The following is a 288,358-nucleotide window of genomic DNA, read 5'->3' on the forward strand; positions in this document are numbered from 1 at the left end:
CCCGGGAGGTCAACCGCCGGTACGTAAAAACGACATTTTAGTAAAAAGTGTTTACAGGTCAAAATACTACAGGAATAATGCCAAATTTTAAACCAACAGATGGAGCGACTTCAAATATCAGCTTAAACAAAAACTGGCTGATAGGGCTAGGCATGCAGGGGTGACAGGTGGGGGTCCCACCTGTGTCACTTGAGCTCACAGATTTGGAGGAGCTGGCACAGGGGTGTGTGCAGGATGAGGAGGTGTTTGGCGTGTCGAACATGGATACCGACATGTCAGACTTTGCGGCTCCTCATGTTGCCCCAGGTAAATGTTGTAAGGTTACCAACTCAGAAATGTGTTTTTGACAATATCTAGATTATAATTTTACTCTTTTCTCTTTTTTCTCACAGAGACACAGGCGGATGAGTCTGCTCCAGAGGTGAGCTTTGGCCGCAGAATTTCTTCTGGCTCTGCAGGGGAGGAAGCAGTAGATCTGGCTGGGGACCCTGTGGCAGACAGTCCAGGGCATTCCCCCTCGCAGGCAGTGGCCCTCCTCACTGATCTCAATGGTAAAACGGATCAGCAGACCGGGATTCTGCTGAGGATGGACGCCAATCTGCTACGGGTGGCGGACGCCCTGGAGCAAAGTGCTGCGGCCAACGTGACCATTGCTAAGGCCCTTGCGGAAAATACTGGGGCCAACGTGCGAATAGCAAATGCCCTGGAGCAGCTCGTTCGCCAGCACATGTTGGAGCCGGCCTACCTTCCTGCCGGAACATCAGGACCCTCCACCTCTGGCACAACAGCAGCCATACCTCCAAATGTGCCTAGCCCTATGCCTAGTCCTGAGGCCACAACATCTGCCTCTGGCCAGGCCAGCCGAAGGACTTCCCGGACCCGTTCAGGCTCCCTCCAACCCCCGGCCAAACGGCCTAAAAGGTGATGACAGCACTGGCTAATTTCCCCACAATCCATTTCTGTGTTTGCCCCATATTCCTGCATGGCAAAAACCTCCCTCTCCTTTCTTGTGAATTGTTTTTATTTGTTTTAATTCTGTTCAAGTGCCACTTATTTTGTGGGTGTGTGTGCAAAATGATTTGTAGATTTTGGCCCTCATTCAGAGCCGTACGCTCTGAGCAGAGCGCACGCTCTGAATGAGGGCCGGCCTCCATAATTATGGAGCGTCCTCCTGGACGCTCGTATAGCTGTGGGTCACCACCCACAGCCTATACGAGCGTGCAGTTTGATGGCCGCGATGGTCGTGACCATCGCGACCATCGCCACTGCGAGCCGGAGCCTGCGGTTGAGGTTTTCAACCGCAAGGCCCGGAGTGATTTTGGCTCTATCAGAGCCAAAATCACTCCCACTGACATCACTAGTGATGTCAGTGGGCCGGCTTCTGACGGTAGGCGTTCCCTTGGGAACGCCCCTGTCAGGGAGGCACGCCCCCGGCATGCCCACCAAAGGGGGCGTGCTGTCAATCAACATCGACAGCATGCCCCCTTTGATCAGACACAACGAGCGAAGGAAAGTCCTTCGCTCGTCGCGTCTGGCGCATGCGCACAACAGAGCTCCCTCCGTCGTGCGCATGCTCAGTGCAGACCATCGACCCACTCGCGAGTGGGTCTGAATCAGGCCCTTTGTCCCATGAAAAAAAATATGTTTACTTTAAAAAAAACTTGACACAAAAATAAACAAAAAATTATTACACTTTGGAAACAAAATTGCAAAAATCTATTGCTGATTTATTCACAAATTGGTTAAAAGGTAATCCCTCTAACAAACTTACAAACATAAAACATTACAAACAGTTCATATTTTGCCTAAAAAATGAGGGTTAAAATCAATTTATTAGTTTTAATTAACAATTATCCAAAAAAAAAGGACGATTGGTTTCTTGGTCCAAAACAAAAAAAAAAACCATGCGTACAATATTGTTTGTCTACAAAATAAACACTTACAAATATGTAAAAAGCACTCAAAAAACCCAAACATTTGTTAACTAATTGATTGTATGCCCCAGAAATTAGCAGCTGAGTAGTTCACCTGTGTTCGGTTTTTAACTACTAAAAAAGGTTTATTTGCGAAACACCTTAGAAGCTGTTTAGCAATTAAAAGTTAATTGTTTTTGTTGCCCCACTTGATTAATCGCAACACCATCGATGAGTCCGGGGAAGTACGAGGAGACCATCGTCATTACGGTAGACTATACCAGACCCAAAGCTGAGCGAGCAGTCTTAATGGAAATTGGATCACACAGTGACGTGTACAAAATAGCGTCCACATTGGACGTTCGCACAAGATAATACACGTACGCCCAAAAAACGCCTTGCCACGCCTGCGTTTTCTCATCTCCACCCCCATTACCACCCATAAACGGAACATTTTGTCAATCAAATGACATAGGTCACTTCCTGTTCGCTGTGTATTCGAGCGATCGAGAAATGACCGCAATGATCCGGCCGCACATGCGCAATGAGATCCGGACGCATGCGTGGTTTAAAACAATCAAATGCATACGAGCGAACGGCTGATAGCGTCCGGCTCTGAATGAGGTCCAGTGTACGCAGATCAGACGATTGTTGCATACTGCGCTTGCACCACACTGCGTGTGCAGCGATCGCAGTGCAATTACAGACGTACTGTGGAATCTATCACAGACTGAGTGACAGTCCGTGAGCGTTTCGGGGTGGTGACGGGAGTGGTTGCAGAAACGCAGTGTGCCTGTGCGTTTGAACACTGTTGCATAGGCATGCATAAATTTGCCACTGCAATTGCCTAAACAGCCTGAGTACTCACTGCGGGCGACAATACTTGCAAATTCTGAGACAGGTTGGAGCTGCTGTAATTGTGCATGAGGGACCGATGCTCGCTGATGTTACCGATGTATATGCAGGACTGTGAGGTATTACAGATGTTAGAAGGCAGTAGTGGGCGTCTCTATGCTGGCTGAGCGGTGACAGACATTAGCATATTTTTGCAGATTCATTGTGTGCAATTACGCAGCTGCGATCAAACTTGCAATCCATGCTGAATCAGGCCCACTATCTTCTGTGATATATCTGGGGTAATTAGCTCGGTAGAGGGGTGTCAGTGGTTCAGTGTTAGGTGCTTGAATGAGGGTTCACAAACAGCTTTCCAGGTTTAAATCAGGCTTGCCTACCCTCCCGTCCAGCCCCCCCCTTGCCTACCCTCCCGTCCAGCCCCCTCCCATCACCGCAGTGACTCGATTCGCCATTGTGAATTTCGGCATTGTGAAGAGGGGTCACGCCCCCGGCCTTGCCCCCAATACATCAAGCCTCCTGTGCATTACTTATCTGAGCTGCATTGTCTAACGCAGCATTGGATAATCTGGGTAACATCCGCCAGCTAAGGTGACCCATGGTGTTGTCTTCCTTTGTCAGTGTCGATGTTTTGCTGTTGTTTGGGAGGCGGGCAGGCACCCGTGCATGCAGGAGGAAGTGTGCACCTTCAGTTCCATCCTCCTTTATTTCAAACATACACTTCCCAGTAATTTCAAACCAGGACTTGAACAAAGGACTTCACACAATGCAGTCAGACACCTTACACATAGAGTCCTGTATAGGAAGCTTGGTAATTCTAATAAATGGGCAATATCTCATCAAGGCATCTATAGTAATGTTAGCTTCAAGCCTGTAGTTACTATCACTACACTAGGGATTCTTGTCTGAAACTACTGTGATTTGACACTGCTTGACTGAATGAGTGGAGTCTAATGAGCCCCCCTCCGGTATTCACCAACAACTGCCGCATGGTGGGATAGACTTTGCGGTAGAGAGCTCGCCGGTCGCAGCCCGCACAGGATGAGATTAGTTACGAATGTAAGAACACTTGTAAATTGAGACAGTAATTGAAGGTAACAGATAGTGAAACTGATGGCGGTGAGGCATGATGCTGACTGTACCAAAGCACAGAATCATTGCAGTCCACAGTGTACAGAGGTACTAGCACAGTTGATAGAAGGTTCACTCATATAGGAGAGACACTGGTGAGCAATATAAAGAGGCATTGCACATGAGATCCTGCAGGACTGCAGGAGCAGTGTATAAAGACTATGCACAGGTGATGCTGCAGGACTGCAGGAGCAGTGTATAGAGACTATGCACAGGTGATGCTGCAGGACTGCAGGAGCAGTGTATAGAGACTATGCACAGGTGATGCTGCAGGACTGCAGGAGCAGTGTATAGAGACTATGCACAGGTGATGCTGCAGGACTGCTGGAGCAGTGTATAGAGACTATGCACAGGTGATGCTGCAAGACTGCAGGAGCAGTGTATAGAGACTATGCACAGGTGATGCTGCAGGACTGCTTGACCATTGCAGAGAGACTATGCTCAGGTGATGCTGCAGGACTGCAGGAGCAGTGTATAGAGACTATGAACAGGTGATGCTGCAGGACTGCAGGAGCAGTGTAGAGACTATGCACAGGTGATGCTGCAGGACTGCAGGAGCAGTGTATAGAGACTATGAACAGGTGATGCTGCAGGACTGCAGGAGCAGTGTATAGAGACTATGAACAGGTGATGCTGCAGGACTGCTGGAGCAGTGTATAGAGATTAAGCACAGGTGATGCTCCAGGACCATTGTAGAAAGACTATGCACATGTGATGCTGCAGTGAAGGTACTGGGAAATCCAACAAGAAGATTCCAAGAGGAGACACTGAAAATATCCAGGAGTTGTAGATCCACTTGTGATACCCTGCAGTTACGAGGGATCACTTAACCTTTGTCCCAATGCACCTGTCGCAATTGAGGGAGCCATGGCTGTCTGAAACTGTGCACCCCAGGATGTTCTGGGGCAGTGCAGAGAGAGTAGCACATATGCAGTGTACATTAAGACAGGAGAATGACCACAAAAGGTAGTGAGGGGGAATGAGTTATGGAATTCTGAACCATTAGCAGGTTACATGACTTTGACGTTTCTGGAACCAGCAACATGTGGCAGTTACGTTGGTTAGATGGTGACATAGAGATAAGCTTACAGAAAAGCCAGAGAGTCAAGCTGTTGTTAAGAGAGTCTGGGACTTGTAATGACACAGGGTCTGATTCACTACAGATCGCAATATAGCGTACGCAGTTTTACTACGAATTTATTCTAATCCATAGCGATTGCAATGCAGGCGCGGCACTACATAAGGACGTCCACTTCACCTACACATATGATCCGTAATGTTTAGCAAGATTGCGAAAACATTGGTACAATCGAGTACCATCAAAGCCTCACGCACAGTTAAGGCAGATCAGACCTTACTCAGGAATTGCTTCAGCGTACGCTAGAAGACTTCAGGCTGCGTATAATATAGCAGTGGCTAATTTATGCATGCCCCTGCAATGTGGCACGCTTGCGTTCGGCTGACCCCCCCCAGTCACCACCCACAAATGGAACTTCCTGTCAATCACTGCATACGCAGAACGCAACAATCAGCCGATTGCGTGCATATAAGCAACTGCGTTCCTTGCTGAATCAGGCCCACAATCAGTTGCAGTGTGTCAGTGTATGCTGTACCGGAATACATACGGGATGCCGGCGGTCAGAATCCTGACGCCGGCATACCGACAGGGTTAGAATACCAACACTTATCAGTAGTTATTCTAACCCTCCCTTCCCTGATGCCTGTACCTGACCCTCCTCCCTACTGTATAAACCTAACCTTCCCTCCCCGCACCCTAAACCTAACACTCCCCCCTTAGTGCCTAACCCTAGCCCTCTTCTTAGTGCCTAACCCTAACCTTCCCACTAACCCCAGTACTTACCTTCTGGATTCCAGCGGTCGGGATGCCAGCGCCCATATCATTGTGAGATTGTATTTATTAGTGATCAGCCAGTAAACCATATTTGTGGTAGTTAGTAAGGTTATATTTAGTGTAAATGAATGTAATATTGTGCTATTGAATCCAGTTTTGCTGGTTTAGATAGATTGTCCAGGAAAAAATTACTAATATACCGCATAATGTTGTGTGTGCTTAGTATTGCATTGTAGATCTCAGGTACTGCTTCTTTATAACTGTATTATAGTTTGAAACCCAATAAACCATTTTCAGTACCCCTTTAAGTAAAGTGACCAATTCTAATGTTTCTTGTCTAGGGTCATTACTAATAGAGTAAAGATATTTGCCAACATTTTTTCTCTCATCTCTTGTCTGCGTTTGCTTGGGGAATCCTTGCCTCTCTGCCAGGGCATGCTGTGAGACTAGAGTTGGCACTGAAGGAAGAGGTGAGAAGATGTCTTCACTACAGAGGTAATTCCCCATAATCTATTCCCTCATCTGGCCGACCACAGCAGAGTTCCCGGCAGCAGAAGCCCGACAGCGTTGGAAATCCCGATCGTCGCTAAGGTAAGTAAATAGTAACCTAACCCCCTAACCCTCCTTAGGGGTGCCTAACCCTAACCTCCCCCCCAAGTGCCTAACCCTAATCCCCCCTCTAAGTGCCTAACCCTAACCCCCCGGGGGGGTGCCTAACCCTAAGTCCCCCCCGGGGGTGCCTAACCCTCCCTTCCCCTAGCCTAACCCTCCCGGGGGGGTGCCTGACCCAAAGTCACCTCCGGGTGCCCTAAATCTAACCCTCTCCCCCCTGTGGCTGTCCGCTCGCGGCGCACGGCATCCCTTCGATCAGGATGCCGGGCGCCGGTCTCCCGGCGTCGGGGAAATGTCAGGCGTTTACATCTAGACGCCCGGCATTTCACCATCGCCGGGATATGACAGTCGGGAAGCCGGCTGCCAATATTAAGGCAGCCGCCTTCCCGATTTTATACCTCACACGCTGCTGACCACTGAGAGTTAAAAGTCCAGGCAAAGACGCAGTGTCCAGGAGCTGTTTAAATAGTATGTTTTTAGTGCTTTGCCTGGATTGGTTAGCACTGCTCAGCTGCCTACAGGTCCACAGATGGAACTGGTTTGCTGTGAAGAGAAAGAGCCAGTGCATCATTGCCAAGATGGTGGCAACAATGCACTGGCACCGCCACATCGGACACTGAAGCAGTCACTTCTGACTGATGCCAATGGGAAGGAGACGCAGATTGGCAAACACTGCTGTGGAAGGAGGAGGGACCGGTGTATGGGACCCAGTATGCAGGAGCTGGCAATTTGTGCCAGTTACCATATAATTTATATCTGCTGTGATGATGCAAATCAAGTACATTCCTTCCAACATTATTACATTTTATATCGGTCACTTCTCTAGTTCTAGCCGATCATAATCTCTTAGGATCCGGTCAGAATGTCGACATTTAGAAGATCGACAGTCAGAATGTTATCATGTTCTGAATGCCAATAGTCTGAATGTCGACATGGGCTTCAAGACGACAACCAATATTTGGACATTCAAAAATGTTGACATGGTTAAAATGTCAACACATTCTTAACCACTTGCCTGGCACAGGCGTAACAATTACGCCCACACCAGGCTTACCTTTAACTGACACGGTCATCATGGTGAGACCAGTCAAAAACTCCCACTAGGCGGCTACGGGAAGGTAATCTTCCAACAGCCGCCTATGTCAGATGGACCTGCTGTTCCCTCTACACACTTGACTCCCCCTGCTTTGTGTCCCGATCACTACTGGCCACAGTGATCAGGACCTGGCGGTACCCCCCTCCCAGCACGGCTGCAAGGGCAGCCGTGACCTCCATAGAAGCAGTAGCCACGGCTCCTGTAGCCGCGGCTGCTGCTGTGTATACTTGGCGACGCCCCCACCTTCCTCTCCCGGCTACCGCCCGGGGATGAGCCAGTCCCTCCTTCCGGACATGACCAGCAAGCTCCGCCTCCAATGTTCTGTCCGATCACTGCTGGCCACATTGATCGGGCAGTAGTGTATGCATATATTTTATATATACACCACATACACAGATTAATATATATATATATATAATTATATATATATATATATATATATGTATGAATATTTGTGTGTGTATGATATATATATATATACTGTGTGTGTATATATATATATATATATATATATATATAAAATCACTGCCGGACCCCCCCACCCGCAGGCGAAACCCCTTTCCGGCTTGCACAACAGACCACCAGGTAGCAAAAGCCAACGTTTCAATGCTGGCGCATTTTCACCAGGGCAAAGCAGAAAACATGCTCTACTCACCATGTATGGGTGCTCCCTTTCACCAATGTAGCCTCAGCAAAAGGAGCCAAGTGGATTTTTTCATTAGATGCTCTAAGTCCAAGAGGACTAAATGAAACCATGGGGCTACATTGTTTCATTTGATGTCTCTTTGTATATACTGTACTGTGTGTCATTTTACTTGTACTTTCCATTTGATCAAACTGACTACCTGTTCGCAAGCAGAACTTTTGCTGCATTAGCTGTATAGCATGTAGATATTTGGCAGTGGATTTTTAGGATGCAGCACATTAGTGATGTTTTAAGGACATCAGGTATATGCAATATTTGTGTTTTTTTGTTTGTTTGCAGTTATGTTTATCTTACCATTATGGTAAATTGTCATGTGTTAATGCCACTATTAGCGTCTAATTAGCTGGGCTGCATTGGTATGTGGAGCTTGGCTACTTGCTTTGATTAACTATTTGCTTAACAGCTGTGCTACATTGATAGTGTCCAGAGTATTGCTGCTTTACTGCAGTCTATCTAGCTTCTTATTAACCATGGATTATTACAATTTCATGTGCAGGCAGATTTTGCCTATACTTTGTTATTATATGCCTCATTACTTTTAATGTATTTTTTGTACTTTAACATTATGTTGGTGAAGGAACCACTGGGTGTGACATCATCAACCTGCATCCCATGGCTGGGAGATGTGCCTGACATGAGGCTACATTGGTGAAGGGGAGCTTCTATATATGGTGAATAGAGCATGTTTTCTGTATTGCCCTGATGAAAATGCGCCAGCGTTGAAATGTTGGCTTTTGCTACTTAGTGGTCTGTTGTGTCTTTTAAATCCCTGAGTGCCGCCGATTGTATGACTCTGTGTAGAAGATAGTGGTTACCATCATCTTCATGACAGAGGGCAACGGGGTCAGATCTCCGCAGTAGGCAGTGAGTGCCAGAAAAGCCATAATTGTACACACACACACACACACACATATATATATATATATATATATACACACACACACATACGTGTCCCCACTTTTTTTTTTAACTAGAAAGTAATTTTTTTCAAAAATGTCCCAAAAATGGTCATTTTTTTAATTAGCGCATTATGTTATTATTCGCTATTTAAAGTTTTTACATTTTTTGTTTAAAAATTATATTGAATCAGGTTTAAATAGCTCTTATTTACAAAAATTACTAATAAAACCCCCCCATCAATTTTGGGGACATTTTTTGAAGAAAAAAAAATTGTCAGTTAAGTGGTTAATGTAAATATTTAAAATGTCGACTTCAGAATGTCGTCGTGCAGTTTTTTTGCTTATTGTTAGGTTTGGGATAAAATAAGAAAACTACGCCATGTTAAATGTCAACATTATGAACATGTCAACATTTTAACTATGGCAACATTTTGGAATGTCAACATATTGGTCGTCGACCTAAAGTCCATGTCGACATTCAGAACCTGTCAATATTCTGAATGTCGACTTTTCATACCACACCCAACCTCTCTCAACCATAAATGGATGCACAACCCAGAGACATCTTCATCAGTTGAGTGCGGCACATGATCACAGTGGACATACCTCCCAACTTCCCATGTCCTATCAAATTGAAACTATCCTGCCAAAATTGGGATGGATGGGAGGTATGCAAAGTAGGTACTTACAGTAATATCACGGTCTATTGAGGGGGATGATGGTTGGGGATGTGCTAGCACTTTCATAAGAGCTGGCACAATCCAACATGACCATCTGCATAGCCAACGGGATCTCATTCAGAGTTGGACATAAACGCTTTGTGGCTTTTTTTTTTTACCACGCATATGCGTCTTTCCGCAATGCAAGCTTTTTTTTTTCCAGGAAAGTTGGATTAGTGATGTGACACCCTGTAACAAGAGGGAGTGTAGCCGTGGCCAAATTACAATGAGGGCATGTTGACATAAATTGCATCTATTTGCAGAGCCCTGACTTGCAAGTACTCAAAACTGGTGCCAGAGGCAAACTGATGATGGGAGCTGCAGGCAGCATCTGATTGGGCAACTGCGTCAGTTCAGAAAAATTTGAGAGTCCAGTGGTCTCGCAAGAGACTCAGCCGATCTGTTTTCTAATTACCTCACTAGGAGGACAATGAATGAGTCACTGTCACTCAAAGGCCCGGGCCATGGGAGCTGGGAGGAGCAACGCGCTGCAGCAGCTCCCCTGGATTCCTCAGTCTCTCACTTCAAGGAACTGCCGCGCATGCGCAGCAATTCCGATCTCAGACCAAAAAGCTTTCTATCTCGCAAAAAATATATTTATATATTTGGTGCGGTCACAGCGATGATCAGCCCGGCAGAAGGGGTTTCTGGGTACTACGTGCGCGTATGCTGTGTACTATGTGGCTACAATAAAATGTCTCTTGCTGGGAACAGAAACAGTTTTGTCTCTAGTGAGAAGTCGCCAGTATCACAATATTTCCTATTGGTTTTGTAAGTAGGCGTCGGTCGATGGGTGAGGAGGGATGATCTTGAGACTTCAGTTGACTTGACAAGCTGACAGTATGGTGTGAGTGGAAGGTGAGTCCGGATGGGAGAGGCTGCGCCGGTGCTGCTGACAGTCTCGGGCATAGCTCAAGACACACATCGCGGCGTATCCGCTCTGAGCTGTAACGTGTAATGCATGCCAAATGCAATACAGTGATCATACCTATCTATTAAGCTGTGCTTAGTGTAGGTTCACAGTATGATTGAAACTTAAGTAAAATATATATTTTAATACAATATTTTATTAGCATGACTCAAAAACCTAAGTTAAAGCAGGACAATGGTGGTATTTCTATTATTGTTTGACTTATTGTGGCTCAGTTAAGTACAGTATATTACAATGTGGAGAAGATATATCCTTCACTTTGGCTGCTAGCTAAAACCTTAACATAACCAGGGCAATTTGGTATTTCCTAGTTTACAGAACAGCCAGGACGGAAGGGATCATTTTACTCTGTCAGGAGGTTACCCTTTATATACATAGATCAGTCTAGCCGTCATTCCTCTCTATTCCCTCCTTTTAGAATTGGTACACTTAATTCTAGATTTAACCCTGCGTCGGGCGCAGCTGGCCTGACAGGCGCCACAAAGCTGTTCTCTCTCACCTCCCCGCCGCAAGGGGGTGCAGGGGCCTGCCCTTTCTACCTCTAGGTGCTGTTTGAAACCCCCCTATATCAGTTTTCCCGCTGCCTGCGCGGAGTGCAGTAGTGACCTTCCTGGCCTCTCAGGCTCATTGCGCCCAAACTCGTCCGACTTTTGAAGGTACGTATTTCTTTTTATTTTCTCACCCAATTTTGTGTGTTTTGCTCATTTTCTGAATGAAAATTACAAAGGTGGGTATTTTGCGGAAATATGTAGGTTTGTCCAGGGTGGTCTCTTAGGCACACTGCGCCTCCTAAAAGTTTGTATTTTTTGTTTTACTAGCTTTAAGGTTAATAAATGTGGTTTTGTGAATCAGATCTCCATATATTCTCTCTTTGTACATCCTAATGAAGGTCACTGATTACTTTGAGCATTAGAATTGAATTCATTAGGTGGTAATGACTATTTATAACAGGCGCCTCTCTGCGCCTGAACCTGGGAGTCCCAGAGGTGCACCTGACACAGAGTTAAAGGTGTTTACTACTTTTGGACAACCCTTGCTCTTTAGGTCCGTACCCCAAATTTGGAAATGTAAGAGGGGGCAGACGGTCACTCCCTGGCCATTACCTGAAGTTTAGGATTTGGGCAACACAATATTACACCTTGGCACAAAAGTGCAGATAAAAAGTAGTGTCCAATAGCATTCAGCTAAATATCATGTTTTTATAAAGTAGCAAACCTTTTTGTTTTAGGTTTCCCTTTACAGAAACTTTTGTTGTATTACCAAGTATTCTAGCTAGGGAAGCCAATCCCGCCTCATTTTTTTTCAATCCTGGGATTGAATTGATGTTACTTTATTCCTATGGTGTGGGGCCAGGGGCCGGCAGACATTCCTCTGTTTAATGTATATGTATAGAGAATGCTAAAAATGTTTGTCAGTTTGTAATGGCCTAATATGTATTAAAAAAAAACAAAACAAACTGCAAATACCATTCGAGCACAATATGTGTGTTATATTGTTGTAGTCATAGAATAAATGTTTAGAATCCTTTTGCGGGTGTTCTTTGGCGTGCTGCTGGTGTGCAGTACTGCCGGAATAATCTCTCCCTGTTTTACCCTACTTTGATGTTTTCAGCGTGCTTCCTTTTTCATCGGCCAGTGTTCATAGGATAAATCATTGTCAGCTGCTTCGGGACCGTATCTTCTTCTCTGAGGCTGTACCTCCTGTAGCCAGATCGGAGAAACACTCTGTCTGCGAGAATCGCTGCACCGGACGTTTCTGTACCAGTGATTGCTGGGAAGGTCCGGTGTTTAGCTCATATCTTCCAACGCGCTTCAACAAATGCTGTCTTAGCTGCACAGCGGCCTTCCAAGGCTCTGCACATGTGCACTGTAATCCTGGAAATCCCGGGATTGGGGGCACCTTTCCCGGGAGTCAAATCCCAGTGTTTTTGGGCCAAAATCCCGGGATCTCGCCAATACTGATAACCAGATTGCCCTCCCTAATTCTAGCTGATGGATTCTAATGGATATGAGGTTTAGAAGTGCTATATGTTGAGCCTAGACTAGCAACTTTCCAGCTGAAGAAAAAAAGACCCTAATGTTGCAGAAATGCCACATTGTATTATCCACTCCTTCATTTTATGTAAACATGCAAGTCCATAAGGCATTTATTTGTAATCATTAATTTTTTTTCACCTTAAGAGGATTTCTATACATATTACAGTAATGTTCACTACTGAGTGTTTTCATTTTGTAAAGCAAACGAAACTTTATTAGAAATGTTCACTTTAATTGTACAAAAGCACTTGTTCTAGACCAGTGTTGGCTAACCTTGACACTCCAGCTGTTGTGGAACTATATATCCCAGCATGCCCTGCCACAGTTTTAGCATGCCCTAATAGCAAAACTGTAGCAGTGCATGCTGGGTTATGTAGTTCCATAACAGCTGGAGTGTCAAGGTTAGCCAACACTGTTCTAGACTCTTCCACTTTTCAGCCAAAAATTCTCCAGTCTTACTGGCATGTCGAGTCCAGAGCTTGGTAGCTGGGATCTACTGTCCCTGACCCTCTTCCAACATGTCCGTGTTTTCATAAATTATTCTAACGCTATTTACGGCCTTAACTCGTATGATAATATCAATCTGTCACATGCCCTGTCCATTGGAATATAAACCCAAAGATAAATTAGTGGTGCCAGCTGTACATTTACCACGTCAAAGCATATAGTGTATTATTCTGTAAACTACGTTTTATTATAATTATTTCTGGTAAATCTACTTTTTAAATGATCTCCATATTTTACAGTGTGCCCTGTAGTCACAGCTGGGTTAAGGCCCCTTAGGGCCACAGACAAGAGACAGGTTTCAACACAACACCCCTCTTCCTACGCATTGAAGAATACGTAACGAAGGGTTGGAAATCCCCTGAGACAGGTTTTTAAGCCTTCAGTTATTTAGCAAAAGGCAGTCAAGTTAGAGTGACATTTTTATTATCTTTTATTTATATGGCGCCACACTGATTCCGCTGCGCCTCACAAAGTACATAAACAAATGAGCAAACAAGAAAACAGTGACTTGCAGTACTAAACAATGCAGGACAAGGACATAGTTAATAAACATTGCTGCAATAGTGATCATAACACTCGAAAAAGCAGCAGGGCGTCAGCAGGGGATGTAGTTAGCTGTCGGTCTCAATACGACATTCTAATCTTGACAAGGGATTTAAGATAGGGGTTGAAACACCGCCGTACTGAACGAGGTAAGTCCAGGCGTCCTTAGCGATAGCCATGGGGGAAGGGGGGGGGGGGGGGGTGGTGAGGGTTATCTTTAGGAAGCATAGCAGGGTTAGGTTCTGAGGGGGGAGGTTAGGGTTAGGCACCCCCCGGGTGGGTTAGGTATAGGTTGCGGTAAGGGGGGGGGTTAGGCACCCCTAGGAGGGAGGTCAGGGTTAGACACCCCCCTGGGAGGGTTAGGTTCAGGGTGCGGTAAGGGGGGGAGGGCGGGGGGTTTTAGGGTTAGGCATCCCTGGGGGGGAGGTTAGGGTTAGACACCCCCTGGGACGGTTAGGTTTAGGGTGCGGTAAGGGGGGGTTAGGGTTTGGCACTGGGGGGGTTAGAGTTAGGCACCACTAAGGGAGGGTTAGGGGGGGGAGAGGGGTAGGGATAGAGTATTTACCTGCCCTGTTGTGATCTTTTTCCTTTTGGCTCGCCGGCGTCGGGATATGAACTGGCGGCTATTCAGCCGCCGGGACTTCATATCCGTTCCCGTCAGCAGCCGAGTGTTAGGAGGTTTTGTGGGGAGTTTTGGAGTAAACAATTGTATGAGTAAGGGAATGAAAAGCACATGGGGGAGAGCTTACATTCTACATAGAGCAGAAATTCCCTGCTCACAGTCTGTCAGTCAGATGTCGTCATTCTCAAAGAGCACTGCCCCAAATATTCTCCATTCTAAAGCTGAAATCATACCAGAAGAGGCTTTAGGCTTACTTGTACTGTTTATGCTGGCTAGTATTATTGGCCCCCCAGAAACCTTAGTATGCAGCAATATAATAGTCCTCTGCATTTGTAATCCGATTGAATTAGCAGAGAAATAGTCAGAAAACATTATGAAGGTGCTTACTTTTCAAGACCTCACACATTTTCCTTATTATTTGCTACAAGGTATCTTGGAGGATGGTGGGATATGACCCCGGCTCAGAGGGGTGCCGGCTCTCTGTCACTGAAGTAGCTACTGCTGGGTCTCTTTCTGGACTGGTCACAAGAGCCTTTATTAGCCCTTTGGATGTCATTAAAATTCGATTCCAGGTAGGGAACATTTTTTATTTTACACGTTTCTAATATAACGTATCTTATTATCTTGTATATCTTCTTTGTGGTTTAGGTTATCTTAATGACACTGAACATGGTTTTACGCTGCATGTTTTTTCATCTAAAGAAGTTGCATGCAAAACCATGCAGTGTAAAGCCAAGTTCAGTGGACGCAAAAGTAGCTGTATGTCTTCTCAATGGAGTTTCTCATCCCAGTTATATGTGTTGCGCCATCCAGACTTGATTGACCCCCTCTGTATGTGTCTCTTACCCTCCTCTATTTCTTCACCTAGCTGCAGATCGAGGGTCTGACTGGACATGGTGTTCAGGGGAAGTATAGAGGTATCCTGCAGGCAGCAAGACTGATCCTGGAAGAGGAACGGTTGCATGGATTCTGGAAGGGACACATTCCAGCTCAGCTTCTATCGGTTTCCTTTGGGGCTGTACAGGTCAGAGCTATAGGAATTTGTTGACTCTCATGCATGGTATTGGGAAATGTTGTGAGATGCATCTAAAGCGCCTGCCTTTCATCTTGCAGTTTGTGAGCTTTGAGACATTGACTGAAGTTTTTTACACTTCCACCACTCTTGACACTCGTACCCCTGCAGTGCACTTTTTGTGTGGAGGTCTGGCTGCCTGTTCAGCGACACTGACCGTGCAGCCTCTGGATACACTAAGGACACGTTTTGCCGCACAGGGAGAGCCTAAGGTATGAGTATGAATATTTGTATGACTCTTCATATTTCTTTTTTTTTTTTTTTTAGCAATGAATCATTGATTGCATTTTACATGTGAGGGAAACTCATATCATCACTTTGAATCCCAGTAAAATCTGTGCTCTACAGGACAGTTCATAGAGGATGCTGCAGTGCTTCTAATCACTACTGTGCTCCTGTGTATAGTGTATTTTTATTACAGGCATTGTTGAAGAAAAATTAAATATACAATTAGGACATCATTGTTGCTCCATTCATTAGGAGCACATAACTATAGTTTTGTTTCACATTATGGACCTCATTCAGAGTCGGTCGTTGCGGCCGCACGGTCGTAAGGGAAAAGGGTCCAGATATGCAAATGATGCACTCGCAAGTTGCGTCCTTAAGATCGGATCGTTAGCTGGCCGACCATGGGGAGGATGTGGCCGTAAGACAAAAAATACGCCCCCTTCTCGTACGCATCTCCGGCCATATAAGGATTAATCGAGACCATCGGTACTGGTCGTAGAGCTTAAGGTTGACCATACCCTCTCTTAAGCACTACGATCAGGTCCGTGTACAAACCACCTATGTCACATGTGCCATGATACTACTTTGTTAATTATGCACTCCCATAAAACGCCGTTCGCATAATTAGACATGCCTGCGTTCGGATCTCCACTCCCCCGTTTTCAAGCACCTTCCCCTGTTACCACCCACAAACGCCTCATTCTGTCACTCAAACTACCGACCTGGCTGTGTTCAAGGAGAGAGAAATTTCTGATCGTAGCAGCTAGTTTGCGCACGCGCATTGCGAACTTTACGCATGCGCAGTTTAGCGAACATCGGTGGCGTACGACCGTGCGGCCGCAACGACCGACTCTGAATGAGGTCCTATGTTCTTATGTTATATCCTTTTATTCTGAGTTGATGCAAAATGTTTTTTCCTGTTTGATCCAAAGTTAAAGCAATGAAAAAAAATTACAATGGGGGCATTCTAGGTGGAATGTGACCCCATTCTTCTTTATTCTTCTCTCTCACATGATAAAATGTTTTGCCAATCATTTTTGTTGTATCTGTTGATCTATGGGTATATGCAACACTTTTATAGATCCCATAGGAGCAAATTCAATTGTTTTTAGGCACCCGATCTCTCGTCTAAAGTGACCAGGAGCTATTCAATTGTTTATGCTAATGGGCACGAGTGCAGTGGGCCCTCAGTATTTCTGCTCGCACCCTTCTGAGGTGGAGAGCAGAGATACACAAAAAGTCTAGCGTTTGGACAACATGCCCATTACTTTGCATTGGTTTAGCCACTTTACCCATCTAAACCCAGTGTATATGGGGCGCAACATCTGCGATAAGTAATGGGCGCCCGCAGCACTTGCACCAGCACTTGCAACAATTGAATATCGTCCGACGGGCACCCATTACTTATGGGTGCGAGAAAACGAGTAACTTCCCCCCCAAAGAGTCTTAAAATCTCAAGCGATGACACATATTCTTAGGATTTTATCATTTATTTTTATTTCTGTATAAAATGTACCGCCATACTATTTGTGTAATATATTTTTCTAATTAGCAAAACAAATAGTTTCATAAAAAGATTTGCCAACATTTATGTTCTACTTTAACCTATCACTGTATAGAAAATGCAAAAATCAAATTGGGATTCCCATCAAATTGACCTAATAATTAAGACTAAATTACTTAATTAGCTGGCCAATACTAATAATGACAAAATTGTGACAGTGACGTATTTGTTGGCTCTAAAAAGTGAAACATGTACACTACTGTAAGTGTAAAGGTAACAAAAAATAATGTATTAATTCATACATGAAGGCACTTCTGAAAAGTTTTTCATGATATTTTTAACACTGGGTATCGCTGTGCTATTTCCATATATGCATTTTTCTTTTTTACGTTCTCTCTCAAAGAATTGGCATTACCAATAGAAGTAATAAATGCAAACATGCAAATAAACAAGGTTACTTTTGTTTCATAGAAAAAGAGCAGACCAAATTTCTTAGAAATAACTAAATGTTATTTGGGAGAATGCCGCCTCCAGTTCGACTTGTGTAAAAATAAGAGAGAACATTTATAAATGATTGTATAGATCAGTGTTGGCTAACCTTGACACTCCAGCTGTTGTGGAACTACATAACCCAGCATGCACTGCTACAGTTTTGCTATTAGGGCATGCTAAAACTGTGGCAGGGCATGCTGGGATATATAGTTCCACAACAGCCGGAGTGTCAAGGTTAGCCAACACTGGTATAGATAGTACTATGTGCTTTCCCGTCTCAGTAAAATGTTCCCAGATACATGAAATAGATGTTGGAGAGGCTGCGCCTCTGAAGGCACCTTCCTCCACATTTGGTGGTCATGTCGGAAAATCTTAAATCTTTGGCAGGTCGTCACTGGTCTTATCCAGGGCTGGATTAAGGCCCACATGGGCCTGGAGTTGAAAACGTTCAAGGGCCTATACTGAGAAGGGGAAGAGCTGTGATCGGTGCTGTGTAGGTGTGGACAAAGTCACTTTGATGTGTACACTCCCTACACTACGAGACACAATATCTCCCTAACTACATAGAAATATTACATCATTTTTTTTTAGGGGGAAAACTAGAAAAACTATTTATGGCCAGTTAGAGAGCTGGTAATCATGCTGTCATCTTGATGGGCCTAATTTTATGTGGAGGCCTGGAGCTGTAGCTCCATCTGCCCCATTGTTAATCTGGCCCTGGTCTTATCTTCCACAATCTCCAATTCCCCATCCCATGTGAACCTAAGCTTTTTCTTCTCCCTCTGGGTCTCCCAACGGCAACCAGGCGTCAAAAAAATGAATCAGTCACATTGCCTCTGCTACCTCTTGCCAGATTACCGCTGACACGGAGCAAATTGCTTCCCCTTCTCTACACTCCATCTTATCCTGTATTTTGTATATATACCATATGGCATACACGACCAGTATCATTAATAATACCTCCAAATCATTTGATAACGTTTGGGACCATTGTTTCGCCTCACAACGCCCCACTTGTCACTATGTGATATTCTATATTTTGATAGGCATTGACTGATCATTGCCTACCTTTTATAATCTCTTCCCGGGAGAAGCCCGGGTAAGAGAAGCAGCAGGGGGCCGGGCCTAACTATTTGCGTCATTAAGCCCCGCCCCCTCGTGGCAAAACTGTCGCGATTGGGTAAAATGTACATAGGGGCGGGGCCAAATGCTGTGATTCATGCAGAATCACATCTTAAGCCCCGCCCCCTTCACGGAGACCCGCGATCGCAGCGGGTATTCTCCTCATTCTGCCCACTTCACTAGGAAGTGGGCAGAATGCAGGAGAAATGCCTACCCTTCCGGGGGTGCGGGGAGTTACCCGAAAAATCGGGAGCCTCCCGCGAAAACCGGGAGGGTAGGCATGTATGCATTGACTTCTGTTTTTGATGCTCATTAGTGTCTGTCTGTATATCATTGCCTCTATTTGTTGTGACCTTCTCTATAACAACAATACAACAACATCAATACACATTTATTGTCATCAACAAAACAAAACAGTGTTGGATTGTCAACGAAATGTCACTTACAAAAACTTTGTTTACCAAAAAAACAAAACTAAATGATATTTTTCAATACTGTTTATCTTGGAATACCCAACACAACACAGGATTGCATATAGATTCAGAAATCACCGAATGTATAATCAGAGAGAGACATGACTTCAAAGGTTTTTAACATAAATGTAATAACCTATATCAAAGTGAGTAAAAAAAATGACATTTGATGATGCGCTGTGGAGTTAAAACATGATTTTTTTTCATGAAAACCTTAAAGAGCTCAACATAAAGGGGAGACAAAGATAAAAGTCCACTTAGCAAAGAGTTAAGAAGATATCGAGAAGGAAAGGTAAAAATTCCACAAATTAAATGTATTAAAATTAAGATAGGCATTAGGGCCTTCTGAATTAGGTATATAATACAAAGTATTTTTATGATCAGTAGCAGCCCCCTGCAATTTGCTGTAAAGGCGTACAAGTTACCCAGCACACATCTCATAGTACACTCTAATCTCATGTCTATAAAACCTAAGGGGTAAATTTACTAAGATAGGAGCTCTATTTTAGAAGTGATGTTGCCCATAGCAACCAATCAGATTCTACTTCTCATTTATCTAGCACCTTCTAGAAGATAATACCTGGAATCTGGTTGCTATGGGCAACATCACTTCTTAAATAGAACTCCCATCTTAGTAAATGTACCCCTGAGAGTGAAGCTTTGTAATTTTATTTTTAACGTAAGGAATGCAAGTAATGTAATTATCAGTTTCGGCAAGACATTGTGCTTGTATAGATCCTTTATACGTGGGGACAGCTAAGGATCTTTCTGCCGGTTACACTACTAGTATGTGAGACAAATCCAACCATATATTCCTTTTCCAGGTGTATAAGACCCTGCACCATGCCATCATCACAATGTACAGAACAGAAGGATTCTTCACATTCTACCGAGGCCTCTGCCCCACTCTACTTGCGGTATTCCCTTATGCCGGTCTTCAGTTCTCCTCCTACAACTTGTTAAAGAGAATATGGGATTGGTTATCATCACCCGGTCAGGACAAAGGAGGTGCCTAAAACTTGAACTAACTTTTGTAAAATGTTGTTTGGTTTTTGTTCCCTAAAGCTAGTGACTGGTTACAGCGGTCATACCGACTTGTATTTGTTTAGACTTGGTAGATTGTGAGACATGAGACCTGGTCTCTGATACCTTTTGGCTGCCAGTTTATTAGGTGGCAGGAGAGCCACAAAGGCATACGGTCAGCTGAGGTGTAAAGAAAGTGAGAATAAATTCTTTTTGAAGGAGATAAATACAGAGGCAAACACCTCCAGTTCTGCCAAAGTTTGGCAAGTATTATTATTATTTTTTTAAGTCTTTATTTTTGGTAGCAGATTACAACACTACAGGAAATAACAACTAGAGACAGAATAGTTAAACAAAATGATACAATACAGCAGAACAAAATGACAGGACATGAGCAAGTGCACAAACACCAAACAAATTGTAAATTCAATGCAGGACTGCAAGAAATGTATGGTAAGATCAGGGAAAAGGAAGGAAGGACGGACGGACTCCATGGAAGCTACAAACTTTGTTAATAACTAGGAAGTTGTTTTGTTTGATGGGCTTACTGTGTTCAGCACGGCGATGCCACTTCTAGTAGCCGCAAGCCATGGCGGTGTGGGGTGGCTATCTGGGGCCGCTAGTTGCACGCTCAGTGCAAATGCGGTATGTAAATGAGGCATGATGGCTCTAGCTGCTCTGTGCATGCTCATGAACGCAACACAGATCAGGCGTATTCAAAATGGCGCTCCATACCGGGAATGGAGCTGTGGTTGCCCTGTGACCTCCCGGTTTACTGCCCATAGGAAGAAGCTACAATGGACCCTAAGCCTTCTCCCCAACAGCCAGCCAGTGCCTTTGCAAGGTAAGTCCTTACTAGGGGCGCTGCGTTTTATACTAAATAACTAGGGGGCTTATTCAGCAGATGAGAATTCGCACGCTCCAGTCCCAGATGTGCATAGTGCGTCGGACTGCACGTGCGCGAACTAGTGAGCGGGTAAGGGCACGCAGGTTACACGCAGTGTGTACGCTGACCCTTCCGATACTGATTGACAGGAAGTGCCGTTTGTGGGTGTGATGGGGAGTGGTCGGGCGAACGCAGGCGTGCCTGTGCGTTGGGACACTGTTATAGGGGCGTGCATAATTAAGGCAGTGCAGCATCATACGCAGCCAGACGACTCATTAGACGCAGGAAGTGGCGAAAATCCTGCACGAGATCAGGTCAACCTCTATTGTGCGTATGGATCCGATGTTCCCACTGTCTTGCAGACTACTCAGGCTTTGAGTAAAAGGAAGTGGGGGGCATTGTGTAGTTCTGGGCGTCTGCATCTTATGCTGCGGTTGCCGTGCTTATGCATTGATTAGCATATATTCGTAGCGGCCAGATGCGTGTACACACTTGCATTCCTTGCTGAATTAGGCCCTAGGTTACTTAGTATAGTCAATTATAGATGTTTTTTTTCTTTCTGTTAAAATGTGTTGCATCTAAAGTTTCTGTGAAGAAAAAGCTCTGTAAAATTAAGTGTTGTTCTGGACAGAAGACTAGCCTCCGAAGAATTTATAATCAAGTTCTTTCAAGCAATAAAGATAAACCGTCCACATGAGACTTGAACCTGATATTAAATGGTTAGATAGAAGTGGTGTGAGCTGCATGCCTTATGGACCAGAGAACCTTTCCCTAATATTTTTTTCAAACAAGGTAGTGTAGAACCAACCTGGCCTTTGTACCTAAGATGGTATCATCTTTCCACTTGAATCAAGAAATCACATTACCATAGGTTTTTCCTCAACTTAAGATCGAGAGGGAAGAAAAGCTACATACACTGGACCTTGTAAGAGCCATCTCAATTTATCTGTTAAGCCAAGCATATTTGGAAGGCAATACCTCCTTATCCTTCTTGCAGGAGTAAGAGAGGGTCTGGTACTAACTAAATAGACAATCTATAGGTGGATCATTCTCTTGTTCTATAATAACTTAGTGGGCTCAAAAGGCTGAGGCATCAGTGAAGGATCTCCACAGAGCAGCGGCATGGTCATCTCTTCACAATTTTACAAATGCTTCCTCAAAGTAATCCATTGCAGCATATAGAATATAAAAATATATATATTCTCTCTGTCTCTCCCTCTCTCTATCTCCTCTCTCTCTTTTTAGAAGGGATCATGTACCACCATTCCTGCTTGTTCAGTGTGTTCCCCATATTACTCTCCCAAGCCAGTTAAAAAGATTCTGCATAGACTTGATGTTCTGCATGGCTCCTGATGATAACCGTATAGTATAGGAAAGAAATGGCACTCTGTCGTACGGGAGTATAAGTGCACAGTTTCTTAATGGGTGTGAGAGCCCTTAGGACAGATGATTTTATTTGTGATTGAATAATTCCTTTTATCCAGATATAGTAAAAATAAAAGATTAGGGGAAGAGAAAATCACAAAATTATTTTGTGGCAAATTTCCCCATTACATGATATTTGTGTCTCTTTTATGTAAGTCAGCTTGTATTGTAATTTCAGTGGTCTACTAAAGAGGGTGGGACTGGAGGTTGCAGAGTGTCTATAAATTATTTAATGAAAGCAAGCCTACTGTTTGACTCTTTGGTAAATCACTGGTAGCAGAAAGCATATATCATTTATATATACTATGGGCCCCATTCAGAGATATACGCAAACCTGATGGTTTCTGTACATCTCCTATGGTGGGGTGCCTGCACATACACAATTTCACCAATATTTGTGCACTCTTTTTCTCTCCCCTTTTTACATTTTTTTTTTTCCTTTACAAGATAACATCAAGAACTTTGTCTGTGGCAGTGGGGCTGGAGTGATCAGTAAAACTATCACCTATCCGCTGGACCTTTTCAAGAAAAGACTTCAAGTTGGGGGCTTTGAGCAGGCAAGAGCTGCCTTTGGACAGGTAACTCATGTTCTTAGGCTATGGATGTTACCATTACACATGTCCATAGCAACAAATGTTGATGCTTACATACGAAGAAAACGGACAACTGGCCTATGCAGACTGACCATTTTTTGTTCCATTCCAGCCATAATGAGCCTGGTCATGATTTAAGATTCTCCAATACAGTTGGCAGTGATAGTGGGACCTCAGTAATGACTGCTAACAAAACAGTAGCTTGCACTCTGCAGCATAGCAAATACAATGTGAAATTCATAAATGGGATGGAACTGGGTAGCGTGCTGAGAGGGACAGCTAGATAAGTAAAGGATATGGAAGATTTTGCTTATGAGCAAAGGCTATATAGAATGTAGGTGACTACTGATGACTAACAATACAATAACAATATAGTATGTTAATCCAGATTGCCAGTATAGGGCAATGCAATTAGGTAGCGTTTCCTTCCTGGGAGTGCTTAAATCAGAGGCTTGGTCTGGAGGCTGGAGGTGTGCTAATCCTAGAAGGGTGGTTGTCCAGAAATACCACGGTAGGGCATGGTGTTGGTGACGATGCTGTCGGTGCGTCACTGGCCAGGCCTCTCTCCTGCTCAAGCCCGCCCTACTGTCCATCTTCTTTTAAGTATTCCATCCACGGGTGGCTTAACTCTGATACTGTTATCAATAGAAAGAGTTCAGGTTTGCACACTGTGTTTGCTGGGCAGCTGTATTCTGCACATTGTGTGTAGCCATTAGACACAAGTGTGGTGAGGCTGACAGAGCGTTTATGTGAGTACATTGTAAATTGAAAGCTTGGTAATGGGATGAAAGAGTAATAATTGATACTACTAATTAAGGGAGGTTTCAGCTATGTGAAAAGGGCATGAGGGGGATATATAAAGCTCTGAGACATATACAGGAGCATGGTGGGTCTCTGATGCATGTAAAGGGGCATGATGGGGCTCCAAGCTGGCATATAAGAGTATGATGGGGCTCTGAGGCATATAAAGAGGCTCAGAGCCCCATCATGCCCCTGTATATGCCTCAGAGCAGGGGCTGGCTGGCACCTTTTAGCCTAGGGGGCAAATGCATGCAGGCGGCCCTGGCAGAGGAGTAGCGTGTAGCCAGGGTGCCCGAAGAATATGCGTGCTATGGCGCCCCTCCCCCCCCCCCTCAAGTGTTCCGTGGAGGAGGTGGGTCCATATGGGATTAATGTAAGGTAAAAATAAAGATTAGGGCAGCCCCCTGTCGTAGTGCCCATATGCAGAGCCCCCGTGTGCCACAGGAGAGAACACCCTTATGCAGGCCTCCACTAGTGCCCTCAGTAGTGATCCCCCCCTATGCAGTGCCCCTTGTACCCTAGTAGTAAGCCCCTTATATAGTGCCACCAGTAGTGGTCCCCGCTGTGCAGTGCCCCTTGTGCCCCCAGTAGTAAGCCCCTTATATAGTGCCCCTAATAGTGGTACCCCCTATGCAGTGCCCCTTATATAGTGCCCCCAGTAACAGTCCACCCCCCATGCAGTGCCCCCAATAGTGGTAACCCTTATGCAATGCCCCTTAAATAGTGGCCCCAGTATTGCCCTTTACATAGAGCCCCTAGCAGTGGTCCCCCTATGTAGTGCCCCTAGTAGTAGTCCCCTCCCCCCTATGCAGTGCCCCTAGTAGTAGTCCCCTCCCTTTGTAGTGCCCCTAGTAGTAGTCCCCTCCCTTTGTAGTGCCCCCAGTAGTAGTAGCCCCCCTTTGTAGTGCCCCCAGTAGTAGTAGCCCCCCTTTGTAGTGCCCCCAGTAGTAGTCGTGCCCCCAGTAGTAGTCCCCCCCCCTTGTAGCGCCCCCAGTAGTAGTCCCCCCCCCTTTGTAGTGCCCCCATTAGTAGTAATCCCCCCCTTTGTAGTGCCCCCATTAGTAGTAGTCGCCCCCCTGTAGTGCCTCCAGTAGTAGTAGTCGCCCCCCTTGTAGTGTCCCCAGTAGTAGTAGTCCCCCCCCCCCTTGTAGTGTCTCCAGTAGTAGTAGTCCCCCACCCCCCTTGTAGTGCCCCCAGTAGTAGTATTAGTAGTCCCCCTATAGTGCCCCCAGTAGTAGTCCCCAGTAGCAGTAGTGCCCTCCCACTTGTAGTACCCCCAGTAGTAGTCCCCCCCCCTTGTAGTACCCCCAGTAGTTGTAGTCCCTCACCCCCCTTGTAGTGCCCCCAGTAGTAGTAGTCCCCCCCCCCAGTAGACACATGTAATATATATATATAAAAAAAAAAAAACACTTACCTGAATCCCCGCTCCCGCCGCCGCCATCTGCTCCTCCGTCTGTCCTCCCGGGCCGGGCCGCTCTGCATTGTGGGAGAGACGTCATATGATGTCATTACGCCTCTCCCATTACCCACTGCAGGAGCCGGAAGATGGAGCGGCTCCTGCAGTGGGCGCAGCAGCAGCTAATGAGAGTCTGACAGACTCTCATTGGCTGCTGCTTACAACAAACACACAGCTGCCTGAGCCGGCGGCTGTGTGTTTGTCAGTGTAGCGCTGACCGAACTCCGTCCGGTCAGTGCTACACACTCGGTGCAGTCTGTGTCACAGTGACACAGACTGCACCGGCCCGCATGACGCTGCGGCCCGGGGGGCACATGGCACCCTGCCCCCCGGCCCAGCCCACCACTGCCTCAGAGCCCCATCATACCCTTGTATATGCCTTAAATTAATATTCGGAGGCATGATGAGGTTATAAGGCATATACAGGGGCATGATGGGGCTTTAAGGCATATGATCGGTCTCTGGGCTGGCGATTAAGAGCATGATGGGGCGCTGGGCTGGCATATAAGGGCATGATGGGGCTCTAGGTTGGTATATAAAGTCCTGAGGGGGCTCTGAGTTATATAAAGGGGCATGTGGAAGGGTTTGATGACATATAAAGGCATGTGAGGGCCTGAAATATGAGAAATAAAATGGTTATAACTCGCATGTCGTTTTGTAACCTAAGCAACTATGTAAATATATAACTGGTCTTTTTAACCCCTCTATATAAAGCAGATCATACCAGCAACTAATGCAGCTACATTTTAAATCCAAAGTAACTGACAACTTGAGTACTAGTATTAACTAATATGACCAAACCTGCAACATATCTCAATTTATCGCACAATTGTGTGTTGAAGCCATCCAGTCTGTTTAAATCTGACATCTCTTACAACAGGTCAGGACATACCACGGGCTCGTGGATTGTGCAAGCCGCATACAGAGAGAAGAAGGGTTTCGTGGGTTTTTTAAAGGACTTTCTCCAAGCCTGCTCAAAGCTGCTATTTCAACTGGACTCACCTTTTTCTTTTATGAGATGTTCTGCAATATGCTGTGGAACTTGAAAAAAGCCAAGAAAACTGAATAGGAAACTGAAGAAAGAAGACTTGAAGGACAATAACAGTATCCAGGACAGATGTTAATAAGTGGCTGTAAAACAAACACACAACAGCCTTATCTCTGAATAAGAGGTGTCTACTTTTATTACTACTACACGGCCTATATTTTCTATACCTCATCATGCATTGCACAGGTTCAAGGGGAGACAAGTTAGACATTTTTCAGAAAATTAGGTCATAATAAAATATAGAATTGTATTTTTATACATGTATAACCACAGTAATTGTAAATCCCAGCAGATCGGTGCGACAGATGCCTTTTTTTTGTTACATTTTGGGTTTTAATTGTACTCTGCTACAGATAGGTGTGACATTAACCTGCCACTATCTGGTTTCGTATTTTGGGACATACTATGTTTTTTTTTTTTTTTAATTAAATGTAAACCATATGCTATATTGCTAAAAACAAATACTGTATTCATATGTAACCATTGGTGCCCAACTCAAAATATGTAATATTCGCTTTTTATATGTAAACTTCTGATGACATTACTGCAGCAATTAGGATTGAATATAAAAAGGCCAGCACCTGCTGTTTTAAGGACTCATGCACCAGACTACAATTTATCTCTTACTCATTTTCTGCCTTAAATCATCTTGTACATTGGATTCTGCAGTTTTTCTCCTCACCCACCCAGCAGACAACCGGTTTCTTTATATGTTATCTAATGGAAAACCGTGCATACTAGCGTGTCCATGTACAGTGCAATTTACCAGACTATTACTAACCAAGCACAATCAGCTTATGTGCATGAGCTTTAAAATGGCTTTACAATGTAACTGCATAATTAACAAAGTACTTTTAGTCAGATTTGTAACACCCTCCTCAAATCGCTTACCCTGTGCTTGGTTCTGAGAGTACAGGGAAAAAAAGGTCCAAGCATCACTCCAAACAATACTTCTAAAGTATCTAGCAAAAAAATGTGCAGCCAGTCTAGAGAGCACACATTCCAGACAGGAGAAAAGACTGCAACAGTTGATATGCTTGTACCTTTTTATGGCTGTTCATCCAAATGCAGAAGCAACTGGTTGTCTTTTTTTTGTATACTTATTTTTTAAAATAACTACAGGTGCGTCATTCAACAGTCATGGCGCAGTAAATGAAAACGTGGCTTCTGCATTTGGGTGAATAAAATCTGATTGTTCAGGTGGTGCTGTCTTTAGCTGCTTATAATTCGTTCTGAATACAGCTGCTGGAGTTTGCTGGCTTCCACTTGCCCTTAAGAATTACTGTCAAGTAACTTCAAGGATTACAGCTAATGATTTCCTTGCATATGACATTAATTTATGAGGAGCAGATACTCTAGCTAACAAGAAAACAATCTGGTTTGGCTGTAATGTTAGACCTCTGCAACATTACAAATCTTGGTTTTCTGTTATATAATATTTTTTAAAAATAATACTATAAAAATACTTCCTTTGAGGCTACGTGCAACCAGTCATAAAAGGTCAAATAACATAGTTACCATTAAACACAGCCTTGTGTCATAAAATGTATATTGGTATATTTAGTACTGTATGTGCCAATATTTGCTTAAGTTACTTTTTTTTAAAAAGTGGCTTGGGTTCGTAGATAGTTTATTTATCTTGTGGCTGTGACAATTTTTATTTATTTTCAATAAACATCTGAATTTTTACCCAATGGAAGTGGCCTCTTTTTAACAAACTAATAGTTTTGTTCTTTTCTCTTTAGACGTCTTACACTAGCGTGTAATCGCTTTTTGCTTTTGGTAATGCCCTGATCACCACATTTGCATGGACCTTATGGATTTGATGCTTTGAGCAAGAGTCAATGGAAGTGTTTAGGTGCCTGCTCAATACATCAAAACCATATGAGAAGGGGATGCAGTCATAAGGTCAACAATCATAATGTCGACACCACAATTTTGACAGTTCTGGTGTCAACATTTGTTGAAATGTCGACCGGCAACATGTCGGCATCCTCAGAATGTCCTCATTTGAAATGTTGAGATGTGAAATCCTGACATGCTCAGAATTAGGCTGCGGAGGGGGTGTTAGGGTTAGGCACCTCAGGCTGGGGAAGCAGACATAGGGTCAGAGAAACGTGTTGATAGGTATTTCATATTGGAACATCCCACTCATTCATTTCTTCATTTTTATATTTTTATTTTATTATTGTCTTATTGGATTTCTAACTTTTTTGTATTTTTTTGCAATTTTTTTAAATTTTTAATTCTTGCTTCAAAAATAGTATTGTATGATTTTTTTGGGTCTGGTGTAATTACACACCTCTCTTAAACCTTTTTTTAATTTCATATTAATTGAAAAATAAAGTCCACTGTCTTATAAAGAAACAAGTCCATATCCAAAATTATTTTTGGACCAATTTAAATGACATCTTAATACACCGACGGACATCGGGATGATAAAATGAATGCCCAAGGATTATAAGATATCCAATTCAAGGTGCGTATACTATACAACGTGTATGATCTTGGATTGGGTTAATTGATCTGTACCATGGAGGTTTGTCGTATTTATTTCCCCATTTACAATACAAGACCTGTGGGAGGAAGTAATGACCTTATAAAGATCAGCGTTGCATTCTGCAACCAATGTAGGACAACGGTGAAAATTGAGTCCAACGCCTATAACTTACTCCTGAATGGTGAGTGCACATCTATTTCTTACAAATAATAAGATATTTTTATGGTTTTACACTATGTTGTTTCTTTGTTTCACATATTTTTGAGAAAAAAACACCAGAAAGAAAGGACTTTTATTAGATCAAAGAAAGTGTCGGTACCACCTATTCTCTTTGAGGGGCACTGTTGAAAGCTCCTGCTGTTCCTGGTTGCAATTCTGGGTCTATTATTAGACCTCACAGGGAACGTAGCGCCAGTCGCTCACAATTGTATCCTAATAAAGATGGGTGACAACCGTAGTTCCAGATCACAGTCTGGATGTTATGCAGGGGGAAAATAAATTACCTCTTAACATGTTTCTGTGTATTCATGACACTAACTGTCGTATAACTTAAAAAAACTATTGCCAAAACAGGAAAAGTGTAGCGTCTAGCATATAGCACAGTGTTAAACATTACTTTGTATGGAAATGGAACACAATGAGACAATGCAGGGCTGGAGATACACCAGTGTGCTGAATGTATCTTGCATGTGTTTGTACTGCGTATGCTCCAGAGCCGAATGTATAGAAGTATGGATGATGCGGAGTTGTACACATTTCAGTAGCTTCTCCACTTAAGACTGAAGGGACGTGACTGGGCTGTAATCTGGCACTCTCATGTTCAGAGGCTGGGTAGAATGGTAAATACGCCTGTTTTCATATATATTATCTTTTATACCAAGGACAGGACTGGTGCAGTGGCGTCCCTCCCCACGGTGACACCCGGTGCGGGGAGGGATGTCATGCGCATGGCGAAAAGGGGCGTGGACTTGCGGCCCGAACCCCAGCCCGTGGTTGTTATCACTGGGGCGGTGCCGGAGGTGCGGAGCGCCGGCTCCCCCACTGTGACAGGAGTCAAGTGCTGTACTTAATGCTACAGTGCAGATCTGCATACAGCCAAATATACGCATTTAGTTCTGTGCACACGATACAAGAGTAATATGACTGACTCTGCATCAGCCTGAATGTTTTACAAGAAGACCCAGTCATCACTGCCTGCCATGAACAGTGGGATTTCTTGTACAAGAATTCATGCATGTGTCCTCTAGGCCAGTGGTTCCCAAACTGTGCGCCTTGGCACCCTGGGGTGCCTCAGTTTGGTGGTCCAGCACCAAATCAACTTATTTATGATCAATGTAATGTAAATAAGTGGACAAACAAAAGCACAAACCTGTCCCCCACCACATAACTGAGCCTAAGGATGACAGGTAGCACATTTGACTTCACTTTACTTACTACATTATTTTCTAATAAACTTTTGGCCTAGGGGTGCTGTGAAAAGAATGCTGATAGTCTAGGGCAGTGGTTCTCAAACTCTGTATACAGGACCCCTCACAGGTCACCCAGCAGGTGCACATGTGTAGTCATTACTCACTGCCAGATTTTAAAAGATCCACAGGTGGAGCTAATTACTTTTGCTTGTAATTCTGTGAGGAGACCTGGAAAACGTGCACTGTTTGGGGTCCTGAGGACCGAGTTTGAGAACCTGTGTTCTAGGGCACAGGTTCTCAAACTCGATCCTCAGGACCCCAAACAGTGCATGTTTTCCATGTCTCCACACTGAATCAAGTGAAATAAGTAGCTCCACCTGTGGACCTTTTAAACTGTGTCATTGAGCAATGATTACACCTGTGCACCTACTGGGTGACCTGCAAAACGTGAACTGTGTGAGGACCTGAGCAGGGCCGGCCCTAGCCCAAATTTTTTGGTAAGCGAATATATATTTCTTGGCGCCCCCAGGCATATTGTTGCGCGCGCCTGAAAAGGGGCCATAGTCTCATGGAAAAAGCCATACCCATGAGCCACACCCCATTTTTGGCACACTGGATGATTGCCCGGTACTCCGGGAGCTGCTGAGAATTCCCCCAGCCCCTCTCTAGTGAATAGATGCAGCGCGCATGCGCATGGCAATTATTCACCGCTTGCTCAATGCAGCTTACCCGCCTTTTGTTTTGCTTTATGGAGGTTAGCTATGGCTACTATGTAGGTGTATAGAAGTCACCCATTATCACACACACGTCAGACGTTGTCTTACATACCCACAGCAGTCATTCATTGACACACACCAGTCTCTCTCGCGCTCTCAGTGTCCCATTGTCTGGGACACAAGGTAGTTTATTATGAGTATCTGGGTAATATAATGGAGCAGAGCAGGCTTAGGTGTCAGTCTAATATAAAAAGAACCAGAGACAATAAGTTAGTGAACTTTAACCATTGGTGTCTGATCCCAATATCAGAATACTTGTTAAGGGCTCGAATACCCAGATTATATTAAAAAGTCGCAAAAGGAAAAAAGGGGAGATTCTGCACAGAGCTAAGGAATAGTCAATATAATTTTAAACCAACCATCTCACAATCACGGATTAATATCCGTATTTAATATGTGTTGGTGGTGCACCCAAAGCCCAATATATACATACAAGGAATATGGAAAGAAAAGTAGGGCTATGGTCTGGGGCACTCTTCAATATATAACTGATTTAATTAAAACATAACTTTTAATAATGTCAATAAAATATATATGGTACCATAAAGTTAAATTAAGATTAGTTGGTGTATGTCCATCATATAAGTCACAAATGTCAAATACAGTGACTTCTAAAGGCGAATTATTAGTATATGCACAGTTCCATACTGGATATATTTAGATTAGTAATACAATTAACTAGGTTATAAATATTGTCTGACCAAGTGCAAAAAGCAATCCCAATTCTATGTTTTTTTACAGCACCTGGTCTTCCCTGGAAGTCACCTTCCAAGTACTGATCAGGCCAATTACAATTTAGCTTCCAAGATCAGACGAGATTGGACAATCAAGTAATGTATAGCTGTAGATATTTATGGGAAAAATTACACACTTCTAGGTCAGAGCAATATATATATGTAGGACTAGTTATATTAATAGTCCATTTGTTGGAAAATAATCATATTCAAAAAAAGAATGCACAAGCAGACTTTATTTGCATCTTATATCTGCATAATATATCACATAGTGTTAGTATATGCTAATACAGCCTATTAGTTCCATACATACATAAGGAGCCACATAACAAGGCACTTTAAATAATGGATTGACTTCAAAGATTTGTATTAAAATTTCATAGGCTACGAGCACAACCGTATGTTTAAATTAAATAATTCAAAACTAGACAATATTAATTATTATTTCCAGGTGACACCACATAGCATATGTATTAGACAAGATACATTTCAAAAGCTAGATGTGTACAGCAGGTCTCTGTGGATGTATGTCAGCATACTCATGTAAAGAATACGGTGAGCAAAACAGCGCTATTGTGTCACACATAAACCGATGCAGTAAACTTAAGTTTATATCAAAGAGACCCTGCTGTGTAGTGGTGCACATACAATACCGCTCCTGCTTTCAAAGTCCAGAGAGAATCCAACCCTTGTGCTGGCTGGATGTCTGTGCAAAAATAAGTATGGGAGGACGCGCGTTTCGGCCGGCTGGGGGCTTGTTCACCTCATCCATATAAACTTTGATATTATTTCATTTAAACATAGAAGTGTGTAATTTTTCCCATAAATATCTACAGCCATACATTACTTGATTGTCCAATCTCGTCTGATCTTGGAAGCTAAATTGTAATTGGCCTGATCAGTACTTGGAAGGTGACTTCCAGGGAAGACCAGGTGCTGTAGAAAAACATAGAATTGGGATTGCTTTTTGCACTTGGTCAGACAATATTTATAACCTAGTTAATTGTATTACTAATCTAAATATATCCAGTATGGGACTGTGCATATACTAATAATTCGCCTTCAGAAGTCACTGTATTTGACATTTGTGACTTATATGGTGGACATACACCATCTAATCTTAATTTAACTTTATGGTACCATATATTTTATTGGCATTATTAAAAGTTATGTTTTAATTAAATCAGTTATATATTGTAGAGTGCCCCAGACCATAGCCCTACTTTTCTCTCCATATTCCTTGTATATATTAAAAAGCCGTAAGAAGACCTCAGGTAGTGTCCCTGAAAAATTCTTCACCCCTCCAGTCCTGCCACCTGCAGTGTCTCAGTAATTGTTTAATGTGTATGACACAGGAAACTGAGGCAGAGCCTGTCTCATACAGATCAGAAAGAAAAAAAAACGGAGTGTGTCCCCCTGATTTATGTTTTGTGTAATAATACTATATGAAGATAATTTGACGCTGGGGCACAACCTTTACCTGCCTCCTGGTGCCTGAAGAGGGCTAGCTGCACCCTTAACCCTGAGGCTACTTCTGCGGCCCACAGTTCCATAATTCCACCATCGTGGGGGGCGGGGGGCTTGGGGGGCAGAACAACATGACGGGGGGGCACCATGACAGGTGGGAAAGTGGGTGTGGCCTCACAGCAAGGGGCTTGACCTATAATGGAATGCCGTATCCACAAGACCACACCCTTATTGGAGAGGCAGTGACTGACGCCTGGGAAGGGGGAAGGCAGTGGCTGACACCACAGGAAGGCAGTGGGTGACGTAGAAGATGACTGTGATAGGCAGTGAAGGACAGGGAGAGGGTGACGGGACAGATTGTGGGGAGATGGAGAGGCAGTGGATGACATGACAGGGTGATGGATAGAGGCAGTGGGTGACATGAAAGGGTGATGGGGAGAGGCAGTGGGTGACAGGAAAGAGTGATGGGGAAGAGGCAGTGAAGGTCAGGGAGGGGGTGATAGGGGAGAGATTGTGGGAGATGGAGAGGCAGTGAGTTAAAGGAAAGGGTGACTGGGAGAGGCAGTGGGTGACAGCGAGAAGGTGGCGGACAGGGAGGAGATGACGGGGAGAGGCAGTGGCGCCAGGGAGAGGTTGACAGGCAGTGGGTAAGAAGGAGATGCAGTGGATGATGCCATGTAGAGGGTGAAAGGTAGTGGGTGACAGGGAGAAGCAGTGGGTGCATGGGAAGGGGGCAGTGAATGGTGGCGGGAGGGGGGAATACTAGGCTGGAAAAGAGGGTTCACTGGGATGAATGGGGGGGGATCACTGACTGGACTGGCTGAGTGGGGTTCTTGTTCAGGGGCAGTGGGCTGGTTGGGGGGGAAGGGGGAGACACACTGGGCTTGCAGGGTGGGAGACACTAGGATGGGGGTCAGTGAGATGGTGGGGGACACTGTTGGACACTGGGCAGGATATGAAGGGGGCAGTGAGAAAGGGGTGGAAGGGACACTGGGCTGAATGAGGAAGGATCACTAACTGGACTGGCTGGGGGGGTTCTAGGTAGGAGGGACAGTAATGGTGGGGTACACTGGGCTAGACAATGCCCCTGAGACATAGGGAGCAGTCAGGGGTGTCAGGGACATAGGGAGCAATCAGTGGCATGGGGAGCAGTCAGAGGCCAGCAGGTGACAAGTCTGGGGTGCAGCATATTGCAGGGCAAGCAGAGACAGTGAGTCACTGACCTGAATGAGCAGCACTGAGTCAGCAACACCACCAATTCCGCGCTCACCGGCCTCCTGTGTCCCATGCTGCGGCACCTTCAACTTCCTTTCTCCGAGGAATGCACTGCACAGCACGGAACCCCGATGATGCTGGAATTGGATGAGCTCTTGTAGAGGTGCACGCTGGTCTATGGGGAGTGGCCAGTCATCCGAAAGAGCACATGTAAGCTGGGCTGGGGCCAGCCCGGCAATGTTTCCTGGAGCTGGCTCATTAGGCTGGGGAAATAATACTATAAACTCTGCAGTCAGCAGCCCAAGCAAATAGGACAGGGCGGGGGAGATTCCCAGAAAAGGAGCATTACCTCTCCTCGGCGGATCCCCTCCTCATTGTGCCTGGCTTAATTAAAGTGCCCACCCAGCTGCACCGCTCCCCCTCCGACGGCGCCTATCTTATTGTCACTGGCGGGCGGCGGCCTGGACGGGAGCCTGCAGCAAGAATATGCCCATGGGACGCCAGCGCCGATCCATCTCAAACGCGGGCTGCAGCTCCCACTTGTCCAGCCCTGCCTGCGACATCATGACATCACGTCGCTCCTTACAAGGGGGCACCCATTACATGCAAGTGCGATGCAGCTGTGTCAAAGTGACAGTCTGCCCGCCCGCTACCTTGTGTTAGTTAAATAATAAATTACCATGGTCGCAGCCAAGGCGCCCTCCACTATCTGGCGCCCTACTCAGCTGCGTACCATGCGTAATTATAGAACCGGCCCTGGTCCTGAGGACCGAGTTTGAGAACCACTGCTCTAGGGCGCTGTGATTCAAAAAAGTTTGGGAACCACTGCTCTAGGCAACATGCATGATGAATGCCAGGAATAGGGGAGGCTTTCAGAGCCTTGATCTTTCTGCCTGGTTCAAAAACAATTTGAGACCCTTGTTTGAAAGGGCAAATCCACCTGTTTTAAACAATGGTGCCACTCATTAATATTTGCCTGCTGGTTGTTTGTGATCATCAAGAAACATTATGGTGCCACCCCTGCTATCTACTTTAAAGTGTTATTGTTATCTCAAATTTCAGAAACATACCCGTAGATTTACCCTAGTATATGGAGTCCATAGCGAAATTAGTTGTAAAATTATATAGAAGTCAGACATTTTTAGGAACATAATCAGATTCCTCCACTAGATGTCACTATGTCTCCTTGTTACTACAGGTGTCGCTTGCTTACAGGACCCCCCGATAGGTGTCGCTACATTTGAAAACCGGTTCGGCCTGTTCCACGTCCAGCCGCGGCCTAGCCTGGGATAATATCACTATAAACGAGACGGCCTGCACCGTAAGCAATATGATGCACGATTAGGAGGTGAGAAAAAGCGGTTGAAAGCCGGTGTTACAACGGAAATGAGTGTATTTGAATATTTATTCTGTGTATATCACATACGATATTGTCGTGATGTGTCACTACTGGCGTAATATTCTCTATATTGCCAGCCCTGTATGAGTTCCCTGACCAACCATAACGTACTGCAAACGGCTCTATATATAGCATTTCTTATGGAAGTAGAGCTGGCTGTGCCTTTGTATTGCTTAGTACTGGTTCTGATCGCCGCCCCCTCCTGGTTGGATTATAATATAAACCTCTGTCGCCTAGACCAGTGACTGACTGACTGGTGTGTGCATGTATGAATGTAAGTATATGTGTGTGTGTGTATATGTATATATATATACACACACACACAAATATCCCTCTCTCTCGCCACGGCTTTTTCTCAAGCCAACTTCCGTTGCTCTTCATCTGCGACTGTGTATTGAAAACTCCTGTGCGGTGAAAGTCGCAGCCCAGCATCTCTAGTGCACGTTGACTGGTGTTTACGTTGCGTCTACGATGCACAATTTAAAGAAAAAGAGTGTACGCTACACCTCTCGGACTGGTTCTGTTGCACCGGGCAGCTTGTGCCGTATGGCATATAGATATCGGTACCATGAAGTAGCAATTGACCTTGCTATGTAAGGGAAAATATTCCCCACAGCGTTATATAACCATAAGAAGCATTCACTAGAACACAGCGATGTTTGTCAAGAACATACTATATGACTGTATTACCTTGACCCTCTGCACAATAGTCCTTTGACTGTGTTTTTTTTTTTTTGCAATAAAATGTGCATTGCTAGGTGTCATTCGCAATTTATGTACTGCAACCCATGATTTCCTGCTCTGTGGTTGACCTGTCTGACCAATTTTAAAAAACTTTGGGGCAGATTTACTAAAGTGAGAGTTTTTAGAAGTGGAGATGTTGCCCATAGCAACCAATCAGATCATACTTAACATTTAACTAGCACCTTCTAGAAGACAATAGCTAGAATCTGATTAGTTGCTATGGGCAACATCTTCACTTCTAAAAACTCTCACTTTAGTAAATTTACCCCTTTGTGTTTGTGCCACAGGATAACATTTGCAGTTGGTTGATCTGCAGTTTCTCACCTGGGGCCAAATGTAATACGGTGAGAGTTTAGCAGTAAACTCTCACATTGGTTGTGTTTTATCAGTAAAATAGGAAAACATCTGGATGAGCGTTTTAAATCGTGAGAGTTGTTTGAGTCTAAAAACATGTGAGCTTGCATGTTCCCGTAATCTATTACATTGTCCAAGTTTAAAAAGTGTCAGAGTTTACTGCTGAACTCTCACCCTATTACATTTAGCCCCGATGTGCTAGGCAATTGGTGATGATGCACAATTATCTATGACATGGAGCATGCGCTGCTGATTTTCCCGTAGCGTTCTACACTGAAGTGCCAAAAGTCATGAGATGGTAACGTATAGGATCCTCTCTAGCCTGGCGAAGTGCAGCAACTCGACCGTGGCATCGATTCCACTAGTGGACTGAAGACCTCTGAAGAGATGATGACCCATGCTGTCAGAATACTTTTACACAGCTTCCTGATATTTGCAGGTGCAGGATCTTGGTTGCGAATGGACCTCTCCACCGCATCCCTTAAATGCTCGTTTGGGTTCAAGTCGGGTGAAAGTGGTGGCCACACCATTCGTTTTAACTCTCCAGAATGCTCCTAGAACCAATTCTGGACAACTTGGGACTGATGACAGAGGGCCTGATTCAGAGCCGGACGCTATTTGCGGACGGTCGTTCAGGAAAAGGGGGTGGCTATTCAAATGAACCGTTCGCTCTTTGCGGTCTGTTGACGCCTCCATGTCTGAACGAGCGAACAAAACTTGTGGTCGTTTTTTGGATAACTACGCCCCCTGGCCGCTCGCATGCTACGTCATGTCCGCTATTTATTAGATTAATCGAGTACATCGAACTGCTCGCTATTCTTGTTTTTCCTACCACAATCTTGCGAGCAGTTCTGACTATAAAATAACCCAGTGACGTGGGCAATGACGCTGCTGTATTAATTATGCACACCCATAAAACGCCCGTTTTGACCTTTAAGCACGCCTGCGTTCTGATCTCCACTCCCCGTTTTCAAGCACCTTCCCCTGTTACCACCCACATACGCCTCGTCCTGTCACTCAAAATAGCAGGCATTCGCTATTTAGCGAACAACGATTTTCGGCCGCACTGACTGGTTCGCGCATGCGTATTAAAATCCGTACGTATGCGCAGTTGGGCAAACATCGCTCGGAATGAACGAGCGGCCGCTTACGAGCGGCTCTGAATCAGGCCCAGAGTGCAGTATCCTGCTGGAATATTCCATTGTTGTGAGTGTACATGAAGTCAATGAATGGCTGCAAATAGTCATCAAGCAATGCAACATAGCGGTTACCAGTCAATGACTTGTTCAGGCTGACCAGCGGACCTAACCCATGCCACGTGAATGCACCCCACACAATTATAGAACCGCCAGCAGCCTGTACGTTGCCTTGTTGAAAACCAGGGTCCATGGCTTCAAGGGGTTTGCGTCACACCCGAACCCTTCCATCAACCCAAAACAACTAGAACTGTAACTCATTGGACCACACCACATGCTGCCATTCCTCCGGAGTTCAATTAATGACGTCACAAGCCCAGGTGAGGTACTGTGTCCGGTGTCGTAATATTAACAGGAGCTTCTGCTCCCATATCCCATGGAAGCTAAATAACGCTGCACTGACCTGCTGGATATACATCTGGTACCCACTCCATTGAACGTGGATGTGATTTGAGCCAGTGTCGCTTTTCTGTTACCACGGACAATTGTGGCCAGACGCAGCTAGTCACAATCTTTAAGCACCCGTGGTCGGCCATTGCACTGTCCACAGTGGGTAGTAATGCCTTCCATGAGATATTCCTGGTACACGAGTGACACCGTAGATTGAAGAATGTTTGAATGTCTGTAAAACTTTGGAAATGGAATGTCCCATTCATCGGGCACCCACTATCATGCCCCGTTTGAACACCGATAATTCATGTTGCCTTGCCATGAGCAGCCTAACCGGTGTTCACACTGACTCACGAGATGCCTGAATACAACTGAAGCAGGTATGGACATTACTAAGACGTTACAGTATGGTGACGCCACCTACCATTACCTTTACATACTGCTATCCCATGACTTTTGGCACTTCAGTGTATAATCACATCACCTTAGACAGTGCTACTTGTGATACAACTGAGCTCTTGTAAAACTGGGCCCAACTTCAAAGCCATGTGGTCTCCTCTTGTAGCCATGGTAGCTAGAATTAAAAACAACTAGGACAACCCCCCTTTTTATATATGAATGAGACAATGCTGCGATGTTGGTTTCTTTAAGAACATAAGCCTTGCCTGTGTTTAAGATATTGCTTTTACTATGCTTAGGGGTCAGTTCCATTAGAAGCGAGAGGTGTGAGTTGTCGTTATAACGGCACGGAAATGCAGCCAATGGCTCCAAATCTTGCCCGCCACGTGGCACAACCTCACCCTGGGCTCGTGGATGTTTGTACTTAGCCCTGTGGGGCTGCAAACAAAAATCTGCGAGTCTAGAGGTACTGTAAGTGTTGCTTTGAATTGATCCCTATGTGTGTGTCTCCTTTATTCAGATGTTTCCATTTGTATGTATTTGTCCATAACCTTTACATGTGTACACCCTTTTAATTTCTTTTGTTTGTTTTGTGTATCCTCAGGATTTTTTTATTTTTAATTACGATAGTCTTTGTTTTGAACTATGGAAGAGTACAAAATCCAGGCATTCGATGCTGAAACTCAGAATCTACTCAAGACCGCTCTGAAAGGTTGTGACTGTTTTTTGTTTCAATGATCGAATTACCTTTTGCTCCCACTTCCAATGTCCTCACCAATAGCAGTAATGTACCTGTGTTCTCTAGTAATGGAGATCTATTCATTCTTAGAGCCAGCCAGTGTGGATCTAGAAAAAGTGGCCAATGTGATCGTAGAGCAGTCATTGAGAGATGCCACATTTAGCAAAGAGGCTGGGAAAATGTGTTACACTATCATTCAGGTGAGAAGACTTGCTATCTTCTGGCAAAGTATTTCAAAACTCAAAATTTCCTTATACACAAAGTATTTCATATTGGGCAGTTTGGCTGTTTTCAGTCCGATTGCACAGAGAATTCTATATTTTGATCCCAAAACAATTATTGATTAGCTGCAGAGATATATAGTTTGCAGATAAGTGTAATTGTTAGGTGTGTGCTGTCATTGGTGGAGCACGTGGATTGAGTCCAATGTGATGCTGACAAGTATGTGGCCAAAATGAACACATGCCTAGTTTGAAGTGCCAGCTGGGTTTTTCTTTGTGTGAGCAGCTTTCATCAGATAGCATTGTAGCTGTATCACAGTGTCAGCAGTAATAAATGATTATATGATAACTCTTAATTGTCCATTGTGTGGAAAGCCTATTTCGTTTCTGCTCACTCACGCTATTGTTTTGTCACCTTTGCCCTCCAGGCAGAAAGCAAACAAACCGGTCGGAGTGTCTTCCGCAGCGGCCTCTTGAACAGACTGCAGAGCGAATATCGTAACCGGGAGGAGATGAGAGCCCGCTCTGTGCAGCAGTGGGTGTGCTATGTCAGCTTCATCTGCAATGTCTTTGACTACCTAAGAGTAAGTATGGTGGTTGCGAAAAGTATTCTTCCCTGTGGCATGTTTTTTTTATTTACCTCATGGAATCCGAATTAATGTATTGAGGAACTTATACCATTAATCACCTCAAAATACTGTAATTTAAAATAACAAAGTATGTATGTATGTATGAGGTCAATTAATTAATTGGAGCTCATCTGTAATGGATTAAAGTGTTTCAATTGATTTCAAATACATCTATCTGTAATAAACCCCATGGTTGGTTAGTGAATTTCCATACAAAAGGTTCATTATAAAAAAAACATTCATTGCAGATCTGGAACTTTTTGATTGGGGGTATGATATATTTTATTTTGTCGACATTAATAATGTCGAAATGTACAGAATGTCAACATTTAAAATGTCAACACTTTGAATACCGACAGTAGTATTTCCCATTCACGTTTCGTCTGAGCTTAACCCGAATTGCTGCCTAACCCTGCAATTGTGTATTGACATTCTGAATGTTGACAAAGTGACTACATTCCATTGATGGGTTATAGGCATCAATCAAGAGAAGGATGTAAGAAACTTTTAAAGACTTAACACTTGAAAGTACAGGAATAAGTAAGTACATGGGAGACCCACATATCAAGTGGACAAAGAGCTTTATGATCTGATTAGACTGAAGGTGCATACACACACAACGATTTTTTGAACGATTATCGTTAACGATATCGTTCAATTATTGAAAAAATCGTTCACTTTCTGAGTTAAAACGATTATCGTTCATGCGCGTTCACATTTGCAGTTCAGTCAGACTGACCAACTCAACGATTTTCAGTAAGGGAATATGCAAAAATCGTTTGTAGTTCAAAAAAATCGTTCATTACATTTAGTAAATGAACGATTTTAGTAAACAATTTTCGTTCATTTTTCCCTTGAAAAAATTTCCGAAAATTGTTTACTAAAATCGGTCATTTACTAAATCGTTGTGTGTGTGTGTGTGTATGCAGCTTAAGGGATACATTTACTAAAGTGAAAGTTTTTAGAAGAGATGTTGCCCATAGCAACCAATCAGATTCTAGCTATTATCTTCTAGAAGGTGCTAGTTAAATGTTAAGTAGAATCTGGTTGCTATGGACAACATCTCTTCTAAAAACTCTCACTTTAGTATGTTTACCCCCAATAGTTAATGGTTTGTCCCCAAAGTTTCCTGCTATCTGTGGCACAAGCCTGACATTGCACCTCATCCCAATAGCAGTTTCAGTACCATGAAGCATGGTGATCTCTCATAGCTATTGTGGGGATGATTCAGAGGTTGATGCATTTGCAGCCACTACTACGTCTTTATGCTAATGCTGTGGCCGATGGGCGTTCTAATGAGGCACCCACTCGCTGCGACGATGTCTGTACAAAGACGTGCTATGGCAGGCACAGAATGGCAGAGTGACCATGACTGCCAGTGTCTATGCAACTGCGTCTTTAGATAAAGTCATTGACAAGCACGCAACTGTTAGACACCCTCCCATTGAAATTGCATGGATCTCCATGCAATTTCGATCTGCGCCTCTAATCAGGACGCATGTGCAGAGGTAAAACACTGGGCGCTTGTGCCTGATGCTTTACCTGCGTCCATCTTTGAATCACCCCCTCTGTGTATTGTGCCCTGTGGAGTAATGCATTTTCTATACTGACTGCTTTATATTGTTCTATTCTTTACTTCTAACTTTAGTGAGTAGTTTGTCTGTTTCCCTTCAGGTCAATAATATGCCAATGTTGGCCTTGGTTAATCCTGTGTATGACTGCCTCTTCCAGCTGGCACAGCCTGAGAGTCTGCAGAGAGAAGAGGAGGTACTATGTACTGCATTGTCACTATTCTTTTTAGTGTATTAGACATAGGGCCATATTCAATTTGAAGCGAAAACTCGTTATCGGCGATAATTTATCGCCGATGACGTCATTTTCGCCTGTTTGCATTATCCCCGTATTCAATTTCAAAGACTTTTCGCCGGTGTCCAAAGTCTTTGTTAAAAACGCAGATAACTTTTCATCATGTTTTTTACATGGCGAAAAAAAGTGCAGAATTGGGGTTTAGGGGTGCAGGCTTTAAAAAAAATAGCCTGCACCCCTGGGAATGTCCCCTAAAATTAATGTGTGCCAAAAAACAATCGGGACACCCTAAAAAATTTACTTGAATTTTGGGGTTAAAAAAATATGGGGGACAAAATCCTAAAGTAGCGAAATAGATTCCAGAGGGGTTCCCAAGTAGCGGCAGGTGCATGTTTGAAGAATTTTTAAAAATCATTGATGGGACTTAAAATATGCTTACACCCATTTTCATGTACTCCAAATTTGATGGGCATAGTTATTTTTCCCCCCAAAATAAGCAGAGTGCTATTCTTCACCCCTTCTAGAATGCTGCATTTATGCACCTGCTGCGGCTATTTAAAAACACTGACTCCCTTCAGCATGCAAAAAGAGGGGCACCCATGGTGATCCACCATGTCTGGACATCATTAGGGGGTGCCAGGAACATTTCCCTGATTTTTTTCTATACTTACCTTTGTACCGGGTCCTGATTCCGCAACTTCTGGAATTGAATACGGGGATAAGCGGGCACGCGCCCGATACTTTATCCCCTGCCAAACCTCCGATGTGGAGTGAAAAGTCCGGCATGCGAAAAGTCCAGACTTTTCGCTTCAAATTGAATACCCCCCTAACTCTCTTCCACTTATCAATGTGTTGTGCATCCATGTTTCCTTTTAGTCTGGCAACGTACTGACACTGGGCTCAGACTTTTCCATATTATAAGTCATTCACCAACATTGCATTTAGCTGCAAATTTTACAAAAACATGGTAACCAAATGGAAAACTGCTGTTTTCCATTTTCCAAAAGATGGCCGCTGAGAGCAATATTCTCATTGGTTGCACCATAAAGGGAGCATCAGTAACTGACCCATGTGAGCGGTTTTCCTTTGGCCTGTAACACTCCCCTATTATGCATATATGTTACATTTATAGCCACGTACACACCAGACCTGCCCCTGTGATGACTGAACTGTGGTTGTAACTCTTCTGGGCTTTGTATTCATTCGTGCATGGAATAAATGTCCCCTCTAAATTCAATATTATTATAGCTAAACTTTAATTCTCATTAATAATGTTCAGTACAAAGGTTTGAAACATATTCTCTGTGTTCTTGAATGTCAGATATGGATTATGTTCTATTGAAAACTACCTATTTTGGGCCCTGTATACAAAACATGGGTTTATGTACCATGTCTGTGTATGTGATGTCTGATGGGGTTACTACAACCACCATCCTCCTGGCACTAAATGCAGCTATATTTTAGCACTAATGCTGCCGCCTTGTCTTGTATGCATTTGACTAATGATATAGAAAAAAATTGAGTTCAGTTTAGATTTTGTAAAACCACTTTTAGCTTCTTCAAATGTTAATTTTAGTTTAGATAAACTCTGTAAGCATATTTTTTTTTTTGTCATATTTGCTTTCTGTTTTTCCAAAACCTCTCCTATGGATCTTGTTGTATGCTACTGACTGTTCTTACAGTACTACAGCTAAAGGGACCCATACATATTTACTGATTGCTGCAACTCCCCAATGCCTGGGCATCGGGGAAATCCTACATGTTAGATTTTCCTGATTTGCCGATCACGACCAAAAAATTATCGAGATCAGCAGGTCGGGATCTTTAACAGAATTTCCCTCGATTTGCCGATCATTGATGTCTGCGGACCATCGCATCAGCGTTTTAGGATCGCGGAATTGTGGCTCTGATGTACTATTTCAAGCGGGGTTCTGATGTCTCTTTGAGGATGACATATCCATAACTTAAACCCAAAAATAAAACAGTTGACCAAACCATTGGGGTACTTTTCTAATTACTCTGCAAGTACTGTATATGGTCTTAATAGTTTTGTAAAAGCTCATACCGTATGCTGAGAACAGTTTTGACTGTTTACAGTGAATGTTATACTATATATTTAACACTTTAACCCTATATCTATCTGCAGGTGGATTGTCTGGTTCTGCAGTTACACCGTGTTGGGGAGCAGCTGGAGAAGATGAACACCCAGAGAATGGATGACCTTTTCTCACTTCTAAGAGATAGCTTCTTACTGCAAGGAGGACTGGGATCGCTGGCTCAGCTCCTACTGCTCGAGATGATTGAGTATCGGGCAGCAGGCTGGAAAATGACGGATGCTGCACACAAGTATTACTACAGTGAGGTGTCAGAGTGACACCAGCTTTTATTATCTTTTACTATGAGGAAATTAACTTTATCTATGCCAGAGGAGTCGGGTTCACATTGCAATAATTCCATATGTATATATATATATATATAATGCTAAAAATAATGCCAATCTCTGGATATGAGCAATGTATTTTACTGTAAGCAAAAGCTGGATTTTATTTAAACTGCAATTGCTCCTCAGCCATTACGTAAGTAACAAAATAAATGGAGACAGAAGAGCAGTAACGCAGCCCCCAACAATGAAATAAACAGATTTTCTATATAGAGACTTATTTAAAATATGATATATGGCTTGATTTGTTAGATAGAAGACAGCGTAAATCAATGACAATTCTGTGTTCTGGAACGTCCTTCTAGGTATTCCAGCAATATGCAGACTAACTACTTGATGGAAGGAGATTTGAGAACTTCACAAGTCTTGCAACACAATTGCACAGATAGATCTACACCACATGTACCAGCCACACTCCTCAGTAACCCTGACCTACCAGGACAAGCAATTATTACCTAGCCCTAAGGGTGTTTATTTTCCCCTTTGTGATGACGTTCTAGGTTTCATTTTTGTTGATGTGGGAAAAATAGATTTAAGGATTTTTTTTTTTAAATAATGTCAGAGTGTGTGTGGTGGAAATGGCTTAGGAATCTGTATTATTTTAAGTAGCCCTCTAATGGAGTTAGACAATTCTAATCCGAGTGTGTTACAAAGCACACTTTGCCATGCAGACAGTTTTGTACACTACTCTTTTCATAATGTGTTTTGTGGACATTGTAAACTTTTTTGCATAACATTTTGTAGTTTCAACTGTACAAACAAGTGGATGATTTTATGAATTTTAATACAGTTTTTAATGTAGTTTGTGCCTTCCTTTTCTTTAAGTAGGATGTTAGAACTTGTGCAATTGGTTGGGTGTATTTTTAAAATGTTGTGGCTCGTTGTTAGCTAAACTACAAGGGTGAAAAGTATGTGGACCCACCTAGTTAGTGTTTGGCTATTTCAGCAACACCTAGGGGTTTATTTATGGAGTGTTGGGTTATAAAACCAGACACTTCTATTTGTGTTTATGACCGATATTTACTAGCAAGAGACGGCTAGTAAAAGCACTGCCCTTTTATATATTGGACATAAACACAAACAGCAGCGCCGTATTTTAGAAACTCACACTTCATAAATAAACCCTCAGTTGTTAACGGGTGCCTAAATGCAAGTACCTAGTCACCCATTAGCATGGGTCATACCAAAGAGCTCTGTGATTTTCACTGTTATAGGATGCTTCCTTTCCACCAAGTATGTCTTTAAAAATGTCTGCCCTGCTAGAGTACATTATAACTGCTGTTATTGTGAAGTGGAAACATCCAGGAGCGAGAACAGCTCAGCCGTGAAGCCACAAACTCAGAGAAAAGGATTGGTGATTGCTGTAGCTCAGGGATGGGGAACCTCAGGCCCGGAGGCTGTATAAGACCCCCGGAATAATTTGGTCTGGCCCTCTGAGCTTTTTTTCTGCTAGCCTCATCTGGGTAGCAGGGGGCCTAGAATGGCACCCTGCAGCCAGAATCTATGCAGCAGTGCCACCTGGAGTGTCCTTAGGATGCTTCAGATGGTCACACCGCTGCTCTTACAGCTCCCTGGAGCATCCGCAGGATGCTCCGGGCATTGCTGTAATCACCGGCGATCGTGCCCTCGCCCCCGCGTGACATCACACGAAGGGGGCGTGGTTTGCACCGGGCCCGCAAATAATGTTATATATATCAAAATGGCCCTTGGCAGACAAAAGGTTCCCCAGCCCTGCTGTAGCTCATTGCAATTCTGTCCTCTGCTGCAGCACTCACTGTCAACCCCCTCTTCCCCGCAGCCTAACCCTATGTCCCCCCGGGAGCCCTAATACCTAGGTCGGTATTTAGACCGTCAGCTTGCTGACTACATCCCCTCCAGAAGCAATGTAAGCATAGTTCAGCGGGAACTTCATGTATTAAGATTCCTTGGCCGGGCAGCCACACAAAAGACTCCGTTCACCACATGCAATGCCAAACATCAACTGGAGTGGTGTAAAGCACTCTGCCAATGTCCTGGTGCATGTGTTTCATGGTTTGGCCTGGGCCCATTAGTTCCAGTGAAGGGGAATATAGTGTTCACTCTAGCTCCGGCGGCAGGCAGGGTGCCGGAGCTAGAGAGGGCAACTTTGTGCGTGGGCGAAAAGGGCCGTGGCCATAAAAGGGGGCGTGTCTATAAGACGCGTCCCCTTTTTCATCATACTTGGGGGCATGCCCGGCACTTACGGACATGCCGGGCAGCCCCCAAGCGCTGCAGACAGGGAGAACAGAGGCCGGGCGCATGCGCCCGGCGTCTATTCTCCGGCGGTGACCGGGTCACCGCACATTTCTCCACCCGCGGGACACTGTGTCCTGCGGGTGAAGACTGCACCCGCAGCCTGTGAGGGCAGGGTGCTTTTTGCCCTCCTTCTGGAGGGCAGGGTGCCACACCCTGCTAAAACAGCCTAGCGGGAACGCTAGAATATTTATGCCACAGCATACAGGATTGTGGGCTTACAACTTTGTGAAAATAGTTTGGGGAAGGCCCTTTCCTGTTTCAGCACAGGGTTCCTGTGCACAAAGCAAGGTCCTGCTTTCAACCACATAGAGCACCTTTGTCATGAATTGGAGCACCAACTGCATGCCTGTTCTTATTGCCCAACATCATTGTTTTAGAATGATATGTTCAGTAAGCACATATGGGTATGATGTTCAGTTGGCCATATAGTGCATATTTAAAGGATGCATACAAGAAGGAAAATACTAGAATTACAATATAATATTTATTCGAGAACAGGAGAAAGTGTCACTTACAAGGTAAAATAAGAGTATTTCCTCTCTGTGAATGGTATGCCTGATATCCAGTGACTGGCATTAGATGTAGATGGTTTGTTCTAGCTGTAATGCCACCCTATTGTTTCTACTGATGAAGTACATGACTGCATAACCTATTTAAATAAGCATTGTGGGATTACAGGAAGAATGCATGATTTTCATCTGTTACAGTCTAAGGATAACTACTGTTGCTTCTAATTTGCATGCAGCAGCTACTGTACATATAGTTTACCTTGTAAGTGATACTGCTGTTCTTGACCAAGTACTACATTTTAATTCTTATGGCAACTTCATTTAGTACTGGAATGTGGTTAAGAATGTAATGCTGGGTACACACTGAATACATTGGCCGATCAATTGATCGGTCAATGTATCTGCTGCCCGTCGGCCATTGTGTACCCGCGCTAGGTCGGTGAATGGCGCCGTTCACCAACATATCACATTGACTGTGCTGCACAGCCCATGGACAGATATATCTGCAGACATATCTGTACCATCGGCAAGTGTGCACGGATGGTCTGCACACAGCGGCAGCCGCGAGGAGGGGGCGGGACACGGCTGCCGAGTGCACAAGTAGATGATGGCCGTTCAGTGTGTAAGAACGACCCATCATCTGCAGCTGTGTACCCACCTTAAGATAATGGGTATTCCCTTGAAAGTATACCTAGGAGGAGACATTTCCAAACATTCATGTTTCACTGACAGATTCTGCATCAATAAGTTAAAAGAACTGTAACCAGCACAAAATATAGGACAAAGATGGGTCTGAAAATGAAAGCGATTACGGTATTTCCAATGTTGGGTGTCGTTGCAGGGCAACATAATGACCGAAGTAGTGGTAAAAGTGATAGCAGCATGCAATATACTGAAAATTAATGCTAAATACCAGGGGCTATAAGGCCTCAGTTGTAGAATATAGGAAGCTGAGCAGCCGATGGCTGTAGATACACTTCAAGTAAAGAGGCAAACTAATGATGAAAATGCTCTGTTTGTACATTTGTCCTATTTTAAAATGTCATAACAATGTGTCAGTTTGAAGTTTATATATTTTATACACAGACAACATACTAGAAAAGTGTTTACAACAGTTTGATGCTGGACAGAAGATTAGTAAATTGTATATACAGGTATCTATCTAGTGGCGAGTCAGATATTAGCAGTCACTATGAGAGGAGCTGACTGTTACATCCATCACACAGCTACCACCAGCGGAAGTGAGCAAAGGCTCGATTTGATTCTGCCATTTTATGTAGATCATGCTTCTTTTTAATAATATTTCCCTCTCCATAAAAAGATTCCAACAGAAGAGCTGCAAGCTTCTCATACATATAGGTCCGGCGGTCTTTGTTTTCTCGGCTCTCTGTGAGTAACCACTTCATGGCCATAAACTGACGTTTCTTCTCCGTAAGTGGTGTAGGCACCTGCACCAGAAACAAGCGGTTTATTTATTTTACCAAGTAAAAGACAAGTGATGAGGCCCAAGATGCAGTTACTCCAGTAAATACCTGATAGGACTTCCCTCCTCTAGAGATAGTGGTGAGACCAATGATAGGTTTGCAATTATTCACAGCTTGATGAAAGATGGTGTAAGGGTTGCACTCAATATTGTCTCTTTCCCCTGGGCTGGACATGTAATATTTCTGCAACTGCGTTCTCTTTATTTTTTCTAAAGTCTGAAAGAGGAAGAATGTGTAAACTTTCTGATAAAGAACAGGCACATTATTGAGAAAACTGGCCTTATTGTTGCCAAGGAGATGTAATGCAACAGAGATGGACAAGGTTTGTGGCAGACAGAACACACAGCAAAACATTTATGAAAATTAGACAGAAAAGATATGCCACAGCTTTCAGCTAACATTTCTTATTAAATGAATGCAATTGTGTGGTTGCCATTGGTTACAGCACCTTATTATACAAACAGACCAGTTTTCAGTTCACACATAAAGGTCTATCCCTTTAAAACTTACGTAACAAGAATTTGTAACCTTATCCATTGCTGCTGAATGTTTAGACACCTAAGGGCTCATATAGAGTTGGATGCATGTCCAACCCAGCAGCCCAAATTGTACTTTTCTTTACTGTGCATGCCCAGCAAGATTGAGTATGTCTCAAGCTAGGTACACACTGACAGATTCAATAGATCGGCCAATGTATCTGCTGCCCGTTGGGCAGTGTGTAAATGCGATATGTCGGCATTCACCAACATATCGCATTGGCTGTGCTGCATAGCCGATGTACAGATATGTCTGCAGACATATCTGTCCATCGGCAGGTGTGTACAGGCGGTCTGCAGACCGCCCCTTACACACACAGTGGCAGCCGCGAAGATGGGGGCAAGACACGCCCCTGCCTGCCGGGACACGCCGGCAGACACAGATGATGGTTGTTCAGTGTGTACGAACAACCATCATCTGCAGATATATCTGTATAATGTGTACCCAGCTACAGTCTGTATGCATATTGAGAAGTATCTCCCCATTGAAGCGCTCTATGCTTACAGAGGGTTCAGTACAATAGACTATAGCTAAAAAAAAATATTGGACATTTTGTACATAGTTAAAGTCTCAATTTGTATACAGAGTGAGATGCATCTCCCCATTGCAGCTCTCGGGTTACAGAGGTCGGAAATGGGTCTGAAGGGGGGTGGCTGACGTAGACTAAGTATGCAGGGAGGGTGTGTTAATGCTACTAACATCCTATATACAGCCGTGGCCAAAAGTTTTGAGAATGACACAAGTATTGGTTTTTACAAAGTTTGCTGCTTCAGTGTTTTTAGACATTTTTGTCAGATGTTACTATGGTATACTGAAGTAAAATTACAAGCATTTCATAGGTGTCAGGCTTTTATTGACAATTACATTAAGTTTATGCAAAGAGTCAATATTTGCAGTGTTGACTCTTCTTTTCAAGACCTCTGCAATTCTCCCTGGCATGCTGTCAATCAACTTCTGGGCCACATACTGACTGATGGCTGCCCATTCTTGCCTAATCAATGGTGGAGTTTGTCAGAATTTGTGGGTTTTTGTTTGTCCACTCGTCTTTTAAAAAGTGACCACAAGTTCTGAATGGGATTAAGGTCTGGGGAGTTTCCTGGCCCAGGACCCAAAATTTAGATGTTTAGTTCCCCGAGCCACTTAGTTATCACTTTTGCCTTATGGCAAAGTGCTCCATCATGCTGGAAAAAGCATTGTTCATCACCAAACTGTTCTTGGATGGTTGGAAGTTGCTCTTGGAGGATGTTTTAGTACCATTCTTTATTTATGGCTGTGTTCTTAGGTAAAATTGTGCGTAAACCCACTTCCTTGGCTGAGAAGCAACCTCACACATGAATGGTCTCAGGATGCTTTACTGTCGGCATGACACAGGACTGATGGTAGCGCTCATCTTTCCTTCTCCAGACAAACATTTTTTCAGATGCCCCAAACAATCTGAAAGGGGATTCATCAGAGAAAATAATGTTACTCCAATTACTTAGCAGTCCAATCCCTGTACCTTTTGCAGAATATCAGTCTGTCCCTGATGTGTTTCCTGGAGAGAAGTGGCTTCTTTGCTGCCTTTCTTGACACCAGGCCATCCTCCAAAAGCAAAGTAAAAGAAGACTTCTTCTCCCCCAAGTCTACTTTTACTTGGGGGAGAAGAAAAAAAAACAAAAACACACCTCACCTGTCCAGGCTGCTACCTATGCATAGGAACCATATATTACTACACTCTCCATACTGGCTGCTGCACAGACTTCTTGAGGTGACAGCACAGCACACTGACAGGGCGGCCTCACACACAGAAATCACTAACAAACTCTGTAGACGTCGGACAAAGACTTCAGCATGCCAGAGAAGCGGAGAAGGATAGCGCTGCCTGAAGATGCGTAATTATTGTTCAAATTAAGTTAATCAGAAACTTTCAAAAGCTTAGTCTTTAAGTGGGGGGTGGGGTGCCACGGGTCCCGAAGAAAGTCCCAACAATTATTCCTTAAAATAAGTATTTAAGGAAATATTAGACTTGCACTGGAGGCGCTCAAAATAAAAAATAAAAACTCTTGCACCTAATGAAAAACCCAGCAGATGAAAGATTTTTGGTAACTTGCACCTAATTGATTATGCCCCATGGTTTCCAAAATAACAAACCCATAACTATGCAGATTTCCTAATGGAATGCAGCTGTAAATAAGTAACAAGGAGTGCATCACTTGTATTTATTTAGTGGATTTTTCACACAGTCTTAGACCATGGGTATTCCTCACTAATATACTGAAGTGATAGGCTGATAGCGTAACAAAAGCTATTGTGCAAAATATGAAAGATGCATTTACGTAATATTGATAGCTAAACGCAAGATAACTGGCTCTATAAAGGCACATTATGGACATAATTTCGGTCTTTGTTTTGTGTGTAAATTGCATTTAACTCCACATGAGCCCCCTAGTGCGTTATAATAAATACAGTATATAGTGCAGTTAAAAAGCTATAAATATGTTATATAGCTGGCACATGTTGAATAGTTACACACCACTTCAGTAGCAAAGATAAGTAAATGTCCTGAAATTAATGTAATCTTCTATAACAGTGGTTCCCAAACTTTTTTTTGAATCAGCATTGTTTTCATGGCACCCTTAAGCCAAAAGTTTGTCACTGAGAAATTCAGAAATTTTTTTTGTAAAGTGAAGTAAACTCTGCCTACCTGTCATCCTTAGGCTCAGTTATGTGGTGGTGGACAGGTTTGAGCACATATTTACATTACAATAATGTAAAGAATTTGATTTGGTGCTGGTCCATCAACCTGAGGCACCCCAAGGCGCAGTTTAGGAACCACTGTTCTATAATGTAATTAATAATACATTTATATATGAATAAATTGTTAAGCCAGGAGTCAACAAATTTTTGTAAAATCTAGGAGCCAGTTGCAAAGTTTAGGTACCAAACCACCGTGCCTTAACAAAATAATAGGATTTTTGGTTAACTTACCATTTAATCTTTTTTTCTTAAGCAGGCTGGGGAACACTGGACCATGGGATTGTAGGTTGGGACTGGAGCTGGCACCTAAATCAAACTGTAGCTTTAAAACCTAAGTCCCCCCCCCCCCCCCCCCCCCCTGAAATCCCACAATTCCAGTACTTCTGTAAAAGAGTCCGGAGAGGAGTAGCAGGAATCCTGTGAAACTGTTAGAGCAACCAAACAAATCAGTAGGGAGAAGACCAGTCAAGACCCAAACACCTCGCACGACTGATCGTGAGGGGGAACTCGCAGTGTTCCCCAGCCTGCTTAAGAGAAAAGGATTCAATGGTAAGTTGACCAAAAATCCTATTTTCTCTTGCAGCAAGGCTGGGGAACACTGGACCATGGTACATTCAAAAGTCGCCCCCAGGGGAGGGAACACTCAGGCTGCCTGACCGGAGAACTGTACGCCCATAGTGGGTGCCGCCGGAGGCAAAAAACCTGAAAACGTAAAAATGAGCAAACGTGCGGACTGGGGACCAGATAGCTGCACGACAGACCTGTGCTGCTGAAGTCCAGCATTGCGCGGCACATACTATCGCAACCGCAAAAGCGCAGACGCCTGGTCTGGTGGCGGTCACCCCACACCAGAATAGGCTTGCGTAATGACCGAGCGTATCCAACGTGCAAGGATCTACTGAGTAGCCGGCCAACTATGTTCCCACACGTCATAAAGAACCCACAGAGAACAGTGCGGTGTACCAAAGATGACGTGTCCAAGGAAAACTGCAGAGCTCAGCCCAAATAGCAGAGCCAGATCATCCCAGTCCCAGGAAGTCCCTGAAGGAGGAAGAACCGGAAGGCCAATATCCTGTGCAAGTGCAAGGCCGAAGAAAGTGTCGGCTGGAACATAAAACCTGTACGGGGCAACCATACAATTGTCATGGAAGATAAAGAAAAGGCAGCTTGCCAATCCCTAACACAGAACTATGCCGAAGGAAGGCAATAGCCCTAAAGAAGAATAGCTTCCAAGCAACAATGGAGCCTGGGTGAGAGCTAATAAGACTAGATTAAGATCCCACAGCTCCACCTGCGGATGAAACGGTGGCTAAATACACAGCACACCTTGTAAAAACGGTTTGGCCACTCTGAAGTAGAGCCAAACACTGCTGGAAAGAAAAAGAAAGGGTCAAAGCCTGTATCGTCAAACAACAAAGTCGTCAACTCCAAACCCTCCAGAAGGAAGGCCAAGAAATGTGAGAGGCGAAAACACGTTAACTGTTACATCACCAGAGGTAGAGTTTCCAAGCCTGGAGGAAAGCGCAAGATGGAAATGGAGTCCGGGCTCGCAGCCTAATACTGACCACTCTCAGAAGGCCAGTCGCGAGAACCAACCAAGGAAGTGCCCTTGTAGAAACGGGTTAGTAGCAGCAGGTCTGGACGAAGACCTACCAACCTTGGGAAGACGTCCACGCACCATGACTAGAGTAGCCAGCATGGAGCCACTAGGATTACCCTCACTCGGGAGGCAATGCTCCTGGAGACCTGAGGGAACAATGTGGACGGCGGAAACAGTTGCTCTGGATGAAAAATTTGACGGAACAGCCAAGGCAGCCACTGGCGAAAGCCAGCACATAACTGGATCACAGATCAAAACTGTGGAGCCTCGCACATGTGCTGAGAGGCCAAGAGATCCCCTCTCTGAAGGCCTCACACATGAACGGTAGGAAGACCACTGGAGGGAGAGCCCACTGCCCTGGGAAAAATGTGGTTCTGCTAAGGAAGACCACTGTCCTATTCCCCCTTACGGTATGACTACTGCTTAGAGAAAGGGAATGAAGGTTTCCACACCGGAAAGACTGCGGCATAGGCGCTGCGTTCTTGTGCCTGCCGGAAAACTTGTACGGTGACCCAAGGCCCCGAAGCTGAAAGGCAATTTCATGGCACCTCAGCCCAGGAGACTTGCAGCCATGGTCACAATGAGACAATCTTGAAGGACCAAGGATTGGACCTGGAGGAGGAGAACGTAAAACCCTCCACCAATGGAGATTGACAAGTGCTGTCGGAACATAACGGGAGACCGAGACGAGTAGGATGATTAGCAACCATTCAAGTTTGGAGAATTAACCCCTGGGTGAGTAGAACCAGGTCCACTGAATGGCCCCGAAGTGGAGACCATCATTCCCATTAACCAAAGTTACCACAAGGTCGACGGACGAGGCACCGACCGAACCGTTGACCAAGGTTGTTGAGTCTATTCACTGTACGCCGTTAGAACTGCTGGAGAGAGGTGTTGGAGACCACCCCCAGAACTGAAAGTATAGACAAGCAAGGGAGGCCTTGCAAAAGTCTGGATACAGCACTGATCCGAAAGTACTTCAAACAAGCGACCTAGGAAAGTCCGTAACTGTTAAGCTGAGCATCCGTCACAAACAATACCTCTGAAGAGGGCCGAATTGTGATAACGTCTGTCTGCAATACGCACAGCATCACCAACCATACTGTGTTGCAAAGACACAGAGTAGGGGTGCCACTGAACGGTAGGGCCCGGAATAGACAAACAGTTGATTGCCCATGAGGAAGAAGGACGACCCGCCCAAAGCGGAACCTGAAGATACCAGACAGCTAGAGAGGATTTGTTGGCCTCCGTGTTGTGGTGTCTCGATCGGAGAGAGTTCATGCGAACTGAACCATCCACCCCCTGGTGCTCAAGACACGAAGAGACAAGATCGTCCGAAATGAAACGGTCAGCATTCAAATGAGGAAGGAGATAGAACCCCAGTTTGCAGTCCTGCGGCGGAACTGGAGCAAAAACCTGCCAGCTGAGAGGAGTGGACTGATAACATGGCCCAATGTCACCGCATTTGCTGCTTCCTGGGGAAAGCGATATTAAAAACCCAAACACCACTGAGGCGGTGGACCTCCAAGGTCCAACATGGAACCATAGCGAATGATGCAAAGTACCCTGCTGTCTGAAGACTGTACTCAACGGTCACTGAACCAAAGCAACTGCCCTACCACATGCACGTGAACTGGGTAGAGAAAGAAACATTCTGTTAAGCCTTAGGCATCGCTGGAGCCATGTCCCCAGAATAGTGAATGGGACTAGAAAACCTGCCCAGGAAATCGAACCCCTGCCAAGGAAGAATCTGCTTGTGTCGGCATGACCTTTGTCGAAGCTGGATTATTGGCTGAGACAAGATCAGTTTAAAAATTGAATCGCAGCGACGCCATCTTGCGACTGGCCGCAAGACGCCATCTTGGAAATGAGATCGCAAGACGCCATTTTGCAAATGGCCGCCCAAGCGCCATTTTAGATAAATTCACATTTAAGTACATATGACGATATTACTATTAGCACCATGCGATTGCATCTTTCACCATTCCTCATATACACATTAATACACACAATTGCGCTGTTAACTAGTCGCATATTAGCGAATGCATAAGATCCTATATGAAAACGCTGTTTATTAGCTAAATGCGCACGCATCTGTCCCAAGTTAACTAGCGTCCTTATATCAAACCCGCATACTCACACATTACATATCCACATACAAGGTTCCATAAGCTTTAAAGTACAAGATTTAAGTTTGTTCATTTAGTATAAATCCTGTGAAATAAAGATTATTTGGTAACTAAGGTTTTATACATAAGTAAGCAGTGTTTGGTTTTGTACTGATGCGTACTCTTTCCACAGTATTCCGGTATCATCGGTGTGGAGATCGCATCATGCATTCTCAACTTATGGACCACAGAGACTTCAAGCAACAAAATGTATATTATATGAACAACTGTTAGGATGTTGCATGAGGTGGGAAACCAGAGACCCCCAGTTGTTGAGGCTGGGTTGGGTCTATTTGAATCAGCCTGTTAAACACTCTGTAACAGACGCATCCCCCTTGGGAACCAATGGCATCAGCAATAAACTTCTCTATTGTGTTGTCTATTCCTGGGGGGTATAAATATGTGTGCTCCAACACTGGGTCTTAGTCTTCGTGCTGAATGCTGATTGACGAGGGGTTTCTTGCTGATATCTAACATCTGGTCCGGAAGCGCTGCATATGTATACTGTACCAAGCCTTGAGGAAGATCAGAGTACTGATCGAAACGCGTTGGCGGTATTGGTGTTGAACAGCTATCCTGACCAGACCAGAGGACGACGGTGCCATTTCCATCGAAGATTTGGGTGCATTACTGCGGGCAGTGAGATCACTCTTATACGCACAAAAAACCACTGTATTCTGGTAGGAAGCCATCTTCACCTTTTGTGGATATTTCAGCTGTGAAGCATTGTTGTATTTTTAAAGTTATTTGGAACTCCTTCATTTGGATATATCCAATTAAAACACTTATTTTTTTGGAAATTTTGTCTCTGGTTTTTAAATGTGCTTTTTTTTCCATTTTAATATGGACATATGGAGAGCATATACCTGAATGGACTATATATGTATTAATTTGGGGTAGATCATATACACCCCTATATGTGAATTATTGTGTACTCAAGTGAATTCTTATACGTCTGCACTAGATTGTTTTCTATGTTTTATGTTCCCACATATTCATCAACATTGGAACATACATCCCACACCTATCATATAAAGTGTCCATTATAAAAAGGATTTGAGGTCCCAAGATCAGGACTTCATATTGAAGATAAGTAAATTCTATATCTTGTGTGAGCGCAGAGTGGTATTCTCCGGATTTTTGCTTGTGTTAATGTAATTTTGGTGAGGATAACACCAAGGAGATTTACCCTTTAGCAGCCTTTGTAGCGCAATTGTTGGCAGATATCACCTTCTACGTTTCTTGCTGATGCCTAACATCTGGTCCGGAAACGCTGCGTATGTATACTGTACTTGGGTCTGTATAATTCCTTTGCGCCGAATTGTGTCTGGATCAATAGCGTGTAACTGACTGTACTTTTACTTGAATAATACTTTGTGCTTTGGAACCACAGATTCTATGTCTGAAGTCTTTATTTACTGTATGACTGCGTACGCAAATTAGCATCATCCTTAGAAGGTATAGGCAGGATATTAGAAGGTATAGGCAGGAGTGTATAGAGGTTCTAATTCAGTATCGTTAGTTGGGGGCTCGTAGTGAAGTCACTTACCTACTCACACGGTACATACGGTTATCGATATCTCAGCAAAGGTTGGAGTGGCCACATGCAGGGTTTACCTGCAACCACTTTGTGCTGAAAGATCGCTATCTGTTTCCGTGTGAGCCAAGGAAGCTGACTAGAATCCAGGGACAAGAGAGGAAAAAGTTTGTTTTCCTTTGTTGATAGAACCTAACGTTTAAAGGGGTGCCGCAGTATTGAGTACGCAGCTGAGTCGCAGTTTTGTGCACAGTAAAGACACACTTTTGCGTACGCAGCTAAAAAGTTGTCATACGGTTGTGTGGTAGTCGCATTATTGTGTATGCGACTGGTCGCACAATAGCGTATACGTACTTCCGGTTGTGCTGCCACGTGTTTAAAATAAAGCCGTTGAGGTTTACATTTTTTAATTGTTATCAATATCTGGGTTAACGTGTATTTTTCTGTGCAGGAAAAAAGTATGTAACAGTGAGTATTTGTTGGACAAGGTTAAGGGGATCTTATGATCCTTAAAGGCTAGGTGCAAGGGTTAGTCTAGCCGCTCGGTAAGCAGCTTACCGTTCTATACACAGTAGCAGGTGTACATGTTGTCTTTGTTGTAGAGAGGTGCGTGGAAGTAGCCTACTTAAACTTCCATAGGTGTGGAAGTTGCCTTACTAAATCTTATCTGGGTGTGGAAGTTGCCTTTTTCAAATCTTATCCAGGTGTGTGGGCGCTGCCGTTTAAATCATCTACAGGTAAGTGAAAGTATCTTGATGGTCTTTCACCAGTTTAAATCTTTATTGAAAAGCGTAGGATTTGTCTCAGAATGGGAGCCGCGCAAACAGTAGAGATGTTAGACAATGATGTGCTGCTAATGGAAGCGCCAATTGGATCGGCCCGTCGTATTATGCATACTAAGTACGGTACTTATGCGATAAGGTATTGTGATGTATGGTTTCAAATGACGATGAAGAGTGTTAGACAGTTTCCCAGAATTGGTAGTTTTGATAAAAATGTCCGGGTTCACATCAGTCTGATGCGCTCCCGAGAGAAAAAGGTCAAATATTATGAATGTTTAAAGTTGTGGCAGCATGAAGGGGATGCGTGGCTTAAAAATGCGCAAGCGACGCAAACTAGCGTTGTGAGCACATTGCCAGAGAATACATCCGCGACGCTAAATTGCAATGCGGGCGGGACGCAAAATGGCGCGCACGTACAGCAAGGTAGCGTTGTGGAGAGTATTGCCAGCAGTTCACGCTCACCTCCTCCACCTTATGTGGATGGAGGTGCAAGTACAGTTACCAAAAATACCCATAAAAATGTAACAAGCAACTTGTACCCGCTTTAAAGCAACCATAAAGAAAATGTTTATGATGTGGATGATGAGCCTATTGTAATGTCTGCTATTTCCCATGCTGTGCAAATGATAGATGCTGCATCACCACAATCACGAGTGGTGCCACCATCTCCATCGGTAACAGCAAGGGAAGTGCTAACACCCTCTGCACCCGTAGAGGAAGTTGTTAATACCATACGTAGCAGCAACAGATTAAACCCCCAGCCTGGTAACAAGGTCAAAAAGGTAGCAGCGCTACCGGTCTGCATCCCATTTGGACGATAACTGTTCCAAATGGAAATGCAGATGCGAACGGTGTAGTGCCCACGAGGGAAGTAGTAAGGCATTGTCCCTGGACAAGAGCAGAATGATTCCCCCGATCCCAAAAAGGAACTAGCCAAATGTCAAAGATTTTTGAGAAATTTGGGTAGTTCACTTGAGCCAACTAATAAAGATTGGCGTGTGGTGTTAAGGGCCTGTCTACCACGCAATACCGACATGACAAAATTTATCACGGATTGTGTATTGGATGGTGACGTTCCCTTAACAGACCAAGTAAACCAAGGTAATATTTCCCGCATCATAACTCAATTGGGTATATATTTTCCAGTAGTAGTTAACTGGAACAAAATTTTCACCATTAAGCAAAAGGAGAGAGAATCTGCAGAAGATTATTGTGACCGGGCTCTGCAGGCTATCACCCAGTACACTGGGTTAGAAGATATGAAAATTAGCACTTACCACAGGGGAATGATAGTCACGGTACTCATGGACGGTCTGAAAGACGACTTAAAAACTCGGGTTCAGACCTCACAACCTGGCTGGAGGGGAGTCACAATAGATACACTCATAGAATCTGCCATAGAACACGATAAAAATATCATAAGGAAGAGAGAGACCCAGAGCGAAAAACTAATGGCTGTCAGTATCCAAGCTCTGGAAGGAATGACAATAACATCACAGCCAACCGACACACCTGCACCCACACACACCCCTGAACAGTTACACGTCCTCACCAATCCCACACCACAGCAAACACATCCTTACCCCACATATCATACACAGCCACAGGTCTCATGCTACCCACAAACTTCATACCTCCCACCATACCTTTATCCTTCATATCCTTACCCATACCCACCATCTTTTCCTCTTACTCAACTCCCACAACAATCCTTTCATCCACCTCGTTCAAAAATATGTTTTAACTGTCACCAAGTGTCACTGAGTTTCCCATGGGTTCATAGGCAACCCCAGTATCTTCTCTCAGGCCTTATATGACTGTTTACAATCTTTTCAACCTGCCAATGGATCTGTTCTAATGTAAAATGTGGACGATTTATTGTTGTATTTAGGTCATGTTTAAATGATATTAAACTGTTGTGCTTTATCTCTCACTCACAGGACACAAGGTTGCTAAGGATAAACGACAGCCATGCCAGGCTAAGGTCGAATACTCGGAATACTATCCAACCCAGTGGCCCAGGCATTATTTAGAGCAGTAGCTATTAATAACAAGATTTAAGTGCAGGAACCTGTATGCAGATACTATGGACCTCATTCAGAGTCGGTCGAAGCAGCCGCACGGTCGTAGGCCACCGATGTTCGCTATACTGCGCATGCGTAAAGTTCGTAATGTGCGTGCGCAAACTAGCCGCTACGATCAGAAATTTCTCTCTCCTTGAACACAGCCAGGTCGGTAGTTTGAGTGACAGATTGAGGCGTTTGTGGGTGGTAACAGGGGAAGGTGCTTGAAAACGGGGGAGTGGAGATCCGAACGCAGGCGTGCCTAATTATGCGGACGGCGTTTTGTGGGAGTGCATATGGTTTATGGGAGTGCATAATTAACAAAATAGCGTCATGGCACATGTGACATGGGAGGTTTTTACACTGACATGATCGTAGAGCTTAAGAGAGGGTATGGTCAACCTTAAGCTCTATGACCAGTTTCGATGGTTGCCGATGGTCTCGATTAATCCTTATATGCCCGGAGATGACGTGCAATGCGTACGAGAAGGGGGCGTATTTTTTTGACTTCCGACCGCTTCCTCCCCTTGGTCGGCCAGCTACGATACGAACTTAGGGACGCAACTTGCGAGGGAATCATTTGCATATACGGCCCCTTTTCCCGTACGACCGAGTGGCCGCTTCAACCGACTCTGAATGAGGTCCTATATCCCTAGAATTATTTAAAAATGATAGGGGGACTTATTTTACAGGTGACTTTTCCAAGAACATGTGTAAGGTGATGGGTAATAACACTAAGATTATCCCAGATGGTCTTTTCCTTTATTTGCCCCCCCCCCCTTTGAGATACTGTTCAAACAGGCAGCCTCATGTATAAAAATATGATAATGAGGTTACTGTACAGGGTCTCACGAAGATGAGAATAACAGAAATTTAAAGTGTTATTAACTAACATGTCTAATGCAAACTGTCATGATGTCAAACCTGGAGAATTTGTTATGATCCAAATTTTTTTAGCTCAGGTTGTTTGACTGATCAGTGGAAAGGTCCGTATCGGACGATACCACATCCTCAAAGGGTGGCCGGGGAAGATACGTGGGTCCATTCCACTCACTATAGGGAGGTTAACCAACTGGTGGAGATACAAGGCGGAGACGAGGCCGATAACGTGGACCTATCGATTGCGAGCTTGTGCCGGAAGGATTAAAAAGGTGACGGTGAGATACTTGAGCTAAAGAAATGTGTAGATCAGTGCTTCCAGCAATGGAGTGGTCTGCTGTGGTCATCCTAGTTCTTTCTTCCAAAGTTTCTGTCGTGATGATCTGTCTGGGGATACCCAGTTTCTGTGATGGGGGACCGATAAAGGAAATGTGAGCTGATGGCAGTGCTGATGGAGTGGAGTCAGGAGGAGGAGTGCTATACCAAATCAGGGGAGTGTCTAACCAATCTTAGTATTGTAATTATGTTATTTGGGAAGAATACTTCCAGAAGTTATGACCCTCACACATGTTGAAATGCTTGGTATACATAAAAACACACCGTCACCATATCTTCACACACAATATGAACACAGAGGCAAACAAAATATGATACCTGGTGACGTGCATAAAGCCACTCAGTTAATTAGTGAGACAACTGGCTTTCAAGTTTTAGTCGCACTGGATCCCACCAGGATTGCCCGGGGTACATTAAATTTTAGATATATTCAGGAACTTGCTAAATTGATAGATAATATCACCGAGATGTACGATGACACATTCAGGTATACAGGGAAAGAATTGCAAGCGTACAAGAAAGAACTGGTGCAACACAGGCTAGTGTTAAATTATTTAACTGCTGTTACTGGAGGGTATTGCATAACGTTAGCCACTCAATTTGGAGTAAAATGTTGCACCTATGTCACCAATGATACCAGCGACCCCAAGGAGATGATAGACCGGAAGATGGATGAAATTCTGCAGCTAAAATGGGAGTTTCGTAAGAACCATAATGCTTCAGTGGCTGAAGTAGGGGAGAAGATAGAAGGATGGGTTTCATGGCTGAACCCAGTGAAATGGTTCTCAGGTCTAGGGGAATGGGTCCAGGAAGTGATCGCCAGCATAGGCAAATTCTTGATCCTTATACTAATTGTCATCATAATAATTGGCATATGCGTCCGGTGTGTTCCTATTGTGTTGAAGTGTGGAAAATGTAAAAATAGAGTAAAATGCAAGAACGAAACTATGATGGTGGTCAGTAATGACAATATGAATACTGAGGTAAATATAGAACTGCATTACAACCCTGAACTAGGAAATACCATCATTTAATGTATTATATTTAGACGTGCATAGAATGTATTATTGAAATTTTATTTTTAAAACACCTCAGATAATGTAAAGTCTCAATTCCCCTTCAAGACTGCCTTTATAAGACTGGTGCATACCCACACCTTTCACATGATCTTCCAAGATCCGCGGTGTGCGTATAATAGTAGTTTTATGTCCCCACCCAGAGACACATTAGTGATGGATTAAGAACCACCTTGTGCCATCCCATAATAACACTAAATAGTATATAAATGTAAGCCTAAATTATATTTTAAAATCAGATTGTGATAGCATGTTGTTCGCTAACAAAGGGTGGACTGTCGAAGCTGGATTATTGGCTGAGAAAAGATAAGTTTAAAAATTGAATCACAGCAACGCCATCTTGCGACTGGCCGCAAGACGCCATCTTGGAAATGAGATCACAAGACGCCGTTTTGCGAATGGCCGCCCAAGCGCCATTTTAGATAAATTCACATTTAAGTACATATGGCGATATTACTATCAGCACCATGCGATTGCATCTTTCACCATTCCTCATATACACACAATTGCGTTGTTAACTAGTCGCATATTAGCGAATGCATAAGATCCTATATGAAAACGCTGTTTATTAGCTAAATGCGCACGCATCTGTCCCAAGTTAACTAGCGTCCTTATATCAAATCCCGCATACTCACACATTACATATCCACATACAAGGTTCCAAAAGCTTTAAAGTACAAGATTTAAGTTTGTTCATTTAGTATACATGCTGTGAAATAAAGATTATTTGGCAACTAAGGTTTTATACATAAGTAAGCCGTGTTTGGTTTTGTACTGATGTGTACTCTTTCCACAGTATTCTGGTATCATCGGCGTGGAGATAGCATCATGCATTCTCAACTTATGGACCACAGAGACTTCAAGCAACAAAATGTATATTATATGATCAACTGTTAGATGTTGCATGAGGCGGGAAACCAGAGACCCCCAGTTGTTGGAGGCTGGGTTGGGTCTATTTGAATCAGCCTGTTAAACGCTCTAACAGATGCATCCCCCTTGTGAACCAATGGCATCAGCAACAAACTTCTCTATTGTGTTGTCTATTCCTGGGGGTATAAATATGTGTGCTCCAACACTGGGTCTTAGTCTTCGTGCTGAATGCTGATTGACGAGGGGTTTCTTGCTGATATCTAACATCTGGTCCGGAAGCGCTGCATATGTATACTGTACTTGGGTCTGTATCATTCCTTTGCGCCGAATTGTGTCTGGATCAATAGCGTGTAACTGACTGTACTTTTACTTGAATAATACTTTGTGCTTTGGAAACACAGATTCTAGGTCTGAAGTCTTTATTTACTGTATGACTGCGTACACAAATTAGCGTCATCCTTAGAAGGTATAGGCAGGAGTGTATAGAGGTTCTAATTCAGTATCCTTACCTTCCAAGGACACACTTCCCTGAGGGAGGAGCGAAAACTTGTAAACGCAGGCCCCGCTGTTAGGGACGGCCACCAGAAGAAAGGTATTTACCTGACTAGTGGAGAATATCCAGGTGTGGGTAAAAGAGAACTTCCTCGCCAAACAGAAAATAGTGTAAGGAACAATCCAGTAATGCTGGGCATACACTAAACAATTATCTGTCAGATATCTGTCCTATCTGGCTGGTTGAAATGAAAATCTGGTAATGTGTGGGAGCAAATGACAATCGACCATTTGCTCACAAACACTGGAAAACAGACTAAAATGGTCGTTCAGACAAATTGGTTAAAAACACACAAATATAACCTAGTTGTACAATTGTTTTTTTCTCTGTTTTCCAGTGTTTAATACCATATGATCAACTGTCATTTGCTCCCATACATTACCAGGTTTTCATTCCAATCAGCCAGATTGGACAGATATCTGACAGATAATTGTATAGTGTATGCCCACCATAAGGAATGCGCATGCGAAGCGCAGAGTCAAAAGGACCCTACAAGCCAAACCAGCTGTAGGTGAAAGTTCGTAAGCAACCTGTGCCCTGTCTTGCCTGGCCTCCCACACATTACCTGCTGACTTAGCCAGGAATGTCATGCCATCTCCCAGTGCAAATCACTGAGGTCCCGCAACTAATTTGTCAGCAGAAGTGGCCATAGCTCACGCCACCCGTGTCAAGGCTTTCCAAAGCTGGATAATGAACCCAGAACCTATTAAAACAACCGGAGACAACCCTCCAAGGATTGGCTAGTGGATCCCTAAATGAAGCTGAGCCCTGCACAGGAAGGGGAGCATGGGGAGATCTAAACGGCTACCGCATCAACAATCATGGGAGGTATTTTCACTCGAATACTGAAACCATTGGAAGCGATATGCGAGGAACAGAAACCTCGTAAACTGGTGCTTCCTATCCTTCCTGATGAGACCGGAGAGATTTACAGCAGGGAAATTACTTTTCCCCCCATCTTCAATGCATGGCCAGACCCACAGCCCCCGCTGGGAAATCCATATCTAAACCGCCTAGATAGTGGCGCCCTCACCCAATGGGACAGTGCAAAGCTGTGCAAGCTCCATCGCATATATAGTGTGCCACACACAGGAGTGTCCCCTGTATTTAGTGTAAAACACACACACACACACACGTCCCCTACATATAGAGCGACACTCAGGAGTGTCCCTTATAGCTAGTGTGCCCTATATATAGAGTGACACGCATAGGACTATCCACTATTCAAAAACTGTGCCACACACAGGAGTGTCCCACCAATTTCTAACAATACAGGGTGGTCCATAAATGTGGAACACCCTTATAAACAGGAAAACAGTAAAGAAATATTAAGTGTATACACATGATATGGGAGTGGAGGAAAACTTTTTTTTTTTTTTTTGCAGGTAGTGACATTAATTACAATGGTACTAATATAAACAGAACGTGTTGAGTGACTTGATATCTGGAGAATGGAACACACATGCCATTGCAAAATGACTTCAACCAATGTCACCCAAATAGGCCGCTCATTACTCACAGTGTAGTTGCCCAACTCATTGCCAAATTGAAAGAAACCAGATTAGTTGCAGATAAACCAAAAAGCGGACGTCCAAAACGGTTACAGATGAAGCAACAACTGCTGTGCTGGCATCATTTTCAGAAAGACCACGACGTAGCTCTCGTGGTCTATCTTGTGAACGTGGGGTTAGTATTTTCTACACATAAATTGCACCCCTACAAGATTAACACCTGACTGAGGAGGACCTAGACCGGGTCGAGTTTGCACACTGGGTAACACAGCATTCAACTAAACCCTCATTTTCCAAACCAGGTAATGTTTAGAGATGAGGCAAATTTCTTTGTCAATGGTGAGGTAAACAAACAGAACAACAACAGGTACTGGATGGATGCCTGTAGGGTTGTAGCCTTGGTAAAACAGTTGGTATGGTGTGTTTTTTATTATGGGACCATTCTTCATTGATGAAACATTAATAGCAGCACGTCAGAAGAGGTTGTTAGATGAGATTTTTCCCTCATTGTTATCAGAGGATGGGTCACATTCTAATTTTTTCCAGCAAGATGGTGCCCCACCTCATTATGGACTAATTGTCAGGGAATATCTTGATGTGAAGTTTCCCCAATGGTGCATTGGCCATAGAGATCCAGTTCAGTGGCCACCAAGATTCCCAAATTCAACTGTTGGATTTCTCTTCCTGTGGGGTTACCTGAAGGATCGTGTTTATGCTGTGAAGATACAAGACCGTTATCATCTGCAACAACGATTGTTGATGCTTGTGCTCAGATTCAGCCAGACATGTTGGTCAAGGTTCGTCATGAATGGGAAACGAATAGCCTTAACACTGCATCATGGTGGATCGAACATATCCTATAAACTTTGTTAGAACTCGAGAATTAATAAAGATACTTTAAAATGAAGAACACCAGTTTTCCTTATGAAATTCTGCATCAGTTTGATGTCACATGACTAACTTCCCAATTAAAAAAATTAGAGTTGCATCCAAGATTGCCGACTTCAAGATGGCCATCATACTTGTGACATACCCTTAAAGGTTTTCCCCCACTCCCATATCACCACAGGAAACTGCGAGTCGACACAGTTGCATCTGCGACACTGGAAGTCAGGAGACTGATATCCAGAACAGCCTTCCCAATACTGTATGTGTGGCTGCATCTCTGATGTTACCAACCATAAAACATCTGAGGACTGGAAGCATTTGAGGGAAGGCAAACCTCTACCTTCCTAACCTTCAGGGAAGAAATGGAAGGCATAGGTAACGTAGCACTTGTAATTAACCATATTACATGGCCACTACAGGGGATAAGTTCCATTTCATGCAAGGAACTTCAGGAAATGGATAACACGCAGCCAAACGTCCCAAAGGTTGATGCCTCTAACCGGGCGTTCAGCAGGCTGTAGCCCTGGGATCAACTAAATGATCTGATAAAGGGAATTCTACAGAAGTAGCCCTTTACTTATACAAACAGAACCTGCTTGAACAGAGGAGCTGGTTCGACATCCTCCATGACCCAGACGACTGACAGTTCACACCCAAGCAGGAATAGTAACCCCCAAAAAAGAGTCTGCATCCCAGTGGAGAGGACTCAGGGTTAGAGACATCCGCAATCTCTCAGTCATCAGATGACATTTTAGAGATGTGTGGACTATGCTGACACCAGAGGACACCTAGATAGCTTAGCAGCTTTCTCCTCGTGCAACAAGTCTGTAGAGCAGTAGGGGAGCTACCATCTACCCCTGGCGGGGGCACAGGAGTAGTCTGCATAGCAGTAAGCTGTTGTGGCAATCCCTGAGAGGGGAAAAAAAACAGACTGCTGTAGTAACCCCGTAGAGGGTAAAACAGCTGGCATTGCTAAGCGGCCCGCAATAGTAGCCAGAACCTGAGATAAAAGGAAGCCCCTATAAAGGGGTTACTGCACAGGTACCGGGACATTATAAGGGCCTGGTGGATTATACCACCTAATCCATCCTATACCATCTCCTCCTCACATAAACAGTACTTAACAGAGCACAGGCAGACCCCTGAGGAAGGTGGTGACACACCGAAACAGCTGTCGTGTTGGGACCAGAAACTATGTATTCCCAACTGCCTGTGCTCTCTTAAGTACTGTATTTTTACTATGCACTATCATTGGACTTTAATATGGATGACTAAACTGCTGCAATAAATGCATTTTTGATTTATTGGAGTGCTGATCGATCCTTTGTCATGTCTCTATGTTTGAGCTGGGAAAAGGAACATTGTCAGAAATTACTAGATCAAGCACCCATCGTATATTGTGGAAGTGTATGCGATTTTGATATGATTATATATTATATATATAAAATCAGATAGACACATTAATTATAGTGCTATTTTTCAGCAGGAACTCAGTTAATGAGAAGTTCAGGAACAATGATGGGCCAAAATGTATTTTCCATAAGATAAGTTTTAGTTTAAAAGAACCTTCTGACATGTACCAGTAAATTCATTGTATATTCCATCACTTGCCCTTGCTCTAAGGTGTACATTGGCAAAACTGAGTGCACCCTGAGGGAATGCATGGCCCAACAGCGCTCAGCTATTCAGGGGCGGCCCTAGCTACGGGGAGTAGCAAACAGCCAGTAGCTAGGCACTTTGCCATGGCCAAACACAATATTTTGTCCCTTAGGTACAGGATCATTGACCATGTACCCACCCTAACAAGGGGAGGTGATAGATCAGCAAGTTGCTGCACTGTGAAACCAATTGCATTATTAGGTTAGACACTGTCGCCCCGTGGCTTGAATGAGACATTAGGGCTCCACTGCTTTATTTAGCCTTTTTGACGCTGTTTTACGAGCTACTGATCAGTTATGTTTAAGTGTAACATATATGCATCTTTATAGTAGGTTCTTTTGTTATGGTGCTAGCTGTCTATGTGATTAGAGCACAGGGATCCCTCAATGATGCATCTGGTTTAGATCACTGCTGTGTTTTCATTTAGACATTCATTTTGCTATTGGTCTATACATCAGGCATTGTCATCCTTATGGTATTTATGGCTACGTCGCATTGGTTGTTGATTCATCTACCATCCTGATGTTCTGCATTTATATAAGTTTTTATCAGTAATTGTCATTTTGTTGCCACTGGATTACAGGATGTCCAGTGTTAGCCAGTTTGTCATTTGCGCCCCCGGTGGTATTCGGCACTGGCAGATACTTATTTATGTAAAGTATGTTTTTCTTTATCTGCTGTTCTATGCACTTCATTACCTGATGTACATATTTAGTGTTTTTGTCTTATGTGTATTAGCATCTTCATAGTTTGTATATTATGTATTTTTAGGTTTGACGGTAACCAATTGTTTAATGTGTCACTATGGTAACGGGGGAGGGTGTTGACGTCATTTCGGTGTAGCGGCATTTGGGCGCCAGAAAGCGGGATGGGCATTCAGCATGCAAGTGGGTTGTTCTGCTATTTAATGGGGTAAGAGTTATGTACTACTTTTGTATATTCTGGCTTGACAAAAGCGCTAATAACAGGAGCTGAAATGTTGCACCTTAAAGCTATGTGATTGTGCATGTATTACTTGCCTGGAGAGCCGCCTGCGGATCTATATATCGATCGATCTACATACACAAATATATCAGGGCTCGACAAACCCGGGGGCAAGGTCGCCATGGCTACCAGATTTTGCTGTCTGGCTACCAGATTTTGCAGTGAGGGAGGAAGGAAGCAGATCATCATAAGCAGAAATTTGTGCCTATAGTATTGTGGTGTTCATATCATGCACAGGAGTGCATGTGCAGAATGTCGCCTGCGGTGACTGCTGTGCCTCTGTCCGTCCCGGCCTGCGCTGACGACTCCTCTCCATCCTGGCCTGCTCTGATCCCTGCTGTCTGTACCAGTCTCTCTGGTTCTAGGGTGTATGCGTGAGCAGGGATTGCGGAGCGGCTTCAGAGGGATAGTGGTGTGACCACGAAGGGAGGGGGGTTTTGTTATACTTTCTGGCAGCATTGTTTTATGTGAAATGTGGTCTGTCATTACTGGAGGGTGAGGTGTGGAGCAGGGGAGCTGTGCAGAGAAGTGAGGGGGGCCTCCATTTTACTGTAGCCATTCAACTGTGACCATTTTGTGGACTAGTATAGTGTGTATAACAGTTGCATAACACAGAGCTGTTCTCCTCACTCACTCCTGGGGGGACAGTGGTCTGGCTCCTACACTTACATCCTGGCTCCTAGAGCTTTGAAAAATGTGTCAAGCCCTCATATACACATATATATTAAAAAAGGGTAACATACTAAGATGTAGGGAGGGAGACATGTAAAACCAATACGGTAAAGTTTTTTGAATGTGAAACATTCAGATAATTTTTAGCATATCACTGTGTAACCAATTCGGAGGTGGATGTTGAAGAATACAGTAATATGTCGTCACTGAAACCATGAGCTGTAAAGGGAATATGTGATTTGTCTTTTTTTGAAGGAATGGTAATGAATAAAAGAAGGATGTACAAGTTTGCATGGATGTTATTACAAGCAAGCATCAAGAAAGGGAAACTGAAAAAAATAGAATACAACGTATGCTAAATAAATGTAGACATGCAAAAAGAGGTTAGTGCTTATTTACAAATGGAGTTCACTTGGTGATCTTTTCCTACACTGAGAAGGAAAATGTTGATGCTTAATGGTTAACACAGGACAAATGGACCTCACTTAATACTATACTATAGGTATGAGTCACAGCAACACACAAGTGCGAAGCATGCTTATAACAGTAAGACTAACCTTATTCATTATAGACCGAGACAGAATCTTTTCACCACCTTTCATCATCATGTTAGTAAATTTGCTGATATATAAATAAAAGAAAAACAAAAAGAAATTGTAATGTGCAACAGAACCCATCTGATTTATTTCTTCTTGTCACGACAGCAACAGAGGGGACAAATTACCATTCTTTGGCTCAACTAATTTCCAGTAATGCTAGCTGTACAAATAACAGTTGTAGTGAATCATACATGTTCATAAAAATTATCTTGTATGTACATGTAAAACAAATTCATATTTAACAAACTTAAACAAGCTAAATTAACCAGACCTGGTGATAGTAAGTGTAATTGTGTATTCTCCTTTGATATCTATATACATAATGGCCAAAATAGGCACCAAAAGCAGCAACTGCAGAACCATAGGTGAATAGGTTAATAACTTTCTTCTGAACATTGTAAAAGGAGACATTGGTTCACTGCTTCTTATTATAAATCTAACTTACGAGGGTTGTCCAAAAAGTAATGCCTAAATGCTCATAACTCTGAAATAATAAGCAACATTTATTTGAAACTTTGTCAGTTTGTAGTTTAATATGCGAACTATATATGTAGTTTTGTTTAGGTAGTCCAAGAAATACCATGGAATCCAAGATGAAACAAAGAGCAGTCATTGTATTTCTGGAAAAAGAAAGCTGCAGTGCTACAGAAATCCACAGAAGACTGAAAAAAGTGTATGGTGAGCGTACAAATGACTATAGCAATGTCAGAAGGTGGATGAAGCGTCCATGTGCGACAAACCTTGTGGTGGCAGACCATCAAATGCAGTGACAGCAAAGAACCAACACAAAGTCGATGCCATGATTCAGAAAGACCGTCGTGTGACCATCAGAGATATCAGTGATGAACTTGAATGTAGATATGGCACTGTAGAAACACTAATCAATGATTTGGGATATCGCAAAGTGTGTGCTAAATGGGTTCCAAAGTAATTAACCAGGGATCATAAGGCTCAGAAGGTGGAAGTGTGCAATTACCTTTGAAGCCAACCCTGAGACATTTTTGGAAAATGTCATTACAGGAGATGAGACCTGGGTATTCCTTTATGACCCAGAAACAAAGGCCCAATCAAAGTAATGGAAACACCCAAGTTCACCTAGGCCAAAAAAGTTTAAATCACAGCGATTCGTAAACAAAGTCATGGCCACATTCGCTGGGATTGCTGAGGTGTTATTCTCATTGATTACTTGGAACCAAACCAACCAATCAACAGTGATCGATACATTATAACACTTAAGAAGCCATCCGCAAAAACAGTCAACAATTCCACTGTCAAATGTCATCTTACACCACAACAATGCCAGACCTCACACTTCGATGGCAACATCTGCGGCCATTGCCAAAATGGGGTGGGCAATAATGCCACATCCACCATACACTCTTGATTTGGCCCCTTCTGACTTTCATCTGTTTGGCCCTCTCAAATACTGTCCACGGGGTCAAGATATTGAAGACATAGTGTTAAAAACGCCATATGTTCCGGGGGCGTGGCTTGGCAGCCATCTGAGAAAGCTGGACTTCCCTGCAGCTCCCGAGAGACACACCGCCGTCCGGCTACTGATGACACTCTAGGGGGCCATAAATGGTGTATCACCGCCCATAATAACCCCCTCAGACTACCCTGTGTGTCCGATGCTGTGGTCGCGGAATCGGGGAGTAGCTGGACGCTCCCGCAGATTGCGGCCTGGTCCTCCCATAGAAGCCGGGGCCTCGATTTATAACCTGAAGTCCGGAGGTGTGGCCGCGACTAGACATCGGCGCTTGCTCGCCTGTCTACGGGAGCGCGGTCCCCCCTGCCTGCTCTGCTGTCATCCTCCCTGAGCTGCCCTGCCGGAGGGGGAGAGGTAGCTGCCACCTGCTGTCCGGCTGTCAGCGCCGCTGGGACTCACCGCCCGGAGGTGTGCGGTAAGAGCTGTATACACCCACACACTCTTATGAGGATGCCAATCTGTTCTTTCTGACCCAGCTCACTTTTCCTGCCACCATACTCTGCACCACAGCCCACTAGCTGCCTGGGCTGTGTAGTAATCAAGGAGCATAACTTACCAGCCCTCAACAGGGAGCCATTTTCTTCCATCTCTACTCAAGTTTCTGATGGTGCAAGCTGGATTCTGCTGCAATTATAGCTCCATTTATATATAACTGCAATAATCTACAATCATTTATAACACTCATTATTGGGGCTTTTTTACTTACTATAATCTAGTGAGTGTTAACTGATTATAATCTACTGGAGAATTTCTTTTTCATCTCCTGCAAGGTGGAATTACAGCGCCATCTAGTGCTGCTTTCATATATTGCCTTATAGATGGATATACCATTAGCCGACTTTCTTCTTTTTATCTAGTCATGATGCTCCAGATGTTTTTTCTTCTATAAATCACGCTGTGACCTACGCTTGCTCCAGAGAATTCATTGCGCTGTTCGGATAGCATTCGCTGATGTTCCCCTTCCTTATCTCTGGAAATCTCGGCACACTTGTTGATTGATTAATCCGTTTTGTCATTCCAATATGTCACAGAAAAATCGCAAAAATTCTGCCGCTCCCAAGCCTAGCATACTCAGAGCATGGGAAAAATCTGGTTCTCTGACTCGCCAAACGCCGATTGCAGACACTGTTTCCGACGTTGAGGAAGACACCTCTGCGGATGCCGTTCTGACAACCAAAGACATTATAGCTATTGTTACTAAAACTATCCAGTTAGAAATGAGGTCGGTGCTCACAGAATTTAAAACTGAATTAGCAGATCTTGGTTCCCGCACAGATGCTCTGGAACAGAAGATGGACGAAGTCTGTCAATACCAAAGCGTAGTGGAGCAAGAACTTGCTGATCTGCACTCGGAATTTGATACGTATAAAGATCACCTGGAGGATTTAGAGAACCGGAACCGACGGAACAATATCCGAATCCGCAACATTCCCGAAGACATAACGGCAGATACTCTTCCTGGGTTCTTGGAAGGACTTTTTTTTCACTTGCTACCAGATATATCAAAAGATATGCTCCACTTGGATAGAGCGCATAGGGCATTGCGGCCGAAACCCCCTCTGAACCAACCTCCGAGGGATGTTATCTTAAGATTTCATTATTATAAAACAAAAGACCGGATCATGCATTCTGTCCGTGGCTTATCTACAATCTCCTATTCGGAGTATCAACTTCAAGTATTCCAAGACCTAGCTCCGTCTACTCTGAAGAAATGCCGGGACCTTGTCAATATAACCAAAACATTGCGAAATCATTCTATTAGATATAAATGGGGTTTTCCCTTTCAACTCCAAATCACAAGGAATGGAGGCACATATATTGTTAAAACCCCTACACAAGGCTACGAGCTTCTAAAAACTTTCGGTCTTATTGATGATCTTCCTGAATCCATCCGTAAACAAATTGCCTCACCACAGCAAAGCCCTTCAGTACCATCCCCCGAATGGTCTCAGGCCTAACTGATGTTGTTTATTTCAAATTGGCATCGTGTCAATGTCCTATTTTTGTGCTTCCTAAATGCTTTCTTCTTAGGTGAAGTCACTGTTTGTTAATTTGGTAACACCCCGGGTTACTCATTTTTTTTTAAATATAATGTCTGTATGTTTATTGTTGTTAATAAGATGTCATAGTTCATCTGTTATGTTAGCTATATTTTTAGGATGGTTTGGGTTACCAAGTAGAACCATCCTTTCCTGGGTTGGAACGTTAATGAGTACCCTTTTTTCGTACTTACAGTGATCCTACATTTATTATTATGTTATTTTTGATATTTTTCGCTCACGATGTCTACAATATTTTCCTTTTGTCTGTTACCTCTATCACAATCTCTGGACAAGTGGTCACAGCTTCTATACTGTCCTAGTATACATGTACTATATATCTTTAGTTCTTCTACTTTTTATTTTCTTTCTCTGTCATGCCCCCCGCCAAAGGGAAGGTATTTGTAATGCCTTCTCTTTCAAATTTAGGCCTGTCCTTTGTGTTGGTCAAGGTCTTTTCTTTTCTACTACCTTGGTAGTTCCTGATCGCTTTCCTTTCTCCCCTAATTTGTCCTCTTTTTTTCCCTGGATCTCTAACCAGTCAATATGTCCAATTCATAAACTACGCAATTATCTAGATACATATCCACCATGAAGTTAAAGGTTCTTACGTTAAATGTCAACGGGTTAAATTCCCCCACTAAAAGGGCCATGGCCATCCAATGTTTCCATCGTCGTAGACCAGATGTTGTTTTCTTGCAGGAGACGCATCTTAAAGCCACTCATCCATCTCTAGCAAGCAAAATATACTCACAGGTTTACTATTCGAATATGTCAGCTAAGCGTAGAGGCACGGCAATTATGCTACATAGGGACTTCCCTATCATTATAGACAAAGTGATATCTGATGACCAGGGCCGGTATATCATCATATCAGGGACGTATAGTAACTCACCGATTGTTTTAGCATCGGTATATGCCCCGGCCATGCAGCAGGAATCCCTATTTACTATCCTCTTCAATCATATATCCCAACTCCCACAGGGCCTCATTATTATTGGGGGGATCTTAACACCATTTCAAATCACATTCTAGACAGATCTCGTCCCATCTCAATCTATTCCACTCAATCTAAACTCACCAAACGACTTCATTCACACATGTCACTTAACGATCTTTATGACGCATGGAGAACTCTTTATCCCTCAGCTAGAGATTATACACATTATTCCCCGCCACATAATATTCATACACAAATCGATTACTTTTTAGTTGACCGGGCATCCACCCAAAGGCTCTTGGGGGCACAGACCTTACCTATCCCTTGGTCAGATCATCTAGCTATCGAGATGGAGCTTTTGGTTACAAGCCCGACACCCTCGACCCGTTGTTGGCGTTTAAATGAGTCTTTGTTAATGAAACAGGCTCATATAGCACAAATTACATCTGCTTTAAAAGATTTTTACGCCACTAATTTCACTCCGGATATCTCCCCCTCAATACTTTGGGAAGCTCATAAGTCCACACTGCGGGGTTTATTCATCAGCCTATCTTCTGCTCAGAGAAAGGCGGAACTCGCGCGTATAAATGAACTGGAATCTATATTATCCTCCCTCACGCAACTCCATCAACGTTTTCCCAAAAAACGCACGTATCTAAAAATTTTATCTGTAAAGGGTCAGCTATCTCAGATTCTTTCTAAAAAAGCGGCGAATGCCCTATTGTGGACACGCCAGAGATTTTATGAGAAATCTAACAAGGCAGACACATCATTGGCCCGCCAACTAAGAGCCAAGCGTACTCGTAACAGGATTATCTCCTTAAGAGATTCGAATGGCTCACTAATTCATGATCCCAAGGCTATGGCTAATCTATTTCGGGAATACTATTCATCTCTATATAACCTCCCACCTGTAGACATAAATACCCCCCACACTATTAATGAAATACACCAATATTTGGAATCTTGTCAATTACCTAAACTCTCTGAATCACATATTACCTTACTTAATGCCCCTATCACTGAAGAGGAGATTATAGCAGCCATAAAGCATCTACGTAGGTCAGCTGCCCCTGGTCCTGACGGATTTTCCGCTCTCTATTATAGAAAATTTACTATATCCCGACTTCCTATGCTTAAGCTACTCTTCAATTCTTTGTTGGAGGGTAAATCGCTAGATGCGGCTACCACCAGGGCCAATATAGTTGTCATTCCTAAGCCTGATCGAGACCCCCTGGAATTGAAAAATTATAGACCAATCTCACTTCTGAATGTAGACTTAAAGTTGTTGGCTAAGATCCTAGCTAATCGGTTAGCCCCAATTTTACCCCATCTGGTTCACTCGGACCAGGTGGGCTTTATCTCCAATAGGCAGGCCTCAGACAATACGAGACGTCTGATCGATCTAATACAAATTGCTCAGGGCAGATCAGACCCGACCCTGGTGGTGGCTCTCGATGCTGAGAAGGCCTTCGACCGTGTGGCTTGGCCCTTTATTCAGCAAACTTTGCTTAACATGGGGTTCTCGGGTGCGTTCTATAATGGATTACTCTCATTATACCATAATCCATCAGCTTCCGTTTTAGTTAATGGTCTAACTTCCGACCCTTTTTCTATCTATAACGGCACTCGTCAGGGTTGCCCCCTATCCCCTCTCATATTTGCGTTGGTGATGGAACCCCTAGCTTCAAAGATTAGATTGAGTTCGAATATCTCTGGTATTCGAATTGGTAATACTGATCACAAGATCGCTTTATACGCTGACGATGTGATTCTAACTCTAACTGACCCCCATTCATCCCTCCCAAATCTTTTTTTCGAGATAGACAAATACAGCACATTCTCTAATTTTAAAATTAATACAGATAAGACGGAGATTTTAGACTTACAAACCCCCCTGCTGACCTCGCATTCGTCTGCTGGCAAACGGATAAGATAAAATATTTAGGGGTTTATTTAACTAAGACGTATTCCTCCTTATACGCAGCCAATTTTCCTAGACTATTTGCCTCCATTAAGTCCGACCTTCATACATGGAATAAATCTTTAATCTCTTGGATAGGACGTATGGCATCAATTAAAATGAACATTCTACCTCGACTGCTATATATGTGGCAGACTCTCCCGATACATATCCCAATCACAATCCTGAAAAATATTCAAGTAGAGATCTCACATTATATATGGGCTGGGAGACGACAAAGAGTAAGGATGCGCTTGTTGCAAAAACCTCGTAGTGATGGAGGGCTGGGTATTCCTGATCTAATCAAATATTATCGGGCAAACCACTTAGTCCCGTGTGTTCTCTGGCATGCTCCGCCTAGCCAGAGAGTTTGGACATCTATTGAAGCCGGAGCATTATCTGTTTATTCTCCCTATTCTTTCCTTTGGTGCCCTGCCCTTTTACGATCACCTAAGCTAAACATACTTTCCACTGTTCGCTTTACGATTTCGATTTGGAACCAATGCTCCCGTCTCTATAATATTTGCTCATCTCATCCCTTAATGGTCCCTCTATGGAACAATCCTGAATTTGTCCCAGGTACACAACATAAATCCTTTCGCCAATGGACTAAATCTGATATCTTATTTTTATTTGATTTAGCTCCCTTACAGACTTTCCCGTAATTTGTTGAATTGCAATCTCAATTCTCCCTACCCAATAACGTTTTTTTCCAGTACCTTCAATTACGCCATTTTTATCACTCCCAGATGCAAACCTCTATAATAGCTGATAAAACTGCTCTTGAATCACTCTGTTTACACCCTCACTCAACTAAGGGTCTTATTTCCACAATTTATCAATCATTAATCCACCATAATCAACCCGTAAAAGAAGCCCATGAGAAGGCCTGGGAGAGAGAGGCGGGTGAGATATTAACCCCTGAGGAATGGTCAGATATAAGGAATGAGATTGCAAAGAGCTCTATTTCAGTCCGCATACAGGAAAACTCCTACAAAAGTTTACTATAGGTGGTACCTGGTCCCCACTCGACTTCATGCTATTTACCCCTCTTCCTCTAATCTGTGCTGGAGGCTTTGTGGCCAGGTGGGATCCATGCTGCATGTCTGGTGGTCCTGTTCTTGTATTCAGAGGTATTGGGTGGATATACATAAATTGATTAAGGATGTAGTTGATATTCAAGTCCCAAATACTCCTTTATACACCCTCCTTTCTCGGCCTATTCCGAATACCACACGAGCCGAACTGAAATTAATCAAACATATATTGAATGCAGCTAAATGTACGATTGCCTCCCTTTGGAAGTCATCCACTCCCCCTTCTGTTTTAGCTACTATTAACGCCATATGGCATACCTATAAAATGGACCGAGTAACAGCTGTCCTACATGACACTCCAGATCATTTTATTAAAACATGGTCCCCGTGGACCGCTCATTTTTCAGCTGAATCACCCCTGACAACGATTTAGTTTTGTCTTATTTGGACATAATTTGTCTCAGCGATTTTGCTCTCTAATTGACTGGTACCCCCCCCCCCTCCCTCTTCCCTTCTCTTTTTCCCACTTTTCACTATTCTATATAACCTATTCTTTTGCATTTTTGTATTCAATTATTATATATATGTTTCTGTATCTATATACAATATATTCCTTTTTTGTGATATATCTTGTGATATTTGTTTACTAATTCTAATGTTATTGTAGTTCACAGAGTTTTTTTTTGTGATTAGGTTATTTTATTTTTTGTGTCAATTATGGTAATGTTACTATTTTAAATGCAATATGAAAAATGTTTCAATAAAAATATTTCTCAAAAAAAAACAAAAAAACGCCATATGTTCCAGGGTCAAACACCAACCACTGGAATTTTTCCAAAGTGCATTCACAGCTTGGGTTGAGAGGTGGAGAAAATGCTTGAGGGCAGATGGTGAATTTTTTGAGTAGAGTCATTCTGTTACTAAGACTTCAAAGTATTTTACAGCAAATTTTCAAATCTGTACCTATAATAAAATTTGAGTTGTGAGCATTTAGGCATAACTTTTGAACAACCCTCGTATTTAATTTTTTTTTGCATTGGTTAGATGCACTCTTTAGTAGAGTATATTGAATAGTACCTGGATGTGGAGACTAGCTCCTCAGTGAGAGGGGGAGTTGTATGCTGCCTTATGCATAGAGCTGCCTCTCACTACTGTGGTCAGCGCATCACACAATGGGGGGGAGGGGGGGATGTGAGCAAAGGTTTTGTTCTCGCTGATGAGACAAATTATGTTGCGTCATTAATGGTTTTCTATAATACTCAATGGATAAGATGCTATATGAATAGTGGTTAAACCATCACTGAGTTCTACATGCAGAGGTTTCATGTAGCCTTGTCTGAGAAAAAAGGCTGTCTGTAAATAAATAATCTACACCATTGCTTAATGAACAATTACAGAAAAATAATGTGGAAACAACAACACATAAAATGGAAACATGAAAGAGTGCTGGTCACTAAACAGCTGATTACTAGTATTGATAATAAGCTTTAGCATAACTTATTTTCTCTCTTCAAATGAAGCAAGCCTAAATGAGTGATACAAAAATATGTTTCAAAAACTTTTTAGCTTCTCACAATCAGAGAATACTGGAGTCCATTTGGCAAAAAATAAATAAAAAATAATAGCCTACAAGTATGTTTTTCTTTAGAGGGAACAAAAACAAATGTACACATTGGAAGCTACCAGACTGGAATTACATACATGTCCCCAGAGCAATATATAATAGATCAGGCACAATTCAGCTTTTGGTAAATACCTGACAAGTTGGTCAGTGAAGACAGAGCTGGTTATGTTGGGTGGACATGCCTTGATTGGTCTGATGAGTTTAAGTTCCCATTCTTCCTGTTCTTCTTTACTCAAATCCTCTAAAGGTCGTCTGTACCTCTCTTTATCTGTGACTGGGTCCAGGTATGATTTGTCATACCTGCTCCATCGCACTGGGATCAAACTGCATAAAAGCATAATGTCAGCTACAGACCTGAACATGTATTACACACATATATAAGATATACAAAAGAGTGGTGCACACAGACGGAAGCAGATGTCACAAGTCCAACATATTAGAAGGCCAAGTGGTATGTGCAGTACAATTCATGCTGGTCTTTTCTATGCCTCCATGCTGTATGAATGGTTTAAAATTGTGTGTGTGTGTATATGTGTGTATATATATATATATATATATATATATATATAGTGAGCGGGTGCGGATTTTTGAAATCCGAACCCCCCCCCCCCGATCCGAGTCAGGCTCGACTTTTCCCGCCTGACTCGGATCTGAAATCGAGGCAAAACGTCATCATCCCGCCCTCCGGGTCTCGCGGGTTTTGGATCCTATATAAGGTACCCGCGTCGGCGCCATTTTCTCACTCGGCTGTGGACAGTGAAGAGGGAGGGTGGGAGTTAGGGCTGGCTGGGCTGTGTAGTGTAGTGTTGTGTTGTACTGCGCTGTGCTGCTGTTGTCCATAGAGGCTGTGTCCACTACTCCAAAGTCCATAGGGGCTGGCTGGACTGTGTTGTGCAGTCAGTTGTCCATAGGGGCTGTGTCCACTCCAAAGTCCTGTGCAGTGTCCCAGTCCTAAAGGGGTGCTGTAGTGTTGTCCAGGGGGTGCTCTGTCCGTCAGGGGTGCTCCCCCCAAATGCAAAAAAATTATATTTTTTCTGTGTTTGTGAATTGTGTGCACTGTGGCTGCACGTGCATCAACAAAGGAGCAGCGCCAAGCGTGCGCCTGTGTCCCATAAGTAAAAGGCCGGCTGGCTTGTCCGTTAAAGGGTGCTGCGACCCCCAAAGGGCACTCCAAACAAAATAAAAAAATATTTTCTGTGTTTGTGAATTGTGTGGGCTGTAGCTGCACGTGCATCAACAAAGGAGCAGCGCCAAGCGTGCGCCTGTGTCCCATAAGTAAAGGGCCGGCTGGCTCATTTCTTAAAGGGTGGTGTAACCCACAAAGTGCACTAGTCTCCAACAAAAATAAAAAATTATTTTCTGTGTTTGTGTGCACCTTAGCCGCACGTATATATCAATATAACATAAATGGAGGACCAAACTTTCTCCGATAAAAATAAAATAGGGAAAGATCAAGAACCACTTCCTCCTAGTGCTGAAGCTGCTGCCACTAGTCATGACATAGACGATAACATGCCATCAACGTCGTCTGCCAAGGCCGATGCCCAATGTCATAGTAGAGGGCACATACAATCCCAAATGACAAAGTTCAGGAAAATGACCTTGAAAAAAACATTTAAATCATCTGAAGAGAAACGTAAACTTGCCAATATGCCATTTACGACACGGAGTGGCAAGGAACGGCTAAGGTCTTTCCCTATGTTCATGACTAGTGCTTCAGCTTCACATGACGATGGAAGCCCTCCTCCCGCTTAAAAAATCATACGAGTTAAGCTGGCAAAAGCACAGCGAAGAACTGTGCGCTCTAAGAAGATATCACAAATCCCCAAGGAGAGTCCAAGTGTGGTGGCGGTTGCGATGCCTGACCTTCCCAGCACTGGACGGGAAGAGGTGGCTCTTTCCACCATTTGCACGCCCCCTGCAAGTGCTGAAAGGAGCACCCACAGTCCACTTGCTGATATGCAAATTGAAGATGTCACTGTTGAAGTACAACAGGATGAGGATACTGGTGTAGCTGGCACTGAGGAGGAAGTTGGCGAGGAGGATTCTGATGGTAATGTGGTTTGTTTAAATCAGGCTCCGGGGGAGACAGTTGTTGTCCGTGGGATGAAAAAGCCCATCACGGTCATGCCTGGGCAGAAGACCAAACATTCCACCTCTTTGGTCTGGCAATATTTCTATCCAAATCCGGAAAACAACTGTCTTGCCATATGTACCATATGTAAAGGTGAAATAAGTAGGGGTAGGGACGTTAACCACCTAGGAACATCCTCCCTTATACGGCACCTGCAGCGCGTTCATAAAAAGTTACTGTCAAGTTCAGAAACTTTGGCTAAGACCGTAAGCAGTCCAGGGACACCTAAATCCCTTTTTCCTGTTTTATCCAAGGAATCGGTGGATGAGGAGGATGAGGACGACATCTTGCCTCCGTAGAGCCAGTTTGTGCAGGGACACATTAATTGCCAGCTTGTTTTGTGGGGGCCCAAACGAACCAATCATTTCAGCCACAGTCATGTGGCAGACCCTGGCGCTGAATGATTGGTTTGTTAAAGTGTGCATGTCCTATTTATACAACATAAGGGTGGGTGGGAGAGCCCAAGGACAATTCCATCTTGCACCTCTTTTTTTTCTTTGCAGTATGTACTGTTTGGGGCCTACTTTTTCAAACTGCCATCCTGTCTGCCACTTCAGTGTCTCTCCTAGATGGGCCACGTGTTTGTGCCACCCACTCGTGTCGCTTAGCATAGTCATCCAGCTACCTCGGTGCAATCTTTTGGCCATAAAAACAATATTGTGAGGTGTTCAGAATAGACTGGAAATGAAGGTTATTGAGGTTAATTGCATAGGAGCAGAAAAACCCACAAATTCTGTGATTTAAGCTGTTTTTATGCTTTTTTTCAAAAAAATACAGATCCAAAACACAATACCCAGGACCCAAAACACGGAAGGGTGGTTTTGGCAAAACCAATCCAGATCCAAAACACGAAGAAAGATCCAAAACACGAAAAGTGGCCGGTGCACACCCCTAATATATATATATAATACACTCAATCGATTTCATATAAATACAGTATATGAGCCACGAATGGTCAATAACAATGAGTCAGCAACTCTTATGAACATATACAAGAAAGACCATAAATGCGTTAATGTTGGGTACACACTAGACGATATAGGATGATTTGCTGTTTTGAGCTGAATTAGAACGACATATTGTCCACATTGCATAGTGTGTACACACTTTTGCGCGCTCCTGTGCATCATTCCTCGCATCTTCTCATCTGCTGTACTGCACGGCAGATAAGATATCTTTAACAATTTTGAGCAAATTGTGGTGTGTATATGCTCAACCCAAAAATGGCTGTATAGTGTTTACAGGATCAACGATTAATTGTATGCAATCCAACTATACAATATATTGTGCCGTAGTTTGGAGAATTCATTGCATGTACGCAATATATCGTTTTTCTGGGGATAAAGGGAAACCGGAATAACCATTGCGTCATTTGCACATCGTCTAGCGTATACCCAAGCTTATGAACTGTCCCATTGCCACAATTGGGGAGCGATAATCTTAGATCTCACCATTTTTTTTTTGACACTTGTGGTGTGTTTTTTGGAAATAACCATTGAGTTCTGATACAATTTTATTTGTTTTCTTTTTTTGGAATATCTGAAAAAACATCTTGGTGAGATCAAAGATTATCACCCCGTATTGTTTATGTGACAATTCTTAGTGCATGTCTGTTCTTTCCTGTATTTGTAATTGATTTCATATATCCACATATGTCCTTTTCAAGTAAGTACTTCTTTGCCCTGTCATAGTCTAATGTAGCAATATCAATTATTGCGCTGAAGGTTTAAGCACTGAGGGCCTGATCCAGAGCCGGACGCTCTTTCAGAGCGCTCGCTCTGAATCAGTGCCCTCCCTCTGTTTTTTTACAGCGGCCTCCTGGCTGCTCGCATAGCTGTGGGTGACCACCCACAGCTATAGCGAGCGGCCAAAAAGATGGTAGCGATGGTCAAGACCATCGCGACCATCGGGCTTGCGACGAGACCCTTTTGGTAGGGTCTCGTCTGTCGCAAGCCCTGGAGTGCTTTTGGCTCTATCAGAGCCAAAAGCACTCCCACTGACATCACTTGTGATGTCAGTGGGGCCGGCCCCAGACAGTAGGCGTTCCCATGGGAACACCTCCGTCTGGCCAGCCACTCCCCCGGCACGCCCACCAAAGGGGGCGTGCTGTCACTCACCATCGACAGCACGCCCCCTTTGTAGCGAGACCCATAGCGACGGCTTGCCCGTCACTATCCGGGTCTCGCGCATGCGCACGACGGAGCCGGGTCCGTCGTGCGCATGCACACTGGCCCAACATCGACCCGCTTGCGAGCGCTCAGCGCTCGCAAGCGGGTCTGAATCAGGCCCAGACTCCGCACATCATGGTGGGAATTGTCAGTATATTTAGTGTTTTCCCCAGACAATTTTGCCAGCCAGGCGGCATGAAGAAGTAGCTGGGTGGAGGCAGTGTAATACTTTGCAATAATGAAAAAAGTTGAAAACTTTATATTGATTTGAACTCAGGATTAACAATATTAAATTAAATATTTTTTAAAGACTGTTGATATTGCCCACCTGCTACCGGGACACAGATAATGGTGTCCAGTAATGCACACTAAGGGCCTGATTCAGACCCGCTCGCAAGCGGGTCGATGGTGGCCCAGTGTGCATGTGCGGCGTGCGCGAGCCCCATGTCGAGTGAGACCTTCACTTGCTCCGGGGCTCGCAGCAAAATGGGGCGGCTGTTGATGTTGATTGATAGCTTGCCCCGTTTTGTAGGCGGGTGGGGGGTGGCTGAACAAACGGAGGCATTCCCAGAAGGAACACCTGCTGTTTGTGGGTGTCCCTACTGACATCACTCGTGATGTCAGTAGTGGACTTTCGGCTCTACTAGAGCTGAAAGTCCACTCGGCATTGCGAGTGCTGAGACCCTACCTTAGGGTCTCCTCGCAATGCTAATGATAATCGCGACCACCTCCTGCCCGCTCGCACTAGCTGTGGGTGGGCACCCACAGCTTAGCGAGCGGAAAGGAGAGAAAAATAAAATAAAATACTCCCCGCCCTGATTCAGAGCATGCGCTCACAAATAGCGAGCGGCTCTGAATCAGGCCCTAAGAACAGTGCAGATCTGCACTCTCCATCTGCCCTCTCTACAATATTTCTGCCATCCAAAGCACACACAAAAAAGTTGGGTGGAGTGACCGTGAAATTGATCCTGGGACGAACACTGTATATTATTTGCCACACTGTGCAATAAAAGCTACTCCATCTGTATACTGTCCAGTATCGCACAGAAATCAACACATGTTGAACATATTTGACTCATACACTCAGGTTAATTTTGATACCTTTGGTGCTCATACACAAAGATGATTTTGCAGCAAGCAATCTACTTATTTACTGCTCACAATACCAGAATGCCACAGAAATCCTTGATCATTATTCCAATCACTCCTGTTCATTCATACCCAAATCTCTGTAAAGCTGTGTACACACGCTACGATTTCAATGAACGATAACATTCATCGTTAAATCGTTCTTTTTATGCAACCAACGATGCGCGTTCCCGCATGGACATTGGTCGGCCATGCTTGCAGGCCAACCTGGACGATATAGTTCATTTTCCATAGGGATTTGCAATCGTTGGTTGTTCATTGTTGCCGATATCTTTTGTGTGTGGATGAACGATATTGTTCATCCAACACACCGGGAAAATCAAGGGAGATCGTTCAGTGATACTGTTCGCTGAACAGATCGTCCCTTGTGTATGCACCTATATCACGACATATTTGAGATATTGGTATTTTGGCTGCATTTGGTAACAGTTGTCAATATTTGTGATACATGGGACAGATGTAACAATAACCTCAATTGTTCTTTTGTGTTGTGGACTGGCATGTAGATGATAAATATTGTATGTTTGGGTCATTAATGTCTATGACTAATAGTGAGTTTGCTCCTACATGGCAGGCAGTGAATAATGCTCCCCCCATACCTTTAACTCAATGTTGGATAAGAAAGTTAAGTACTGCACCCCTGGGCGGGGGTGGATGTACTAAGCCTTTGAGAGAAAGAAAGGAGATAAAGTACCAACCAATCAGCTTCTAACTGTAATTTTTCAAACACAGCTGTAAACAGACAGGAGCTGATTGTCTGGTACTTTATCTCCACGCACTTTATCTCTCACTAAGACTTAGTACATCTCCCCCAGTAGGAGGAGACATGAACTCAGGAGATGATATGAAAGAGAACAATTCTACATTGAGAACAATAGTGGCACTTTAAAGTAATTGCAACAATCACAGAACATAATGGAAGAATTTATGTACAATTGTTTGCTCACTTTAGAACTTTATTCAGTAAACAATCTGGAAAAACTTTAAATCAATTAGGGTAGCGTGTGCCTGGGGTAAAGGTGGTATAATTAATAAATTCAACTTTTTAGTGGAAAATGCATTAAAGTTAACTTGGGCACCAGATCACCCTGAGTGTGTTTCCTCCTGTCCTTCCCTCAGTGTCACCTCCCTGGCCATTCTTTCAGCTCACGTCCCCCCTTCCCTATGCTTCCTATCACTCTCTACTCTCATCCCGGGCTCTCACCCGCTGCAGCTGCCCGCCTGATAGCTGTGACTGTGTAATACACACCTTAGAAACCCAGCCCTTATCTGCCGAGAGAACAGCTTGCCTGTGGGCGCCGCCATCTTGGGGTGACCGCCTGCCGGCTCTCACGACATCCAGGCAGAATGCATGCGCCACAAGGACCTCTGCAATCTCGCGAGAATCTGACTGCAAGCTGTCTAGGCTTCGCCGCCTGGGGGGCGGGGCCTCCGCGGGCAACATGGCGGAGAGTGACGGGGAGACCCTGGAGTCCTGGCTAAGTGAGTGATAGCGACACCCGCGGGTCACCAAATGTCACCCTTCATCACTGACGTTCCCCTCCCTGTATGCGGCGACCCTCCCCGCTGTGATAGTCCGGGCAGCAGGCGTCCCCTGTAATGCAGGGATGGTGCAGAGCATTGGCTGCACCGCTAATGACCTACTGTAGCTCTGTTTCCTCAATTCCGGTCCCGCATTATAAGGGAAGCCTCTGTGGCCTGACTCCGACTTCACGGTTCCCTGACACACCCTGACTGGGTCACACGAGTGTCATGTTTCCCATACTTGGCAGACTTATTTTCCGCAGGCTATGTGAAACTACAAGTCCCACACTAACTGGAGAACCACAGTATGTTGTAGTGGGGTGTAAGTGCAGCCCTGGGTTATAGAGTAGGGTGAGCTATAGAAGTGCTGTCAGGCGCTGAGACAAGGGGTGAGGTACTTATTTACATTATGCTACTCCAGCACTTTCCAGAAGTAATTGCGCCCCCCCATATGTGGGCAGTCTACAGTAGAAGCAGTATTGTGTTCCAACATTATTTCATGTGAATGATCAATGTTTCATATTTATAAACCAAATATGTTGTGTAAAGTCCAATGTTTTGCACCCATCTGACTCCTTCAGCCTTCAGTGGTCAGTTGATCTAGTCCATTGTAATCATCCATTTTTGACATCCATTGATTGTATTGCCTCTCAATTTTTATCTCCAATTGCCATAAAGACTTATGTGTCATGTCAGTCTCAAACTGCCTCCCTTTCAGTGCCAGTTCTAAACTGAGCGCATGCATCATAATGCAATGACCGTGTTACAGTGAAGAGCATTCATTTGGCCTAGATGACATCATATGTGTGGTTGCAAAGTTTTGCATCTTCTGACAAACAGAGTTTTGCGGGTTCATGAAGTTCCTGCTAAGTGCGTGCTAGATACATGTATAGTTTTGCAAAGATTTTGTTTTTGTTGCTTGCAATCTTCTGAATTAAATATTTGTGGTAGAGAGGATACATTTATTGCTGGGAGCACCCTCATCCAGGTGCACTTTTTTAATGGGAAAATGCTACTAATGTCAGAATAATCATCATTTGTTTATTTATAGGAAACAGTAGTACTGGACATTCATAGAGGGTCAATCCAATATGCGCTGCACTCGCGGGTGTAAGTCATCGCGTCACTGGCTGCACTTGATGGCAGCCTGAGCTCGCTCAAAACTGTCTGCAGCCCTCTTCCAGTTCAGCCTGAAAGAGGGCCATGAGGGGTGTGTTTGAACACGTTGGCAAAATGCACCCAATTCGCACCCCTCGCGGCTACTTGGATTACCCCCATAGTATAGAAATTACATGCATGAATGCTATAAGCATAAATTGAACCATGAATGCAATTAAGCATAATAGCAAATACATGAATACAATTACACAGGATAGCAACATTGAGGTACAAACAGAGAATGAGTTATGTACGACCAATAACAGATATAGGCACAAAGTTGGTATGTATGAGTAAACAAACAGCATAGCAATAATACAAAAAGACATAAGATAGTGTTCACTCTAGGTCTGGCGCTGGACCTAGAGAAAGGGCACTATGGCGCACGCTTTTGGCACATGGTCGAAAAGGGGTTATGGTCACGAGAAAAGGGTGCGTGTCTTTTCATCGCTCTTATGGGCGTGCCCGGCACTTCCGGACATGCCGGGCTGCCCCCAAGCTCTCCCTTTTCTGTGAACAGATACCAGGTGCCTGCGCCCCACATCTTTTCACCGGTGGTAATCGATATACTGCAATTTCCCCCACCTGCGGGACACTACGGCCCGTGGGTGGGGACAGAACCCGGCAGGCTGCTTTAGCAGGGCACTGCCCTTTTGAAATCGGGCCTAGCGGGAACACGATAAGAGACATACAAGGTTTATGGGTAGATTTACTAAAGTTTCTAAAACACACAAATGGTGATCTTGCCCATTGCAACCAATCAGATTCTAGCTATCATTTATCTATTGCATTCTAGAAAATTATACACAGAATCTGATTGGTTGCTATGGGCAACATCAACACTTGTCTGTTCTAGAAGCTTTAGTAAATATACCCCTAAAGTAGAGCAAACCCTGCCTGTGAAAGCTTACATCAAACACAAAAATGGCATTTAATAAAGACAGTCCTGATGTTGTTTCAGGCACAATAATGGAAGAAATTATTGAAGATCAGTATCTCAGAGAGAATAAACAGTTGAAATGAATGAAGGGTGCATTCTAAAATGTTAGTAGGTTATACCTTGAATTAGTGCAATATTTTTACTATTTGCACCTTGCACATTTCCCACTAGACCTGAAATCTTAAAAGGTTGCACAGAGCATTTCCAAAATTCTGAACCAGCTCTTTGTTTAGTGTGAGGCAGGAATTGGGTGATTTTGGACAATTAGAAATAAACTACACGTCCTTGTATGTTGCAGTTTCTAAATTACCTTTTAGGGCTCGATTCAATTATGAGCGAGTCCTTTATGGCGCCATTAAGTGCAGCTGTATGCTACGTTACAACAGGAATGCACCACCATCGCTCCTAATTGGGGAGATTTTTGGGGGTATTTATCAAAGCTATCAATCCACTTCTGTGTTTGAAAAATGACAGGAGCTGATTGTTTAGTACTTTATGTTTCACAATTTTATCTATCCCCAAGCTTTATACCTCATTTAGGGGTATATTTACTAAAGTGCAGGTTTTTAGAAGTGGAGATATTGTCCATCGCAACCAGTCAGATTTGACTTATCATTTATCTAGCACCTTCTAGAAGATAATAGATAGAATCTGATTGGTTGCTATGGGCACCATCTCCACTTCTAAAAACCTGTACTTTAGTAAATATACCGCTTAGTGTCTACTCTTATGACACTAACCATTTCAAACTCTCTTTATGACTAGCAGTTTCACATAACATTCCTGCTTGCTGATCTTGTTACTGCTTTCAGAGTTATTCTTCACTGATTGTACAAAGACTTCTATAATAGAGAAAATGCCTTCTCCACACTACTGCATGAACATTTTGAATGATAAACATCATAGCTAAGCCTTTCTTATACAGGTTTTAAGTTTATAGATACCAATTCATTTGCTGCCAGCACTCAAATGCTATTCCCGATTTCACGTAGGCATATTATTGAGATACACCAGAGTGACATTCATCTATTACCCATTTCAAGGGCGACTTGTATATGACAGACAACAATGCAAATGGCACCATATTGTCATCTGACCTGTCATGTATACATGCTTGTAAAACCCAAGTGACAGTTATTTCTTTTGTTTAAATTGTTGTTTTTTTTATTAGCCTGTTAATAGATATATTTTCACAATTATTTTCATTTATTTTCAGACAAAGCCACAAACCCTTGTAACCGTCAAGAGGACTGGGAGTACATTATCAGTTTCTGTGACCAAATCAATAAAGAGCTTGAGGGGTATGGCGAGTATAGGATCATGCACGCAACTCTTTCCTCTTTATTTGCCTTAATACATAGACACCAGAGTGTTATTGTGATTTAAACCCACATCGATTGTATAACATGAGCCAACTAACATGAACGCTACACCAGCAGTTTGACAGTTAATAATTTGCAGAATCTGAATGGTTTTCCCTGTAACAGGACATATGATTGTTTTAGAGTTGGTAGTGTCCTGATGCTGAAAACAGTGGCCACACCTAGGATTGTTAGATCTGTTGATCCCTTAAGGACTCATAGCTCCATTATGCAGAACGAAAATAAGACTATGTGTACTTTGTTAATTTAGGTTCACACTGCAATTGTTGCTAATTATGTTTACTAATCAGTTAAATATATATAGATTAAGTATCGTAAATTGTTACAATTGTTTTTTTTCTTACTGAGGATGAAGGTGTTTAAATTATGACATTGTCGTTATACTTTAATGGGACTGGGTAACCCCTTTGTAAAAATCTTAGATATTAGTATTAATCATCTCTGTGTGTACAAATAAAGCAACATGAAGCGTCATTATTCATCCTCCAATCAGAGGAATATTTTGTTTGTGTGTGTGTGTGTATATATATATATATATATATATATAGCTGCATATATCAAGGACAGCACAACTACTCTTACCTGCTCCATGAAAGCTATTGCAGTACATTTGACCAGTATGTTTTCTTCTCAGTCCACAGATAGCTGTCAGACTATTGGCTCATAAAATCCAATCCCCACAAGAATGGGAAGCTCTACAGGCACTCACAGTGAGTACATTTCCCTACCTGATTCAAGTCTATAGTGTCGGTGTGTTGCAGGTTGTCGTCTCTGCTAATGGTTAGTTCTCTTGATGAAGAATTGTGTGGTTCTCAGTCTTTAGTGTGAATGTTGATGTGTGATTTGACTTCACCCCTTCTGAAACATTATGGACATTTTATAGTCTACTTCTTGGTGGCTGAATATTTACACATCCATATAGCAATAAGGATTGGATCTGATTTTTATGTTTTACAATATGTCAGTTTTTCTGCGCAAGATATGGACATACTTAAATGACATCCTGGTTATAGCAGAGAGAGACTGTAATGCTACAACAATATAGATGATAACCTTATTGCAGAAATAAGACTTAACAGTGATTGGGACAAAGAGTCTAATTGTTCTCTCGCTGAAATAACTTTTCTGGGGATTCAAATAAATGCCATATAGAACAAAGTAGCTGTGTCATTAGAGTGGCATCTTAAAATACTGCTCTTGGCACATCAATTACACACACATCAGTCAAGGAGAGTGCTTCAGCTGGTGGAAATGTTTTCCTCTGCCTTGGGGGTAGTTCCCTGGGCAAGATGGCATCTGCTAGCTCTTTGGGAATGCAAACAGACTCCATTGGATCACAACATCTGCCTGACAAAAAGTTAGGCAGATGATGGCAATACCCACGATTAAGGACACAGAACATGTTACTCTCAGATGTAGAGTGAGTAATACTGAGTTCATTTACTCAGAAAGATACCACTTGAAACTTGGTCACAAAAAGAAAAGAAACTCCACATAAATATCCTGGAAATGAGAGCTGTTTAGAAAGCAGGTAATTAGTTCCTGGTTGCTGGGGAAACATCTCAGTATTCGCAGACAACAAAACAGTGATGGCCTTAAGAAATCCCCAATCACCATGGAGGCACAAGATGCATAGCTAGGATGTTGGAGGTGGCAAATCTGATACTTTGGGCAGAAAGAAAGCTACAGTCATGTTCAACATTCAATGTCGCGGGTAAGGAGACTACAGGGGCAAATTACTTAATGTCCTCAAGTGGACGTTCTGACAACAGAACACAATGCCAAAGTACCAATATTTTTATCTTGGCACAAGGCTTGAAGGATGTCATCTCTCAGTTTCCTCTCGGGTCATTCAATGTCAATTGGACCAGAGATCCCCACCTTACCATCTGACCTCCTATTCTTCTAGACACTCTGTTCTTTCAGTCTTCAGATCCACAACATTACTCTTCTCCCCCCCCCCCCCACACACACACACTATATAATATATATATATAATGTAGTTTATATTTTGTCTGTCGGTGCTCACAATGCCTGCACAGGAATCCTGACACCAGTCAGAAGTCAGAATCACAAAGGGTTAAGGTTAGTCACTAGGACGGGGGAGGGTTAGGTTTAGGCTGCGGAGGGGGGGGGTTCAGGTTTAGGATAAGGGTTGGGATACTTACGGATGCCCAGTCGGAATGCCGCTGACGTCAATGATCCTGTGCCCAACCGTGTATGCGTGTATGTATATATATATATATATATATATATATACACACACACACACACACACACACACACACACAGTCAGGTGCATAAATATTGGGACATTGACAGAATTTTGACAGGATTTGCGACAAAGTATTAAAAAGTGAAAGTTTGATTTAAGATTGTTTAGTTTGTTCCATTACTTTTGGCCCCTTAAAAAGTGGGAGGCACATATAGAAACCATTGTAATTCCTACACCGTTCACCTGATTTGGATGTAATTACCCTCAAATTAAATCTGAAAGTCTGCAGTTAAAGCACATCTTGTTTGTTTCATTTCAAAGCCATTGTGGTGGTGAATAGAGGCCAAAATATGAAAATTCTGTCAATGTCCCAATATTTATGCACCTGACTGTATATGTATATATAATATATATACACAAGTCTCTGAATGTTTGTCAATCATTTAAGACGGAGTGAGTGCCGCCCTGCTAGATATTCTATACACACACATATATTGTAGATGGGCAGCACTCCGCTGACTTTTGAAACGATCTTATTCGATTATACTGTGCAATGTTTCAGATTTATTTTTCATCACACCATTACTATATAACTTTAATACATCCCAAATAAACATAGTATATACAATCTGCACTATTATTTTATTCCACCCCACAAAATATTATTGCTACACCCCCCCAGATACAATACTGCACCCCTCGACACACCTCAACCCCAATAATATTATTATACATCCCCGAAGATACATTATTAAACACCCCAATCTACCTTCCCTACCAGTTAGTATAAGTATACATCCCCCAGATACATTTCACCTCTTGCTTTTTGAAACATTACTATACCCGACCCAACCCACATCACCCCTCAGATAATATGTTTACACTGGTCATGATAAATTACATCCCTCATGCCACCTCACCCCACAGGTAATAGAAGTGTATACCCCACCTCATCCACATAACATGAATAAGTACAGAGCCCCCCTCAGATACTTACCTATGTTTGCAGCATTGCAGGAGGCTCTGGGTTCCCTCACACTCAGGCTGCAGCCTGCAGGGTAAGAGAACAGGCCGGGCAAAGAAGGAGAGGGCGAAGACTCATGGAGGTAATGGGGCTTCTGGAAAGGAGCAGGGAGAGGGCACCACACGTTCTGCATGCATGGGAGAAGGAGGGGCTGGGACAGGGGCTTCACACATCACCTGCAGAGGGGAGATGGAGTCCAGGTCGGACAGAGAGACACTGTAAGTAGAGCAGTGCTGAAGCCTCTGCTCTGCACTTCTATGAGAAGGGGTCCTGCAGCTACTGGTAGTCATACAGTGACTGACACTGGCAGGGGGCCCGCAGAGCACTGTTGTTCCTGACAACAAACTGCTTTGTACTCACAGGTTGTCTGTGACGAAGCAGCAATTCACTTCACAAGTGGGAAATCTGCACTTTGCGGGCCCCCCACTGAGCCAGGCCCGGTACATTAGTACTGGCTGTACCCCCCTGATGGCGACCCTGAATATCAGCATTACATTTTTTCTTACATGCTAAACTTGCTTCAGAAGAATTGAGAATTTGAGGTGTTGAAGATAATTTGCATCTCTGCCTGGTCCTTTGTGGTCCCTTGGAGGAGGATCTTCAGTCACTGAATTTAATGAGAGCAGTGACAATGCTTTTGTCTAGGACAAAGAGGGCCTTATGCAGATTTGGATAGAAACATGGCGCATGTTGCTCCTGAACTGCATGCATGGAAAATGTGCATATATTCACCCATATTCAGAATTGTATGCATCTTGTGGTTTGCTACTAGTCAACATCATCAATGCGCAATTGCACCTGTTCTATACTGTGTGCAAAAGATATGCCAGGAAACAAGCATGTTTCCACCTATATCTAGGTCTTCATAGCCCGTAGTTGCATTAACATGCCCTCTTTTAATTTTTCCTGCTTGAGAAGAGCTCGAAACAGCCCAGTTACACCTCTTCAGCAGGATCCCAGAAAGGTTATACCCCTGAAAAATAAGCCATGTCTAGATGGATCAGGGAAGTAAATCATGCAGGCGTACAAGAAATGTGGGCATAAGGTTACAATGATACTAATAGCTCACTTTACTCGAGTGGTGGCATCCTTTTGTGCAAATAGGGCTCAGTGACAGAACTTTGCAAGGCAGCAGAATGGACTTACCTTACCTTCGCTACCTAATATCACTTACAATTTAGCTCCTAAACAATTTAAATTTCAATTGTTTGTTTTTTCTCAATCAACTTTTTATTGAATTTATTTAACAATGCAAACAGATTGGAGAAGGATGGAGGGGTTACAGAAAGTAAAAACAGAGAAGAAGGCAATAGGAGAATGGGAAAACGACTGGCACCTATATAATTTAAATCAGCAGGACAGTATGATAAAAGCGGAATAAATAAATAAAAGCAGATAATATAGCGGATGAAGGCTAAAAAAAAATATATAGGATTTTTATAAATTGTATTTGAATTTTTGTTTATACACAGGCCTGCATAGCTAGGGAAGACTATAGGACTATATGACCTATTCTACCCACCATATAGGGGTGGGTAGAGTAGGTCTTTCCTAGAGAATGGGATAACAGGATTTTGGTAAACTCATTTCTCCGATTCCATAGGGGACACTGGAATTACACTGGGGTATAGATAGTGGTGAATGGGGCCTGGAACTTTAAATATTTAGTGATTTGGACTCCTCCCCTTCTATACACAACATAACTTCAGTTATTGTTAACTAAGCCCAAGTAGAGGCGGAGAGGAAAAGAGAAAGAAAGGAGAACCACAAAAACAGACTGAGAAATCCCAACCAAGTGAACAAAGAGGTCTTCATAACCAGAACAAACACACAACACAGGCAACTAACACAACAGCGCTGAGAGTCCAAACTAAGCCTTCCCTGATAAAGGGAGAGCCTCCAGGGAACGCTAAAGCTGGGTACACACGCAAAGATTTTCTGTCCAACCAGCCAACTAGTTGATTGGTTGGAATGAAAATCTGGTAAGATATGAAAGCAAATGACAATCAGCAATTTGCTCCCAAACACCGGAAAATGGACAAAAACTGTTGTTTGAACAAATTTTTTAGATCAAACATTTAACAAACTTGTCAGAACGACCATTTTCATCTGGTTTCTGGCATTTAGGAGCAAATTGCTGATCATCATTTACTCCCATACGTTACCAGATTTTCATTCCAACCAATCAACTAGTTGGATGGTTGGACAGAAAATCTTTACGTGTGTATGCATCTTTAGACTCTGCATCCGCCAGCCAGGACCTCAGCCACAAAGCATGGCAAGCTGCAATAGCAGAAACGGAAATCTTTGAACAGACCTGACCTGTGTTCATATCCGCCTCCCCCAGATAAGCTGGCGATTCTTTAATATGCTCAGCTAAAGGAATGAGGTCAGTCCAGGGAGTGTTCAAATGATAGCCATCTAGTAGCTGCTTTGCCCACTTTTCTACGGCCTTGTTACCCAAGCTGAATATGGGTTGTACAGAAATACCAGCAGCTACATAAATCGATTTAAGAGAAGACTCCTGTTTTCTGTCTGAACCATCCTGGAGAGAAGTAGATCCCGGGACTGGGTTAGTAGTCTTCTTATAAAGTCTAGAGCAGGGGTTCCCAACCACAGTCCTCAAGGCACACTAACAGTACAGGTTTTAGGGATAGTCATACCTGAGCACAGGTGACTTAATTAGTGCCTCAGTTATTTTGATTAAACCTTCTGTGCACAATCATGGATATCACTAAAACCAGGACTGTTAGTGTGCCTTGTGGACTGAGGTTGGGAATCACTGGTCTAGAGACTGAGGGTTCCACCAAATCAGGAGATTCCCGCTTAGATTTATCTTCAGCCGATAACTGGTACAGAGAAAATAATCGTCTGGAAATCTGGAACTTCTTATCAGGATTGAAACAAATGAATGTATATTAGGGCGCTTTTCTACCTGGTGACAACCAATACCAATCAAATTGCAGCTTTCTAAAGGGTATTGCTCCCTTTTCAATTAATTACAACCAATTTCATGAAAAACTTCATAAAAGAAAGCGCTATTTAATTAGTAAGAATAAAAATATAAAATTTATAAAAAATTGTAAATAAATAAAAATACTTCATACATAAAGACAATAATTCATATTATATATTCACAACATTAATAATTGAATTCAGTTCATATATAATCTTTATACTGGGTACTTCCAAATGTATATACTTAAAGTCTTTCTTCGGATTAATAGTTCAATGGTTTTTCTTCACAAAAATCGACAATTCCTTTCCAACAATCTTTGAGATGGCCTACAGATCATTAATTCCTTTTCCCAACTTGTTAATTAGTATGTTTAGCAAGCAGGAAAAAATAGTGTTTTAAAAAAAGCATGCTTATTAGGCACCAGTAGATGTTTTAAAAAATGCCTTTTTTATTTGTAAACAGTCACTTTTCAACCATGGGCTAACTGTATCATTTTCCCTGCTTGTTTAGTTGAATATATTGTTACTTTGTAACTCTGCACTCAATTATACAGATTACCATGTAATCTCTGGTAGGTTCCTTATGGTAGCTGCACAATATCACAGTCCAGATTCCCAGAGAGTCGTTAGCCACTTGTACCTCCTACTGCTGCTTCTTATACCGGATTGTACAGCCAATTTGGAGGAGAGTGTAACCAGTGTGTACTTCTTTCCTGGGTTTGGTCATCTGTTTGTCACTCCAACTGCGCAGCCTGTGGATAATGGGGATGATATAATGTGTTTCTCCTCCTACTTGTAGCATCAGCGGCTTCCTCAGAACAGGATATTTCCAGGTGGCAGATAATTGCTCCACTAGCTGAGAAGAGGAAGGAAAAGAAACTAAAGCTGCCCACACACATAGTGATATTTTATCCGATTTGGCTGATTTCGACGAATCGTGACGACAAATTGTGTAAAATATTCCCAAATAATGAGTGTCCACTCACGATCACGATTCCAATGCGCGTCCCCGCTCGTCGTACATCACATCTTCAGATCTGCCGTGCTGTAGGGCAGATTTGCCAATCTGGGACACCATGCACTGGATGCACGATAGATCTTAAATTAGATTGGACATTTTTTACTCCAAATCGTGTATACGACTGCCGGGGAGCTACCGGGGGAGGGTTCAGGGGAAATCGCACACATCATGGGATCATGTTCAGATTGCTATGTGTGTGGGCACCTTAACTGTTTCTTATTCCATTTAAATAGGGACGTCTCCTGAGACTCTGACATATCCATGTCAGGGATCTTTAACACCTGGCGTACAGCCCTGAATAGGGCTTCTACGCCTTGAGCATCCCCTCAATCATCTTCTGGTAGTGGGGATATTTCCAAATTCAAGTCCTACACGGGCTCATCCTCTTGCTCATGAGATGAGCCTTCAGAGTTTGATTCATCCCATGATTGCTCAGTAGGAAGGTGCCTCTTTTGGGGCGCTTCCTTGGCTTATCTGTGTGATCCTTTGGCAGAAGAATCTAGCAATCTAGAATCTATAAAAGACTTGAACTAAGCCCTGTACTGAGCGTGCGAGACCTTGCGTCCAAAAGGGCTCAGCATCCTGAGTAGGATGGGATGGAACCTAATAACGATCACCTCTGAATTAGGAGCTGTTTCTTCTGAGCTAGGATGACTCAAAGGACCTGGCTGCCTAGTGGCCGCTAACTGCTGTGACAATTCAGACATAGCACCCGCAAGAGTAGCCACCCAAGCTTTCGTTTCCAAAGAGGGAGAGACACTCATAGGGACTGAGTAGGTAGAACCTCCGCTGCACAGGAGTCGCAGACTGCCCCCGATCCGATCGTGAACGAGAAAATTTAACATTTTGTGCATACCAACACTTTTTGTACTGGCGTGCCTTTTTAAGCAGGGGCTACCGCAGTATTGCCCTGCCCAGATATGATGGGCAGGGCAATATGCCAGATAGGAATTCACACAGATTTCAGACAGAGTAATAATATACTTCAGACACTAAGGGAGAGTACTGATTGATGACACAACCCCCAAGAACTCCAGCAATCTAACCACAAACACAGCTACACTGCTTAATAGATCCTTCAATTTGCCAAACAAACTATACAGGCAGACCAATCTATGCAGAGAAGAGTCGCTAAATAACTCACAGACCCCGTTGTGCTATGAGAGGAGGAGGGGCAAAGTTAAAAGTATTCCAGATGGATTGGTTAGAAACGACTTTAAACAAAGGAGGGGAGGGTTAGGATACTTACATACCCCTGTCGGGATACTGCGCATTGGGATGCCGCTGTCGGTATTTTGACAGCTGGCTTCTCGACTGCCGGTATTTCATATTCAACCCGTTTAAAGAATTCCAGATGGATTGATTGAAACGACTTTACACAAAGAGACATTAACTTCAAAATGTTTTGAATCTTGGGAGAGCTATGTAACCACTTTTACGGTAGACTTTCAAATATGGATTAGAGACTCTTAAAAATACAGAAAGGTATGAAAATAGAATGCTGCTTGGGGACCCCCCCCATAGTACTTGATAATCCTGCTCCCTGAGATACCACGACTCCTTTGAATTCCGGGCTCCTCGTATCCCAGGTAGAAGGGGTCTGTTGATCATTGTTTAAAATATGTACTAACATCAACTGATTACTCAATGTGTGATTGTGACATGTAAACAAGGTACGAGCAAATGTAGACATGGAATTGTTCTTCTGGTTTTATTGTTCAAATCTGTAACGATATTTTGGATGAGTGTAATGTGATGTGATGCTTTAATAAGATATTTAAAAAAAAAAAAAGCAGTCTGATAATGTAGACTGAATATGAGCTGTTGGGTTCTGCGTCTTGTCAACTGCATGCCTACTGGATTATAGGAGCATTGTCCTGTGTACTATAATGTTGCTGTACTGTGTCTTGAGTGTCCTCTGTTTTCCTATAGGTTCTGGAGGCCTGCATGAAGAACTGTGGTAGAAGATTCCACGGTGAGGTTGGCAAATTTCGCTTCTTGAATGAGCTGATTAAGGTTGTGTCTCCTAAGGTAAGTGTGTGTAAACCAAGTCCGAGTACCAACATTCCCTATGTTGAGTGCAGCCAGTTAGTAGTACTGCTTTTTATGCTTACTATTCTTTTAAAGAAACATTAGCACTTCTGGAGAAGGTTTTTGTTACACATCCCGTGCCAGAATTTCAGGTACAACATTATACAGACTTACAGACGTTTTTCAACTTAGTTTGCCACTCTAAAATGGTGCTTGAGGTAGGGCAACAGTGGGAGTATTTCAGACTCAGGGAAAAAGGGCTGCATATGGTAGTCCTTGTGGTTCTGACTATAGGAAGTGGCACAGTAGTAAAATGTTTTCTGTAAGTGGTAGGGCAGCTATAACATGAGCCTCTGGACGGGGGCAAAGCCCTTGTTTCTTCTTCCTCCATTAGCCTGGAGAGGAGTCTGGGCCCCAAACGATTAATGAAATTTACCCATAAGCCCAGACTCCTCTCCTCTATACCCCACACCCAGTCAGAGGCCATCAGTTTTGATATCCCTGCGGTTACACCAGAAGGGGGTGCAGACGCTTCCCTGTTAGTCCCTACCCCAGCCCTGGGGCGCACTTTCCCTCCGCGGCCAGTAAGCCACAGGCTGAACCTACCTTCTCTCCTCCCCCTTCAAGACGCTAAGCGGACATTTTAGCTCTCTGCCTGCCTCAGCGTTGGAGAGAGAAGCAGGGCTCCAGTCTGCTCTGATAACCTGCTCCCAGCAGCTGTGCTACATTCTTTGTTCCTTTCTGCTACTTTTGGCTGGTTTGTTGAGCTATTGACCACATTCTGCATTGAGTGATCTGAGTGTGTGTGTATGTAAGTGTACTTTCTACTTCAGGGTCCATAGGGGGTCCACAGGGTTGACCTTGGGGTATAGGTTGGGAACCAAATCCGGGCACCACGCAGTTAAAGCTTTTAGCTCCCAGGATGCACTGGGTCCACTCTCCCTATAACCCCACCCCCAAGCCAGAGGCACCTCAGTTTAAGTTGGTGCCCGGCCGGAGTCGGGTCACCGTTAGCGCAGGGGGAGCTGATTAGCAGCCCCTAAGCTTATTTTATTTTTTTAGGGACAAAGTTTTTTCATGGACTTTGGACTCTTCAGAGCGGCAGCGTCGGACTGTCCATAGGACGTCTAAGCTGCCGCTCCGTCACCCCGCTGGCGCTGAGACGCCAGTACAGATCTGGGGATCTCAGCGGGACCCCAGAGTCTGTACTAGCCGGACTCTACGGGCGCCCAGGACTGCTGCTGGATCCACGGGGAGCAGGTAAGGTCGCGGATCACCGCTTGCGGTGATCCGCGCATTTCAAATGCAGTCCTGTGCCTCCGGTCTCAGGGGACAGACCGGAGGCGCCGGCAGTGGCGGCGGGCCCCCCATACCCCGTGTGTCCACTAGACCACCAGGGACTTAACGATCGGTGCAGGGAGCCGGCGTCCCGGGGGTTAATAGCCGGCCAGGGGAGGCAGCCTTCCCTGTTACAGCGGCTCCTCCCCTCAGCTCAGCGCGCCTTTCAGTATCCATAGTCTGGCGTCGCTGAGCTGCTTCCTCCGCGGGCCACGCTTCCTCTGAGGTCTCCAGCGGCCATTTTATCTCTGTGGTGCAGCAGAAATCTCTCAGGATGGCAGTGAGTCCAGTCCCCCTGCGTACCTCACCATCAGGTCAGTGTACACAGCGCTGTAGCCTTCCCAGACACTGAATCTGGGTAAGTTGAATGCAGTGTAATAGTGCAGTATATTATATGACATGTTTATGTATATATGTATATATCTGCATTGTATGTGACTTATGCTAGTGCTGACTGTACTTTATTCTCTCACCTGTCAGTGTATATCTATCCCTTTTCTTTATCTGCCCTAATACAGCTGTACTTAGGGTGGTTCTGAGACCTCACATTTATATACTTGTTAATATTTGTGTGGTTTGTCACATACTGTTGCGTGCTGCACGTTGCCATATTTTAGATGGAACTGTGTGTTGCATACGCTGAAAATGGGTCCCTGCAGCTAATTTTTGGCATCAGTCAGGACCAGTATAGTGCTGCTTAATATTTCCGCCAAGATTGGTCAGATATGTCTGACCAGGAGATAGAGCGTTATACTGCACCCATTTTTACTATCCTGCAAGTCATGTGCTGCAGGTGTTAGTGCGGAGGATTTGACTCATAAAGGGTTCTGTATGTGGCGTCATCTGGTGCCGGCCTCTTTCACGACCCCCTTGGGCGGTTTGTTTTCTCGGGATCCTCTCAATTGCGGATCGCCGGGCGGGCCCCATTGTTGTACCTCACTTGGGGTTACTTCACCATACTGCCCTTTTCATCTCAGGGTATCTCGCAGCTTCTTGCACTCTTCCCCTGTGACACAGACTACCGCTCCCTGCAGGTTTTTTTTCGCAGTATATGAATTCCCCCTGGTGCCACAATAGTCTGTCATTCCCCTTGCAGGGATTACCACAACAGCCACCCTGGGTGGATGTCGTTTTCTACGAAACGCTAATTGGCGTGGTTGACGCCCTGTGGTTACTTCCCAGTTGGCTCTGCCGTGAACTGGGTACTGTTCGGGGCTCTTTCCCTCTTACACGGGGGGAAGCCTATTTCAGGTATTATTATCCCTGCTTTAGGGCTGGTAGCAGGTCCATTCTGGTTAGAGTGAATGTTGACCTGCACCTGTATCATACACCCTCAGTATTGCGTGCCTTCGGGTTACCTGTTGCTGACTAGCGGGTGGATCGCATAGCGGGACTCTGGCTGTTGCCAGATAGGAGGTGTTACAACAGTGTTTGGCCTCCTGTCCCAAATTCCCTGAGGGTCATCACGAGCCCCTCCTGGGGGGGATGGGCGTGTTACTCGTCTGATTACAGACGTTACTACGCCTCCCATTTCTGCGTGGTCGGATTCTTCGGATCCGTAGGTGGTAACTCTGCCTGAAATCAGTATACTTGCTTTCAGGAGTTGTTACCCATCCTACCATGGCTATAGCATGGTTGGTTAATACTATTGCATATTGGGTTGATGCATTTGTAACGTTTTTTCCCCTCCAACACGTCGGGGGTTCAAATGTATTTGGTCGCTCACGTAATATATGCTGTTGTCATAGGTGGAAATGCCTATATTGGATACCAGTCTCCTAACTTTCAGAGTTCCGGCTGCGACTGTATCCTCCGTAATACCCTATGGCTGCGCTCTGGGAATGCAGAGGTGCAGATACCATCTTTAGGGTTGATATTGTTTGGTCCTGACCTTGACAAGATTGTAGTAACATTGGCAGTATTACTAACGACAAGTTTACCGCTTTCAGCTATGCCCACTACAAGGCCTCAGACTAAGTCTGTTAAGTCTTTTTTGTCCTCTGGGTCAGCCTAAAGGTCTGTTTCTTCGTAGACTGTCGGCATCTACAAGGGCCGACATATCCAGTACCGAGCAGGCCTGGACTGCCAGCCGATCCTGCTTCTGAACCTACGGATATCTCTTCAGCCTGACGGGACAGGCCTACAACTGGGAGATACCGATTTTCTCAGTTCGCCCGGTATTAGTGTCAAGTTGCCGCGGCTACGTGGGTAGGAGGGTACGCCCTCTTTACAAGGGCCTTACAGATCCAGAAAGCTATGCTGTTGTTGCGGTAAGCGGAGCTAATTAGGCCATCCCCACTATCTCAGTGAGGGACTGGTTGTTCTGCTTTCTTTCTGGTGCGGTGGCTGAATGGTCCTCTTTGGCCTATTCTCTGTCTCAATTCCCTGAACCAGTTCCTAAAGCTACCTGGGCTCAGGAGGAAATCCCTATGCTCCATCATACGATGTTTGGAACCTGGGGACTTTATGGTATCACTGGATATACAGGACGCGTGCCTACGGGTACTTACAGAGACCTTTCCTCAGCATGGGCTGAGGTTTGCTGTATCACAGCAACACTTACAATTTTTCGGGCTCTGCCTGTTGGGACTGTCCTCAGCCCCACAGGGGTTTACCAGCGTTTTGGATTTTCTGACAGTTCTTCTGTTCAGTATATCCCAATGCTCCTGTACCTGGACGGCCTCCTGCTCTTAGCGGGATCACCGGGGTACTTTACGGCCAGGTCAGGATGACTGTGGCTTCTTCAGGGTGCAGACGTTTAATCAGCGGGGAAAAAGTCCTCCCTGCATCCCTCTCTGGGTATTCTTCATCTAGGATCCCTGCTGGATTCTCAGAATCTGAGAATTCTTCTGGCGTAAGACGGAATCTCCTCTCTTCCATTAGGAGTACATGGTTGTCTGCGCAGTCGACAGATGTCTTTACACTCTGGGATGCATGGTGGAATGGGCTCAGTTCCATTCCAGGCCTTTCCATAATTGGCTCATCTCCAGATGGAACGAGTTTTTTCTGTCGGATAACTGTTCAAACGATGATGCTCTCTGCGGAGGCAAGTCGGTCCCTGTCCGGGTGGCTATGGCCATCTCGTCCAGGGTTTTCTTTGCTATGGACAGTGTCTGGATCGAATCCTTTTCAGTGCAGTTGGACGTCTGTCGATTCCACCCTGTCAATTAACTTACTCTGGCATAACTCTTGTTTCCCGGTGAACCTGAAAAGGTTCAGTCCGACAGGGTCAGGACAGTGGCTTCCTTTTTAGCAACACTGTTCGTTGGGTGGCAGTGACAGGTATGTCACATATTCGGACATAGTCCGAGGGTCTCCTCCCGACCATCTCGGCAGCGTTCATTTCAGGAGCTCTCCATTGGGAAGCGGGAGTCCTCAGCCGTCACAACGTGCATCCCGGGGACTAGTCTCTTCCCCAAGAGAGGTTTCATCTCCTGGTGAGCAGGGGGGGCCCCCCTGAGGTGACCCTCATGGCCTTCTGACTTTATCACACTATGGTGTTACAGTCCAGCTCTGGGGATTCTGAAGCAACCTTCAGCGACTCTTTGTCGGTGAAGTGGTCCTTCCACTTTGTGTACCTGTGTTCTCCGGTCTCCCTTCTTCCTCGAGGTCTTTGGAAGTGTTTTCAATCGAGACGGAGATGCTTTCCTGCTGGTGGCTCCTGATTGCCCCAGATGTCAGGGGTACTTGGATCTTCGGAGTCTCTACATCGATACTCCATCCCTGATGCTTCACTGCCCGGACCTGTTGTCTCAGGGTCCTTGGTTTTGCCTTGGACCTGGGTCATTTGTCTTTGACTGTGTCCTTACAGTGGTCTTACGGCTTCCCTGGCTTTGTCATCGTTGGAATGATTAGAGCACATGGATCAGCTTTTGCTGGGACCTACCACAAACTGTGGCAGCCATAAATCTTATGGTATTGTACCTGTCGATACAGTCCTCCGGTGTCCAGGATTTCCAGATATTCTGGCATTCCTTCCGGCTGGCTTGGGTTTCACACTTGGCCTGGTCTTCCTGACAGTGCAGATCTCTACACTGTCAGTATGGTTAAGATATGGAATTGCTCCACTCTGGTATCCAGTTCATCCTTTGGAGTGTTTTCTTGATTATGCCTCCATTTGTCCTCCCTAGGGACTCCTTGGGAGTAAGTAGTGGTTCTTCGTTACCTCCGGGGACAGTCAATGGAACCGCTGGTTGTGATAGCCATTACATGGTCTATTGCTTAGGCTCTCTCTTTCTCTCAGGGTGTTTATATCAACCAGGAGAGTGTCTGAATTGGGAGCGTTCTCATGTGGCTCCCTCTTCTGGAGGGCATCATGTCAGGGTGGGAGTTGCTCTCGCCCTGTGTTTCTTCTTAGTGGTTTTCAGGTTCCATATTATTCTGGAACTTATGGTACGGCCATTCTGTCCCCAGTCCTCTCGGCTGGTGTGGCCTCATTGACTGTGGTCTGGCCTCTTTGGATTTATGTGATCCGTTCCTTACGGAAATCGGACTCCTTATTGGTGGTCTGAGATTTCTGGTTTTCACAGGAAAGGATGGCCGGCCTATAACCAAATGTTGGCTGGATGGCCTCGTAGGTCTTCCTCAGGGGCCTACCCATGGGTAGGCCTTCCTGTTGTTGATGCTTGTTTTTTCTCGGGCCATGTGACCCTCGTGTGCGGCTCGCTGTGGCGCCTCGGCTGTTTTGCCTTACTAGGTGGCCACGTGGTCTTCTGTCCACACCTTTTTAAGGTTCTAGGCATTGGTTTCCTTTGCCTCTCAGGATGCTTCCTTTTTGGCGACGGATTCTCCTCTCAGCACAGGAGCGTCCCCACCCTTGGTTGAACTGCTTTGGGACATCCCCAAGGTCAACCCTGTGGACCCCCTATGGACCCTGAAGTAGAAAACAAGAGATATGGTAAGAACTTACCTTTGTTATCTCTGTTTCTACGAAGTCCATAGGGTCCACAGGGCGCCCGCCCTGACGCACCTGGCTTCATATGGGCTGTGTGGCTGGTCACCGGTTTCCCGTCTCCTTTTCTGTGAGTATGGTTCTAGAGTGTTCCAGTTTTCTCTCTCTTTTTCTCTCCTCCTCCGGCCTTTGGCTACTTACAAACTGAGGTGCCTCTGGCTTGGGGGTGGAGTTATAGGAAGAGTGGACCCAGTGCATCCTGGGAGCTAAAAGCTTTAACTGCGTGGTGCCCGGATTTGGTTCCCAACCTATACCCCAAGGTCAACCCTGTGGACCCTATGGACTTCGTAGAAACAGAGATAACAAAGGTAAGTTCTTACCATATCTCTTGTTTTACCTTGTCTCTGTACCGCTGTGACTGGTCTCACTGACCCGTCTGTGCTTCTGTGTCAATGACACAGATGCATGTAGCACGGATCTCCTGGTCCGTGCGTGTGTCTATGTCATTGAAATACACAGCAGCACAGATGGGTCTCACTGACCTGTCCATGCTTCTGTGTCAATGACACAGATGCATGTAGCATGGATGTCCCTGGTCCGTGCTACATGCATCGCTATCGTGCATGATATGCACAAACACCGTACGTTGTTTGTCACATCGTACACGATAGGTCGAAAGCTTATTGCAGGTTCAGTTGATCTACGATGCCGATACACAACGCCGGGGACTAGCATCGTAATCGTACTGGAATACACCACATTTTACACGATTGGTCGTTACAAATGATCGAAAACGGGCAAATCGTGTAAAAAATTTCTGAATCCGGAGCATGAAGGCCTGTGTGTCAGTTGCTTTGGTGCCCTACAAAAGGTGACTACCTATGGATTCTACTCAAGAACTGGCTTGGGCATCACGACTGACACCGGTAATGTCACAATTTGTAGACCAAATGTCAGTTCCAGTGCCACCTGTCCCTGTGCCACAGCTTCCCATGGTGGAGCCCCCCTGGATGCAGACTTTTGCCCAGTCTGGCCAGGGGTTGTCAAGTGTCCACCTCATTTTAGCAAATGCTAGATAAGGATAGGGCTCCTAGGCATAGGCCTGCTCCACGTGAAAGTTCCACTTGTTATCTGGCAGGGGTTCGTATCAAAGATATCCTCAGATGGTGAGGCTAGTACTTCCATTGCTTCAGAGGTGGAGATGTCTTCTGTTCCAGAGAAAGCTATGTCTTCAGTAGATATAGAGGCTCTTATCAGAGCAGTAAAGCCTATTCTCCTAGTGGAAGACTCAGAGCAACCTCCTAGATCCAGGCCATCTGTTTTTAAAAGGCAGAAAAAGGCCGTGGCGAAATTTCCATCTTCTGCACATCTAGAAGATCTCCTGGCAGAGGCGTGGACTCACCCTAGTAGGCTCTTTCAGGTTTCCAAGTGTATTTCTACCTTTTACCCTCTCCTAGCGCAGACAGGGCTAAGTGGTAGTCTCCTCCCCCAGTGGATGCCCCTTTACCCGGCTTATTAGGTCATCCCTCCTACCTATCCCTAATACGGCATCTCTGATCCCACTGATAGTAACTTGAAAATTTCTTAAAAAACATATTTCTACTTCAGGGTCCATAGGGGGTCCACAGGGTTGACCTTGGGGTATAGGTTGGGAACCAAATCCGGGCACCACGCAGTTAAAGCTTTTAGCTCCCAGGATGCACTTGGGTCCACTCTCCCTATAACCCCACCCTCCAGCCAGAGGCACCTCAGTTTAAGTTGGTGCCCGGCCGGAGTTGGGTCACCGTTACTGCAGGGGGGCTGCTTAGCAGCCCCTAAGCTTAAAAGAGTTTTATTTTATTATTTTTTACTACTCTTCAGAGCGGCAGCATCAGACTGTCCAATGGACGTCTGAGCTGCCGCTCCTACACCCCGCCGGCGCTGCGACGCCAGTACAGATCTGGGGATCGCAGCGGGACCCCAGAGTCTGTACTAGCCGGGCTCTGGAGGAATCCCTGGGCTGCTGCCGGATCGATGGGGACAGGTAAGTCGCGTGGTCACCGCTTGCGGTGATCCACGTGTGAATATGCAGCCTTATGCCTCCAGTCTCTGGGGACAGACCGGAGGCGCTAGCGGTGGCGGCGGGCTCCCCCTCCATGGAGGCATACCCCGCGTGTCCACAGCCCACCAGGGATTATAGCGGCAGCGGGAGCCGGCATCCCGGGGGGTTAATTGCTAGCCAGGGGAGGAAGCCTTCCCTGTCTAGCGGCTCCTCCCCTCAGCTCAGCGCGCCTTTCAATAATACAGTCTGTCGTCGCTGAGCTGCTTCCTCCGCGGGCCACGCTTCTACTGAGATCTCCAGTGGCCATTTTCTCTCTGTGGTGCTGCAGAACTCTTAGGATGTCAGTGAGCCCAGTCCCCCTGCGTACCTGGCCATTTTGGGTGAGTGTACACAGCGCTATAGCCTTCCCAGACACTGAATCTGGGCAGTTGAATGTAGCGACATTGTGCAGTATATTATATGTCATGCAAATGTATGTATATATATTTTTCTGCATTGTATGTGACTTATGCTAGTGCTGACTGTCTGCTTTTTCTCTCACCTGTCAGTGTATATCTATCCCTTTTCTTTATCTGCCCTAATACAGGTGTACCTGGGGTGGTTCTGAGACCTCACATATATATATTTGTTAATATCTGTGAGGTTTGTCACATACTGTTGCGTGCTGCACGTTGCCATATTTTAGATGGAACTGTGAGTTACATACGCTGATAATGGGTCCCTGCAGCTAATCTTAGCGTCAGTCAGGACCGGTATGGCGCTGCTTAATATTTCCGTCAAGATAGTCAGATATATCTGACCAGGAGATTGCACACGATACTGCACCCATTATTGCTATCCTGCAAGTCATAGCCTGCAGGAATTAGTGCGGAGGATTTTAACTCAGAAAGGTTTATGTATGCGGCACCATCTGGTGCGGGGCCCCTTGCACGACCCCCTTAAAGGGCGGTTTATTTCTCAGGATCCTCTCCTTTGAGGATCGCCGGGCGGGCCCCATTGTCGTCACTCGCTTGGAGTTACTTCACCATACTGCCCTTTTGAACTCGAGGTATCTCGCAATTTCTTGCAATTTACCCCTGTGCAACAGACTGTCGCTCCCCGCCGGGGTTTTTCACAGTACATGAATTACCTCCGATACCACATCGGTCTGTCATTCCCCTTGCAGGGATTACCACAACGGCCACCCTGGTGGATGTCGTTTTATACGAAATACTAATTGGCGTGATATACGCCCTGTGGTTACTGACCAGTGGCTCTGCCGTGAACTGGATGGTATATTCGGCTCTTTCCCTCTCACATGGGGGGAGCCGATTTTCAAGTATTATTATCCCTGCTTTGGGGCTGGTAGCCAGGTTCATTCTGGATATAGAGAATGTCGATCCTGCACCTGTATCATACATCTCCCGTTTTCTGCCCAGCGGGTGGATCTCATAGCGGGAGTCTGGCTGTCGCCAGATACGAGGAGTCACAAAGGCCTCCTGTTTCCCATTCCCTGAGGGTCCTCACAAGTAATGGAAATCCCCTTCTGGGATGGATTTGTATGTTAATCATCGGGTTAATACGCCTCCCATCCCGGCCTGGACGGATTTTACGGATCCGTAGGTGGTAACTTTGCCTGAAATCAATGTACTCGTTTTCAGGGCCTGTTGCCCGTCCTACCATGGCCATCGCATGGTGATGCTTTTGTGATGTTTTTCCCCTCCAACACGTCTGAGGTTCAAATATCTTTTGCCGCTGACATAAAATATGCAGTGGTCATATGTGGGATTACCTCATGGGATGCCGGTCTTCTAACTTTCAGGGTTTCGGCGGCGTCTGTATCCGCCGCAGTACCCTATGGCTGCGTTATGGGAAAGCAGAGGTGCACACTCCTTCCATGGGGAAGATCTTGTTTGGTCCTGACAAGATCGTTGCATCATTGGCAGTATCACTAATGGGGAGATACCGTCTTTAGCTACTCCCACTACATTCGGACTAACTCTGTTAAGTCTTTTTGTCCTCAGGGTCAGCCTAAAGGCCTGTTTTTTCCTAGGCTGTCGGCCTCCATGGGGGCCACCATATCCAGTACCGAGCAGTCCTGGACTTCCGGACGACCCTGTTTCTACACCTGAGGATATACCCTCAGCCTGACGGGACAGGTCTACATCTGGGGAATTTCCAGAGTGAGGTACTGATTCTCAACGGCCTCTCATTGCTCAGGCAGCCTCCTCACAGGCATTGTTACACGGGCCCTTCTTCAGACCTGATCAGGGCCTTACAATCCCAGAAAGCTATACAGTCTTTGTGGTAAGCAGAGTTATTTCGGCCAACCTCACTATCTCAGTGAGGGACTGGTTGTTCTACTTTCTTTCTGGGGCGGTGACCAACTGGTCCTCATTTGCCTATACTCTGTCTCAAATCCCTGAATCAGATTCCAACGGTGCCTGGACTCAGGTGGAATCGTCCATGCTCCATCATCCGACGTTTGTAACCTGGGGATTTTAGGGTATATCTGAGTATTCAGGATACGTACCTACGGGTACGTACAGAGCCCTCTCATCAGCATGGTTTCAGGTTTGCTGTGCCACAGCAACACTTGTAAGTTTCGGGCTCTGCCTTTTGGCACTGTCCTCAACTCCATCGGGGTTTACCAGCCTTATGGATTTTCTGACAGTTCACCTGTTCAGGATATCCGAATGCTCCTTTCTCTGGACGGCCTCCTGCTTTTAGCAGGATCACCAAGGTACTTTACCTCCAGGTCAGGATAACCGTGGCTTCTTCTCGGCACAGATAATTAGTCAACGGAGAAAAAGTCCTCCCTACATCCCTCACAGGGTTTTCTTCATCTGGGAGCACTGCTGGATTCTCAGACTCTGAGAATTTTTCTGGCGTAAGACAAGATCTCCACTCTTCAACTTGGAGTGTGCGGATATCTACGCATTCGACATATGTCATTACTCTTTGTGATGCGCGGCCTACCAGAGTGTCTACCTTTTGGTAGGGTGGAATGTGCTCAGTTCCATTCCAGGCCTTGCCATAATTGACTCCCTTCCAGATGGATCGAGTTTTTCCCATCGGATCGCTGTTCGAACGATGATACTTTCTCCGGAGGCGAGTTGGTCTCGTCCAGGGTGTTCTTTGCTACAGACAGTGTCTGGTCCGCATTCGTTTCGGGGCAGTTGGACGTCTGTCGTTTCTGCCCTGCCACTTAACTTGTTGATACTTTAGGCTGTCTTGGACCTTCACTCTGGCCTAACCCATATGTCACGGTAAACCTGAATAGGTTCAGTCCGACAGTGTCACAACAGTGACTTCCATCTAGGCAACACTGGTAGTTGGGTGGCAATGTCAGGTATGTCATCCATTCTGACATAGTCCAAGGGTCTTCTCCTGGCCAACTCTGCAGTGTTTATTCCCGGAGCTCTCCATTGGGAAGCGGGCTTCCTCAGCCGTCGCGACGTGCATCCCGGGGACTAGTCTCTTCTCCAAGAGAGGTTTCAACTCCTGGTGAGCAGAGGGGGCCTCCCTGAGGGGATTGATCCTCATGGCCTTCTGACTTGATCACACATTACCGGTGTTACAGTCCAGCTCCAGGAGTACTGAAGCTACCTTCAGTGACTCTTTGTCAGTGAAGTGGTCCTTCCACTTTGTGTACCTGTGTCCTCCGGTCTCCCTTCTTCCTCGAGGTCTTCGGAAGTTTAATTCGAGACGGAGGGGCTTTCCTTCTGGGGGCTCCAGTTCGTCCCAGACATCACTGGTACTAAGATTTTCGGAGTCTCCTCATCGATACTCCGTTCCTACTGCTTCACTATCTGGACCTGTTGTCTCAGGGTCCTTGTTTTTCCCTGGACCTGGATCGTTTGTCTTTGACTGCGCCCCTACTGTGGTCCTAGGGCTTCCCTGGCTCTGTCTTCATTGAGATGTTTAGAGCAGATAGGCCAGACTTTGCTGGGATCTGCCACGGACTGTGGCATACATAATTCTTATGGTATCGTACCTGTCGATACGATCCTCCGGTGTCCAGGATTTTCAGATATTCTGGCATTCCTTCCGGCTGGCTTGGGTTTCACCCTTGGCCTGGCCTTCCTGACAGTGCGGATCTCTACACTGTCGGTATGGTTAAGATATGGAATTGCTCCGCTCTGGTATCCCGTTCATCCTTTGGAGTTTTTTCTGGATTATGCCTCCACTTGTCCTCCCTAGGGACTCCTGGGGAGTTAGTAGTGGTTCTTTGTTCCCTCCGGGGACAGTCAATGGAACCGCTGGTTGTGATAGCCATTACATGGTCTATTGTTTAAGCTCTCTCTCTCTCAGGGTGTTTAAATCAACCAGGAGAGTGTCTGAATTGGGAGCGTTCTCATGTGGCTCCCTCTTCTGGAGGGCATCATGTCAGGGTGTCAGTTGCTCTCGCCCTGTATTTCTTCTTAGAGTGGTTTTTAGGTTCCATATTATTCTGGAACTTATGGTACGGCCATTCAGTCCCCAGTCTTCTCGGCTGGTGTGGCCTCATTGACTGTGGTCCGGCCTCTTTGGCTTTATATGATCCGTTCAAGTTCCTTATGGTAATCGGACTCCTTATTGGTGGTCTGCGGTTTCTGGTTTTCACAGGAAACGATGGCCGGCCTATAATGAAATGTTGGCTGGATGGCCTCGTATGTCTTCCTCAGGGGCCTACCCATGGGTAGGCATTTCTGTCGTTGAGGCTTGTTTTTTCTCGGGCCATGTAACCCTCGTGGGCGGCTCGTTGTGGCGCCTCGGCTATTTTGCCTTACTAGGTGTTCACGTGGTCTTCTGTCCATACCTTTTTAAGGTTCTAGGCATTGGTTTCCTTTGCCTCTCAGGATGCTTCCTTTTTGGCGACGGATTCTCCTCTCAGCACAGGAGCGTCCCCACCCTTGGTTGAACTGCTTTGGGACATCCCCAAGGTCAACCCTGTGGACCCCCTATGGACCCTGAAGTAGAAAACAAGAGATATGGTAAGAACTTACCTTTGTTATCTCTGTTTCTACGAAGTCCATAGGGTCCACAGGGCGCCCACCCTGACGCACCTGGCTTCATATGGGCTGTGTGGCTGGTCACCGGTTTCCCGTCTCCTTTTCTGTGAGTATGGTTCTAGAGTGTTCCAGTTTTCTCTCTCTTTTTCTCTCCTCCTCCGGCCTTTGGCTACTTACAAACTGAGGTGCCTCTGGCTGGGGGGTGGGGTTATAGGGAGAGTGGACCCAAGTGCATCCTGGGAGCTAAAAGCTTTAACTGCGTGGTGCCCGGATTTGGTTCCCAACCTATACCCCAAGGTCAACCCTGTGGACCCTATGGACTTCGTAGAAACAGAGATAACAAAGGTAAGTTCTTACCATATCTCTTGTTATGTGACTGCAGCGGCCCTGGCTCGTCAAGTCCTTGCATCGGCTTGGGCGGCTAAAGCTGTGGGCCGCTGGGCAGACACTTTGAGGAGGGCTTACCTCTGGTGCACACAGAGGTGACTTGGTTACTGTGGTTGCATACGTTAGGGAAGCAGCTTCTTATCTCTCAGAAGTGGCTATAGATTCAGGAATTTTAACCTCTAAGGTTTCTGCTTCTGCAGTTGCTGTCAAAAGAGCCCTCTGGCTGCGCAGCTGGAAGGTGGACACAAAATCTAAGAAGGCCCTGGAAGCTCTTTCCTTTTCGGATGTTCTGTTTGACCCAGAAATGGACAAAGTCGTGGCTAAGTTGGCAGCATCCAAATCGGCTTTCTTACCGTCTGTCACCACTCAGACACCTAGGACTTCAGCTGTTTCCCAGAAGCCAATCTTCTTCTTCTAAGAGCTCCAAGCCCAGAGATAAGCAAGCCTGGTCCACTAGACATCCTGCTGCCAAACCAGCGAACAAACCTGCCACATGATGGGACGGGCCTCATCCCAGGGGACAGAGTGGGAGGTCGGCTTTTTCGCTTTTCAGCAGTGTGGATGCAGATTACAGCAGACACTTTTGAGAGCGTCCACCTTCCAGTTTCTTATCCACCGGCCTTCCTACACAGCCAGAAAAGGCAGAAGCTCTTGAGGCATCAATTTGCTCTCTCATGGCCTCAGGGGTCATTATTCCTGTCCCCCGCCACAGAGAGGGTTAGGCTTTTACGCCAATTTCTGGTTCAGAACTTGGACGGCTCCTTTCGACCCATTCTCAATTTGAAACACCTAAATAAATTTCTTCAAATTCCTCATGGAGTCCCTTCGGGCCATCATTCTAGCATTGGAACTGGGAGACTTCATGGCATCGTTGGATATACAGGATGCCTATTTGCATATCCCTATACGAGCCAATTACCAGCATTTTCTGAGGTTTGCTAGTCAAACTAGCCACTACCAATTTTTTTTTTTTTTTTGCATTCTGTTTTTATTAGAGGTTTCAAACAAAGAACGTACATCATACAGAAGCAAAACATTATCAACGTGTACGTGTCCAAATGTACGCAAATTAGAAACCACTTTTTTACATTTCAATAAACACATATCACACAGTATAAAGAAGGTAAAGTAAAAAGAAAAACTATATACTAAGTAACAAAAAATGGGGGAACAGGGAAGGGTCTTCATGTTTTAAAAGTAAGTGGTTAGCCAATATAAAGAAGCTGCAGTCTATATTACGGGGTAATTACGGCTGGAAACATATAATTTCTATATTCCATAGAGTTTTTGTATTCCAACCATGGAAGCCAAGTATTAGTGAGAATAAAAGGGCTATTGATGGAGAGGGTTGAAGAGTCTTCCATTGACATGTAGTAATCGAGTCTTTGGAACCAGTCCCTACGTGTGGGCGGGTTACAAGAGTTCCAAAGAATTGGAATGACAGCTCTTGCGGCATTACTCAAATGGCGCAGCAAGGACTTTTTGTAGTATCCCAGTGAGGACTCAGAATAATTTATTAACCAAAATGCTGGATCAGTGGGGACAGGCGCGCCTAAAATTTGTTGTGAAACGGAAATGACCTCCAACCAATATTTAGATAGCTGTGGACAGTCCCACCATATATGTAGTAATGACCCTGGAGCCCTAAGACATCTCCAGCAACAGTTGGATTTTGTTGGGAACATGGCATGTAATAGTGTAGGGTGTCTATACCATCTCATCAAAATTTTGTATTGCGTTTCCTTGATAATTGAGCAAGTTGAGCTGCAGTGTGCCTTGAGAAATATTGTTTGCCATTCTTGCTCTGTGAGGGTAATGCCTAAATCTAATTCCCATTTTTTAGCCCAAGGAGGTATGATACAGGAAGGGTTGTTAAGGAGTATCTGGTAGATAGCAGAAATTGTGTGGGATGGATCGGTTGGTGAAATGCAAAGTTTTTCGAAAGCAGTGAGATCTCGACTAGAAACATTCATTCTACCCGCAGAGGACAGGTAATGGCGAACTTGCAGGTATTTCCAAAAATCTGAATGAGGTATTGACCACCTTTCCTGGATATCAAGAAATGCTTTGATACCTGACTTAGTCACCAGCTGGCCAGTCCGAAAAAGGCCTTCCCGCACCCAGTTAGGGAATTGATTAAAATCAATACCAGGGGGAAAATCCGGGTTAGCCAAAAAAGAAGTAAGAGGTCCAAAGCGTGAAGAAATATAAGGGAGATTTCTTAAAGAATTCCACACCGAAAGGGAAGGAGAAATTGTTGGATGATGGAAATCTAGTTTAGGAATGGAAGGAAGCCAAGGTGTTATTTCAGGGGGAAATTTCATGAAGCGACCTTCAAGGGCAACCCATTGCTTCACCTCTCTATATCTAGTCCACTCAAGAATTCTATTAAGGTGGATAGTGTGATAGTATGCTTTGATATCTGGGAGTTGGAGACCACCCAGTTGTTTTGGTCGAGTTAGAAGAGTACGTTTAATCCTAGGTTGTTTCCTAGACCAAATAAATTGCTGAATTAAGACATTTAGCGAACGGAACCAGGAATCTGGAATCTGAATGGGCAAAGACTGAAAGAGGTAAAGCAATTTAGGAAGCGTATTCATCTTCACCACACTTATTCTACCCAGCCAAGAAAGTTGTTTCAAATGCCAATGGGAATAGTCCATTCGAATGGAGGAGAGGATGGGAGAAAAATTAATATTAAAGAGATGCGACATGTTTTTAGGAATTTTAACCCCTAGGTAGGTAATATGAGAAGGGTGCCAAGGGAATGGGAAAGCCGACTGCAAACCCGAAACTACAGAAGCATGCGCAGACAGATTTAAGGCCCAAGATTTTGTGAAGTTAATTTTAAAGTTGGACAACTTTCCAAAACGGTCAAACTCATGCATCAAGTGAGGCAGAGACGTCACCGGGTGGGAAACAGTAGCCAATAGGTCATCCGCAAAAAGAGCCAGTTTGTGTTCCTGTTCACCTACCATAATCCCAGAAATAAGTGGATTGGCGCGTATAGATCCGGCCAGAGCCTCCATGCAAAGGATGAAAATCAATGGCGACAGAGGGCAGCCTTGTCGCGTGCCATTGTGTATGGAGAAAGATCCAGACAGCTCACCATTGACCCTCACCCTCGCCGAAGGACAGGAATAAAGGGCCAGAATTCTATGCAGTGTCACGGGACCCAATCCCATGTGTACCAGCACAGACCTCATAAAAGACCAATTAATTCTATCAAACGCTTTTTCAGCGTCGGTGGAGAGTAGGATAATAGGGATCTTTGATTGAGTAGTAGCAAAGTGTACCAAATTGAGGACTTTTGTGGTATTATCACGTGCCTCCCGTCCCTTAACAAATCCGACTTGGTCAGTATGTATCAGCTGAGGAATGAGGGGGTTTAGCCTATTAGCTATTAGCTTGGCATATAATTTAAGGTCCATATTTAATAATGAAATGGGTCTGTAGCTCGAACACAGGGAGGGGTCCTTACCAGCTTTGGGGATGACTGAGATGTGTGCCTCAAGGAATTGTTTAGAAAATTGCGATTCCACTGAGATATGGTTGAAAGCCTTCAACATCATAGGGATTAGTTTATTCTGGAAACTCTTGTAATAACCTATGGTTAAGCCGTCAGGGCCAGGGCACTTTCCCGTAGGTGAAGAGGCTAATGCTAACTCTAGCTCACGCACAGAGAATGGAACCTCCAACGCCAGCTTATCTAGAGGTGAGATAGTAGGAAAGGAAATGGAAGCCAAATAATCAAGAACGTTTTGTGAAGTAAGAGGATTAGAGGATACAGGATTAGTATTAGGTAGGTTATAAAGAGAAGAATAATATTGTTGGAAGCATTCTGCAAGTTTAGAGGTTTCAACTTGAGGCCTTCCCCCACTATCCTTAAGTGTGTGTATGAATCCACATGCTCGCTGGGCTCTCAGCGCTCTAGCCAAAAGACGTCCCGGCTTATTACCCCAGTGATAAAAGCGACTTCTACACTTTTTAACGGACAACTGTATGTTGTTCGAAAGTAATTTGCTAAGAATATTACGAGATTCCATAAGCTTATGATAGTCCTCTTTAGACATGGTTTGTTTATGCGACGCCTCTAGTAATTTAATTTGTTGTAAAAGGGTCGAAATCTGTGCGGATTTTTGTTTTTTAATATAGGAGCCCAATTGAATAAGCTTACCACGGATAACACACTTGTGCGCTTCCCATATTGAGATTGGGGAGGTTTCTGGTAAGTCGTTGTGGGTAATATAGTCAGATAGCGCAGTATCGATTTCGGCTTTACAGTATGTGTCCTGTAAGAGGGATTCATTTAATCGCCACGTCCATTGTTTAGAGGAAAAATGTGGAAGGATCAACGTCAATGAGACCGGAGCGTGATCTGACCATGTTATTGGCCCAATGTCAGCTTCAGCGAGCATGTGGAGGTGTCTATGGCTGAGGAATAGATAGTCCAGGCGAGAGTATGTGTTGTGAGGATGGGAATAAAAGGAGTAGTTACGGCCCGTGGGATATAATGTCCTCCAGGAGTCTGCCAGTTGGTAATTATGAAACAAAGTCTTGACTTTTTTGTACTTAGCAAGGGGATACCTAGGCGCATCCTTAGATATATCTAGTGAGGGGTCTAAGGACCAGTTAAGATCTCCTCCCAAAAGAACAATACCCTGAAGTAGGGGGTCAACCATATCCATTGCAGACCGGAGAAAATCATATTGGCCCTTGTTGGGGGCATAAATATTGATGAAAGTGAAGACCTGATTATATATGTGGCATGTAAGTAAGAGGAGTCTACCCGGAATCAATCTATGTATGTTTACATCAGAAATGGGGAGTTTGCGTGAGAAAATAATTGCGACGCCTTTCGACTTCCCCTCTGGGTTATTATTATAATAGGCAGCAGAATAATGTCTATCACACAAAGACTGAGGGCGCGCTGCAATTTTAAAATGTGTTTCCTGAACCAGTGCTACATCAACTCTATTTGCCCATAGAGCGCGCAACATTTGAGAACGCTTTTCTGGAGAATTTAATCCTCGGGCATTGACGGAGGAGATTAAAATTTTAGTAGGCAGGGACATTATGGATGGCAAAGAAATAATGGCATTCAAAGACCCAAGGGAAAAAAAAGAAAAAACAAATAAAGAAAAAAAAAAGAAAACAACATTGAAAAACAGACATTAACAAGATATGCAAGATAAACAATACTGAAAAACCCGCGACTGAAACCACGGAACAACAATTATGGTCCGAAGTCTCAGTAGTAATATACATTAAGCGGGTGAGGGGGCACAGGGGATTGGTGTCAACTTCAACCTCAAAAGGTTAGCAAGGTATAAAACTCTAGATATAAACATCAAGACATATTAAAGTTTAGTGAACATTACATTATGGGAAAATATAACACTGTCAATATTAAATATAAATTAGCTCTCTATAGTGAACATTATCCTAGAAAAGGGAAATGGAAATACACAATCAGGTAACTTCTGCTGCGGAATGATCTGGGGAAAACCTGTTTCGACGTTGAGGATTCCTGACCGTCTGCCAAGAGGAAGGCCGTGATTCAGTTGAGGGCAAGTCCCATTGAGCTAATGGTTCTTTCCAATCAGGAGTTTCAATTTTCGGAAGGCCCAGAGCAGAACAAAAGGATAATAGGTCAGAGGGGTTATAGAGAGTGTGCGATTTGCCCGAGAGAGTCACCTGCAGGTGGAAGGGGAATCCCCATCTGTACTTTAATTGGCGTTTGCGCAACTCATCAGTCAGTGGGCGTAGAGCTCGGCGCTGTTGCAGAGTATGCCACGATAAGTCCTGAAAGATGTGAATAACATCGCCATTAAAATCCACACCATCTAGTTGCCTGACTTTCCGCATTATTTCCTCTTTTTGGGCAAAATAGTGTAATCGGCAGATTACATCTCTCGGGCGGTCGGATGAGGAGCCACGCGGCCGCAAAGCTCGATGTACTCGGTCAAATTGTAGCTTGTCGTTTGGGTTATTGCCGAGAATTTCATTGAAAACCTTTGTTAAAGCATCGATTAAGTTCGAGGGGAGGACATCCTCAGGTAAGCCCCTGACGCATATGTTATTTCTTCGGCCACGGTTGTCCAAGTCTTCCATTCTGGTTTTAAGCGAGAGTAGTTCCCTTGATTGTTGGGCAACTATTGTTGTCAACTTAGACAAAGAGGAATCTGTGTGTTCTTGACTATCTTCTAGGGATGTAAGGCGGTCCGACAGTAAAGAAAGATCTTGCTTAACAGACGCCAATTCCTGACGAAGAGTATTTTGGATGTCTGACTTTGTCGGTAATGTCTTGACGTATGTCAGAAGTTCTTGTATGTCATTGTTGGACTTTGCAGAGGATTGCATTGCTGGGGTCTCCATTGACATAGGGCTAGGAGGATTTGATGGATCTGGTGAAGATGCTATTGAGTCAGAGATAGAGTCTTGTTTAGCAGGAGTTGGCAAGAGAAATGGACGTAGGTCAGATTGAGATGGTTCTGTTCTAGGATGAGGAGTCTCTTTCTTGTGAGCAGATTTCCCGGTTTTGCCCATGGCATATAGGTAGCTGAAAATGTAGGTTAATGATAGGCAGTAAACGTTCGTTTAAATGTTACGATGTCATATGAAAAGTTGAGGCAGTCGATCACCAACCCCCAGAGGCCAGGGGATTATTATATAGCCATTATGGATGTATAACGCCTTGTTTCATGGTAGTATGTTAGAGACAGTCATTGTGGTTAAGAGCCCTTTTTACATAAATATCGCTCAAAAGTGTTGTCGACAAAGGTGAAAAATATAAATCTAATGGCAAGTGCTGTTATGGCATGCAATAAAAGCTATGACCACCGGGGGGAGCACCAGTATCACTGGATCAGAGAACACTGTAATAGAGAATAATTACTGAGTCCAGCACAAGTTAAACAGGATAACGGACACCACAGAGGGTTATACAGAGAAAGAAGGCCCAGTCATCTCTTCAGAATGTTCCTTAAGGCAGACGACTCCCTGGAGACAACAACCCACACTTATAGTGAGTATGGACTGGGAGGGGTGTTATAGGTTTCAGTTGGGGCTGGAGGCTGTGTACATGTAGCCAGGGGGACACATCCGTGCGGCCTGCAGGGCTTTGCAAGACCCCCTTAAATGGTCACCAAGGAGGGCGGTGGGGCAGAGCCCAGTGTTAAAGCCTCTTCAAAGGGGAAAGAGCTGTGGGCTGATGTGTCACTTCACGGGGCCCAGCAGGAGCCAGCGGCGGCGGCACCCGCGATTAAAATAGCGCTCCTTAAAGCGGTGTCCAGGGGGATTATAAGACAGAGTGGGAGAGGCACTCACCGGAGGATCCCCACGGAGGAAGGTAGCGGCACACCCCGGAAGATAGCTGGGGTCAGGAGCGGCAACATTAGCGGAGGCACAACCCGCGGACCACGGAGGCTCCAAACTCGAGGCCGCGGCTTCAGGGGGAGAAGTAGGCCTCAATCGAGCAGGGGGCTCAAATCGCTCCAATAGTCCGGGCTATGGAGCCAGGGTGGTGTGGGCTCCCACAGGTGTCTGAGCAGCGATGTGTCAAGTGGGTAAGACGCAGGCTCTTCTCTATAAAGGACAGGTAAGGCAGGAGCTGTATAAAGCCACGTCTGTCCACTCTGCCAGTTAGGCCACGCCCCCCGCCACTACCAATTTTAAACGTTACCCTTTGGTCTTTCCATGGCCCCTCATGTGTTCACGAAAGTCATGGCAGTACACCTGCGCCGCAAAGGGTGTTAGAATTTTACAGCACCTGGACGACTTGCTACTCTTGGCACACTCTCCAGCTGTTCTCAGGGATCACATCCATCTGATGGTAGAGCTTCTTCAATCACATGGGTGGATAATCAGTTGGAAGAAATCCACTCTATCTCCATCCCAGGAGATGCTCCAGCTGGGAGCCTTGTTGGATTCCAGAGCTCAGTCTTCCTCCCTCCAGACAAGATCTTGACAAGATCTGAATTTGCAATTTTCTCAGTCAGCATTGAGTGTCCATACACTCGTGCAAGCAGATTCTGGGGTCATTGGTTTCAACATTCGACTTGGTGGAATATGACAGTTTCACTCCCAGCCTCTCCAGGGAATCATTCTGAAGCGTTGGATCAAGTCACGCCCGAACCTCAAGGCTCAGACTCTAATTCTTCGTCTCTCCCTACTGTGGTGGCTCCAGCGCTCACACCTGGGCAAGAGATGCCCCTTTTGGATCCAGTACTGGGTCCTACTCACCACCGATGCAAGCCTTCGTTGTGGGGAGCTGTAACTTGTAAGCTAGCCTTTCAGGGCCACTGGATGCATCAGGAGAGCCAGGTTTCCATCAACATCCTGGAACTTCAGGGATGTCCGGTGAAGATATAGTTGGACAATGCAACCGTGGTGGCCTACATAAATCACCAGGACGGCACTCGCAGTCAGGAAGCCATGCAAGAAGTCAGAATTCTTTGCCCTGCGGAATATCATCTTTGGCATGACAATAAATAAAGCACAGGGACAGACACTTAACGTAGCTGGAGTTGACCTAAATGGAGACTGTTTTGTCTCATGGACTACTTTACATGGCCCTTTTGCGTGTCACGTCAAAACGAAATCTTTTCGTGTTGACGTCAGGAGTAAAAACTACTAATCAGTACAGTCAGGTTCATAAATATTGGGACATTGACAGAATTTACATATTTTGGCCTCTATTCACCACCACAATGGCTTTGAAATGAAACAAACAAGATGTGCTTTAACTGCAGACTTTCAGATTTAATTTGGGGGTAATTACATCCAAATCAGGTGAACAGTGTAGGAATTACAACGGTTTCTATATGTGCCTCCTACTTTTTAAGGGGCCAAAAGTAATGGGACAAACTAAACAATCCTAAATAGAACTTTTTAATATTTTGTTGCAAATCCTTTGCAGGCAATTACAGCCTGAAGTCTGGAACGCATAGACATCACCAGACCCTGGGTTTCATCCATGGTGGTGCTCTGCCAGGCCTCTACTGCAAATGTCTTCAGTTCCTGCGTGCACCTGACTGTACATTATAGGTATGGGAACTACACCAGCAAGTCTTTCAAATAATTCATGTCTTCAGGTTTGTGGGGGATGCCAGTCATAGATTTCAGGGCTTCCCAGTTTACAAAGGAGTTTCCCATGTACAGGGCACACTCAAGGAATCCTCAGGCGGTCTTTGTGGATGCAATGCCTTGGTCCCCAACTTGGGGTAACTATTTATAACGCTATCCATTCTGGCCAGACGACTACTCCGTATTTGATGGGAGGGTTTCCCGGTCATACTCATAGCTCTAGACTGGCCTCACCGGCCATGGTACGCTCTCTTTGAGGGAATGCTGGTCGAGATTCCTTGACACTTTCCTCTTCAGCAGGACCTACTGCGTCAGGGCCTTTGTCTACTCACAGATTTGTCTCAGCTATCCGGACAACTCTGTTCTTGGGACCAGACAGGTCATCCAAGCCATGCTTCAGGCTCGCAGTCTAGTCACTTCAAGTATATATCATCACATCTGGACTTCCTATATCTGGGGCGAACTTCGGGATCTCTAGACGGGAGTCTTTTAGATTTCCATGTGTTTTGTCCTTCTAATCAAAGCCTTCGCCTTACTACTCACCAGGGTTCCTGTTTCTGCCATGTGGTTTTTAGGGATGTGTTGGCCACCATTCGGAGGTACAGACCTTCCTTCTGGATGTTCTTCAAATTCCTGTATATACCTCCGATCTCTATGTGGGATATCAATTTGGTATTGGAAGCCCTTCCGAGGGCCTCCTTCGAAGGACCATGTGTTCTCTAACTTTGGGAGTGGTGTTTTGCCTATCCTTTGCTCCCACTAGCCGCGTCTCAGACTTGGCTGACTCATCTTGTAGGCCACCCTTTGTCATTCTGAAAGGGTGGTCCTTGGACTACGCCTTAATTTCTCCCACTTTCCCATGCGGACAAGGAAATTGTTGTCCCGGCTTTTCCATCCGCCTCCATTGGCACAATGTCCGTTGGGTCTTTTGGATGCTGGCCATGTTTTATTTTGACCATACGTCTTCCGTTTGGCGTACGGATACCCCTTTTGATCCTTATCGATGCACCAAAGCCAGGTTGGCTGGCATCCAAGGTAAGTCTGTTACTGTTTCCCTCTTTCCACAAGTCCAAATTGAGGCTTCTTGGGCTGTTCGCCATGGAGCCTCTTTTGAGCAGTTGTGTAGAGCAGCGACCTGGTCCTCTGCACATTCCTTTAAAAATGTTACCAGTTCCACACTTTTTGTTCCGATGATGCTGATATGTGTGTCACGTTCTACACACAGCTTTGCTGGATGATGCCCCCCCTTGTTAGGCTTGCTTTGTATAGTCCCAATGTAATTACCAGTATCCATCAGATGGATGCATGAGGAAATTGGATTTTTGTACTCACCATAAAATGTCTTCCTCGTAGTCCCCCTGGGAAACACTGCGATCCCCCCTGATTGGTCTTGATCTATGTTCTCATTGGTTCCTGGTGACATAGTTATGGTTGTTCTTCCTGTGACTTTGTTATACAAAAGCTAAGGTCTGGTGGATGAGGTACGGGTTATACGGGATGGGGGGGGGGGAATATATTTTAACCTTTTGGTGCCTGTACTCCTGCACCAGCTCCTCTACCCAGCGTGATTACCAGTATGCCCCAGATGGACTACTGGGAAGGGATTTTACGATGGGTACAAAAATCCAATTATTTTGCTGCATACTGGGGGTGAAGGCACATTGTAACTTATGTAGTGTGCCTAAAATGTCTCCCTCACCAGATATACCTGTGAGGAGAATGAACAATATGTGGAACTAATATTTTGCATATATTTGCTACTACTATGGATATTATATATTTTGTCTGTAACCAATTATAGTATACCCAAGCTGGCACCCTCATCTCATTGTAACCTGGATTATTTCCTGTAAATGTACTCTCAGTTTTTTGGATAAGAGTGTTATATAAATATTAATATTATTACATAATTTTATTAATTAACACCATTATTTTCTGATCCACAGTATTTGGGAGACAGGGTGTCAGAGAAAGTAAAGAGCAAAGTAGTGGGTCTGCTGTACAGTTGGACAGTGGCTCTTCCTGAGGAGAATAAAATAAAGGATGCCTACCAAATGCTGAAGAGACAAGGTCAGTTTTCATTAACTTTGCATATAGTATCTCATAGTTCCTCCCAGTCTGTTATGCACAAGTGAAGTCTGGCTGTTTATTTATCTGTCTGTCTGTCTGTAACATCTGTGTGCACAACGGCTAAGGTGGTGATATAATTGTGGCATTTATCAGGCAAATGTGTGTATGTTAAGAAATAATGTACCACCTTTTGAATATATTGTGACTATGAGAAATCATTTGAGTTCCTAACTCTGTCTAAAAGCTCTTGGATATGCAATCTCATAACATAAAATATCTTTATTTACCCGAGAATTTATGGTATGAATGAGATAATTGGGAAAATGCTACAATAAAAAGATATATATTTTTTAAAAGCAAAATACGAAATAATAAAGTAAAATAAATATCAACAGTAATACTAATGTAAAACGAAGACAATTTCTAGCAAGCTTTGTTAGTTCCACAATAGTATTACATCACTTTGCTGTTGATGCTATTGGCTCAGTGTTTTCCATTCATTAATATGGGCAATGCATTTTAATGAGCTTTCTCCTTCATCCACTAGGGGACACTGGAGTTCAAGACAGTGGGGTATAGACGGTGGTAGAGTAGAGCCTGGCACTTTAAATAATTTAGAAGTGTGACTGGCTCCTCCCCCTCTATGCCCCATCAGCCCCAGTTTTTAGAATGTGCCCGAGAGAGCCGGTCGCACATCAGGCTGTCTCCAGCCTTTCTCATATAATTATATTTTAAGCTTTTATTACAAGCACTGAGGACAGGCAGGCTGCTTACTGTGGCCGCCGGGAGGGCACCACACAGCTACTGCAGTCTGTGTCCGGTGACCCTGAGGGGGGACTTTAAACAGTCATCGGACTCCATGAGGACCCGCCACAACTGAAACCGGTTCGTGTCCGGGTTTCCTCATTTGCCCCCCAGCCCAGCAACCCGGCCGCAGCAGTCCATAAGTATATCCCACTACTCCTGACTAGCTGGAGTGGTGGGCCAAAACGCTGGGCTCAGGGACAGCGCACACTGCATGGCTGTCACACAGGGCTCCTTCCCCCTGCCAGTGAAAGTGGTAGTGTCGGAGCTGCTGACTAGACCTGCCGCTGCACTCGACAGTCAGCGTCCGGGTCTCTGGCTTATTCCTAGCCATCCCCCTCCTATTAACGAGGGGATGGAGTCGGGCTCGTGCTCTAAGCCCTCATCTGAGAGCAGCGCGGTCTGCCGGTCCGTTAGCGATGCTGCGCAGACATACTCTGCATTAGTCCCCCCGTGAAGGGACCTCAGAGGTACCTGGGAGGGCATCCTGCCGCGTCTAGAGCAGGCAGCAGCAGCCCCCCCATTATTAAAATGGCGGCCGCACTCGGGGCAAAGCCACGCCCCCTTCGCGGCCCTAATGGCGGGCGCACAACAGCCCAACCAGCGGGGCAGCCAGGTGTGAGTAAGATCACACAAATGACAGACGCCGCACCGCTGCTCACTAAATAGTGCAGCACAGGCGAGGTCCTGCCATCTGGTGTAATGGCCGACTTCAGGAGGCCAGACGTGTCCCTCTACAGAGGCAGTGCAGCGCTGACAAGCAGCGCGATCCTTGGTAAGGAGTACCCGCGTAAAGAGGCTTCCCTTATTGAGGGGCCCAGCCTTATAAATGTGTCTGCTGATGACTCCCGTACCCCGCTCAGAAGGGCCGGGAAGGAAGGTTGTCTTCCCTACATTACGCCCAGCCCACTTTTTCCTAGTAAGTGGGCAGAGGCGAGCCTTACAGTGCACGCGCGCGCGCACACACTGATAGCCGGGATTTTAGGGAAGGGCGCGTCATGCATAATAGCCGCGCCATCTGTACCACTGCCTGCCGCTGGTTAAAGATGCAGTGCAGTGCAGACCAGCGCAGGTTAATTAGCGTGGGTATCCTACGCGACTCCCTCCTTCTCCCACGCTGGGAGTGCTGCTAGCACAAAAGTAGAGGTAGGAGTATAGTGCTAGCTACAAATAAGTATCAGCGCAGGGCTCGGATCTCTCCACGGCTCTTGCTGTGTGGAGTTTGTATGTTCTCCCGGTGCAGGCAGCACTGTAATTGCTTAGGCTGGTCTTAAAAATTCGCAACGCTCCTCATCTAAATCTCAGGAGGAGATGCCGCGTCCCGCAGCTACTGGCGGGGCTGAGCAGGCTTCCCTGTTAGCTATAACATAGGGCTAATAGCCTTACGTTATACCAGCACAATGCGGCTCCCCGATGCAGTGCTGTATGACCATCACACTCCTGTCACAGCAGGACAGCATCACCGCTTTATATTATTAAGGGGGCTAGCAGCGCTGTGCTGACTGGAGTGTAGCAGTTTGCACACGTACAGCGCGGTATTCATGAACAAACAGCGCCCCCTGTTTCCCTTTTAAGGACTGTAGTTACTACTGCACACAAGCATGATAGCTCAGTGCACTACCTGCAGCAGGGAGTGCTTTAGCGTGGGTCTCTTACGCCTACCACACTGGGTGTGCTTCAGCGCAAAAGGTAGGGGACGCCCTGTCCTTGTATGACACGAGTTTAGTGCTAGCTACAGTGGATAGCTGGTTGCTAGCTGTATGGGAACTAGCCCAATTCCCTTTTGCACCATAACACCACGTTAGGCGGTTCTGAAAGAGGCCAGTTCAGTCGATGCATCACAGCTAGAAGCGAGGGGTTGACGAGACAGTCCCGCCAATGCAACGCCGCTTGGCAGGCTTCCCTTCTATAACAAAGGGCGCCTAGCTTAATCTAATGGCTTGGTATCTTAGCCTGTGAAGTATCATAGCCTCATGGTGTACTAGCTCTACTGTTCTGGTGCTGCTGCCAGAACTTATGGTTATAGCATACCCTTCACCCAGGGTTAGCACATTTTGGCGTCCCATCCCCAGGCTTATGCCTCACATGGGCTCGCCTTAAAGAGGGGCAGTATCTTCCCATGCATATATGTGGCAGCACATATACTACATTATAGGCTGGTCTTAAAACCTTTCACCAGCTTTCTGTGCTTACCTTAGAAGGTATGCATATGTGCATCTATTTATTTCTCATGTGTTCCCTTCGGCAGCACATACAGGAAGAGGTTAGTAACGTGGCAATACTGCCTCACAGCACTGAGGTAGTCTTTTTGATTCCCACTTCGAAAAATGGGTTAATCTGGCGCTAAAATGGCTCACCTGCTAAGGCGAGTACACCTGTAACAGAAGGGTCCCAGGATCGAAACCAGTCTGGGACAGCACGCAGCTAACATATCCTGCCCCTGCGCAGTAGCAGAGTGACGGCCACACGCGGTACATGAGCAGTCCCCCTGCGTGGGGGTAAGCCACGTGTATTGTATGTATATGTGTGTGTGTATATATATATATAATATGTATATTGTATTTTATACTAGCCCTGCAGTAGAACATATACATGCTGGAGTGAATTTTGTCCTTGGGCTCAGTTCCTTCCATGGCTTTAATTTTTGCTCATGTTCTAATTTTACAATATTATCGTCACCTACTAAATTTGTATGTAGGTATGCGTATGCATATGTGGATATCGCTTCTTATCCTTACCATAAGAGCAGGGGTAGGATCTGTTCTTATCAGTTTTATGTCTGATACCTAGCATATTGATAGAAGGCTGCGATTGGAGGCTGGACTCCTGATGCGGTAGATGGTACAATAACTCCGCTTAACACGATCTCTCCCGGGGGATTGGGTTGTGTGTATATACATGTATATGTGTAGGAGGCCTATACTTCCACAAGCATTAGGTTACCTATAATACCACGCATGGGAAGCCGCCTGGGATTACCAGAAGCTGTAGGCTATATCCATACATATTATATGGTGGCTCTATAATCTAAAGTCATGTGCTGCAGCTTACATAGTGATAGTCACAATTCCCTAAGGCATTGCTTCTAGTATGGACCCTAGACATGTCACATGTATATAAGGATATATACTTATATAGCTCGGTTCATGTTGGTCTATATCTATGGCGCCCCGTTTCGGGGGACCTATTATCATTACAGTGATGCACTTGGTAGCAAACTTGTAAGACGCCCATTCCTTGTATGTATATTTCCTAATAATTGGGAAACAAAAACCTGTTTTCTGTTTAACCCTTCTGGGGTTATCACTACTGCTATCTCCCTTCTTTGCTTGGGATAACTAACGAGTTCTATGTCTAAGTACAGGTACCCTTCTCAGTATCGATTCCGGTACTCCATATTATTGTCGCATATCTCAATAGAATGAGTCTAAAGGGCCCTTAGGTACAATTCATATCTTGAAGGCCTAGGGCCACCTACCGATTTAGGCAGGGACAGACCTGGGTTATATTAGATTGGTGGGCATAATACACATTGTAAATATTTATGTAAGGATACTTAAACTAGCAGACCGTTTTTGGGGTATAAGTATAATCTACAGATACACGTCTCTAATGGAACAGGCTCAGGTATAGAGTCCTGTTTTACGAAGTTCTTGTCTCCACTAACATTCTGCTAGTTTCCACAGTATTTTCTACTGCACATCTCCAGACTGAAGTACGTGCTGTAGGGCATTGGTCTTAGCCCACTGAAGCTACTCTCTATTCCTAATGTGGCGGGTTGCTTTGCGATAGAACAGGTCAGTGACATTCTACATTTCGGGCCAGAGGGCTTCTGGTCGCTCACAGGTGAGAGCTTACCCACTAATGCCTCGGTAGAGGCTCCTATTTCATGTAAACTGACATACATAGAGTTCTTCTCCCTTACTGCCTCCTAGCAGCCATCCGTTCTTTTAATCAGTTGGCTCTACACTTTAGAATTTTCCTGGAGTGTGGGTGCATAGTTACAACATTGAGAACCAATTCTACTAGAATCTGTTGGCGTTATGGACCAAAGCACATCTCTGGGCTACTGCACATCTTTACATAGAAGTGTGACAGTCACTATGTTCCACTCAGGGGGCCTGGTGGGTTTCCTGTTCAGTAGCTGTTGATATTTTTATCATACTGACAGGTACCTGACTGGTATCTTCCTGGTTGTTTTCATGCTATGTTCAGGCCAGCAGTTACTACTACCTATGCACTTCCATCATGTTGGAAGTTGTCCGTTGTTTTCTCTTTAGCGTCAGGGTTTCAGTTGCTGGTTTATTCCTGTTCTCAGAATGGGTTGTACTGCGGTCTGACCCTCTGAAAGGTATTGTAATCTCAATCTTCTCGAAGCCGCCTCGGCCTCATGCCCAGGGTGATCTCCACTCGTTGGAGATTTCTATGGTCTCATCCTTCCGCTGGTTAACAACTTTGTAGTAGTTGGACTTTCAGAAGGGTTCAGGGCGACTGTGCGGCCTTGACTTTTACCTTATACTCTTTGTGAGGAGTCTGTGGACTCTCTGTTTTTGTAGATTGGTATCGTTATACTTCTATCTATATGAGTTATGTCCAGCAGTGCTGGTATTCTGCTATCTGCAAAATGTGGAAGCTTCCTGTTTCCGAATCTGGTACGGTTTCCTCGAGGTTTCTTCTCGGGTTACTGCCCTTCTCCTATGGATTCGGGTAGGAGTTCTCTGCTCCCAACAGTCTGGCTTGGTCTGTTTTCAGCTGAGTTTACAGTGTTCTGATGCTTCTCATCTGAGGGTGTTTTCTCGCTAGCCGCTTATTCCATTCGATTACTGTACGTTGTGGTATTCTGTGTCTGTTCCGCACGGAGTTCTGGTTGTCTCCTGGCTCACGACACTTGATTCTCAGCTCTTGCCTTCCGTTGAACCTCCGGTTCTATGCGGTCCCTGTTCGGTTGGCCGAAGGGTCGGCATGTTCTCCGCGCTTCCCACCCGGGAGGTTGGCTTTGGGACGTCCCCACTGTCTTGAACTCCAGTGTCCCCTAGTGGATGAAGGAGAAAACAGGATTTTGGTACTTACCGATAAATCCCTTTCTCCGATTCCACAGGGGACACTGGACGCCCGCCCGGTACGGCGTACCTGCCTGTTGTGGGTCTTTATATAGTTGTGTGACTGCATGTGTTCCCTGCAGTGGTTTCCTCTGTTCTCCTTCAGTCGGTATTGTTCCGTTCTGTGGTCTTCTCCTTCTCCTCGTTTTCCTGTTGTCCTCCGTCTCCTCTCGGGCTCAGTTCTTAAACTGGGGCTGATGGGGCATAGAGGGGGAGGAGCCAGTCACACTTCTAAATTATTTAAAGTGCCAGGCTCTACTCTACCACCGTCTATACCCCACTGTCTTGAACTCCAGTGTCCCCTGTGGAATCGGAGAAAGGGATTTATCGGTAAGTACCAAAATCCTGTTTTCTGTGCCCATTGAAAATGAATTGCCTATTCCAATCCAGACCAAATCTATTCCTATGCCAAATTAATGGAATGTTGCGATTTTGATCAGCAGAATAGAACTACGCACATTTGCCTGAATTAAAAATAATACGATTGATAACACTGTACAACAAATTAATACTTTTTAATTTGTTTCCTTTCTAAAAATAGTCATCCATTACTAATTGGAGGTCAAGAAAAACTAAAATGATTTCAGAATGTTTTTACTAGCTCTATTTTTTAGCTACACTACTTGCACCTATACTGTATGTACATTAGTAATATAGTCATAGTAAAAAGCTATTTTATAATAATCTGATATTTTCTTGATCGAAAATAAATAACAGTTGTTTTAATTCAATCAATCACAAATAAGAACACAAAACGAAACAAACATACAGCATACGAAAGTACTATCTAATATAGAGGCCTATTGATGGGGGTGCTTTCTCTTTGATTGTCGCTTATACTCCTCTTCTGGGGCATCTCTTGTCACTGTCCAACAGTAGCGATTCACCTACCCTGATATCTTTCTTCCATTGCTGAAATGTCTTGGTGGAATCGCTCACTATGCTTGTCACTCAGTGCACCACAGTTATCTTGTGCGGGTAATCCAGTGAATCGCATATATATGAATAGGGGAGGGGACAAATAACTGATTAATTTAATTGGGTCATTAGGCCCCTCCCCCTCTGTGCGGAACGCAGATTGCTGGTAAGATTCTCTCCATTCTGCCCACTTCACTAGGAATACCCCTACATCATCATAAATGGGCTATATCTTGGAACTCAGAGCTAACTGAGAGTTTTAAATGTCATATTCATTCTTTGCATGCTGAAATCAATTAGAAGTAGCTATTTTCACATCGGAAACATTTTCATTGTTGTGCAGTGTAATAGATTTGAGAGTTTGAGGAAAGAATTAACAATTTATAGTGATTTCAGGCGACTGTACAAAATCACCTATTTATAGATCTCCCCCTAAGGCACATTCAGGACCATGCAACAGTGTAAATACATAGCACAAAGGCTCTTTCGTGATGCTTCATAGCTATTTTTGCTCATGAGCCCAATTTATGTAAAGCCATATGGATATGTGAGCCAAAATGGCACTGTCTGCTGGGAATGTGCTTTCCGATGGAGAGTTGGATTAATCTGGGCGTACCTTCCTAAATAGGGATTGGTTGCACACAGTGTAACTAGATTTTTTTTCTTAAGAAGGATCTGATTTTCTCACATGCATGCAGTCCTAGGGATATATTTACTGAGTGGGGGGTTTCAAACCCATCTATTGTCGAGATTTAAAACAGCAGTGATATTATAACAGTTTTAAAACCCATGGGCAAATTTGCGTGCAATCGGCAGCTATGGAAACACACTGCTTAGTAAATATACCCCCTTGTCTTATACTGTTAACAGGATGTATTTTGTGTATTTCAGTTGCATTTAATTGGAATAGTGTATTTCTTGGTGCACGCTGAACATATAATGAAGAGCTTCATACAACAGTGACATTTATAATAAAACTTATCCTGATATCGTGTCACTTGTGATTAATATAAGATATGAAGCTAAACAAAAGAATATTTTCGGAGAAAAATATAAATGTTTAATTAAATGAATGTGGTATTTAGTATTCACTCTAGGTCCGGTGGCAGACAGGGTGACGGACCTAGGGCAAGGGCACTTCTGTGCGCGCCGGAGGCGCGGCCAATAAAAAGGGGCAGCCAATGAAAAGGGGGCGTGTCTTTATGATGCGTCCTCTTTTCGTCACTGTTGGGGGCGTGCCCGGCACTTACAAACCTGCCGGGTAGCCCCCAAGCGCTGCGGTCACTGTGAATGGATGCCGGGCGCTGACCGCTGCACCACCGTTTTCCCCACTCGCGGTACACTGCGGCCCGCGGGTGGAGACAGCCCGCAGGTTGCTTCAGCAGGGCGCAGCGCTGGAGGGCAGGGTGCTTTTCTGCCCTTCAGAAATAGGGCAGGGCGCTGCGCCCCGCTGAAACAGCCTAGCGGGAACGCTAGTATTCTTAGTGGAAGAATGTTGGCCTTGGTAGTGACATTTTTACTCTTTGCACCACATGCAAACACCCAGATGTATCCTCCTGTTGCTCGGCTGTTTCCAAAAACCAGGAAGTGGGCGTGCATCTTTGAGAACAATTAGATGCATTGGCAAAAATAAGTAGTCACTTTAATTGAGGCAGTGGCAAAGAAATATGGTAGCAAGCTGAGATATTTTGATTTTCTATCTAAACAGCTATTAAGGCATAAGACATTACAGAACACCCAACTTATTAAACATTTTTGTAAGTTTAATACCACTGTGCTGTTATGGACAATATGCAAATGTATTTTTAAGTTACATTTTGACCTTCTACAGTAGGGTAATACAGACAGTAGGAAGCAGAGGACTGGCAGAAGCACTGCCTTTTTTCCGCTGTCTAAACACACTGTTTCTCCTGCTCCTGGCCATTTTTTCCTGCTCTTTTCATACAGTGATGGTCACATTATTAATATTATGCTTATTAGATTATTATTAACCGTTATTTATTTAGCGCACAGATAGGGTCTGATTTGGGAACACAGGAAGATAGAGCAAGTAACTGTGTACCTGAACAAATCATGTTAAAATTAGGAGTTCAAATACATACATTTTTTTTCTTTCATCCAAGGGGGACACTGGGACTATATAGGTATATGTGGAGCTGCAGGAGTCCTGGGCACCAAAGAGTTAACTTCTTTGGGAGCACCAAAGGCTTCTCCTCCAGACAAGAGGACAGGTAAGCAGCTCTCCACACTAAGGGGAGCCGGACTTTATAGCTGCTAACGCCACTGGCGGCTCATGGCAAGGATCGTATCTGTGTTACCGCTAGACCACTTTGAAAGCGGCTGCAACGGGGGCGCCTTTGTTCGGCGGCAGGTCCCTGGGGTTGGTCAAACAGGGGTGGAGCCTTTCACTGTTCTCTCCACCCCCAGCCTTTGGCTGGTTCCTGTCAAAGGCTCCTCTCCTAACCACTCCCAGGCACTGGGCAACCATTTTATATCAATAATCTGCCTCCCTGCACAGATAGAGGGCTCCCATATACCTCACTCTTGTGGTGCCAGGTTATTCTATTATCCTTCCTCACCTGTTGGTTGTTGGGACTATTGTGCCTAATATATTATTATTTCTGAGCACTTTTCCTTATAGCCTTAAGTTAGTCTTCAGGTTACAGTTATTATTTTTATTATCTGTACTTGTCTGATAATAATTTCTGTCTGCTTACTCATTCTTATAGCATTACTACCTGCATAGTTTATTCAGGTTATGTGTTTGTTATTTTTCTCATTGTGCCTACTTATATGTTTACTGGCAGTCACTACACTGTACTTGGGACTTACAGTAATTTGGTATCACTAGGCCACTTATTCTATTATTCGTGGTCTCTCAATTTAGTGCTCTTGCCCCCACAAACCACTTAGATTATTACTGTGTATCTGCGTGCTGTTTCACCTTTAGTGACACTATGTATTCCAAGGGAACCTCTGCAAAGATTTCCCAGGAGAGGGGTGCTCCTGTGCTGGACGCTTACATCTGCATGTTCGGCTCAGTATCACACTGGCCTTTGTGACCAGCGTTCTGTGGAGGCACAGAATGAGTCCCTGTCGGAAGTGGTGCTCCCTTCCTGTTACTTGCCATTTGGGAGTTGGCGCCTCACCAACAGCCTCCCGGAACCCCCCGTCCTCCTCAGTGGCTACCGGGGGACCTCAGCTGGCCTTTTCTCAGCCTGCTCTTGGAGACCAACAACTGACCCTCTTGGACTCAGCTTGGGTTCAGGGTTTGTCCCAGTCAGACCAGGGCTTGGTGCAGGTCTCCAGCTCCCTACATGATATGCTGGAGGCCTCAGCTAAATGCAGGTCACCCCGAAGGGATGATTTTATGCCTCCCCACTCAGGTTATGACTCCCTGTCTGACAACCCTTCGCATCTGGAAGGTGAGTTATCCCAGACATTGGAGGTTGATTCCTCCTCGGCTCAGGACGAACATTTAGCCCAGGTCATTATTGATGCCTTAGTAAAATCAGTTAAGGCTGCTTTACTTATTAAGGTTTCGCATGCCTGTCTGGTTTTAGAGGCACCCCTCTTTGAAAGAAAGAAGGAGTCGGCGATGTTGTCTCCCTCTGCTCAGCTAGAGGATATTTTGGCGGAAGCCTGGTCTCATCCTAATACGAAATTGTTGGCATCCAAGTGGATTTTGTCTTTTTATGCACTTCCTCCGGAAGATCAGAAAAAAAGGGATTTCTTCTGCAGGGTCCATAGGGTATCCACAAGCTACCTTGGGGTATAGGCGATGGCTCTGCCGTCGGCATCACACAGTTAAACTTTTAGTCCCTGGATGCACTGAGACCTCCTCTTCTATACCCCGCCCCCTGGCCAAGGCACCTTCAGTTTCGTAGGTGCCCGGCCGGAGTCGGGTCATTGCACAGAGGGGCTGCTGGACAGCCCCTGAAGATCTTCAAGAGTAGTCAGCACGGACAGTCCAGAGGACATCCGTGCTGCTACTCTGGTGCCGACCACCGGTACTGATCCGGGGAACTCGGCGGGCTCTTGGTAGTTCCAGCTAGCGGAAACCCTGGGGGTCTGGGACTGTGGGCGGATTTCACGGGGGACATTGAAGGTAAGCAGCGGCATCTGCGGTAGGCGCCCGCTGAGGCACAGTCCACTTTTTGTCCCCAGGGCTGGGGACGGCTGCGAGTGTAGCCAGGCAAGAGCCTGCGCTATCACTGGACCCCCAGGATATGGGGCTGTTGCGCGCCAGCATCCAGGGGGTTAAATGCATGCCAGGGGAGTGCGCTTTCCTGTACTGCACAGGTGGCTCCTCCCCCGCTGCACACAGCGCCATTTTCTCCCTGTGATTATGCAGGCTGTACCAGCGATCCTCACCCGGGCACACCCACTCTGAGATCTCCGGCGGCCATCTTTTTGTGCATAGACCGCTGGTCTCAACGCAGTGCGGTGCCTTGGTCCCCCCTGCATACCTCTCCTCCAGTGAGGTCAGAGTATGTACCACTATTCCCACTAGACTTTAGGTCTTGTGGTTGATTGTAGTGCCATTGTGCAGGTACTTTGTTTCTGCATGGTTTGTGACTTATGTTAGCGCTGTGTGTCTGATTTCTTCTGTCAACCATTTTACTGTCCCTAATCTTCCTCCCTTCAGCCCTCTTGGTGCCAGTATTGATAGACCCAACAATGAAGAGAATATTTTTGACATGGGTTTAGGTTGATGGGTACAAAAGGTCGACATGGGAATGACACTAAAATGGTTGACACCTGGTTTTGTTTTGTTTTTTTGTTAGAGTTAGGCACTAGCAGGGACAGTAAGGGTTAGGCACTAGGAGGGACAGTTAGGGTTAGGCACCAAGGGGAGGGTTAGGGTGAAGATTAGGGCTAGAAAAAAAAGTGTCGATCATGCCCACGTTGACCTTTTTGTCTGTCTACCTTTTGTACCTATTGACCTACATTCATGTTGACCTTTTGTTTGTCAACATTTTGTCCCTGTCGACCATTTGGTGTCGATCAATACATTGTCGATATAATGAGGCACACCCCAGAATAAACTACATAACTAAGGTGGTGGTGCTCCCCAGAGTGAAGTAATCTAGTAGATTTCTCCTCTGCAAGGTGCAAAAGTAAGAAAAAGACTCCTGTTGGGGGAATGCTTATAAAATGATTGTATAAAACATAGCTTTGATTCATTTGAGATAAAATAGGTTTTGTAGCAGCTTATGAAAAACTATGTGAATATATACGATAGTATACCTAATATTTTAGAATAGCACTTGAATATTTAGTAAGTAATGTCCATTAATAAACTCTTTCCTCTGAAGGGCAAAAATATTAATGACACAATAATGAATTATTATGTGAGAGTATGCAGTAACCCTATTGATAGAACTAAACTCTTTATAGATTATATAGTAGATACAGTGTCGTTTATTTTACACCAATAAAGGCCAATCCTATTAGTACAGAAAGTGTACACTCGGGGCCAGGTCAGTAGTAAGATGAAGGCCACTTGTTGCGTGTTTAATTGCGTAATCGCCGAGCAGTGCCCCACAAATTATGTTGTTGGTGCAGTGGAATGTCAGATACTGTTGGTCCCGTATGGCACACTTAACTTCCGTGACTACCAGAGAGTGCCCCACAGGATATCACACGTTGATAAATAAGCAACATAGGATGTAACATTCTAAGGCTGTAAAATAATAAGTTTCATCCAAGATAAAATCTCTAAGCACAGTACCTGCTCACATTAAGGGCAAACACAGTATGAAACTACCACAGATCATTTCTTAAGGGAAAAATAATAATAATCATAGAAAACAAGATATCGTACGATCATATGGTAATTCCCTTAAGAAAAATAAGAGCAATCCCAAAGACAACATAACACAGCAAAAAATATATGCACTCTGTCTTGTAAAAAAAACACTACCCAACATAGATGTATAGATAATGTGAATATTGCAGATTGTGGTTATTCTCTTTATACTGGAGTTATAATGTCCGGTCCCCGGATGCCGGGGCTTCTATTGTTCGACTTTTTGCCATTGGGACATAGGACGGTGGATATGAGAGTCCCGGTATCAGGTGTGCAGACAAGAAGAAAGGAAAGAAGGCGCCTCTGCTGTCTGTATGTGGTTAACCACAAAGCTTCCCTGTTACTCAAGCATTGCAGGGAATGCAGTGTGGACCAGATGAGAGAGCACCTGTAAAAAGGAAATATGTGTATTCAGTTCAGATGAAGTGCTAGAGTTGCAGTCCCGCCTGCGCAGACCAGATACTGCCTGTGGTCCCGGGTTTCACCTGCTGAGGACTTGTTCCTTCTGTACCTTGCAGAGGACAAATCTACTAAATTATATAATAGGCAAAAATGGCTTTTGTCTACTCACAATGCCAGAGAAATGCAAATTAAAAATAGAAAATACTCCTGCTTGCAATTAGATGTTAAATTCCAAGAGCATCATGAAGGGATAACAAGGTGTTAAGTTGAAGGTGAGATGTTTTGTGATGATTTCATGATAAGTTAAATAACCTGTCTAAAAGGTTAATAGGCTCAAGGAGGACAGAAACCTCAAGTGGAGCAGAAAGGGCAAAGCATAAATATCATCAGATAGCGTCCACTGATTATCCACATTATCGCATAATGCATTGAGTTCTAGCAGTTAGTCCAAAATTATGGCACAGGTGCACTTTAAGCAGTATGCTATCACACTAGGGGGTATATTTACTAAAGTGAGAGTTTTTAGAAGTGGAGATGTTGTCCCTAGCAACCAATCAGATTCTAGCTATTATCTTATAGAAGGTGCTAGTTAAGTAGAATCTGATTGGTTGCTATGGGCCACATCTCCACTTCTAAAAACTCTCACTTCAGTAAATATCCCCCTAGATATTTTGTGAAAATCTGTTTTAAGCCTCCTTAACTTATTTTTAAACCTCTTGCCCTTTATTCGTGCTAGTGTTTCAGTGACGTCACCTGCCTGGGACACCGGCCATTTCCTTAGTTTAATAGAGTTCTGATATTTAGAATTGTTGGGCACCTTTGTTGCCCTTTATCATTTGACTAGGCTAGAAATGAGAGCTGACTCCTATATTGAAAATTGCCATAGTCCTCAAGTAAGGAGCTAGCTGTGTGTGAGATCATCCGATGCTCAGAGATCATTATGGAGACTGTCCGGCAGAGGTCAGTCACTAGGAAACTGCCGTGCTCAATTTAGCAAATGGTGGAGGGTTCCTGTGGGGACCCCATCTATGTTATTACTGTGGTTAAGGTACAGTTATGATACAGAATAATTTCACATATTTTCTTAGTACACGTAAATACTACTTCATCTTCCCTGTATGATCATTTCAACCTTTGCGCCTCTTTTCCACAACTCCCTAGGTATTGTCCTCTCTGACCCTGTGATACCAGCGGATTGCACATTGATCCCTTCACCTCCAGTTCGACCCAAAAATCCAATATTTGATGATGAAGAGAGGTCTAAGGTAGGAGAATGGATATTTGTTAGGTGTTACATCCTGCTTTTCATATCACCTTTTTTTACATGTATGTACATTTTACCACATTTCCCAGTTGTTGGCCAAATTGTTGAAAAGTAAGAACCCAGATGACCTCCAAGAAGCGAACAAGTTGATTAAATCCATGGTTAAGGAGGTGAGTGTGTACTTATTTTACTTTACCCTGAATTAAATTATTGAATTGTGTTTCCTATGTTAAAAATGTATAAATAAGTCTAAATTAGAAAATGTTGGCAAAATTAATAATGTAATAACATTGGGGTGTACGACTAAATTGTAAACGGTTTTAGTAATTGTTAACCTTGTTCCTGATTATTTAGAAGAAAAGGGAGGAGTGGGAGAATGTCAGTTAGTAGAGCCAGTGGTTAAGACCCTTAACAGAGCAGAGCTTAAATTGTGCTTATTAAAAAGCCATGTGATTTATTTAGCTGCTTTCATTAATTTATAAGAATTGCATGCATGTTTTCAACAGAGTGTGTAAACAACACATAAATGAGTTTTTAGTGTGATCATATTTACTCTAATGCAGTGGTTCCCAAACTGGGTCATATGGCACCCTGGGGGGCCTCGGGTGCCTCAGGTTGGTGGTCCAGTACCAAATAAAATTATTTTTAGTTAGTTTAATAGGCATAACCAGTGCTAATGTGGACAAAAAGAAGTGCAGCCCTGTCAACCAGCACATAACTGAACCTATGGGTGACATATAAGCACAATTTACTTAATTTAATTTTTGCTTAATTTCGCAATAACAAAATTTGGGCCCAGGGGTGCCGTTGAAAAAATGCTGATACTCTAGGGCGCCGCAGTTCGAAATAGTTTGGGAACCACTGCTCTAATGGTAATGCTACTATTCTGCCAGCCAGGCCTTAGAAGCACTTTCCATATTAAAATGCTCTTCCTATACTAAATCCTTGCATGCCTGCAATCCTCAGGATGAAGTGAGAATACAGAAGGTGAGTAAGCGTGTCCACACTCTGGAGGAAGTGAATAATAATGTGAAGCTGTTGCAAGAAATGTTGATACATTATAACAAAGAAGAATCATCAGAAGGGGACAAGGAGCTCATGAAGGTGAGTGATTGGCAGTGCATCTAATCTAATAGGACATGTTAAGGGGTGTTCCTATAACTAGACCTGTTTTGGGACCTAAATAAAAAGTACAGATTGGGTTTTATGGTTAAAGAAAACTTGAGATCATGTGGATATTCCAGTTTTTAATTTCATAATAGTAGGAGTTTTGTATGTATGTATTTGAGAGAATGTAGTGATTTGTTAAATGTTCTGGGCTAAGGATATTGGGCCTGATTCAGCATGGTTCACTATTCTGCTTATACAAACACAACGCAGCTGCTAATATCAGCGGTGACATGTAAATGTTTGCATTCACATTGCGATCGCAGCCTGACATAAGGACGCCCACTTCCCCTTACTGACATCTGTATACTAGGGAAACCAGTGGCGTAACTATAGAGGGTGCAGGGGGTGCGCTTGCTATGGGGCCCGGCGGCCCAGCAAGCAACCCCCTGCACCCTCCATAGTAACACCACTGCGCTAGGTGTACTCTGCGGCGAGCAGGTGGGCGGTCTGATGGCCGTGACTGTGGGGGCTTCTTATGGCTGGTCACTGTGCTTCCACCCCACACCTGTCCCCCGATGCGCATTTGAAGAGCCAGTAGTGAGTCTCCTCCAGACGGCGGCCAGGGAGTGGGACTGTGAGAGCCTGAGGATCGCGTGTGGTGCAACAAAGCAGCAGCACGATGAGCGGCACCTACAGAGTGAGGTACTCTGTGTCAGAGAAACTGTGGTGCTGCATTCTGCTCGCTCTTTTTAAATATAATATGACAATTAGAGTTATATTACACACAGTAACACACACATATATATATATATATATATATATATAAAATATTACCAGTGTGTATATTTATATGTATATACATGTATATACAACCCTGAGTTGGGGGGCCCTTTAAAAATATTTGCAATGGGGCCCACAAAGTTCTAGTTACGCGCCTGAGGACAACATAGAGAAACAAAAACCAATTTATTAATTTGTACAATATCTAAATCTATATATAGACTAGGGTAAGTGTGTTTGACACCTGTGTCAAACACACTTACCCTGGTCTATATATAGATTTAGATATTGTACAAATTAATAAATAGTTTTTTGTTTTTACACTACAGTCGAAGGCTAGTTTTTTTTTACACAAATTCCAATCAGTTGAGCGCACCTGATATCTATATTAATCCATTGTCTAAGAGAGGTGGACCCCTCTTTGTTGGGTGCTGCCACAGATTGTGGACCTAGGGCCTGATTCAGACCCGGACGCTATTTGCGGCCGCTCGCTGGCTAAAAGGGGCCGGCTATTTAAATCATGTGCTCGCACTGCATCGCGTAACGCCGCCCACTAAGTAATAGCGAGTGGCTGCACTATGCGCTCGCACCTTTATAAAGACGCCCCTTTGCCACTTGCAACACACGTCATATCCGGCAGTTGTAGGATTAATCGGGAACATCGACAGCCATCGGAGCTGCTCGCAGCGCTTGTGGTAGCCTTTTCCCACCACAACATTGTGAGCAGTTCTGACTAAAATACAACCCAGTCACGTGTGTAATGACGCTACTTTGCTAATTATGCACACCCATTAAACGCCGTTCTGACGGTCGGGCACGCCTGCTTTCGCACATCCACACCCTCGTTTACAAGCACCTTCCCCTGTTACCACCCACAAACGGCACTATCTGTCACTCAAAATAGCGGCCCAACTGCCGGCTACGGGCGAGCACTTTCCCATTGCAATGACTGGTTCACGCACGCGCATTGCGACTCATACGCATGCGCAGATTGTGAAAAATCGCTCAATGCGAGCGAGCGCGGCATAGCGTCCGGGTCTGAATCAGGCCCCTAGTCCAAAACTTCCCAGAGCGCAGGTTACCCTAAATGAGTTACAACATAGAAAAACAATCGGTAACATCGAGTAACATCGGACCCATACTCACATTTAAGGGAGGTCAGACCTCACTGAGGAATTACTTCAGCACACACTATGAGGCCTCAGGCTGCGTATGGCATCACAGTGGATAATTAATGCACACTCCTGCAATGCCGTCCCAACGCACTGGCACGCCTTCGTTAGCCCGACCGCCCCCATCACCACCCACAAACGGCACTTCCTATCAATCACTCTGCCATGGGTCTGCGTAGCCTCTGCGATCGCAGTCCCGATCGCAATAGCTAGATTGCGCACGCGCACTGCGATGCATGCACAGAATGCAACAATCGGCCGATTGCGTGCGTATAAGTAACTGTGTTTCTTGCTGAATCAGGCCCATTGTCTGGAGAGTTACAGACGCTTAATCCTCAATCGATTTCTCTACCAAATTGTGCCTAGTGCAGTGGTTTTATTTACACTATTTCTCTATAATGATATAGTGAGTTTTGAGTATTTCTATTATTCCAGCTCTGTGAAATTTTTAAACCCTGCCATTAGGCCGCACCCACCATTGTACATGGAAGGGATGATCACTGAATTGGTATTTCCATAGAAGGTTTATACTCACTCACCTTCTAAATACAAAAATAGTAATCTTGGTAGTTATGTCAATAGGGAGGTTTGAGAAAGGAATAATGGGATTGTGAGACATGGCAACGACAAATACAGCCATGTGGGAGAAAAAAATATTAAATCCAATATTTTTTTTATTTTTATTTCTGGTGAGCATTGGATATATACAGGGGTATTCAATATGGGTGCGATAACATCGTTTTTGCGTTAATATCGCAATTATGACGTCGTTATCGCAGGTTTTACTTTTACACTGTATTCAATATCAAAGACTTATCGCATTTTTGAAAATTCGAAGTAAAAAAACGGGGATAAGTTTTCACCATTGAATAGGTGTCGAAAAAAAGTGCAGAATTGGGGTTTAGGGGTGCAGGCTTAAAAAAAAATAGCCTGCACCCTTCAGAATGACCCCTTGAAACGATCTGTGTCAAAAAATAAAAAAAAAAATATCTGGACACCCCAAAAAAAGCACTTTGAATTTGGGGGCCAAAAAAAAAAATGTTGGGGAACAAAGTTAAAAAATAGCGAACCTGACTCTGGGGGGGTCCCCAAGTATGCCCCAGGTGTTTTTTAATTGCAGCTCCTTGCGCAAGTGGGTTTTTCACGATTTTTTCAAGTCTGTTTAGCAACTTTAAAATATGCTGACCCCCATTTTCAAGTACCCCAAATTTGCTGGGCATAGTTATTTTTCCCCAAAAAAAATTTGAAATGCTCTTCTGCACCACTTTCTTCAAAGTCGCATTTATGCACTTGCCGCGGCTATTAGAAAGCCTGACTTCCTTCAGGAGTTAAAAATGGGGGTACCCATAGTGATCCCCCATGTCTAGACATCATTAGGGGGGTCCCTAGAATATTTTCTGAAAATGCCCGTTTTTGTTAACCTGTTAAAAAAATTTGTAAAAATTTAGAAAAAAATGACATAAGGTCCCCCCCCCAAAAGCCAAACCAGCCCCAGGCTAGCCAGCCAGTGGTGGTTTCTAAAAATACGGGGAACAAAATGTGTAGAGTTCCACCGTATTTTAGAAACCAACACCAGGCTGCAGGGACTAGTGCTGGTTTTAAATATAGGGGCAAAAACGACGTGGGGTACCCCCCTATATTTAAGACCAGCACCAGACCCAACCGACCGGGGTGCAATGCCACAGCCTGGAGACCCAATCACCGGGGCTCCAGGTCCAAAGCATTACACCCCAAGTCGGTCAGCGCAAGCCGGTGATCTCGGGGGAGTCGGGGACCCCCCCAAAAAGGGTCCCCCCTCTCCCGAGCACCACAGGCTTATGCTGAAGCCTGGGGCTCTTCCCCATACCCCTTGCTTGGTGGGTATGGGGGTAATAGGGGGGCCAAATAGTGTAACACTATTGTACTTTACAGTGGAACTACAAGTACCAGCATGCCTGCCATTTTGCACTTGTGGAACTACAAGTGCCAGCAGACATGCGGCACCTGTAATATCACTGTGAAATAAATAGTTAAAAAAAGACAAAACACACACACCGTGCCCAGTATAAGTTTGTTACACACACCTGCCCATTCACACATACTTACCTATACCAGAAGTTTCTGTCCCCTTGTCAAGTAGAAATCCATGGTAGCTGGCCCTGCAAGAAAGATTTCATACTCACCTACATCCAGCGCTGGTCTCCGCAGTAATCCATGGGTGTTTTAAAACAAAAAAATGTGTTACCCGATCCACGCTACAAGCTATGTGTATATGTGTTGTTACACATACACACACATAGCCCCCGAATGGCCGCTGCCGGCACTTCACGGGGCATTGCAGTCCTGAGAGCCAATCAGCGCCGCGCTGACTGTAGCGCGGCCGCTGATAGGCTCCGGCAACTGACAGTTCCCACGTGTGTGAGTCAGCCCACGTGGGAACTGTCAGTTGCCGGAGCCAATCAGCGGGCGCTCTACAGTGAGCGCTGCCGCTGATTGGCTGATGGGACTGCAATGCCCCGTGAAGTCCCGGCAGCGGCCATTCGGGAGCTATGTGTATGTGTGACAACACACATACACATAGCTTGTAGCGTGGATCGGGTAACACGTTTTTTTGTTTTAAAACACCCATGGATTACTGCGGAGACCAGCGCTGGATATAGGTGAGTATGAAATCTTTCTTGCAGGTCCAGATACCATGGATCTCTACTGGACAAGGGGACAGAAACTTCTGGTATAGGTAAGTATGTGTGAATGGGTAGGTGTGTGTAATAAACTTATACTGGGCACGGTGTGTGTGTTTTGTCTTTTTTTAACTATTTATTTTACAGTGAAATTACAGGTGCCACATGTCTGCTGGCACTTGTAGTTCCACAAGTGCAAAATGGCAGGCATGCTGGCACTTGTAGTTTCACTGTAAAGTACAATAGTGTTACATTATTTGGCCCCCCTATTACCCCCATACCCACCAAGCAAGGGGTATGGGGAAGAGCCCCAGGCTTCAGCGTAAGCCTGTGGTGCTCTGGAGAGGGGGGACCCTTTTTTGGGGGGTCCCCGACTCCCCCGAGATCACCGGCTTGAGCTGACCGACTTGGGGTGTAATGCTTTGGACCTGGAGCCCCGGTGATTGGTTCTCCAGGCTGTGGCATTGCACCCCGGTCGGTTGGGTCTGGTGCTGGTCTTAAATATAGGGGGTACCCCACGTCGTTTTTGCCCCTATATTTATAACCAGCCCTAGTCCCTGCAGCCTGGTGTTGGTTTCTAAAATACGGTGGAACCCTACACATTTTGTTCCCCGTATTTTTAGAAACCACCACTGGCTGGCTAGCCTGGGGCTGGTTTGGCTTTTGGGGGGGGGCCTTATGTCATTTTTTTCTAAATTTTTACAAATTTTTTTAACAGGTTAACAAAAACGGGCATTTTCAGAAAATATTCTAGGGACCCCCCTAATGATGTCTAGACATGGGGGATCACTATGGGTACCCCCATTTTTAACTCCTGAAGGAAGTCGGGGTTTCTAATAGCCGCGGCAGGGAAAAAACACCTTGCAAAGCTATTTAAAAACCCGACTTTCTTAAGCAGGCAAAAACGGGGTTACCCATAGTGATCCCCCATGTCAGGACATCTTTAGGGGGGGTCCCAGGCATATTTCCCGAAAATTCCCGTTTTTTTCCTTAAATGGGCTCAAGGGTGATTTTTTGAAAAACAGGGATAATTTTTCTAAGCACTATAGCAAGTGAAAAAAAAATACAGAATAGAGGTTTGGGGGTGTAGGCTTATAATAAATAGCCTGTAGTTTTGGGAATGTCCCCTTAAAAGGAAATGTTAAAAAAAAAATGTCCTACCAAAAATCGGGACACCCTTAAAAAAAATAAATTTGGGTTTAAAAAAAAAAATAGGGACACCCCAAAAAATTAATTTAAAAATTGGGGTGAAAAAAAAAATGGGAAAAAATTGTTAAACAATAGGGAAATAGGTTCAGGGCTATTCTGCAAGTATGCGGCAGGTGTTTTCTAGAATAGATTTATAGCGGCAGGTGCACAAATGCAGAATTTTTAAAAACTTACTTTAGGGACTTAAAAATATGCTAGTACCCATTTTCATACTCATAGTGATCCCCCATGTTTTTACAACTTTAGGGGGGTCTTACAAATTTTTTATGGAAAAAATCGTAACTTTACGCAAATCCAACTTCGGAGGTTCTCGTTTTCGACGATTTCAAATTGAATACGGGGATACGCGGGAGCGCGCCCGATACTTTAACCAGAAAAAAACTCCGATATGAAACGTAAACTTCGGCAATGAAGTTAACGTTTCATATTGAATACCTCTCATAGTGTGATATATACAGTGTCTTATGTAGATGTGAGGATATGGTTTAAAAATTCCAAGTGTTGCATTATCCTTCAGGTGGTTCAACTACTGTAGATACAGTAACTAGGCAATTCCTCTGAATTTCCTCTAGGAGCTGTTTGAGAGATGTGAAGCCAAGAGACTCACCTTGTTCAAAATGGCCAGTGAAACCGAAGACAACGATAGCAGCCTGGGTAGGAGATTATTATGTCTGTGTATATTTGGATTTCCGTATGATTGATGGGGGTGTATTCCTTGTTGCATATTTGAATTTTGGATGTTATTGTCGTTTGGATTTACTTGTTATCTGTTTAACATTGTAACACATTTGACATGTTGGATTTCATTTCCTAAATGTTTACATTGATGGCTATTTCTTGGGTCACTTATACAGGGGACATCCTTCAAGCTAGTGACAATTTATCTCGCGCCATCAATTTGTACAAGAAAGTCGTAGAAGGTCAAGACATCAACGGGGAAATGGACCTTCCAGAGCTAAAAGACAGTAAAGGTCACTGCCACTCTGTTATTATAATTACTTTCCTTTTGTGTATGTATTTATATATATTCCATGTCATAAAACCATTTATTGTCTCAACTAGCTTCTACTCACTTGGAAATATTTTTAGAATCTTCAATACATATAGTCTACTAGCTGGGATACCTGGCGTTGCCCGAGTTGAAGACTGGACCCTGAAGTCCATCTGCAGCCTTAATTTTTTACATTGTCCTCGCCTATAACCCCATTCCACTGTGACTGAGCAGTGGTTTTCTTTTCAACTTAGGGTGTTATCTTGATTCCACCAAGATCAGGAGATTGTTTTACTGGCTTTATGATATTCTGACCCTGATAGCCCTCCCTGCTTCTTGGATGTTGTCCAGGCATTGCAGGTTTGTGTGGACCAAACTGCATCCATTTGGAAGTCAGAAATCTCTTGGTCTGCTTTGACGCTCACAGTTGGGGCTGGCCTGCCTCGAAGCAATCTGTGGCTCGCTGGATTACTTCTACAATTAAGCAATCTTATGTTGCTTTGAGCGAGCCCGTGCCTGATCCTATCCCGGTGGCTCAACAGGGTGAATCAGTTGAACAGCTACTGGTCTACTCGGTTCTCGGTGCACACTTTCACACTTTTGTGGCCAAAGTTGCTAGTTTTGTCTGTAACTTTTTACGATGCGTCAGAATTGGCCAAATCGCTCAAGATATCGTCTAGTATGTACCCAGCTTTAATGTACTTCTTATCCATTTGTCACGCTCTTGATCAAACTGCTTTTCGCTCCTCCTTTCGAGGGGGAGCATCGGTTAGAGGTCAGGCTGCTCTGGGATGATTTTTCCCCAGCAGGGGTTCGGCTCCATGGGGCAGGTTTTCTGGTGCCTACAGGTGCTTGGGAGCAAAGGCTCCTGAGAAGCCTACCACCTGACGGGGTCTCTGCCCGCCTAGGCCGGTTGGGGGGCTGGCGGCCGCTTCCTCCAATTCAAGGACCTGTCGGTGGCGTTGACGGCCGATCCCTGGGTGAGGGGCATCGTCTCTCGAGTCTGTCATCGACCTCAGGGGTCCGCCGCCGCAACTGGCCTTCCCCGGCACGCGGAGAAGAGAATGGCCTTGGAACAGGCTATCCGTTCTCTGCTTTCGGAATGAGTTATTGTTCCGGTATTGCAACAGAAACTGGGATTTTACTCCAACCTTTTCCTTGTTCGGAAGCCCAATGGCACCTATCGCCTGATCTTGAATCTAGGGCCTTGAACACCAGACTGTGGGTGGACCGTTTCCCCATGGAATCTCTCCAATCAGTGATCCAGGGAATGTCTGGCAACAAATTTGTGGGCTTGCTCGACGTCAGAGATGCATACCTACACGTTCCTATTTGGCCAGATCACCACTCTTTCCTCAGGTTCACAGTCGGTCAGGCACACTACCAGTTTCAGGCCCTGCCATTCGGCTTGGCAACAACCCCACGCGTCTCCACGAAGATCATGGCAGCTATGGCGAGCCTGCTGCACGCAGTCGGGCATGGAAAATTGGGAGGTGGACTTCCTCAGCAGGACCACCTTCCTGCCATCTGGAGGACTTCCTTCAGTTGGTATGGAAGTGGGGCCTTCCAGAGCTGCACCTGATGGCGTCTCGGCACAACTGCAGGGTTCCCCGATTTTGTGTGAGATCCAGGGACCCAATGGCCTTCGCAGTGGATGCTATGACCGTTCTATGGAACTTCCGTCTGGCATATATTTTTCCTCCTATTCCCATGTTACCTCAGGTACTCTGGCGGGTCAGGGAGCAACAGGTTCCGGTGATTCTTGTGGCTCCGAACAGGCTGCGCAGGTCGTGTTTCACCGTCGTTCTCAAGCTGGCCATAGGTCCCGGTTGGCTCCTTCTGCAGCGACCAGATCTGCTTCTCCAGGGTCAGTTTCAGCACGAGGACCTTCCTCGATTTGGCTTTGACAGCCTGGTTGTTGAGACCGAGCTCTTAAAAGCTAAAAGGTTTTCCCCTTCTGTTGTCCGTACTATGTTGCGGGCTCGGAAACCGGTTTCGTTGCGCAGCTATCACAGGGTCTGGAAGACCTTCATCTTGTGGAGTGAATAGCGCGAAGTTCACACATCCCGGTTTCACATTCCGAGGCTGTTCGCTTTCCTTCAGGGAGATCTGGAAGCCGGCTTGCGGCTTCGTTCATTGAAAGTACAGATTTCGGCTCTTGTCAATTTATTTTCAGCTGCACCTGGCCCTCCTGCCAGAGATTCAGACTTTTTTGCAGGGAGTGTTACGGGTTCAACCTCTGTTTCAGCCGCCAGTGGCTCCGTGGGATCTAACCTTGGTCCTCTCCGCTCTTAAGCAGGCTCCCTTTGAGCCTTTGGATACCATGGACCTTAGATTTGTCATGTGGAAATTGGTTTTCCTTATAGCCATTGCCTAAGCTCAGAGTTAGGGGCCTTGTCTTGCAGACCGCCATTCCTCATATTCCATGACGATCGGGCGGTTCTCAGAACAGTTCCTTCATTCAAACTGAAAGTTGTTTCGGCTTTCCACTTAAACCAGGAAATTGTCTGTCCTGTGTTTTCCCCATCGGAGACTTCCCAGGACCTGGATGATCTAGCTCTGTTGGACGTCGTCTGGGCCCTGCGGACCTACTTGGAAAGGACTTTGACCCTACATCGGACGGATTCCCTACTGGTTCTCTGTGACGCTCAGAAACGTGGCTGGCCGGCTACAAAGCAGACCATTGCACGTTGGATCAGCTCAGTCATCTCTAGAGCATATGCTGATGCGGGGCGGCTGGCACCGGCCAGGGTGTTGGCTCATTCTACTCAGGCAGTGGCAACCTCCTGGGCGGCGCATCACGGGGCCTCGGCTGAACAAGTCTGCCGCCCAGCTAACTGGTCCTCTGTCCACATGTTTGCGCGTTTGTACAGGTTTCATGCTTTTGCCTCCGGCGACGCCCACTTTGGGCATACAGTTCTCCGGTAAGGCAGCCTGAGCATTCCCTCCCCTGGGGCTGGCTTTGTAACGTCCCATGGTCCAGTGTCCCCCAGCCTTGATGAAAGAGAAAAGGGGATTTTTGGTTACTTACCGTTAAATGCTTTTCTCTGAATCAGGCTGGGGGACACTGCGTTCCCTCCCTCATGCTCAGTCGTGCTGCGTTGTATTTTTGACAACGTTGGTCCCTGCTGTACCATTAATTTGGTTATTGCTTTAACATTTTCACTGCGTTACTGCTTCACCTTACCAGGCATTTTTGAAGTTGTACTGCAGTCATAGGGTTGCAGAGGGGAGGAGCTTGGGTTAAAGTTAAAGAGTTTGGAAAGTGCCAGCTCCTTGCAGTCCCATCTACAACCCCATGGTCCAGTGTCCCCAGCCTGATTCAGAGAGAGGATTCAACGGTAAGTAACCAAAAATCCCCCTTTTTTCATAATGTGACCTTGAAATGTATAAGTCAATATTTAAATATAAATCTATTTTTTATGAAAACTATTTACCCTTAACTTCAAAACAAGACCAACTTGAAAGTTCTAGCACAATTAGAAGCAAAGTTATGATTCGTTTTAGTTGACCTTGCAAGCATAAATTTTTAATTTTTTGTCATGTTTGTTACCCTATTGCATGAACACCGTGTTTCACTGAGGGCTAAAATTTTACATATGAAAGTTACTTTATGCCGTCTACCATCCTACCAAATATGAATGAGATGGTCGGGTTGAAAAGTTATTTTTTTTGTGATGATTTTGCATGAAACTACCATACCATTAGAGTAACCATTATAAACTTGTTCAGTTACCGATGACCTCTGCAAATCACACAACAAGCTAATTGACCACCACCTGACATCAGTTGTAATAGTTTTGATTACTTCATAATAAAACCGCCTGTACCTTAACGATTCCATTGCTTAGTACTACATGGTAATGCAAATAATTCGCTGTGGATCTAAAGGTGCTTTCAAAGGGGCTGTGGGATAAAGTTGTGGAAAAGCACAAGTTAGGGGAAGGATACAAAAAGAGATCAAATGCTGAGTTCCGTTCAAAGTATTATTTAGAAGTGGAAAGCGTATGGGACCACCAACACCTTGCCTAGAGTGGTTTGTCATTGCAAACAGGATGACAGAGCCAGAAGGATATTGAGCAGGGAAGCTACCAAGAGGCCAATAGCAACTTTGAAGGACTTACAAGATTACATTGCTATGGTTGGTCGGTCTGTGCATGTGACAACTATCTCATAAGCTTTACATAAAAGCTGGCCTGTATGACAGTATGGCAAGAAAATAAATCTCTTCTGAAAAAGAGTCACACACAGGCCCTGATTCAGAGCCGAACGCTTTTTGTGAGCGCTCGCTCTGAATCAGGGCGGCCTCTTTTGTTTTTTTGGGCGGCCTCCAGGCCGCTCGCTAAGCTGTGGGTGACCATCCACAGCTTTAGCGGGCGGCCAGGTGATGGTCGCGATGGTCAAGACCATCAGGCTTACGACGAGACCCTTCTGTTAGGGTCTCGTTCCCGCAAGACCCAGTGAGCTTCCTTCTCTAATAGAGCAGGAAGCTCACTACTGACATCACGAGTGATGTCAGTAGGGCCACCCACAAACGGCAGGTGTTCCTTCAGGAACGCCTCCGTTTGTCCAGCCACCCCCTCCCGCCTACAAAACGGGACGAGCTGTCGATCAACATTGACAGCTGCCCCATTTGTAGCGAGCCCTGGAGCGAGTGAATTGCTCACTCGCTATGGGGCTTGTGCGCAGTGCCCCACCGTCGACCCGCTTGCGAGGGCTGTGCGCTCGCGGAGCAGGTCTGAATCAGGCCCACAGCCTTATTGATGCTGTTAAAAAAAAATAGCACAGAACAACACCAAGTGCTATGTGTGTAGGAAACCAAACCAAGCATACCACCAAAAACCCACTATACAGTCTGTGAAGCATAGTGGTGGCACTATTATGTTGTTTGGGTGTTCTCTTGAGCAGGGACTGGGCAATTGGTCAGGATTGAAGGGAAGGGCTACCACGTACACCCAAATTCTTGAGGAAAACCTTCTGGACAGCTGAAGATGGTCAGGTGGTTCCCTTTCCAGCACAACAATAACCATAAACATATTGCCAAGTAAACAACGCAGTGGTTTAAGGATAGAAAGGTTGAATGTCCATGAGTGGCCAAGTCAGAGCCCAGACCTAAATTTGATAGAAAATCTGTGGATGGACTGGAAGGGGTTGGGTACGGGATGCTAGCACTCAGGATCCTGGCGGTCAGAATCCCAACGCCGGCATCCCGACAGGATTAGGATACCGACACATGTCGGTAAGTATCCTCCCTCCCTCTCCACAGCCTAAATCTAACCACACATTCCACCACAGCCCAACATCCCCTCCCCCAACCCTAACCTTCCCCCTGGTGCCTAACCCCCCCTCTAGTGCTTAACCCTAACCCCAGTACTTACTGTCGGGATGCTGGCGCCGGCATTCTGAGCGTCAGCATCTCGACTGCTGGGATATAAACTACATCCCACTGGAATAAAGCACTACATCGCTGCTCACCACAAAATTTGACTGAACCTGAACAATTCTGCAAGAAAGAATAAGCAAATATTCCCCAATTTGGGTGCCCATAGCTGGTAGTGGCATATCCAAACAGACTGATGACTGTAATTGCAGCAAACGGAGGCTCTACAAAGTAATGACTCGGGAATGATCACTTTTCCAACCTTGTTGTTCTAGTTTTAATTTTTTTTAATTAATTTTCCAAACTGTTCGTACACACTTCACTAGTTTAATGTGGTAAGGTGAAATGTGTAAATAAAGCTAGAAAAAGTGAAAAAATTTATTTTATTTTCCAGGGTGTAATGTGTGACAAATGTAAAGGGTTTGGTATGATGATTTCTATTGGTACACAATGCATTTAGTTTATTTCTTCTACCTGGTGCAATCTTACATTAACATCAGGTTGCAAAGGACTACAACCTGATGTTAATGTTTCTGTTGGCCCTCACATCCACAATGATGGCAAGCTTTTATCTTACTTTCTTCTACGCCTGTATTCCACTTATTTGCAATTTTTTAATTATTTTATTTTGCCCAAGATGATGTCAAGGATTTGTTTGCTTGTAGTTTGGTTTTCTGCTGTCTGAAGAATGAGGCCTTGCTGCATTCCTAACATTAGTGAGGGCAAATTACGTACATGTAAACAGAAGCTTCATATTTCAGTTATGGATCTTAGGGCCTGATTCAGACCCGCTCGCAAGCGTGTCGATGGTGGGGCACTGCGTACGCCCTGGAGCGAATGAGAAATTCACTCGCTCCGGGGCTCGCTGCAAACGGGGCGACTGTCGATGTTGATCGACAGCTCGCCCGTTTTGTAGGCGGGGAGGGGTGGTGACTGACCAAACGGAGGCGTTCCTGAAGGAACGCCTGCCGTTTGTGGGCAGCTCTACTAAAGCGGGAAGCTCACTGGGGCTTGCGGGAACGAGACCCTACCACAAGGGTCTCGTCGTTACCATCACCTGGCCGCTTGCAAAAGCAGGAGGCCGGAAAAAAAAAAAGCGGCCCCATGATTCAAAGCGAGCACTCGCTTTTTGCGAGCGCCTCTGAATCAGGCCCTTAGTTCAGTGTGTGGGTCTTAGGCAGGATCATAGGATTTATACGCAATCCATTCAGGTTTTCATTTTGCAGGATAGTCACAACTTTGTCAAGGTTACCACTTTAACAGAGGAGTTGATTTATTATGGGCAATCAATCAACCAGACTTTCTGAGCATCCATGCACGCCACATATATATTTTGCATCTTAATGCAATAATTGAATCTTTTTGCATTAACTGATGTGATTATTAGGCAGAAGATTTGTCAGGTGGCTGTTCCCTTCCTGGGTGTTGGAGACTTCAACTATTTTGCTGTCTCCACAAAGTACAATAGAGGGATGAGACCAGGGAAGGGAATAAATGATTCCCAGGAAACAGCTTCAGTTCAGAATTAAATAATCAGAAAAAAAAAACTTCAGAATTCCTTTATTCAAAAGCCGGAGTGACTGTAAGACATTTACAGAGCCTCACATGTTTTTTTTTTCACCTGTGTACTGATCATCTCAGAGCTGTATGTTTCTGTCAGTCTAACCATACTCATTCTCCTTATCCAGAAGGGACAAAGTGCAGTACCCAGCTACCTACTCTGATTGATTTGGCGGGATTTGAACCTTCCATTCCTCCAGTGGATCCAGAACCACTCCCTTCAGTAGCACAGCAACTGCCAGCACTCATTCCCATCCTTCCTCCTCCTCCACTTATTCCAGCGCATTCCCACACTCGCTCATCTCATCCAGATCACACGGCCACTCAAATGAGCAGTGCATCCAACTCTCTGAGCTTGCTGGATGAGGAGCTGCTGCATCTAGGTAACTCAGCTTTGTCCTTGTTATTTGTCTCATTTCATATTCAATTGGTTTCATTATTGGACTTTGTCATGGCTGAAAGTGCCAGGCTGCCACAGTGCACAAAATGACTATATATACCCCATATATCATAACATTCCTTTTCTAAGTCGCTATAGAATAACATAACTAAGGAGGCATAGTTGACCCCTACTATGATACTAAATCATGTATATAAACAATACAATATTAAGACAACACTTGAATTTTATTCTGGCGCGCAAGGTTTATCCATTAGCAAAGGTTCGAAACCTGAGCTCAAAGACATAATTAATTGGATTTTATAGTTAAACTAAGATGATGGGATTAAACACAGGAAGCAAGTAACAGAAAATGGCAGCTGCTCAAATCAATCTGGCAGTGCTCTTCAGGTGCATGAAAGGGAGGGGTCATACCAAGTTGAAAAAGGGGGGGGTAACCCCCTATTGTTCCTCAGCACACTGAATTGCACCTGCAACAATACATGAAGACTATATGGTGATAGAAATTCAGAGATATTAGTTGCATGCATTTGCAAATCCATGGTAAGCTGCTAGGCCACGTCACGGCTTCTCTGTTACTAGCAGTCCCTAACACTAAGGGGTTCACGTCCGGGGCGCAGGGCACCCCAAAAAACGTCCAGCCCAGGACCCCCCCCAAGGCATCACACGAAAAAAGGAAGAAGGGCGACAGTGAAGTAAAGTATAGATGTGTAAGACTAATTAATAAGTGTTGAAAAAGGGTTAAAATATATGTGAAAAAATGACATGAATAAAAAACAAACATAAAAGGTGATATGAAAAGTGTCTATGTGTATTAAGTGGTGATGCCCTGAAGAAAAGCAAGTGTAAAAGATTAAAACAATATTATTTAATGTTTGCGGTTTAACTTCCGGATGTTTTCGAGGGATATCCGCAAATATTATGTATCCCCCTGAATGTATTATGGAGGGATTGCGGCAGATTCTCCAATAGCACAGGGACGGGTTCCTTTTTGTCCCTGCAGGTGCCTTTTAGTACATTCGGGCACTATTTTAGTACATTCGGGCACTATGATTGCGTGCTGCAATCACATCCATATTCCATTGCAAATGTAAACATAAATAAAAAGGCCCCAAAAAGAGATGTTCCCGGGCTAGATGTACTAAGCCTTGGATGGAGCTAAAGGAACGGAGATAAAGTACCAGCCAATCAGCTACTAACTGCCACGGCACAGACTGTGTTTGAAATTTGACAGGAGCTGGTTGGTTGGTACTTGATCTCCGTTCACTTTCTCTCCATCCAAGGCATAGTAAATAGACCCCACAGTCTGTAAAGTGTGACCGTTAGGAGCTGATTGGTTGGTACTTTATATCTAGCCATGACTTAGTACATCTTCCCCCTTTGTTTCTTCTGAAAGGAATACATGGAATACCTTTGTCCTAAATGATATAACTTTCTCTTTGGCAGAGGATGGTAGGGGATATAGTCCCGCTGCAGATGGTGTATGATTTCAGATGGCTTTTATCACTATATATCTAATTAGTCTAGCTCTTATAGACCCTTTGAAGCACTCAATTTCTTGGGCAGGTGTACCCAACTTAATTAAGTTATACATCTGATCAGACTATTTCATAACCATTTTATCAATAATAAGTATACACTAGTTACTTTACGGGGCAACATATTTAAAACAGGAAAATAATATCCACATTTATGTCTGCTGTGTTTATAGCTTTTCTGTAAACTAATAACACATTCCATCTTTATCCATCTATATATAATGTAACTGTGGTTTTAATATGTAAGCAGGTCTACAGTATTCAGTTCTAATTAATGTTTTTTTTTCAGGTCTAGATGATCCACCCACAAATGCAGCACCAGAATTTACTTTAAACTCCAAGTGTGATTTATTCCAGGTATTTATCTGTGTCTTGCTATAAATAATATAATAAATGTATAGACTATGCTTGTCCCTTTCTCTGTACTTAGCTTTGACTCTATTGCAGGTGGACAGTCAAGAGCTTGATTTCTTCACAGGACCGTCACTAGATCCTCTAACCTCAAAATCCACCTCATTGTTGTCACAGCCAGTAATACCCATGGGTACCTCAACTATTACTTCCTACTCCTCTCCTGCTACCTATACTGGTTTGTTCAATGCTTCTCCTACAGTATCTGCAACAGTGGCAGCATCTGCACCTCCTACAGGAGGCATAGCACTCCATGAACTTGAGGTGCTAGGACAGCAGCTTCTGGAGGAAGCAAAAGGGTAAGTTGGCATGACAAGAGTTAGCTTTATCTTTGCAGAGTAATATTACCTGGCAGCTGTGTAGCCAGCTGGAAAGCGCTATTTCTATTACTGTTTTTCCTTTGTAGAGCCTCAGCCAAATCCGCATCTTCTGCTGCTGTTCTAAACGCCATTCCAGCCTTTCCACCAGTTAAGCCTCCAAATGCTATTGGAGCTATGGTTTCTGCATCGTCATATGGTTCTTTGCCTGTGGCTCCTGGTAGCCCCCTCTTCCTGCCACCTCAGCAGGAAAGCCCTCAGAAAGGATCACATATTTCCCTAGCAAATGTGACGATACCCTTGGAATCTATTAAACCAAGTGAGTTGGTCAAAATTCTTTCTAACTGTTTTCTGCATATTAAAGGCTTACCACCATCTTTAGTAGGTAATTGTAGACGATATACTTCAAATTTTGTTTGTTTTTTCATTTTAAATACAACCCGTTTTCAATATTTAGAAGTTTACTAGATTCACCCTGTAATCATAATTTATCTAGGACTTACCTGTGTGCACTATACATTCCAATAATTTATATCTAGGACTTACCTGTGTGCACTATCCATCTTCAGGCTGTACGCAGTGTTCTGTCTACAGCCGCTCCCCACCAAACACTTCATTACTGAGTTTGAACTAAGTAGCATGTAGTGCTATTTTCACTACTTGATTCAAACCCGATGACATCAGGCTTCAGACACCCAAGGTGGGGGTGGCCATAGACTGAAGACCACAAACGTCAGGTAGTAGTGAATGTATCTTGTAAACATCAGATAGTAGTTTCCTTTAGATCTAATTTGCAAATTTAACCTAGAAATGGAGTCTCCCTTAGCTTTTAAATGACCAATGTCAAATTGAAAAATGTTCATATTGCTAAATTACATCTTGCTTAGGGTAAATCTGCTGCTCAGAATATTTTACCTAGTAATGTAACCCTGTGTCTAATACAAACACTGAGATGCTACATGTAGTATGTTACATTTCTGACTTGCTACATTGAAGGACATCGTGGGTATTGGCTCTGCCAGTAGGTTAACCGCTTGTATCTCCTACTAAGACCATACACTCTGACATGACACAAGCTGTTATATTTATATTTTTGGAAATGTTTTTGCAGCTCCAATGCTGCTGGTGAGACATTACCAGATTTCACAAATTACGCTTAGTTAATAAAACTGGTTACAGTAGTCTGATGTAATTGTGAGTTTCCCTCTGTTCTTGATCTGCCTCTCCAGGACCCCATATTCCACCTAAATTAACCATCTCTTGCTTTACCAATCTGGCAGGTGGGTCCTTAGTGGTAAGGGCCTAGTCCGCCATACAAATGCAGTTATTTGCAATTATTACAGATGTTGAAGTCGTCACATGGATTCAGATCTGCGCTTACAGTGTTAGCACTTTTCCAACTTGATAAATTCTAGCGTTAATAGCAGTTGGTCATTACTGTACTGACATATTGAAGTAAATGTGGAACGCATATCTAGAGATATGAGAGAGAGAAATCTCTGAAGATGCTGCGTTCAGTGTTTTCTAAATGTAAATACAGCTGGAAGATGCAATCCCCATTCACTTCTTTGTGTCAGCATGGAAAAGCATTAGCACTCAGGACCTAATTCAGACCTGCTCGCAAGCGGGTCGATGTTGGCCCAGTGCGCATGCGCACGACGGAGGCGACTCCGTCGTGCTCATGCGCAAGACCCGAATAGCGACGGGCATGCTGTCGATGGTGAGTGACAGCACACCTCCTTTGGGGGGTGTGGCTGGCCAGACGGAGGCGTTCCCATGGGGACGCCTACAGTCTGGGGCCCGGCCCCACTGACATCACAAGTGATGTCAGTGGGAGTGCTTTCGGCTCTGATAGAGCCGAAAGCACTCCAGGGCTTGCGGCAACGAGACCTTACCACAAGGGTCTCGTCGCAAGCCCGATGGTCGCGTTGGTCTTGACCATCGTGACCATCTTCCTGGCTGCTCGCTATAGCCGTGGGTGGTCACCCACAGCTATACGAGCGGCCAGGAGGCCGCTCTAAAAATTCAGAAGGACGGCTCTGATTCAGAGCGAGCGCTCTGTCAGAGCGTCCGGCTCTGAATCAGGGCCTCAGTGTGCAATCTGCCACCACCTTTTGTTTGGTTACTGGAAGAATAAACCCTAAATTCTATGGTCCTTACTACAACTGCTCCTTAATTATCTGCAATCCAGATTATAGTATGTACTGAGCGTGATTTACTTGAAAATCCAGGTATCAGCAGCTTATGAGATATAATGGCCATTAGCATGGGGTGGTGAATATGGCTCGGCCTCCCGTATACAGGGAAACTGAAGAATCTGTAGGGCGCCATCTTCTTGCCACTTGTAGAGTAGAGTTTTTGGTTTCAATTAAATCTGTGCAGCATGTCTCTTTTCTGATCCTTCACTGCGGCAAATGATACTTGGGGTTAATGAGCTCGGTAGACTGGGGTCAGTGGTGCAGTGAGTAGGTGCACAATTAGAGTCCACACGTAGCATTCCAGTTAAATAAACATAAGTGATGCTTTACTTCCAGCATGTGAAATCAGGAAACAAAAAAATAACAAACAAACCTAGCCCTTGTTTGGGGCACTAGCTCACTTCTTGAACCCTCTCTACAGAAGCAGCTAATCTGCATAAAGGTCTCTCACAGTCTCTGAGATTTGTGGTCCTTCCTGCCACATGCAGGACTGGACACTGGCCTCCTGGCCTGGTATAGCTTTCTCAGCTTGTTGGCTGCCGCCTCTCACAAGGACAGTGTCAGAGGTTTATGGATCTGCCTGCCTCCTTGCAGATATGATCCTGACCACCTGGTCTGCTTCACTCACACTGCAGCCCCACCTGGACTGTCTGGCTGTGTCCATCAGCAGCCTCACCTGGGCTCTGGTCATACGGCAGCTATTATACATCTTCCCACAATGCTTTTCTAGTCTGTGTGGGCGGATCTCCCCTGCCCCACACAGAATCTGCTGCTCACCTCACCAGTGCCACCTCTGGTGATACTGCCACAGTATATTTACGTTCTTTCCCAAAATATCTACATCCATAAATTGGACATGGTACAAACACCCCAGTGCACCCATCTGCATATAAAATTCCTAGTTTTTGACATCTAAAAGAGCATGTACAAGAAGAATAGTATCTGCGGTGCCTTTTGATTTCTTGGCCTTCTACTTAGGATTGGAAAGTTCTACAAGATCATTGGATGATATTTTTGGTCTGAATGTTCTTCAAGACATCCTTGGTGCTGTGCTTTCTAATATAGCTATTAAGATAACTCATTTTCTAATGAATTGCATTGGGAGACACAAAAACATTGGGTACAGGGCCTTGCCTTTCTGAGTTTGGACACAAAGAAAAGTTGACCCCTGGTCACAAGGTAGGAGGAGTAAGGGTGCAAAAAAACAGGATTTTCTTTTATAGGGGTGTGGTTTATAAAACAGGGATTTTTTTAAAAAAAAGTACTATTAAGGGAGTGTGGGCGGGTAATGTTACTAGGATTTATGACCATTGCGAGGTCTATTTCCAATGGGTTAGTGGGGGGGGGATTTATTTTATAATGTTAAATAAAAACACACAAATACCGAGCGCTGTCAGAGAGCTGCTGGTATATAGGGGATGTAAACCCCTAAAAAAGAGTAATACAAATAAGTGAAGAAATACCAGCGCTGATCTATATATGAAAAATATATCAATGGACAGTTGATATCCTTGTAAAAAGCAATTTATTACACAATGATCCTAAAAAAACATCATCTATATGTATAAAAACATGTGCGTGATTGATGTAGCCACAAAATATATAAAAAAAAAATGAAAAAGTATTAGAACCAATGGATTAGTCCTTAATGGGTACTCCCTCCAGATTATGACAAATCAAGTGCTGGATATGATATGATGAAATTATTTGTATCCCTTAGGCGATGTAATTACCGGTTAAGTTCACAGGTTGTCACAGTCCTTGGCAGCATGTAGCAGCCATAATGATAATTTTGCAGGGCTGTGGTAGTCCACCGGAAAATGTTGATAGTGCCAAAGTAAACAGGGATGAAGATTCCACAGCATACGTAGTACCAGCAAAGAATAGGGGTGTCCCAGGGTCTGTAAACTCAACGCGTTTCGCTGGCTCAAAGTACCTCCAGCTTCCTCAGGAGCATATCCAAAAGTGACCCAGAGTGGTGTATTTATATGGTTCTTCATTAAAAGTTCAGTGGCACATGTGTAAATCAATTAAACACCATAACATCATTAGCACTAATCAAATTGATTAAAATCAACTGTCCAATGTTTAATAAATATAAACCATATAAATCCTACATGTCACAAATCACAATATTAAAAGAACATATATATATATATGTCAGTTTAATACTGATTTACCTCCAATACTCCGCATCTCAGCAGACACCCGAATCACGTGACAAGTCACGCGACCCGGAAGTGCGCCGGAACGCGGAAGTATACAAACAAAAGTAACAATAATAATAACATGGCTTGGTATGCAAACTCTTTAGACAGATCTTTTAATGAGGATGAGGAATCCCGAATAATATAGATTATTACATTGCCGCTACTGTCTATTGTGTGACTAGGCAAAAAACTACATATCCCATCATACTCATGCATCCTATCATGTGACCGGAAGTCCTTAGATAAAGCAGCCAAAAAACACATTGTATACATAGAACTACATGTCCCAGAAGTCCCGGTAATGATTAACTCTATATGGCCTAAAGTCCACAATTATCTATAACTTAACATATAACCGTCACTTCTAGATAAATCGGACACATATATTCAACACAGTTAGTCTGCATGGGACTACATATCACCAAAGTGTCAAACACTTTTTCCTGAATGATCATGGGACTCTATATGGTCACATGATCAAAGTTTAACATTGCATTACTAAACAGAAAACTTCATATCCCATCACCCTCGTAAATTCTATCATGTGACCAGAATTCGTTTAATGAAACAGCCACACTCTCAAAGATACATTATACATGGGACTACATGTCCCAGGGGCCCCGATAATGACCGACTCCGTATGACCCGAAATGCACGATTACCTACAACCTGTCATATAACCGGCACTTCTAAATAGATCGAGCACATATATTGAACATGATTAATCCACATGGGACTAAAATCCCCAAAATACCAAAATAAAGGATATTTTATATTATAGATGATCATAAAACTTTGTGTAATCACATGATCAATGTTTATTTAAGCACCTACAGATCTCAGAATATAAAAAAAAACAACACATGATTAATTAGTAAAATATAATCTAGAGATCCAGATATTATGTTACCACATTTAATTCAATTGCCTCATTAAGGCCATCAGGAAAAAGTGAATTGTATTTCAGCATCCAAAAAATTTCTCTGCAACAGAGCTTATTATATCTATTACCTCCCTGTTCTAAATAAGGGATATGTTCCAGTCCTATAATCGATAATTGTGTGGGATTACTAGAGTGTTTATCTATAAAATGACATGAGACACTGTGTATGGGATTCTTATTAACAATATTTCTACGGTGCTCCATAAACCGGATTTTCAGAGATCTGGTTGTTCTGCCGATATAGTATAACTTACATGGGCAAAACAACATGTAGATAATATAATTAGAATCACAATTTTTATAAATGAAATAATTTTATATATCTCATCACTATTAGGTAAGGACACTTCTTTTGTATGTCTAGGGATGTGGGTACACATTGTACAGAGTGTTCTACCACATCTGAAGAAACCTAAAGGTTTAGTAATAAGCCACTCTGATCCCTTCAAATTCACATTTTTTTGTGTTGATCTCAATCGATACATTCGCACCTTGTGCCGTAAAAGGTATTTTGCCAAGAAACAATTAACACAATCTAATGATGAGGCAATGTCTATTACATTAAATGAATTGGATAATCAATCTTTGTCAATGTTGGAGGAATTGTGGATAGAGGGTAATACAATGGGTATGGATGATTGTTCATCTTTAAGTGTAGTAAAGGTTTTTGATAATATTAGACTGAGGGATCCGTTTAAGAGAAAGTCAGATTTTTTTCCTATGAATGCAAGAAGTAATTATATTGATATGTTCTATAAAAGTACATTGGAAGATCTTAAAACCCTTTGCATTTCTAAACAAGGTAGCTCTAGATTTGTTTCTAATTTATCTAGAGAGGAAAAAAGAGCATTAATAAAGTTAACCTCAGATACTACCATTATTATTAAGGAAGCCGACAAAGGCGGCGGCCTTGTAATTTTGGATCGTTCTTATTATGAAACCGAGGCTCTTAGACAATTACAAGATAATACCTTTTATTCTGTTTTATCTAAAGATCCTACTAAGAATTTTTTGTCTGAACTTAAATGTTTGTTGGATTCAGCACAAACTTTAGGAATTATCTCCAAGGAAACTTATAGTTTTTTAATTTCACCTTTTCCGGTCACTCCCACTTTTTATTTTTTACCTAAAATTCACAAGTCCCTCACATCACCTCCTGGTCGTCCCATTGTGTCGGGTATTAATTCACTCACTTCTAATTTATCTTTTTATGTTGATTCATTTCTTCAATCATGGGTGAGCACCTTGAAATCACATTTAGCTGACACTACACATTTTCTGAATAAAATTAAAAATATTGATTGGCAAGATTCATACTCTTTTTTAAGTTTGGACGTAACTGCATTATATACACATATCCCACACTCCAAAGGGGTGGAGGTTATTAGGGAACGATTCAAGCAAGATGGAGACCTTTCAGAGGCACATGAAGAATTTCTTTTGAACTGCATCACTTTTATTTTATCACATAATTATTTTTCTCCTTCATCCACTAGGGGACACTGGAGTTCAAGACAGTGGGGTATAGACGGTGGTAGAGCAGAGCTTGGCACTTTAAATAATTTAAAAGTGTGACTGGCTCCTCCCCCTCTATGCCCCATCAGCCCCAGTTTTTAGAATGTGCCCGAGAGAGCCGGTCGCACATCTGGCTGTCTCCAGCCTTTTTCATATTTTTTATTTTTCAAGCATTGAGGACAGGCAGACTGCTTGCTGTGACAGTCTGCCTGCTACGGGGGAGCCGCCGGGAGGGCACCACACGGCTACTGCAGCCTGTGTCCGGTGACCCTGAGGAGGGGGCACCAGCAGATGGAGTCATCGGACCCTGCGAGGACCCGCCACTGCTGACACCGGCATGTGTCCGGGTTCCTCGCCGCCCCCTCAGCCCAGCATCCCGGCCGCAACAGCCCGTAAGTATATCCCACCACTCCTGACTAGCTGGAGTGGTGGGCGAAAATGCTGGGCTCAGGACAGCGCGCGCTGCGCGGCTGTTACACAGCCTCCTTCCCCTGCCAGTAAACAGGCAGTGTCGGAGCTGCTGATGAGACCCGCTGCTGCACTCGGCAGTCAGCGTCCGGGTCTCTGGCTTATCCTAGCCACTGTTCCCCCTCCTATTTAAATGAGGGGATGGATAAAGCAAGACTGCTGCGTCCCACTGCTACCATAACGAGAGTCTGCAGCCCCGCTATTATAGCCCTGCATAACGAGGCTGGGGCGGGGCTTAAGGAGCCGCTCAACGCGGCTCTAAGTTGCCGCGCTGGTGCTTGTATGAAAGCACCGGCGCTGGCTTATGCTCATTAGCCGCTGTAGAGCGCGGTACAGCGCTCTTAGCGGTTGGTTGCTGTGCCGGTGCTTATTTGAAGAAGCACCGACGCTGGCTCTCACAGCGCTATGCCTGCCTAGAGAGAGAGGCTGGAAAATAACAGCGCTTGTAGTGCAGAGTCCCCGTTAGCGGGACGGGGTTGATTTACCGCCATTAATGTGGCGTTGGGGGCGGGGCTTAGCGGCGACCTGGCCAAGGCCAAAACGCTGGGCTCAAGGACAGCGCGTGCCACGCTGCGGTTAGAGCTAATGAGCACAGCTGCGCCTTTGTACGGGATCCCCCCTCATGTAGTCTGCACTGCAGCAGCATCCCTGAGGTTAGTAAGCGGCTCACTGTAATAATGCCGCTTCCCTGTTCAACGCTCTGGAACATCCTGCCTGAGCAATGCCAGCAGTCAGTTCCAATACAGATGGGCAAGCGCTGACTCCCCCCCGCCCTCCCCCCGCCCCCTCTGCTCAGGAGAGAGGCTGGAAGACAGGACCTGCCATAGCTGAAATCGGCAGAGTCCGGGTCTCCTGCCCCTTCCCCAGCATGGCTGTTAGTAGGCTGACAGCGGTGAGGTCTGCGTTGCACCGCGCACCCTCCCGCCCTGTATGCTGCGTTGTCACTTGCAGGGAGGTGCGGGCGCTGTTGCAGTGCTTGTACAGGGAGAAGGCTTTCCGGTGGCGCGCACTCCACGCGCTACAGACCTGGGCCCTCCATTTCAGTATTCGGGCTAGGCATAATACAGCACTGCCTTAGCGATTAGCAGCTCTCATCTATTAACAGGAGGAGACGCTGCGTTACGCAGTTCCTGGCTGTGCTGAGCAACTTTACATGCCCGCTCCTCCAAATGATGATTAAGCCCCCCTCGCTTGTGTAGGAGCCATGATCGCTCCTCCCGTGTTATCGGCATTGGCTGGACCTTCAACTACTCCGCTTTTATGCGGTTCTACTGCGGGGGCAAGTAGCGCTGTGTTGACTGGAGTATATCAGTGGCTCACACAGTGTGGTAATTCAGGAATGCATACAGTCCAGCGACTGCAACAGTGCCCCTGCTTCCCTATTATGGGCAGCAGTATCTACCTGCACACAAGCAGTATAGCTCAGTGCACTACCTGCAGCAGGGAGTGCTTTAGCACTGGTTTCCTACGAGACCCCTCCCTTTTTGGGAGTGCTTCAGTAAATAATAGGATGTCCGTCACTGTATGACAGGAGTATTCCCAGCTAAATACGCTGTGCTGACGGGACACGGTCCCGCCATTTTGCCAGACAGTGTAGTGGTTAGCGTTGCTGCCTCGCAGCAGTGAGGTCGTGGGTTCTCTTCCCACCGTGGTCCTAGCTGTGTGGAGTTTGCAAGCAACGGGTGTTACCCCCTGTCATGGCTTCCCCTTGGTTCTATAAAGGGCACCTGGCTTAACCTAATTAAAGATATATAGTATGTATAGTACTTGTACTAGTCATTGTTCGGGTTGCTGGGGCCAAAACTTATGGTTATAGCTTACCCGTAACCAGGGTTAGCACATTATTGCGTCCCATCCCCAGGCTTATGCCTCATAACCCTGAACACGCTCTATCTCGTCTGATTTTGGAAGCTAAGCAGGGTCAGGCCTGGTTAGTACTTCGATGGGAGAACACCTGGGAATACCAGGTGCTGTAGGCTTATATAGGTGCCAGCACATATACTACATTATAGGCTGGTTTTAAAACCTTCCAGTTCTGTATAGTGCTAGCTACTGTGCATAGCTAGTTGTTAGCAGAATGGGAACTAGCGTAAACCCCTGTTTGCACTATAACACCGCGTTATGCGGTTCTGAGAGGGGCCAGTTACTCAGCCGGTGCACATTCCCGGCTAGAGGCTCTGGGCTGACGGGACACAGTGCCGCCATTGCAGCGCAGGGTATTACCCACTGTCAGGCTTCCCCTTGGCTTTATAACAAAGGGTGCCTAGCTTAATCTAATGGCCTGATATCATAGCCTGTGAAGGTTACTCCATGGTGTACTAGCTACTCTGCCTAAACTGAGATCGTCTTTTTGATTCCCTCTTCAAAAAACGGGTTAATCTGGAGCTAAAATAGCTCACCTGAAGCACGCACGCTCATAATATATAAGGCGAGTACACCAGTAACAGAAGTCCCAGGAACGACACCAGTCTGGGACAGCACGCTGCTAACACATCTTGCCTCTACGCCATACCAGAATGACGGCCACATGAGCAGCCTCCCGGCGTGGAGGTAAGCCACGGTATATATATATGTGTGTATGTATGTATGTATATATATATATATATGTGTGTGTGTATGTGTATATATATATATATATATATATATAGAGAGAGAGTATTTTATACCAGCCCTGCTTTAGAATATATACATGCTGGAGTGAATTTGTCCATCCATGGCGCTAATTATGCTCAGGTTCTATTTTAAATTTTATCGTCGCCTACTAAACTTGTATGTAGGTACACGTATGCATATGTGGATATCGCATCTTATCTTTACCATAACATACTAGCATAATTAAAGATGCTACGATTGGAGGCTGGACGCTCCTGATGCGGTAGTTGGTACAATGACTCCGCTTTACACTATCTCTCCCTAGAAATTGGGTTGTGTGTGTGTGTGTGAATATATAATGTTTATACTTCCACATTCATTAGGTTTACCTATTATTCCACGGATGCGTAGCCGTCTGGGTTTACCATAAGCTGTAGGCTATATCCATTCCTATTATATGGTGGTTCTATAAACTAGAATCATGTTCTGCAGCTTACATAGTGATAGTCACAATTCCCTGGGCATTGCTTCCAGTATGGTCCCTATACATGTCCTGGGGCGCGCCCCATTCGGGGGATCTATTCTCATTACAACTACAGTGGTGCACTTGTATTAATATTTCCGAACAGGTACCCTTCTCAGTATCTATTCCGGTACTCCATATTTTTGTCGCATATCTCAATAAAATGAGTCTCAAAAGGGCCTTAGGTACAATTCATACCATGAGGCCTTGGGCCGCCCACAGAACAGGCTCAATTTAGAGTCCTGTTATACGACCACCTTGTCTCCACTAACATTTTATTAGTTTCCACAGTAATTTCTACTGCACTTCTCCAGACTAAGGTCCGTGCTGTGGAGCATTGGTCTTCGCCCACTGAAGCTACTCTTTATACCTAACATGGCGGGTTGCTGTGTGATAAAAGGTCAGTGACATTCTACATAGCGTCCAGAGTGCTTCTGGTCGCTCACAGGTAAGAGCTTACCTCACTAATGCCTAGGAAGATGCTCCTATTTCATGCAACCTGACATACATAACGTTAATCTCCCATACGGAGCCTAGCGGCTGTCCTAGCAGCCCTCTGCTATTTTAATCAGTTGGCTCTACACTTTAGAGTTTCCCTGGTGTGTGGGTGCATAGTTTGTACATTGAGATTAGCGACACTATTCTACTAGAATCTGTTGGAGTTATGGACCAAAGCGCATCTCTGGGCTAGTGCACATCTTTACATAAGTGTGACAGTCACTATGTTCCACGCAGGGGGCCTGGTTGGGTTTTCCTGTTCAGTATATGTTTATATTTTATCACACTAATAGGTACCTGACGGGTACTTGCATGGTTGTCCTGCTGCCCTGGCCTTGCTGTGTGGGATGCTTCCCTATATTGGTAGCTCTCCCTGGGTGGGGTTACATTCGTGCTCCTTTACTGCTAAGTTCCTGGTTGTTTTCACACTATGTTCGGGCCGGCAGTTGGTACTGACTACGCACTTCCATCAGGTTGGAAGTTGTCTTTTTATCCCTGTTTTCAGTATGGGTTATACTGCTGTCTGACCCTCTGAAAGGAATTGTAGTCTCCATCCTCTCGTATTCGCCTCTGCCTCATGTCCCGTGGGATCTCCACACGTTGGAGACTTCTATGGTGTAACCTTTCCGCTGGTTCACAACTTTGTTGTAGTGGGACCTCAAGGATCGTTCCAAGCGATTGTTCGGTCTTGTCTTTGACCTCCCAGTATACTCTTTATTGGGAGTCTGTGGACAGGATCAACTTTGTATCTGTTGATTGGTATTGTCATACTTCTATCTATATGATTATGACCAGCGGTACTGGGATTCTGCTGTCTGCAGCTGTTGCAGTTTCCTGTGCAGACTCTAGTACGATTCACGAGTTTTTCTCGTTTTCTGCCCTTCTCCTATGGATTCTTGTTGGGGCTCTCTGCTACCAGCTGTCTGGTTTGGTCTATTTTCAGCCGCTTCTCAACTGTGATTGTTTTCTCGCCAGCCATTCTGTTCATTTTGGCTTCCGCTGTGCGTACGCTGTGGAAGTTCTTCTGTGACTGTCTCCTGAGGAGTAGTGTTTGTCTACTGTGCTCTACGACACTTGATCCTCTGCCTCTGCTGGGCCTATTGTTCTTGGCAGTCCCTATTTCGGTTTGGCCGAGGGGTCAGCAAGTTCTCCGCGCTTCCCACCCAGGAGGTTGGCTTTGGGACGTCCCCACTGTCTTGAACTCCAGTGTCCCCTAGTGGATGAAGGAGAAAACAGGATTTTGGTACTTACCGATAAATCCCTTTCTCCGATTCCACAGGGGACACTGGACGCCCGCCCAGCGCTGCGTACCTGACGTTTTGTTGGGTTCATTCTATGGTTGTGTGACTGCATGGTTCCCTGTTATGGGTTCCACTGTTCTCATTCAGTCGGTCTTGTTCCGTTCTGTGGTCTTCTCCTTCTCCTCGTTTTCTTTTCTCTTGTCCTCCGTCTCCTCTCGGGCTCAGTTCTTAAACTGGGGCTGATGGGGCATAGAGGGGGAGGAGCCAGTCACACTTTTAAATTATTTAAAGTGCCAAGCTCTGCTCTACCACCGTCTATACCCCACTGTCTTGAACTCCAGTGTCCCCTGTGGAATCGGAGAAAGGGATTTATCGGTAAGTACCAAAATCCTGTTTTTGTTTTTGAACACTTTTTTTATTTACAAACGATGGGAACGGCCATGGGGACCAGGTTTGCGCCCAGCTATGCCAACCTATACATGAGGGCCTTTGAAGAGACCCATGTGTGGGGGGGCGGCTGGGACGCGCACCTGGTCTTCTATGGCCGTTATATAGATGATTTATTTTTCATTTGGGATGGGGACCTCACTTCTGCCACTTCCTTTGTTGATTCACTGAATACCAATTCTTTTAAGTTATCCTTCACTTTCACTTATAATCGATATAGGATTGATTTTTTAGATATTTCCTTGGAGATTATAGAAAATAGGATTTGTACTTCCAACTTTAATAAATCTGTGAATACCAATTCATATTTGCATTTCCAGAGCGCTCATTTTGCTCCTTGGAAGACAAACATTCCCAAGGGACAAATGATGCACCTACGCCGTAATTGTAATAGTGTGGATGTTTATTCTAAACAAGCATTGGAAATGATTGATGCTTTTAAAAAACGTGGATATCCGGATTCACTACTATCGAATACTTATAAAGAGGTGCTAGATATGGATAGGGATGTTCTTTCAAATAAGAAATCTAATAAACAAAGAAGACAGACTACTATTGAAAATAGAGAAACAGCTTTTAATGATCATGTGATTACACAAAGTTTTATGATCATCTATAATATAAAATATCCTTTATTTTGGGGATTTTAGTCCCATGTGGATTAATCATGTTGAATATATGTGCTCGATCTATTTAGAAGTGCCGGTTATATGACAGGTTGTAGGTAATCGTGCATTTCGGGTCATACGGAGTCGGTCATTATCGGGGCCCCTGGGACATGTAGTCCCATGTATAATGTATCTTTGAGAGTGTGGCTGTTTAATTAAACGAATTCTGGTCACATGATAGAATTTACGAGGGTGATGGGATATGGAGTTTTCTGTTTTGTAATGCAATGTTAAACTTTGATCATGTGACCATATAGAGTCCCATGATCATTCAGGAAAAAGTGTTTGACACTTTGGTGATATATAGTCCCATGCAGACTAATTGTGTTGAATATATGTTTCCGATTTATCTAGAAGTGACGGTTATATGTTAAGTTATAGATAATTGTGGACTTTAGGCCATATAGAGTTAATCATTACCGGGACTTCTGGGACATGTAGTTCTATGTATACAATGTGTTTTTTGGCTGCTTTATCTAAGGACTTCCGGTCACATGATAGGATGCATGAGGATGATGGGATATGTAGTTTTTTGCCTAGTCACGCAATAGACAGTAGCGGCAATGTAATAATCTATATTATTCGGGATTCCTCATCCTCATTAAAAGATCTGACTAAAGAGTTTGCATACCAAGCCATGTTATTATTATTGTTACTTTTGTTTGTATACTTCCGCGTTCCGGCGCACTAATTGATTTACACATGTGCCACTGAACTTTTAATGAAGAACCATATAAATACACCACTCTGGGTCACTTTTGGATATGCTCCTGAGGAAGCTGGAGGTACTTTGAGCCAGCGAAACGCGTTGAGTTTACAGACCCTGGGACACCCCTATTCTTTGCTGGTACTACGTATGCTGTGGAATCTTCATCCTTGTTTACTTTGGCACTATCAACATTTTCCGGTGGACTACCACAGCCCTGCAAAATTATCATTATGGCTGCTGCATGCTGCCAAGGACTGTGACAACTTGTGAACTTAACCGGTAATTACATCGCCTAAGGGATACAAATAATTTCATCATATCATATCCAGCACTTGATTTGTCATAATCTGGAGGGAGTACCCATCCATTGGTTCTAATCCTTTTTCATTTTTTATTTTTTTTATATTTTGTGGCTACATCAATCACGCACATGTTTTTATACATATAGTTGATGTTTTTTTAGGATCATTGTGTAATAAATTGCTTTTTACAAGGACATCAACTGTCCATTGATATATTTTTCATATATAGATCAGCGCTGGTATTTCTTCACTTATTTTATAATGTTGCCTATGGAAACATGGGGGTGGGGGAGTGCAAAAAAAAATATATATATTTTTAAAAATAAAATATTTAAATATATCATTAAAAATAATTTTGAAACTATTAAAATAAAAACTATTTCTAAGCAGTTTTGTGGGAAAAAAAATCGTCAGTTAAGTGGTTAATGTAAATAACTTGAACATGCTTGAATATCCCCCGATTGGCCTCTCCAGAAACAGGGGACTTGCATAGTAAAAACTATTTTTAAAAAGCAGATTTTTTTTAGAGAGGTTATTAGCGTACAGCTAATAAATCAGACCACTAGTGTTCAACCTCCAGGAGGCAGAGGCTATATCTCCCTTTCCTGTGCAAGAAAAGCAATAACATACAGGTAGATAACAATATGAGAAATGGTATCTATTAATGGTCTCCTAGCCTTGGAAACAACAAAAGAGGTAGAGAAGTATAATTGTCAATATAAATGTATTACATAGATATGATAACATGGCTAAGAAAGGATATAGGAGATACCAGAGTATGGATGGTGGAGGAGAGGAAGAGGGGTAGAAGGGTAGTGTTAGAAGGGGAGGAGGGGAGTAGGATGGTAGACTGTTGGCTGGCGGTGCCTGCAATGGGAAGCTATAATTTGTCAGCCATGGATCAAGTGAGCCCGGAACTCTGCAACTAGAGCAGCTCCCAGCGATCCCACAGGGAGTTCAGGAGCTCACGTGGTGTGACGACATCATTGTGTTGCACATTTTTCCAAGCATTACAGTAGGCAGATTCTGTTTGCACCTCCGTAAGGTGTAATCCGAATTTGCCTGCTGAAGTAAACTCACGTTCCAGCCACTTCTGCAGCTAATTACCACATAGGTAAATTAGAGTGCCACCTATTAGACCCCACATAAAAGGTAAACTAAAATGAACAGATCTTTGACTTTAGAACGAACATAACTATATCTTCTTTGATCGTTTAAAAGGAATTTGTTGGTTTTAAAAATGTACAGTTTTTAATAAATATTGTGCAAAAACTATAGTTCACAAGATCTTCAAGTCAGCAGTTTTGAACATTAGCTATAACATATCCATAACACTACAGGGGTTTAATATAGAGAACCATAATAGGACCACAAGATGCTATTCACATGAAGCGGAGATTATGTATAGTCATTTAATAATTAAATAGTTGTAGTACAGGCAGCATTGGTGAAAGGTTGGGGCTTATGATTAATCCGGACACAGGATGGTCTGGTAAATAACAGTAGTCATCTATCTGCTGCAGAACTCTTGTAACATGTCACATTATTGACAAGTATGATTATGGCTCCCCAGGTTCTCTCCTTCCTGTGACTGCTTATGATAAGAATGGTTTTCGCATCTTGTTGCACTTTGCCAAGGACTGCCCACCTGACCGTCCAGATGTCCTGGTGGTAGTGATTTCTATGCTCAACACAGCTCCACTGCCACTCCAAAATATTCTATTTCAGGCCGCAGTGCCCAAGGTGAGTATGTTATGACTTGTGCAATGCATGTTTGTTTATATCCTATACTCATATGCTTTTATATATTTCAGAACATTAACAAAACTACTAAATCACCCTCATGCACCATAGTAATACAAAGAATGCACCGATGCTTATATATTAGTAAGCACTTGTATTGACTTATTCTTTATATGACAAGCAAGGTCCTAAATCCATATAATTTATACAGTATATTATAACCTCTGAAGCCTCAAATGTGTGCAAAAAGTCTATTCTATAGAGTAAGTCTTGAAAATGGCTAGTCGTGGCAAGATAGTTTATAACAATGAACCATTTGACAACCATTATTGCTTGGGTAAAAAGCTATGGTATCTCTGGGAAGCAAGAAATAAAGAGCCACTCTTGAGTCTGTTTTTATGGTACAATGATGTATCATAGATTCAAACTTAAAAACATATGTACAAAATATTACATATTAATTTGGTTACATAAATGGAAATGCAAGGGTGACATTTCAACTGATATTTCTTAATCATTCATTTGTGGAATACTGCATACCATGTGATATAAGGGCTGAGTCCAAGAGTTTGGCATTTTAAATAATCTGCAAGATTACCATGCAGGGAACTTCAGTTTTCTTTATTGACCATGGGGCAGAAGGCTTTATACTGGTTATAGGGGGTGACCTCGAGATGGGCATCAAAAAGTTAACTTTCTTTTCCCAGCAGCCCAGGCTCCCTCTCCCCTATACCCTGTCCCAGTCCAGGGGTCCAGTTTTGCACTTGGTGCCCAAGGAGTGAGCACAGTTTTCAGGGGCTGCTATTAAGCAGTCTCATTTTACTTTCTTTATTTTCTTTCATTTTTTCTTTCAATTGAGCACGCAGTGAGAGGGTCATGGGACGCCCTCACTGCCACTCCAACGATCCCTTGCGCTGGCGGCTGGGTCAGTGACCCCGGCCGGCTCCAGCAAACAGAGACAGAGCCGCAGCGGGACCCATTGGGGTCTGGTTCTCACCGCTGGAATGGGAGGCCACCGGCTGTCACCGCTGGAATGGGAGGCCACCGGCGGTACTGGTAGTGGGAGCCAGGTGGTCTCTGCATCTCCACTGGGGCAACTTTTGCAATGTGGCACATTATTCACTGGTGGCCATGTACCTGGGGGTTAAGACAGACGGGAGGATAGCCTTCCCTATCGGCTCCTCCCCATCTCTTGGCGCGTCACCTCATGCAGGTTACCCGCCACTGGGTAATTCCTCTTCTCCTCCCTTCCACTGGGCAGCCATTTTAATGCATTACCTGCCTTCATCTACATGGAGAAAGACACCAGGACTTGTGCCTCCTTAAATAACTCACTCCAGCCAGTGAAGTTTTACTTTAGCTCCTACCTTCCCTGTCGGGGCTTGGTTGTTGATCAGCAATTGCCCATTGTATACTGCCTTTATGCATTGAACGTTTTTCTGTGTGCATGTTTTAAAAGTTTATAGGAGTACTTTATTTGTTCTCTATATCCTCTAAGTGTTTAGATTTTCTTTGTTTATAGACTATCTCTTCATATCTCTGTAGGGACTACAGTCTTTTAATTGACAAATCATCTTCTGAACACCAGTTTGTGTATTGTCATTCACATTGACATAACTTTTATTTCATAGCCCCGCTCTAATATTCAGTACTCTGCTCCTTACTACACACCACTATTAGTCTTACTACAAATGAGGGCCACGTCGCCAGTGTTCAACCTGTTCACACCACGCTGCTGCAGAACCTCCATTGGTCCAATTTTTCTCTCAGACAGTGCATGGTTTGGTGCAGGTGTCCACATCTCTTCAACAGATGCTGGACGAGGGTACTCCTAGCAGCGGATAGGGCCAAATGGGAGTCCCCTCCTCCAGTAGATGCTCACGTATCTACTACCCTGCGTTTCCCTAACACACCCTCTCTTAAAGATCCGACGGATAGGAAGCTAGAGCACTTCCTTAAAGCAATTTACTATAGTGCGGGAGCTAATGTCCGCCCAGCCCTGGCGTCCACTTGGGTAGCTAAGGTGATCAGATGCTGGCAGATGCTCTGGAGGATGGTCTCAGTTCTTGTACCCATAGAACGAAGTTGTTATCGATGCTTGATCATCTCAGGGAAGTAGGTTCCTATCTTGGCAAGGTGGTCATTGACCAAGTGTTGGCTTCTGCTGTGGAAGCCAGGAGAGCCCTCAGGCTTCGAACCTGACACACTGACGCTGACTATAAGAAAGCCCTTGAAGCTCTTCCCTTTCGGATGAGGTTCTTTTTGGTCTTTAATTAGATAAGATTGTGGCAAATTTCTAATTTTTGCTCGCAGGGTAAGCCCAAAGGTCAGTCTTTCTCCAGGTTTCTATAAGGGCTCCATGTTCAGAGGTAAACCGGCCTGGTCTACCCAGAGGCGGATTTAGACCACATGAGGCCCTAAGCAAGATATCAGTTTGGGGCCCTACTCCCTCAACAGCATGAAATTTTACACACGCACTGCCCCATAGCCGCATACACACACACACACACACACATACACACTGCCCCATAGCCGCACACACTGCTCTCATAGCAGCACACACACACACACTGCCCCCATAGCCGCACGCACACACTGCCCCATAGCCACACACACACACACACACTGCTCTCATGGCTGCACACACAAACACACTGCCCCCATAGCCGCACACATACACAGCTCTCATAGCCGCACACACACACAGCTCTCATAGCCGCACGCACACTGCCCCCATAGCCGCACGCACACTGCCCCCATAGCCGCACACACACTGCCCCCATAGCCACACACACACTGCTCTCATAGCCGCACACGCACACACCGCCCCCATAGCCGCACACGCACACACCGCCCCCATAGCCGCACACACACACACTGCCCCCATAGCCGTACACACACACACTGCTCTCATAACCGCACTCACACTCACACTGCCCTCATAACCGCACTCACACACACACTGCCCTCTTAACCGCACACACACACACACACTGCCCTCATAGCCGGACACACACACAGCTCCCATATATACACACACTGCCTACACATACATGTACTGACACACTTATTGACACACACTTACTGACACTGACACCACGTACTGACACAGACATTCATTTATTATACATTCACACAGCACAAGACAGTCTTTATTTGCTTGCAGCAAACACCCTCCCCCACATCCTGCAGAGATTACAGCAGGAGCAGGAGGGTGATAGAAACATCAAACACCCCCTCTCCCCTGCCGACTATAACAGGTGCAGGTGGACAATTCCCTTCCTCCTCCCCAATCCCCAGCGCCATAGTATGTGGCCCAACAGGCAATGGCACTCACCTTCTATTATACTCTCTCCAAATGTCAGCATGGAGGCACCTCAGCCTCTTCTAGGCTCCGCTCCTCTCTCTGCGTGTGACGTTACTGGTCACATGCAGCACAGCAGAGCAGGGGAGACTAGAGTGCAGAGACACAGAGCAGCACCCGGCAGCTGTCCAATCAATGTGTTGACAGTCTGCCGGGCAAAACAATAATATAACAAGTCTCCGTTCTACAGCCCTGTCTGCGGGCCCCCGGGGACCCGCCAGGCCCTAAGCGGCCGCTTGGGTTACCTAGCGGTAAATCCGCTACTGGGTCTACCAGGCGGCCTGCTACCAAGCCACCTGACAAGTATGCCACATGACGGGGCTGGCCTCCACCTGGTTAACCCCAGCTTTGGAGGCAACCTTCTGCTTCTCTCTGATGCTTGGATGGTGATCACAACAGATGCCTGGGTCAGAGGTAGGTTAGAGCATAGCCCTGGGACACTATCGGGAATGTCCTTCATCCCAATATTTTTCAACAGGCCTTCCCATCGATTCAGGAAAAGCAGGAGCGCAGCCGTTCCCTTCTGGCCACCAAGGTCATCATCCCAGTTCCCCCAACCAGAGAGGCTTCTATGCCAACCTCTTCCTGGTTCAGAAGCTGGACGGCTCGTTCCGATCCATCCTCAACCTGAAGTCGCTCAACAGGTACCTCCGAGTACCGAAGTTCTGCATGGAGTATCTTCGCTCCATCATTCTGGTTCTGAACTTCATGGCCTCCTTAGATATCCAGAATGCTCATTTGCATATTCCCATCTGGGTCAGTCACAAGCGCTTCCTTAGGTTTGCAGTGCGGAGGAACACTTCCAGTTTGCCATTTTGACTTTCCACGGCTCCTCATGTTTTTACAAAGGTCATGGCAGCACAACTCCAATGCAGGGGGGTCAGAATACTGCCCAATCTGGACTATCTATTTCTCCTGGCCCAGTCACCAGATGTGCTCACCGTGTGCCTCACGGTGGACTTACTACAGTCTTACGGGGTGGATTATCAATTGGCGGAAATCCACCTTGACTCCATCTCAGGTGATGCTACATTTAGGAGTCCAGCGAGTATTCCTTTAAAAGGACAAGCTTCTGTCCTTGCAGTCCAAAGTTCACTCCTTCACGGGTCGCTGTCAAGTGTTGATTCACTCTTGCATGCAGTTCCGAGTTTCTCTGGTCTCGACCTTCGAGATGGTAGAGTATGCACAGTTTCACTCCCATCCTTTACAAATGGAGATTCTGGCCCGGTGGAATCACTCCGCTAAGCATATCAAGTCTCAGGTAATCACTCTCCCATGGGACGTCCATCACTTGTGGTAGCTCTACCTGGACAATGGCCAGCTCTTTTGGATCCAGGACTGGGTCCTGCTCACCCCCGACGCAGGATTTCGGGGTTGGATGGTGGGCATTTGTCATAGGACGTTTCAGTGTCGATGGACAGCTCAGGAGAGTCATCTACCTTTCAATATCCTGGAACTCAGGGTGGTTTGCTGAGCTTTTTGCCTAGCACAGCCCCTTCTCCAACATTGCCCGGTCAAGGTTCAGTTGGACAACGCGAAAACTATCACCTATATAAACCATCAGGGTGGCATTCTTCAGTGGGCAGAGCGTCATCTTCCGGCTCAGTCAGCGTTCTACATTCCTGAAATTCGAAACTCCTGGATCTCGGCTGGGCCTACTAGATATCGACATGATGGCATCTCGACACAACCACAAGCTGCCGTGATGCTGCTCACGCACCACAGATCCAGAAGCTCTTCTGGTGGACACCCTAGCGGTCTGGTGGACCTTCCCACTCATGTACATTTTTTTCTCCCAATTTCAGTGATTCCGCGGGTTAAAAGGCGGCACCGTGATCAACGTGGCTTCGGATTGGCTGCGCATGGTTTGGTACATGGATCTTTTGGTTCTCTCCATCGACGCTCAGCTGCATCATCTTCTCAGGCCGGATCTGCTGTATCAGGGTCCATGCCTCCATCCGGATCTGTGCCGCCTCGTTTTGATGGGGTGGCTCTTGAGACATCCGTCCTGAGCGCAAAGGGTTTCTCCCGCTGTGTCATTTGTACCCTAATTCACACCAGGAAGTCCTTCTTGGTCAAGACTTATCACAGGTTTGGAGAACATATTTTCCATCTGTCAAGAGTCCGGGTCTGGATTTGGGCCTCCGCCTTTCCTCTTTAAAGCCCGTAGAGTTTCTGACTTGAGTGCATTGTCTTGACACGGTTCGACTACCACCCTAAGGTAGTTTCCAGGTTTCCCATCAACCAGGAGATTGTGGTCCCTTTGTTCCAAGTGCCGGATTCTTCCCCAGAGCTGGCTGCCTTGTATGTAGTGAGGGCCCTCCAGATTTATTAGACAGGACAAGAGATTTCCATAAGACGGACTCCCTCTTTATCCTGTATGACTTGCACAAGCGTGGCTGGTTGGCTAGCTAGCTACTAAGCAGACTTTGGCCAGATGGCTGTTTGACTATCCACCATGCTTATGTTGCAGTGGATCTACTTGCCCCTGCCTTGGTGCGTGCTCATTCCACCTGGTCAGTGGGCACTTCTTGGGCAGCTAGACGTGGCGCCTCTGCAGAGCAGCTTATAAAGCAGCCACGTGGACTTCTACCCATACGTTCCTCAAGTTCTATTCCTTAGACACCTCTGCCTCTGCAGGTACAGCTTTTGGACGAAGGGTTCTTAATGCAGCTCAGGAGCTTCTTCCTTCCTCAGTGGGACAGCTTTGGGATGTCCCAATGTGAAGCCTGTATCCACCAATGGATGATAAAGAAAAGGAGATTTATGTTCTTACCTGTTTAATAATTTTCATGGAGTCCATGATGGACACAGGGTGCCCACCCTGATGCACCTGGCATTAATTTAACTGAACCACTAGACAGGGGGCGAGAGGGAGCCTGGGCTGCTGGGAAAAAAAAGGTAACCATTTGGTGCCCAGCTCCAGTTCACCACCTATACCCAGTGTAAAGCCTGTGCCCCCCCATGAACTCCAAGGAAAGGATTTAACAGGTAAGAACACCTCTATGACTAGGCTTTTGGTTGGTGCTGCAACTGGCAGAGTTCTTTCTGCAGTTTTATTTTATTTCTCTTATTTTCACAACAGCACCCATGTATGGGTGCCAGGCAGGAGCCAGTTGAGGAAGTAACCCTTCTGCTCCCACTATCTCCCAAGTTATGCTTTCCTCTGGGGGACCGGTCACTGCAGCTACAGGTAGTGAACTGCATCCCTGTAGTGCACACAATCCATCGGGTGCTTCAGAGTCAGAGAAGCTGCACAAGGTAAAGCTGGGTACACATCTTACAACGATGCGACGCAGCAAAGAGATGATACATCGCATGCGCAGTGTACTCTATACGACGGCGCCATTTATCATTACGTTCTGCATTTAACTACACTGCATCGTTCATTTAATCTTTCCATTGGAAGTGCAGCACATTCAATGGGACAATTCAATGAATGACGGCCCGGAGCAACCATGTGCATGATATATCATTCAGCTCTGCAACGGGATGATATATCGTACTGTGTGCACCCAGCTGGACGAGAGCTATGTACTGGAAGGTAGGTCTGGTGACTGCTGTGGTAAGGCAGCCCTACTAGGCACAAATAGATGGGGCTAATCTGTCTTTTTAGACAGCAACCATATACTTAGCACTGGGCCTCAGAGAGAGTTGCCATCTCCAGGCTGCTACATCATCTCCACCTTGGCAGGCTTCTAGGCATTGGATAATCTGTCCATGGACAGCAGACATTTAGGGGTATATTTACTAAAGGTCAATTTTAATCGATTTAAAATCGATCAACATTGATGTTGTCTTTCTGGGTCTCAGTCACACATTTACTAATACTTAAAAAAAACAAATAAAAAAATTCTGTTAGTAAATGTTTAACTTAGTCCCAGAAACACAACGTTGATTTTCATCGATTTTAAATTGATTAAAATCAACCTTTAGTATTAGTGATTAAAATCAACCTTTAGTATTCGTGATTAAAATCAACCTTTAGTATTCGTGATTAAAATCAACCTTTAGTATTCGTGATTAAAATCAACCTTTAAATCAGTTCTGCGCATTCTACACTACAGTTGTGCGTAATTCTTCTCTATCAGTCCGGCTGATAAAGGGAGCAGTGCTAAGGTAAGGCTGTTTTGTCGGTTGCCATTACTGTATACTGTTTCATCTAGGGGAGCCAAACTCGCCTTAGTCAGACCTTGATGCTTTAGCATAGCAGGGGAGGGTGAGAGCTTTTTGGCGGGCACACTTGTAGTGGTCAGGGAGATCCAGCACAGATGAGTAGCCCTGTTTTATTCACTCTGTCCATCCAGCTCAGAATTCATCTCTGTGAGGTGAGCAGTCCCCCCCATGCCACATCCTCTGTTCAATCATTAGAGACTGGCTCTCTTCTACTGAAAGCACTTAGCCATGGGTTCTCTGGCTCTGTGGCTCCCATTCAGACATTCCAGTTTGGGAACACCGCCTGGCTGGGTTTTTTTTTTTAAATATATTATTTTATTACCAGTTATTTATATAGTGCACACATATTCCGCAGCACATACGGAAAATATTTGGCCATTCACATCAGTCCCTGTTCCAGTGGAGCTTACAATCTATATTCCCTATCACATGCTCACACACGTACACGCTAGGGTTAATTTTTGTTTGGAGCCAATTAACCTACCAGTATATTATGGTGCATACACACGGTCAGATATGTCAGATGAACAATTTACCAACGATTTGAACGATTGAACGATTTTTGCTTGTATTAAAATGAATGGAATCGTTCAAATCTGACTGCAAACACATCAGATGTCAGATATCGTTATCTGACAAACGGGAACGCGCATCATTCATTGTTCATCTGACAAACATGTCACATATGTCGGATTTTCCTTCAGATATGAACGATTGAATGATTTTTAAAATCTTTATTGTACAGATCTGAAGGAAAATCTGACCGTGTGTATGCACCATTAGAGCGTGGGAGGAAACAGGGAGAATATGCAAACTCCACACAGGTAGGGCCTTGGTGGGAATCTAACCCATGACCTCAGTGCTGTGAGGCAGTAATGCTAACCATTACACCGTCTGTGCTGTTCAGGCACTAGTTCCGTTCCGTTCTCTTAGAAAGGCTACTGGCTGCTTTGCTAAGCCCTCCTGCTGTTCAGTCTTTAGGATCAGATTCTGCGCACTCTTTGAGGAGGTTGACTTGGACTAAGTTTTAACATTTTTGGGACTCCTTGTGTTGTGATGGGCTATCCACTACTAGAGCAAAATGTTGTTCATAAGACAGACACTGCATATGATGGCATGGAGTTGGCTATGCCTTAAAGGGGGCCTAATTCAGCAGAGGACGCAGTAGCTATAGCTCTAATATGGTAATACAGCAGGAGGCATCATGACTCCTGCTGCATTGCGGATCATCTGCGAGACCATCGGCCAGCTAAGCTGCCGTAGATGGTGAAAAGAGGCCAGGAAATCTCCATTAGTCGATGGAGATCCTGGCCTTGTTACTCCCCCACAACAGTAGCGACACGCCTCTGTTTTGGGAATCTGAGGTCGTTGCCGCCCCCTCCCCAAAACAACAGACTGTCAATTAACACAGACCCGTACCGTACGTATGGTTGCACGCATATTTATTCTGCCTGCCTCAGATCCATCTTAGCTAGCGGCTTATGTCAGCTAGGTGTTGGGATAGTGGTTGGTTCCATCCTAGAATACTGCCTTCAGGAAAGCACGTGTCTACATCTGGGAGGCATCCATTATTTAATTTTTCTACTTCAGGGTCCATAGGGGGTCCACAGGGTTGACCTTGGGGGTTATAGCTGGAACAGGATCCATGGGCACCACACAGTTAAGCTTTTAGCTCCCAGGATGCACTTGGGTCCTCCTCTATACCCCGCCCCCGAGCCACAGGCACCTCAGTGTAAGCTGGTGCCCGGCCGGAGTCGGTCACCGCGCAGGGGGGCTGCAGGAGCAGCCCCCAGAAGCTTTTATTTTAAGTTAGATTTTATTTATTTTAATCTCTTTTTACTACAGACGGCAGCGAAGGGCTGTCTGTACAGACGCCCACGCTGCCGCTCTGATCCCCGACTGGCGCCGCGACGCCAGTACTGATCTGGGGATCGCGGCGGGAGGGCAGAGTCCGTACTAGCCGGACTCTGTCTACCTCCCAGGACTGCTGCCGGAGTCGCCGGGGATTCAGGTAAGCCGCGCGTCGCTGGCTAGCGGCGGCGCGCGGAATGCCTTAAATGCAGTCCTTTAGCCTCCGGTCCTGGGGACAGACCGGAGGCTGCTGGCAGTGGCGGCGGGCCCCCCCCATAACCCGTGGGACCACTAGACCACCAGGGATAAAGGGGCAAGCGGGAAGCCAGCATCCCTGGGGTTATGGCCAGCCAGGGGAGGAAGCCTTCCCTGTCAGCGGCTCCTCCCCTCAGCTCAGCGCGCCTTTCAGCACGCAGTCTGGCGTCGCTGAGCTGCAGTTAAACGGCCACTCCTCCTCTGAGGTCTCCAGCGGCCATTTTCCCAGTGGCAGCGCAGATCTCAGGGAGCACGCGGACCGGTCCCCCTGTGTACCTCTCCCCTGATTAAGGACAGCGTACACAGCACTATAGCCCTCCCAGACACTGAATCTGGGCAGGTTGATTGTAGTGTAATGGAGCATACACACGGTCAGATTTGTCAGACTTGTCAGATTTGTCAGATGAACGACTGAACGATTGAACGATTTGAACGATTTTACCAAAGTTTTGAACGATTTGAACGATTGAACGATTTTTGACTGCATTAAAATGAATGGAATCATCCAAGTCTGACTGCAAACCCATCAGATGTCAGATATCGTTATCTGACAAACGGGAACGCGCATCGTTGATCGTCCATCGTTCAGGCATGTCAGATATGAACGATTTTCCTTCAGATATGAACGACTGAACGATTTTTAAATCGTTATCGTTCATATCTGAAGGAAAAATCTGATCGTGTGTATGCACCATAAAGGTGCAGTGAGTATATCTTCCTGCATGGTATGTGACTTTTGCTAGTGCTGCCTGTCTGTGCTTATTTTCTACTTACTGTCAGCTTATACCTATCCCTTTACTTCTCCTACAAGCCCTACAGGTGTGTGGGGGAGGGGCGTTTCTACTGACCTCACTTATATAGATCACGTATTTGTGAGGTCCGTCACATACAGTTGTGTGCTACTCAGTGCCATATTGTGGGCTGTTGTTCAGCACACCGGTGAGTGCGTTTTACTTCTACCCTGGTGCCAGATATATAATATATTCTGTCATGTCAGACGAGGAGGTTGAGCGCTCAGTGGCTCCGGTGTTGGCCTCCTGCGGACGCTGTTCTGCAGGAGTAGATAGGGAGGATTTGTCACAGGATGGCCTGTGTAGTCGATGCCAGGTGGCTCCTGGCCCATCCAGACCTTCTCTGGCGCAGGAACCACCGTGGGCGATGTTTTCTCAAGTGCTGGTGTCTATTGCGGACCGTCTGTCGGTCCCGACTGCTCTCCCTACTAGGGCGGTGCCCCAGCCGACCATCCCCCATTCCCCGGGTGTCCCGCAGTTATTGCGGAGTCCTCCTGGGTCTCAATCAGTAGGTCCCTATGCGGGGTTGCCTATGTATATACAGGCTTCCCCTGTGCCGCAGCAGCCTGTGGTACCTTTTCAGGCCCCTATGGCGACTCCTCCACCATGGGTGGATGTGCTCTCCAACTCCGTGCAAAATTTGGCGGCCGCTTCCTCGGCTTTTCAGTCAATGTTGCAGACTGACATGCCTTCTAGGATTTCAAAACGCCCACTCATGACACGGGCTGCTCAGGTATCGGACTCAGAGGGTTCCTCAGATGATGGGGAGGTCCCTGATGACACTGACTCGGACGCCTCGGTCCAGGAAATGGATACCAAGTCGTCCATTAATGTGCGAGCACTAGTTAGGGCGGTGCGAGCTATTCTTCTTATAGAGGATGAGGCACCGGTTCCTAAGTCGAAGTTTCCTAGTTTAAAAAAAACTAAGGTGGCTTCTGCGGTGTTTCCCCTGTCGGATCAGTTGACGGATCATATGGCGGTAGCTTGGCAGGCGCCCAGTAAGAGATTCCTTCCTCAGAAGCGGTTGGCTTCTAATTACCCCTTCCCTGAGGCACATTGTAAAAAATGGGAAACTCCACCGGCGGTGGATTCCCATGTCACCCGTTTAACTCGGGGCACCACCTTACCATTACCGTCGATATCCTCGCTGAAGGATCCCACGGACAGGAAAGTTGAGACTTGCTTAAAGTCTATTTACTCCCTCTCCGGGGCGGTGGCCCGACCGTCCATGGCCATCTCCTGGGTGGCCAAGGCCATTGAGGGGTGGGCCAATGCATTGGAAGATACCTTCCCAGACGACGCTCCGGATGTCCAGCGGGCGTTGTTGGGACAAATGAAGGACGCTGCTTCTTACATTGGTGAAGCTTCTTTAGATGCTAGTCTGCTGACCTCGCGGGTATCGGCTGCAGCGGTGTCTGGCCGCTGATCCTTGTGGTTGCGGTCCTGGAGAGCGGACTCTGATTCAAAGAAGGGTCTGGAGGCCTTACCTTTCAATGGGGAATTACTATTTGGTCCGGACTTGGACAAAATAGTGGATACCCTGGCTAAATCCAAGTCGGCCTTCCTCCCTTCGGCGGCACTGCCTACTAAGGTTTGGAGTTCGGCTTTTCGTTCCTTTCGGGTTCAGGGTAAGGCGAAAGGTCAGTCCTTCCCGAGATAGTCTGCAAGTAAGACTGCCTCTAAACCCAAGAAGCAAGCCTGGAGTGCTCGGCGCCCTTCTTCCAAGCAGGAAGATAAACCTGCGGCCTGATGGGACGGGCCTCCCTCTGGGGGACCTCAGAGTGGGAGGCCGACTTCTTCTATTTGCCCAGTGCTGGCACAATACCACCACGGATGCCTGGGTTCGAGAAGTGGTCTCCCAGGGGTACGCCCTGTCTTTTCGGCACAGACCACCCCACCAGTTTTTCTGCACAAGTCCTTCTCAGGACAAGACCAAGGCGTTACAGGTTCAGGAGGCTATAGAGTCCTTGCTGAAAGCAGGGGTCATTGTTCCCGTTCCTCTATCACAACGAGGGACGGGGTATTATTCGTCTCTGTTTCTGGTGCAGAAACCCAATGGTTCTCATCGCCCTATCCTCAACTTGAAGTCTCTGAACAAATTCCTCTGAGTTCCCAAGTTCAGGATGGAAACGTTACGTTCCATCATTCTGGCGATGGAACCGGGGGATTACATGGTGTCCCTGGACATCCAGGACGCCTACCTCCATGTTCCGATAGCATCTTCACACCAGCGGTATCTGAGGTTCGCTATCCTTCAACACCACTATCAGTTCCGGGCGCTACCCTTTGGTCTCTCCACGGCACCGAGGGTGTTCACGAAGATTATGGCGGTCATGGCCGCACATCTTCGGAACCAGAATGTACAGCTGCTGCCGTATCTGGACGACCTCCTGTTGCTGGCGAGCTCCCCGGAGGTACTGCTTCAACATCTCCACCTGACGATCGCTTGCCTGCAAGCACACGGGTGGTTGATAAATTGGAAAAAGTCCTCCCTGATTCCATCACAGCGGATGGTTCATTTGGGAGCCCTGCTGGATTCGCGTCAGCAAAGGATCTTCCTGACTACGGAGAAGGTCGCCTCACTACAGCTGCGGATACACAGTTGCCTGAGCCGTTGCCGCCTGTCGGTCCATTCGGCTATGAGAGTTCTGGGGTCCATGGTGTCGACATTCGACATGGTGGAATTTGCCCAGTTCCATTCCCGGCCCCTGCAGGGGCTGATTCTATCAGAATGGAACGGGTTACCTCACCGGATCCGCTCTCAGGTGCTGGTGTTGTCTCCGGACGTTCGGCAATCTTTGGCTTGGTGGCTTCAGACAGCTCATCTGGTCGAGGGGCGCCCATTTTGGATCCCGGACTGGGTCCTGCTCACGACGGATGCCAGTCTCCGGGGTTGGGGGGCAGTGACCGGCTCTTTGTCGCTTCAGGGTCGTTGGTCAGCGGAAGAAGCACTTCTCCCCATCAACATCCTGGAACTGCGGGCAGTATACAGGGCCCTGCAGTCGTCCGGCCCCGCTCTTCACGGAAGGGCGGTACTGGTGCAGTCCGACAACGCCACCACGGTGGCGTATATCAACCACCAAGGCAGAACTCGCAGTCAGGCAGCGATGTCGGAGGTGTCTCGTATCCTGACTTGGGCGGAGGGTCACATTCCGGCGATCTCGGCGGTCTTCATCCCCGGAGTCCTCAATTGGGAGGCGGACTTCCTCAGCCGTCATGTCGTGCATCCCGGGGAATGGTCGCTTCACCCAGAGGTGTTTCAGCTACTCGTGGACAGGTGGGGACTGCCGGAGCTGGACTTGATGGCCTCCCGTCACAATCACAAGTTGCCCGTTTACGGGTCAAGGACAAGAGACGCAGGCGCAAGTCTGGTGGACGCGCTGTCGGTGAAATGGACGTTTCACCTGGCGTATCTGTTTCCTCTGCTATCCCTGCTTCCTCGGGTTCTGCGGAAATTCAAGCAGGACGGCGGCATGCTCGTGCTGGTAGCTCCGGCGTGGCCCAGACGTCCTTGGTACTCCGATCTCAGGAGCCTCTCCATCGACGCTCCGTACCTTCTTCCTCAGCATCGGGACCTGTTGTCTCAGGGGCCCTGCCTTTACCCGGATCTGGGTCGGCTGTCTTTGACGGCGTGGCTCTTGAGACAGCCGTCTTGAGGTCTCGGGGCTTCTCCAGTTCGGTCATTGGTACCATGCTCAGGGCACGCAAGCCTGCTTCAGCACGGATTTATCACAGAGTGTGGCACACTTACTTTCAGTGGTGTGAGTCCAGACATTATGATCCTCAGGTGTTCCGAGTTTCTAGGATCTTGGAATTTCTTCAGTCAGGATTAGGGATGTGCAGGCTCGGATAGGCTCGAGTTTGCACGTGGAGTTCGGATTTTTCCCTCCAAAAAAACGGAACTCAGAACGAGGCAAAACGTCATCTTACATGGACGAACATCATCATTCCTGGTCTTTTGTCCAGGAATGATTATGTTCGTCCATGTAAGATGACGTTTTGCCTCGTTCTGAGTTCCGTTTTTTTGGAGGGAAAAATCCGAACTCCACGTGCAAACTCGAACCTATCCGAGCCTGCACATCCCTAGTCAGGATTGGATCTCGGCTTACGCCTTGCATCTCTGAAGGTTCATGTGTCCGCCTTGTCCGTGTGGTTTCAACGGCGGATTGCAATACTACCAGACGTTCACACCTTTTTCCAGGGTGTTCTCAGGATCCAGCCTCCCTTTGTGCCTCCTGTGGCTCCTTCGCACTTGGCGGTGGTGCTACGGGTCCTGCAGGGTCCTCCGTTTGAGCCTCTTGAGGCGGTGGAGCTCAAGTGGCTGACATTTAAGACGGTTTTTCTCCTGGCAATTGCTTCTGCCAGGAGGGTGTCTGAATTGGGGGCGCTTTCCTGTCGCCCTCCTTTCCTGATTTTTCACCAGGACAGAGCGGTGCTCCGCACTCGTCCTGAGTTTTTGCCCAAAGTGGTCTCGAAGTTCCACATTAATCAGGAACTTGTTGTGCCAGCTTTTCAGTCCCCTGATCTTTCAGCTGGTGAGACTTCCTTAGATGTGGTCCGGGCGCTTAGAATTTATGTAGACCGGACGGCTTCGGTTAGGAAGTCTGATTCCTTGTTTATCCTCTTTGGTTTTCACAAGAGGGGTTGGCCTGCCAACAAACAAACGTTAGCCCATTGGCTTCGTTCCGTTATTTGTGAGGCTTATGCACAAGAGGGTTTACCTGTGCCAGCCTCTGTTAAGGCTCATTCCACTCGTTCTGTGGGTCCCTCTTGGGCTGCTAGACGTGGCGCTTCTGCTGTTCAGCTGTGTAAGGCGGCCACTTGGTCTTCTATTCAAACGTTTTTGAGGTTCTATGCGTTTGACACCTTCGCCTCTCAGGATGCTTCCTTTGGGCGCCGGGTGCTCCTTTCAGCACAGGAGCGTCCCCGCCCTTAGTTGAACTGCTTTGGGACATCCCCAAGGTCAACCCTGTGGACCCCCTATGGACCCTGAAGTAGAAAACAAGAGATATGGTAAGAACTTACCTTTGTTATCTCTGTTTCTACGAAGTCCATAGGGTCCACAGGGCGCCCGCCCTGACGCACCTGGCTTCAAATGGGCTGTGTGGCTGGTCACCGGTTTTCCGTCTCCTATTGCTGTGAGTATGGTTTCTTGTGTGTTCCAGTCTTCCTTCTCTCTGTTCCATATTCTCCTCCGGCCTAGGCTGCTTACCAACTGAGGTGCCTGTGGCTCGGGGGCGGGGTATAGAGGAGGACCCAAGTGCATCCTGGGAGCTAAAAGCTTAACTGTGTGGTGCCCATGGATCCTGTTCCAGCTATAACCCCCAAGGTCAACCCTGTGGACCCTATGGACTTCGTAGAAACAGAGATAACAAAGGTAAGTTCTTACCATATCTCTTGTTTTTTTGGAATATTTTCATTAAAAAATGTTCTGATAAACAGAGGTGGTGTTCCTAGCTATGTACAAAGAAGGTGCTCTGGGATTATTGAAATGAGGTGAAGTAGGAGAAAGTGAATATTTAGGGGCATTCCTATGTCCACAGATGGACTTTGTGCCAAGTCAAAACTGGAGATCTTCAGGTCTCTAATGTGACCCATTTTGCACTAAATTTCTAGACGCACTTTCTGCGCTGTACTACATTTATGCTTTAAACACAATTTTGCAAGTAATTACAGCCCCGATGTCCCCCACATTCTCCTGATTTATTTATAAATGCGGGTCAACTGATGTGTATTTTATGGGTTTTATATAATGAGAGGTATAGTAATTTAAGTGGTAGGAAGTTGGCCTTTGATTTAATATTTACAGTTTGGTACAGTGTCTGTGGATATTTCCATCTTTCTGCACGGACACAAGGTGTGTTTCATAAATGAGGCCCCTTGTTTGCTCACTGTTATGGTTTTTCTGTTTTATCATCTGCTTAGTAAGTGACTGGATGAGCATTAAATAAGGGTGCTTATGGGACTTTCCTTAACTGTAAAATAGGCTGATAAGCCTTCAATCAGATAAACTACAGAAACTAGGATTGCTACCTTTAAATTATATGAAGCAGTGTACTAAATGCACTCAATATACATATTTTTTTAATCAACACAACACACTGGACCTCATTCAGACCCGCTCGCTAGATGCGTTCGTTCGCACGATGCGTATGCAAATTTGGGAACGCAGGCGATTGCACGTCAAGACATTAGCACGCCCACTATGTCTTGGTATGCGATCGCTCTGTGTATGCAGCCGCCCACCAACTTGTCTTAAGACGCCCACTTTAGCACGTCATCTTCAGGAAGTGTATGCAACCATCGGTACATCGGATGTGATCTCAGCGCTTGTGGCTGACCATACCCTACCGCAAGCACTGTGAACACTTCAATGTAAAAACCAGCCAGGTGACGTGTACTATGACGCTGGCTCTAAATTATGCACGCCTCTGATACGGCGTTGAGACGCTCAGGCACGCCTGCGTTCGCACCTCCACTCCACCGTTTTTGTAATGGCCAGCCCCTGTCACCACCCACAAACGGCTTCTCCTGTCACTCACTCTGCTCGGCAGTCTATGCGCAGCGAGCGAACGCTTCCTGATCTCTCGCACTGGTTCACGCATGCACACAATGCGAAAATCGGTTGGCTACGAGCGGGTTTGAATCACGTCCACTGTCTACCCCTGTCTGTCTGCACTTCCCCTTTAGACTGTAAGCTCTCACGAGCAGGGCCCTCTTCCCTCATGTGCTTCTCCTTTCCCTTACTTACACATCTTATACTCTCTACAACGGCACCTAATCTTTGGTTGCTGCTGCTTATATGAGTATTATGATCGCAGATGCAGCAATGCTTATAAACCATGTCCTTGTCCTGCATTGTTTTGTACTGTAAGTCACTGATTTCTTCTTTTGCTCATTTGCAAGGCGCTGCGGAACCCTTGTGGCATCATAAAAATAAAGGCTAATAATCATAATAGAGGGTTATCTTCACTTTAGAATCTCTTATTGGATGTATTGTACAGTAGTTGAGATTCTACATATCTGTGTGTAGAGACCTCCTATGCTTTTGTAGTCTTCTGCTCTTTTGGTAATTATATGTCCACTCGGCCTGTATCAGAGCATATTATTGCCAAATAGATTGTCTTTTGTCTGACTTACATTAGGAGCCAGGAGCCCTGTTTGTGTTAGTTTAAAGGCACATACTACCAAATCAGTAGAAGAGCTTGGGTGGAATTATATGTGAGAAATGGTATTGGGCAGCCACCTGATCACCCCGTTTTCTTAGCACTTTGTGTTTGCATTCAGAGATGATAGCTTTGCTGTGCCCTAAATCTATGGAGCATAATTTCTTGCAGAGGAAAGTTTCATAGGCTCATAGTATGTAGGATCTGCCAATTGGATAAAATGGGATTCTTGTACTTATTAAGGAAAAAAGTTCTGATTCAGTTGCGCCCTTATTCCCTCGATCCTGTCCTGTGATGCATGGTTATAAATAATCGAAGTTCCAGGGCACAGAGCGGGGTGAGTTAGACATATTGCATATTATATATAGTGTCAGAACCTGGTTTTACCCATCTATGCCCCATGGTATGCAGTGTTCACCAGTGGAATTGGAATACTGGAGTTAATGTAAATACCCCCCCCCAAAATTTTTTTTTGATACTACGGCCCGTATTCAATTAGAACCATTTTACTTTCCACGGGTTTCGCCTATTTGGGACGCGAATTCGTGGCATGCCCGTCCCCGCAATTCGTCCTATTCAATTGCCGGAGATGCGAATAGGCGAATGCATAACAGGCGGAAAGTACTGAATAGATTGGGGGAATCAGTCTGTACCCCCAAAATAAGACTCCCTGACACTGGAAATCATTACAGATGTGTACTATTAGCCCTAATAAAAGTACTTTGTGTCCTTAATTTGTGTTAAAAGCTTTCTAGAAGCATATTTCTAAAAAAGTGGTGATAAATGATAGAAAACTATTTTTTGGGGGAAAATAAATAGTCCTGTCAAATTTGGGGTACTTGAAAATGGGTGCTAGTATATTTTTGTGTTTCTAAAGTGCACTTTTAATGTGAAAAATCCACCTGTTGCACGCACCTGCAATCCTAAAAACACCTGCCCCATCAATACAGCACCCCAAGAAACCAATTTCGCTACTTTTTATCCTTGTCCCAACCAACCACACACTTTTTTACATTTTTGCCCCAAAAATTACATCTTTTTGGGGGTGTTCTGAGGTAATGTTTTTGGCTGATTTGTTCTTTCGGGGGTGTCGAAAGGGTTCTGAATCAATTCCCCACATTTGCACCCCAAAATAGAGATTTTTAACTTTTTTCCGCCTGCCATTCATTACAGAAACTTTTCCACCTATTCCAGTGCATTGAGGGCCTGATTCAGAGCCGAACGCTCTGACCAGAGCGCTCGCTCTGAATCAGGGCCCTCCTCCATGAAAATGGAGCGTCCTCCTGGACGCTCGCAAAGCTGTGGGTGACCACCCACAGCTTATGTGAGCGTCCATGATGATGGTCGCGATGGTCAAGACCATCGCGACCATCGGGCTTGCGACGGAGACCCTGCGGTAGGGTCTCGCTGCCGCAAGCCCTGAAGTGATTTTGGCTCTATCAGAGCCAAAATGGGAACGCCTCCGTCTGGCAGCCACGCCCCCGGCACGCCCACCAAAGGGGGCGTGCTGTCAATCAACATCGACAGCACGCCCCCTTTGGTGCGAGACCCGGAGCGACGGAGAGCCCGTCGCTATCCGGGTCTCGAGCATGCGCACGACGGAGCTCCCTCCGTCGTGCGCATGCGCAGTGGGGAAACATCGACCCACTTGCGAGCGTCCTGCGCTCGCGAGCGGGTCTGAATGACCCCCTGAGTTTTCGCTTAGGTGAAAACGTCCTGGAATTGAATTTGGAGATAAGACGCAAACAAGCGAAAAACGGCAATAGGCAAAACTTTTCTGTCAATTTCGGCTTTTCCTGTCTAATTGAATTCAGCCCTTTATCAGAGATAGGGTACTATCATTCCTTGGTAAATAAGCTGTTTCAGGTATGTAGAAACTTTGCTCCATACCCGATTATAGGCTGTTTAGATGTTTAGTTAGTCATAAAATCAAAGGGCCAAGCACTTCATGGGGCTGATTCAGCTGCTGCAATCACTCTAGAGTCTTTTGCTGTTGCCTTGTCTGCGACTTTATGCTAATGTTAGTAAAAGCCCCTCCCATTGTGTACAAGTGTGCATCTTAATGTGCAAGGACTGAGACACACACTTGGTGGGTCCGATGTGGATCTTTAGTGGCTACCAATCACAATTTGCACCTACCCGATGCTAGGTGCAGATTCTTTGTCAGGGTAGAGCCTCCAATGTCAGTGATTAAGAGTCTGAGTTCACAACCAGCTATGCGACACGTTCATAGGATAGTGCATCTCCATGTATCTGAATAGTCACCCCCAGGAATACATTGTCAATATATTTCTAAAGGTGCATACGCACGTAACGATTTGTGTAGTTACGTTGAAGATATAGTGTAGCAGCAAAATACATATGCAAATAGCACTGAAGAAGCTCTGTATTAAAGTGCAGGTGGTAGAGGTGCATATAGTATATAGCAGCAAATGACAATCAAGATATCCCAGTATCATGGACAAATGAAATGCACTGAGTTCCAAAAAATTTACATATAAGGTAGTTAGTAAAAAGCAAATAGGTAATAGTCCATACCATATGGTGGTGGTGAGTGTCAAATCCGGGTAAAGGAACAGGGGTTCCGGATAACACCCTGTTCTAGACACTCACAAGTTTTGGTTAGGTGGATAATAGTGAATGCTACACATAAACTCTGACACGTTTCGAGCTGGATAGCCTTGACAAAAATATCCAGCTCGAAACACGTTGGCGTTGATGTGCAGCATTCACTGTTATCCACCTAACCAAAACTTGAGTGTCTAGAACGGTGTTATCCGGAACCCGTTCCTTTACGCGGATTTGACACTCGCCACCACAATATGGTATGGACTATTACCTATTTGCTTTTTACTAACTGTCTTATGTACATTTTTTGGAACTGGGATATCTTAATTGTCATTTGCTGCTATATACTATATGCACCTCTCCCACCTGCACTTTAATACAGAGCTTCTTCAGTGCTATCTGCATACGTATTTTGCTGCTACACTTTATGCACTTTATCTTCATTATATGTATTGCTTTTATTATTATATATATAGTGCCATTTATGTAATACATTTTAACCCATTAATTGGATTAATAGAGACAACTTTTTTCTACCATTAGCGCTTGGTGTCACTACACTTATATTATTTGACCTTAAGACTGTGTTTCTCAATAGCTACTGCAACTTTGTGTGTACACACCGTGGAACGTATGATCTGTGCAACTTTGTGTGTACACACCGTGGAACGTATGATCTGTGCAACTTTTTAGCTTAGATGCACGAGCAGTTGAAAAACATTGACCTTTTGCGCAAATATGGTTATTGTGTATGGCTTAGAATCAGACCCCATTTTTTAAATAATATTTTCCTGTCTGTTTTAAATTAGACAATGAAAGTGAAGTTGCAACCTGCTTCTGGGACAGATATGTCAGCATTTAATCCTATCCACCCTCCTGCATCTATCACACAAGTCATGCTTCTGGCAAATCCTCTAAAGGTAAATGGTGGTAAAAAAGTTTTTTGTTTGTATATGCTATTAGATTATTCAGGCATGTCAGATCTAGTGATGTATGGAGAAGTTTAATCACTGCTCTTGTCATACAATGCCTTGCAAAAGTATTCACATCCCTTGGCTTTTTACCTTTTTTGTTACATTACAACCTGCATTTTTTTTACTTTTTTTAATCTGAATTTTACGTGATGCATCTGCACAAACTAGCCTAATTTGGTGACGTGAAATGAGAAAAATATTTATAAAAAAGAATCTTCATAAATAAAATTCTGAAAATTGGCATGTGCATATGTAATCACCCCCTTTGCTATGAAGCCCCTCAAAAGTTCTGGTGCAACCAATTACCTTTAGAAGTCACATAATTAGTGAAATGAAGTCAACCTGTGTGAAATCTAAGTGTCACATGATCTGTCAGTATAAACACACCTTTTCTGAAAGGCCCCAGAGGCTGCAACACCCCTAAACAAGAGGCATCCCCACCATGAAGACCAAGGAGCTCTCCAAGCAAGTCAGGGACAAAGTTTTTCAGAAGTACAATTCTGTGTTGGGTTATAAAAAAAAATATCCAAATCTATGATGATCCTCCAGAGCACCATCAAATCCATCATCATCAAATGGAAAGAACATGGTAGCACAACAAACCTGCCAAGAGAGGGCTGCCCACCAAAACTCACAGACTGGGCAAGGAGGGCATTAATCAGAGAGGCAGCACAGAGACCAAAAGGTAGCCCTGAAGGAGCTGCAGAGTTCCACAGCAGATACTGGTTTATCTGTGCATGTGACCACAATAAGCCGTACACTCCACAGAGCTGGGCTTTATAGAAGAGTGGCCAGAAAAAAGCCATTACTTAGAGATAAAAATAAGAAGACATGATTTGAGTTTGCCAAAAGGCATGTGGGCAACTCCCCAAATGTATGGAGGAAGGTGCTCTGGTCAGATGAGACTAAAATGTAACTTTTCGTCCACCAAGGAAAAACGCTATGTCTGGTGCAAACCCAACACATCCCATCAACCCAAGAACATCGTTCACACAGTGAAACAAGGTGGTGGCAGCATCATAATGGGGGGATGTTTTTCAGCAGCAGGGACTGGGAAACTGATTTGAGTCGAGGGAAAGATAGATGGTGCTAAATACTGGGATATTCTTGAGCAAGAGTGAAAAGTGATAAGGTACCAGCCAATCAGCTCCCAACTGTCATTTTTCAAACAGCCTGTGAGATGACAGTTGGGAGCTGATTGGCTGGCACCTTATCACTTTTCACTCTGTCTCCTAACACTGCTTAGTAAATAGACCCCTGAGTGTTTGATAATGAGGGAATTGCTCACTCGTGATTGACTGAGGACTGGGCTGCTTGTGACAGGTTCAGTTTCGCAATGTGGGGACAGGGGAGAGAAGGCAAATGAATGTGGAGAAACTGTGGTGGCCAATGCAGCGGTCTATAAAAGAGTTTATACTTACTATTTTCTTTCTTCCCTGCAGGAGAAAGTGCGGCTCAGGTATAAACTGTCCTTTGCACTTGGAGAGGAATTCAGCACAGAGGTGGGAGAAGTAGACCAGTTCCCAGAACCTGAACAATGGGGAAAACTATGACCCAGGTTTCCATTGTCCAATTCAGACTGTGACATTGCTATCAGATTCAGGTTGTTTTCTTGTCCTGTACACTGGCAGTGAGGAACTGGACTCAGAGACCCTCACAGCACTTTATTCTCCCAAGTGGACTCATTCATCTCCCATTAGAGCTCTTGGTGTCCAGAGCTTTTACTGCATTCACACTACTGTTGTGTAGTGATAAAGCCTTTCTCCTGTCAAGCCCTCACCACTAAAGACCCAATTTGTAGGTGCAGGGCAGAAGCTTTCATATGTGGCAACTTTTTCTGTACACAGTATTATTCCTAATTTATTTGTTATTGTAGAGACCTGTCAGCACCCTAACATTATGTGAAACCGTTATAAATAAAAGTAAAGTACGGTTAGTTTATTTTTCTTCTATGGTGAACCTCTATTATGAAGTGTCAGTTGCTGACAGAAGAGGGATGGGACAACTAACCAGACACAGCAGCACATACATCAGCAAGCCCAATTCCCCATTCATCAACAAAATCCAACATGTTAGAAATCGTCGTATCGCCGATTCCGACCATTTTTGGGTCACAATCATCAAACCAAGAATTTCCAAGATGTTGGATTTTGCCGGGTTTGTTTTATTTTTTTTACACCTAATCATAGGCACAACGTAGATTTGTGCAGATTGATTGTTGATGTATTGGCTGCTTAAGTCAGTATGTACAGCTGATATATAATAGTGCTAGTGGCCTTAATTGTGGCAGTAATACTTTAGTCACTAGAGGCTAAATATTAAAATATTTTTTCTGTTACATTGAAATATTCCAAACTTTTTCCTCAACATTAGAAAATATGCGGAAGGTTCTTCAATATACTGTAGATACAAGTGTGTTTTTGTCTATATGGGCTTTGATTTAGTCCGGGTGGTCTCAACTCCAGTCCCCAAGTACCGCAAACAGGTCATGTTTTGTGGATTTCTTTAACCATGCACAGGTGCGTTATCTATTTTGCTGGGTCAGTAATTATCCCACCTGCTTGCACACACACTCAAGGTTGAGAACCACTGCTTTTAGAGTAAAATGTTTAATTGGTGATTTATTTCAATGGAACTTTATGTATTTGTACAATGTTCATGTCAAGCTAAGTGTAAATCTTGGAATATAATAATCAAAGTACAAAGTAAAACTTCAAACACAATAAAACATTAGACTGCACAGTTACAAAAAGTATAAGGGGTCTATGTACTAATCACATAACTTAAGTGGTTATTCAGCTTCCATATCTCAGGGGATAATTAAATTTTTAATGAATATATCCCTGCTATGTACCAAGGGGAACTCACAGGACACAGGTTGCGGTAACCACTGTCTCTGCAAGTTATATCCTCGGCAAATTGAAGAAGTCTTTCATATTTGTGAAAGACTTCTCCTGTGGAAGCTGACACTGCACCTAGTGTCCGCTTCCGGAGCCTGTGAGAGAGATCGGAAGATCTCTCTCCTGCTCCTTAAAGTGCCCATATATCTGCGACGGATCGTCGCGATGCAGGGTTTCAATCGGAAATTTCCGATCGCCCACCATCGATGTTCTGTGATCCGTCTCCGGATCGCGGACATGTTAAATGTCCCCGATTTGATCGTCAAATCGCCGAAATCCAACATGTTGGATTTCTGCAATGCCGGGTTGCAGCATCGTGGGATCGCAGCAATCCATCTCTGATGTATGGGGCCCATAAGCCTCCATAGGCTTAAAGCAACTACCAGGGCCAAACTTTGAAAAGCTTTTCTTTTTGGAAGTTGGTACATAGGGGTCAGATCGTAGTCCCCATTGGTAATAATGGGGACTGCGATCTGCAGTTCGATATTAGCAGTTTGGCGAAAATTTTCTGTGATATCTCCGGCTGTGCAATTAGTACTAAGCTACAATACATAAAATTATACATAATTTTATGTAAAAAACAGCTTGATACATAGGCCCCTAAATCAGAGACTAACTATGATGTATATAATATATATTAAAAATTTTGATGGGAGAAACAAGAGGAAACCTGTGATTCTGTTCATACAAATGGTATGCAACAATACATTGTAGAAGTTCTATAGTTGTTTGCACAAGTTTTATGTATATATGGCATCTCTTGCTCCTTCTAAACATTTCTAAATGATATGTTTAAACATGCTTTGTAAGAAAGCAGCCTTATATGAATACTTTTATTTACACACGTCGTCACTTCTAGTATTAATTTTTGTTTTGGAAATAGTCATTTTGCTTTCATCCTATGGGGAAACTGGTACCATAGGTTATAGAGGCTGCTTTAGGATATCATTACTCTTAAATTATTCAAGAAGTCTTTGCTCCGTTATACGCCCATCAAGGGTGCCCACTGACCCTATCCATTTGGTAGTGCTTGGGCAGGGGTTGTCAGTAGTGATGCCTCTCCTCATACCAGTATGGGTACCGTGCCTTGCTATCCGTGCACAGTCTGGTTAGTTTCCTCATCATTACAGGATTCTAGAGAAATCCTCACCGGCTGTGTCTCAAAGAGTTCTACCCTAGTTTCATCCTTGGGAGGGGATCAGGGTTCTCCCAAAACTGAAGGTAATATAAGAATCTGACTAAGGATTCCTTGTAGGTTCATGAGAGCTCTAAAAGACCACAGGAGGTGGATGATTTAATGCGTGCAGCGTCCTAATATGGGAGAAGTGTCAGTATTTTGGCGACATGACTTTGGATGCTGGTCAGAATTTCAGCTTCAGTGGCATCAGCTTGCTGTAATTTTTGGCTGAAAGCCTTGGAGACCGGTACAGAGTCTAAGACAATTAAGTTTTTGATGATTTGGCGCAGTACTGTATTAGATCATTAGTCAGACAATAGGCAGAAAGAGTTCTTTCCTGCCGATAAGTTTACCGTAAGTCTGGGTTCTTTGTTTCATTCCTTTAGTCTTCCCAGTAAGAGAGAGGCACCAAGACACAGATAACTGCTCCTCACAAAGGACCATGCAGAGGTAAACTGCTTTGGATAGGGAAGAAAGTGGCAACCAAGTCTGCATAAAGGGCAATCTACTCACCTGGCCTTGGCTGTGCCGAGAAGCTAGTCTATTTCTTTTTCCAGAATCTGAGGTTCAGTTCCACTTCAGATTGATAAAATATCCAGGGTGCCTAACCCAGCAAACTGCTTAGGACAACACCTACATGTTTGATCAGAACTTTTTCTGTAGGTCAGAAAAAAAAAAAATCTCAGGCCACACAAACAGCCATTCACACTTTGCTGTTCACAAGCGTAATTGTTCCAGTAGACAGCAGGACATCTCTTTTTATTCCGGAGGTCAAACCAGTCTTTCTGCCCCATATTAAAACCTAAGTCCCTCAATGTCTATATTCAGCAGGACAGAATTAAAATGTCATCAGCGACATAAGTCAGAATGAGTTCCAGGTATCTACCAAACGCCATTGTTGAAGGTATTTAGAGACACTTTATCCAATAAGACACCATTAGGGAATGGCACAGACTAATTTTCAAGAGCAGCTGAGCGCCTGGTTTATGCAAATTTAGATTGGTAATAGGGGGTTGGTTACCACCATAACTGAGCAACTCCCAATACACCTGTCCAATAATGCAAGGTTTTCTGCAATGGAATTCCATATCAACTCTAACCTTGTTCCCGGTAATTTTTCCTCTAAGGAATGGGACAATTGGGGTGACGAATGTCAGCTTAGGAGCAGTTACTCTTCATTACAGGTTTCATGGTCTGTGCAAAGGTTCTGTTTAATGACCTAGAAACTAAGGTTGGTGCTAGAAACTCTGGTTCATGAACATTTACTTCTGTCACAAAAACCCAAAGGCTAAATATTACTAAATAACTAATATTAATGGAAATAGGTCTGGCAGTATTTCATACCGAACCGATGTCCGGCAGTTCAAAACCAGACGCCGTAAGACCAGCAACAGTGAAGATCCCGACGGGATTAAGGTAAGTACCCCTAACCCTTCCTTAGGGGTGCCTAACCCTCCCATTCCCGCAGTCCAAACCTAACCCTCCCGGGGGGGGGTGCCTAACCCTAACCCCCCCCTTCTTCTAGCCTGGCCCTAACCCTCCCGGGGGGTGTCTAACCCTAAGTCGTCGTTCCCCCGCCCCCGGGAGCCCTTAACCCAACCCTCCCCCCCGCGGCTGTCCGCGCCCGCCTTACCTTCGTTCGGTATGCCGGGCGTCAGGCTCCCGGTGTAGGTATAATGACAGACATCAAGATTTCGACGCTTGTCATTAGTCCCCTGCCGGGATTTCACAGTCGGGAAGCTGGCGGTAGGCATTTCGACCGTCGGCTTCCTGACTGCATCCCATGGAAACTACTGAGGAAAGGGATCCAGGCGTCACTATTTCAGGTGACTTAAAGGTAAGTAAGCAATGTAACAAAGCGTTGAGAAAGGCAAATCAGATGCTTGGTTGCATTGGGAGAGGAATAAGTAGCAGTAAGAAAGAAGTAATAATGCCACTGTATAGGTCATTGGTATATCTCCAGAAAGATATAAGAACATTAGAGACTGTACAAAGTAGGGCAACTAAAATGTTGCATGGCCTACATCACAAAACTTAGACTTAAGGGGCGTACACACTAGACAACAGTGGAACGACTGCACGATTACAACATTGTAAACATGCAATCATTCTTCATCTAGTGTAGTGGATAATGTGCCCACACTGAACGATATGTCGTTCAGTGCAGGCACCCTCACACCCGAATATGCCCAACCTGTCGTTATTGGCAGGTTGGACTGCATGTTCAGGTGATGATAGATGTCAAAAACGACCAGCCGGAGCGCGCATTGCTGGTTGTTTGACATTTTACTGGATGATTTATGAACGATTAATGAGCAATTTAACAATGTCGTAATCGTTCAATCGCTCATTTTAATCATCTAGTGTTTACGCACCTTAAGACTAAAAGAGATTAATATGTATAGCTTGGAGCAGAGAAGGGAAAGGAAGGAAATGATAGAAACTTTCAAATAGATCAAGGGTTTTAACAAGGTACAGAGGTATTAGAACACGAGGACATGCACTGAAACTGGAGAGAGGGAGGTTCAGGGGAAATTTGAGAAAACTTTACTTCACAGAAAGGGTAATGAATACGAGGAATAGCCTCCCATCAGAGGTGGTAGAGACTAGTACAATAGAGCAATTTAAACATGTTTGGGATAGACATAAATATATCCTTACAAAGAGAACTAAGGATCACTTAGGGTTTGAGGTTACCATAAAGTTAGGAAAAGGGGCAGACTAGCTGGGCCACGTGGTTCTTTATCTGGCGTGAAATTCTATGTTTCTTATGTAACTTCCCACAAAGGAGGCCAGCAGGATCATGCGCTGGGAAGAACAATATGTTCCAGCGATATCGGCAGTGTTCATAGCATGGATGGTCCTCAACCTGGACACCTTTTAGCAGACTGGGTTAGCCAGACATCAGCACAATAGCGTTTTGACTTACAAGGTGCGTTTCTGTTTAAGGACAAGGAATCCACAGGTGTTTGTTGTAAACTCCATGATAGTCCTACGGCATTTTCTTCATATTTATCTGTTATTGATAGTGACAAAGCTGCCTCATATAAAAAAAAAAAGGCCAGGTGTTGTTGGTGGCTCCGGACTGTCAAGACATTGGTGACAGACATTCTCAAGATATCACTGGAATATCATTCTAATAAAGTATCTGCTAATCGAGGTACCGTATATACTCGAGTATAAGCCGAGTTTTTCAGCACAAAAAATGTGCTGAAAAAGTACCCCCTCGGCTTATACTTGAGTCAAGTGTAGCGCTGACTGGACGGAGTTCGGTCAGCGCTACACACTGCCAAACACACAGCCGCCGGAGCCGGCAGCTGCGTGTTTGGTGTAATCAGCAGCCGCTGAGAGTCTGTCAGACTCTCAGCGGCTGCTGCTGCTCCCACTGCGGGAGCCATCTTCCAGCTCCCGCAGTGGGTGATGGGAGACACATCGTCATGACGACGTCTCTCCCATTCAAAGCGGCCGGAGGAGCGGACAGCGGTGGGACCAGGAGCGGGAGTTTAAGGTAAGTGTTTATTTTTTTTTTATTCTTTTCACGTCTCTCTCTACTAGGGGAGGGGGGACTACAGGGGGCGATTACTACAGGGGGCACTAAAAGGGGGGATTACCACTGGGGGAACTACAAGGGGGGGGATTACTGCAGGGGGCACTACCAGGGGGGGATTACTACAGGGGGCACTAAAAGGGGGGATTACTACAGGGGGCACTAAAAGGGGGGATTACTACAGGGGGCACTACCAGTGGGGGATTACTACTGGGGGCACTACCAGGGGGCAATTACTACAGGGGGCACTACCAAGGGGCACTAAAAGGGGGGATTACCACTGGGGGAACTACCAGGGGAGGATTACTACAGGGGGCACTAAAAGGGGGGATTACTACTGGAGGCACTGAAAGGGGGGATTACCACTGGGGGCACTACCAGGAGGGATTACTACTGGGGGCACAACCAGGGGGAATTACTACTGGGGGCACTACCAGCTGCTGCCATTTCCCACACTAGGCTTATACTCGAGTCAGTAAGTTTTCCCAGTTTTTTTGGGTAAAAGTAGGTCCCTCGGCTTATATTCGGGTCGACTTATACTCGAGTATATACGGTACTTTATAATGGGAGCACTGGCTTGAAAATCTTATGTCATCTTTGAACAAAACCATCTATCCAGCCTAAGGTAGTTTATAAATCCCACTTAAATCAGGAAATTTTGATTCTAGCACAGAAAAATACTAATGCTGGCCATACACCAGACCAACTTTCCTCCAACCATCTGTTGGAATGAAAAGCTGGTAATGCATGGGAGAAAATAACAATCAGCCATTTGCACCCAAACAAGTTTTTTAAATCAAACAGATTTACCCAACTTGCCTGAACGATCTGTTTCGTGTTTTCTGGTGTTTGGGAGCAAATTGCTGATTGTCGTTTGCTCCCATGCATTACCAGATTATCATTCCAACCAACCAGTTGGAGGAAAGTTAGTCTGGTGCATGGCCAGCTTAAGTCAATGGTGAAGAGGTACTCACTGCAGTGCATACAAAATGTTTCAATGTGTATAGGGAGGCAAGACTGCTGTCCCTGCATCTTCTGTATGAGCTGGGTTCTGAGACACCGGCAGAATGACCTAGCTGGGTCTCACTTCATAGGTGGGCAAGCACCTGACTTACTTGTAAGCTAGACGGCTGCAGGAACACAGTGGATGAGATAATGTGGAGCTCATCCAGGTGATGGTGTCTGACATGGTCTATCAAGGAGCACTGGCCCACTCTGCCCCTACTGTTGCTGGCAAGTGTACATTGTTGCTCTACAGGAAGAACACCTGCAGTATGAGCAAGCCCGGAGGGCTTCCTGACAAACCAGCATGCCAGAGTGACCGTTACACAGCAGCTCTCCTCCCAGGGTTGCTCCTGCCTGTGTGTCTTCAGCTGGGAAGGTTAAGCAGATGCTGCAGCAGCTGTAGTGTAGTGTCTATAGTCCTGGGGTCTATTCCCATTGCCGGCAGGATTCCACTTTGTGCTGCATAAAACCAGTAGGGGTGGCTTCTTGTGTCAGGAGGAAATGTGCCACAGGTCCTTTATCGTGTGCTCAGTAGCTAGCCAGTGAGGTCCTGTGGAGTTCTATAGTACGAGGTTCACCGACACTGCCGCCGTGGCTTCCAGGCTGAGATGGAAGTCTTGTCTCCTGCCACTGACGGGCTTTGTGATCGCAGTCGCTGGTCGATGAAGTGCTGGTTCGCTGACATTCCTACCGTGACTCCCAGGTTGTCCTGTGTATTACACAGTGATGGGACAATACTCTTGTTGGTGCGGCAGTGTGGCCCGCAGCACCCGTGCATATTTTGAAACAGAGAACCTTCAATTACAAAACGAGGGAGGGTTCTCATTTGCATGCGATAGTCATGCAGTGTGAAGTGGACGGAGCATAGTTTTGTTTCTAAATGAAGCTCACTCATCACTGATGGGCCAGGGCAAATCCCAGAATTTATTAAGCCCTTTCTAAACAGACGATAGCTAGATGTATTATTTCAGTGATTTGACAAGCTTACATTGGGGCGGGGAAATATGCTCCTTAAAAGATCAAAGCACTTTCACCTAGACTAGTGAGCGGTTTGTGGGCAGTTCAACAGGGTGCTTCGCATGAGCGGCTGCCGGGGAACTACTTGGGCTTCTGTCATACTTTTAAGAAGTTTTACTGGTTTAATGTTTTTGCGGCCAGAAAGTTCAGCTGTGCACTGCAAACCCACCAGCTTTGAGGCATCCCTATTTATACCAGTATCCCCCATAAGATGAAATGTGATTTTCATACTACGTTAAATCCTTTTCTTTGAATCCATTGGGAAACACTGCCACCCACCCTGATAACGTTATTGTTGCTAAAGTCCTGTGGGGCTTTATTATTAAAATAACTGCATTTGTTTCAGGATTGCGGTATATAGGAGGGAGGAGCAAAGACTTGTTGAATATATTTAAAGTATTGGAGTCCTAAACAATCCTCCATATCCTAAGGTACCATTATCCTTCCAACAGATTCAGAGAATAGGACAGCTATCAAAATCAACTTATGTTTACTATTGGGGAAATATTATTTAATTTATTTATTTTATGTACATCTGCCAGCTCAAGGGACTAGAAACTGGAAAAAAAAAGACATTTTATTTGAAAAATTCTATACAAGACATTTTATGCATTCCCTCCATTTATGCTTGAAGAGTTCCTTCCTTTACTATAGCACGTGCCAGATTTCGTGCAAGAGCCAGTCGCAGCATGTCAACTTTAGTTTTTTCAAGGCTTTTATCCTGTGTGAAAGAAAAAGACCATTCAGTATGAAATAATGAACAAATATCAAACTCTCCTCTAGTCATTAATGCCTAAAGACTATGCATGCAATCTAGTGTAATAATGTCTTGCTATGCTCTGTCTGCCTAGTGTCATATACCTGAGAGTTCTGGCTCACATCTGAAACAATGGGTTCTGGCTTTGCTTCCATCCTGTCCTCCAGGCACCGCATTAGCTGGTATGTCTGCTCAGCTGAAAAGATTACCTGCAAAAGGCAAATGACTGAATAATAAAAGACATGATATGACAATGTGTGTTCGGAGCTAGTGTGTATCCAGTAGTGATCAATATTCAAATACAAACTACCAATAAAGTGAACAGAAATGCTGCTCTAATCCTGCCTAACGTACATTTTAATAATCTCTAATGTAATACTTCATGAGAATTAAATAAAGCTATTTTTTTTTTCTTTTTACACATATCCTTAAATTGTGTTCTCAGAAGGTCACACACATCGCTGACTGAGGCTTTCTGTTTGGAGCAGAACAAATCCAAAAAGGTGGTCAGAAATAGACAAACCCAACATGTATCCCAAATAGGAGTGACTCAAGAGTGTAAATTCATTTATTTATATATATATATATATATATATATATATATATATATTTTAAAGGGTTTAGTGCCAAGCATAAAATCCTCTGATGTTACAAAGCCAACATCTGCAGAGGCCAGGACACAACTCGGTGAACCTATGAAGAGGCTTCTACATCACTGTCCTACATTTCTCTGGTGTGACAGGGGAACAGTATTTCTTGTTCATGGTATCCAAAGGGGGTATTGCAACTTTAAAATGCAAAATAATTGTGGCATTTTAAATCTTCGACAGGTGCACCTATTTTGCTGAAAAGTCTGCTCTGTGCGTGTCTTACCTGTTGTTGTCCAAGCAGGGGCAGTGCATCCAGCAGTAAGGTAAGCCAAAAGGAGCAGGGAGCAATCCGTGCAGTCATGAGTAAGAGTAACAAGCGTCCAGCTTCCTCGAACTGCTGCTCACTGTACAGCCTATGAAACTCTCTGTATTTTCCTGGAATGAAATTGACAGCCGTCATATCAGTAGGATCATAGATGGGTGAGTAACAAGTTGAGCAGAATTTCTACTTACATCGAGCAGTATCCATTTAATATACTAACCTAGGAAAGTCAGCCGATCACTAAGCAACATAGCAGGACCAAGATTGTCAATGAGGTCTAAATCTGAGAATCTCCCTCGTTCACAGTAGTCCTTCAGGAACCTGCACACATAACACGTAATGCAATCACACATCTGCAGAAATAGATTACGGGCACATTTTACAGTTCACCTCACGTGTACAAACAGCCGGTTTTTGGGATGAACCAATAATGTGTGTGACAATGCAGCCTATCAATTCATTAAGAAACAGTGACCTCACTGAGGTACTACATGACCAATTCTTTGTTAGGCACTATTTCCTAAATAATTAATAGGTTGCTTTGCCAAGAATGTGGTTCTGGCCTATAAATTGGCTGCCACCACAGTCTCTAGTATACAGGCCATATTTAAACAGGATGCTTCCCTGCGTATTGTAAGTGAATACACCACATAAAAGCATTTATATTCTGCCCTGAGCATTTTCCTAGTCTGCCTGTATGGTAAATACAGCTCTATTCATGGTGTGACACACTGGGGAAGTTGTTAATGGGAGGTATGCATGTCCCAGTTTCTTAACGTCTGTGTGGTAATTATCCAGATAATGAGCAACATTGATTGCCAGACCACCTGTGAGAAGCTGATGAAAGTGTGTCAGTTTCTCACTACCTGGGGAGCAGGCTGACAGACCTGTTGTGAGACACTGCTATGGCTTTAGCTGTATTTAAATGCTGTTTTGTGTGAGTTGGACATTAGGTACTCCCACCCTCAGAGAGGGAGACTTGTGTATACTTGGGGCCAGAAAGGCCAGGATTTATTTTTATGTTTTGTTTATGTGCTGCAAAGAAAACTAGCTGCGGATACTTGTACCAAGTCCCTGGACTGGTGTGCTATTAATCGGCTGCTGCAAGAGAATGCTCCTATTACCCCAGGTGACAGCACCCCTTGACTTGGTCATAATGTAAAAATGCTCCACTGTGACATATACTGCTGCTGACAGCAATTAGATCATTTGGGACATGGAAAAGCTTTTCTTATAAATATGATAATAGAGCACCTCAAATGATATTATTGTAACCATGAAAGGGAAAATGGCAGAGTTCACATACTGCTACAACATATCCATTATACATTTTTATGTTCAGTTTAAGACAATTCTTACTGGTCTGATATGAGTGTTGCAAATGCTGCATCCTTGGCTCGAATGCTCCATGATAACGCAGAGCCCAATCGACCATTGCGCAAAGCTTGCATTGCCATTGTTTTACAGATACTGCGAACTGGAATGAGAAAAAAATAAAATGCAACATAACCAGCACAACCTATTTACTGTACATTATAGATACCAGGCTTTGAACTACAAATCCTGCCAGCCTTCATAGTGGGAGAAACATAGGTACTCTAATCTACCTTTGGACGAAACATCCGTTAAAAATAAAAAGTAGCCTAAATATTATCTCCACACACCTTGCTCAGTCATCTGCCGCTGTTCACAAATCCGCAATGCCTTCAGGGCTTTCTTCTCAGTGGTCAGTGGGATCCTTTCCATGTGAAGTTCAAGGTGAACTCGACCGGATTCAGGACAGTAATCCAAGTAATCAACTCCCAGCTGCCAAAGGCTGCAATAAATGAATTGCTCTACATATTTAGTTGTATTTTGCCTACACTGATATGAACTATATCACAGAACATATTTTCAAACTGGATGTCTCCATTCAAAAGTGGTTAAAGACTATGTGGGGTGTAAAGGGTCAGACAAACTGATCAGCCAAGCACCCATGACAATGACAAAGCATGAAACTCTGGATGAAGGATAATAAAATGGGATTTTTGCAAATCTCTTTCTAGTAGGCCAGTTTCCCAAAGTCCTCCAATACAATACAGGTATTAAGGATATCTATGCTTCAGCACAGGTGACTTAGTACCACAGTCAACTAGATTGAAGTGTCTGGACTCAAGCAAGTATATCCTTACAGCCTGGACTATAATGGCATATTATATATATATATATATATATATATATATATATATACACACACACACACACACATAACAAATAAATATATAGATATAAAAAAAAAAAAATTACTAGCTTAAGTGTTTAAATATTCTAGTTATTAAGTATTATTCTGGTATGTCGTCCAAATCCATCCCTGGGTCAAAGTTCTTCTCACGCACTCCGCCGTGAGGTCCGGGACCCCAACCCCCTCCATTCGGCATCCCAGACCAATTGCCACCTCTCTGTGAAGTTTTAATTCAAATCCATCCAGTTGAAGGCCCAGAACAGGTTCCCCAGGTCAAAGTTCTGCCCAGCGTACACCAACGGTAGGTCCAGCCGGGACTTCGACCCCCTAGTATGTCTTCTGGAATCCAATGTTACCCCTCTGAAAACTTCATCCGAATCCATCCAGTGGAAGGCTCAGAACTGGCCCCCCAGGTCAAAGTTCTGCCCAGCATACACCAACTGAAGGTCCGACTGGGACCTTAACCCCCCCTAAAACCTGACCAGGATCCAACTGGACCACCTCGCGTCAGTTTCATCCGAATTGATGCAGGGGTGTCCAAATGCATAACCGGACAGACAGACAAACCGACCAAGTAATTTAATATATAAGACATCCATATATATATATATATATATTATATATATATATTTTAGCTCAGCGAAGCACACTACCATTACAACAATAAGCAATTAAATGGACTGCTGATGGCCCAAATGTCGTTTCAGAGGGTACAACCACCTTCAGAAAGGACACACTCTTCTGACTGCTGCCTAGAAAACAGAAGTTGGAAATATATCCACCCACCAAATATACAAACAAGATAAGCAGAAAAGATAGTTCAAGGCGCTGTCAGATAAGTAAATTTACATCAACATAAAACACATAGCTCAATAAAGAAACGTATTTCCACTTAAAAAGATCTCAGCCAGGAAATATATATACAGTACCTTGCAAAAGTATTCACCCCCCCGGCTTATTACCTTTTTTGTTACATTACAACCTGTATTTTTTTTAAATCTGAATCTTATGTGAAGCATCTGCACAAAATAGTCTAATTTGGTGAAGTGAAATGAGAAAAATATATATATATAAAAAAGAATCTTTAAAAATAAAATTCTGAAAATTGGCCTGTGCATATGTAATCACCCCCTTTGCTATGAAGCCCCTCAAAAGTTCTGGTGCAACTAATTACCTTCAGAAGACATATAATTAGTGAAATTAAGTCCACCTGTGTGAAATCTAAGTGTCACATGATCTGTCAGTATAAACACACCTTTTCTGAAAGGCCCCAGAGGCTGCAACACCATCACACCATGAAGACCAATGAGCTCTCCAAACGGTATACAATCGGGAAGCCTGCTTTATCCCGCCGTGGGATAAATGACCGGCGTTCATTTCCCCGACACCGGGAGACCGGCATCCTGATCGAGCGAATGCCAGCGCCGGATGCGGACAACAGCCGCAGGGCCCGGGGGGGGTGGGGATATTGGTTAGGTTTAGGGCACCCGGGGGGGACGACTTAGGGTTAGACACCCCCCCCCCCCCCGGGAGGGTTAGGCTAGGGGGAGGGAGGGTTAGGCACCCCCCCGGGGGACAGGTTTAGGCAGTGGGGAAGGGGGGGTTAAGGTTAGGCACAGGGGGGGAGGTTAGGGTTAGGCACCCCTAATGAGGGTTAGGTTACATTAGTAGATACCTTACCACGATCGGGATTTCCAGCACTGTCGGGCTCTGCTGTTTTGTTGGGCTGCCGCTGCCAGGATTCGAACTCCGGGCCATGCGGCAGCCGGGATATCATACCGATTCCCTCAAAACAAGTCAGGGACAAAGTTGTTGAGAAGTACAATTCTGTGTTGGGTAATAAAAAAAAAATATCCAAATCTTTGATGATCCCCCGGAGCACCATGAAATCCATCATCACCACATGGAAAGAACATGGTACCACAACACCTGCCAAGAGAGGGCTGCCCACCAAAACTCACACACCGGGCAAGGAGGGTATTAATCAGAGATGCAGCACAGAGACCAAAGGTAACCCTGAAGGAGCTGCAGAGTTCCACAGCAGATACTGGTGTATCTGTGCATGTGACCACAATAAGACGTACACTCCATAGAGCTGGGCTTTATGGAAGAGTGGCCAGAAAAAAGCCATTACTTAGTGATAAAAATAAGAAGACACGATTTGAGTTTGCCGAAAGGCATGTGGGCGACTCCCCAAATGTATGGAGGAAGGTGCTCTGGTCAGATGGTGGCCGAAAAGTAAAATTTTAGTCTCAAGGAAAACGCTATGTCTGGCGCAAACCCAACACATCCCATCACCCCAAGAACACCATCCCCATAGTGAAATATGCTGTGGGAATGTTTTTCAACAGGAGGTAGTGGGAAACTGATTCGAGTCGAGGGAAAGATGGATGGTGCTAAATACAGGGATATTCTTGAGCAAAACCAGTTTCTGTTCACCTTCCAGCAGGACAATGACCCGAAGCATACTGCTAAAGCAACACTCGAGTGGTTTAAGGGGAAACATTTAAATGTGTTAGAATGGCCTAGTCCACAGGTTCTCAAACTCGGTCCTCAGGACCCCAAAAAGTGCATGTTTTCCAGGTCTCCTCACATAATCACAAATGAAATAATTATCTCCACCTGTGAATGTCTTAAAAACTGTCAGTGAGTAATGAATACACCTGTGCACCTGCTGGGTGACCTGGAATACATGACCTGTGTGAGGTCCTGAGGACCGAGTTTGAGAACCACTGGCCTGGTCAAAGCCCAGATCTCAATCCAATTGAGAATCTGTGGTCAGACTTGAAGATTGCTGTCCATAAGCGGAAACCATCCAACATGAAGGAGCTGGAGCAGTTTTGCCTTGAGGAATGGGCAAAAATCCCAGGGGCAAGATATGGCAAGCTCATAGAGACTTATCCAAAGCGACTTGTAGCTGTGTAATTGCTGCAAAAGGTGACTCTACAAAGTACTGACTTTAGGGGTGTGAGTAGTTATGCACGCTGAAATTTTCTGCTATGTTGTCCTAAATGTTGTTTGATTCACAACATAAAAAAAACAAAACACAACTTCACAGTTGTAGGCATATTCTGTAAATGAAATGATGCACACCTTCAAACAATCCATTTTAATTCCAGGTTGTGAGGCAACAAAACATGAAAAATGCAACAGGGGTGAAAACATGAAAAATGCAACAGGGGTGAATGTCAGTGGGAGTGCTTTTGGCTCTGATAGGGCCAAAATCACTCCTGGGCTTGCGGCAGCGAGACCCTACCGCAGGGTCTCGTCGCAAGCCCGATGGTCGCGATGGTCTTGACCATCGCGACCATCATCATGGACGCTCGCATAAGCTGTGGGTGGTAACCCACAGCTATGCGAGCGTCCAAAAGGCCGCTCCAAATTTAAATACGACGGCCCTGATTCAGAGCGAGCGCTCTGGTCAGAGCGTCCGGCTCTGAATCAGGGCCTCAGTTCCTACCCAGTGCTCCTTGAATCACAAATGTAGTGTGAACAATATTGTTATGTATTACTATATGTGCAAAAATTCCTATACTAGCACCAGCGCAGCATACCTTAATGTCAGTTGCTAAACTGACACAACAAAAACTACAAGGAAAACAATTAAAAAGGTTGTGCTGCTGCTGCTGTATATTAGTATATACTTAATTGATCCACGTGGCAAAACCTCTCTGATTCACATAATATTTATTGTACACATAAAAATTGACATGATAAAAGATATAATATCTCTATAAAAATCAACAAATTGTAACAATTAATATGACAGCGACAAAACTGGAATATATGTATCTATGAATGGATACAATTGGTACATGGAGGTAGCCCAGTGGGTCTCAAGATAACTGTAGTGGAACAATTTGAAGGAACCAGAAGAGGGGGAGATAGGTTCACCAAGTTATGCTTAGGCGAATCATCTTGGATTTTCAAATTAGATACACTTCACCCAAAGGGTCTAAATATAGCCTTGGACTATTCCTGTTTAGATTAACTCCAGGGATTTTATCAAGATGACAGAGGTCCGGGTATGGTATGTTTCAGGGATTTAGATAATGGTACAAGAAGCTACAGGGTAGTGGGGGAGTAGGCCATTACAAGTGGATGTCCGTCGCTGTGATGTCCTTTTACTCTCACAATCATTCCAGCGAATATCCACATGCAGTTATGGAAAATTGGGCTATTAAATATCAATCTGAAATTGATGTTTCTTTGAGCTGTACATTGTACTTGAGTTGCCACTAGTGGTGAATACTAATGATGTATGTCTTTGAATCTGTTCTTTTATAGATATTGTTCTCTCACTGATTTAGTTTTTGCATCGGCAAACAACTGGGAATAAGTAACTGGGATTTAGAAATTATTTAGGCTCTTTCATAGATATTAAAGGTATTGAATTAGCATTTCTGCATATGATGTCACATAGTACCATCAAATATACAGAAAGATAAGATATTAAAAATTCAGAAAGAAATTTTGATTGGGATGATTAATGGTTGAATCATTTATGAAATTAAAATAAATAAAGACAAATAATGAAGTCGTAATTAGTGAGAGTGAACTTAGGTTGGCTATTATTATTATTATAATAATATTGATTTATATGTGCAACATAGATATATTCATATTAATATTTAATTTATTATTTTTCTTTTTTATTATTAATTATTGTTTGTTATATAAATTATTTATTTATTATATGAATGTGTTTGATGTAAGGTATATTGAAACATAGGATATATATTATATATATCAATTCTAACAGTTAAGTATCATATTGTCATTGAAAGAAAAACTCTCTGAATCAGTTAGGAAGTGAATTGAATTAAGTAAGCAATTCAGTAAATTCAGCTGACGGTGTTTATGGTTGATTAAGTCCCTATTTAAGGAATGGATAGAGATGGAGTACCCCTATCTTGAAAAAGCTCCCAGAAAGAGGAGCGAAACGCGTTGAAGGGGTTAACTACAGTGACATAGCGCTATTATCTGGAAGTATTTTTATTGCCACTAACCACCAAGTCTCACTACTCGCAGAGCCTGACTAGCGGACATCTAGGATCAAGAAAGAGCGATAACCAATATACCAACAGTGGGGCCACGTAATCATCACCTAATCGGGACCTTGGCCAGGTGTGTGCCTCACCAACAGCCGCCGCTCCATTCTACCATCACACAGGCTCATCCAGGCAAACACTCCGACTGCCAAAGCAAGCGGTAATTCCCACACTATCAGTGAGGATAGGGGAACGCCATCAGCCTGGATTACCGGTCAGCACGTTTCAATTTTGCTTCGTACGAAGATCATCCAGCTAGAATTTTGGCTGTGAGAACAAGCGGCACCCCCCGTAGAATCAGTGAGGACACGAGACCGCTACTAGATCACGGTGCCGGTCAGGTATTTGCCCCACATACAGCCGCTACTCTGCTCTGATTTTCAGAAGCGACTGTTGACATACAAATTAACATTGATCTTGCGGTATATCAATTTACAACTACAAGTACTGGCGCACTATAGGTCCCAGCCAGATACAGAATGACTGGAGAGGGATCATTATTGCATATTTTATTGTGGTTAGAAATGGAAAATGTGAACAGCGCTCAACAAGATGTTTATTGTTTTAGGGGGCTGCTTGGTACTGGAGATGTCCTGTCTCCAACAAAATTATACTGATAAAAATAGATTTTGTACCATGCGCTCACCTTGTCTATATATCATATTATAGAAAATGTAGCTAAGGTAAAAAATGTGGAGATGACAACAGATCTAATGAATGTTATAAACAATCTTTTATTTATATAGACACCATATACCAATGCGTCTAGTGATATGGATGGCTATTTTAGACTCTTATATGTCTCCTTTCTGGTAGTAGGAGTATGATGGTAAAATAATCTAATAAAAATTATATATGATGATTAAGTCCTATATGGAAGGATCAAGGATTGTTTATAACATTCATTAGATCTGTTGTCATATTTTATTGTGGGCCAAGTTGCCTTGGTGGATTTAGTGGCATATCTTTATCAAATTATAAAGAACCTTGATACATTGTATCACGAGTCTGGATGCCGGTTTTCAGATAAATTCATTAGGCACCAGACACAGCTGATACATTGAGCGGATGAATCCAATTGTATCCATTCATAGATGCATATATTCCAGTTTTGTCGCTGTCATATTAATTGTTACAATTTGTTGATTATTATAGAGATATTATATATTTTATCATGTCAATTTTTATGTGTACAATAAATATTATGTGAATCAGAGAGGTTTTGTCACGTGGATCAATTAAGTATATACTAATATACAGCAGCAGCAGCAGTGCAACCTTTTTAATTGTTTTCCATGTAGGAAAGCCTGTCGCCTCAGATTAGTTCTACCAAACCAATAGTTAATTCTGGTATGATCTACACGATCTGTAAAAAAAAACTTATCTCTGACCAATGGCTGGAAGAGCAGGGTTCCTGCAATCTTGAAATGCACCTGGCAGACACTCAACTAAAGTGAGGCTTCTAAAACTCCCCATACAACATACTCCACAGTACTGCTTCCAGTGTCCCCCAATAGATGATCTAGAGAAAACCGGATGAAATCGTACCTATGATGAGAGAAGAGACCAGATGCATACTCCAGCAGTAGATATTCTCGCATGTTGGATCCAAAACTGTAGTAATAGACGGGACAGCATTATTTGAAGTATACACCATAGTATCACACATTTACATGCATCAACTTCCCAAATACTGTATTTCGTAATTGTTACATCATTATGGACATGAGTATTTGAAAGTCAATTCATTTATTTATTGTGACATTATTTCCTGTAGTACAAATCCTGTGGATTCAGGTTAATAAATGCCAGGATATCACATTAAATACCAAAAGCAAACATGGAAATTGTTGTTAAATATAATCTTCGATTTTTTCTAGGAAAACCGGCTTCATTCAACTTACTATAAATTGTGGGACTGGAAGAGCTGACAGTGATCCAACAGGTCAGTGAGATGAGCCACAAACCACCAGTTATTTGAAACAATGCTGCGGAAATATGGAAGAACATGGATGTCAGCAGTGCGCAACATAGAGAAAAAGAGGAATAAACAAATAGGTAAAACAGAACAGGTAAAATAGGCAAGGAAAGTGTGGCCACATGACCAGGAGAAATAAATGTGGAGTTATTTGTTACCTAAATTCTTTTATGACTTGATGAATGTCAAGTTCAAAAGCAGCAAGCAGGATATTGTCCAGTGGCTCTGAACTGCTTTCCCCAGTGGTAAAGATGTCCAGGCATGACTGAGAGGAAGCAGACAGAGGGTGTAAATCTCAGCACATCACAGTCGCAGATGTCAATTCTTTTACCCAGTTGTGTTCTGGAAGATCAAAGCTGCGGCCGGCTCAGAGCCCGAATTCGTATAATTTAACTTGGAGTCCTATGGGGCCGCAAGCACTTTTATGTGAATTCGGGCTGCCATCAAAAGCGCTCGTTGTCGCGATGACTCACTCCCACGAGTACATCACGTGGAACTGGATTGCCCACTTACAGTGCCTTGCAAAAGTATTCACCCCACTTAGGTTTTTACCTTTTTTGTTACATTACAACCTGTAATTATTATTATTTTTTATCTGAATTTTATGTGATGGTTCTGCACAAAATAAAATATGTGGAGGAACCCCTGCGCTAATTAATATGCAATCAAGGTTGATATGGATGAACTGACAATCACCACACTGCTATAATTATTTATAAATCTTTACTTATAATAAAATATAATATAACAATATCAAATTGACCGGTCAATATACAATGTAAAAGTCACCATATTATAGTAATACAATTCTTAGATACACTATCACAAAAATGTATTGCTGAGAGAGGTGAATCCAAAACATAAAAAAGCATATAATATGCAATAGGTGTCTTATATTAAATGTCTCTCATAGATAGTCTCAATATAAGAGATAAAAAACAAAAAGCAAAAATCAATCATCCAGTTCACGGGGAAAATATTGGAATGTTTAACACTAAACGTGTGATCCCGCTGCAATGCTCTCACCAAAGCGATGAGCCTATGTAATATCAGACAGCCGGCTCCATATTATGAATCCTGGGAGGCATCTAACATACAGGTCCGTTTAAGTAGATGAAATAATGTCTATTGCCAGGTAAGTAAAGCAAGGTAATTGCCGGAGGAGGCTGCGTCCACGGAGAGACTGTGTATGAGCAGCTCACCTGATGGTGCAGTAAAGGTGCTTCAGCCGCGTCTCAATCCCAGCCTCTACTCCGACTGCCAGCAAACGTCTCCCGGGGTCTTTGAAATCCACGTCCCAGCTGCTGAACACCACCAATGTGTTTAAATGAGTCCCAATGTGTCCTGGAAGGATACCTCTGACCGGTTTCGCTCCACAATGTTGGGGCTTTATCAAAGAGTGACGAGATGCTGCCTGATAGCCCTTTATATATGTGTCCAAATTGCTCATTTTGGTATATCAATCAATAAGATGTTTGACACCTGTTGGAATTCACCTCTCATTCACCTCCCTCCGCAATCAGTAGAAATCCTCAAACTGTGTGTTCAAGCCACACAAAAAGTAACATATTAATGCTGGGCATACACGGCCAGATAAAATGCCTGTCAAACCGACAGACATTTTATCTTGCCAGCCGCAGATGTCGCCGGCATACACTGTGAGATTTCTCTCACAGTGTATCAGCCCGACATCCGCGCTCCACCCCCGGGGGAGGAGACATTTCCCTGTTCCTTCCATGGGATTTAAATAATTTAATTTAAATAAACTCATCTCGATTGAGAATAACGTGTGTCTAGAACCTATGAACTGGTGCATCACAGTCAGTAGCTCTAACCGCTACACTATCTCTCCCATCCGGTTTTATCCATATTATCATTCTATATTTCCTTATGTAAACAAGTCAATACAATTCAAATACGATGAAACTCATGTAAGGAAGTGGGATAGAATCCACTAAAATAATGTTTTAATTCTCCCATGCAAAAATGTTGCTCAATAATCGGCACATTATGTATATTAAAGGTGACGTGTCTAGAACCCATGAACTTGTGTATCACAGTCAGTAGCTCTAACCACTACACTATCCCCCTCATCCATTACTATCTATTTTTCAGTCTATAGTATCTCATGTGAACAAATCTATAACATTCAAATGTGATGGAACCCATGTAAGGAAATTGGATAAATTCCATTGTTTTACTGTCCTAATCTTCCCATGCAAAAATGTTGCTCAATTTTCGGCATACTAAATGTTGCCTTAAGGCCCCCATACATCAGAGATTGATTGCAGCAGTCGTGCAATTTGCAATCGATTGTGTATAAAAATCTTTCCCTTTTTCAATCGATTGCAGAATTGCCACAATCGATTGAAAAAGGGAAAGATTTTTATACACAATCGATTGCAAATTGCACGATTGCTGCAATCAATCTCTGATGTATGGGGGCCTTTAGATAGTGACTAATACAACCCATAAATATCCTAATATGTACATGGCAAAGATATCTATGTTCTAAAGAGGCAATTATATATGAGAACGACCATGAATATATGTATTTCTATAAGAAACAAACTAAAAAAAAAATATATGGAAAAACCTGCCATCATATTATTAGTAAGCAAATGACTCAAACTCTATATTGTCATTTAAGCCAGATGGGAACATAGTTCCCAAACTAAATATCCACCATGCTACTTTCTCCTTCATCCACTAGGGGACCCTGGAGCTTCATGACAGTGGGGTATAGACGGTGGGTTGAGTTGAGCCTGGCACTTTAAAAATCTACAAGTGTGACTGGCTCCTCCCCCTCTATGCCCCATCAACCCCAGTTTTTAGAATGTGCCCGAGTAGAGCCGGTGCACAGGGGCTGTCTCCAGCCCTTATATTAATTTTAAAAGAATCAAAGTCACAAGAGGACAGGCAGACTGTTAGCTGTGACAGTCTGCCTGCATCGTGGGAGCCGCCAGAGAGGGGACCACACGGCTACTGCAGCCTGTGTCCGGTCATCCTATGGAGGGGAGGCTGCTTTAGGCAGTTAGGAGTCATCAGACTCAGCGGGGCCCGCCACAGCTACCACTGGCTTGTGTCCGGGTCCCCGCTCTCCCCTCACTGCCCAGCGCTCTGGCCGCAGCAGCCCGGTGAGTAGCACACCTCTCCTGACTAGCAGGAGAGGTGAAAATAACTGCTGGGTCTGAAAACAGCGCGCGGCTGTCAGCCCCACTGTCAGTTGCCACGCTGGTGTTGTGATAGAACACCGGCGCTGGCTGTTAGGTAGGCGCGGTCACAGCAGTTCTGCCTCTGCGTGCCGGTGCTTGTGTAAAAGGCACCGGCACGGTTATCACTGGCGGCGGTCGTGCCGCTGGCCCCCGCTGTCAGTGCGGGGATGTATAAGTGTATGCCGCGCGTATACAAAGCGGCGGCCATTAGGAGGAGGAGCTTATGGGTCCCTCCTCCTCTTCCTCCTTCACTGCCTGGGCTAGTTTGGCGCGCTCTGAACGGGAGTGGCGCCTCAGACTGCAGGCACTGAGCGGAGGGGGAGAGAAGAAGACTGAGAGCATCTACAGGGGGTCTGTAAATAGAGAAGGTGGTTTTAACTACTTTCTGGTCCTATTGACTGCTCCTCCCTTATATGCCTGTCTGCCCCTGTTACTGAGTTGCATTATTCTTGAAATTCTGCTCCTCCTATACTGCTCTGCCTGCAATTTGAGTAGCATTATTATTGAAATTCTGCTCCTCCCTTATTGCTCTGTCTGCTCCCATACTTGAGTAGCATTATTATTGTAATTCTGCTTCTCCCTATACTTCTTCTGCATTCCTGAATTGTATGTGGTGCTTGTCTGTGAGTACATGATGACATCCAGGACAGAAAAAACTGCATCACAAAAGCTGTTTGCCTGCACTAAGTGCAGGAAGAAGTTTACCCATGCTCGCTCCGAAGGGTCTTCCCTGTGCGAGACGTGTGAAGCAGACAGTGCTAACACGCAGTCTGTCACTCCCTCCTTCATAAATAGTTTGGCCGGGGTCATGGCGGACCTTTCTTCTGAATTAGCCGCTTCCCGTAGGGAACGGGAGTCTGCCAGAGATCTACCTGGCACATCTCACCCTTCTTTTCTAGCAGAACCAGCGTGGGCTCAGAATTTAGTCCGCTCGGTGAATAGCCTTGCTCAAGCGATGGGTTCTGCGTCTAAAGCTCCTGAAGCTACGGTAAGTCGCTCATCTAAAAAAAGGGCTCTTCCGGCGGTTCTCCAGTCGGATGAGGATTCGGCAGCGGATCACTCGTCTCAGGAGGAAGGGGAGATGCTGGACGAATCAGACGTAGAGACTTACTCACAAGAACCTGAGGCATTGCAGGGTATTGACGCACTCATTCTAGCAGTAAGGGAAGTTCTTAAGATTTCTGGCCAGGAAGCTCCAGAATCGTTAGAAGACTCCTTATTTGCCAGGTCACAGAAGATGGCCGTCACATTCCCTGTTTCTCTCCAGTTGGATGAACAGATGACGGCAGCCTGGCAGAATCCGGACCGTAAATTCCAGATTCCTAAGCGTTTTTTCTCTCTTTACTCATTTCCTGCGGAAAATAGGAAGAGGTGGGAGACCCCGCCACCTGTGGATTCTTCGGTTACTCGGTTGTCAAAGAAGACCACGTTACCTGTTCCAGGAGCTACTACATTGAAGGAAACCTCAGAGCGGAGATTAGAAACCACTTTGAAATCCATTTATACGGCCGCAGGTGCACTTCTCCGGCCGGCCTTGGTAGGATCTTGGGTCAACAAGGCTGTGGAAAAGTGGGCGGAACAATTGACTGAGGGTCTTAGATCCAGCACTCCGCGGGCAGATCTGATTACCTTGGCAGAACATATTCAGGAGTCTGCTGTATACTTAGGAGACGCCTCCAGAGATATCGGCCAGGTAGGCGCTAGGATTTCTGCTTCGGCGGTTTCTGCTCGCCGGGCACTTTGGCTTCGTGCCTGGCAAGCAGATGCGGAGTCAAAAAGAGCAGTGGAAGCTCTTCCTTTCACAGGCGATATTTTATTTGGTCCAGAGCTGGACAAATGGATCTCGCTGGCCACTGGAGGTAAGAGTACTTTTCTACCTTCATCAGCACCTCCTCCGCGTCGCTCGTTTAGGGGACCTTCCTTTCGAGCATCGGCAAGATTTCAGGGACGATCGCGAGGTTCGTCTTCAGCGGGGCGAGGAGGCCGTGCTAGACAAATATTGGCCGCCGTCCAGATCCCAAGCCAGCAGACAAGCCTGTGGCATGACGGGCTCCCATCCCATCTCGGAAATCCGTAGGTGGGGGCTCGCCTCCAGCGTTTCTCGGAGGTTTGGAGACGGACTTCTCCAGACACTTGGGTTCGAAATCTGGTATCTCAAGGGTACAAGATCGAGTTCGCTTTCACTCCTCCTCGGCGTTATTTTACAACAGGTTTGCCCGTCGATACCTTGAATCAACTAATTTTGCGTCAAGCGATCGAGAAACTTTTGCTGGCCGAGGTCCTTGTGGCGGTTCCCACTGCACAAAGACAACAAGGGTTTTACTCAAACCTTTTTGTGGTTCCGAAACCAGATGGGTCAGTCAGACCCATTCTGAATCTGAAATCCTTGAACCAGTATCTTTCATTTCACAGGTTCAAGATGGAATCTCTCCATTCTGTCATTGCGGGACTAGAGGCAGAAGAGTTTCTGGTGTCGATAGATATCAAGGACGCCTATCTGCATGTCCCAATTTGGGTTCCTCACCAGGCTTTCCTCAGATTTGCCATCAGGGAAGCTCATTTCCAGTTTCAGGCCCTGCCATTCGGTCTCTCGTCAGCTCCCAGGGTATTCACCAAAGTGATGGCCGTCATGGTGTCTCACTTGCGCTCTCGGGGGGTGACGATAGTCCCGTACCTAGACGATTTACTCATCAAGGCTCCGACGGCAGAAGTCCTTTTACACCAAGTGTCCCTTACACATCAGATTCTCATTCAACATGGATGGATTGTGAACTTCCAGAAGTCTCAGTTTATGCCGTCCCAGAGACTTCAGTTCCTAGGAATGATTCTAGACACTGTTCTGCTTCGTATATTCTTGCCAAGGGACAAGGCCATAGCCATACAGGAGCTGGTTCGTCTAGTGCTCAGACCCAGGAAAGTATCTGTGCATCTTTGCATCCGTCTCCTGGGGAAAATGGTGGCTTCCTTCGAGGCCATCCAATTTGGCAGATTTCACTCCAGAATATTTCAACTGGATCTTCTGTCTCAGTGGTCCGGGTCCCACCTACAGATGCATCGGCTGGTGCGTCTGTCTCCCCGGACCCGCATATCCTTGCTCTGGTGGCTTCGGACGGAGCATCTGTTAGCGGGTCGGCGCTTCGGAATTTGGAATTGGACCTTGGTCACCACGGACGCCAGCCTCCGCGGATGGGGAGCGGTGGTTCTGGACAATCACTTCCAGGGGCTTTGGTCGCAGCAGGAGTCCCTCTTACCAATCAATGTTCTCGAACTGCGGGCAGTCTACAGAGCTTTGATACAGGCTGCTCCTCTGTTACAAGGACTTCCGGTTCGGATACAATCCGACAACGCCACTGCAGTGGCATACATAAATCGCCAAGGGGGAACCCGCAGTCGGATGGCAATGAGAGAAGCCAGTCGCATCCTTCTGTGGGCAGAAAGACACGTAGAGGTCATTTCCGCAGTGTTTATTCCGGGGGTCGACAACTGGGAAGCGGACTACCTCAGTCGTCAGGATCTTCATCCCGGGGAGTGGTCCCTTCATCCCGAGGTCTTTCATCAACTGGTTTGCAGATGGGGGAAGCCACAGATAGACCTGATGGCATCTCGGATAAATCATCAACTACCCCTTTACTGCTCCAGGACCATGGATCCGGCAGCGGTGGGAGCGGATGCTTTACTGATCCCTTGGCCGTACAGCCTTGTGTACCTGTTCCCACCGTTTCCGCTCCTCCCTCGGATTCTCAAGCGGATCAAACGAGAGTCGTCCACCGTCATCCTAGTGGCTCCGGATTGGCCTCGTCGGGTTTGGTACTCCGATCTTTTATTCCTTCTGGCAGACGAACCTTGGCCTCTTCCGCTACGATCGGACCTTCTACAACAGGGTCCATGTGTGTACCCGGATTTACGGCGGCTTCGTTTAACGGCGTGGCTATTGAGACCGCCATCCTAAGAAGCCATGGAGTTCCTAGGTCGGTCATTCCTACCATGCTTAGGGCTAGAAAACCGGTAACATCAGCGCATTATCATCGCATTTGGAGGGCTTATATCTCCTGGTGTGAAGGTCGTGGATCCTCCACTTCCTCTTTTCATTTACCACGTCTTCTTCTTTTTCTTCAAAAAGGCCTCAATGCGGGGTTACGCTTGGGATCGCTTAAAGTGCAGATTTCTGCTCTTTCTATTTTTTTCCAGCGTCGCCTAGCTCTGATTCCGGAGGTTCAGACCTTTTTTCAAGGGGTACTTAGAATTCAGCCTCCCTTTGTGCCACCCACGGCTCCTTGGGACCTGAATCTTTTTTTTATCTTTTCTTCAGTCATCCACCTTTGAGCCTTTGCAGGAGGTGGAATTGAAGTATTTGACTTGGAAGATGATCCTTTTATTGGCCCTGGCTTCGGCCAGACGTGTGTCTGAACTTGGAGCCTTGTCCTGCCGTTCCCCTTACTTGATTTTTCACGAAGATCGGGCGGAACTTCGTACCCGGCCTTCCTTTTTGCCCAAGGTGGTCTCGGGTTTTCATCTGAATCAGCCGATTGTAGTGCCAGTGTTGTCGGACTCTTCTGGGGATTCTCACTCCTTGGATGTGGTTCGGGCACTTCGCATTTATGTGTCCCGTACTGAGGGGCTACGTAAATCAGAGGCTCTATTCGTCCTTTATGATGCTAATCGGCGTGGCTGGCCTGCGTCTAAACAAACTTTGGCCAGGTGGATTCGTCTGACTATTCGTCAGGCATATGTTGCTTCTGCTCGACCACCGCCGGTATCCATTTCTGCGCATTCTACGCGCTCTGTGGGTACTTCTTGGGCGGCACGTAGAGGTGTCTCGGCTTCACAGCTTTGTAGGGCAGCGACGTGGTCTTCAGTTCATACTTTTGTACGTTTCTACAGATTTGACACTTTTGCGGCTTCTGCTTCAAATTTTGGTCGTAGTGTCTTGCAGGGCGTTCAGCACTCTCACCCCCAGGAGGGTAGCTTTGGAACGTCCCCACTGTCATGAAGCTCCAGTGTCCCCTAGTGGATGAAGGAGAAAACAGGATTTTGGTACTTACCGTTAAATCCATTTCTCCGATTCCACAGGGGACACTGGACGCCCACCCAGTGCTTCTTGCCTGTTCTCAGTTGCTTGTTCTGCTTCAGTTCTGTTGCAGTTTGGTCTGTTTTTATTGTGTGACTGTTTATCACTGCAGCCTGCTGTGTTCTTGTAGTGTGTCAGTATGTTGGATGTTTCTTTTCCTGTTCTCCTTCTCTGTTCTTCAGTCTGTTCTCCGTCTCCTCTCGGGCTCAGTTCTTTAAAACTGGGGTTGATGGGGCATAGAGAGGGAGGAGCCAGTCACACTTGTCATGAAGCTCCAGTGTCCCCTGTGGAATCGGAGAAATGGATTTAACGGTAAGTACCAAAATCCTGTTTTCGCACAAAGATGTCTAAAGCGGTCTCCACCTCTAGAAGTGTTAGCCACATGTTGTAATCTCACTACTACCAACCCGCTCGGATCACTATTGTGCTCAATGGAAAAATGCTGAGAAACACTGTGTTTACTATAGCTTCTCTTAATGTTGTTTCTGTGTTCTCTAAATCTAGTTTTTAATGAGCGGGTGGTTCTGCCCACATACTACAAGCCACAAGGGCATTGCAGTAGATAAACACAATATGTTGTATCACAGTTGATGAACCCTTGAATGGGAAATATCTCTCTATTACTGTGTGAAATAACCTCCATAGTTTTATTTGAGATATAAGTGCATGTCAAACATCTGGTTTTCCCACATCTATAGCATGCTAATATAGGGGCTTAGCATTTTTACCCTTATTCTACATAGTGTTGTTTGAGAATTTCTTAAGCATAGTTGGTGCCAACATTTTTTTTAAGTTGCTATTTTTCTTCTTAAACATTACCCTAAATTGGGGTGCAATGGTGGATTGTAATATAGGATCCTGTTGAAGAATCTTATAATTTTCTCTTAGGATTTTTTTAATAGTCTAATTTGGTGAAGTGAAATGAGAAAAATTCTGAAAATTGGCATGTGCATATGTAATCACCCCCTTTGCTATGAAGCCCCTCAAAAGTTCTGTTCCAACCAATTACCTTCAGAAGTTACATAATTAGTGAAATGAAGTCCACCTGTGTGAAATCTAAGTGTGACATGATCTGTCAGTATAAACACACCTTTTCTGAAAGGCCCCTGAGGCTGCAACACCACTAAGCCAGAGGCATCACACCATGAAGACCAAGGAGCTCTCCAAACAAGTCAGGGACATAGTTGTTGAGAAGTACAATTCTGGGTTGGGTTATAAAAAAATATCCAAATCTTTGATGATGCCCGGAGCACCATCAAATCCGTCATCATCAAATGGAAAGAACATGGTACCACAACAAACCTGCCAAGAGAGGGCCGCCCACCAAAACTCACAGATCGGGCAAGGAGGGCATTAATCAGAGAGGCAGCACAGAGACCAAAAGGTAGCCCTGAAGGAGCTGCAGAGTTCCACAGCAGATACTGGTTTATCTGTGCATGTGACCACAGTAAGCCATACACTCCATAGAGCTGGGTTTTATGGAAGAGTGGCCAGAAAAAAGCCTTTACTTAGTGATAAAAATAAGAAAACACGATTTGAGTTTGCCAAGAGGCATGTGGGCGACTCCCCAAATGTATGGAGGAAGGTGCTCTGGTCAGAGGAGACTAAAATGTAACTTTTTGGCCACCAAGGAAAACGCTGTGTCTGGCGCAAAGACAACACATCCCATCACCCCAAGAACACCATCCCCACAGTGAAACATGGTGGTGGAAGCATCATGCTGTGGAGATGTTTTTCAGCAGCAGGGACTGGGAAACTGAATCGAGTCGAGGGAAAGATGGATGGTGCTAAATACAAGGATATTCTTGAGCAAAACCTGTTTCAGTCTGCCTGTGATTGGAGACTGGGACGGGGGTTCACCTTCCAGCAGGACAATGACCCGAAGCATACTGCTAAAGCAACACTCGAGTGGTTTAAGGGGAAACATTTAAATGTGTTGGAATGGCCTAGTCAAAGCCCAGATCTCAATCCAATTGACAATCTGTGGTCAGACTTGAAGATTGCTTGAAAGATAAGATACCTGAAGATAAGCAGAAACCATCCAACATGAAGGAGTTGGAGCAGTTTTGCCTTGAGGAATGGGCAAAAATCCAAGGGGCAAGATGTGGCCAGCTCATAGAGACTTATCCAAAGCGACTTGCAGCTGTAATTGCCGCAAAAGGTGGCTCGACAAAATATTGACTTTAGGGCGGTGAATTATGCACGCTGAAGTTTTCCGTTATGTTGTCCTAAATGTTGTTTGATTCACAATATTAAAAAACCACAACTTCACAGTTGTAGGCATGTTCTGTGAATGAAATGATACACACCTTCAAACAATCCATTTTAATTCCAGGTTGTGAGGCAACAAAACATGAAAAATGCAAAGGAGGTGAATATGTTTGCAAGGCATTGTATAGTAGAAATCTTAGCAGCATGTTGATACCAGAAGAGATTTGCTCCACTTTATAACTGAAGTAGACATCCCTTCACATTAAAGGGTACATGGATATTTAGTTACTTAATTGTGCAACAGGCACTATTAAAAATATAGGCAGAGCTGAATACAGTCACTTGTACTCTTACACTTGTTAAATACTTAACATGGTACAACCTATCTTTCATATGTTACCAGTACAATAGGATGTATTGTAAAAAATGCAATGCATCAAAAGTGCATGGAAAACACATTAAAAATGCATAACTAAAGGCGGGTATCCATAATAGATATACAAACGAGAGCACGATTACGACATTTCAGTCGTGCTCTCGTTTGTATATCAAGTGATGTGCCTAGACTGAACGTTCACACGTTCAGTCCAGGCACATCCCTCCATCCCAGCACATGCTGAACCTGACGAGATCGTCAGGTTGACCAGCATTGTACAGGCGATTTCGGGTTTCGGAAGCAACCAGCGGGCACGCGCATCGCTGGCCGCTTCCGACCAAAACATGCCCGATGCATGCACGATTTACAAGCGATTGCACGATAACGACGTCGTTATTGTGCAATCGCTTGTTAAAACCGCCTAATGGATACCCCCCTTAAAATAATCTAAAGCATGCAGTCATTTTCATGTATTTTATCCAATTTCTCAGTGTGTGAACAAGCCCGAAATTGCTGTGCGGCTGAGATAAAAATACAATTGTTGAGGGGCTTTGCTTGGTCCTCTATACCTTCTGGTCTCATGACTACTCCCACACCTGATTCTTTGACATTATATGTTTTCGTCTACTTGGGGACACTGGGACTGTGCGTATAGGTGAAGCTGCAGGAGTCTGGACACCAAAGAGCTAACTTCTTTGAGAGCAGCACAGGCTCCTCCTCCTCCCCTATACCCCGCCTGAAGCCCAGGAAGCCAGTTTTTATTGTTGCCTCAAGGAAGAGGGCACGTTTCTTAGATGCTGCATTGCAGCCCCTGTTAACGCCTATTTTTTTTACTCTGGGCTGTCAGTGGTCAGCGTTACATACGCTACCGCTGAACGCTCCATCATCCACTTCCGGTGACCGGTGCACTGGCTTCTAAGTCAGTGCCGCCGGACACCTAGTCACAGGTGCCAGGGAGCTGCTACGGCCAGATATGGGAGCGAGTAAGCAACTTCCCACACTGAGGGAATACTGTTTATTAGAGGTAATCACAGCCGGTGGGCTGCTGGTGGTCACTGGTGGGCAGGTATACAGTCTGGTCTGTGTTAATGGCAGGTCCCTTGAGACGGTGGTGGAGCTTTTCCCTGTTCTCTCAATCCCCCACCCTATGGCTGGTTCCTGTCCTGGGCTCCCCATTAGCGGGGCTCCTCTCCTCACACTCCCAGACGGGGAGAGGTCAGAGGTCAGCCCTCTTTCAGAGGTCTTCCTCCAAAGTCCAGAAGCTATCAAACCTGGTCAGGTTGCCGCCAATGTCTTAAACCAGCAGATTAACTGGCAGCATGACAGGGTTGTCCCCCACCTGGGACCTCCCAAGGCAGCGGCCGCTTTCTACACTTTGCCAGTGTATGGCTGGAAAGAACATCGGACACCTGGGTAAGGGGCATCACATCCCGAGGGTATTCATTAACCATTTTTTCCACCGGGTTACCAGTTGATGTCAGCAAGGCGGACGCTCTCCGGATTTCCGTCAAGGGCCTTTTGGCCCCGATGTGATAGTTCTGGTTCCTCCTCCCAAAAGGGGGACAGGTTTTTACTCAATTATGTTCCTTGTTCAAACATCAGAACGCTTCTTCCATCCCATCCTCAACCTGAGGACTCTCAGGGTCCCCAGGTTCAGGATGGACTCGCTCCACTCAATCATTCGCCATGGAGTCGGGCAATTACATGGACTCCTCGGATGACTACTTGCATGTGCTTATCTGGAAAGATCATCAACGGTTTCTGCGGTTCGCTATACAGAGGGACCACTTACAGTTCCAGTCCTTGCCTTTTGGACTGTCTACGGCATCTCGGTTGTTAACAAAGGTCATGGTTGTAATGGCGGCAAACCTCTGTCGCTGGGGAATCAGAATTCTGCCGTACCCGGACGACCTTCTCCTATTAGCCCAGTCTCCAGATACGCTTCAGGAACACCTGCAGCTCACCGTGGACGCACAAGTCCAGCCTGACTCAATCTCAGAAAATGCTCCATCTGGGCGTTCTCCTGCATTTTAAAGTGCAGAGGGTTTTCCTTTCTGGGGACAAGCCAGATTCCCTTCAGTCCCTCATCAGACTGTTCCTACACCAGCGCAGCATCTAGATACACTTCTGAGTTTTCAGAAAGATGGTCTCCACCTGAAATATGGTGAAATATACACAGTTCCATTCAAGGCCACTGCAACAGGAGGTGGTACAGTGGTGGAACCGCTCTCCCCTCCATCTCAAATCCCAGACTATTGCTCTGTGCAGAGAGGTTCTCCATTCTCTCTCGTGGAGGCTCTAATCCTCTCATCTAAACAAGGGTCGCCCATTTCTGGTCCAGGGTTGGGTTCTTCTAACCACAGATGCCAGTCTCCAAGCCTGGGGAGTTGTCACCTGAAGTCACACCTTTCAGGGCAAGTGGACAAGTTGGAAGGAGAGTCTACTGATCATTGTTCTTTAACTTCGAGCAGTCTACCAAACACGTTGTCTGCCAAGGCCCTTTCTTCAACACAAGGTGGTGAAGGTACAGCAGACAATGCAATGGCGTTCACCTACATAAACCAAGGGTTATTCTGAATCGGTTATCCAGACCATGATTGCGCCAGGAAACCTTCCCCAGTGAGGATCTATTATCGTGTATGGTAAACATATTTTGCTTGGTGTTCTGCCCATGGTTGGGAACCAATAATGTTTTTGCTTCTCTAATATTTTGTACTTTCTGCAGTCGGGATTGGATCCGGCCCTTCGCCTTGCTTCCCTGAAGGTACAAGTGACAACCCTCTCAGACTTGTTACAATGCAAGACAGCTCGCCTTCCGGGTATTCAAACTTTCTTACAGGGGGTCCTTCACATTCAACCACCCTTTGTTCCCCCAGTGACACCGTGGGACCTGCTTTAGTGTTGAAGGCGCTACAATCACCCTTTTTAACCATTGGATTCTTTTGATATGCGTTGGAAACTTTTTTCTTACTGGCTATGTTTCCATATCAATTAGGAGCTAGTGGTCTCGACTACAGACTTGGGTCATTCTCTCCTCACATTGGACTTGGTTCTGGCTCGTCTCACTTATGTCGATCGGACCAAGGACATTCATAAGTCAGACTCTCTGTTCATTCTTTATGACTTCCACAACTGTGGCTGGCCAGCCCCTAAACAAACTTTGGCCTGCTGGTTGCGTCTGATTCGACAGGCTTACCTTTTGGCAAAGAGGGCGGTATTGGCCCAGTGAAGGCTCATTCCACTAAGTCTTTGGGGACCTTGTGGGAGCCGTGGTGCCTCTGCGGAGCAGTTCTGTTGGGCGGTCACGTGGTCCTCTGCCAATACTTTCATTAAGTTTTACAGCTTTAACACCTTCGCCTCGCCCAATTCGACCTTTGGGCGTCAGGTCCTTAGCGCAGCACAGCAGCGTTCCTTCCCTTTGAACGGACAGCTGTGGGATATACCACAGTCCCAGTGTCTCTCAATGGACAAAAGAATAAAGGGATTTTTTGTTTTACCTGTTAAATCCTTTTTTCTAAGCCCATGGGGGACACTGGGCACCCACCCTCATGCCCCTGGCTGGCTCTATTGTTTCACCATTCAGGGACTCAGTCTCTTACCAGATGGTGTGTATGGTTGTATGTAAATCTGTGCCGGTCTTCCCCTCTCCTCCACTTCTGTTCCTTGGGCTTGTTAAGTATAACTGGCTTCTCGGGCTTCAGGCTGGGTATGGGGGAGGAGGAGCCTGTGCTGCTCCCAAAGAAGTTAACTTTGGTGTCCAGACTCCTGCAGCTCCACCTATACTCACAGTCCCAGTGGCCTCCATGGACTCAGAAAAAAGACAAAAATCCACTTAATATCCTTGAAAAACACTCCACAATGTTATGTGAGCTCTTTTCAGACAAAGTAGATATTGTATTTCTCCAAGAAACTCACTAAGTTACAATCCTCTCCAAAACTAAGGAGTTATTATCCCCTATTTTTTGTAAAAATAATGCTGCTAACAAATTCTTGGGGTTGCAATTTAGATCTCTCCTAGGTTACCCCTTACTGAGGGTCTCTCATCATATTTTAGAAGTGGGTAGTGGTCAGATTCTTAAAAGGTAAGGTCTACAACCAGTCCTACACGTTATAGAGTTATTTGAATGCATCTTCCTAGACTGTGACAGCACATTATATCAATTGCTTTTCAATAACATTTTTAACTCTACATTGCGTGGACTGGGGGGAAACTTATTCCTCACCCACGATGAGTACAAAAAGCTAGACCTATGAACATGGTCCTGGGCGGAATTATGTGCAGGATAAGTAAAATAACCTGGACTAGTTAACGGACATGGGCTAAATTAACTCTAGGGATCGGAGGTGCTTGTGTAGCAAAAATTGTTCAAATTCTACTGCCAATACCCACAAAGAGAACACACCACTGTGCCAATACAGAATGCTTGTTTCTGGCACTTACTACTAGATAGGAGTAACAGGGTATTGAAGGGACAGTCTGACGCAGGGCATTTGTTCATACAGATGCAGCTCATGCAGATTTGCAGAAACACACACAAAGTACGCCCCTCCAGAGGTATAACTTTTGCACCTGCTACAGGGCAGATGCTAATGGAGACGAATGATGATGACTTGGCATAAACCGGGGTACACATGCTGCTGATACGGAGATGGAACCATCTTGAAATGTATACGGCTCTCCATTTGGTGAACATTTTGCATGCGCTTTTGTTTTGAGTAATTTATGCCAATTTTGCAACGAACTCTACAGCAGCCCCTATATGTGTTTAGCTTATTAAACGGGCATGTTGCATGTAAAGTATAACATCTGATACCTTTAAGTGGGTGTTGTGTGTAACAGCCATAAACATTACAATTATTAAAGATCCAGTGCAATTTGTTTAAAATGCTTACATGCTGTATTCCGATGACCTACAGGTAAGAGAACATTAGTTTCCATCCCTTGGCTGTCCTACATAGTAAAGACAATCTCCACACAACTAAGATCTGTATAGTAATTGTCAAGAGCCATGTGAGAAGAAGGGGGAGTTTTCACTGAGGAATTTACACAAATATTGAGTTGGTGGGGCTTTCCCTCTAGCCTCTACCTCAAAGGTAGTCTAGATTCTCTTCGCGGAGAGGACCCCCGACATTATCAGCTACTGTCCAACGTTATTCCCTACCATCCACGTGGATATAGTGGGGGAACATAATCTTGCTAATCGTGCCCGAAGTGTGGCAAGCGCAGCGAGCCCACGAGGGGACAAGTTTCTTCTCTAGATGGACTTTATGGGCATGGAACCGCACTTCCGCCTTCACTGCACGTCACTTCCAGGTCCCTAGTGCGAAGGGGAAATAAGCACAGCCCTACCTCAATCCTTGTACCAATTATTTCTCCTTAAGCTCCCAAGGTGCCCTCAGATGTCTGCATTCTGCAGTGCCAAGTGCAATTGTGACTTGTAATTAATCTCAGTGGATAGATCGATGGGTCGTGTAATAACCTGAGCGTAGGAGTGCATCTCTGTTGGTTTCACAGTCGGGTGTGTGAAGAGCAGTTGTGATACAAGAAAATGATACCAGGTGATCATTAGTTCCTTCTTCTCCAATAAAGCACCTTCATCTCCGAGCAAAACCTATTTGCAATGCAAAAAAGTATAATCAACATTGGCCACAAGTCAGGTCACAAAGGCAAACCTGTCTCTTAGTACAACGTAGCAGAGGTTCCCAACTCTTTCCTCAAGGCATCCTAACAGTCCAGATTTTAAGGAGATCCATGCTTGACCACAGGTGCCTTAAATAGTACCTCAGTCAATTTGATATAACCACCTGTCCTCCACCATGGATATATCTAAAACCTGAATTGTTGGGGTGCCTAGAGGACCGCAGTTGGGAATCTCTGCTGTAGTTATTTAAAGTGGAATAGAGCGTCACATCGTACAATTGGTAAAGGAATCTACATCTCTCTAAAACATCATATATGTAATTCACTTAATATAGATATGTCATGTAATGTCGATTACTATATCATCTTAAGACTGTCAGAAAAAACTATTATTAAACAAGCACACAGGTAACAACAGCCCACACTCACCTTACAGATGGATTCCATTTCAGGACTGGATGAGAAGGTTCCACTCTGCAAGTGGCGTGCACATTTCTCCTGCCAGCTTTGCCACTTTAATTCAAATTCTGTCAGTGTCTGAGACCCTGTAGGCTGCATCAGAGGCAAAATAACAAAAAACCTTAATGCACAGGGAAAAACTGCTTTATCTTAATGCTTACACATGACATGCTTCCATATTTCTGGAACTGAATTTCACATCAACAATCTGGATTAATAAATAGTAATATTACCTGCAAAATAGTCTTTTTTTTTTTTTCTTTGCAGAAGTCTATACATAATTTACAATTCTGGAGGAACCAACATTTTCACAATTTCACACAGCATTATTTTCACTTGCAATAGCTCTTATTTTTATTTATTGAACCCAAGTGAGTTATATTTTGTTTATTTGGACATATTGTATTTAGCTTTCCTTTGGTACCATAGTCAAGTAAACTATTTTTAATTTATGTTTATTATATGGGGAATATGGAAAATCACATTATTAATGGACTTTGATTGTTCCCTGAGCTATAGTCAAAATTTTATTTCAACCCATCTAAAACAAGAGATATGGTAAGAACTTACCTTTGTTATCTCTGTTTCTACGAAGTCCATAGGGTCCACAGGGTTGACCTTGGGGTATAGCTGGATCTGGATCCACGGGCACCACGCAGTTAAAGCTTTGCTGCTCCCAGGATGCACTTGGGTCCATCCTCCTCTATACCCCGCCCCGGCCACAGGCACCTCAGTTGGTAAGCAGCTAAGGCCGGAGGAGGAGACTAAACAGAGAGAAGGAAGACTGGAACACACAAGAAACCATACTCACAGAAATGGGAGACGGAAAACCGGTGACCAGCCACACAGCCCATTTGAAGCCAGGTGCGTCAGGGCGGGCGCCCTGTGGACCCTATGGACTTCGTAGAAACAGAGATAACAAAGGTAAGTTCTTACCATATCTCTTGTTTTCTACTTCAGGGTCCATAGGGGGTCCACAGGGTTGACCTTGGGGATGTCCCAAAGCAGTTCAACTAAGGGCGGGGACGCTCCTGTGCTGAAAGGAGTACCCGGCGCCCAAAGGATGCATCCTGAGAGGCGAAGGTGTCAAACGCATAAAACCTCAAAAACGTCTGAATTGAAGACCAAGTAGCCGCCTTACACAGCTGAACAGCGGAGGCGCCACGTCTAGCAGCCCAAGAGGGACCCACAGAATGAGTGGAATGAGCCTTAACAGAGGCTGGCACAGGTAAACCCTCCTGCGCATAAGCCTCACAAATAACTGAACGAAGCCAACGGGCTAACGTTTGCTTGTTGGCAGGCCAACCCCTCTTGTGAAAACCGAAGAGGACAAACAAAGAATCCGACTTCCTAACCGAAGCAGTCCGGTCCACATAGATTCTAAGTGCCCGGACCACATCCAAGGAAGCCTCACCAGCAGAAAGATCAGGTGACTGAAAAGCTGGCACAACAAGTTCCTGATTAATGTGGAACTTTGAAACCACTTTGGGCAAAAACTCAGGACGCGTGCGGAGCACTGCCCTGTCCTGGTGAAAAATCAGAAAAGGAGGGCGACAGGAAAGCGCCCCCAATTCTGAAACCCTCCTGTCCGAAGCAATTGCCAGGAGAAAAATGGTCTTAAACGTCAGCCACTTGAGCTCCACCGACTCAAGCGGCTCAAAAGGAGGACCCTGCAAGACCCTCAGTACCACCGTCAAGTCCCACGGAGCCACCGGAGGCACGAAGGGAGGCTGGATCCTGAGAACACCTTGGAAAAAGGTGTAAACATCTGGCAGTGTAGCAATCCGTCGCTGAAACCACACGGACAAAGCAGACACATGAACCTTCAGAGAGGCCAGGCGTAAGCCGAGGTCCAAACCCGATTGAAGAAATTCCAAGATTCTGGAAACCCGGAACACCTGCGGATCATAGTTTCTGGATTCACACCACTGAAAATAAGTGCGCCACACCCTGTGGTAAATCCGCGCGGAGGCAGGCTTGCGTGCCCTAAGCATGGTACCAATCACTGAACTGGAGAAACCCCTAGACCTCAAGACGGCTGTCTCAAGAGCCACGCCGTCAAAGACAGCCGACCCAGATCCGGGTAAAGGCAGGGCCCCTGAGACAACAGGTCCCGACGCTGAGGAAGAAGGTACGGAGCGTCGATGGAGAGGCACCTCAGATCGGAGTACCAAGGACGTCTGGGCCACGCCGGAGCCACCAGCACGAGCGTGCCGCCGTCCTGCTTGAATTTCCGCAGAACCCGAGGAAGTAAGGATATCGGAGGAAACAGATACGCCAGGTGAAACGTCCATTTCACCGACAGAGCGTCTACCAGACAGGCGCCTGCGTCTCTTGTCCTTGACCCGTAAACGGGCAACTTGTGATTGTGACGGGAGGCCATCAAGTCCAGCTCCGGCAGCCCCCACCTGTCCACGAGTAGCTGAAACACCTCTGGGTGAAGTGACCATTCCCCGGGATGCACATCGTGACGGCTGAGGAAGTCCGCCTCCCAATTGAGGACTCCGGGAATGAAGACTGCCGAGATCGCTGGAACGTGACACTCCGCCCAAGCAAGAATGCGAGACACCTCCGACATTGCTGCCCGACTGCGAGTTCCCCCTTGGTGGTTTATGTACGCCACCGTGGTAGCGTTGTCGGACTGCACCTGAACCGCCCTTCCGTGAAGAGCGGGGCCGGACGACTGCAGGGCCCTGTACACAGCCCGCAGTTCCAGGATGTTGATGGGGAGAAGTGCTTCTTCCGCGGACCAACGACCCTGAAGCGATAATGAGCCGGTCACTGCCCCCCAACCCCGAAGACTGGCATCCGTCGTGAGCAGGACCCAGTCCGGGATCCAAAAGGGGCGCCCCTCGACCAGATGCACCGTCTGAAGCCACCAAGCCAAAGACTGCCGAACCTCCGCGGACAACACCAGCATCTGAGAGCGGATCCGGTGAGGTAACCCGTTCCATTCCGATAGAATCAGCGCCTGCAGGGGCCGGGAATGGAACTGGGCAAATTCCACCATGTCGAATGTCGACACCATGGACCCCAGAACTCTCATAGCTGAATGGACCGACAGGCGGCAACTGCTCAGGCAACTGTGTATCCGCAGCTGCAGGGAGGAGACCTTCTCTGGAGTCAGGAAAATCCGCTGCTGACGAGAATCCAGCAGGGCTCCCAAATGAACCATCCGCTGTGATGGAATCAGGGAGGACTTCTTCCAGTTTATCAACCACCCGTGTGCTTGAAGACAAGCAATGGTCAGGTGGAGATGTCGAAGAAGCACCTCCGGGGAGCTCGCCAGCAGCAGAAGATCGTCCAGGTACGGCAACAGACGTAGACCCTGACCCCGAAGGTGGGCAGCCATAACCGCCATCACCTTGGTGAACATCCTCGGAGCCGTGGAAAGGCCAAAAGGCAACGCCCGAAATTGGTAGTGATGGTTCAGGATAGCAAACCTCAGATACCGCTGATGTGCCGGTGCTATGGGCACATGGAGATAGGCGTCCTGGATATCGAGGGAGACCATATAATCCCCGGGTTCCATCGCCAGAATGATGGAACGTAACGTTTCCATCCTGAACCTGGGAACTCTGAGGTATCTGTTCAGAGACTTCAAATTCAGGATAGGGCGATGAGAACCATTGGGTTTCTGTACCAGAAACAGAGTAGAATAGTACCCCGTCCCGCGCTGAGACTGCGGAACGGGAACAATGACCCCTGCTTGTAGCAAGGATTCTATAGCTACCTGAATCTGACCAGCTTTGGTCTTGTCCAGAGAAGGACTCGTACAGAAAAACTGGTGGGGCGGCCTGAACCGAAAAGACAGGGCGTACCCCTGAGAGACTACTTCTCGAACCCAGGCATCCGTGGTGGTATTGTGCCAACACTGGGCGAATTGGAGAAGTCGGCCTCCCACTCTGGGGTCCCCCAGAGAGAGGCCCGTCCCATCAGGCAGCAGGCTTATCCTCCTGCTTGGAAGAAGGGCGTCGAGCACTCCATGCTTGCTTCTTGGGCTTGGGTGCGGCCTTGGTCGCCGAATGTCTCGGGAAGGACTGGCCCTTGGCCTTACCCTGAACCCGAAAGGACCGAAAGGCAGAGCTCCTCACTTTAGCCGGCGCAGAGGCCGAAGGGAGAAAAGCCGACTTGGACTTAGCCAAAGTATCCACTATTCTGTCCAAATCCGGACCAAATAGTAAATCACCATTAAAAGGCAAGGCCTCCAGACCCTTTTTTGAATCTGCATCAGCCCTCCAGGACCTCAGCCACAGGGAGCGCCGAGCAGATACCGCTGCAGCCGACACCCTAGAAGTGAGCAAGCTGGCATCCAAAGACGCTTCCCCAATATAGGAAGCTGCATCCCGCATCTGTCCCACTAACGCTCTCTGGATATCCGGAGCCTCATCAGGAAAGGTATCCTCCAAGGCATTGGCCCATGCCTCAATGGCTTTAGCCACCCAGGAGATAGCCATGGACGGGCGAGCCACCGCCCCGGAAAGAGAATAAATGGACTTTAAACAAGTCTCCACCTTCCTGTCCGTGGGATCCTTCAAAGAGGAGATAGACGGCAATGGCAACGTCGCGCTTTTGATCAAGCGGGTAACGTGGGAATCCACCGCCGGCGGAGTTTCCCATTTCCTGCAATGAGCTTCAGGAAAAGGATAGTTCGCCGCCAACCTCTTCTGTGGATGGAACCTCTTACTAGGTAATTGCCAGGCCGCCGCCATATGATCCGATAATTGATCAGACAGGGGGAACACAGTTGAGGTCACCTTGGCCTTTTTAAAATTAGGAAACTTCGACCTAGGAGCCGGCGCATCATCCTCAACATGTAGGATAGCCCGCACCGCCCTAACTAAGGCTGGAACATTAATGGAGGACTTAGCTTCCACCTCCTGCCCCATGACATCAGAGTCAGAGTCCTCATGGATTTCTCCATCATCTGAGGACACTTCCGAGTCCGACAACTGCGCAGCTAGTGAACTCACAACCGGACGTTTAGACACCCTTGGTGGCACATCACCTTGCAACATGGACTGAAACGCCGAGGATGAAGCCGCCAGACTCTGTACGGAGCTGGATAGAACATCCACCCAAGGCGGAGGCTGCAAAGGCACTACAGACTGACACGTCCCTGGGGAAGACTGCACATACACAGGCAGTCCAGAGTAAGGACCCACAGTCTGGGCCCCGGGGGAAGACCGCAACATTTGTGGAACCCTCGGGGAATGGTGGGCTGCGGTAACGCCCTAGAAGGGACCGCTGATGGGACCGATAACCGGTCCGCAATAGACGCCAGCACCTGTGAAAACATCGCCCAAGGAGGGTCCTGTGATACAGGGGGGTTGGAGGGGCCCGGTACCAGCTGGCACCGCCCGCACAGACCATCCTGAGATAAGTCCTCCCCATCAACTCCAGCAGCACAGCGTCTGCAGGAAAATAGCACAGGAGCCACAGAGCGCTCAGTCTCCTCATCAGACATGATACCGTAAATCACAAGAAACAGGTATCACCAGAGGAATTACGGTTTTAACACCCGCGCACTCACCAGTATGCGACACAACAGCCCAGATATGGTACTGTGTAGCACACAACAGTATGTGACTGACCCCACAAATACGTGTTTTATATAAGTGAGGGTCTCAGAAAAACGCCCTTCCCCCACACACCTGCCGGGCCGTAGGAGAAGGAAAGGGATAGGTATAAGCTGACAGTAAAGGAGAATAAGTCACAGACAGGCAGCACTAGCAATAGTCACATACAATGCAGAAAAGTTATACTCACTGCACCTTCCGCTACAATCAACCGCCCAGATTCAGTGTCTGGGAGGGCTATAGCGCTGTGTACACTGTCCTTTAGCAGGGGAGAGGTACACAGGGGGACCGGTCCCTTGATACCGCCTGGGAGTCTGCGATGTGCCAGTAAAGATGGCCGCCGGAGACCTCAGAGGAGGAGTGGCCGTAAGATAAGAGCAGCTCAGCGACGCCAGACTCCTAGTTGAAAGGCGCGCTGAGCTGAGGGGAGGAGCCGCTAGACAGGGAAGGCTGCCTCCCCTGGCTAGCAATTAACCCCCGGGTTGCCGGTCCCGCTACCAGCCTGATACCCTGGTGGTCTAGCGGACACGCGGGGTATTCCTCAATTGAGGGGGAGCCCGCCGCCGCCGCTAGCGCCTCCGGTCTGTCCCCAGAGACCGGAGGCTCCTGACTGCATTGAAGTATCCGCGGGCCGCCGCACGTGGCGACCCACGGCTTACCTGATCCCCGTCGCGTCCGGCAGCAGTCAAGGGAGTCCCCAGAGCCCGGCTAGTACAGGCTCTGGGGTCCCGCCGCGATCCCCAGAGCTGTACTGGCATCGCAGGGAGAAGGAGCGGCAGCGTGGACGTCCTAAAGGACAGTCTGATGCTGCCGCTCTAACAGTGTAAAAAAAGAAGAAAAAAAAAATAAAAAATTTCTCTTTTAAAATAAAGCTTAGGGGCTGCTCCTGCAGCCCCACTGCGACAGGGTGACCCGACTCCGGCCGGGCACCAACTAAAACTGAGGTGCCTGTGGCCGGGGCGGGGTATAGAGGAGGATGGACCCAAGTGCATCCTGGGAGCAGCAAAGCTTTAACTGCGTGGTGCCCGTGGATCCAGATCCAGCTATACCCCAAGGTCAACCCTGTGGACCCCCTATGGACCCTGAAGTAGAAACAAATAATTTTATTCTGCTCTTGGTCACTATAAACTATGCAGTTTATTTCCCAACTTCTGTTATATTCATTCACCTTTCGACCCATTGTAAACAAAGATGCAGCTTAAAACATTTCAGTAAATCTCTAGCCCTTTCTACTCTTTTGAGCCGAGAACAACTGATCAAGGACTTAAAGGCTTCCAGGCAGGGCAGGTAGTTTTGTCAATAAGAGCAAGGGACTTCAAAGTTCTTTTAGACTCCCAGACCCAAAGATAGAGGGGTACAGTCTGTGAAGATTACTGAGACTATTTTTTTTCTCTTTCTGCCCTTGCCAGATGACAGCTCTGTCTGTAGGTCATCCTTATGTGTTGCATCTGGCCTTCCCTGTATTGTGATGCAGGTTACAGAAGACACCTAGGCAATCTAGGGGAGCATCTGACTTAGGAAGAGATTCCCATTTCACCATATCCTCATTAGGGAATAGCTAAAGGGCTTGTATGTGACCAGAAACCTATGTTCAGACTTGATTCACATTTCACATAAAAGGTCTTCCAACTAGGGGGAAGGAAAGAATCTGCTTCACTTTCTTCTAAATAAACAAAAATTATTATTGCGCTGGTACAAAAATACATATGGTGAAAGGTTGTGCTCTCTATTATAGACAAGGAGACTTGTTTAATATACCCAATATAGGTTTATTGCATACACATAAAAAATAAACACATTTAAAACAGAAAAAAATATTAAATAGAAATCGTATAGAAGGTTGTATTCCACAATATATAAAAACAATGTCATAAATGACTAGAACTGGTCAATGGACCTGCAACCTAATAAACATATCACACATTACACATAAGCAGCAACAATCTCAAATAAATGGATAGTGATATGGATTTAGATCCTTGAAAAATGTGCAAAAAAAGATCAATCTGCTAGGACACGATCATCAGGATTCTGCAACAATAAATATAGTGTAGCTAAATATATATCTTGTAGCAATAACAACTATTCAGGTTCCATCAAGTGTATCAAATGTGCTAATAAAAAATAGAGCAACAAGTTCAGACTGATATGTCACTGGCATCCCAGTGCACATAATATTACCATCCAGTACCGCGATCGCGAAAAGTGATCTTTGGGCGCCCAAACATGTCACTTTTCGCACATTTCAGCTCTCACCCCCCTGGGGCTGCGAGCTGAAATGTAACGCTGTCAGCTGAATGTGCCCGACAGGAGCAAGAATTGAATAGCTCTGTCGGGCGCGATGGGGGCAGGAATCAATTGAATTCCGCCCATTGAATCATTCCTCCACTTCACGCTGATCCCAGCTTGCAGCTTTGCCGTCTTGAGAGGAGAGTGTGCACACTGTTTGGAGCCTGCTAGTGAATAGCGGCGACATCGAGGTATTACTTTATCCCCGCTCTCAAACCCGGCCAGTGAATACCCACAGCTATGAGATCAAGGGCACCGGGGTTCTCACTCAGCGATACTACGCTTACCAAAAACTGATGGTATTGAGCCACAATCTTATTGCTGCTACCATCTTGTAACTCAGTATCCATAGGCACAAGAGCCGCTGATGATTGGAACTCTCCACAGTGGGATCACGATATGAATCGGCTGAAGGGTGACTATTGAGTATTTATCACCTGTAGGGGACACATTCCATATCATTAGCGGTACTGGATGGTAATATTATGTGCACTGGGATGCCAGTGACATATCAGTCTGAACTTGTTGCTCTATTTTTTATTAGCACATTTGATACACTTGATGGAACCTGAATAGTTGTTATTGCTACAAGATATATATTTAGCTACACTATATTTATTGTTGCAGAATCCTGATGATCGTGTCCTAGCAGATTGATCTTTTTTTGCACATTTTTTCAAGGATCTAAATCCATATCACTATCCATTTATTTGAGATTGTTGCTGCTTATGTGTAATGTGTGATATGTTTATTAGGTTGCAGGTCCATTGACCAGTTCTAGTCATTTATGACATTATTTTTATATATTGTGGAATACAACCTTCTATAAGATTTCTATTTAATATTTTTTTCTGTTTTAAGTGTGTTTATTTTTTATGTGTATGCAATAAACCTATATTGGGTATATTAAACAAGTCTCCTTGTCTATAATAGAGAGCACAACCTTTCACCATATGTATTTTTCTACCAGCGCAATAATAATGTTTGTTTATTTAGAACTGTTTTTGAGATCAATGATCTTTGGGTTTACTAGACCATAATATTATTTGCAACAGGTACAGATTTCATAAGGTATTTTAAACCAATCAACAGCACCTGGTTTTAGTCTTTTACTACTTATTTTGTGCTTCACTTTCTTCGTAAACCCTATTAAAATAAGCCCTATTTACTAAGTGTTGCTGGTTCAAAAGTGCCAAATTTACAGCAGTTTTGGACACTGGATTAAAAGGGGCAATTATATTCAATACAAAATCAGGCATGTGTTGTATTAAATATAATTGCCCCTTTAACAAATTACCTGCCACGAACGCATGAGCTGTGACCGCAATCAAGAGGGCGTTACCTGATGAGGTCGCATCTCTTGCGTTAGTGTTGTCCTGTTGCGTCCACCTTTTGTAATGGAGGAAATAAATTCTGCACATGTGCAGAACGGATTTCCTCCTCCTGCTCAGGCCCGCTAGAAGTTATATTGCGGTCTGCGACCACCGACGCCACTCCTAAAATCGCGCCCCAGATTGCTGTGCGAACAGCACACTAGGGCACATGCACCTAACGTAAAAGTGCCATGGGATCTATTACCATTAGGGAGGTGGGGGGTGATAATGCTGGGGATCTTTTTCCACTGGGAGGGGGGGCTATTTCTGATAGGGGATGGGAGGTAATAATATAATGGGGGCCTGTGGACAAGGGGGGGGGAGGTGTGCAAAACAAAGTTCAGGTTATAGCAGACCCATAGCAGTTGGTTCAATCATCTGCAATCCAACACAGTGTCAGAGTGGTTTGATCTAAACAAAATAGAATATTTGTGGTAAGAGGACACTAGATACAGTCGCCCCTGCTCACTGAATACTCTTGAGACTTCGAGATCCTACCACAGAGTGGGTGAGTTTAGGGAAAGTCACATGGATTGAATGGAGGCGGCTGTTGGTTGATTTTGGATGCAATTTTAGTGACTAGATTACTTATTTTCAAAGATACAACAGAAAAAAAATAAAACAAAAATACTTAGCATAGTGATTACAGAGACTTAGGACAAGGACAGTAATTAAAGCTGTACCTTATTTAATGTATTTCTTTAATAATGGACTACCATAAAAATGTATGACTCTATAGATTTCACAGTATGTATAAACTAGCTTTGTCATGGAGAAATGTTTTTTTCATGCATAGCTATTGGCCTGTGTGCTCAGTCATCTTTCAACCGCTTTAGCATGCTCCAGTGATGCAGGTAGTGATCTGGCCCAGTCCCTCCCACCGCAGATCCACAGTAATAGAGCATTAATAATGAGCCAGGTTAAGATGTACTCTATATTCACCATTTCTTATAGTATTGACAATCAACAGTATGGTTAATTAAGGGTTAAAAACATATACAGCTCTGGCCTTGTAAACTAGGTTACATACACTGAAAATGGGCATATTCTTCAACAGTTCATCCAGAACTCGGCACATGCTCCGGGTGCTCAAAGAAGTAGTGGTTTCTTTGGCCAGCAATTGGCGTGCTTCTTCCATACGACCTTGCAAGACAAAGCCAGTGATCTGCAGAGGTGGTACAAAGCACAGAGAGGTTACAAATCGATTTCAGTGCTGCATACAACTAATTCCATAGTGACTAACACGTCTTGTCCTTAAACCTGAACATTGCAAATGCGTCCCTGACCTAGAGATTGGAAATTATCTGTCATTTACTTTGCTGTATGTTTTATTTATTTTTTCCAAACACCAAAACTAAGCCTGCACTATGGTTGCTTAATTGCTAGAGCACCCGGCTTTAACTGTACTGTAACTAACTTATGTCATTACAGTGCACATTATCCACATCAGTATAAAAATGCAAACACTAATAATAAAACCATAGAAGCTTGGATCAAAGAGATGGGTTAAATAAATAAATTGATAGGTTAAAGTGTCTCAACGCATATGCTACAGAAGACAGAGAAGAAAAGCAGAGGGGTAATCCCCAAAGTCTCTCATATCTGAAAGTGAGAGGTGCCTGTATTTAAATTATCTGCGATGTGCGGTCATGGTGTTCAGCTGGGCTCATCATATTAGAGTATGGTTCCCCAGCATTTGTCTGTGCACCTCTATGAGTTGCCAATGATGGTGGACGCGAAGTGACGCTGTTCCAATGGCGACACCACACTTTGGAGTTCTCCCGTTGGGCTAGTGTAATGGAGCTGATGGTATCCTCAATGAGGAGATGACCACAGATGGTAAGTCTTTATACAGTCTGGTCCTATAATGAGACCCTTGCACCAGAAGCACCCAGAGGGTAGTACAACAGCTTTTAGTGTGAAGTATTTGAAATTTACTTAGCTTTAAATTTAACAGACAAAAAACATATACATGAAAAAAGGTTACTTCAATTAATAATAGAACACCACCAATGGTCTATTGGCAACAATATTCCTTTATCTGGCCCTGTTATTGGGGTAAAGGTTCTTGACAGCTGGCACACCAATATGGCGGTTACATATAAAAACCCCCTACGCATTTTGTCCATAGGACTTCGTCAGAAGTATAGCAAGCCATAATAGGCAATGCATATGCAACAAAATTCCTTTAGATCAAAACACAGTTGGTGGTAATAACAATGTAGTTGGGAGAAGAGGATGGAGCAAGAGAAGGCAGCGGCTGGGTGTCAGATTTTGGCATGGTTAGATATTTTGAGAAAATGTCTCATGTCAGGACGGGGGGGGGGGCAGTGTCTTTACCCAACTGAGGAGCAGATTCAATCAGAAGCGAAAAGCCGTAAATCCGTAAACGCTTTTCGCCTGATTGCATCTTATCTCCAAATTCAAATCCAAGACGTTTTCGCTTAATGCACTGAAACAGGCGGAAAAGTTTCTCCAATGAATGGAAGGCGGAAAAAAGTGCAAAATCTCTATTTTGGGGAGGAAATGTGGGGAAATGATTCAGAACCCTTTGGACACCCCCCAAAGGACAAATCAGACAAAAAGAATCCAGAACACCCCCCAAAAAAGTGATTTTTGGGGCAAAAATGAAAAAAGTGGGGGGACAAAGATAAAAAGTAGTAAGATAGGTTTCTTGGGGGGCTGTATGGATGGGGCAGGTGTTACTAGGATTGCAGGTGGATTTTTCACATTTTTTTATAAGTGCACTTTAGTGACACAAAAATATGCTTGCACCCATTTTCAAGTACCCCAAATTTGACAGGACTATTTATATTCACCAAAAAAATACTGTTTTCCATCATTCTTCACAAATATGCTTTGAGAAAGCATTTAACACAAACTTAAGGACACTAAGTACATTTATTAGGGCCAATAGTACACATTTGTAATGATTTCCAGTGTCGGTGCGTCTTGCTTAGGGGGTACAGACGGATTCCCCCATTCTATTCAGTATTTTCCACCTTTTATGCATTCGCCTATTTGCGTTTTCGCCTGTTCTGTAATTGAATAGGGCGAATCGCGGGGACGCACATGCCGCAAATTCGTGTCCCAAATAGGCGAATGCGGCGGAAAGTACAACAGGCGAAACATCAGACTTTTCGCGGGTGACTGAATAGGGGCCCGAGTCTAAATTAGACTTGTGTTTCTCATCTTTTCAAATAGGTGGGTATGAAAATGTAGATTGTCACGTAAAGAAAGTGAACTAGACACCGACCCATCAAACTTGAGATCGTACCTAACCATTTCAGGGCAGTGATAGCAAAATATGCACTATAACGCATATTTACACACTACAGACACTAAGGGACCCAGTTTTTAAAAGTCCCCGGGTCCTGTAGGACGCTCTGTGTGTGTGCCGCAGATGCCGACCCAGTGACATCCCTAAGTATCTCCCAACCAATGACCGCGGGCAGGAGCGTTTCATCATCCAATTGGCGTCTGAGACCTCCGCCTCCTGGTCACGTGATGTCGCCGGGCTCTCGCTTTCCTCACGGATCTCTGAGGTGGAGCCGAGACGCTATTTGCCTTCAGCAGCTGCCCGTTCCCTGCGCCGCGCAGGCAGGCTGACAGTGTTACTGTGCTCCGGGCCTCCATGCCCAGGTCTGCTGACACCCCCGGGCCGTCCTCCACTAGCCAGGACACAGAGTTTTGGGAGGTTCGGTAGTTGCAAGCAAGCTGCAACTCAGAAGACACTGCACACCCTGGTACATGGAAACTAACAGCCCATCCGGAGATGGTAAGTACCGATGGGTAATAGCACTCCCGCTGCAGCCTCTGCTCACTGGAGCTTACAGCACACTACAGTAGGATCAGCCTTATGGCATAATGTAAGGATCAGTCCTGAATAATAAACAATAATAAAGCCTGCTCCATAGCAAACATTATCACTCCAGAGGATTACTGTTACATACACTTGGCGGTGTTGACAATACAGCTAGGAATACTGCAAAATGGATTATCAACATTCTCATGTTGACACTGTCAACATGATCACCGTCAACATGATATACCGAACCCGTCTCTTCACAGTGTGTAGTGATGAGCATGATGATATGTGTGTGTCATATCATGTAGCTGCTGTGGACACTATACACATGACTCAGGGTTCATGCTGACCCTATAACATGTAACAAGCTGCTACTCACATAATTTGCATTAAGCACATATAAGGGGAGTCAGGGTGCTGCATGATACAGCACTCCCGCTGCAGTCTCTGCGGTTGTACCCTTCAACACAGCGCAAGTAGCGCTGGTATCTGGGGACTGATTTTACACCGAGCCCACTCATCCATAAGCCGGCAGCCGCTATATTACTTGCCTCACCAGGAGCGTAAACCACACTGTCATCCAGGATTATTCAGACATTGAGACTGTGCACCATAAGCCATTGACTTTTTCCAACAAGGGTGCTGCCCCCGCACCTTGCCTCGGCCAAAACCTTCCTCATTTGAAAGCCCCCTAACCCCCTCCTTGCCCCCCCAGTACTGCGCCAGCTGCTATCAACCCTTGCCCCCTCCCTACCCCAGCCCTGTCTGCCCCTAGCCTCCTCCTTACCCTGCAGCACTGTCACAACCACTGTCTGCACTTACCCCACCCCCACCCCCAGCACTGCCCGCCCTACTCCCCTCTACACCCAAGGTCTACCCAAACGTCTCCTTGCCTTTACCCCCAGCTCCAGCCCAACTACTGCTTGCCCATAACCCCCTCTGCCCCAACTGCTACCTGCCCCCTGAACTGTCCCAACTGCTGCCTGCCCTCACCCCCCATAATATGTGATTGGACCCAGAAACAGTGAAGTAGGACCCAGATTATTTAAAGTGAGGGGTTCCCGGAACCCACAATTTTTTTCGCTCAGCGCAATCACTGCTGGGTCCCAACTAAATCAAACTTTTTTCTTTTTTTGAATATTCTTTTACATAACAGTTTTGCATATACAAAACATACCATAAACAACAGACATAACAAAATAAATAAATAAAACTTGTACATATACAGTGCCTTGCAAAAGTATTCACCCCTTTGCATTTTTCATGTTTTGTTGCCTCACAACCTGGAATTAAAATGGATCATTTCATTCACAGAACATGCCTACAACTGTGAAGTTGTGTTTTTTTTATATAATCAAACAACATTTAGGACAACATAACAGAAAACTTCAGCGTGCATAACTATTCACGCCCCTAAAGTCAGTACTTTGTTGAGCCACCTTTTGCTGCAATTACAGCTGCAAATCGCTTTGGATAAGTCTCTATGAGCTTGCCACATCTTGTCCCTGGGATTTTTGCCCATTCCTCAAGGCAAAACTGCTCCAACTCCTTCATGTTGGATGGTTTCCGCTTCTGAACAGCAATCTTCAAGTCTGACCACAGATTCTCAATTGGATTGAGATCTGGGCTTTGACTAGGCCATTCCAACACATTTAAATGTTTCCCCTTAAACCACTCGAGTGTTGCTTTAGCAGTATGCTTCGGGTCATTGTCCTGCTGGAAGGTGAACCTCCGTCCCAGTCTCAAATCACAGGCAGACTGAACCAGGTATTGCTCAACAATATCCCTGTATTTAGCACCATCCATCTTTCCCTCGACTCAACCAGTCATTGCTGCTGAAAAACAACCCCACAGCATGATGACGCCACCACCATGTTTCACTGTGGGGATGGTGTTCTTGGGGTGATGGGTGTGTTGGGTTTGCGCCAGACATAGCGGTTTCCTTGGTGGCCGAAAAGTTAAATTTTAGTCTCATGTGACCAGAGCACCTTACGCCAAACATTTAGGGAGTCGCCCACATGCCTTTTGGCAAACTCAAATCATGTTGTCTTATTTTTATCACTAAGTATTGGCTTTTTTCTGGCCACTCTTCCATAAAGCCCAGCTCTATGGATTGTATGGCTTATTGTGGTTACATGCACAGATACACCAGTCTCTGCTGTGGAACTCTGCATTTCCTTCAGGGTTACCTTTGGTCTCTGTGCTGTCTCTCTGATTAATGCCCTCCTGTGAGTTTTGGTGGGCAGCCCTCTCTTGGCAGGTTTGTTGTGGTACCATGTTCTTTCCATTTGATGATGATGGATTTGATGGTGCTCCGGGGGAGCATCAAAGATTTGGATTTTTTTTTTTTTATTACCCAACCTAGAATTGTACTTCTCAACAACTTTGTCCCTGACTTGTTTGGAGAGTCTTTGGTCTTCATGGTGTGATGCCCCTTGCTGCCTCTGGGACCTTTCAGAAAAGGTGTGTTTATACTGACAGATCATGTAACACTTAGATTTCACACAGGTGGACTTCATTTCACTAATTATGTGACTACTGAAGGTAATTGGTTGCACCAGAACTTTTGAGGGGCTTCATAGCAAAGGGGGTGATTACATATGCACATGCCAATTTTCAGAATTTTATTTATAAAAATTATGTTTTATATATATTTTTCTCATTTCACTTCACCAAATTAGACTATTTTGTGCAGATCCATCACATAAAATTCAGATAAAAAATAAAATTAAAAATACAGGTTGTAATGTAACAAAAAAGGTAAAAAGCCAAGTGGGTGTGTGAATACTTTTGCAAGGCGCTGTACATATCAATACAGTACAATATAAAAGGAGATGGTGCATGTACAACAGCAATACTTCTCAAAATTAGATTTAGCGATAAAAATCAATTCACAAAAAATAGACATAACAAACAAACAACATTAACAAAATATTATCTATACTTATAATAAAGTTGTAATGCTTGTGTCTGTACATAGAATTTTTTTTTCTCAGAAATGTACTCCTTGGGACTGTGTATGAAGTATGGAGACAAATTGTTTTTTTCTGAATTTTTGTTTGTCTATCTGTTCGTTTGGATTGCGTTTTCAATATTGTATAGCTTAGTCACCTAGAAAGAAACTGAGGTATGTATTATCTCAATGTAACATCAGGGAGAGGCGCAATAAAGAAAAAAAACAGATGCTTGACATTCGGCGCATTCAGTGTGCAAGCTCCTCAAGCCAAAAATGATTAGATATATATAAGGTCATTCCACGTAGGTATATCCACCACCAATCTCAGATTTTTAAATCTATTAAACCATTTACTTATTACAACTTATTTATTCAGTTAATTTGAACTATCACGGGTGTTTATTAAGGAATCACCATGAAATTTGGACCCCTAAGGTAACTTTTCCCCCCAAACCAAAACACTTTATCTGCCTTACTTTTCGAGTTACAGCAAAAATTCTTTGGAACACAATTAAACTCAATATTAGATATATAGCAGGGTTTTATCTCCCGAGCTCCAAAGATGACAGACTATTTGTTTAATTGTCAAATTGTTTATTTGTGTAAACTAATATGTTAAGACAAATTCAAGAAAATTCTGGTAACTTTTACTTTCCAAGATTGGAATATGTAATTTTACAATTGTTTATTGTAACTGTTCCAATCAATGTATGTTTTTCTTTCACGATGTCTCAATAAAAAGAAGATTAAAAAAAAAAAAAAAAAAGATAGATATCCCAATTTTTTGTAGAAGCTTAACAAAGGTACAGTGCATCCGGAAAGTATTCACAGCGCTTCACTTTATCCACATTTTGTTATGTTACAGCCAGGGCCGGATTACCAATGGGGCGGATGGAGCTGCAGCTCCAAGCCTCCCATCAAAATAGGCCCACAGCATCGGCTGTGCTGCTGTAGACAGGAAAAACATTTTTCCTGCTACAGCGGAAGCCTGCCTTACCAGCCTGCCTGCGGCTGTCGGAAGCCCCGCCCCGAGACCCCGGCGGCTCCCCCCCTTCTCCCAGCTGACCACTCTCCCTCCCCTTTAGTCTCACAGCCGCCGCCCACTCTAACCCTAACTGACTAAGTTCAAAGACATGGGAATGGTTCAAGAGCCTTCCTGCGCCTCATAGTGTCTCAGCGCCTCCTATGCACCGCGTGTCATAACAGGTGCCACCACTGCTACTTTAAGCAGATGAGCAGGAGGAACTCATCACCTTGAAAGTGTCCAACTGACAGGAGGAATGATCCGGACTCTCAGGCGGCAGTGCTGCTGATTGGGATAACGTGTCCAACTGGCTGCTGCTGATCTCTTGTATATTATTGATCAAATTTCATTTTATATATATACATACACAGAGTGTGTGTGCATATATATATATATATATATATATATATATATACACATACATACATATATATATATATACATACATAGTCAAAAATCCAATGCACTCGCCAGCCCCAGATTTGGGTGCAGATCTGCACTCGCCATTCCCAGTGTAGGACCTGCAGGGAAGTGGGGTCCCGTGATGTGGGCTGCAGGCTTAAATGCATTGATCAATCCATGAACCAAAACCCCATTCTTTTTTTATACATTATTGTGAGTTTTTAAACATGGTGAGTGCTGAGTTTTCTGAATATAATATATATATACATACACACACACACACATACACACACACACACACACACACACACACACATGCATACATATATATATATATATATATATATATATATTATATATATGTAGAAATACTGGCGCACAAATTTTTAGATTCCTTCTGTAAATAGTCTTATGACAACATTGTCACCAATTAATTCTTTGTGATGCTCGTGAATGCGAAAAAAACACTCCTGATGATAACAGGTGGCTGCAATCTTCTAATAATCCGTGTGGCAACGGGAAAACAAAGGTGCTGAAAAATAAGAAAACGTGCCCCTAATAGTGTAGTATTTAAAGAACGGCAATAAGTGCTCAATATAGGTAATGTGCGTACCAAACAATAACTTTCAATAAAGCTTATCTGATGTCCAGGTCATCCTCCTATGGTCAGGAAACAACACTGCCAATAGATTCCGGATATCAATCCAAGGACAGGTACCCTCTTAAATGGACCTTAGAGTGGATAACAAATAAATATTTCTGCGTACCAAATAAAGCAGGTCTCCCAGGTGAATTACAAACACAGATCCATGGAGCAGCTGGCAGAGTTTGAGGCTGGATACCCCCGATGTATGAAGTAGAGGGTAACTTAACTTACAGAACAGGAAGAAGCTTATCTTTATATGCACTACATTTGGCTTTATTTGGTACGCAGAAATATTTATTTGTTATCCACTCTAAATGGCTGAAGAAATTACTACACCATAATATGTGTATGGGCTTGGTTGTAGCCCTTTCATTTAAGAGGGTACCTGTCCTTGGATTGATATCCGGAATCTATTGGCAGTGTTGTTTCCTGACCATAGGAGGATGACCTGGACATCAGATAAGCTTTATTGAAAGTTATTGTTTGGTATATATATATATATATATACACACATTGTATAAGTATGACACTAGTCTAGCCGGGAACCTGTCTCCGTCCCCCGCTCAGCCTCTCTGCTGGTCTCCCCTTTCTTGCGCAGCTCCGTCCCTACGTCCGTGCTACCATACCATGTGTATCAGGTGGGCAATACAGTGTGGTATAATGTGTATCGGGGGGCTGGGATGTAAAATAATGGACTGAGACATCGACTTTTAGCGACTGTGCACGCAGTAATACTGATTGGTGCGTCCTTGTACACCACCATCTGTCACACCATCCAAACTTTTACCAGCCCTATGGCACCTGCAGAGTCTGTCTGGGTATGGACTCCTATGTGTAGGAACACAGCCACTTGCATTGATACGCCCGCACCACTGTCATTATATGCGCAATGAGCGGGACCATTTTTACGTGCCACCGCCCCGGAGTGTCCATCACTTTTCCACAGCATTTCCGATACCATGTGTCTCTTTCACAAAAGCGCCCTTGTATACACTCTGTAACGCATGCGCCATAGTGGTTTTTAGAAATGTTAGGGCATGCATAGTTGCCAAAAATTTCTTAATTATGTCAACATCTGCATTGTGTGCGCCCCTAAATCCTGTTCAAAATGTGTACTGAAGACACCAATATGTGGGATGATGTGTATCAATGGGCACTACTGTGTGGCATAGTATGCGTTGGAGTCACTACTAAAAACACTGAGGGTGATCATTTTAGCATCTTCAGTGTGATGAGTTGAAAGGGTATAAGTGAGTTTTGGTGGCGGCAGGTATGTGCATTGCTTTGGTGCTATTTTGCCTTTGGGAGGTATATAAACAGGAATTAAATCGCAGATGTTTTATCTCCCAGCAGGGGCCATCCAATCGTCCCCACTCACTGTCCTCTGCCCTGCATCTCTGATGCATGCAGTCTCTGTGTATGATTTACTGTTATGTCCTAAACTACACTGCAAACAGATATGCAGTATATATGTATATCTTTAATAAATAAAATATTTCATTTAATGCTCAATAATATAGAATTTAAGCGAAGAGGGGAGAGAGTTTGAGGTGTTTGATGGTAGGCGGTAGCTATGTCCTCCATGGTGCTAGCCACATCCCTGCGCAGACCAAACTCCCACAATTGTAGTCACAACCCACTGTGCTAGTCACACCTTCTGCGGAAGCATACAATAGGCCCTTTAAAAATGTCAGCCCCAGGCCCATTTGGACCTTAAACTGGCACTGGTTACAGCCTTATTCCAAAATGGAATAAATTAATTTTTGTCCTCAAAATTCTACACACAATACCCCATAATGATGTGTAAAAAGTTTTTTTGAGATATTTGCAAATTTAATAAAAAAAAAAAAACCTAAGAAATCACATAAGTATTCACAGCCTTTGCCATGAAGCTCAAAATTGAGCTGAGATGATTCCTGTTTCCACTGATCATCCTTGAGATGTTCCTACAGCATAATTGAAGTCTACCTGTGGTAAATTCAGTTGATTGGACATGATTTTGAAAGGCATTCACCTGTCTATATAAGGTCCCACACTTGACAGTGCATGTCAGAGCACAAACCAAGCATGAAGTCCAAGGAATTTTCTGCAGACCTCCGAGACAGGATTGTCTCGAGGCACAAATCTGGGGAGGGGCACAGAGAAATATCTGCTGCTTTGAAGGTCCCAATGAGTACAGTGGCCTCCATCATTCATAAATGGAAGAAGTTCAGAATCACCAGGTCTCTTCCTAGAGTTGGCCTGTCGTCTAAACTGAGCGATCGTGGGAGAAGGGCCCTAGTCAGCAATCCACCAATCAGGCCTGTATGGTAGAGTGGCCAGACGGAAGCCACTCCTTAGTAAAAAGCACATGGCAGCCCGCCAGGAGTTTGCCAAAATGCACCTAAAGGACTCTCAGACCATGAGAAACAAAATTCTCTGGTCTGATGAGACAAAGATTGAACTCTTTGGCGTCAATGCCAGGCATCATGTTTGGAGGAAACCAGGCACAACTCATCACCAATCTGGAGATTACCGGGGAGTGAAAGAGGGTCTTAATAGCATCTAGGGTGAGGAAGGTCTAATTCTGAAAATAATTTTGAGTTGGAAATGACAGGACTGCGAAAGGTGCTGAATGTGTCGTTTGAAGGAGGGGGAGGAGTCAAGGATTTCTCCAAAACAGCACAATTGGGGACATGGGAAGATGGTAGTGACATCAATAGATAATGAAATTGTGTGAAGTAAGGTTATGCAGGAGGTTGGTAAGATGATCAGCTCTGTCTTAGACATGGTAAGTTTAAGAAAGCACTGGGACATACAGGAAGAGATAGCAGAGACACAGTTGGAGATACAAGTGAGAAGAGAGGGGGAGAGGAAAAGTAGATCTGAGTATCATCAGCATAGAGATGATATTGGAGGCCAAAAGAGCTGATGAGTTCACCTAGAGAGGACATATAGAGTGAGAATAGGAGAGTTCCAAGAACATAACCTTGAGGGATACCTACAGTTAGTGGAAATGCAGGGGAAGAGGAGTCATGAGAGAAGACATAGAAGGAATGATCAGAGAGGTAAAAGAACAGACAGGAGAGGACAGTATCACGTAGACCAAGGGAGTGAAGGATTTGCGGAGGTCCAAAAGCAGCAGAGAGGTCGAGGAGAATGAGCATAGAGTAAAGGCTCTTGGATTTGGCAGCAAGGAAGTAATTGCTGACTTTCGTGAGGGCAGTTTCGGTAGAGTTGAGAGGAAGGAAGCCAGACTGAAATGGGTGAAGCAGGGAGTGAGAGGAAAGATAGGCGGTACAGCGGTTGAAAACAATACGCTCAAGGAATTTGTCGGTAGTTGGAGAGAGTGTTAGGATCAAAGGTAGGTTTTTTTTAAGAATGGGGTAGACAAGTGCATGTTTGAATGCAGATGGGACAGTGCCTGATGAGAGGGAGAGTTTGAGGAGGTGGGCAAGGTAGAAACAGTCAGGAGAGAGATAGCAGAGAAGGCCAAAGGGGATAGGGTCAAGGGGGGAGGAGGACCGGACGAGGGCCATCTTCCACAGATACAGGGGAGAAAGATGTCAGAGTTGGTATGATGGATGGGGAGGGGTGGTCCTGGAAAGGAGAACGTGGAGTGCTGAGGGTCTGGTGGGATTCGATGTCCTGACATCTTTCAGCTGTAAAGCAGGTGGCAAAGTCAAGGGCAGAGAGTGAGGAGGGAAGGCAAGAAGGGGGTGAGAAGAGGAGGGAGTTGAAAGAGGCGAAGAGACGCTGGAAGTTTGATGACTGGGAGAAGATGAGGTTCTTGAAATACGACTGTTTAGAGAGGGAAAGGGCAGCACTGTAGGATGAGAGCATAAATTTGAATTTGAGGAGGTATGCGCGATTTTCTCCACTGTCACTTGGCGGTTCGTGAACACTTTTGCAGGTATCTGGAGCATTTGCAATTTCAAGGATGAGGTGTGGATCTGCGAGGGTGAATAGTAATTGACAGAGCAACAGAGTCAAGAGCAGAGGTGAGAGAGGCATTGTATAGGGAAGTGGCTTGTTGAGGGCAGGAGAGACGCGAGTCAAGCAGGGAGGATAAGGAAGCAATGTCGATAGCCTCAATGTTACGCTTAGTGATCAGAGCCTTAGAAGGTAGAGGAGGGGAAGGAGAAAGTGATATGTAAAAAGAGTGAAATGTGATGGTCAGAGAGGGGGAATGGGGAATTGGTATAAATCAGAAATATCACAATGGTGAGTGAGGACCAGATCAAGTGAGTTTACTCACATGAAAGGGTGAGGAGGTCCTTTGCATGTAAAGTTGTAAAGGTGTTTGGAGGTAGGCCATGGGGACGATAAATGACAGTTACTCTAAGGTGAACAGATCTGAAGAGGAGAATAGCATGAACCTCGAATGTAGAGAATGAGAAGGACGGTTCAGAGGGTATGAGCTTTAACTGGAGGATTCAAAGACCCCAACACTACCACAATGGGCCGGGCGGTGTGAGAGATATGTGTGCACAAAAAAAAAAAAGTTATTATAAAGCCAGATAATTATGGATATTTTATTGATGCAGAAGGTAGATACTAAAGTAGGCAATGTTAAAAGTGAGAGGATGGGAGGCAAGAATAAAAAGCAATGGTAATTCAGACAGGGCTAACAGTGGTATTAAAGGTAAACCGGCATTGGTACAGTCTAAAGTATATAAAAGCCAGAACAAATACTATCAAGCAAGGTGGTAAGTTCTTCCAGTGTCCAAGCAGGGAGTTCAGTGTGGAGTGACCAGGTTATGCAGACAGTGGGAGGTATATTAACTAAACTGCAGGTTTTTAGAAGTGGAGTTGTTGCCCATAGTAACCAATCAGATTCTACCTATCATCTTCTAGAAGGTGCTAGATAAATAAGTAGAATCTGATATACCCACACCTTAGTAAATATACCTCTAGGTGTTTGTTTTTCAGTTAGCTCACAATTATTGCCTCAATGCTGTCCTTCTGAAGCAGAGATGGCTATTCTCGTTCTGTTTTCCTTTGGTTTAGCGCCGGTGTAAATCCGATATTTAGCTTTAATTAGAATCACACGTATTTTTTCACGGGAAAAAGGTTTGAACCTAAACCTAACCCCATCTGGTATATGGGTCCCATAACAATAACTCCTGAAGAACAGCACCCTGGAGGGCAGTTTGTTTCACCAGATCCGAGGGAAGGGGAGAGGAAAAAAACCTCTTGGGACTTCTAGTAAGCGGGCCCCTACCACCTGGGAGTGGGGTGGGGTCCTTTGAACGTCAGGTGGTTTGCTTATCCACCAGCTTAACACCAAAACAGCAGTGATCGCAAAATATGCGCTATAGTAGCGTCCCCGCTAGGTTGTTTTAGCGGGGCGCGGCGCCCTGCCCTCCTTCTGGAGGGCAAAAAGCACCGTGCCCTCCAGGAGGAGGGCAAAAAGCGCCCTGCCCTAACAGCCTGCGGGAGCCGTTCTCACCCGCGGGACGCAGTGTCCCGCGGGTGGAGAAACATGCGGTGACCCGGTCACCGCCGGAGAATAGACGCCGGGCGCATGCGCCCGGCATCTATTCTCCCTGTCTGCAGGGCTTGGGGGCTGCCCGGCGTGTCCGTAAGTGCCGGGCACGCCCCCAAGAGTGACGAAAAGGGGACGCGTCTTATAGACACGCCCCCTTTTCCAATGACCACGCCCCTTCTCGGGCACGCGCACAGGCATGCCCTCTCTAGCTCCGGCGCCCTGCCTCCCGCCGGAGCTAGAGGGAACACTACGCTATAGCATGTATTTATGCGCTACAGGCTGTGAGGGACTCGAGGCCTGATTCAGCCAGGATAGAGGCTGCGACCACATACGCAGTCTCGCTGCGATGATATGCTAATCCACTGCGATCTCTATGACGTCGCAGCACAACATAAGGACGCCCACCTTATACACATCCGTAATACTTAGCAAGTCTACAAAACCATCGGCCGTGATCGTGCTCAGCTAAAAAAAAATGTGGGTCCCAGGGACCCCTCACTTTAAAAAACTGGGGTCCTACTCGAGAGTTTCTGGGTCCTATCACATATTATACTTTTGAGCTCCCCATATAGCATCAGACCACCCCACAAGCACTACACATACACCATGGGAAGTCACACTCATGTTACATTATGGATAATGCCTATAATTACATTGCCTTGATCTCACATAGCAACAGGTGCAGTGCTGGGGGGAGGGAGGGTGGGATGGGGCAGCAGTTGAAACAGTGCTAGGGGCAGGTAGCACTTGTGGTAGAGGAGGTTAAGTGCAAGAAGCAGTTAAGATAGAGCTGGGGGTAAGGGCAGGTAGTGCTGGGGGTAGGGGGTTAAGCGCCGTATGGATAGTTCTGGAGGCAGGCAACAGTTGGGGTAAAGGGGGGTAAGGGCAGGCAGCAGTTGGGGTTGAGGCACGGAGTTGGTGCAGGGAGGTGGTAGAGGGGGTAAGTATGGATCAGTCTAGGTCCGGCAGCATGTAGGGCGCCGGACCTAGAGATAGGTCACTTCTGCGCGTGGCAGAAAATAGGGAGTGTCTTTATGACGCGTCCCCTTTTCATCACTCCTAGGGGCGTGCCCGGCAAGCGCTGTGGTCACTGTGAATGGATGCCGTAATTAGAGAATATGGAATATGGGTAGATAGCAGCTGGGACAGTACTGGTGAGCAAGGAGAGGTAGTTGGGGGCACAGTGCTGGGGATAGGACAGGGATAAGGGTAGGTAGCAGCTGGGGCAGTACTAGGAGGCAAGGAAAGAGTTGAGGGCACGCAGTGCTGGGGATAGGATAGAGAGAAGGGTGGATAGCTGGGGCAGTACTATGGGGCAAGGAGGGCGTTACGGGCACGCAGTGCTGGAGGGGACAAGGGTAGATAGCTGGAGCAGTACTGGGGCAAGGAGAGGGGTTAGGGGCAGGCAGTGCTGGGGGGATAAGGGTCGATAGCAGCTGGGGCAGTACTGGCGGGCAACGAGAGGTTAAGGAGCACGCTGTGCTGGGGATAGGATGGGGATAAGGGTAGATAGCTGGGCAGTACGGGGGGCAAGCAGGGGTACCAAGATGGGGGCAGCAGGTACTAATTACCCGGGCACGGGCTTGCTGAATGGGCCTGGTGGGGGACCTGGTCCGGGGCTGCTCCTCCCTGTCAGCTGTGAAGCTGTGCAGCACTCTATTCTGTCTGGGGGGGGGGGGCGATCATCCTGATTGCGCCCCCCCGGATATGCTCTGGGCTGAGGGGGCTCACAGTGCCCCATTCCCTGTCGTGCAAATAGTTTTTTTCCTTTTTTTCTCTTAAGGGGGCGTGGCCATGACACCAGCGATTAGGCCATGCCCCCTTCACCCGGACCCACCTTGGCTCTTGGCAGCCCTGGGGGCTAGGAGGGTTTCGGGGCAGGCAAGTGCTGGGTGTAGGAAGGAGGTAAGATGCTGACTATAAACAACAAATTACAGTTCTATGTGACTACCCCCGGACCTCCCTGCGCGCTGCCACATTGATTAATTACAGAGTGTTAGCAGTTAGCACGCCGGTGTCCATTTTCAGGTAAAATATGCGCTATAGCGCGTATTTGCAATCACTGCATCGGTAACATCGAGTAACATTGGAGCCTCACGCACACGTGCACAAGGTCAGACGTTACTCAGAAATTGCTCAAATTCCTGTACGTAATGAGAGCTCAAGCTGCGTATGTCATCGCAGTGGATAATTTATGCACGTCCCTACAACGGCATTCAAACGCACTGGCACGCCTGCGTTTCGCCGACCACAACCGTCACCTCCCACAAACGGTACTTCCTGTCAATCACTCAGCGATGAGTCTGTGTAGTCACTGCACCCTCTGCATGTTCTACCAGCTGTTGTCCCACTTTTGTTACAGCATTGCCCTCTCCAACTAGGCTGCAAGCTCTCACAAGCAGAGCCCTCTCTATCCTCTGTCTCATGTCAACACCTACTTCCTTAATCTCGTCTGTAATTCTCTTTTTATGAATGACTGTATTTTGTATGATATGTAATTCTGAATGTCCAGCACTGCAGAATTTTGTGGCAAATGACATAAAATGACGGTGATGCTGCTTATAGTTATTAAAGTAGTTTCCATAGCAAATTACACTTACTGCATCCCAGAACCTGTCATGATGGGTGGGGTTGTCACTTTGTATTACATCTTGATATACACTGTCCACCTCATTCACATGGAGACGCACCCAGTCAAGCAGCAGTATCAGGAGGGATCCAGCTAATGGAGGAATAAATACATTCACATGATCCCAAATTCAATGTTAAACAACAGATAACTTCCACCCAAGCCAATGAGATTTGTGTGGCTAATTAGGCCAAAAGAGTTCAGCACATATATACTGTATGTGTATTACAGTTGGCGTTCTGTCCATAAATTCAATGTAGTCATCTTTAATAAAATTGTAAACATCTAACAGTTTAATAATGAGAGGTATAGGCCATATTTTTCTAGTTTACCAAAGTGAACTTTATAGTGCAAAAAGAGATAGGGTTTCTGTTTAAGTAGCATATTGGAAATATAATCATATAAAAAACAGGAATAGGCTAAAGGACACTAATCTGTACACATTTGCTGTGATTTTTTCATTAGTTTAATTTTAAACAATGATGTAACCCCAAAAAGTTAACACAAACAAATCAATTTTACACAAGCAGTGACACCATAACAGAGCACAGAAAAAGATATATATATATTTTTTTTACTCTTTATATTCTTCACTTTATCTAGGCTTAGTAGTTAAATTATATCAACTATTAGTCAGTTTTTTGTATCTTTTAGTGCTAACTTGCAGGGGAGACTGAGGTATCTTGTGCATCTTTTTCATGCGCTTTTATGGTAAAACGTCTCTAGCATGAATCATTTTGTGTCTCCAAATAGTATTTTCAATATGTGAATAAAAAAGAATTACAGTAAACACTGTGTGGTTTTTTGTCTCGTAAGTCACATGTGTGTTATACTCTAACTTTTCAAGTTGTAATAATGTCTTTGTGAAACTCAAACAGTTGTACTTGGTGATTGCTATAAGCAATGCTGTTCTGGATGTGTCTGAGACCTCCTTTTTTATTCATACAAGAAACACTTCACATTAAAAGTGCCGGAGCAAACTCCCACACAATCTATATATACTTTCCTAGGAGCTGTGGTTGAACAGTTCCATATTCACAGGATGCACATCTAAGGTCATACATGTCTGACACAGTTTATCCTATAAAATGACTCTTATGTGCCTTACCATGCCTACCAGTTGCTAATACAAGATGACCCTCTTATCCTTCCCATAGCACTATCCATGTCACCATATGTTCTAAAGGAATGGGTATGAAATCCCGGCAGTCGGTATGCCTACTGTCAATATACAGACATCGGCATCCCAATGCTCAGGATCCCGACAAGGGTCCGGTAAGACTAGTAACCCTCCCCCCCTTCTACTCTCAACCCTACATCCTAACACTAAACCTCCTCACCCCACCCCCTCCCAGTTAGTGCCTAAACCTAACCCTCCCAGTGGTGGCTAAACCCTAACCCACCCCCGGGGGTACGTAGCCCTAACCTCCCCCACCCCTAGCCTAACCCAAACCCCTGTGACGCCTAAATCTACCCCCCCTACCCCCGGATGTAGGTATATTCACTACATCCCATTCTAAACTCTTATCTAATTTCCACCTTCAGTGACTCGGACTCTGTTTACTAGCCTATACTTTGGGTACAGGAGATACTGTACACATAACTGAAACGATTCCCATCCACAACTCAACAACGAATGCTCCTGTAAGCTTCAGCGAGTTACCCCACTCGTGTTCATGTTATCAGTCCTCCTTAGTCTGTGCTGTTATCTTAATTGGAGAGTGTGGGGGAGAACTGGCACACTGCTGGTTCTCGAACCCTCTTACCACACTCGGCGATGCCGATTTACTAGCTGGCATATCGCCGCGGTGCCAGTCTTTTCATGATACCCCTGTTGTGACAACTTAAGGGTACTGTGTTCCTGCATTCCGGCGCTTCATGGGTGCCGCCATCTTGCCTAAAGTCAGCTGAATCTGTTGCAGCCATTAACAGAGGCTATAGTTTTCACATGATTCCAATACACAATCCCGGTCCAGAGCTCCCTATATAAACCATTCACCTGCTTATTGCCAGTTCAACTTGTCTACTAGGAGTTCCTAAGTCAATAGTTTGCTCTCTAACTTCTAACTCCAGCGTCCCCCTTGGTGTACATTTCATATCATCCTGCCTGTACTCCGGCTCAGCAGTCTGTTATATCTACAGTTACTCACTGCTATTTGCGCTGTGCACACTCCATTGTGCACATCAGAGTAACGGACTCCTATTGATTCTAGTTCTCTGCATTCCTCACCGTGCTCAAAGCTTCCTTGATTCACCAGGTGCACATTGTTGCCAGTCTGCTGTCTTATTAATAGCCTACCTAGTGCATATCGTTACTAGCCTGCAGTACCAGTTAAGGTGCGTACACACAAGACGATTAAAATGCTCTATATGAACGATAACTATATCGATCATATCATTATCGTTCATATCGTGTATTTTTTGGTCCCAACCCACCAACGACCTGCGATGCGCGGGCACATATGGACGATAATGATATTGTCCATCACCCGTGCATGCAGGCCAACCTGGTCGATATCGACCAGGTTACTAAAGGGACCCACGTCGGTGGTGTGCTAGATGATCGATATCGATCATCCAGCACTCTGGGAAGGTGCAGGATGGTCAGCGATATTGTTATCGTTGACTGATCGTACCGTGTGTACGGACCATTACACTCTACAAGTGTGTCTTCCGTTATGCACTATCAAGCCTGTGCTCAATACTACTCCTTTACAAGCTGTGTGCGATCTCCAGTCACCCACTGCTATCAATCACATACTCAACACCATTCTATTTACATCAGTGTGCTCTCTGCTTCCAGCCTGCATTATCATCCTGAGCTATCAGCTACCATCTGCATCTACCATCGTGTGCTGTCAAGATGGGCAATGCCCATCACAGATTTTCTTCATCCCCCTCCCAAAGTATCAAATGCCTAAGTATATAAACCAAATATCTCACAAGCAGCTTTTTCATCAATAAAAGAATGTAAACGTCATCATAAAGTCATCTGTTGTCGGCACTATCACTAAACTGCAATTCTGTGTGTAGATTTTATACTCACTGTAAAACCAATTCCTCAGAGTACGAATGGCAATGTGTTCAGGTGTGTTTAGCTGGCAAAGACACCAAATAAAGAATTCTGTTGAGGCTGAAACCCCCCTCCATCTTAAAATCTGCAGCATTCCCACTTAAACCCATTGTTTCCAGTGTTCCCCAGATAGGACGAAAGAGGTAACATGGGGATTTTGTTCATTTTTTGATCAAAATAAATACATATATGAACACACACTATCATCTGTGACTCAGGCTCATGAGACTAGGTTATAGTGGAAGCTATCTTTTCTAACTGGGACAAAGTTGACGGCAAAGGCCTCTTGAAACGTAAGGAATAGGATACACTTCTTCTCTAGTGTGCTCGTTAGGTGAGTGGGTGTGGGCGACAGTAGTCTGCACAGGCCACCAGAAGTGGGGCGAGGTGTAAGGTCTACAAAAGCCAACAGGATAGCATCTGAATCAGGCCCAATATGCATAATATTACTTTGCCATACTGAGTGGATACTCATATGCCATTCCATAATTGCTACCACCTATACAACGTGATCACCACCTCACAGTACGGTGTTTCAGGTTATGTACAGCATGCTAATTGTATTCAATTCTACACATATATATTAATATTGCCTGTTTTTCATTGCCAAGGTAGTATACCATATAATGAATGCACCATACTAAACACCATGGATTAAAGGTTATTATAGCAAAAGATTATGAAAGTAATGTTATTTTTTTTGTTGGTGTTGGCCTTTAAGTAACAATAATTTACCATGTTAAATTGGAAATGTTCTCTTTAATCCACTTATACTGTTCATGGCATTCCTAACACACCATAAATAGGTTGTCTTTTTGAAATTTACATTTTTGACTGTAATATCTGCACGTTTTATACTGGGAAGTGGTGATAGTGGAGAATGAGCTTTGTCGGTCATATCATGTATTTCAACCATGAGGTCTACACGAAGATATGTGAAGCAGGAAAAATATTACAATTTGGAATTTTCCAAAGGCTCACCTGTAGCAGCTTCAATAAAAAGTATTTCACACAGGTTCCAACACAGCTCCATGGCAGACAGAAAAGATAGCTAGAACACATAAAAAGGAGTATTTGTTTAAACCAGTTTAAAAAATGAAAGTTTTATTAAGGCTACATAAAGTTCTGTGAGAGAAATATTCCCTATGCACATTGCACAGACAAGTTCAGCAGAGCACTGGATTTCATTGTTTAGTTTTAACAAGTTATAAAAAAAAAATAATAATAAATAAATCAGGCCCAAACATATGTGAGTGCTTATTGGACAACCTCACAAATTTTGTATGAATGAGTAGACGACCTAAAACTAAGGCCCGTATTAAATTTGTAGCGAAAAGGCGGAATCGGCGAAAAAGTTTCGCCAAAGGCGTCATTTTGCCAGGCGGAAAAGTATCGCCATATTCAATTTCAAAGACTTGACATTAATGGAGCATACACACGGTCAGATTTGTCAGATGAACGATTTGAACGATTTTACCAAAGTTTTGAACAATTTGAACGATTGAATGATTTTTACTACATTAAAATGAATGGAATCGTCCAAGTCTGACTGCAAACACATCAGATGTCAGATATCGTTATCTGACAAACGGGAACGCGCATCGTTCATCGTCCAGGCATGTGAGATATGTCAGATTTTCCTTCAGATATGAACGACTGAACGATTTTTAAATTGTTATCGTTCAGATCTGAAGGAAAAATCTGACCGTGTGTATGCACCATAAAAGTGCCGGAGCAAACTCCCACAGAATGCAATTTAATAGCAGGCGGAAAAAAGTGCAGAATTGGGGTTTTGGGGTGCAACGTTGCGGGAACCCCCGTGCAGCCTTCAGACAGTCCCCCAAAGGTAAACTGCGTACATTTAAAAAATTAAAAAAAAAACAACAACTTAATAACACCCCAAAAAATCACTTTCATTTTGGGGGCGAAAAAAAAAATGGTGGGGGACAAAGTTAAAAACTAGCGAACTAGACTCTAGGGGGGTCCCCAAGTATGCCCCATGTGTTTTTGTTCATTGTAGGTGCTTGCGGCAGGTGGATTTTTCACCATTTTTAACATTTAATTTTAGCAAGTTAAAAATATGCTGACCCCCATTTTCAAGTAACCCAAATTTTGGTGGGAGAAGTTATTTTCTGGAAAAAAAAACTCCAGAATACTATTCTTCACCACTTGTACAAAAATGCTATTTAGCAGCTGTTGAGCCCGTTTAGAAACACCAAATACCTTCAGCAAACCAAATCGGGGGTAACCATAGCTAACCCCCATGTCAGAGCATCTTTTGGGGGGTGTTAGGCTGATTTCTCCAAATCTGACAGGACTTTCCGCTTGTTTCAGTTTCGCTGGGTCCCGTTCTTGCGTACCTTCAAATTGAATACGGGGTTACACGGGCACACGCGCGATACTTTTCCGCCTGCAAAACAGGCAAAAAGTCCGGGAGGGGGAAAGGTATCGCGGGCCCGCTCAAATTGAATACAGCTCTACATTTCGTTCGGAACAAATGGGACTGGAGTTGACTCTCCAATGCCCAAATTAGTAATTTATTTTGCTGGCATTTGGTATGGGTCACACTAGGGCAGGGCTCGACAAAACCCGGGGGCCAGGTCGCCATGGCGACCAGATTTTCAGCAACCCCCGGGCCCTGTAGTGCAGACCACGAGCGCAGTCCCCACTACAGAGTAACAAACACACAGCCGCCATCAGCGGCTGTATGTTTGTTATAGCAGCCGATGAGAGTCTGTCAGACTCTCATTGGCTGCTGCGTCGTCCACGGAGTGAGCTGGCTGGAGCTCACTCATGAGCTCCGCCTTCCGGCTCACCCCGCAGAAGGTTGAGAGAGACGTCATGACGTCTCTCCCATAGTGCAGAGCGGCCAGGAGGGGCGTGGATCAGGTAAGTTGCATTTTCTTTTTTTTAAGGGGCACTGTATAGGGGGGCGGCCGCTACTGGGGACACTGTGGGGGCACTGCATAGTTTGGGCGGCCACTACTGTGGGGGCACTGCATAGGTGGGGGTGGCCCTACTGGGGATACTGTATGGGGGGGGGGCACTACTGGGGCACTGTACAGGGTGGGGCGCTACTAGGGGCAATGCATAGTGGGGACTACTACTGGGGTCACTGCATAAGGGGGACTACTATTGAGGGCACTGTATAGGGGGGACTACTACTGGGGGCAATGCATAGGGGGGACCACTTCTGGGAGCACTGCATAGGGGGGGGGTGGGTGGTGTCCGCTACTGGGGCACTGTATAATGGGGGGTGTTACTAGGGCACTGTATAGGGGGCACTACTACTGGCGGCACTGCAGAGGGGGGACTACTACTGGGGGCACTGCATAGGGGGACCACTACTGGGGGAACTGCATAGGGGTGCCCAAAGCATATTCTTGCATTTGGGCCCACCACTCTCTAGTTCGGCCACTGCCGGTGGTGGCTCTGCATGCCCGGGGTATTTTGGTTGCGGAAGTGTGGTCTTTCTGGGGGTTGGTTGTCTGGAGAGGCGGGTTAGATGCTCAATAATGTGGCTGTGGGAGGGTGGTTTACCTGGGGTACCCCGTTAGCGGTGTGGCCATGAGGGTTGGTTGCCTGGGGCGTAGGTGCTCAGTAATGTTGCCCCTGGGGAAGGGGGTGTCTGGCACTTTCATCCTGGCTCCTAGGTTTTAGAGAAATTTGTCAAGCCCTGCACTAGGGTCATGATCTACTCAGTAAGGGGACGCAAATACCTAACATTGCCGTATGGAACAAAGGCCGATATTCTTGTTATCACCCGTTACTAATCTTAAATGGTGCTCCAACCAATCAGCTCCTGTCATAAGTTTGAAAAATTATATGTAGGAGAGGATTGGTTGGAGCATCATTTAAGATTAGTAACAAGTGATAACAAGAATATCACTTATTGATAAATCTGGGCCTAAATGTGGCTATTCGCTCATATGAAAAGTTTCACACAGATATGCGACCACCCACTCCCATCCATCAGCTTGGTTTCATAACCATCATCATTATCAGCCTATATATGGTGCAAGAGATCAGTCTTAAATGGACATGTACAAAGAGAACAACATATTACAACGCTGCTGTGGTGAATACAGACACACCTAAATTAGGGATGTGCAGGCTCGGTTCTACTCGGTTCCGTTCGGTTCTTTTTACCGGATCTTATTGGGTTTCAGCTGTCACGAGTTTTGGATAGCCAATAAGGTTCGGTAAAAAGAACCGAACGGAACCGAGTAGAACCGAGCCTGCACATCCCTAACCTAAATAATGGATCACTATGTGTCATAATAGCGATCCATAAAGTTTAAGAATAATTGGTGTTGAGCACATAGGAGTAACAGCCAGGTGAGGTGATTGGTTCATTCACTTATGTAAGCGTGAGGTCAATTGGATTCAGGTAGTAATTGGTTTTACACTGTTTGGTCTGAATGAGGCTATGGACCTAAATGGAACAATACAGTCTTGATTAATTATTTATATAATTGCATATAAAAAAATATTTTATAAGCATAATTGGTTATGATTGTTTCTGATAAAAAGATATACATATATTTTGCATGTCATAGATTTGTCCTCAAGTCAATTCAAACAGCCTTTCTCAGCGAGCCAGGTCCTGTGTGAAAATGCATCTTAATCAGAAACGGATGCAACTATCCATTTCACAAGATTGCACTGATTAATTTCATATATGACACTTGTATATTTATGTGCGACGGAGTCTGAATCTGTATATGAAGTGCTACGATGCAGCAGCCGGAGCTTTTTCACACACAATATATATATATACATACACAGGTTAAATCTCCCATATCCAAAATGCTTGGGACCAGGAGTATTTTGGATATCTGAATATTCCGTATTTTGGAATATTTGCATACCATAATGAGATATTTTGGGAATGGGACCCAAATATATAACACAGAATGGATATGGGAGACTCAACCTGTTTTTAGATTTTATATATATATATATATATATATATATATATATATATATATATATATATAAAATATATTTGTTTTATCTGTATTCCTTGGTTGTTTACACATCTAAAAACAAAGTTTTTCTCTTTAGTACCAAATGGTTTACTGAGCGAGTTTGTCTCTCGCTGTTCTACATAATGTGATCTACAATCTTTTTTTTCCATTTTTTTTTTTATTATATTTTTTCATTATCATTACTTTTATTTTATTTAAGATTTATTGATCTTTATTACAAATTGTGTTTTTTTAATAATTAGAAATCATTAAATAGAGTCTAGCTGTGATTATATGCTTACACATGATATTGCAGGTGCAAATTAAGTAATGAGCTATTGCTATTTGAAGCTGCCACAATCATTTTTGTATTCATTTATTCCCCTCTGAGGAAATTGATTATATCGAAGAAAACAAGAGATATGGTAAGAACTTACCTTTGTTATCTCTGTTTCTACGAAGTCCATAGGGTCCACAGGGTTGACCTTGGGGTATAGCTGGATCTGGATCCAAGGGCACCACGCAGTTAAAGCTTTGCTGCTCCCAGGATGCACTTGGGTCCATCCTCCTCTATACCCCGCCCGCGAGCCCAGGCACCTCAGTTGGTAAGCAGCCAAGGCCGGAGGAGGGGACTAAACAGAGAGAAGGAAGACTGGAACACACAAGAAACCATACTCACAGAAATGGGAGATGAAAAACCGGTGACCAGACACACAGCCCATATGAAGCCAGGTGAGTCAGGACGGGTGCCCTGTGGACCCTATGGACTTCGTAGAAACAGAGATAACAAAGGTAAGTTCTTACCATATCTCTTGTTTTCGACTTCAGGGTCCATAGGGGGTCCACAGGGTTGACCTTGGCGATGTCCCAAAGCAGTTCAACTAAGGGCAGGGATGCTCCTGTGCAGAAAGGAGAACCCGGCGCCCAAAGGATGCATCCTAAGAGGCGAAGGTGTCAAACGCAAAGAACCTCAAAAACATTTGAATGGAAGACCAGGTGGCCGCCTTACACAGCTGAACAGCAGAGGCGCCACGTCTAGCAGCCTAAGAGGGACCCACAGAATGAGTTGAATGAGCCTTAACCGAGGTAGGCACAGGTAAACACTCCTGTGCATAAGCCTCACAAATAACGGAACAAAGCCAACGGGCTAACGTTTGTTGGCAGGCCAACCCCGCCTGTGAAAACCAAAGAGGACAAACAATAAATCAGACTTCCTAACAGAAGCAGTCCGGTCCACATACATTCTAAGCGCACGGACTACATCTAAGGAAGCCTCACCAGCGGAAAGATCAGGAGACTGGAAAACTGGCACAACAAGTTCCTGATTGATGTGGAACTTCGAAACCACTTTAGGTAAAAACTCAGGAAAGGGGGGCGACAGGAAAGCACCCACAACTCTGAAACTCTCCTGGCAGAAGCAATTGCCAGGAGAAAAACGGTCTTAAACGTCAACCACTTGAGCTCCACCGACTCAAGAGGCTCAAAAGGAGATCCCTGCAGGACCCGTAGAACCACCGCCAAGTCCCAAGGAGCCACAGGAGGCACGAAGGGAGGCTGGATTCGGAGAACACCTTGGAAAAAGGTGTGAACATCTGGCAGTGTAGCAATCCGTCGTTGGAACCACACGGACAAAGCAGACACATGAAACTTCAGAGAGGCAAGGTGTAAGCCGAGGTCCAAACCTGATTGAAGAAATTCTAAGATCCTATAAACTCGGAATACCTGAGGATCATAGTTTCTGGACTCACACCACTGAAAGTAAGTGCGCCACACCCTGTGGTAAATCCGTGCGGAAATAGGCTTGCGTGCCCTGAGCATGGTACTAATAACCGAACCCGAGAAGCCCCGAGACCTTAAGACGGCTGTCTCAAGAGCCACGCCGTCAAAGACAGCCGACCCAGATCTGGGTAAAGGCAGGGCCCTTGAGATAATAGGTCCTGACGCTGAGGAAGAAGGTACGTAGCGTCGATGGAGAGGCTCCTCAGATCGGAGTACCAAGGATGTCTGGGCCACGCCGGAGCCACCAGCACGAGCATGCTGCCGTCCTGCTTGAATTTCCGCAGGACCCGAGGTAGCAGGGATATCGGAGGAAACAGATACGCCAGGTGACACGTCCATTTCACCGACAGCGCGTCCACCAGACATGCGCCTGAGTCTCTTGTCCTTGATCCGTAAACGGGCAACTTGTGATTGTGACGGGAGGCCATCAAGTCCAGCTCCGGCAGCCCCCACCTGTCCACGAGTAGCTGAAACACCTCTGGGTGAAGCGACCATTCCCCGGGATGCACGTCGTGACGGCTGAGGAAGTCCGCCTCCCAATTGAGGACTCCGGGGATGAAGACCGCCGAGATCGCTGGAATGTGGGACTCCGCCCAAGCAAGGATGCGAGACACCTCCGACATCGCAGCCAGACTGCGAGTTCCTCCCTGGTGGTTGATATACGCCACCGTGGTGGCGTTGTCGGACTGCACCTGAACCGCCCTTCCGTGAAGAGCGGGGCTGGACGACTGCAGGGCCCTGTATACTGCCCGCAGTTCCAGGATGTTGATGGGGAGAAGTGCTTCCAACGACCCTGAAATGACAACGAGCCGGTCACTGCCCCCCAACCCCGGAGACTGGCATCCGTCGTGATCAGGACCCAGTCCAGGATCCAAAAGGGGCACACCCCTCGACCAGATGAGCTGTCTGAAGCCACCAAGCCAAAGACTGCCGAACTTCCGGGGACAACACCAGCATCTGAAAGCGGATCCGGTGAGGTAACCCGTTCCATTCCGATAGAATCAGCCCCTGCAGGGGCCGTGAATGGAACTGGGCAAATTCCACCATGTCGAATGTCGACACCATGGACCCCAGAACTCTTATAGCCGAATGGACCGACAGGCGGCAACTGCTCAAGCAACTGTGTATCCGCAGCTGTAGGGAGGAGACCTTCTCCGGAGTCAGGAAGATCCTTTGCTGACGAGAATCCAGCAGGGCTCCCAAATGAACCATCCGCTGTGATGGAATCAGGGAGGACTTTCTCCAATTTATCAACCACCCGTGCGCTTGCAGGCAAGCGATCGTCAGGTGGAGATGTTGAAGCAGTACCGGGGAGCTCACCAGCAAAAGGAGGTCGTCCAGATACGGCAGCAGTCGTACATTCTGGTTCCGAAGATGTGCGGCCATGACTGCCATAACTTTTGTGAATACCCTCGGAGCCGTGGAGAGGACAAAAAAAGCGCCCGATCTAATGGTGCTGAAGGATAGCGAACCTCAGATACCGCTGGTGCGGAGGTGCTATCGGAACATGGAGGTAGGCGTCCTGGCTATCCAGGGACACCATGTAATCCCCAGGTTCCATCGCCAGAATGATGGAACGTAACGTTTCCATCCTGAAAATTTGGGAACTCTGAGGAATTTGTTCAGAGACTTCAAATTGAGGATAGGGCAATGAGAACCATTGGGTTTCTGCACCAGAAACAGAGTAGAGTAGTACCCCGTCCCTCGTTGTGATTGAGGAACGGGAACAATGACCCCTGCTTTCAGGAAGGACTCTATAGCCTCCTGAATCTGTAAAGCCTTAGTTTTGTCCTGAGAAGGACTCGTGCAGAAAAACTGGTGGGGCGGTCTGTGCCGAAAAGACAGGGCGTACCCCTGGGAGACCACTTCTCGAACCCAGGCATCCGTGGTGGTATTGTGCCAGCACTGGGCAAATTGTTGAAGTCGGCCTCCCACTCTGGGGTCCCCCAGAGGGAGGCCCGTCCCATCAGGCAGAAGGTTTATCCTCCTGCTTGGAAGAAGGGCGCCTGGCACTCCAGGCCTGCTTCTTGGGCTTAGAGGCAGTCTTGATCGCCGACTGCCTCGGGAAGGACTGACCTTTGGCCTTGCCCTGAACCCGAAAGGACCGAAAGGTGGAGCTCTGTACCTTGGCAGGTGCTGAAGCCGAAGGGAGGAAGGCTGATTTAGACTTAGCCAGAATATCCACTATTTTGTCCAAGTCTGCACCAAAAAGCAACTCTCCATTAAAGGTAAAGCCTCCAGGCCCTTTTTGGAGTCTGCGTCAGCTCTCCAGGACCGCAGCCACAAGGACCGACGCGCCGACACAGCTGCAGCCGACACCCTAGAGGTTAGCAGGCTTGCATCCAACGATGCTTCCCCAATGTAGGAAGCCGCATCTCTCATTTGTCCTATCAACGCTCTCTGGATATCCGGAGCATCATCCGGAAAGGTATCCTCCAATGCGTTGGCCCAGCTCTCGATGGCCTTAGCCACCCAAGAGATGGCCATGGACGGACGGGCCACTGCCCCAGAGAAAGAGTAGATAGACTTTAAACAAGTCTCCACTTTCCTGTCCGTGGGATCCTTCAGGAAAGAGATAGACGGTAAAGGCAACATAGCGCTTTTAATTAAGCAGGTGACATGGGAATCCACCGCAGGCGGAGTTTCCCATTTCCTGCAATGAGCCTCAGGAAAAGGATAGTTGGATGCCAACCGTTTCTGCGGTTGGAAGCTCTTGCTGGGCAACTGCCAGGCCCCCGCCATATGATCCGTCAACTGGTCGGACAGGGGAAAAACAGTCGAAGCTACTTTGGCCTTTTTAAAATTAGGATACTTCAACCTGGGAGCTGGCGCATCCTCATCTATATGAAGGATGGCCCGCACCGCCCTAACCAATGCCGGCACATTAATGGAGGATTTAGTCTCCACCTCCTGGGCCCCGGCATCCGAGTCAGAGTCCTCATGGACCTCTCCGTCATCCGAAGATCACTTGTGAACTGCGCCGCCAGTGAAGCCGGAACGGGTCGCTTGGACGCCTTTGGGGGCAAATCACTGTGTAACATCGACTGAAAAGCTGATGACGATGCCGCCAGGCTCTGAACAGAGCTGGAGAGGACATCCAACCAGGGAGGGGGTACTGCCTGAGGATACCCCTGAAAGGGTACCATTGACTGCTGCATCACCGTGGGAGGCTGCACGTACACAGGCAACCCCGCATAAGGACCCACAGTCTGGGACCCGGGAGGAGACTGCACCAAATGCGTAACACCCGGGGAACGGGGGATGGTAGGCTGGGGCAACGCCCTAGAAGGGACCGCAAGCCGGTCCGCGATCGACACCAGCACTTGTGTAAACATCGCCCAAGGAGGATCCTGCGCACCGGGGGTTTAGAGGGACCAGGTACCAGCTGGCACCGCCCGCACAGACCGTCCTGAGACAAATCCACCCCATCAACCCCTGCCGAACAGCACCGGCAGGAAAACAACACAGGAGCCACGGAGCGCTCATTCTCCTCATCAGACATGACACAATAACTTTGCAATAAAAGTGTATCACCGAAAAGAGGTGTAGCACACCACTGTATGTGACGGACCTCACAAATACGTAGATCTATATAAGTGAGGTACACAGAAAAAAACACCCCTCCCGCACGCACCTGCGGGCTGTAGGAGAAGGAAAGGGATAGGTATAAGATGACAGTCAGCAGAAAATTAGCACAGACAGCAGCACTAGCAAAAGTCACATACCCATGCAGGAAGTTATACTCACTGCACCTTTCGCTACAATCAACCTCCCAGATTCAGTGTCTGGGAGGGCTATAGCGCTGCCAACACTGTCCTTTGTAGGGGAGAGGTACATGGGGGGACCGGTCCACGCACCGCCTGGGAGATCTGCGTTGCCACTGAGAAGATGGCCGCCGGAGAGCTCTGAGGAGGAGTGGCCGCAAGAAGAACAGCCCAGTGACGCCAGCACACGAGAGAAGGCGCGCTGGGCTGAGGGGGGGAGCCACTAAACCAGGGAAGGCTGCCTCCCCTGGCTAGCAATTAACCCCAGGGACGCTGGTTCCCTTCCAGCAATTACCCCCTGGTGGTCCAGCGGTCACGCAGGGTATGCCTGTGAAGGGGGAGCCCGCCGCCGCTACTAGCGCCGCCGGTCTGTCCCCAGAGACCGGCGGCTGAAGACTGCATTTGTATCTCCCCGCACTTACCTGGCCCCGTGCGTCCGGCAGCAGTCAGTGGGAGGTCCCGGAGCCACGCTAGCACTGTCTCCAGGGTCCCACTGCGATCCCCAGATCGGTACTGGCGTCGCAGCGCCAGCGGGGCTGTTGGAGAGGCAGCGTGGACGTCCAGATGGACAGTCTGATGCTGCCGCTCTGAAGATAGTAAAAATAAATAAATAAAATCTCCTTTAAAAAAATAAAAATAGCTTAGGGGCTTGCTTATGAGAAGGACTGGTAGCGTTCGCGCTAGGCTATTTTAGCGGGGCGCAGCGCCCTGCCTGCCTTCTGGAGGGCAAAAGCGCCCTGCCCTCACAGCCTGCAGGTGCAGTCTCCACCCGCGGGTCGCAGTGTCCAGTGGGTGGGGAAATGTGCGGCGCCCGGCATCTATTCTCTCTATCGGCAGCGCTTGGGGGCTGCCCAGTGTTTCCGTAAGTGCCGGGCACGTCCCCAAGAGTAACGAAAAGGGGACGCGTCTTAAAGAAACGCCCCCCTCTTCATTGGCCATGCCCCCTTTTCGCGCTCGCATGGAAGTGCCCTCTCTAACTTCGGCGCCCTGCCTGCCGCCAGAGTAAACACTAGACTGGGGAAGTGTTCCAACCAGACTGTGTCCAACGAGCTGCGCAGAAAGGAGGTGGAAGTGTCATGTTTTGGGGGTGTATTTCGAGTGCTGGAGCTGGACCCTTTGTCGAGGTGTCCAATCGCATGAAAGCGGTGGACAGTATGACATTGTTGGATCATGCGGTTTTGCCATTTGTCCAGTTTCTGAAAGACGAAGACCATCTCGTAGATCCACTGTTTCAGGCTGATAACTGTACTGTCCATCTCGCTAGGATTGTGCAGGATTGGTTTGCAGAGCACCAGACTGACATGCCACATGTCACGAGGCCCTCCAATTCTAACATCTGGTAATGAAGCAAACCAAAAGAATGCCATACTCTGTAATAGATGCGAGAAATGGAAAATATCGTTGCTTTTAGGATGGAAGATTCAAGAGCCACACCAGGGCAATTCCGGATGTCGGCAGGGACCATGGGATCTTGCCACCAAGGAAGAGGATACGGACTGTCTACCGACAGATTCTGTATGTCGGTGAAGAAATGATGTCTGGGACAAGCCGAAGCCACCAGTATTACTGTTCCGCCTTCCTGCTTGAATTTCCCGAGAACTCTTGGGAGCAGGGAAATAGAAGGAAAGAGATACGTCAACTTGAAGTCCCATCTAACTGCCAGTTCATCCAAGAAGGCTGCTGATGGGTCTCTGGACCTGGCCCCGTACCTGGGGATCTTGTGGATGTGGCGTAACGCCATTAGATCTATCTCTGGTAGACCCCATTTGTTTACCAGGAGCTGAAACACTCCCAGATGGAGAGACCACTCTCCGGCGTGTATGTCCTGGCGACTTAGCAAGTCTGCTTCCCAATTGAGTACCCCCGGAATGAATATTGCCGAGATGGCCGGAAGATGACGTTCTGCCCAACTGAGAACTTTTGTCACTCCTTCATGGCCGCATAACTCCCTGTGCCACCCTGATGATTGTCACTGTAGTCGCGTTGTCGGACTGAATCTGGACAGGCCTACCCTGGAGCATGTCCTGTGCCCTGACAAGTGCTTTGTATATTGCTCGCAGTTCCAGAATGTTTATTGGCAGACTACTTTCTTGATTTGTCCATCTCCCCTGGAAGGTGTAACGACCTGTCACTGCCCCCCATCTGCGGACTGGCGTCCGTGGTGAGAAGCACCCAATTTGGAACCCAGAACGATCGCCCTTTGTTGAGATGCTCCTTTTTTAGCCACCACAGGAGGGAGTGACGAATCTCTGTAGTGAGAAAGATCTGGGACCGTATTAAAATGATGCTGTCTGTTCCACCTGGAGAGAATCAACCTTTGCAGATGCCTTGAATGGAACTGAGCATACCCCCACCATGTCGAAGGTCGATACCATTGATCCCAGTACCTGCATTGCTGACAGAATGGATACTCTTCGCTTGCATAGCAGCATGTGTATCCGCTTTGATAAGGCCCAAATCTTGTCCTCTGGAAGAAACACCCTTTGTGCCTTAGAATTTAGAAATGCTCTCAGATGTACCATCTGCTGTTTTGGAGAAAGTGATGATTTCTTCCAATGGATGATCCAGCAGTGCCTTTGAAGGCAGACTATGGTCAGTTGAAGATGGTTTTGCAAAACCACCGGAGTCCGTGCAAATATCAGAAGGTCATCCAGATATGGCAGAATTCTGTTTCCCTGACGCCTTTGATAAGCAGTCATGACTGACATTATTTTGGTAAATACCCAGGGAGCAGTAGAAAGGCCAAAGGGTAGAGCCTGAAATTGGTAATGTTGCTGAAGGACAGCAAATCGTAAAAATTGCTGGGGGGATGGGATAATTGGAATATGCAGATATGCATCCTGAATATCCAGGGAAACCATGTAATCTCCCGGCTCCATAGCCAAAATAATTGACCGGACAGTTTCCATGCAGAATTTGGGAACATGGATAAAACTGTTGAGGGTTTTTAGATTCAATATAGGGCGATATGCCCCATTCGGCTTCTGGACCAGAAATAGATTTGAGTAATAATCCTTTCCTTGTTGGGACATGGGAACTGGAACTATTATCCCTGCCTGTAGCAAGGAATGAATGACTTCTTGAAAAGCCAAGGCCTTGTCCACATCTGATGGAGGCTTTGTGGCAAAAAACTTCAGGCGGGGATGTCTCTTGAAAGTGAGAGATCACTTCTCGGCCCCAGGCATCTGTAGTTGTTTGATGCCAATAAGCCGCAAACTGAAGAAGTCGGCCCCCCACCCTGGGATCCCCCAGGAGGAGGCCCGCTCCATCAGGCCGAGGGCTTGTGTTCCAGATTAGAAGCTGAACATCTTGCATTAGTTTGTCGTTTTGACTTATGATAACTAGTCAGCCTAGAAGCAGTCTGTACCTTACCTCTTCCCTGAGTACGGAAGGACTGAAAAGAAACCTGCCTAGCTCTACTATTTGACTCAGATGGCAGACCTGCTGACTTTCAAGCCGCCACAGTAGAAATTGTTATCCAACTCTGCTCCAAAAAGTACCTTTCCATGAAAAGGTAAAACTTCCAGCACCCTCTTTGATCCTGTGTCAGCTTTCCAAGATCTTAACCAAAGGGCCCTGCGTGCTACTATGGATGCTGCTGATGCCTTAGAAGTTAAAATTCCAGCATCCACTGAAGCTCCTCCCAGATAGGAAGCCGCTTCCTGTATGTGGGAGATATTCATCATCTGTTCTCTGGTAGCATTTGGTAGAGAATTTTCCAATGCCTCAATCCATTCTTCAACAGCCTTGGCTACCGAGGCTCCAGCTATAGCCGGACAAGTAACAGCTCCAGATGATGAGAATATTGCCTTAAGACAGGCTTCAATCTTTTTATCTGTGGAATCCCTCAGAGAAGATGCTGATGGAATAGGCAATGTAGCATTTCTGATTAAATACATTACATGAGCATCCACAGTAGGAGGTACCTTCCACTTAGCACATACAGAAAGTGGGAACGGATACAATGATTTTCTCCTCTTTTCTACAAAAAATCGCTTATCAGGGTTACCCCATGCCTCCTCAATAAACTCAGTGAGCTGTTCAGACACAGGGAACTCTGTTTTGACCACCTTTCAGTGGTGATTAAACACCTGAGTCTTCTAGATATTCTGGATGATGAACCTGCTCATAGTAAGGACTGATTTAACCGCCCTCACCAAGAAGTAACATCCACAGAAGATGGATGATCCTCCTCCCCAGAAGTAGATCCTGGAGAGGAATCCTGTGCATCATCAGATTTCTCTGATGATGCGTCTGAATCCATATGTTGGGCAGACTAAGATAAAGACAACTTGCATTTAGGCGCTTTAGTCACTACTGGTCTGTTATCAACATTAGATGGTGCCACACTCTGACTAGAATTGTCATCAACATCCCTTATTGCGGAATGCATATGGAGGTGAAAACATGTGGACACCCCATTCATGGAGGCATCGATGGAGTAGCCAAACGATCCACCACCTGCATCATAACCTGGGAAAAAGAGGTAACCCAAGATGGCTCTTGTCAAACAACAGGTAAATAGGACTGGTAAGGTGGTACTTTATAAAAGTCAAAACACAAACCCTCCTTTATATCCTGTGAGGACACACAAGCCTTACATGATTTACATGAAACCAGCACAGATGGCTCCCCCTGCTGTTTCCCTTTATCTTTTGACATATTCAAAGTAGAGGCACAATCGCAAAGTTATACGACAGCCTTCACAAAATCTCAATGAATGTGAAGTACTTCAGAAAGAAATAACAGTGATAGTTAGAATTGACAGATAGAAATAAAAACAGTATCAGTCAGCAGCTAGCAAATAGTCACATACAATACACATGTAATATAATTACAATTGGCTCCAAATCAGCTACAGTACCCAAAAGGAATGGTAGGACATAGAGCACTGTATACCTTAAACTAGGGAGAAGTATACAGGCAGACTGACCCAGACCCTCCTGAGTCCACAGCTACCAGGTGCACTGCGTGGACCGTGAGCGCCTCATAGACGTGGAGGGTAGGCGGAGCAACCCAGACGTTCGAAACCCTCGTAGGGACTGCGTATGGGTTGGGGGATAGAGCTGCCAGGGCATTCTGGGAGCCAAAGCTTTAACTGTTTGGTGCCTGGTCTTCCAACCATAATATCCCCATGGTATCCCTGTGGATCCCTATGGACCCTGAAGAAGAAATTATACTTACCAAATCATCAAATTCATGCATTGTTTCATCCGACCCATGTAAAAACAAGGTGAAGCAGCCATCTTGGGCACGCTGCTGCAATGTCATTAATGAACACCCTTGGACCTCAAGCCAACCTGAAGAGCAGAGCTCTGAACTAATAATGTGATTTTCCGCCGGAACCCAGAGGAGGCTGTGAGGTCCCTATCAGATTTGGGATGTGGAGATAGGTGTCTTTTATATCCATGTGAAATTTTTCCTGCTCCATGGCACGGATGTTGGAACGTTGAGACTCCACCCACAGATGCACAAGGGATTTTAGATTCAGCATCGGCTGAAAAGTCAAGACAGTTTTTTGTACAAGAAGGAGGTGTGAGTAATAATCCAAGCAAATCTTCTCTTTAATGACTGGGATAATCACTCCCAATAATAGCAGGGACTGGATTAGCCCCCTGATGGGGCCAGACTCCAGGTCGGAAGGGGTGTGGAAGCCTCTGGTCCAAATATCCCCCCAAAAAACTCTGATCCACTGGTCCCAGAATAGCACGCAGAGACAAAGACCAATGTAAAAATCCCTTCACATGTCTGCTGTCCTTCAAGGAGTATATCAGGAAGTTTGATTGACAAGGCAACAAAACAAAGAAACAAGACTCTTTGGTTTGGGCACAATCTGAAGTGATGATGTAGTTTAAAATGTTTTATTTAATTACCCTTAAAATAAACGCATTTATATCAGATCTAAAATTATCAATTATCCCAAAAAGCAGAAAAAGAAGCAAAATCATTTTATTGCTAATGTATAGTAAAAAGAGGGTTGAATTCAAATACATATTAGATTAACCCTATAGTTATTATGGCGAAAATATGAGAAGCCTCAGATTATGTTCATAGTCTCAAAATGAAAAAGCTGAGACTAGCGCCGGCACAAGCAGATACAGATTTCTGTTTAATACATGATTTCAACAGAGAGAAAATTGCTGCAAGATATTATATTATATTTACTACCAGATGATAAGAGAAGAATTACAATATCTTAGCTGTTACAATAGGTTACAATATTTAGGCAGTTAGTAAAACAGAAAACACCTGAGATAACAGTGAAATGCAGTTTGGATGACAACGTTATAATACTTCTATCACAGTGTGGAAAGAAACTATTTGCAATCACAATTGCAAATATCCCGGCGCTCGATATCAAAAAGGATAATTTAATACGTGCCAGCTGCAAGTAATGAGGGTTTGGTCAAAAACCCTGAGATAAAAATCTCCACAGCAAAAACAAAATAAAAAGCAAAATCTTTACTGCGCTAGGCACTGTTGGTAAATTAAGATTTATATATCTATATCAGGTTTGCTGTCTGTTTAATAAACAGGAGGCATATGGTAAAAATATTAACTATTATTTAATACATACAAATTAATCCACATACAAACATCAAAAATTGCAATCATATACACATAAATAAAAATCAGTCATATATAAAAAACTGCAGAGATCAAATAACTCTCTTACTGTAGTGCATTGGTATGAGAGTAAGGCTTGATACATATCACTGAGGTTCCACAGCACAACGTTCTATTACTGCTAATAATTTGCAACAGTGTGGTTTTAAAGTATCAATTAGTTTCCAATAATAAAACGGCTGAATTCCGCTATTTAATAGACATTCACTACTGGCGTCCCAGTGTGAAATAAAGTCACGTTGGAATATAGAAGGTGGAAAAAGGGGAAAGAATGGATAGTACCTCAACCCCTGGATGGCTGTATCCTTCCACACCAATGCCCGTCCTTAATATAGCTTGTCCGCTTTCAATATAGCCGCAGCTGAATGGAGCCAGCTACCGTGCAGCAGGAATCCAGAGCCGCCTATGGAGCGGTGGTTGTGATTCCGGCTGGCGGTGTACTCCGGGGATACAGTGGAAGAACGGAGCTGCCCACGAAGCGGTGGCTGTGTTTCAGCTGACGGTGGACTCCGGGGATGCGGCGGAAGACCAGAGCAGCCTGTGGAGCAGCTGCTGTGTATCGGCTGGCGATGAATTACGGAATGAACCGTCACCTTCTAAAGATCCTCCAAAGTGAAAATGCAGCAAGTGGTATGATGCTGTGAAAAATTCAGATGCCTGGGTGATGACGTCAACGCGTTTCGTCTCAACTTCTCCACTCTTTTCACATCTTGATACATCTGCACTCCAGTCCCTAGCAACCGGAGTGAACACTGAACCAGCGACTCAGCACAAACCCTAACACTCAAAGAGAGGATCCTCAGAGCAACAATCACCATCGATAGTGGTACAGAAGAAAAGGCTGAGTAGAGTCTCCTAAAACTAGGTTAGGAGCTGCAATGCTGGGAATAGGCAATATAATTGCTGAGCAGCAAAGTAATTCTGAAGGGCAATACAGGTAAAGTACACTTGAATCCGCAATAAGCAGGCGAGTTGTACGTATTCAGAGGACTTGCTTGAAGTTAGGATCACTGTAGGCAGAAAACTTGGCACTTGAAGCGCTAGGATAGTCTATGATACACCCATGAGAATTCAGGCTACTACATAGGCTGGAACAAAAATGTAGCACAGTCTTGTGCAGGATTGGAACCAGATTGGGATTGGAGATAACAGTAGTGGAAACAGAATGGAACCAGAAGCTTGAACCGGACTGGGACCGGAGGTCACAGCAACTGAACCGAAGGTATGATCCAAGCTCGGACCAGTGGTAACAACAGAACCGGAATGGTACCGGAGGCTTCAACCAGTGATAGCAGCAACAGAACCGGAATGGGACTGGAGGCTTGAACCAGGCTGGGACTAGTGATAGCAACAAATAAAACCAGACCAGATGAGAGCAGCAGCTTGAACACAGGCTGGTAAAGGTGCAGACTGGAGTCTGGTCACAGTGCAAGACCATAAGAGTAGATGAAGCTGCAGTGGCTTGCAGAAATCCAGCAGACAGCAGCACAAGTTCAGGCAGCACGTTGGGGGGGTAGCACATACACACTGGTGAGTGAGCACGCAGAGAAGCAATGAACCACATTGTTTTGACAATGTGCTTGTGGCAGGTGCAGCCTTAAATAAGGTGCTCCTGCAAGTGATAGGAGGAGGCAGTCATGTAAGCACAGCGGATAGGTAGGGACTGGATACCAGTCACCTGATCAGAGTCAACATGGCTGCACCAATGACCCTCAGGAGTACAATGAGAACGCTCTGGTACAGAATGGCCCACTATTATAAAGCACTGCCACACAGGATAAGTATGACTAAGTCCAAGTTTTGCGACACCTTTTTTCTTATATGATCAGAACAGAGTTCCAGGATACAAAGGTAGACACATACTAGTGAACTAACAGGCAAGAAAATATAAGTATGTAGTCAGATGGCGTAAATCTAATCCTTTAGGTCATTTTTTTTTCAAAGCTATTGTAAGAGTAAGGATACACTGGCCAACACAGACAATGGGGGGAGTTGAATTCAGCGCAATGATAAATAGCCACGGGAGGGAGCTCCCGCAGCCATTCAATTCAATGAGCTGTGTGCCTTGTCGGGAAGCAGGTAAGTCAGATAATGCCGGTTCTCGCGACTTAACCTGGGTGTTAAGGCGTGGTAATCGGCATTCTCCAACTAAAATGCCGCGCTAAGCTGGCAAACAGCTGCGCGCCTGGCACTTTTGTCGGATTTCTCCTCGCATCCGCAAGGGGGTGCGAGAAGAAATCCTTTAGCCACCCAAACAGCGCACTGTATTGAATAGCTGCGGGAGCTCCCTCCCGTGGCTATTCTACATCGCACTGAATTGAATTCCCTCCAATGAAAGAAAGTCATTACTTACTCAATAGAAACACTAGGATAGAGTACACTGACAGAGTGGCAATAATCAGTACTCCATTTAGAAATGAAAAGAAAATGAGAGCACAGACAAGCACAATCCATGCAGTGATTATAAACAAGACATTAAGAGACTATACTGCAATCAGTGCAAATGCAAACAATTCATACATTTAGAGCAAGAGAGAAGATCCTGGCACCACTGACAACTGAATAGCATGAGAATTCTAGAGCTCACCAAAAAGGATACGCTGGAAAAAAGCACATCGCCCTGCTAACCTCCCTATCTCCTCTAAGAGCCACTGGAATACATTTTGGGAACAGCAGAGACTTGAGCTAGTGCTTATGCATGCTGCCATTCTGTGAAGTTCTGATAGAGAACTCTGTTATTATAAAGAAACACGGCAGCTAAATAAATAAATGCACAATTATGTGAGGATATTAATATTCCCTGTTTGCATTCCAGAGTGCACAGGAAACAGTCACCATTGAGAGAATTTGGTCAACAATCTCATAGTAGCGAATTGTAGCTTGGATAAGTGTAATTATAAGCATACAAAGAACTCAAAAGAGAGATAATATGAGAGGTCTGACATATTTAGTACATATGGAAGGATCACGGGGGAACCAAGGGCTAACCAAAAGAAGAAGTCTCCATATCGGAACAGCTAAACTAGCATTTCCACTCTTTCATGCATTTGTTCAGGAATTTGGATATTTGCCTTTTACAGTACAACCATTTTTTTCTATAATGGGCGAGCTGACTATAGCTAACCATTTTGTGATTGTACGAAACAATTGGGAGCCTCATTTCCTACAATTAGTTTCTTTCTATTTGGTCACTGCTAACTTTAATATATAGGAACAGGAGTTCAGTGTTTTTATGTTTGTGCCCATGAAATACAACACTTTTGTTTCATAGCCTCCTTATTGGTGCCTTTATAACAGTTTTGCTTTTGTATAAACTGAATTTGTAGTCTGCAGGCTACAACTATCTACCGATTTCATTAGTGAGGTTACAATCATATTGACTCTGAACTTCAGCAACATACGGTAAAATGAAAAAAGATAGAATTAACAGAACAAACTACATGACAAACCTGCATTGAAAATATATTTACCTACCTGTTCGGACCTCTTGGCACTTTGAGCTGGATCTCGTATGGGAGCTAAAAGACAGAATTGAAAAATGACTAAGTTTAAAATTCTGGTATAGCTATAACTGTGCAGAACTGACAACTAGAAGGCATTAGAATAGGGTGGCACTGTTACCAATATACCCACAACATGATAGTTTGCGGAATAGAAAGGGCAAATAGTTCAGTGGATAGAAAAAAAATTGAGTGAAAAGAATGAAAAGCTTATGTGGGGTACATACTTGGGCGACGTACCAACCTACTGAGCAACCGACCGACCGATTTTGGGAAGCATACAAACTTACCAATCGGCTGCACAATATGTCTGGCCAAAAGAACCAGTTGTGATGTCATTTTTACTGGTTTCTATGGCCAGCATATGGGTGGGTCATTTGGTCATGTGTACATACGAGCATACGTGAACGACATCTTTCAGATATATCGCATCTGCCGTGATATAGCTGTGAAAGACGTCATTCACAGATAGATATAGATAAATAGATTGTGTATATATATATATATATATATATATATATATATATACATACACACACACACACACACACACACAATCTCTCTATCTATGTATAAATTAAAAATAAGAGGGTAAAAAAAATATATTAGTAGAAAAAATATAAAAGGTCGTCATTATTTTTCCATATGTATATCGTTTTGGACTTCACCAAGATGGCGACCGGGAAGGAGACTGTAGAGATCAAGGACTAGTGCACAGGGACCAAACGCATGCGCAGAGATGGATTGAGCCAGACAGACATCTAACAGAAGCCGGGCGGAAGCAACAGGAGGATGTTGCTAGGAGACCCGGGCGCGCATAAGCGGAAGCAGAACTTAAGAGTCGGGCGGATGAGAACTGTGTGTGGGCGGAAGTGACGCGCAGACCCGGAAGTGGGTCCCGCGCCCTGGATCATGTATATTACAACACTATAATTATTAACTTTAAAAAGGATGATGTATGGTGCCATCTACAGATAAACAGCCTTTTAAGACAGCAGCCAAGCTGCATTGATCTAAACTTTCATAGGACATCGCTTGTGCAAATCACAAACCAGAAGTGATGTCACCAACAACAATTCAATCAGTCCTAATTTATGGGGGTATAAGTAAGAGCCACCCTCTGACAGCAGTACCCCATGATAAAGTCCCAGTAGGACGAAACGCGTTGAGAAGCTGCCTTTTCTTGCCTGATGAACTTTGAACTTTTTATCATCAATTCAGATAAGCATTGTTTTTAGAACAAAATTCTTTTATCCTATTTTTAAGAATTATTTCTCTCTGTGTTTTATATCTGAGTTTTTAAAACGTATTTATCTGTTTAACCTGAGGAATTTATTCTATGAACTACTCAATCACTTTATATGTTTGCACAGCACATGGCACTTTACAGCAATATTTTTCACAAATAGAACTATCATCGCTGCTATTATTGTGTGCAATTCCATTGTTCAAATTTTATGTTTGTCATGTCAGAATAAATTGTTTTAAATGTTACTTGTGTTAAGGTACACTAATATATATTTTTGGTATACTTACACACACAAATATTAATTCACAAAGGTTGTATATGGTTGTTCCACTTCACTATTGTTGTACAACACACAAGGCGCTTGATGTGACTATACATACACATATCTTTAATTTATACATAGATAGAGAGAGGTAAGAGAGGCACTCAGCAGATTAGTAGAAAAAATATAAAAGGGCGTTATTATTTTTCCATATGTATATCGTTCCAACGTTTCGGTCAACACGTGACCTTCCTTAAGAATTACAACAGCACAGCCATGGCAACTGAACCTACTCCCCAAAAAATGTATATAAAGTTGAAGAAAGTAAATGTCCAAAATTCCAAAATCTTCTTTACCCCAGGAACATACTGAGTGGATTACACTCATTGAGTCCTTTAGGGGCCATGGTACCAAGTCGGTAAATCCATTTAGCTTCCAGTTTGGCTATTTAAGTGGACCAGGCGGGTTAGGCAAGTTTGTATATTCCTTTTCAGGGTGGTTATTATGGTCACGTTGTTATGGCTGTGCTGTTGTAATTGTTGAGGAAGTTTCACAAGACGCTCATGCGAACGCCGGGGGACCGTTCGCTAAACTCCTCCCATCTACTGTCCATCATCCCTGCTCTGTTCTACTTTGGTTCCTGTGGCTATTTCCTACTGGTGCAAACGCTGCTCCGATGCCGGTGATAGCATTTCACGTGTTTCTGGTTTTATCCAGTCGAGTACCCAGTCCCCCTATCCACTTTTGTTACCCGACGTTTGTGTCATCTAGGCGGCACGGTCCGCATATCTACTACCTGCCGTTTGAGTCATCCAGGCGGCACAGACAGCACTCAGTGTCCAGAGTGTGCAGTTCAGAGTCCAGCTGCTTGCATCAACCCGGCGGCACAGGCCGCAATCCAGCGTCCAAAGTACGCAATCCTGCGTACCACCGCCTGTGTCAATCTGGCGGCACAGGTCCTTCTTCAGACCACCGCAGCCAAGGCTGTTACAAGGCCCAAAGGCTGCATCTTGTACTACGGCCCACAGGCCACAGCCTGCCAAGGCTGCTACACAGCCCAAAGGCCACATCTTGTTCTACAGCCCACAGGCCACAGCCTGCCAAGGCTGCTACATGGCCCAAAGGCCACAGTCTGCCAAGGCTGCTTCACAACAAAAGGGCGCATCTTGTTCTACGGCCCACAGGCCACAGCCCAAAGGCAGCATCTTGTTCTACGGCCCACAGGCCATAGCCTGCCAAGGCTGCTACACGGTCCAAAGGTCGCATCTTGTTATACGGCCCACAGGCCACAGCCTGCTAAGGCTGCTACACGGCTCAAAGGCCGCATCTTGTTCTACGGCCCACAGGCAACAACCAAGGCTAACCAGCCCTCAAGGATGCTGCACGGCCCAAAGGCCGCATCTTATCTCACTACCCTCGGTACCCGACTAGTCAAAAACTTACCAGCCCTCAAGGCTGCTCCACGGCCGCAGCTAGCCAAGTGATCCAGCCCTCAAGGATGTTGCAGGACTATACCTTCAAATGATAATACATGTACCCTAACAGGAAGGTCACGTGTGGACCGAAACGTCAGAACGATATACATATGGCAAAAGAATAAATAACGCCCTTTTATATTTTTTCTACTAATCTGGTGAGTGCCCCTCTTCTTTTGAATTTGTGTATTGGACTCCTGCTGGCGTCCCTGTGGGAAGACACCCCAGCTGCTGTTATGGATTCGGAGATGTGAGTGCGGCTCTTTTCTAACTTATATCATTTATTTTATATATATATATATATATATATATATACACACATACATATACACACATGTAAATATACAGCGTACACATTAGCCAATGCACTAATATATCATTCGTCAACTGTATGCATGATATATCGTCTATAGTGTAGAATATTACTAGGCCTGCCCTAGAATGAACAATAGAGAAAAATACACAAGCTGTAACAAAAAAAAAAACACATAAAAATAAAATCAGCCCACTTCTTTGCAAAGGGGTAGAGCCAGTAATGAAATTCACAATCATAGGGTGCACTTCTATAGTCAGCCTAGGGAGTAGATGGGCATACACGATGATCTATTACTTAATACACAAGCAATAGTAAATGTATGCATAAACAGGGGTTCTGATATCAATGTTTCACTGTTCATTGGTAAAACCTGTAACCTCATCTTTTTAACTGGTCACTAAACTACTTGATTATTTATTTATTTATTGACAGTTCTTTATATAGCACACACATATTCCACAGACTAAACAGAGAGTATTTCAGACATTCACATCAGTCCCTACCCCAGTGGAGCTTACAATCTACAGTTGGGGCCTTTTACACTATGGCTCAAAATAGCCTCTCTCAGTGGGCTAGGTCCAGTGCAACTTGACCGAGCCGGGCCACTTATTCGCTCAAAATGTGCTGTTTATTCAAATAATTAATACATCTGGAAGCGACCAAACTACATTGCTAGGCTTGCGACAATTGTACAAATGTGTGTCAATGAGTCTGAATCTGTGTAAATAGGGCTCCAATGCGAGCATGTGCGGCTTTTCCTCACTTCAGGTTTCATTGTAAATCATCTGCGACTTAGAAGGTGTGTTACACCAATTGCTGTGCCTAGTGTCTCTGGTACACTGAGTGTCATTTTTTGAGTCTGCAATCTAAAGGTGCGATATTAATGGACGACTGAACGATAACGCTAACGATATCGTTCACTCATCCATTAATTGGGCAGCAAAATGTTGGCAACGACTAGCGATGTGCGTTCACACTGGTCGTTGCCGGCATCGATCATCGCCCAAACATGCAGGTCAATCTGCCGATAACGACATATTGACCATGTTCGGGGATGACGAAGGGTGTTTACACTGAACGACTAATCGTTCAGTGTAGGGACTCAGGGGATGGGGAACGACAGTACAATGTCGTATTCGTACTGTTGTGTACCCATCTGCTAGTGGATGTGCGCCTTGTAAGATGCGAAATGTAAAGAAAAACATGGTACAATATTGCTCTCAAAGCGCCTCAATCGCACTGGGCATCTCACGCCATATGTATATGTGTAAAGATGCGCAGTGTATGAGGACACGTCTGCAAATTCCCTATCACATGGACAAACATACACACTAGTGTCAATATTTGTCAGAAGCCAATTAACCCACTAGTATGTTTTTGGAGTGTGGAAGGAAGCCGTGGCACCCATTCAAAAACGTGAGTGACATACAAATACCACACAGATGAGCCATGACTGACTTATAACATCCTTAAACTTTATAGTAGGGGTACGTATTATCCCATACACATAAAGCTCCATTACTGTGTGCGGTCCTGTTTTGAGCCAATTAATTTTAAATTGTGTTGCCATACAGTATCCTGTTAAATCAATAAATATGGCTACAAATTATTGCACATACTAGTTGCTATGATTTTAAACAAGACAAAATGATAGCGGAGTGGCTCTTACCAGACAGAGTATTCATTTCCTCCATGCAAGCCTGAAGAACTGAGCGATACTTTTTACTGACTCGGACCAGCCTGCGAAAAATTAAATTTAAATATATATAAGCATAGAGCCGGGTAGAGGAACTTGCAGAAAAAAAATCTCTGTGCTCAGCCAAACAAAGAAAAAGATCTATTAGTAATCTGCTTATGTGGGACATTTTTTTAATCAAGTAATTTTATTGAAGGTTTTCCAATAATAAACACCAATAAATAAAAACAACATACATAAACTAGAACAGATGGGTTGGGTATGGGATGCTGGCAGTTGGGATCCCGGCTGTCAGAATCCAGACATCGGCATCCCGACAGGGCTAGCATACAGACAGTTATTGTTAACCCTCACCCTGTCCCTACCCTAACCTCCCCCCCTAGTGGCTGACCCTAACCTCCCCGCACCCTAAAGCTAACCCTTCCTCCTGTGCCTAACCCTAACCCCGACTTACCTTCAGTATCCCAGCGGTCGGGATGCCGGCGCCAGTATTGTGATAGGTGTCGGGTTTCTAGCGCCGGTAATATCAGCGCCGGCATCGTGGCCGCTGGGATAATGACTGGATCCCGAACAGATATAATAATTAGCAAGATAGGAAAAGAACACAAGCATAACAATACACATTAGCAAATTATTACAGGAAGAATCAGATAAAATATGGACAGATTAAGACAACAGGGATATTCTAAAACAGAAGGAATAAAAGAACACAATAGAAGTTCAATATTAAAAGGTAAGAGCGACCATAATATTATAACAGGTTGGAGGACACCGATAAGGGCACCCAATAGACATAGTCAGGGATGACTAAGGCCCGTATTTACTACAATCCGCATTTCAAATGCAGTTGTAGTGTGATATTCTGGCTAAATTTGCATTGCTACACAACCCAACTCCCGCCCCCCCTTCCCCCCCAAGCCACCGCTGGTCCCTCCTCTGACCTAGACCCCTTCTGTTGCCCAGCTATCATTTCCACTACCCCCCCATGCCGCTGCCCGCTTGCCACCGTTGATCCCCCTCCATCTCCCTTACCCTTGTGGCTGCTGCCCTAGCCCCCCTGGCCCACACTTACCTGCACAGGGGGCTTAGCGGTGACTGTCTCTGACCAGCCAATCAGCTGATGCTGCAGTCAGCTGACATGCAGGAAAGTCCCGCACTTTACGGCATCTCAGGTGACTGCAGTCAACAGCTGATTCGCTGGTCAGAGGAGGTGACCGATCTCCGGTCCAGGTAAGTATGGCGGGGGAGGGGGGGGTTTAAAACTATGATTTTTTTATTTTTTTTTATAGTGATCAGCTTGTGGTCTGTCATTTATTTTTACAATTGATTATTAGTAAATCTCAAGCAGACCACGTTTCCATTACAAGTATGGTAAATGCGATCTGCATACTACAAATTTGTGAATTGAAGGGATAATGCTGGCCATACACCTGCACGATTTTGGGACCAATTGCCCGATTTTCGATGAGTCATAAGATGGATCTTGTGAAAATCGTGTATTATTTTAGTAAGATAAGATGCGCGCTCCCACAGCTCCTAGAATCAGATCTTATGATCAGATGTGCAGCCCATATGTTCCATCGTATCGTGTGCAGATCGTGCCGTTTATTTTGTTCATGCGATCCATCGTGTAGCAATTCAAGTCATTTCAATTACTGTTTCCCTCATGAGCCTGTGTGACACAAGATCGATCTTACGACAGATTCTGTGCTAAGAAAAACAACAAACATGCTGCCGGGACTGCCAGGGAATCGAAGGGAAATTGTATGATGAATCGGATCTTATGCTGGTCGTGTAGGTGTATGGCGAGCTTTCGAGTAGTTTTTCATGATAACTACTCCAATTGCCCATTAATACATTTATGTGATACTAAAATGTGAAAAGGGTGTAAAAAGGAACACCCTCTTTTTAAAAAAAAATGTAAGTAAATATAATATTGATAAATAGGCCCTTATACTGATGAGGAACAGGGCTCAATAGCATATCTGGATGCTTGCCAGAGGGCCCAGACTGTCAAATTTAAGTGGCCATAACCGCTTATGATACATAAAACGTTCATGCTAGATAGTAATATTGGGACTTGGTGTTTTAGAGATAAAGGGGCATATTCAATAGTTATGCAAACCCAGCAGCTGCTGGGTTTTTCCTATTCAAATGAAGGAGAGAACATGAGTCACGGTAATTTTTATAGAAATCACTGCATCTTTTTTCTCGCAGTCCCAAAGCAAGTCTGATTTTCCTTACAATGTTATGCTAAGTAGATATTGTAGGGATTTGCTCCAGAACCCCAATTGGAGGTTTCCAATTAGCTGAATTAGTCCATGATTAATTACCTTCTGGCAGCGCCAACATGCTGCAGTCTACTTCCGTCTCTGTTAAGTGTACTGTTGGCTTGTGTGTGTGTGTGGGGCGCCACTAGTGCGGGCGCAGCTGGTGTCCGTGTGCTGTGTGTTGAGCACCCCGCTCCTGTGTTTGCTTGTTTTTTTTAATTGAACATCGCGGGTATCGGGAGTGCGCATACCCACGACAATTCAAAATTATTCTGTTGTTTTGAGCACCATGCCTAAAATACAGTAAAACAACATGATTTTTGTACATACCAGTAAAATCCATTTCTCCAATTCCATGGGGGACACTGGAGTTACAG

The 288,358-nt window shown here is 45.0% G+C and overlaps 5 protein-coding genes across 7 annotated transcripts in view; 3 read left to right on the forward strand and 2 right to left on the reverse strand.

Annotated features, from left to right (window-relative positions):
• Positions 1 to 10,446: 10,446 nt before the first annotated feature.
• Positions 10,447 to 28,366, forward strand: SLC25A19 (solute carrier family 25 member 19). 2 transcript variants are annotated; one of them, XM_088482577.1, is made up of 7 exons: positions 10,447 to 10,638; positions 14,848 to 14,991; positions 15,288 to 15,443; positions 15,533 to 15,703; positions 20,135 to 20,318; positions 23,092 to 23,222; positions 26,375 to 28,365. In XM_088482577.1, exons 2-7 carry the CDS (start codon positions 14,860 to 14,862, stop codon positions 26,561 to 26,563), a joined length of 963 nt encoding a protein of 320 aa, XP_088338703.1. In that variant the 5' UTR covers positions 10,447 to 10,638; positions 14,848 to 14,859; the 3' UTR covers positions 26,564 to 28,365. The 2 variants fall into 2 exon arrangements, with proteins under 2 accessions (XP_088338703.1, XP_088338704.1); XM_088482578.1 differs by lacking the exon at positions 10,447 to 10,638 and adding an exon at positions 10,668 to 10,791 and having other exon boundaries at positions 26,375 to 28,366.
• A 6,406-nt stretch (positions 28,367 to 34,772) lies between these two features.
• MIF4GD (MIF4G domain containing) lies at positions 34,773 to 45,833 on the forward strand. Its single transcript, XM_088482580.1, has 7 exons — positions 34,773 to 34,853; positions 35,842 to 35,991; positions 39,730 to 39,837; positions 39,955 to 40,064; positions 40,514 to 40,669; positions 42,389 to 42,481; positions 44,667 to 45,833. The coding sequence occupies exons 3-7, from the start codon at positions 39,771 to 39,773 to the stop codon at positions 44,892 to 44,894; spliced, it is 654 nt and encodes a 217-aa protein (XP_088338706.1). The 5' UTR covers positions 34,773 to 34,853; positions 35,842 to 35,991; positions 39,730 to 39,770; the 3' UTR covers positions 44,895 to 45,833.
• Positions 45,834 to 48,798: 2,965 nt separating this feature from the next.
• On the reverse strand, positions 48,799 to 86,609 carry MRPS7 (mitochondrial ribosomal protein S7). The gene is made up of 5 exons (XM_088482579.1): positions 86,470 to 86,609; positions 79,902 to 80,093; positions 70,636 to 70,699; positions 49,276 to 49,443; positions 48,799 to 49,191 (listed from the first exon to the last, which is right to left on the reverse strand). Exons 1-5 carry the CDS (start codon positions 86,523 to 86,525, stop codon positions 48,970 to 48,972), a joined length of 702 nt encoding a protein of 233 aa, XP_088338705.1. The 5' UTR covers positions 86,526 to 86,609; the 3' UTR covers positions 48,799 to 48,969.
• On the forward strand, positions 86,579 to 196,024 carry GGA3 (golgi associated, gamma adaptin ear containing, ARF binding protein 3). The gene is made up of 17 exons (XM_088482576.1): positions 86,579 to 86,702; positions 90,059 to 90,143; positions 90,859 to 90,934; positions 99,375 to 99,473; positions 124,137 to 124,260; positions 138,457 to 138,560; positions 138,649 to 138,729; positions 139,526 to 139,663; positions 146,063 to 146,144; positions 146,345 to 146,461; positions 153,550 to 153,804; positions 155,649 to 155,716; positions 155,807 to 156,069; positions 156,177 to 156,406; positions 171,975 to 172,144; positions 193,125 to 193,235; positions 194,732 to 196,024. Exons 1-17 carry the CDS (start codon positions 86,663 to 86,665, stop codon positions 194,840 to 194,842), a joined length of 2,154 nt encoding a protein of 717 aa, XP_088338702.1. The 5' UTR covers positions 86,579 to 86,662; the 3' UTR covers positions 194,843 to 196,024.
• A 7,474-nt stretch (positions 196,025 to 203,498) lies between these two features.
• The window catches only part of NUP85 (nucleoporin 85), a 98,178-nt gene continuing 13,318 nt past the window's right edge, over positions 203,499 to 288,358 (reverse strand). For both annotated transcript variants that reach the window (XM_088482581.1, XM_088482582.1), the window contains exons 4-19: positions 285,685 to 285,755; positions 280,688 to 280,731; positions 261,055 to 261,124; positions 256,972 to 257,093; positions 241,096 to 241,230; positions 230,795 to 230,917; positions 230,205 to 230,336; positions 214,013 to 214,119; positions 213,781 to 213,864; positions 213,425 to 213,490; positions 206,269 to 206,420; positions 205,964 to 206,081; positions 204,825 to 204,925; positions 204,566 to 204,717; positions 203,797 to 203,901; positions 203,499 to 203,656 (exon numbers count right to left, since the gene is read on the reverse strand). In XM_088482581.1, the coding sequence (XP_088338707.1) occupies positions 203,558 to 203,656; positions 203,797 to 203,901; positions 204,566 to 204,717; positions 204,825 to 204,925; positions 205,964 to 206,081; positions 206,269 to 206,420; positions 213,425 to 213,490; positions 213,781 to 213,864; positions 214,013 to 214,119; positions 230,205 to 230,336; positions 230,795 to 230,917; positions 241,096 to 241,230; positions 256,972 to 257,093; positions 261,055 to 261,124; positions 280,688 to 280,731; positions 285,685 to 285,755 (1,681 nt within the window). In that variant the 3' untranslated portion in view covers positions 203,499 to 203,557. The remainder of the gene's footprint in view (positions 203,657 to 203,796; positions 203,902 to 204,565; positions 204,718 to 204,824; positions 204,926 to 205,963; positions 206,082 to 206,268; positions 206,421 to 213,424; positions 213,491 to 213,780; positions 213,865 to 214,012; positions 214,120 to 230,204; positions 230,337 to 230,794; positions 230,918 to 241,095; positions 241,231 to 256,971; positions 257,094 to 261,054; positions 261,125 to 280,687; positions 280,732 to 285,684; positions 285,756 to 288,358) is intronic.

The sequence above is a fragment of the Taudactylus pleione genome, unplaced genomic scaffold (genome assembly GCF_031769625.1).
Source record: "Taudactylus pleione unplaced genomic scaffold, aTauple2 ptg000290l, whole genome shotgun sequence".
In the NCBI taxonomy this organism is placed as follows: Eukaryota; Metazoa; Chordata; class Amphibia; order Anura; family Myobatrachidae; genus Taudactylus; species Taudactylus pleione.

Bases quoted from the DNA above. Each gene is read 5' to 3' on its own strand.
- SLC25A19 (XM_088482577.1), top strand. From the start codon at position 14,860: ATGGTGGGATATGACCCCGGCTCAGAGGGGTGCCGGCTCTCTGTCACT. The intron at 15,704-20,134 runs GTATGAGTATGA...TTCCTTTTCCAG, and splicing joins CCGCACAGGGAGAGCCTAAG to GTGTATAAGACCCTGCACCA. The intron at 20,319-23,091 runs GTGCCTAAAACT...TTCCTTTACAAG, and splicing joins ACCCGGTCAGGACAAAGGAG to ATAACATCAAGAACTTTGTC.
- MRPS7 (XM_088482579.1), bottom strand. From the start codon at position 86,525: ATGGCGGCGCCCACAGGCAAGCTGTTCTCTCGGCAGATAAGGGCTGGG. The intron at 80,094-86,469 runs GTGTGTATTACA...GCTTTTATGCAG, and splicing joins ATAAGGGCTGGGTTTCTAAG to TTTGATCCCAGTGCGATGGA. The intron at 70,700-79,901 runs GTATTTACCAAA...TTTATATATCAG, and splicing joins TTCACTGACCAACTTGTCAG to CAAATTTACTAACATGATGA.
- GGA3 (XM_088482576.1), top strand. From the start codon at position 86,663: ATGGCGGAGAGTGACGGGGAGACCCTGGAGTCCTGGCTAA. The intron at 99,474-124,136 runs GTAAGTGTGTGT...TCTGATCCACAG, and splicing joins TTAAGGTTGTGTCTCCTAAG to TATTTGGGAGACAGGGTGTC. The intron at 155,717-155,806 runs GTATTTATCTGT...ACTCTATTGCAG, and splicing joins CCAAGTGTGATTTATTCCAG to GTGGACAGTCAAGAGCTTGA.
- MIF4GD (XM_088482580.1), top strand. From the start codon at position 39,771: ATGGAAGAGTACAAAATCCAGGCATTCGATGCTGAAACTCAGAATCTA. The intron at 40,670-42,388 runs GTAAGTATGGTG...GTTTCCCTTCAG, and splicing joins ATGTCTTTGACTACCTAAGA to GTCAATAATATGCCAATGTT. The intron at 42,482-44,666 runs GTACTATGTACT...ATCTATCTGCAG, and splicing joins GTCTGCAGAGAGAAGAGGAG to GTGGATTGTCTGGTTCTGCA.